This window comes from Pelophylax lessonae (genome assembly GCF_965119305.1).
Source record: "Pelophylax lessonae genome assembly, chromosome: 10".
Classification (NCBI taxonomy): Eukaryota; Metazoa; Chordata; class Amphibia; order Anura; family Ranidae; genus Pelophylax; species Pelophylax lessonae.
The window spans coordinates 183,176,501-183,459,552 of record NC_138777.1 but is presented as its reverse complement, the minus strand read 5'-3'; the positions used below and the strand labels follow the sequence as shown (position 1 = coordinate 183,459,552).

Genomic DNA, 283,052 nt, shown 5'->3' with positions numbered 1-283,052 from the left:
GGCTGTATACAGCACTGTGTCCTGGCAGAGGGACGAGAACTTCCCATTCCACTCCCAGGATAAGACCGAGTCGGGCTGAGTCCTGCTATTATGAATGAATACAAAGCGTCCTCTGATTGGCTGGGGCAGAGAGGCAAGAGGATGACTTCACACTGACTAAACCAATCGGAGGACACTTTGTATTCATTCATAGAATACAAAGCTCTCTGAATGGCTGAGCAGCGATCAGCTTGATTCTGTTTTTTTTTTCGGGAGTGGGATAGGAAGGTTTTATCCAACTGCCTTAACACATCCCTGTTAAGGCTAAGTTCCCCTTTTGGGAAAAAATAATTTTGTTATAATAGCACATCATTTTGCAGGAATTATTTTAATTTATTTTTTTCCAAAGGAGTCTGCAAAGCATTTCACCCCTGATTAGTGGATCACAGGTGCAATGTCAGGTTCCTGCAGACAAGCCCTGCAGCTTTCACAGCTGTTTACAAGTAGCAGGGCTTGTGAATGAAGAAGTGTGTTATTGGTGCCCTCACAGTCCAATGAAAACTGTAAGCCGTCAGCCACAGTGTGACAGTACTTGAAGTTTTCTTATTCCCAGATTGCTGTGAATGAATGACGCAGCTGCACCATTCTTGAAATGTGACAGCGGGTGCGGGAAGAAGAAACCCTGGGGCCCACTGTCACGGGTTTGGCAGGTCTGGAACACGTTGCACCCAAATTAAAACATGGCACAATATGTAACATGCTCTGAAAGGTGAACCTATCCTTTAGTGCCGGTTCACACTACCGCGGCACGACTTCGGGGGCGACCTGTGAAGTCGTGTGCACCGCAACTTGCACGGATTTCATATAATGAATGTCTATGCAAGTCGCTCCAGGTCGCCCCGAAGTAGTACTGGAACCTTTTTCTAAGTCGGAGCGACTTGTGTCGCTCCTATTAGAACGGTTCCTGTAGCACACAATGGACCGTGACGGACCGTGACTTGTCAGGCTGACAAGTCGTGGTAGTGGGAATGGACACTTAATACATTAAACCCTGCAAGCACACCTGTTTGTGCAGTAAATAGTAATTTTTCTTTCTTTAATTGACGAACACAGCTCCTGATTCTTCTTAACCATTGGGTTATACTGCCTCTTACAGGAGTAGGACACTAGATAGGAAAAGGCTTGACTATGCTGATGGGCAGGCCTAGGGGATATACACCCACTCTCCGCTATAGGCACTCAGTTTTTTTTTTTTTTCTGCCTTGTCCGTTCTAGTTCCTTGCTGGGATCTCTGGTCCTGGCAATTTTTTTTTTCTTTTTAAATGTAATGTCTTTTCCCCTCCTTTTTTTTATTATTTTGTTCCTGTGTGATTTGCACTCACCTGTCGGACTGGTTGACGAACTTGATAATCTAGATCCTTAGATTCCCCCCAGCGAGCGCGTGTAGACCGCAGCTCCACGCTAGGTCGTCCATGACATAGCCCCACTGGACGGGGCCTGGCCTGTGAGTTAAATGTCTCGCGAGGTCGCATACGAACTGGCTTCAGCCTGAGTCGCTGTGTTTCCTCCTGGCCGACAGCCACTCACATTCCAATGGAGCTATGGTCTGTTCGGAGCGGTGCCCGCCCTGTTCCTTGTATGGTAGGTAGCTGTTCCCCTCTACTCCTGGAGGGTTTTGGGGTAGACGTGGGCCCCTCCCTGGGACGGTGGGAACCCGGGTTACCCTCCCTCCCCCCCAGCCCCTCTAAAATTTTGGTAGTCACTGTGGGTCTTTCAGCCTTTTAGAGATGCGGGAGCATCAGGTTACCCTGCTTGCGCGTCTGTGTCACGGTGGGGGCCCCTTTTTAAGGTGGCTATTTCCTAATTTGCCCTCCATGGAGGGTGACTCCCTTCTTCTTTTTTTTTTTTTTTTTTTTTTTTTGTGGGGTCCAGTAGGTGGTCAATTCGTAGGCCCTTGGTTGGCGTCCCCTTTGCGGGATTGCATTTGGCGACCTCCCCTGATATGTTTTCTGGGTGAGCTTAGTATAGAACGACCCTACTGGGTCTGCGTCCACGTACCCTGAGTACTCAGATAGTGAGGATGTTTCCTCTCCTCTAGCCACGCATTAAAAGGCGCTGGTGGATGCACTGTTTGTGTCAGTGTGTGACACTTTAAAAAAGGTGGTTGCGTCTGATGCGTCGAAGGTGCCAGTCCCTTTTGGCATCCACAGGCCCTCCAAAGCGGCGAGGGTGTTCCCTTTTCCGCTTACTTTGACAACATTGTCATGAAACAGTGGGGTTGCCCAAAACGCAGTGGTTCCTAAGCCCTTTTTGCTTGCTGTGTCCTTATGAGGATTAACTGTGTTTTAAAGGTGGACGGTCCCACCTGTAGTGGACTTGTCGGTTTTCAGGTTAAATAAACTTACCTTCGTTCCGGTTGAGGAGTCCCCTGCCTTTAAAATATCCAGCTGATAGGAGGGCGGAGGCTCTTGCCTGCCATATGTTCGCTGTGGCTGGTTCGGCACATAGGCTGGTATTTACTATTGCCCTGGAATCAATAGACCGTGCAAGCTCTGACCGACTAAGCTAAACCTTTATGCCAGGACCTGGAGGGCGAAACCGCATCCCCCTGTCTTTGCAGAGCTGGTTGATCAGTTGGTCCAGGGGATACAATTTATCTTTGATGTCTCTTGGATGCGGCTCCTTTGATTTCTCGGCTGTCTGTATCAGCAGTGGTCCTTCAGCGTATTATCTGGCTGAAATACTGATCTGTGAACCAGACTTCTAAGAAGGCCTTATCTAATCCCTCCCTTGAAGGAGCTTCCTTGGATGACATTAAGGGTCCCACAGGGGGGAAGAGTAATCTTCTTCCGCAGGCTACCAAAGGCAAGGAGCCCCGTCATAGATGTGGGCCCTTCTTCTTGGCTTAGAAGAGGTTCTTTTCGTCCCTCAGGGTCTCAAGACAAGTGATCAAAAATCGGGGCCTCCACTGGAGGTTCCAAGAGGACCTGGTCTGGCAAGCCATGAGCGGGCTCTTCTAGACATGCGGACAAGGCTGCCTCTGCATGAAGGGGCGCCCTCACCCGTATCTGGAGTGGGGGGGGGGGATGTCTTTGCTGATTTCTGAATCCATGGACCTCCCTGGTATAGGACACGTGGGTCCACTAACTTAATCAGTCAGACTACGAGATTGAGTTCGGTCTCATCCTCCAGAAAGATTCTTCTCTTCTCCTCTTCCAACCAGATCAGATCACTTACGGGTCTCTTTAGGGTAGTGCAAGACTTTTTCCTTCAAGGGGCTGATTATTACGATTTCGGAATGTTTTCAGGGGTTTTTACTTAAACCTCTTTACAGTTCCCAGGAAGGAAGGCAAGGTATGTCCAATTCTGGACCTCAAGGCACTAAACTGCTGGTGCGAGTACAGAAGTCCTGCGTGGAGTCTATTCAGACGGTAGTGGCGTCTCTACGTCAAGGGCATTTCTTCTCGCTTCTATTGACATCAAGGACACCTACCTGCACATTCTAATATGAGCGGGTCACCAACGCTTCCTCCATTTTGCCGTGGGTGAGGAGAATTATTGATTTGTGGCATGAACCTTTTGGTCTCTCCGCCACTTCATAACTCTTCACAAAAGCGTCGGCCCCAGTGCTGGCATTGTTTGAGTCAGCGGGGGATTGCGGTACTGGGACAATCAGCCTTGTCTGGCTCATTGGACAATTTGTCTTCAGGGGTTTCCGGTAAAAATTAATTTGGACAATGCCACGGCCGTGGTCTGTCTTTCACCAAGAGGGGCACAAGTATCCTGGTGGCTTGGTAAGTAGCCGGCATTCTAAGGTGGGCTGACTGTTTGTTTCAGCCCTCTCAAATTTCTGCCACGACTCCTCTGCAGGATCAAAGCAGAAGGGTTTCCATGCAGTCTAACCTTGCCGGTCGGGCATGGCTGGTCGCCTATCCTCCTTGGAGGCTTCCTCTCAGGGAAGATCAGCTGTCCCAAGGATGGAGCTTCCATCCTGCTTTGACAGCTTGGCTGTTGAACGGATGGAGGTTGGGATGGAGGTTTGTCTCCAAGTCGGTGATTCCTACGCTGTTGAAAGCTAGGAAATTTACTTCTAGGAAGATCGATCATCATACATGGAAGTCATACTTTCCGTGGTGTGAGTCCCTTGGGGTTCATCCTCGCTCCCTCTCGGTGGATCGGATCTTAACCTTCCTTTAACAGGGGCGTGTACAGAGATTTGCTTTGCGTACCATCAAGGGTCAGGTATTAGCTTTGGTGGTCCTTTTCCAACAACCTTTTGTCCTCACACTCCATGGTGTGTACTTTTGTTCAGGGTGTCCGACATTTGCTTCCTTCAGTGTGGGCTCCGTTTCCGCCCTGGGATCTGAATGTGGTGCTTTCAGCTCTCTAGAAGCCTCCCTTAAATATTCAGGAGGTTTCCCTGCTTGCGCTGCCCCTGAAGGTGGCCTTTTTTGGTGGCTATCACCTCTGTGTACAGGGTGTCGGAATTGGCAGCATTATCTTGTCGTCCATCTTGTATGTTGATTCACAAGATAAGGTGGTGCTTCGCCCCTGTCCGTCATTCTTTCCTAAGGTGATCTCTGGCTGTCATTTCAATTGAAGACCTTGTGTTCCTTCCCTGTTTTCCAAGCTAAACATCCGAAGGAAATTACCTCACATCCCTTGGATAAGGTCTGGGCAATTAGGGTGTACCTGGCAGCTCCAGAGTCTTTTAGGAAGTCAGACTCTTATTTGTGCTCACAAAGGGACCTCTCAAAGTTTCTTTTGTGACCATATCCAGATGGATCAGGCCTATTGCATCAAGTTCCTCTTTTCCCTGTCAAGGAGCACTCTACTAGGGCGCTTAGTGTCTCCTGGGCTTTCTGTCTTCAAGCGTCAGTGACGCAGGTTTGCAAGGTGACCACCTGCTCGTTGGTGCACACTTTTAAGACATTTTCTTTTGGCCGGAAGTTTTTGCAAGCTGCTGTTTAGAGGAACTGGTCCTCTTTGGGGGTGTATCGTTTTTTTTCAGGTGAGCTCAAGTTATTTGTGGTTGAGCTCCATGTTACCTGGTTGGCTATGGTTTGCCTTTGGGAATTTTTTTTTCTGCGTGGAGTTGGCTTTCTTCTGACACTGCTTGTAACAAAACTGAGTGGCTATAGCTGAGAGTGGGTGTATACCCCCCTGTGACTGCCCATAGGTCTAGTTAAGCTTTTTTCCTGCCTAGTGTCTTATGCCTGTAGGGGGCATTATAACCCATGGTTAAGAAGAATCTGGAGCTGTGTCAGTCAATGAACATCAGAGAAATTGAATTTTACAGTAAGTCAAAAATCCCATTTTGGGCCAGGTTGGCCCAGCTGAACTACTCAAAGGAACATTAAAGGCATAGTTGAGCTTTAAGATAGGAAAAGGGTAGTAATCTGTTGCCACCACCATTGTAGATATAGAATACTGCCCTATGGATGGTGCTGTGTGTTGGGTATGTCTTGTATGCTGGTTTCCTGTGAATGGCCACTCCTCACTTGCCTTCGCTGTGATAGAACTGCAGTCCCCTTGCTCCACCACTTTGCAAATCAGAAAAACACAGTGGACACATAGAGGTTGATTTCACTTAAAAAGCAGGGGTTGTTCATTTACAAAAGTAAATATTGGTGAACAAGGTTAAAAAGCGTTCACTCTAAATATCCAATCGTACAAGGGAAAGTATATATATATATATATATTAAAAAAAAAACATGAACCCCATAATTTGGGAGGGTTTGGGAATTTTAACAGGTCTTTATTTTACAATATCTCATGTTTTAGATGAAAGTTTTTCAAGTATTGCTAATTGTTGAACACCTACCATTCCTCTGTTGTGTGGCTCCAGGTCTTTTAATCAAGAGGATCTTGTGGATCCACAATTTCCACAATGCCTAAGAGAAGGGCAATGGCATTTCAAAACTATTTTGATAAACACCATTTCTATAGATTAACATGCTGTAAATTGAAAACTCTCAGAATTTAAGATTGTTGTAAGCAAGTACACATTGTACTTTTTAAGTTCTGATTTGTTAACCTAAGTGGAAGAATGTCAAGTAAAGAATTTTCCAAGCCAAGATTTGTAAGAATTTTCAGTAAATATTCTTGGAGCAAGCCCAATCCAAGTCAAGCTTCTTTTGCAGTATTCCCCCCCCCCCCCCCAATATTCCCATGTGTCAATTGTTGACGCATTTTAAATATCAGTCAATATGTCACTGTTTTGGAACATTGGAGTATAGAGCTTCTTATAAAACAGAGTGTCTGATAATATAGGGTAACAGGCCAAGGTAGACCTTTATGCAGATGTTGAGTCTCTTGAGATATATATATATCATCAGCAGTAGTCCAAATTAATAAAGTGGACCGCTCCTCATATTTAATTGCCACCATTAATGTAGTAACTATAGCCAAACAAATTCTTCTGAGATAAAATTACTTGTCCCATTGGTTTCTTTGTTCTCATGTGCTAATGCTTCTAATCTAAATCTAAGCCACCATTTTAACCATCATCATCAGTGGCAGGCTTCTCTTCTGTTTTTGTTGCCAGCCGTTCTCTATTATTTATATGTTGCCATAGCTATGGCAACGTAAGCACCATTATTCTAAGACACTTACCATGTTAACCCCTAGCTAAGATATTGTGAGAAATGAGATCTCCCTAGAAGGCAGTGGTGACTTAACCTTCCCAGAGGTCAGCTGTGAGGCCCTGGATATATCATCATTGCCTTGGATTATCCAGGAAGTGGAATTACACAAAGTGTATGCACCAAATTAAATCTTACTTTATGACTAGACAATATTTTGATGTCAGCATGCAGAGCGGCATTCATCAGGGGTTTTTTTTTTTTTCCAATCACATATGTAGGCCAGTGTGTCAGATCTGCATGTAAGTGCATCCATGTACCCACAAAATGGGTCTGTGAGTTTATATTTATAGTGCAAATTACCAGAACACCTTGTGAAGGTGCTGGGGTTTAAGCTGTGTTCTGGGATGTGTGTATTTAGCTGCATGATGAGGTCCAAGTATGGTCTACTTACACAAACAGATTTGATTGAATAATAGCATTGAAATGATAACACCAACAGGATTGAAATGTCTTTTTCTACATTGTAGAACACCGGCCATCCTCCTATGTATTGCTGCAGTGGAGAACTGGCCCTTTCAGTTTCTCACCTTGCAGTTTGATCCCTATGGCCTCTAGGGTCTTCATGAAAGTTTTGGGTGTCTTAATTTTTTTTTTTTTTTTTTTTTAAGCAGCCTCTGAACTCTCCTCGGTTTTCTTATGTACACTCAGTTGTTTATAGTAATTTAGAGGCAGTTGAGGTTACAGGCATTTTTTTTTTTTTTTTGAAAGCACAAAAATTGCATTCAGGACTGTAGTTTACTGGTATTTCAAAAAACAATTGCTTGTAATTGCTGTAAACTGCGTTTTATGAGTGTTTTAAAGGGGAAAACATTTCTTAAAATTTTTGAACATATAAATAAGGTTAAAAAAAACCCACAAATTTCACCACATGCTGTTGCCTGCATCAATGTATGAACTCTGGTCCTCTCACATTTTTTTTTTTTGTCTTTCGAGCCTCAGCAACATCAGGACCATTTCATCACACATGTTCATGATGGGATCCATAGTGAAAATACAAACAAAATAAGACCGCTAACACAAGCACACTGTGCTCTCTCTTCTCTCAAAGAATGGCTGAAATAGTTAATAATTTACTTGTATTTTGGGCATTTGGAAGGGTCTTCTGTGTTCTCAAAATGCTAAAAAATGCTGCTAAACTTGAACTCAGTATGTAAAACGGACGTTTTTCACTGGTGGTTTCCAGCATTCAGAAAAGGTTTTCAACTGCCCTGTGTACATGAGCCCTTATGTTCTCAGAAGGTTCCCATTTTGGTTTACCTGGACCTTTTAGCTTTGAGAGTACTCTTCTGGTGTCCAATGTGTGTCGGGCGGTTCTCACTTCCATCTTAGTTTTCATTGAAAGGCTGGAATACTTGGGTTTGATCTTGGACATAGATCAATCAAATGGTGATTCTGCCCCCCAGTGAAGTAATTGTTGGTGTGAACTTGGGTGGAGTCACAGCTAGCTTTGCCACAACCTTCTGTGCATAAAAGTTCTGAGAAAGATGGTCACTTAATTTGAGGTGGTGCCCTTTACCCAATTTCATTCCAGGGTTCTTCAAGGAAATGGCTTTTGTCAGCATGGGCTAAGAGGATGCAGCCACTAAATTTGTTTCCAAGCCCAGGATTGTGCAGATGTTCATGACAAATGCCCTGGTATCCCTTCATTTATTCCTTCCTGCTGCTACAACTTCTACCCCCACTGGTTGGAAGGGATTATGGTGATCCTGGCCGTTCTAGATGGGCTTGCCCGGGAGACTTGGGTACTTGGGACATCCAAACCTTTTCTGTGGGCAAACTGGACTCTTGCAGACCTTCCCAACCTCCTTTAACAGGGTCTGATATTCTTTCCTGCTTTAGTTACTGGCTTGTTTTTTGAGATAGGGATGTCTGAGATTTTGTTTCATTCCCACACTTCTCAAAGCTAGAAAAGCTACTTTCTCTTTTGTTCATTAATAGACACAGCTCCTGATCTTCTTAACCATTTGGTTATACTACCCCCTAAAGGAGTAGGACACTAGGTAGAGAAAAAAGTATGCCTACGTCTATGGGCATTCCCGGGGGGGGGGGGGGGGTATACTTCCTCTTTTTTCTCTGCCTAGTCAGGAGTAAGGACCTAGTTCCTTGCTGGGATCTCTGGTCCTGGCAAATTTTTTTTCTTTTTAGATACTGCCGGACTGGGCGACGGGATGGATAGCCTAGATCCAGTGGTCACCCCAGTCAGGCCAGCAAGCACTCACAGACCTTAGCTCTGTGTTAGGTCGGCCTCGATACTGGACAGGGGCACACTTTGTGAGGTCGCATACAACCGGATCTCGGCCCGAGTCGCAGCATTCCTGGCCGACAGCCCCTGATTTTTGATGGTGAGGTGTTCTGTCTGGAGCAGTGCCCACCTGGTTCCTGGTATGGTGAGTAGCTGTCCCCCCTCTCCCCCTGACCTTCGAGGTGGTTCCGTTTGCGCAGTTCCATACAAGGTCCCTGCTGAGCCAGGGAACTAAAGAGTCCCTGATATGGTGGCTTCATTCTTCGGCTGGACAAATCCTTCCTCCCCTTGTATTGGAGAGTGGTCACCACGGATGCCAGCCTGTCCAGCTGGGGAGGCGTCCTCGGCAAAAGTTCTGCTCAGGGGGTCTGGATGCTGAAAGAGTGTCCTGACACTCCTAGCGATCAGACTGCCTGGAACATTGGACGGAACGTCTTCAGTGCGCATTCAATTGGACAATGCCACAGCCTTTGCTTATGTCAATCAGCAGGGGGGCAAGAGAAGTGTCCTGGCAGCTATGGAGGTAGCCGATATTTTAAGGTCGGCCGTTTCGTTCCAGTCCTCTCCGCCGTATATGTTCCTGCGGTGGAAAACTGGAAGGTGGATTACCTCAGTCGGCAGGCATTGGACCATGGAGAGTGGTCCCTTCATCTGGAGGTGTTTCATCAGTTGTGTCTCCGGTGGGGCATCCCCGAGGTGGACCTGTTGGCATTTTGGCTCAGCAGAAAGGTGCAGAGGTTTGTGGTGCCGTCACGGGATCCTCTGGCGGACGACACAGACGCGCTGGTGGCCCAGTGGGGTCAGTATTGTCCGACTTATGCCTTCCCCCCTCTCAAGCTTCTGCTAAGACTTCTACGCAGGATTGAGGCAGAAGGGATTCCAGTCATCTTAGTGGCCCTGGACCAGCCTCGACAGGCTTGGTACGCCGATCTGGTGCGGCTGGTCGCCGACGTGCCTTGGAAGCTTCCTCTTAGGGAGGATTTTCTGTCCCAAGGACCAATCTTCCATCCTGCTTTACAGTCACTGGCTTTGACGGCTTGGCTGGTGAACACTAGGTGCTGACGGATAGAGGTTTGGCTGAGCCAGTGATTCCAACCCTGTTAAAAGCTAGGAATTCTACTTCTAGGAAGATCTACCATCGTACCTGGAAGACGTACATTGCGTGGTGCGTGTCTCTTGGGGTTCATCCTTGCTCTATTTCGGTGGCTCGGATCTTGACCTTCCTTCAAACGGGGGGGTTGAGCAGAAACTGGCCTTGAGTACTATCAAGGGTCAGGTGTCAGCCTTAGCGGTCTCCTTTCAACAGCCCTTGGCCACATACTCCCTGGTGCATCCTTTTCTTCAGTGAGTTAGGCACTTGACCCCTCCAGTGCGGTTTCTGTTGCAGCCTTGGGACCTCCAGAAGCCTCCTTTTTGAGAATCTTTGAGAGATTCCCCTGCTTACGTTGTCCCAGAGGGTGGCCTTCACCTCTGCGCACAGGGTGTCTGAAATGGTGGCGTTATCCTGTCGTTCACCTTACTGGTAGTTCACAGTGATAAGTTGGTTCTTCGCCCCTGCCCGTCGTTCCTTCCTCGGGTTGTCTCTGATTTTCATTTGAATGACACCTTCCCTGTGTCCCAGGCCAACACATCTGAAGGAAATAGCTTTGCATGTCTTGGATGTGGACCAGGCAATTAGGGTGTACCTGGCAGCTATGGAGTCTTTTAGGAAGTCAGACTCACTATTTGTGCTCACGGATGGGCCTTGGAAAGGGTTTTCCTTTTCCGCTGCGACCATTTTTAGATAGATCAGACAGAAGGTGATTTATGCCTATTCCATCAGGGGTCAGGATGCTCCTTCCCTTGTCAAGGCACACTCTACTCGGGTGCTCAAAGCCTCCTGGGCCTTCCGTCATCAGGCGTCAATGACGCAGGTTTGCAAGTTGGCCATCTGGTCATTGGTGCACACTTTCACAAAGTTCTATAAAGTGGATGTGTTGTCATCTGCGGATGCTTCCTTTGGCTGCAAGGAATTGCAGGCTGCTGTTTAAAGAACCTGGTCCTCTTTAAGGGTGTATTGTTTTTTTCAGGTGAGCTCCAGTGAGTTTCTTTTCGCTGTTCCCACCCTTCATGTTTAACACTGCTTTGAGATCGCCCAATGTTTAAGAAGATCAGACGCTGTGTTTGTCAATGAACGAAAGAAAGAGAAAATATAATTTTTGTAAGAACTTACAGTACAATTCTTTTCTCTGAGTCCTCTGGCAGTTGCCGCCCGTTCAGTTAACCTTCACTAGTTGGTAATGGCGCCTCTGCAGGAGCAGGCTAGGCAGTAAAAGTTTAACAAACAAAAGCCTTTACACATAACACCCCTCTAGGGGGCTGTTCCTCAGCTATTACCCCTCAGCCACTAGGAGCTGCTCTCCAGTTTTGTAGCAAGCAGTACATGAAGACTCAACCCCAAAAAGAAGAGGGGTGGGGACGGCGACTGTCAGAGAAAATAATTTTACGGTAAGTTCTTACAAAAATTCTATTTTCTCTTACGTCCTCTGTCAGTCGCTGTCCATTGAGTTAGCTTTCACTAGTGGGATGTCCCAAAGCAGTGTAGGTGTGAGGGGTGGGAAGCAGTAACCAAAGAAAAGGCAACGTGCAACCAGGCCAGAGTCAAAACAAACTGAGCCAACAGGGCAACAAAAGCTCAACAAGAGCCAACCCTGGACAAAAAACATCCCAAGAAGAGACAGAAACACGCATCTCCGCAAAACAACCACGGCGCACAAAACTGCAGCCAAAGGAAATATCTGAGGATGCTATCATAGCAAGTGTGTAAAATCCCATGAAAGGTCGCACAGGCGACCAGGTCGCCGCTGTGCACACCCGAGCCACAGAAGCCTGTTGACGAAAAGCCCAAAAGACACTGACAACTCGAGTAGAATGAGCCCTAACAGGGAAAGAATGAACCTCATCCTTGATTGAACAGGCCCGAACAATCATCCCTCTGATCCATTTAGACATGTTTGCCGCAGGCACTGCTGCACCCCTCCGAGGACCCTCAGGAAAGGACAAACAGGGAAGCAGACGTCCTAAAAGACTCCTTGGCGGGCAGGTAAACCCTGATCGCCTGAACTACATCCAAGGAAAGCAAGGCAAAGTCCTTGGGATGCTTGGGCTTCGCCCAAAGTGAAGGCAACAATATCGAAAGCAGATACCACTTTGGGGATAAAAGATTGACTGGGTCGCAAGACCACTTAATCCCTATGAACAACCAGAGAAGGTGACCGGCGAGACAGAGCTCAGACACTCTGCGAGCAGAGGTGATAACTACCAGGAAGGTAACATTCTGGGACAACACAGGCATAGGAATGGCTCTGATGTTCACAAGGGAAGCCATTGCAAAAACGGACAAAACCAAATTCAGGTCCCAGGGAGGCAAGGGAGCAACACGCTGCACCCCTTGAAGAAAGGTGCGAATCAAGGAAATCAGTCACCAAAAGGACGTTGGAAAAGAAAATGGCCAAAGCCAACAATCAACCCTTGATCGTGGTTAGCGCCAGGCGCTGATCCACACCTTCCTGCAGGAAGGCCAAAACCATCCCCACCGAAAAGTAGGGGGGGTGGAAACAAGCAATATACGCCTTCCAGGTGTGATGAGAAAGTCTTCTGGGAGGTAACTTCCCTAGCCTTCAATAAGGTGGGAATGAAAGCAATCGGGAGACCTTAGTCCCTCAAGACTTGGCATTTAACAGCCACGCCGTCAAAGCCAGAGACTGCAGAGCAGGATGGAAGATCGGCCCTTGAGACAGGAGATCGTCTCTCAGTGGAAGCCGCTCCCGAGACACAGTAAAAATCCCCCACAGTGTCAGTGTGTTTCACACGCTTCTCAGTGAAAATGAGAGGAGATAGGAAGTGATCTCGCCCCCTAGAAGTCTATGCCCGCCCTGAGCCACAAAAAAAATGGTGCCTAATGAAAGTCAACAGGTGGAATCACAGGCAAAATGGTGCCGCCCTTACTAGGCGTTTGCCCACACCCAAGATGGCACCCGATCGGCGCCAGAACAGGGATCTAAAATGGCAGCTGCACTTACAATGAGCCCAGCCAGCCTGCCCTCACCCAAAATGGTGGCCGCGCTAAAACAGCGCCAATTAGGCATACAATCACTATCTGGCCACCACAGTGAACCCCAAAGAGAACCCCTGGATGCTATAGACTCCATAAGGATCTATATTAACCAGTGTGAGACCCAGCTCTGCTGTCGCTTGTAGTCCTCCAGGAAAATTCCCTGACTAACTAGCGATAGTGAGAGCAAATAAACAAATGTTTTTTCTTTTGAAAATAGCTTTTTAAGAAAAAAAACAAAGAAATGAGACGCTAGATCCCAGCATGGAAGAGCTAGCCTACTCCTGACGCTAGGCAGCATAAAACTGGAGAGCAGCTCCTCGTGGCTGATGGGTAATAGCTGAGGAACAGTCCCCTAGAGGTGTGTTATGTGTAAAGGCTTTTGTTTAACCTTTTACTGCCTAGCCTGCTCCTGCAGAGGCGCCATTACCCACTAGTGAAGGCTAACTGAACGGCTGGCGACTGTCAGAGGACGTAAGAGAAAATGGGATTTTTGACTTACCGTAAAACCTATTTCTCTGATGTTCATTGACAGACACATCACCCACCCCTCTGCGGAGTTGTAATTCTTCTGACGCTGCTTGTAACTAAACTGAGTACCCATAGCAAAGAGAGAAAGAGTATATCCCCTGGGACTGCCCATAGATGTAGCCAGACTTTTTTTTTTTCTGACTAATGTCCTACTCCTGTAGGGGGCATTATAACCCAATGGTTAAGAAGATCAGGAGCTGTGTCCGTCAATGAACTTCAGAGAAATGGATTTTAGGGTAAGTCAAAAATCCAATTTTTCAGAAGATTTACCACTAAACTTGAAAGTCTTACCTTGCCTGGTGCGAGGCTCAAAATTTTCAACCTCTCGGGCATGCCGTTAAAACGTGTTTTTGGCTTTTCTCCATTGGGAGTGGAAAATTATTTGACCCTGAGAACCATCGAGGGTCAGATTTTACAGGTAAACCAAAAGTTTACTTTTATTTTTTTTTAGAAGTACATCCCCAGATGCCACCCCTCTTACTTGGTTATTTTATATATATATTTATATATATATATATATATATATATATATATATATATATATATATATATATATATATATATATTTTACACACACACACACCTTTTAAAAACAAACACACACACACACACACACAACACAATCTGTTTATGGGGTTTATTTTATTTAAAAAACAAAAACAGGGAAACGGGTTACAGTATATCTAAATAAGATAACATTGTATCCAACATACACACATGAACTGGTTGTGTACAAGACAGTGAAAACCCTGAATTTAAGTACAAAATATGTAGCCTACTGCAAGAACAAAGAACATACACTATATAACAATAAGTAACATTCACCATCCTACTACAGATTTTTGTAGGAAAGCTGGTATTGTGAGCAAACACCCTAGAATCGGAATTGTTATGACCCATTTACACTTACCCCTTCTAAAGCTTTGCACATAACATGCATGCTAATGCAAAGCGAGAATGGGCCCTTAGCATCTGCCACCTATTAACCGTGCAGATAGCCATTTCATGGCAAGAACACATGTGGTTAAGAAAACAGTAAGGATAACTTATAGGGTATTGTGGCACGTGGACTCGTTTTCAGTCAGTACTTAAAGCTGAACTCCAGGAAATTGACAGATCTACCCTTGCAAGGTGGCTTCCCCCTGCATTGCAAGGGTTAAGTCTTCATTTTTCTCTAGGGCACCCTAAAAATTGTTCCTCCCTTACTTCCACAAGCTTCTCCTCTCCGTGTCACTGATCCCCTGACACTGCTTCTCTTTGGTGCACTGTTCATAAGTTGGGTTAGCCGGGATTGTAAGGAAGGTAAATAAAAGTGCTTTTTTTAATGCTACTCCAGACTAAAATGAGCATTTAACTCTTTCGTAATTTCCTTGGTTCAGTTTTAAAGCCCAACTGTAGACTGCATGAAACTAAGCCAGTTTAATTGCTTATACAGAAAAACATTGTCTCCTACTAAAAATTTCTTTTTAGTAACCTGTGCTCCAGCCACAGCCCAAAATCTTTAATCTGGTCAGCAGGCTGCAGACCGTTTGGGAGGAGCAGTCCAACACACCTACTGTACTCCGCTTAGCAGTGCTCACACTCCCTGCTTAGATGTCTGCTGCACAGACAGTTCAAATCTTGGTTGGTTCAGCAGGAATCAGCTGAGAATTGAACCGTCTATGGGCAGGGTGATAGACTGATCAACTTGGGTACAACCACCCTGCTGGACTTTACATGCGATTATTGCTAGCGGTGGTTATATCTACTAGCAATAACCACTGTGTTCTCCCGGCGGGGATGGCTGCCCTATGAAAATACTGAATGACCTTCTCAAAGTTGGCATCTGTATATGGCCGAGGACATACTGAATTGCCATTTTGCTTAAAAGGACAGCATTGTGGGAGGCGTTCTGCAGCTAGATTTTCTGAGGTAAAAGTAGTACTCATGTAGCGTCTGCTGCAGCAATTTATTACTATTTCAAGAGTAAAGAAGAACTCCAGTATGTAGCTATTGCTATATTCCCAGCTCTCGACTACGAGAGATGCTTTCTGATGCGCTGCAGCTGCACTGCCCGCCCCTCACCTCCACTGTCCATTCACAGAATACTTTGGATTATACAAACCTATTCACAAAATGCCAAGCCTTCCATGCTTGGGCAAGAGGAAAGGAAGGGGCGAGCAGAGCGTCTGCAAAGGATGGAAGCTGTTATATTGGAGACCTGAAAGTCCAGTGTTGGAAGTATAGGGATAGCTGTACACTCAGTAAACATGTAAAAAGAAGTCGGTAAGATGGTATACACCTCATTTTCAATCCCTTCAAGCCAGCAGAAGTGCTGCTTTAAACTGAGCTTTCTGGGGGGCAAGCAAAGAAGAGTACATTGTTTTTAGCTGAGCACTAGTTAGAATTCAATTGTCCCTTAAACATTACCTCCACTGGAAGCATTCTTTAGCATATAATCCACCCTCCACTGGATAAACACCACATTATTATTGCAAATGCTTGTAGCTCATCAGCAATACTTAAAAGGGTAACTCCGCTTTCATTGGGGGGAAAAAAATAAATAAATTATATATATATATATATATATATATATATATATATATATATATATATATATAATAGAAAATTAGATTTCCTTTTCAATTTGCAGCTCTGTAGATTTCCTGTAAAGTGCAATATGGCTACCTGGAGGTGTTCTGTACAGAATGCCCCCCAGGTATGTAATTTACTGCTAGTGTGATTGGCCCACTGATTTTCCCAGAAGTCCTCACCAAAATAAAAGTCATATATCAGGCATCCCCTACAACAAAAATGTCATTTTTGGTGAGATACTCCCAATTGGAAATCACATCTAAAAGGGATGCTGATCTTGATTACACCCCTGCAGGTGCAGCAGCTAGTTGACAATTCTGAAACCACTCCCATTAGATTCACTTACCACATGGACACAGACAAACAGACAGGAATATCAAAAGGTAGGAATCTGCAACAAAGTTTGTTAAAATCCTTGCAATGTACTTAGATCATCCACAGGGGAATGTTTTTTTTTCTCAACAAAAGTGGAGTTACTCTTTCCAGCTGAAAAATCAGCCTCTGCACCAACAAACCATAGTGGTGGATGCTGCCTTTGGTTGCACACCTGGTGATGTCACTATTTTCTAGTAATACAGCTGCATACACTTTGTCACCTTCCCATAAAAAAAAAAAAAAAAAAAAGCCTTTTTCATAATTCAAAACCCGTACCAAAACTCAGGTTACGAAAGCTGTACATACACACTGTACTCAGCGCACTTATCTATAAAATACAACTAAAGCCTCATGCAACTCTGCTCTGAATAAAGGAGCAGTGCAGCATTGTCACTCCATCACAGGAAGCTGCATTAGGTGGATTTCACTTTCAAGATAATTAAGTATTTATGATTTTTCATAGTGACTATGGAGGTTATAGTTCTACTTTAATGTAAAACTGTATAAAAATAGAACACAACATTGGCAAATAATTTTGAAAGTGACCCGTTTAGTCTTCAGAAAGTGCCTGGAGCATTTATTCTATTGTTTCCCAAACATTTAACTTTCTAAGGAAGTCACATTTACAGCAAATCTTAACTCAAATTTGTCAATTTTAAAGAATGGAGGGGAGGGGGATGTGAATAAACATAACTGGAACTAAAAGGATAACTGAACATGCCAGGCATTAAAGCAAAATTCCTCTGATCGCCTGTATTTTAGCAGGGGTCAGGAGATGCCGTGATAAGGGCTGGTTCTAAAGCAGTGTGGATTCTGAATAAGATATTTGGGTACAATTACCCCAAATGCTAGAAATAATGATTAAATAACAGTTATAAAATTGGGTGGCAGATCCTTTGGCACTGGCTCCAAGTCATGTGACCAAATCACTTGATACACAGCCAGCTCTCCACTGTGCCAATGTCAGCGGTTTTCATTCATTGTGAATGAAGATTGCTGGTGCCTCAGGGCACCGAGCAGCAAGTAACTTCATTAATGAGAACCTGTACTTTGCCCAATGTTGAGCCACTTTACTACAGTCCTTTGCTCCCACCTGAAGACACTCAAGACTTGCCAATTGTCCACTCAAGCTCAGAGATTTGCATCGTGGGAGGAAGGTATGTAATATGCTCCACCAAACCCTTAGCAGGTATTCCATAGGGGGGGGGGGGGGGCAAAAAAGCGTGGGTTCTGCATGCATCAGTAGCAGAGGGAGTGGATTGTCAAGCAAATCTTATATTTTGTTTTTAATGGACAAAGTATTGGCTCACTTAAGTTTTGACTCCATCCCCATAGGTCCATCGCTATGCAGCCCCAAAGACCAAAACATGTGGGGGGAAACAAAGCCAACTTCGAAGTTATATCAATATAGCACCATGCCTCCTGGGGCATCTGGAAATTCTAAAAATGTATGCCTAGGCAACTTACTTAGTTTCAGATATGAACAAGAAGAGACCTTGTTACAGATAGGTTTATTTACATTAAAAAAACACTCTTCACCCTCCCAATATATTTACAGTAGACTCAAGCTGAGAGTCTAGGTCCCTTTTAAAAGCTCCTGGAGATAAGCTAATGTAACCTGTCCCTAAAGTAAAAATTTTAATTCAGGGCATACCTGTAAAAGAACTGGCACCTCCCTTGTTGCTTGCGTTGCAAAAATCCGCTCCACGTCATAGAAAACTTCTGCTATTTCCAATCCTGGTCCCTCTACAGTGCTGTCTGGTTCCTTCCTTGACCTGCATGTCACTACCATGTTATGTAATGGGTGGAGATCAGAGTGAGGAACCAGTTCAAGCTGCTGGGGAGTGGAAACCTAGGGGGATTAACACTCCTGGAAGCAAGAGATTTGTGCTAAATGGAGCAGAGTTCAGCAGTGCAGGCTGTAGGAAAGAAGCATGTTTAGGGTTCCTAAACAGGTATGCTTTGGATCAAACTATGTACTATAGTGACAGGGTCCCTTTAATGCCTGGCAATATGTTCTACATGCTAAATCACATAACCAATTCTAAGCACTGTCTAAAGTACAGAGCTCCAGCTACCAAACACCTTCTGCAAAGTGTATTTTGCAGTGTTTGACACATTAAAGTGAACCTGTGCTGGGTATAAAAGTATGAAGAATGCAATAAAGGGGTTAAAAGTGGGCAACAAGATATTCCTGTTTTTACCTTTATCTGACTGCACTCCCTTGCAGCCACCCAACCCAGGCACTCAATATGACAATATCAGTTTCAGCTTTAAAGTTGGTTTTTTAGCACCCTTCCTTTACACTGAGGGCCTTAGAGAAGGTCAGTGCACTGCATGATGGGAAAAGTACTGTGACATTAGAGCTGTAAGCATTTATTATCACACTGAGCTCTTTAAAGCCAGCCATAGACGGTTTGAATCTCATCCAGTTCAGCAGAAACCGGCTGAGATTCGAACCATGTATGGGCAGGCTGACTGGATCCAAGTTGATCAACTTGGACACAACTGTTGGATTGTACATACCATTAGTGCTAGCGTCCGTCATAGCTGCTAGCAATAATCGTGTTCTCCCAGCTGGGATGCCTTCTCCAATCAATACTGAATTTTTTGATGGGAGAAAAATCTAGCGATTTTCGACTGGTTGCAGGAAAGAAAATTGTTCCGTCTATGGCTGGCCTAAGTCTGAAAGTATTGAGTGTACATTAAAAAAAATAAGGCAGCTCTCTCTGTGGCTGCTTTTAAAGAGTACTTAAACCATAAGAACAAAAAATATACTGCCACTTACCAATTATTACATGTGGTGGCTGCATTACTTTTCTTTATTCAGGCTTTTGTTAATCAAGCAATTCTGCCAATAACACATTTCCTATTTAAAAGCTGCATTCACACCTTTGCATTTCCTGAAAACATGACAAAAACGTATTTTGGCACACATTTCAGAAACATGCAAGGGCGCTTGTGGTGCTATTAACTGTTAATAGCACCCCAAACAGTTAGCAGATGCATATTTTGTTGTGCTACAAAACGCACGTCACAAAACACACAGAGGTCGACACCGAAAAATATTTTGGGAGCTTCTTTGGCGCGCAAAGAGCAGCCCTAGCGTTCCCGCTATGTGAAGTGCGAGTCTAGCCTTAATGTGATAACACAAATCCTCCTGTTATTTCTATAACATGCAATTATGTAATTTTCAGAAAGAAGCTAGGCACGGCTGATAATGTTGTTTGAGATAAAAAAAAAAATCAACAGGACAGCACTAGATTTCTGCCAGGACTGATGCCTCGTACACACGCAACGATTATCGGCCGACTGATCGTCCGACTTTTGTCCAGAGTGGTGTTTTGTTGGTTGGAATGTGCTCTAGACTGCACACGAATTTTCTCGGCCAACAAAAATCTACTTCAGAAGTGATGTCATGTGCTGGTTTACTTTCCGTGCATTTTTTCTTCTCTGAGCATGCCCAGTCTTGCTCATCAGATTTTTGTCTGCCGAAATCTGTACTGACTGACGGAAAATCAGCCGTTGTGTTGACGGCCAACAAAAATTTTATAGCCTGCACACCAGATTTTTTTCGGCCGAAAAGTCGGAGTCGGTTGTCGGAAGCATCATACTAACAAGCCGAAAATCGGCCGATCAGGAGTTGGCAGAAAATTCACGGCCAATAATCGATGCGTGTGTACGAGGCTTGACATTTTTTTTGCACTTAAATGTATATATCAGGCCCCCTTCACATGGGGTAGACTCCACCTGCCGGAAGTCCACCTGCTCAGTGTCCGCTGATCCCCACTGAGCAGGCTGAGGGCTTGTCTGTGTTTGCTCAGCTTATGCAGAGCTGACACAGACAAAGCATGCTTTCCCCTATGGGCAGACCGTCTACACCCAACGGCCATCCGATCCGATTTGCTAGACGGATGGGGAACGGTTCCCCCTAGGTCTGTTTTTAGAGGATAGGATCGGATGTCGGCGGGTGTCAATGGACACCCGCAGTGCCATAGAGGGCAATAGATGGTTCGATTAGGTCCGCCTGTGTGAAAGGAGCCTAACAGGGTTTAAGTACACTAGCTCCCCAATTTGTGGTTATTTTATACCCAACACAAGCTAGGTTTAATATGCAGAAATAAGACTACAAGAGGACTTTGTCAGCTTTAGAAATGTGATGAATATAGTAACAAACAAGAATAGGATGTCTGGAAAAAGATATATACAAATTCAAAAACAGAAAGATGAAATGCAACACATTTTTAAAATCAAGATACAGAACATGTTTTCAAATTGTGTCAGTTTAGGGAAAACCTTAAAGAGACAACTGTAATACTTCTTATAAAAGCATCAGATCGATGAGGTTCATGTCCTTTAAAAGGGGACCAGCGATTTTGCAGTAGACATAATGCTGTACAGAAGAGGTTAGGGAAGAGTTGAAAAAGCACTTAGCCCCTCTACCAGTTATAAAAACTGTATTCTGGAGATTTAAGTTTTTTTTTTTTTTTTTTTTTTTTTTTTTTTTTAAATGCTGTTGGTGTGCTATCAAGACAATGTATGGAGGCAGAGTTTGGGGGGTCACAGGCACTGGTGTTCCAAAAGGAAGAGAGGGAGGCATACTTAGAAAATAATGACTTTTCATATAGCCCCGTATTCTCCACTCCAATTTTCTCTCTTCCCATCAGCCAATAAAAATGAAACCAAACCTACCTACCATCCAGGTACAGCCTCAACCATGGCATCAGATGCTTTGACAACACAACACACTAAAAACATACAGCGTCAGAGAAATATGGAGGCTCACATCACTAACCTTCCTCTGAAAATACTGATCTTCTGCCTTAGAGTGTATGTATAGCCCAAAATTTTTTGGATAGAGCATGGGAAGAACCTCTTCTAACTGGGACACCCGTTTCTGAGACAGCTGTCAAAATATTTTCAGGATTGAAAGTGAAGGGAAATCTCTCCAAAAGGGACATACCAGAAAATAAACCAAAAGGAGGTTTTAACACTTTATGCCTACCGATACTTTAAAGTATGCTCTGAGTCGGGGGCCTGGAGCATGCATGCAGCTAGGGAAGTCATAACTCAGGAAATAGAAAACCACAAGATCAGTCTGACAGCCAGACAAATAGTATTTTCAGAATGAAACGTTAGTAATGGCAGCCTCCACTCTTCTCTTAGCACAGGCTTCCTTGAAAATGAGAAGTCCACTCTAAGAAGACACACGGCATACACTGAAAAGGTAGAGGAATGAAAGTAGAAGAATGGTACAAAATCTGAACAAACAGAACTGTTATTAATATTGATGGACTCTATGAAGAAGATAATGATGATTTGAATAAAGGTGTCACCACTAAGCCGCTGCTTAAATCAAGACCTCTTCCTTCTTTTTCCTGTATAAAAACAGAACACAATAAGTTAAAAGGATTCAATACTAATGTAGGCCTAATGCCGTAACGGTCTTGCAATAAACCATCAAAAGTATGCAATTAGCAGGAAGATCAGTGAAAGATGAGGGCCATCTCCCCTTCTCAGATCCACCAGAGTTTATGCTGGTTGTATGAGGGAAACAAAAAAATTGAGCAGGTAGGTTGGTGTTAGCTACTGGAGGTACAGTGCCACATCCCAAAAAGGAAGGAAGAAAGAAAAAGAAAGAAAAAGAAAGAAAAAGAAAGAAAAAGAAAGAAAGAAAGAAAAAGAAAGAAAGAAAAAGAAAGAAAAAGAAAGAAAGAAAGAAAAAGAAAGAAAGAAAAAGAAAGAGAAAAAGAAAGAAAGAAAAAGAAAGAAAAAGAAAGAAAGAAAGAAAGAAAGAAAGAAAAAGCCCCACAGGGATTTTTTAGGCATAGGCCAACCAGATAGAAGTAATCAAGAGAATGGAAAGTGTATAAAATCAACAATTTTTATTCAATAAAATTTCTTCCAACATAAATAAAAAGTGAATATGATCACCGATACTAGTATAAAAACACAGAAATTTTACAGATACAGTATCAAACATCATAATGGTCAGATATGCTCTTAGTCTGGAACATAAGGCTGGTCTTCTACAGTGGAGGGCCAAACCAGTTCATGATACACAGACATCCCAACATGTTTCGAAATCTACAATAATCTCTTCTTTAGGGAAAACGACAGAGCGCAATCTTTTTTAGTGTATCGATGTATACACTAAAAGCAGTAGGATAGCTTTCTACAGCTCTGGACTTGGATCTTGGTTTCTACGATTGCTCCTCTTTTGTGGCGATCCTTGTGAGCAGCCTTCCCCTCCTCCTTTTGGCACGCCAATGGGACCACACCTTGAATCTTTGGCTTACCTCGCATACCTAAACAGTCAAGTGGCGCATTTAGAAAGCTTGGGCGATTTTCGTCCCTTTTGGGAGGGGCAGATTCAGGAGCTGCAGGCTATTACGTACAGTCACGTATTGATAAATCGATACACTAAAAGATTGCGCTCTGTCTTTTCCTCTAAAGAAGAAATTATTGTAGATTTCGAAACATGTTGGGATGTCTGTGTATCATGAACTGGTTTGGCCCTCCACTGTAGAAGACCAACCTTATGTTCCAGACTATGAGCATATCAGACCATTAAGATGTTTGATACTGTATCTGCAACATTTCTGTGTTTTTATACTACTATCGGTGATCATATTCACCTTTTATTCCTGTTGGAAGAAATTTTCTTGAATAAAAATTGTTGATTTTATACACTTTCCATTCTCTTGATTACTTCTATCTGGTGGCCCAATGCCTAAAAAATCCCAGTGGGGCTCTTTTCTTCCTTCCTACGGAGGAACAAAGCCAACGTTCACATTGGTCCAAATTGACATTGTAAATCACATGTCAATTTGGAGCCAATTGCCAGCAATTGCAGCGTCCGAATCCCAAAAGTAGTTTCTGTACTACTTTTGGCGACTTCAGGGGGTGATTTCCATAGACGTTTGTGCAGGAACCCGCACATGTCTGTAAAATTGCCTCCGAAGTCGAACTGAAAAGCTGTCTTTCAAAACGGCCTCAGTGTGAACCTGGGCAAAGGGGGAGATTTACTAAAACTGGTGCACACAGAATCTGGTGTAGCTGTGCATGGTAGCCAATCAGCTTCTGGGTTTTACTGACGAAGCTGGATTAAACAAGCTGAAGGTATAAGCGGATTGGTTACTATGCACAGCTGCACCATATTCTATCTAGATCTATCCATCTATCTATCTCAATCCATGTTATATAGATATAATGCTAATTTATTTAAAAAAGGTAAGCATCTGTGTTGCCAACAGCAGGCAGAACCCACATTTTTACTTGGCCAATAAGAAACTGAAATGTCCAAATGGTTCCCGTACACACCCCTATTTTTCTTTTGCTCTAGTCTTTATAACACAGCACATAATTTTAACACTTACAGCTTTATAGTCAAGAAACATTTCTTTAAATGCTAGAAAGTCTGTGAAAGTGAGCAATATATCGAATATGTCTCCGGACATTTCCTGACGATGAGATCTGCAATAGAAATCACAGTATTTAGCATCACATTATGAAACGACCCCATTTGTTCTTATAAACATAAGGTTATTCGTATTACATCCATCTACAGCCCAAACCCCAAAAACTGCCTTTTGGGACCACAACAAAAGGAATTCATAGCTAACCACATAAAGGTCTAACAACTGAGACAAGGACATATCCATAAAAGTACAGTGCATCTGGAAAGTATTCACAGCGCTTCCAGCAGAACAACCATCTTTGCAGCATTCCACCAATCAGGCCTGTATAGTAGAGTGGATAGACGGAAGCCACTCAGTAAAAGACACAACAGCCTGCCTGGAGCTTCCCAAAAGGCACCTGAAGGACTCTCAGAGCATGAGAAACAAAATTCTCTGGTCTGATGAAACAAACACATTGGCCTCTTTGGCCTGAATGGCATGTGTCATGTCTGGAGGAAACCAGGCACTGCTCATCACCTGGCCAATACTATCTCTACAGTGAAGCATGGTGGTGGTATGTTTTTAAGGGGCAGGAACTGGGAGACTAGTCAGGATCGAGGGAAAGATGAATGCAGCAATGTACAGAGACATCCTTAATGAAAACCTTCTCCAGAGCTCTCTGGACCTCAGACTGGGGCGAAGGTTCATCTTCCAACAGGACAACAACCCTAAGCACGCAGCCAAGTTAACAAAGAAGTGGCTATGGGACAACTCTGTGAATGTTCTTAAGTGGCCCAGACAGAGCCCAGACTTGAACCCGATTTAACATCTCTGGAGAGATCTAAAAAATGGCTGTGCACTGATGCTCCCCATCTAACTTGATGGAGCTTGAGAGTTCCTGCAAAGAAGAATGGGAGAAACTGCCCAAAAATAGGTGTGCCAAGCTTGTAGCATCATACTCAAGACTTTAGGCTGTAATTGGTGCCAAAGGTGCTTCACCAAAGTATTGAGCAAAGGCTGTGAATACTTATGTACATGTGATTTATTTTTATTTTTATTTTTCATAAATTTGCAAAAATGTCATACTTCTTTCACGTTGTCATTATGGGGTATTTTTTGTAGAATTTTGGAGGAAAATAATTAATCCATTTTGGAAAAAGGCTGCAACATAACAAAATGTGGAAAAAGTAAATCGCTGTAAAAATTTTCCGGATGCACTGTATGTTAAACATTAAAAACACTCTGAAATCCCATCCCTTAGTTAATGTCTCGTGCAGTATATATATATATCTGTCTAGAATGGCTGTAAATTGGGTCTGCTGTAGTCCCAATGGCAGTTGTTGGGGTTTGGACTCTAGGGATATGCAAGTCCCGCAGAACTTCAGATACTGTTTACTACACTTTGGTCTTCGTAGCAGTTAAATTTTAAGTTTTCATTTAGAAGTAACCACCATAATTAAAGCTGCATATCTGCCAAAGCTAATCTTGGGAGAAATAGAGAGGCTGCCACTGCTAAATGTCTGCTTCTGAAAATGCTGCCGCCTAATTGTAGTGTTGGGAAAATAACTCTGGCTTCCAATGACGCAGAAGAAAATGTGCAGATAAGATGTTTGGGCTTCACGGTTTTTAATCTTCATCGGATTTGAAGGTTTAGAAAGCACAGAAAGCTCCCCAGATAGCTTTTACAGAAGCAGGTTAGCAATGGCCTTCGATCCCAGGTTCACCACTGAAGTAAACCAAGTAGTACCCAAAACAGTATTGAAAGGCTACAGCATCACAATGAAAGCACAAAAATGTTGCCGGAACATGCTTTTAGATACATTCTTCTCCAACCAGGGTGGCCAAAATCTCAGGTCAAAGTCTTACACCTTTTGGCAATTCTGAGTTCAGCTTCAGCTACTCCCAACACTCATATGTACTTACAGACCAATAAGATGGAGCCACAATTCAACACAGCCAGAAAATGTCAAAACCTGCCAGTCACAGCAACCTGGGGCTCAAATTACCCATACCAAACTATTTCTTTATACAACTGCGAGGTTGAAGAGACGTCAGCTACTACAAGGGTCAGATGGCGACACTCCCCCATCTACTTATTTAATAGCACAACATATCAAGAAAAGTTCATTCCAAGCCAATATCCATTGTTAAAGCGGAGTTCCGGGCACAGAAAGCATTTTTCAATAAACGTACCCCCGGGACAGTCAGGGCTAGTACATTCCACAATGGCTAGCCTCTGATCTGTCCCGGTTCGCACTTACCTGCAAGAAGAAATACTTACTTATAAAATTTCTTCCACAGCGTTTCCATCCCTCTTGTGGGCAGCTGAAGCCGGCGCGATCCTCTTCCGCGTCTTCTTCCGCGTCCTCTTCTCCCAGAATGCGCCTGCACCGGCCCCTCTCGTCACTTCCGGTGCGGCGCCGCATTCCGCCACAGCTTCTGGGCATGCCCAGAAGCTGTTTAGCAGGGAATGCGGCGTTGCCCTGGAAGTGACGAGCGGGGCCGGTGCAGTCGCATTGATTCCTGGGAGCGATGACGTTCAGCTCCCAGGAATCATTGCAAGCCCTGAAGTGACGGCGGAGCCGCGGCACAGAGGGAGGAAGTGAAGAATAGGTGAGTATCTTCGATCTACAATTACAAGGCGAGTAAAAAAAAAAAAAAAAACACCTACCGTATTTGCCGGCGTATAAGACGACTTTTTAACCCCTGAAAATCTTCTCCAAAGTCGGGGGTCGTCTTATACGCCGGGTATCGTCTTATACGCCGGACTGTAGAATATGCGGTGGAGGGGGGTGGCTCAAAAACATCCAAGGTATGCCCGGGGTATAGAGAGAACATGCCTACATGCCGTCTGACCTGCCTGCCCTTGTATCCTACCTTCTTCTCCGCGTCCGTGTCCCTGCGTATCGCTCCTGAGGACCGCTGTAATGCTGTGTAGGCGTGCATGTAGGCGCGCATGCGCGAGAAGATCCGGCGCATGCGTATTGCGTCATGGATACCGACTGGAGACCTACGGTTTCCTAATGCTAAAATGCAGGGGGAATTCTAATAAAATCGTTTCCCCCATAAAACATATTGGTACACAAATAAGCATTACACACACCATAGCGCTGGTCGTTTTTTTTTATTATTCTCATTATTCTATTATGCTACTGTCATAGACTACAAGCAGGGGCCAGACAGGTGAAAGAGGTGGGTTTATCTGGTCACATCCTATTATTAGATAAAGGGGTGAAAATAAGTGGAACAAAATAAATGTGTTTCCTAACTGAGTGTATACAATATAACAATATTACATTTAAAAGGGGAAATATAAAAGATAAAATATAAAATTACTCATACCCACCCCTTTATCTGGTCTCTCTCTTTTTTCCATACCCTGGGCAATACCATCTCTGAGACAGGGAGGGCTGGGCAGGCAGGGAGAGCCAATCAAAACTTACAAGCAGCCATTATAGCAAAACATAGCAGTACAGTACAGTATAGCAGTACAGTATACAGTATACAAGCATGTCCAACAGTCAAAGCCCTATCATGGCACCAGCAAGAAGAAAGAAATATGAAGCCAGTTTCAAACTTAAAGTTGTAAACTTTGCCATGGAACATAATAACTGCGCTGCTGCAAGACAATATGGAGTAACAGAAAAGATGGTTCGGGACTGGAAAGCAAATGAAAAAGCATTAAAGAGTATGCCAAGGGGTAAGTGTGCATTAAGAAGAGGCACCCCACATTGGCCAGAACTTGAAAAACATGTAGTAGATATGGTTAATGAGCATCGCCAAAATGGTCATGTAGTGACACGTAATCAAATACGTTTGTTTGCACTTCAGTGGGCCAAATCTAACCCAGATAACAGCAACAGATTTAAGGCCACTATATCCTGGTGTAGAAGATTCATGGGAAGGCATAATATGGTGCTGAGGCAGAAGACGAAAATTGCCCAAAAATTACCTGCAGATCTTGATAACAAGGTAAATAGTTTCCATCGATACGTAATACAACAGCGCACTAAACATGGCTATGCATTAAGTAGTATTGGAAATATGGATGAAACTCCAATGAATTTTGATATGGTTGGAAATAAAACTGTCCATCAAAAAGGTGAAAAAACTATTTTAATTAAAACAACAGGACATGAGAAGTCTAGTTTTACCGTGGTACTAGGATGCACAGCTGATGGTGCCAAATTGAGACCAATGATCATTTTTAAAAGAAAAACAATGCCGAAACTCAAGTTCCCTGTTGGTTGTTTTGTACATGTGAATGAAAAAGGCTGGATGGATGAAGAAGGGATAAAGCTATGGCTTGATAATGTATGGAGCAGGCGACCAGGTGGACTTATTAAAAAAACGGAATTTTTGTAAAATCTTACCTGTAAAATTCCTTTCTCTGAGTCCTCCGACAGTCGCCGCCTCTTCATATTCGTCACATATGGGGTATTAGACTTTGCTCCGAAGGAGTAGCTAGGCAACAGAATATGTTAACAATAAAGCTTTAACATATCCCACCCTCAAGGGGTGGTCCCCTCAGTCAATACCCTCCTACTTCCTGCAACCATATCTCAGTTTTAGTGGAATAGCAGTAGAGTATACAATCAAACCCCAAAAGAGGGGCGGGGGCGGCGACTGTCGGAGGACTCAGAGAAAGGAATTTTACAGGTAAGATTTTACAAAAATTCCGTTTTCTCTTACGTCCTCCGACAGTCGCCGCCTCTTCATATTCGTCACATATGGGGACGTCCCAAAGCAGTGCAAACATGAGGGGTGGGAAACGCATCCGCGCCGAAAGGCAACGCAGTCTCCGCATCAAGAAGGAACCTTACCAAAGGAAGGAAACCAGCTGGGCAACAGCAAAAAACAAGTGCTCAACAGGAGCAACTACCCAGGAAAAGACAAAAAACCAGGGGATACAAAACTTATCCCAACAGCCAGGAGTCCCCAACAAGGGACCCTAGGGAACAGCCGCACTAAGAACCTTGCGGCCAAAGGAAGCATCCGCCGATGCCTGAACATCTACTTTGTAGAATTTTGTGAAAGTGTGCACGGTCGACCAAGTCGCCGCCTTACACACCTGGGCTACAGAAGCCCCATGACGACAGGCCCAAGACGTACTCAGAGATCTAGTAGAGTGCGCCTTCACAGGCACAGGGGGAACCTTCCCCTGCAAGGCATAGGCCTGTTCAATGGTCTGCCTGATCCATTTGGCGATGGTAGAGGCCGAAGCCGCCATGCCCTTCCGAGGACCCTCTGGAAGAACAAACAAGGAGTCCGTCTTTCGAAAAGACTCAGTCGATTTAAGGTAAACCCTTATCGCCCGAACAACATCCAGAGAGTGCAATCTCACCTCCTTTGGATGTTTAGGCTTCGTGCACAACGAAGGCAAGACAATATCCTCATTAAGATGGAAGTCCGAAACTCGTTTCGGAAGAAAAGAAGGATTAGGTCGCAAGACCACCTTATCCAAATGAATAACCAGGTACGGAGACTTGCAGGACAAAGCCGCCAGCTCCGACACTCTGCGAGCCGAAGTGATCGCCACCAAAAAGGCGACCTTTTTGGACAACATAGACAACGAGATCTCCCTGATCTGTTCAAAAAGAGCACGTTGTAACACAGATAGAACGAGATTCAAGTCCCAAGGGGGTAGAGGATCCCGCCTCGGGGGAACCAGATGCCGCACACCCTGAACAAAGGTGCCAACCAATGGGTTGGAAGCCACGGGACGTTGAAAACAGAACGGCCAGAGCAGACACCTGACCCTTTATTGTAGCCAGCGCCAAACGCTGATCAACACCCGTTTGAAGGAAAGACAGCACACGGGACACCGAGTACGTGCGGGGTGAAAACCCCCTGGACTCACACCAGGCAAAATAGGCCTTCCAATTACGGTAATAAACCTTCCCCGAGGAAGATTTCCTCGCATTGATTAAAGTATGAACGACCTCCGGAGAGAGACCCCTCTCCTTCAGGACCTCGGTCTCAACAGCCAGGCCGTCAAAGCCAGCGACTGTAAAGCAGGATGGTATATCGGTCCTTGAGACAGTAGATCGTCTCGAAGAGGCAGACGCCACGGGGCGTCGACCGCCAGATTCACGAGGTCTGCGTACCAGGACCGGCGAGGCCAGTCCGGTGCCACAAGAATCACCGTGTTGCGTTCCGAGTGTAACCTGCGAAGGAACCTGGACAGCAACTGAATCGGTGGAAACGCGTACATCAGCCTGTACTGATGCCACGGGGCCACTAACGCGTCCGACGCGTCTGCCCGAGGGTCGCGCGTCCTTGCCACGAACCTCTTCACCTTGTTGTTGAGGCGAGACGCGAACAGGTCCACATCTGGAAGACCCCACTTCGCGCACAACGTCTGGTAGACAGCCGGATGGAGAGACCATTCCCCCTGATCCAGGGTCTGGCGACTCAGATAGTCCGCCTGCCAGTTCTCCACTCCCGGAATGTGAACCGCCGATATCGCCGGGACATGAGTCTCGGCCCAAGACAGAATGTCGGCCACTTCTCGAGCCGCTCGGGCACTCCTGGTGCCCCCTTGGTGGTTGATGTAGGCCACCGCCGTGGCATTGTCCGTCTGCACCCGAACCGGGCAACCCTGCAGCCGGTCCGTCCAGCGATGAAGACAGAGACTTATCGCACGCAATTCCAGAATGTTGATCGGAAGGGAAGACTCCCCCTCCGACCAAGTCCCCTGAGCGGACAGAACGCCCAGAACTCCACCCCAGCCCGACAGGCTGGCATCCGTGGTGATTACCGTCCACGAGATCGGACGAAACGACTTGCCCCCGGACACCAACGGGGACTGGAGCCACCACAGAAGGATTTCCCTGGTGCGAAGACTCAACGAGATTTGAAGATCCAGAGATTGAGGTCGCCCGTCCCACCTGGACAGGATCTCCGCTTGGAGACCCCGCGTGTGAAACTGTGCGAAGGGAATCGCCTCGAAGGCCGAGACCATCAATCCCAGACATCTCATACACGTCCGCAGAGACGAGTTCGGAACGTCCCTGAGGGACCTGACTTCCTCCCGTAGAGTCCTGAGTTTGTCTTCCGGCAGGAAGACCTTCGCCTGCACCGAGTCCAGTATCATTCCCAGATAGGGGAGACGAACCGACGGACTCAGTGTCGACTTTGGAAAATTTATCGTCCAACCAAACTCCTGCAGAGTTTGCATCGTGACAGACAGGTCCTCCTCCAGACCCTGGCTGGTCGCAGACCGAACCAGAATGTCGTCCAGATACCCCAGGACAGAAACGCCCTGGGCCCTCAATAATGCCAGAACCGGTGCAAGCACCTTGGTGAAGACCCGCGGAGCCGAGGCGAGACCAAAGGGCAACGCCACGAACTGGTAGTGATCCTCCGCAATGGCAAATCGAAGGTACCCCTGATGACCCTCGAATATGGGGATGTGAAGGTACGCATCCTTCAAATCGATGGAGGCCATGAATTCCCCCGGAACCAGGGCAGCCGCCACCACCGACCGCAGGGATTCCATGCGGAACTTGCGAACCCGCACAGAGCGGTTCAGAGCCTTCAAGTCCAGAATCGGACGAACCTTGCCCTCCTTTCTGGGCACGGTGAACAGATTGGAATAAAACCGCCGAAACCTGTCCCGATGAGGCACCGGAACCACCACTCCCTGAGCCCTCAGGTCCCGCACCGCCAGGTGCAGGTCCCGCAAGCGCTCTGGAGACAGTTGAAGATTTGAGGGAAAAAATCTGCTCTCCGGCCGAGAGAGAAACTCGATCTTGTAACCAGATCGAACGATTTCCAGAACCCATCTGTCCCGCACACGGGCCAACCAGGGCTGAAGAAAACCGAGCAAGCGTCCCCCCACCCCAAAACTGGGTGAGGGCGCCCCTTCAGGCCGAACTGTTATGGGCTGCAGGTCCGGATTGGCCGGACTTCTGTTTACCAGACCAGGGCTTCTTCTGAGAGCCTTGACCTTTGAACGGTTTGCCCTTGTAGTGCGGCCGAAAGGCACGAAAGGACCCCTGAGGGGGCCGAAAATTAGCATGCTTCTTCCCAGAAGCCCCCTTAGCCTTGGGGAAATGGGGCAAGAGAGTGCTCTTACCCCCGGTGATCCCCTTAATCAACACATCCAGGGATTTCCCAAAAAGGCGAGACCCATCATAAGGCAGATTGGCTAAGGTCTTACGTGAAGATTGGTCCACCGACCAACATTTCAACCAAACCAGGCGGCGAGACAACACCGCCACGCTGTGCACACGTGCAGCCAACGGAATCAGGTCCAGGTCCGCATCACACAGATACATGACACCCTGGTGGATCTGATCCACCATATCCAGGGTCGCCGGCGGGGCCGAGTCGGCCACTAGGACGCGCCTAAGCATCTGCGTCCAACTTGCGATCGCCTGGGCCGCCATGAGAGAAGCAAACAGAGCCTTAAGCATAGAACCCGTAACAGAATAAGTATGACGGGCAAGAGACTCCAGTCTCCTATCCGTGGCATCACGGAAAACAGGGGAACCCTCTGCAGGAATCGCAGTGGCTTTGTTCAAAACCGCAATTGCATGATCCACTGGTGGAGGCACACACGACCTTTCATCAGTGGCAGGCGAAAAAGGATAACGCAGCTTGAATTTACTTGGTACCGCAAAAGGTTTGCGCAGATCGCGCCATTGATCCTTAACAGCGCGCTGAAAATCAGCATTGCAGGGAAAAACCTGCGGCGTCCTGCGTTTCCTCTGCGTCCCATAAGCCGCCAAGGCAGCGGGGGGACACACTTCGTCCTGCAAACGCAGCGTTTGCTTAATGGAAGCAATCAACTCATCCATGATTGCAAGCTCTTCAGGCGAGCCAGGGGGGGAATTATCAACCCCCTCAACTTCAGCCTCCACCTCAGACCCCACTAGATCAAGAGAGGAGCGGGACCCCGATAAGGAGGCCCCTGCCAGAACAGCCTCATCACCTTCACCCTCAGAATCAGAGGAAAGAGCAACTCTGGGCCTTTTAGTAGATTGAGCAGCCACCAGCATTTGCACCTGAGCAGCAAGGCCAGCCACAATAGTGGCTAAATCCCCCCCTGGGGGGGAAACAGCGGTCCCCTGGCTTTCCACCAATACTGTAGGAAATTTGCCCTCCTGAGAATCCATTGCCCCTGTAATGCCAGACAACCAAGGGTTAACTGCCCCTTTTAAGCAAGCGCGGCAAGCGCAGCAAGCGCAGCCCACCGCACCACACTCAAGCACAATGAGACCCCCACAGGGAATATGCAAACTGAACACAGGCAATGGATAGCAAGAACAGAAGGATAAAACCTGAGGAGACCCTCGCCGCTGCTGCTGCCTCGATCGGTGTTCCTGGAAAGAGGAAGTGATGCTGCCAGGGCGCTTCTATGTAAGCCTATGGAGGCTACAAGAAAATGGCCGCCATGCATGTAAACCATGCGGCCGGAGCGGGTGTAGGCAAAATGGCGTCGTTTGGCGCCGAAACCGCCGCTCCACAGTGCATTAAAACACACATTACATTCCAAACTCAGAATACATGTCAGATCGCCGCAGCGATCGCTATATATGCCCAAACATGCCAAAAAAAAACATGCCCCACAGCACACAGCTTCTCACACTGACCAGTCTGACACACACAGTGTCATACAGCTCCCCCCCCCCCCCTTGCAGCCCACAGCATGCACCTGAGAGATAGGGAGACAAGCAGTGTGAATAGAGGCAGGTTACACAGTCCCAGACTGACACCCCCCCCAGACAGACAGGTCCCCACATAGATACACTTACCTCACATGGCGTGGGGGACCCGCACAGGCGAACAAGCCGCTGCACATGAGGCAGGGAGAGTCGCAATTCAAGACGCACAAAATGGGGGTTAAGAAACCGCACAGCGTCCAGTGAGGTAGCCACCTCACCAATCATCCCTGCACCGAACAGGGATGGGTCGTTCACTGTGCCAGGAGCGTTACCTGGCTGAACGCTCGATGGCAGACTGGGAAGCCACTGACCCACGACCTGCGACCAGGGGGATCAGCCCGAGACCCAGTCCGCATGATCCTCTTCGTCCGAAGAACTAACTAACGCTGACAAAATAACAGCTAAATAAAAGGTAGAGAGAAAAACTCAAACAAAATATTAAAAAGAAGAAAGAGTCTGGGACAGAAGGTCCCAGCACAGAGAGAGCCAGCCACTCCTGACAAGCTAGACATTAAAACTGAGATATGGTTGCAGGAAGTAGGAGGGTATTGACTGAGGGGACCACCCCTTGAGGGTGGGATATGTTAAAGCTTTATTGTTAACATATTCTGTTGCCTAGCTACTCCTTCGGAGCAAAGTCTAATACCCCATATGTGACGAATATGAAGAGGCGGCGACTGTCGGAGGACGTAAGAGAAACGTAGTCTACTGGTGTGGGATATGTTCAGGGCTCATTTAACTCCCAGCACCAAACAAAGGCTTGCAAGACTAAACACAGATGCAGCAGTTATTCCTGCAGGATTGACATCTTTGGTACAGCCACTGGATGTGTGCCTAAACAAGCCATTTAAAGACCGCATTCGAGAACAGTGGAATGAATGGATGGTTAGCGGCGAAAAGTCTTACACAAAAGGAGGAAACATGCGTGCTCCACAGTTGGATGTTTTGTGCAAGTTTGTCATAAAAGCATGGGATGATATTGATGCAGAAATGGTAATCAAGTCCTTCAAGAAGTGTGGCATATCAAATTCATTAGATGGTATGGAGGACGACTACTTATGGCACGATGAAGATGAAGAGGAAGCCGAAGCCGAGACCACACCATCTGATACGGAATTCGATCCATATGATGACTGCCTTACAAATGTACCACAAGATATTATTGATGTACTTATGATATCAGATGACGAACAGGAGGATTTTGAAGGCTTTTAAAGGGAAACTGTCAAGCCAGCAAACCCTGTAAAAATACGGTACCATAGCTTGCAGTTATGATGGGCGTTGCTAACTCATCAGGGACCTGCCCGGCACTTGCTCTCTCTCTCTCTCTATCGTTTGCTATCTTCCTCCTATCATCATCAGTTCAAGTTTGGTTGACAGCTTAGAAAACAAGCAGCATGGCAGCTCCCATGGATTTATCCACTTGCACTGTTTTATGTTTTATGGTTACATGTTTGATGACAAACAGCCTTATGTTTATAAGTGACAGTTAAGCATTTGAATAAAGTTACCATATTAAAATCAAAACTGATGTTTTTTTCATTTTTATTTGGTGTGCGCGTGCATTGGAAGAGGGGTAGTCTTATACGGCGAGTATATTCCAAACTCTATATTTTAACTGGAAAAGTTGGGGGTCGTCTTATACGCCCAGTCGTCTTATACGCCGGCAAATACGGTAACTATCCAATTCTGTTTCAGGTGAACAAGCGGACGGGCACAAAAAAAAAAAAAAAAGATCGATTTTGTGCCCGGAACTCCGCTTTAAAGTGTAAAAAGACCGGGAGGTTGGTGTCCCCGCTCGGGAGATTATTCACTCTCTCAATATGTTCTGGTGACCATTGTCAGTCCCAATGGGGACACTTATTCCAGTGGCAGTGGTTTTAAGAGGATATTGCTCCTCACTTGGAAGAGGTTTACTCTACTTCCTGCTGTGTTTGCATGCCAGGACATGAAGGGAAATTTCCCCTGTGCAAAAATAAAATAAAAACACCCCCACACACCAACACCCCCCAAAAGAACCAAACCACAACCAAGGCATTTTAGCCTCTCCCAATACTGTCAAATCCTATAATAAAACATTCTGGATTTAGATATATTTTTAAGTGCCCCAACCTGGAACTCTCCTTTACATTTTCAAATATTAAAATCAACATTGATCTGTAATTATGGTATACACCAATGCTTTTTGAATAGGCTGTATATAATATGACATATTAGTGGTAAAAAAGTCAGTGAAAAACTTACTGTAAGGAAGAGATGAAAGCACTCATATTAAAAGTTGGAATCCGCTTCAGTAATTGCTCTTCAATAAATTTCTCCACTAAGCAAATCTAAAAAAATCATACAGATGATATATACTAAAAATCAGTTTCATATGAACATGAACCAAGTTTCACATGCAAACCAACTTTTCCATCCTCTTTAGTTGACCAAAGCTGCGTCTTAAGCTAGAGTTTGTGAAAATTTTGTTAGAAGGGTAAGGAGTTATGGGAAGGATCTCAGCTTTTTAAATAAATTAAAAATATTATTCCTGGTCTCCCGAACTGGCTTTCTTTGCCCACCTCCTGCTCCACATCAAAGCCATATGGACCTACATAGATCGTAATTCAATCTGAAAGGCTGTGGCCTATACCAGAACACGTATGTTGTCTTGGGAGCCAAGGCAAGTGGTATTGCAGAGGCACAAAATAGGTATTTTACAGTAGAATGGAGAATCCATCTTCTTTAATGCTATGGAACATGGCCACAGACATTCAAACTGTACGAATGTCTGACTTGAGATCTGTGTGGGGCATATGGCTTTTATGGGGAGGTCAAATGGGGACCCTTTTTTAATAAATATTATAGTTACCCATTAAAAAGTCACAAACAGTCAAAATGCAACGATGTCCAAAGCACAGTTTAGCCAGCTATAGATGGTTTGCATGTCCCCCGGTTTAGCAGGGAGCGGCCGAGATTCGAACCATCTATGGGCAGGCTGCCATCCATCGATCAACTTGGGTACAACCAGCATGTCCGATTTTCCGCATGTGATTATTGCCAAGGGAAGTGACCAGTAGTCGCTAGCAATATTCGTGTTCTCCCAGCAGGGACAGCTCCCCGCCACCGGGAGAATACAATAACTTCATGACAAGGATTTGCCCATCAACACTGGCTGTTTTGATGAGGTTGCAAGAGAGAAAAGTCACATCATCTATGGCCAGCTTTACTCAAAGAAGTCAATGAAATTGAACTTCTTAATTTATCAGAGATTGTGAATGCATGGGAGGGGCAGAGCCTTCAGATAATGGGCTTACAAGAAGTGATGTGAATGTCTCAGGCCATCATTTACCCAAGACCAGCACCACATCACTGGATCGGGGAGTCTGAGGAGGACAATGCTGGAGTTCAGGGGAATTTAACTGCCTTTTTTGGTTTTTAGACCTCTGCCAGGGAAACCAGTGTTTTTTTTTTTGTTTTTTTGCACAAGCTGGAACTGAGTTTTAAGCCACACCCCCTCAGAGCACTAAGATCAATGCTCTCTTATTAGGGTAGGAAACACTAAAGGTGTTAATAAGCAGGAAAGAATTCACGATTAAAGTGTATGTTCACCTAGAGTGATAGGGTGGATAGAGTGGAGAAGGATTAGAATATCTGGGACTTGAATAGAGAGATTTCCTCTCACTTTCTGCTCAGTGACAACAGTTTCACCAGACAGAAAGTGAGGGACAATCTCCCACCAAATCATACACAAATAAAAATGCTTTTCATAGCAGAGCAGGGGGAAGGTTTGAGCGTCATCAGCTTTTCATTGCTGTCTGTGTCGCTGTTGCAGTTTTTCACATGCGGTAAAACCATTGGCAATAGAACAAACTAAAAAAACCTTTTGATTGCCGTCTTTGCTGTAGAATTTCCCTATTGTCACCATGACAGCGAGCAGGCAACATTTCACTAATGGATCCCCAGATAGCAGTAAAACATGACAGGGGTTCTAATCCTCCTCCACTACATTCAAAACTGTAAATTTGGCTGGACATACATAACAGGTAAATAGCAGGTGGGATGTTTAGCACTGAAGGGAAGGGGCCGAATGCTGAAGTTTAATTATAGTATATTTTGCTATCCCTGTTTCATCCCTTCCCCCTCAAAATGAAGGACAGGCCAGGATAAAGAGAGATAGAGAATGCCGGATGTCTCCATTCAGGAAATGAGGCAGGCTCCATCTACTGTACCCTGAGAAAAGATTACAGCATGCACGGAGATCAGAGTAAGCAGTTTTAGAACCTGTACACCTGTGCAAAACTAAAGGCAAGGCTGGATGTAAGCTTTAAAGGCTAAATCCACCTTTAGGAGTATGTTACACCCATATTTAGGATTTAACATGTTGCTAAGCACCTACTTTCCCACGCCCAGAGCCCTCTTACCCTGCAACAAAGTGCGTGGGTTGTTTTACCCCACAGCCACTGTCACTTTTGAAATCAGCTCAGCTGTGTCAGGCAAAGCTGAGTCATCTATTCACAGAGATCTACGAATGAACTACAAGTCTCATCTGCCGCAGAGACTTGAAGATGGCAATGGAACACGAGTGCAGTAATCAGCGCACTTGAAGTCCACCGACACTTCCTCCAGCTTTTTAATGGAAAGCCCATAGAAGAGTTTGCAAGAGCCTGACATTGTACCCACAAGTGCAAAAGTCTGCGGAAGCCTGTCATTGCACCTGAATAGTAAGTGTACACGTTTTTAATTTCCCCTGCAAAAATATGTGCCTTTATAATTTCATAGAGGTGAAGTTAGTCTTTAATCTTCGAAAAGAGAAGATGAGGTTTTTTATAAAGCCTGATTCCAAGATCTGAAGGGCCATACAGGGACACAGCAATCAATGTGAAGATTAGCATTGTACTGCAGCATTATTGCTACCTTAGGAACATTCTAAGGGCAGTTTAAGTTCACTTTCAAAAAGCCCGTTTCTGTACATAATAGGAGTAAAAGAAGGTTATACCGGGCTGAACTGGTATCATCACTCACAGCTCTATGTCCACACTATGAAGCCATGAGCTGGGCACCCGCAACATCAATCAGAAATGCTGAGAACTTTCATTCAGCGTCTGTGTGGCGATTCATCTCTTCAGTAAACAGAACTGACAGAACACCACATTACAGGGATGTCTATGCGTAGTAAGGCCCCTTTCACACGGGATTTCCGATCCGGTCCGTCTGTCAGTTTTTCAGGCAGACCAGATCGGATGCTCCATGCAGCCCTATGGAGCAGCAGATGTCAGTGGAGACATGTCCACTGACACCCACCGCTATCCAATCCGATCCTGTCTTTGAAATCCGGACGGATGCAAATCCTATTTTCCATCAGTCTGGAGGATCGGATAAAATCAGATGAAAACAGACAGGTGGTCCGTTATCATCCGATCTGCCATATATGAGAGCGGGGATCTGACAGCTCCGTCTCTGCACACAGAGCGGAGACAGAGCTGTCATCCGCCTGCTGAGCAGGGATCGGCGGATCGATCCCGGCTCAGCAAAACGGATTCCGTCGGGCGCACCGCCTGTGTGAAAGGAGCCTTACGTAGTCTGGCTGAAAAAAAACACAAGTCTATCTAGTTCAACCAATAAAAGGGGAAAAAAATTAAAAATAAAGTTATACACAATCCTATACCCACGGTTGATCTTGAGGAAGGTAAAAAAAAAAAAAAAAAAAAAAAACAACAGCAAAGCATGATCCAATTTGCTCCAGCAGGGGAAATATTTCCTTCCTGATCCCCCTGATAGGCAATTGGATATTCCTTGGATCAACTTTACCTATAAATGTTAGTATCTAGTTATAATATGTACATTTAGAAATAATTCAGGCCTTTTTTAAAGCAATCTACTGAGCTGGACAAAACCAGCTTAAGGGGAGTCTAGTGCCAGACTGCAATGCACCGTCCTTCAAGGAGATCTAATTCCAAAGGGATATCTTTAAATGGTTAGCAGAAGCACAAAGACTGTCAACTCACATATTCATTAAAGATTGTTGTGTAGGTTAGCTTATTTTCTTCTGTGTCCTCAAACTCTGTATAATACTTGTCCATGAAATTTCTTTGTAGCTCTTGGAACTCGTCATCTGGATAAGAAATAGCAAAATGTGAGAACTTCTAAAAATCATCTCCAGGAAGCAGCATCAATCAGTGAACTGCCAATGTTACCCAGGAAACATGACAAAATCAGAAAGTCCACTCAATTTTCAGAGCTCTGCACAATCTTTTTCACAAGGAACCAGCAAGCATTTCACATGCTGGCCTACAGACTCCTATTTCTGTTCTGTGTCCCGAGACTTGTCCTATGATGCTGAGCCATGCAACATCTTTCTATGAGAATTAGAGATGAAACACTTGGCCTTCATGTCAGAGATTGTGTGTGTTAATATTTTCTAATTTTTTTGTCTCCAAATTGTTTAGTTCAAATATATTCCTTAGCCTATATATTGTACTGACAGACAGGGCACAGCGACAGGTCCTCTTAAAAAACCTTCTTCCCTTTTCCATTGATATTCATCTTGGCAGCATTCCCTCCCTGCTGTGAGAGCTCACAGGATACACTCTGTGGTTCCAGGTATTGGGGGGCATGCAACTTAAGCTGGCCATACATGGGAAATTTTTTTCCCCCCCTAGAGGAAAATAAAAATATGAAAAATAAAAAATTGATATTAAATGTGTGGATGGGGGAATCGTCCTTGCTGTGTCTTTGTATTCTGACAGTGAAAAGACTCGCCCACCATCAGAATACATAGATCAGTGAATCAATTTATAGCCCACAGCAGCTTTTTTTCCTCCACAGGGTGGTTGAACAGAAGTCGATCTGTAGACCAACTTATGTCCAACTGTAGTGGCCATACAAGGATCGAGATTTGGCTGCTTTGATCCATGTATGGCCAGGTTTAGTCTGATATAGTGCTCAGAACTGAGCAGGCAATTTCCAGCACTGAACACTGTCACATAATGAAGGAGAGATCAATATAAACCATACTCACGTTCTGACATGGCTTACACAGAGTTTGGAACCTCGGCTCCGACAGGGGTAAAGAGCGGTAGGGAAGGCAAGTATCAGTGTCTGGGGGGGGGGGGGGGGTCTATTGAGAGTGTCTGACACTATGCTCTTAATGGGAAAAATTACAGATAGTTTTAAAGTGATTGTAAAGTCTTTTTTTTTCTATAAAAATAACAAACATGGTATACTTTCCTGCTCTGTGCAGTGGTTTTGCACAGAGTAGCCCAGATCCTCGTCTTCTCGGATACCTGGCTGGAGCTCCTGGCCCCTCCCTCTGGTTGAATTCCCCCACAGCAAGCAGCTTGCTATGGGGCACCCGAGCTGAGCTACAGCTCCAGGTTTCCATTTAGACACTAAGCTGCCGTTCAGCCCCTCCCCTCTCTCTCCTGATCAGCTAATTGAATTTGATTGACAGCAGTGGGAGCCAACGGCGCCTCTGCTGTGTCTCAGACAATCAGGAGAGAGAGTCCCGGACGGCTGAGGCACTCCTGGACATTGCCGGAGAGGGGGCTCAGGTAAGTATTAGGGGGGCTGCAGCACACAGAAAGCTTTTTACCTAATGCATTAAGATTTAAAAAAAGAAAAGAAATTCTGACTTTACAATCACTTTAAAGTTCTACAAGCCTTCCCTCAATCTTTGTTGAAAAAAAAAAACAAAATGGCAAAAAAGTTGATACTTGCCCATTATGATGTCTTCTAAATGCCCCACCACACAATCAAACTCAGCATCCTTGGGGGAAGACCTGCAACACAGAGAAACATGGCTGCTTATGACAATTAGCATTTCAGATAGAAGGGCTCGTGCACATCTGAGCTCAAAGAGTGCATTGAGTGCGATGACAAGTTGTATTTGAAGGATACCCACTACTGCAATCTATGTAAAGTACACCCAAAAACTGTTGCATGCAAGAGACTGAGTGTACATCACATTGCACAGAGGTCTGGAGGAACCACTAATAACTCTTCCTGCAGTAAATAGGTCCTCCGCTGTTCCAAACTGGCACTTTACTGCTTAGATATAAATCAGCCCCAATCTTGCACAGTTACATGGATGATTTTCAAATACTGCAAGCACTTTATTTGCTGGGTGACTATGACGTTATCTGAATCAATCTGCTGATTGTATAAAGCACAGGTGTCAAACACAAGGCCCGCGGGTCGAATCCGGCCCTCCAGGCCATTTCTTATTGCCCTCGCACCTCTCCTGCAGCTGCAGGAGAGCTCAAGCCCCTGTACTTTTTGCTTTCCGGCAATGCCTACAGCTTCTTCCCAGCAGCTGCACAAGATAAGGGGGGTTCACTGTGATGTAAGGAAGGGTGAGGGACTCAACTTCTGATGGTGGTGAGGCTCTTAACAACTTACGTAAGGGTAGGGGATGCTCTGGACATCTAGTCTTACATATACAACCGGCCCTTTTGAGGGCAATCATATTGCTGATGCGGCCCGCGTTTAAATTGATTTTGACACCCCTGGTATAAAGGATAAAAGGGCTTTTTGTATGGAAGAGTCTGGTCTGGAAATCCTGACTTTTGGTACACGAGGCCTGTCATTAAACAAACAGAAGTGAGGTCAGAGCCTCTACAAACAGGTTCCTCCTCAAAGGACAAGCAATACTTCTGATTTTATGGTGTAGGATACGTGTGAATAAGTCATAGGGGTGCATTTCTAAACAAAAATTAAAAAAAATGCTATACAAGTGTCACAGCCGTCCTCAATAATTCCTGTAATATGTCTAATATGCTTCTTTTCTATTATCGTAAGCTCCATATAGTGGTCATATTGAAGTATGCAAAACCCACCTTCTAGCACAAATCCCCCCCCCCCCCCCCCCCACAACAAAAATCTTCCCAAAAACCCCCCTCCTTACAGGAATCCTCCCCCCCAGCACAGTCTCTCCCCCAACCCCAAAAGCAAAAAAGGTGGGCTGTGCTCTTCCACCCCAGCTCCTGTCTGTATACAGGAGAGGACACAGAACTCTCAGATCAAGACTGTACAGGGACAGCGTAGGGAAGAGATGGGGAGAGGTAATCAAAGGTACATTCCAATCTGAGTGTGTTCTGTCTTAACTCCTGTATACATACAGAAGGGAGAGAGCACAGCCTCTTCTCAGCTCTCTCCTCCTAGCTGTACTCCAATCGGCAACCCAGAAAGCTGTGCAGGTGCCTCACATGTCCTTAGCAACAGATGATGTCATAGGCTGGTAGGATGCAGGTGGGTGGCCCGCACAGCTTTCTAGGCTGCAGAAAGGAGTACAGATCAGAGCAGAGAGAGGAGGGGAGGTGCAGGCTGTGCTCTCTTTCTTCTGTATGTATACAGGAGTTAGGACAGAACACACTCAGATGTGACTGTAAAGGCAGATTTTTGTCCTTTTGCCGCAGCACACACCGGTTGACAAATGTTGGATTAGACAAAAACTGGGATTATTCACAATTGCTGTGTCACTTGTATAGCAAATTTTTATAACCAAACCCCTTAGTGAGCTGAAGATCAATTATATTCATGAAATTATTAAATTCGGTTCTTCAGATAACAAGAAAGTGAAGTAGAGCAATAAAGTGCTTAGCACAGTTCTTACACAGACAGAGTGAAGTTTTCTTCCTCCAGGTCATCCATGTTTGATTTCTGCCAAGCCTGTAAAAGGGAAAAAAGAGAAAATTAATAAATGCTCATTGAAGGTTGCATTTATTGCACACAATGTACAGATTATACACCCAGGCTGCCAACAGGAGAAAGAACACACAGAGAGCAAAGGAGAGCCTTCTTCAGTCTCCACCCAAGTCTTGCAGTAAAATATTCTCATTTCTCGCTTGCCTTGTACCCATAATACAGAAGCCCCAAACTTATGCTGACATTGAATGGTCGCTATTGCAGCCTGTATAGGCTATCAGTACATCCATGTGGCTCCATACTGTCTTGCCGAGTCAGAGAACTCCAATCAGTAGGCAGCATGAGATTTGTAAATCGCAGAGCTATAGAACCAACTCAGCAGGGGATGTATCAGACCTCTGCAGAGAGACCACTGCTTCCATTTCAGATGGCAAGACCTCACTTACACTTGCTTTGCTCTCTGCAGAGCGATCCATGTTCTGCGTATTGCTTCCTCACCCCTATTTTAACCCCCTAAATGCTGGATTACTGCACCTCAACCATGTGTGCAGTTGCACTGTGGCCTCATGCACTTGAATGGGTTGCATTCAGGGGACGGTAGTGCCCAGCAAGCGCGATGGGGATATAAATCCTGAAGCAGCCTCAAAGCACTGCTGCACATGTACACCCTGAGCCGCTGCCTCTCCAGCTAAAGGGGGAGTGGTTGAGAGGTAGTAAAAACATGGTTCAACTGCATGGTTTTACTGACCCCCCTTCAAGTGCTAGAGTACACAAACCCTAAGACAGTTTGAATCTCGGCCAGTTCAGCAGGAACTGGGGCCGATATGCAAACAGTGCGTGGGCAGGCTGAACGTACCAAGTTGATTAATCGATCAACTTGGGTACAACCAGCCAGCAGGATTCAGTTGCAATTATTGCTAGTGAATGCTTTAGCCACTAGCAATTATCACCGTCTTTCCCTTGCGGGATGGTCCCCCCCCTGCCAGATGCAGACAATAGCTCGGCAGGAGGTCTATGGCCCCCTTCACACCTTCGTAACATGCGTCTTGCGGGTGTTCTCGCTCAGCAACCTGCATCAGGCAACCAGGAGCTATTCTTTGGCCATAAGCTTCGTGCCATGCAGGTTGTCGCGACTTCCACACAATAAATCGCACAGCAAAATACACACCGCGCTTTAGGTGATATTAAAAATGAATGGCACACAAACGGGCATGCCGTGGTTAGCAAGCATTGCAGTGCGATTTAAAATCGTGGGCAGAATCACTGCAATTCCATCCACGATCCCAAATTGCTGGATGTGAATAGGGGGGGTTAGAGCTGCACGAATAATCGTTAAAAAATTTCAATCTTGATTCAACCCAATTTCCACGATTTATGTGCTGAGATAAAAAGAAACATTGTATCATTTGGTTCATTTAGATCAAAAGCGATGAACTTCGTCTGCAAAGGAGGTCAGTTTAACCACTTAAAGCGGAGTTCCACCCAAAAGTGGAACTTCCGCTTTAGGGAGTCCTGACCCCCCGACATGCCACATTTGGCATGTCATTTTTTGGGGGGGGGGGGGAGCGGGTACCTAGTTTTGACAGGTACCCGCTCCCACTTCCGCTCGGAGCGTCGCGGCGCCCTGAGCGGAAGTTCTCCTCTCCCCCTCCCTCCCTGCAATCTTCTGGGACACGTCAGAGGTCCCAGAAGATTGCCGGCCAATCACGGCGCGCAGCGCGACTCGCGCATGCGCAGTGGGTACCCGGCTGTGAAGCCGCAAACTGTAACAGCCGGGTGCCCACAGCAGTGATGCCGGCGCCGAGGGAGAGGATCGAGGCTTCCGGCGGCCGCATCGCTGGACCGTTGGACAGGTGAGTAAATGGCTGGAACTCCGCTTTAAAGACTAATGCTGGCCATACACTAAAAAAAAAAAAAAAAGAAAAATAAACGGTCAAAATTCGGTCATTTGGACAGTTCTTTCGTTTTTTGGTCAGCTAATGGGCAGGAATCGGTTATTGGTTGTGACGTTTATTAGCCCAAAAAAAACGAAGGAACAGTTTGGAAATTTTCTGCCAAACGAACGATAAATTGAAAGGTTAATGTGTTTCTCGTCCAAACTGTTTGCACTCAGTACATGTGAAAAAAATGAACAAAAAACAGATTAATTTATGTCCATTGATCGATTTATCAGTCATTACATGATGGCACGATCGTTTGCTCTCACCGAAAAGTGATTTTGAACGATTTTTTTGTATTGTGTATGGCCAGCAGAAGCCTTTTTGTTCCTTACAAGTTAAAATCAGTATTTGTTGCTAGAAAATTTCATAGAACCCCCAAACAAATTCTATAATATATATATATTTTTTTTTTTAGCAGAGACCCTGGAGAATTAAATGACAGTCATTGCAATATTTTATGTCACACTGTATTCACGCCGTGGTCTTTCAAAAGCAATTTTTTGGGGGGATAAATACACTTCAATTAAAAAATAAACTAGACAGTAAAAAGTATCCCTTTTTTTTGTATAATGTGGAAGATGATGTTACGCCAAGAATTGTGATCTTAATTCTAAGTAAAAAAATGTGATTCTCATTTTATCCACAACAGCGGGGGGCACAACATTTGCTTCAGTTAAGAGCACCAGGCTGGGGGGGGCCTGAAAGTGAAAGGGACAGTGCAGAAAAGCAAACTCAAGTCTCCTTATCATCCAGACAGGGCAGAGCTGTGTGAATGTGAGGACTGGATGGACAGAAATAGATGTATGAGTATTTAGCTCTGTGTCTGGAGGTCAGGTAAGCTCAGCTCTATGCAGCTCTGCTCACCCAGCAATAGAGGGAGGAGAAGCTGCCTCCTATAGAAGGTAAGGCGCTCATAGCTGGCTATTGTTACAATTCAACCCATACCTCACACAGCATCACCCAGCCTACACCTCCCCATACATCGCCCCATACACACACACAGCCATCCTACTCACCCGGCCACCACCAAGATCTTCACTAGCTGAAGTTTTAGTTCCGGAATGCAGTAGGACACTCAGCCAATGAGAGCAACGGATGGATGAACGTTTGTTAAAGCAGCCAATCAGAAGAAGGATGCTGCCGTTAGGAGTTGCTATGGCAATGGAATGGAATCACTCAGTGTGTCATGTGACCTGGAAGGAGAATGGAGGGGGCGGTGTCAGTGAGAGAAGCGTGGCTTTGCTCCTCCCAACTCAGGTGCCTGGCTGGTGCGCTGCCCCCCCCGTACACTGATAATGTCAGTCTGCCAGGGGGCACCTATGATAGGGGGCTTTCATAGAGAGCAATGGCACACGAGGGGGGGCTTTAAAGTGCAGCCACATTGTGAATAAAATGATAAGGCAATAAAATAATAATTGGAGAGAGGAAAGGATTGGTACAGATACCTGGGGGAAGAGGGGAGAACTGACAGTGAAATAAATGTATAGTAAAGTGTGTGTTTTATGGGGGAGGGTGGTAATAACTACTTGCCTACTGGGCACTCTCACCAATTTTTGGAGACAGATAGAACTTTATTTTGGTGGAATTTATTCACCACTGGGGTTTTTTTATTTTTTGCTAAACAAATTAAAAAACAAACAAAAAACGAACATTTAAAAAAAAAAAAAAAAAAAGTTTTCTTAGTTTCTGTTTACATTTTTTGTAAATAAGTAATTTTTTCCCACTGTGCTCTGATAAGGCAGCACTGATAAGCGGCACTGATGGGCACTGATAAGGCAGCACTGATAGGTGGCACTGATGAGCAGCACTGATTTGTTGCATTGATGGGCACCAATAGGCGGGCACTAATGGGTACTGATAAGGCGGCACTGATGACACTGATATGTGGCACTAATGGGTACTGATAAGGCGGCACTGATGACACTGATATGTGGCACTAATGGGTACTGATAAGGCGGCACTGATATGTGGCACTAATGGGTACTGATTAGGCGGCACTGATGACACTGATATGTGGCACTAATGAGTACTGATAAGGTGGCACTGATGACACTGATATGTGGCACTAATGGGTACTAATAAGGCGGCACTGATAGGCGGCACTGATATGTGGCACTAGTGTGCACTAATAGTTCAGTGTGTTACGTGCCATTTAACACAGTATATTTCAGTGCGTTATGTGCCGTTTAACGCAGTATATTTCTGTGCTTTAGTGCACATTTAACAAATTTCAGTGTGTTAATGCATGTTTAACGCAGTATTTTTCTGTGTGTTACGTGCCGTTTAACGCAGTATATTTCAGTGTGTTACGTGCCATTTAACACAGTATATTTCTGTGCTTTAGTGCACGTTTAACGCAGTGTATTTCTGTGCATTATTGCACGTTAAGCACAGTATATTTCTGCGTTAATGCACGTGTAACGCAGTATATTTCTGGGCGTTACTGCACGTTTAATGCAGTATATTTCTGTGCAGTAGGGCACATTTAGCGCAGTATATTTCTGTGCGTTACGTGCCATTTAACGCAGTATATTTCTGTGCGTTATTGCACATTTAACACAGTATATTTCTGTGCGTTTTTGCACATTTAACACAGTATATTTCTGTGTATTACATGCCATTTAACACAGTATATTTCAGTGCGTTACGTGTCGTTTAACGCAGTATATTTCAGTGCTTTAGTGCACTTTTAACGCAGTATATTTCTGTGCGTTATTGCACATTTGCGCAATATATTTCTGTGCATTATGTGCCGTTTTAATGCAGTATATGTCAGTGCGTTACAAGCCGTTTAACACAGTATATTGCTGTGCGTTGGTGCAAGTTTAACGCAGTAAATTTCAGTGCGTTACTGGATGTTTAACGCATTAAATTTCCTTGCATTAGTGCACATTTAACGCAGTATATTTCTGTGCATTACTGCACGTTTAATGCAGTATATTTTTGTGCATTAGTGCACGTTTAACACAGTATATTTCATTGTGTTTCATTCTGTTTAGTGCAGTATATGTTTGTGCAGTTTTACTGCAGCATATTGTAATGTGTCGGCGGAGTGTGTCTGTGTAGTGAGTACTCAGGTTAAAATGCACCAAACACTACTTTCCTTTGATTTAAGTGGATCCATGTACATACGTATATCCACATCTTTATTACATTTTATTAATAAGCACCTTCCCATTATGTCGGGGAGGTCAACAAGGAGAGGCAGACTTTCCCATGACACTGTGAGGGGGCCAGCAGCGTATGTGTCCACAGGCAAAGGTGGACATGGTCAGTCCTCACGCAGGGCATAATTTCCTCTGTTTAGTGATGTTGGCAGTGCTATCCATTCACAGCATGCAGAGGAAGCGGTGGACTGGTTTGCTAAACCATCCTCATCTTCCGTCACCCAAGCAGAGACTATTGCACAGTCCACTGCAGCTGCCAGAGTGGCTAAATCTGCCTCATTGTCCACAGCTATTCCTGCCATAGCCCCAGCTCCAGGCATGAAGGAGTAAGCTGAGTTACTTGAACACAGCGTCAGCCACTTGCTCCTTGACGATGCACAGCCATTACTTGATTCAGGTGTTGATTCTGAGGTAGAGGAAGGTAGGAACATGAGCCTACAGAGAGGGAAGAACACTGGTACACATATTGGCAGTCATTTTCCCCCAGCATTGCCAAGTTGTCTACAGTGGTAATGAGGATGGAGGAGATGATGATGATGAGGTCACTGACACAACAAAGCACAACCCCAACAAGGCAGCCATCATGGAAGAGTAAAGAGCAGCCTTCCTACTCCATCATATTGTGGAGCTGTTATCTCCCAGCACCCTTCCCACAGCTCAGCTGTTTGGGCCTTTTTTAGCACATGTGCAACACTGTTGCAATCTGTAAACTTGTCTCAAGCACATCAAGCATGGCAAAAACAACAGCCATTTGGGTACCACATGCTTGACAAGGCATTTAACCTCCCACCATTCAGCCATTGGCAAGAGCACCTGAAAGTCACAAAAGGGATGCAATTCTGTTCCTCCTCCTCCTTACTCACCTCAGTCTACCCCCACTATATCTCATGACCTCTCAGCAGGCTCCACTGACATGGATGATGATATAGCACAGGGTGTCCCAGCTCCTTACAGCACATCTGCCAGTAACACACTACTAGCTGTAGAGTATAGCCAGCAATTTTCTCTGCCCCATCTGCTGCACTGAAAAAAAAAAAATACAATCACTGCCACCCACATGCCCAGCGTCTAAATGAAAGCTTTTTAAAGCCGCTGGTTTTACAACTTCTGCCTTTCTGTCTGGTGGATTCTGCCCCCTTCTGTGAATTTGCAGAACCTTTCTCTGCAATTACAGCTAAAAGTCTTTTTGGGTATGTCTCTAGCAGCTTTGCACATCTAGATAATTACATTTTTCTTTGCAAAATAGCTCAAGCTCTGTCAGATTGGGTGGATAGTGTCTGTGAACAGCAATTTTCAAGTCTTGACCACTCTAAAATTGGATTTAGGTCTGGACTTTGACTGGGCCATTCTAACACATGAATATGCTTTGAACCAAACTATTTAATTACAGCTCTGGCTGTATGTTTAGGGTCGTTGTCCTACTGGAAAGTGAACCTCTGCCCCAGTCTCAAGTCTTATGCAGACTCTAATGCCCCATACACACGTGCAGATTATCTGCAGACTTTTGTCTGCAGACTTACCAAAACCATATAATATGAGGTCAAACCTAAACACTTTCAATTTGTATGCAATCCGGCAGGCCCTTGCACTACATAGAAAAGGTAAGTCTGCAGACAAAAGTCTGCAGATAATCTGCATGTGTGTATGGGGCATTACTGTTCTTCTAAGATTGCCCAGTATTTGGCTCCATTCAACTTCCCATCAACTCTGACCAACTTCCCTGTCCCTGCTGAAGAAAAGCATCCCCACAACATGATGCTGCCACTACCAGGTTTCACGGTGGGGATGGTGTGTTCGGGGTGATGTGCAGTGTTAGTTTTCTTGCACACATAGCGTTTTGCTTATAGGTCAAAAAAAGGGCATCTTATACAGTCAAAGTGTCTCAGAAGTAAAGATGAGCAGAGGTTCACCAATCTGTGAAAAGCTGCATCAAAAAATTGTTGTACAATTTCAGAATAATGTTCCTCAATGTAAAATTGTGAAGACTTTAAACATATCATTATCTACAGTACATAATTTCATCGAAAGATTCCTAGAACCTGGAGAAATCTCTGTGCGTAGAGGACAATGCTGACACAATATTGGATGTCCCTGATCTTCAGGCCCTCAGGTGGCACTGTGTTAAAAACAGGCATGATTCTATGATGGACATCCCTGCATGGGCTCAAGAATACTTCCAAAAATCACTGTCTGTGAACAGAGTTGACTGTGCCATCCAAAAAGTCAATATAATAAAAAAGTCCAGATCTGTGTCTAAAATGCAAAGAAGGTATATCTTCAAATGTGTGATCCAAGTGGGTATTGTGTAGAACTGTAAGTAAGCCAATCCACCACCAACATAAAGGAGGCTTACCAAAAATGGACCCAAATTAGCATACGCCAAATGGGTCAACAGTAGCAGTGGTGTATATACACCGGAATACTACTCCACATCCACCCTGAGTGGAAACGACTCAGTAAAGGTTCCATGGACTCACAAGGAAAAATGAATAAAATCTTCTCCCACTAGGCTCAATGTGTGGTTTACTGAAGATAGAAAAACAAAAGGCCTTTTGCTGCTGTAGGTCTGCTGGCACCTGTGGTTCTTTTGTAATATTGAGATTTTCTGAGATACTGAATTTTGGGTTTTCACTAGCTGTAAGCCATAATCATCAAAATTAAAAGAAAGAAATGCTTGAAATATATCATTCTGTGTGTGCCATGTCAGTGCAGCATACATACAGCTCAGTACATCGTTCATACATGTCCGTATACACAGTGCAACATACATACATATGTAGCACCCTTGTCATAAGCAGGGTTGCTAGTAAAATTTAGTTTGCTGGGCAGTAACTAGCTTGGCTGATTATAGTACTGTGGTGAATTGGATTTCCTCCTAACCCGGGTTTGGTTGTAGTTCTCCCTTCTGTCAGTAGGTGGCACTGTCGCCTTTGACATTAGAGTGATAAATACAGTCAAATAGGTTATGAATATGTATGTGTCTCCTAGCCAATTACATTGCAGCTGAAGCATGCTGGGAGAGACTATTTATCTGGGGGGAAGTCCAATGCTCGCTCTGTTGCCACCCGGACCCCTTCTGGGGTGGGTGTATGCCACTATGCTGCTGCTGGGTAGGCCTGAAGCCTGGGGCCTAGCCACATGCCTGAGACTCTGCGGAGGAGAGCCAGTGTTCTGCATGGAAGTGAGCATCCACAAAGATCCAGCAACCTTTGTGAGTACCTGCCTGTTTAATTCAGAAGACAGCTGTTCAGCCAGTGAAGACCACTAAAAGTGACTGGACTCAGGGGAGAGGAGTTTCCTCCCAAGCCAGCCTGAACCTCAAGGTCTGTTTCCTGTACCGCTGCCTGATTGCTGTCATTTGTGAACACAGAGTCTGCCTTCTAAATTTTTTGCTAAGGGTGTCCTGTGCCCTACCCCTCTCTCCCTTATCTTTTTTTTGTCCTGTTGAGAAAAAATAAAGCTTTTCTGTTGTTCAAGCATAAAAGTGACTGGCGCCCATCATTTCTTTACTTGTTCATTACCCACCATGCCTAACAATCCACACCCAAAGGAGGTATGTAGGCCCTCTCTGCCTCTGGGGGGTCACCACCAGGCCCTAGGAGGTTTGGGGGGTCCGCTACATCTGGCGCCCAACGTGGGGCTTGGCGGTATTTTTGTGGTGGTCGCCCCTAGCAGCGGACTGAAACTACACAGGAATCACCGTTTGGCTCCATGGGAGAGTGGCAAGTAACATCCTTTGTGCCTCAGAGACTGTGTTTTTGTCCTCTTCAACCATGTGGGGAAGAACCTAATTGTCTTTTTGCTTTTGGGAGAGTGTCAGCCTGGTCTTTTGTCACTTTACGCCAGTGGTGAAGGGGTTAAGACAGACTCCAGAAGAGTTTTTGGCGCGCCGCAGAGGAAAAAGAGGCGGGCACTGAAGTTCCCGCTGAGCAGACGGACCAATCCCTTGGCAGGGGGAGGGGGTCACTGTTCCCATGCAGAGAAGATTAAACCGCGGCTGTGTGCGGGGTCGTCCTTGCTACAGGTACTGAGAGAGTGAGAAGACACCGGGGATGCGGTACACTCCTAAAGGGAACCTGGTGCTGTACACGGCGGGAGGCTACAAAGCGATCGGTCTGACATGTGTGAAGTCTTCAGGACTGGCTACTAATATTTGGCCCTGGATCACCTGTGGAAGCTGCGGGGAATTGCTGCTGGAGGTAGTCTCGCCAGCCTTATCACCCCGGGTGCTGCAAGTGGACTGGCTCAAATGTGTTGTAACCGCTGATTCCGGACCAGCTCCAGTGGTCACTACTACCGTTGCTCTACCTGCTGAAGTTGCTGCTGCTCCTTCAATTACAGTGACCGCTCCAATGCCGGACATCTCGGTGACCTCCTGCAGCCGCGGTCAAGGTCACCTGCTTGCTTTACTGATGGGATCATCTGAGGAGAAGCCACCTGAACCGGGTAAGCCTGATGTGAGTGAGGGTGGTGTGCCTGTCAGGACTGTGAAACCTGTAGCTACTTTGGGAGTAGAGTCAGGAGAGACTGCATCTTCCTGGCCTAATCTGCTCCCGGCTGAAGAATTTCCTACAGAGTCAGACTCTGATATCATGTCTGACAGAATTTCTGAATTGTTCTCTGACACGGTGTCTTTTTGTGAAAGATGGTCTGATAGTGATATTGAACCGCAAGTTGAGCCTACAAAGGAGGATGTTCTCTCACCTATCATTACATAGTTACATAGTTAGTGAGGTTGAAAAAAGACATCAGTCCGTCCAGTTCAACCTATGATGTGTGTGTGTGTGTGTCTACTGTTAACCACACATTGTATACCCCTGTATGTTGTGGTCTTTAAGGTGCCCATCTAATAGTTTTTTGAAACTATCGATGCTCCCTGCTGATACAACTGTTTGCGGAAGAGAATTCCACATCCTTACTGCTCTTACAGTGAAGAACCCCCTGCGTATTTTAAGGTTAAACCGCCTTTCCTCTAGTTTTAGTGAGTGACCACGCGTCTTATTGTATTTTCTTTTTCTGAATAGGTTTTTCCATATGCTAGGGTTTCCAGTACAATATTTGTACATTGATATCATATCCCCCCTCAATCGTCTCTTCTCCAGAGAGAATAAGTTCAGTGCTTGTAGTCTTTCCTCATAGCTGATGTCCTCCATTCCCCTAATTATTTTTGTTGCCCTTCTCTGGACTTTCTCCAGTTCCAGCACATCCTTCCTGAGGACTGGTGCCCAGAACTGGACAGCATACTCCAGATGTGGCCGGACCAGAGTCTTGTATAGTGGGAGAATAATCTCTTTATTTCTGGAGTGAATCCCCTTTTTTATACATCCCAGTATTCTGTTGGCTTTGCTTGCAGCGGCTTGGCATTGCCTGCCACTGCCAAGCCTGTTGTCTACCAGTACCCCCAGGTCCTTTTCCATCCTAGACTCACACAGAGGTCCCCCCCCCCCCCCAATGAGTAGCTTGCTTTCTGGTTTCTGGCACCCAGGTGCATTACTTTACATTTTTCAACATTAAACCTCATCTGCCATGTAGTTGCCCACCCCATTATTTTGTTCAGGTCCGCTTGTAAGGTTTCCACATCCTGTCTAGAAGATATTGGCATGCTTAGTTTAGTATCATCCGCAAATACTGAGATTTTCCTCGATATCCCCTCCTCTAGATCATTTATGAATAAATTAAACAGGATTGGCCCCAGGACAGAACCCTGGGGGACCCCGCTTTCCACACCCGCCCAATCTGAGTACTCCCCATTAATCACCACCCTTTGCAACCTCCCCTGGAGCCAGTTCTCTATCCAGGTACTCACCTTATGGTCCATACCTACCTTCCTTAGTTTGAACAGTAAGCGTTTGTGGGGAACGGTGTCAAAGGCCTTTGCGAAGTCCAGGTACACCACATCCACAGGCTTACCTTTATCTAGGTGGCAGCTCACTTCATCATAGAAGGTTAATAGATTGGTTTGGCAAGAATAATTTTTCATGAATCCATGCTGATTACTACTAATAATACAGTTTTCATTACTAAAGTCTTGTATGTGGTCCCTTAACATCCCCTCCAAGATCTTACAGACTACAGATGTTAGGCTGACCGGCCTATAATTACCCGGGATATATCTCGGCCCCTTTTTAAATATTGGTACCACGTTGGCTTTTTTCCAATCAGGCCTGACCTCCAGTATCAGGCCTGACCTGCCTATACCTGCACCCCATGTGTCTGGTTCTGCAAGTGTTTCTCAAAAACCAGACAAGGTTGCAGGATACCCTGTCAAGTGTGCTCCAGACAAGCCAGTGCTGCCTGGTTGTGGAGACCCTAGAAACCTGTCAAAATTGTCCAAACTACAGAGAATTGTGATGAAGAAAGTGGCTGAGGAGTATGGCTACCTGTACCCATATGTGCCAGAGGCTCTGGTGGCTGAAATCCAAGACAGACAGGCGCAATGGATTGATACCGCTATAAGAGAATACTTGAGAATTCCTGTGTACAGTAAAATAACTGAGTTATCGCCTAGACAAGCAGAGAAGTACACTAACTTGCTGAAAACCTGGGACTATGGTCGCCACATATACCATGACTGTGTCATTATAAGAAGGCCTAATCAAGCTGATGTGAGACATTACATCACCACTATTGGATCTTCTGGGAAGCCTATTCAACTACCTACCTGATCCACGATACTACTGGTGATGTATCAAGTCTTTGAATTTCTGTGTTTAAGTCAGCGTGGAATACAGCTATGTTATTTCAGTTTTGAAGCTGTATCTGTCTCACCCGAAGCTGTTCCTTATCTGAGAAAGTTTGCTGCGGGGACACTCCTGTTGCGCTGTCTACTGCTGGAGTGTGCTCTTGATACCAGCAGTTACAGGAAGTGCCCTGAAAGGTAACATGCTGGCTTGTGGCTCTGAATTGCCAGTACGTTTACCAACCATGTGCGAAAAGAACAGCCTCAGCCTCCTGGAGAAAGGGCTGAGCCATTTTTCAGTTATTTGTGTTGCCTGTTGTTTGCAACACGACAGTAAGAATCTGGAACAAGTTGATATAAGGAAAATGCCTGTTGGACTTTGTTGGATTTAGATTCTTGTTGGCTCTGTCACACCAAAGTCCAACAGGCACTTTACTTTTAGTCACTTGTTTCAACACTGTTGGATTTAGATTCTTGTTGGCTCTGTCACACCAGTGTTGAAACAAGTGACTAAAAGTAAAGTGCCTGTTTGACTTGGTGTGACAGAGCCAACAAGAATGTTCCTATTAAAGTGTGTCTGCTGAACTCAAACATCCACCAAAGAATGTTCTCATTGAATCAAGGCCCCCTGGACTCTGGGTTACAGAGACTATGTAATTGAGTTAGTTAAGCCCCGTACACACGTACCGATGGTCGGCTTACAAATGTTCCTCTTTTCTCCCCGGGATGTCGGTGTCTGCTGAAAAGTGCAAAGACAGCACAAGGACAGCACAAGAATTTTGTCCGCCGACTGCAGAAGTGATGTCATGTAATGGTTAACTTTCCCTGTGTTTTCTATTTTCTGAGCATGCCCAGTCTTGCAAATCTGCGGTCTGTCGGCCGAATTGTGTACTGACAGGCGAACAATCGTCCGTTCTGGTGTCGGCATACAAATATTTTCATGTTTGCACGAAAGACTTTTGTCCGCGGATTGTGCGCAGACATCTGTCGGAGGCACCATACTAACACGCGTACAATCGGCAGATCCTTCGTCCACCGACGTTTGTATGCCGACGATCGGTACGTGTGTACGGGCCTTTAGTCAGGTAGGCTGTGCTGTAGGAAACTGGCAAGTCTTTCACCTGCATTTTTTAAATCTATGGACTGAAACGTTTTTTTTTGATGTTTTGCAATGTGTTTCTGTTTTTTTTTTACTAGATGGCGAGAGAGTGCCAATCTGAGTGAGCAGTAAATTCTTTATTTCACCTAATATGCTCAGGGGTCTAATGCTTTAGGTATATTGCGTACACATATTTCTTGGAAGATCTAATAAGTGATTATAACCTTTTTTGTCTATGATAACTGCTAAAAAATAAAGATCTAATTTATTTTACAGAAAAGAAACTTTAGATGAATAAATTATGACATAGATGATAAAATCTTAAAAACAGTGATCTTTACAAATAGTGTTGCAAATGGACAAAGTTACACAGAACAATACACAAGACATAGGCGTCATCTCACACAGAGAAGCTGTACCTTAGGTTACCATCTTGTCCAAAAAGTTGGAAGAGCAGGAAGAGAGAGAATGAGACCCCAGCTGGCCTTTTTATTGCCCCATAACCACTCACCAAGGTAAAGACACTTCCTTTAACCACTTGCCGACCGCCGCACGACTATCTACGTCGGCGGTCAGCCCCTCACAGGCAAACTAACGTAGGGCTACGTTGCTTGCTTGTGAGGGTCTAGGGAGCGAGCGCGCGCCCCCGGGGGCGCGCTCCCGCTCCCGCGTGGTCACGGACCCCCCCGCGCGTGTGACCAGCGGACCCGATGTCCGCCGGTCACTCGGCGATCGGCGGGGGAGAGGGAGAATGTCAGGCAGCTTGTGTAAACAAACTGCCTGTCATTCTCCTCGCTGCAAAGACACTGATAAAACGGATCTGGTATGTAGATCCGTTGATCAGTGTCCTTACAGCTAGAGCCACAGCCAATCACAGTAGAAACCACGCCCCTAGGGACACACACAGCCCCTCCCTTCCAAATAAAGTTAACCCCTTCACTACCAGTGTATTTTTACAGTAACAGTGCATATGTATAGCACTGATTACTGTAGAAATGTCACTGGTAACCCCAAAAGTGTCAAAAATGTCAGTCAAGGGTCCGATCTGTCCGCCGCAATGTCGCAGTACCGCAAAAAAAATCGCAGATCGCCGCCATTACGCGTTAAAAAAAAAAACAACAAAAATGACAAAAATCTTTCCCTTTGTTAGTAAACGCGATAACTTTTGCGCAAACCAATCAAAATACGCTTTTTGCGATTTTTTTTACCAAACATAGGTAGCATAAAACAAATTGGCCGAAAATGTTTAAAAATTTTGATTTTTACATTTTTTTTGGGGGAATTTCATATAAAAAAATGTGAAAAATATTGCTATTTTTGCAAAATTGACGCTCTTTTTTTGTTTATAGCGCGTGATCAAAAAATCGCACAGGTGATCAAATACCACCAAAAGAAAGCTCTGTTTGTGGGAAAAAAAGGACGTCAAATTCGTTTAGGTACAGCGTCGCACGACCGCGCAATTGTGCGTTTAATTCACGCAGTGCCGAATCGCAAAATACCCCCTGGTCGGAATGGGGGTAAAATCTTCCGGGGCTTAAGTGGTTAAGAGTGGGGGGGGGGGGAGAGACACTTCCTTTAAGAGTGGGGGGGGGGAGAGAGGGTTTTCACAGAATACAGCATTTATGGTCAGGTATTTCCTGCTCCTCAACCCCCCCCCCCCACCTCACTTTTAACACATTTAACACCCCTAGTGAAACCGACCCCCACCTAGCAACCATATGGTTTCAGAAAAGAAGAATTTACACAGCTGTGTGTGGCATCCATTTTATGTATCAGAATGTCTACACAGCATTTCACTGTTAGTCATATTAATAATCAGAATAATGTCCATTTCAGGTCAAAAAAAAAAAACATTAGAATTCAATAATTCTATTACATTTCCCCCTGAAGTTCATAACTTTGAACTTAAAATTTTGTACCCACCCACAAAAGCCCAGAAGGTCCAACCCCCCCCCCCCCCCACCACCACTGCGGCCTCCACTTCTTTTCTTGAACACAACTAAACTCTTTATCTGTTCTTATAAACACATCAACATAGACTTGAGACTGAAAAGTCATAGAAATCCTGGTGTCGCTGAGAACTCACATCCGGGCCATGAGTGCATGTGCAACGATGTTTACTCACTCCTCTGCCTTGGAAGAGTGGAACTCCAACATCGATGGCGGGATCCTGGCATCTTTTAGGTTTATTTCTTATAAGGACTATAATGTTAGATAATCTAACTAAGACACCAGTCATATCATTTTTTTTGTCAATTATGACATTCCTCCTGATTCAGCTTCAAGAGTCAGGTGGGAACCCACAGAACCATATTTAACAACCAATGAAAAAAGAGTATCCCTGTAAATCCAGGTCTTATTATATTTTACATCCCTCAACCAGCCTACTGCTTTAATCTGAGCTTTACCTGTTAACATTATAGTCCTTATAAGAAATAAACCTTAATGGCCACACAACTGCAACAATCTTAACCCCCCCCCCCCCATAACTGTATTCTAACATAAACCCTTTTCTTTCTGTATTCATGCACAACTGTCCGGAGGCCTTCCCTACCACCACCTGAAGAAGCAACAACGACCACCATACCATAGCTTGAGACAAAGGTCCAAGACTGAACTTTCCTTAACCATTATTATGAATTTGTTCAACAATGTTTAGACGCAGCTTGCCACAGATTGGTGAATCTCTGCCCATCTTTACTTCTGGGACACTTTGACTCTCTAAGATGCTCTTTTTATACCCAATTGTATTACTGTCCGGTTTCAAATTAACCTATTTCGTTTTGAAAGTTTTTTTTCAGCACTCATCATTTCATTCTGATTTTATGTAGATTTTACCCAGATTCCCAACTTTTGGGATTTGACAAGTTTAGAACGCTGTTAAACATTTATTGGGAATAACAGTCTTACTAAATATAGTCTTCTATGGTTTAGTGAGTATCTTTTAGAAGTGGCCAAACTCTCACCTTTTTATCAATGGCAGAAGGCTGGTATTGAGTAGCACAGCTAAATTTACAAGATCCCTTTATTCATTCCAGCAATTGAGTGGAGAATTCCATTTCAGAAATAAATTATTTTTTCAATATCTACAAATTCAGCATGCATTGCAAACTCAAGGTCACACTAAAGATAGAGGCAGGGCTGGGAAGGAGGGGCGGCTGCCCCGGGCACTGTGATATCATGTGAGGGGGGGGGGGGCACCACAAGGAGATTGGGGGGGGGGGGGTAGTCAGGGAGTAGAATTGTTCTAAGTGGGGAAATTTGGGAAGGTGTGCTAGGAGTGGTGATTTGAGGGATTTGTGTCGGGAGGGGGGATGGGTGAAGAAGGATTTGTGCTAAAAAAAGGTAATTTGGTAGGGGGGAGGGTGGGAGGATTTGTGCTAAGAACAGAAATGTATTTTTGGGGGGAGGATTTATGCCAGTAGGGAACATTGGGGGGTATATGTGCTAAGAGGGGGAGATTTGAAGTGTGGGGGGGGGGATTTGTGCTCAAAGGGAACATTTGGTGGGGGGGGGGATTTGTGCTTGGGGCATATGGGAAGAGAGAAGATTTGAGATGGGGGAGAAAAGATTCGTGCCAGGAGGGGGGATTCCAGCAGGGGGGTGGATTTGTACTGGGAGGAAGGGGAGATTTTCTGCTTAGGGGGAACATGCAGGTTAGTGCCAATTTTTTTGGGGGGGAGGCATTTTGGCATGTTTGCCCTAGGCTTTACATGACCTTGTCTTGATACTGGATAGAGGTATTGCACGAACGGTATTATTTGACTTTGTTACACAGACTACTTCCTCTAAAGGTTAAAATCTCATGTATACTGTATGTAATAAAATACCTTCATTCTTGCAATTTGGCCATACATGGTTTAGTTTTGGCTGAACGAAAAACTAAACTCATTCCCTTACACATTTGGGGTGGATAGGGGAATTCTTCCCGCTGTGCCATTGTATTCTGACAGTGGGTGAGACTTCCCCGCTGTTAGAACACCCAGATCAGCACTACAGCCTATTGCCCGCAGTGCTGATCGAGCACCTTTTATTTGACAAGGCGGCTGAACAGAAGTCAATTGGTAGACCGGCCTCCGTCTAACCACAGTGACCATACATGGATTGAAATTTGATCAGTCCCTGCTGAACCAGCCAATTTGCATCCATATATGGCTAGTCTTTCTATTTGAACAGACGCACCCTGAACTCAAAGACTTCAGAAATGTTTGCAGTCTGACAACACCTTCTTCTAAGAAACACCTAAAAGGTAAGAGATATATATTTAAATAGTTAGTTTATCTATTTATTTTTAGAAATTCTGTGCAAATGGGAACACCTAATGAACATATACTATAGTGGGGTTTCTCTAATTGTACAGGCTTTAAAGCCCAACTCAAGGTAAAAAAATCTTTCCACTGCAGTGGGTTAACTGCTCATTGTTTTAGGAGCAAAGGAGAGCAGAGATATACTTACCTGATCCTCCGATCCTCCCAGCTTAAGACTGATCCAGCAACCCTGCGCTCCAGAGGTCTTGAATAGTGGACTATTCCTGATGTCATCATGCCCAGAGCAGGCTCAACAGACTAGGAACAATCCACCACTAGACTGTGGGGGGAGCACCTTTTTTCCGGAGGATTGAAAGATTGGGTGAGTATACGCTTTCTGCTCACCCCTAGACAAATTGAGCAGTTAACTCGTGCAGTGCAGGTATAGCCCCACGCCATGGGAGAAAACAAGTTTTGCCCTGATTTGGGCTTTTAGGTATCCTGGCCATGCACATTACAATATGATTGCTTGGGGAAATTTAAAAAAATTGTGAAGGCAAAAAATAAATAAAAGCACACTGGTTTCAGGTTGATGCAATACACTGACTTTATTGTTAGCAGATGTATATTTAAAGTTAATACCCCCAAACTTTACATTACTAAACATAAAAATATAGTCTTTTTTACTATGATATTTAAAGTTGAACTCCAGGTAAACAGCTAAATACACAAATGAAATACATACTTCACAGCTGTATTGGCTACTTGTGCTGCTCCCCCTCCCCCTCTCTCTGAGCTCTGCTGTATAGCAACTGCATGGGGCGCATATATATATCATAATGGGACTGATTTATACAGATGAAGTAGCGAAGTCCTGTGTGGTCCTATTAACCAGAAATCTGCATGTGTTGCTATGGGCAATGCAAATATTTCCTTCAAACAGTTTCTAGGTACAACAGCGAGATATTCATTGTCATGGTAATTTGCTGGGACTTGTGAAAAGTATTTATTCCAGCTATTAACTGCTGACATTTCACAGTGAAAAGGTGGCTCAGCAAATTGAAAAGCAAAGTTCACCACTGAACACTGAAAGAGAAAACAAACACATGTACATACAGTATCTTCATACATCTTTGTTGTAAATTAAGAATGCCTATGATAAATGCAATGGTCGCTAAATACAATACTTTGAGTGACTCCGCCTTCATTATGACAAAGTGAATCAAAACAGAACTTCACCCATTATTTTGGGTCTATTGGGAGGAAGTAGATGCACGGACACAACCGCTCCTCACAATGTATTATCCATACAGGTACATGGTTATGGTGGAGTGTAGCTCCTCTTTAATACTGTAAGCTAGCGAGTCATCAAGTACTGTAAATAGCATTCATCACTACATAATTATTTGCAAATGGAAAGGAGAGGAGATTGCACAATTAGATTGTAATGTTCTTGGTCAGATTATAGTGTTAGACTCCAAGACCTGCATTAGGGACATAGGGCATATTCTTTGTCTAAATATCTTACTGTCCTATTGTGAAACAATCCGTTTGCCAAGTGGGTAGATTCACACTTTAATATACACATTTATATCTTTAAGGTGCTTGATGCCATCTTTCCGTTCACATCTTCTTGTGCTTCAAACCAAGAAAACTACAAATTTTCATGAGCATGAGATCCACAATTTCTTCCTCTTCTGATGCCTGTAACAATTCAAAGAATGTGAGTGATGTTAGATAGGGGTAATGTGACTTGAGAGCAATTTTTCATTTTTATATTACAACATAACTTAGTGATGGCCCAGTCATATACTGCATGATATACAAAATGTAGGTATACCAGTATGTCCTCCCATTAAAAAAAAGTGCTGCAGCACCAAATTTTTAATGCATCTTCACTTACAAATCTGCACCAGATTGAATATCTTCATATTTTTATATATCTCTGTGAACTACATAATACACTGACTTTTCTGGACATTGCTTGGATTAAATTTATCAGTGTCTACTAAAAATATTTTTTTGAGTTTTCCACATTTTTTATTGTCACATGAATAGGATTATGATTTGATCATTATCACAGATAGTTTTGGCGCTACACCAGATATTTACAGTGGGGGGAAATAATTATTTGATCCCCTGCAGATTTTGTAAGTTTGACCACTTACAAAAAAATGAAGGATCTATAATTTTTATCATAGGTGTATTTTAAATGATCGAGACAGAATATCAACTAAAAATCCAGGGAAAAAAAACACATAAAACAAATGTTAAAAATTGAGTTGCAGTTCGGTGAGTAAAGTAAGTATTTGATCCCCAAACAAAACATTACTTAGTACTTGCTGGATAAATCCTTGTTGGCAGGAACAGAGGTAAGATGTTTCTTATAGTTGGTGACCAGGTTTGCACACATCTCAGGAAGGATTTTGGTCCACTCTTCTTTACAGATCTTTTCTAAATCCTTAAGGTTTCTAGGCTGTCTCTTGGCAACTTGAAGTTTTAGCTCCCTCCATACATTTTCTATAGGATTAAGGTCTGGAGATTGGCTATGCCACTCTATGACCTTAATGTGCTTCTTCTTGAGCCACTCCTTTGTTGCCTTGGTGGTATGTATTGGATCATTGTCATGCTGGAAGACCCATCCATGACCCATCTACAGTGTTCTGGCTAAGGGAAAAAGGTTCTTATCCAAGATTTTGCAATACATGGCCCGTTTATTGGCCCCTCAATGCGGCATAGTTGGTCTGCACCTTTAGCAGAGAAACAGCCCCAAAGCATAATGTTTCCACCTCTGTGCTTGACTGTAGTGATGGTGTTTTTAGGGTCATAGTCAGCATTTTTCTTCCTCCAAACACTGCGAGTACCCCTCCTCAAGAACATGTACAGTCATGCCAATGAACATCTAAATGATTCAGAGAAGGATTGGGAGAAAGTGCTGTGGTCAAATGAGACCAAAATTGGTCTCTTTGGCATTAACTCGACTCGCCGTGTTTGGAGGAAGAAAATGCTGACTATGACACTAAGAACACCATTTCTATAGTCAAGCACAGAGGTGGAAACATGATGCTTTGGGGCTGTTTCTCTGCTATAGGTACAGGCTGACGCATAGAGGGGCCAATGGACGGGGCCATGTATTGTAAAACCTTGGATGAGAACCTTCTTCCCTCAGCCAGAACACTGTAGATGGGTCATGGATGGGTCTTCCAGCATGACAATGACCCAAAACATACCACCAACGCAACAAAGGAGTGGCTCTCCTGAAACTTTGAGTTGCGAAGAGACAGCCAAGAAACCTTAAGGATTTAGAGAAGATCTGTAAAGAATAGTGTACAAAAATACCTGGTCACCAACTACAAGAAACGTCTTACCTCTGTGCTTGCAACAAGGGTTTCTCTACCAAGTACTAAGTCATGTTTGGCTTGGGGATCTAATCAGGGATCAAGTCCTGGAAAGAAAATGTGGGAACTCACCCAAGATTCCCTCCCCCACCTCAAAAATAAATAAGTGTATGTGTATATATATATATATATATAATGCATACTCCTTTTTTAACAAATAAAGTGAAACATCGACTTCAATACAACCAGTCTGCCAATAGATGGATTGAAATTTGTCAAGTTCCTGCTGAACTGGCTGAATTTTAATCCATCTGTGGCCGGCCTTATAATAGAGATAGACCTTATAATAGATAGAGACTACAAGTAGCTGGGTTAATACATATTACGCATGCCAGCTGTGGTAAGACTGGAAATCCCATCATGGCTGTGTCTTTCAGTATCTCATGGGATTTGTAGTTTCACCACAGCTAGAGTGGAAAATCTTTCAACCCCTGGTTTACAACTGGACCTAGGCCTAAGGAGATAGGTTGAAGTCAACCCATCTCCCAAGAAGCTGCAGGATTGATCAGGAACACAGACCAACCTGGGGGTGGTCCAAAGAAACACTTCATCTTTACTGGCTGCCTGCACCTGGGAAAGGCAACCAACTGAAGAGGACAAAGATGGTGGAGCAGAACCCTGTCAGAACTATTAGGACTAAAAATGGAATTATATAAAGGCCATACGTATTATGTTATACATATAGAAATGCTGAGCAGCCTAACATCCATTTTGTTTTGGGGTGACAGAAAGTTCATGTTCTTTTAAGCAAATGTCTTTTTTTGTTTTTCTTTAAGTCGTAAATAATGAGGCCCTTTTTACATATTTTCAGATAAGAGGTCACGGTGTGGAGCCAGACCAGGTTCTAATGAGGATGGTATGATGTCAGCCTTTGAGTTTCACAATGAACAATAGTTCAGTATATTTTTTTAGGTTCATTTAAAATATGTTTAAGGAGACATTATTAATTATAGTAATTGTTTCAGCAACAATATATTTATGTCATTGATATAGTAAGTGTGAACTTTAAATACATATAATGTTGGGTAGATATGTACACTATATACTTTTCTTATGTGTAAAGGACTTTTGTGTCTTGAAATACATTACTTCATTCTCAGGTATGTGAAGGAGGGGTATTCTAAAAAAAAGGCTGTAGTCGTAAACTTTATTCAAGCAACCATAAATCCTACACTCTAGACTCTAAGGCTGGCCATACATGATACAATTTTCTTTCAGTTTTCTGTCAGATTATCTTGAAATTTATCTTCAAGTATGTAGTACGAAGGCCTGCCTAATTGGATACATGTGAATGTTGTGTTTAGCTTTTACCTCACATTATGTGGTTTGTGGTAGATCTGACAGAAAATTGTACAACAAAAGTTGAACATGTATGGCCAGCCTTAGTCTTGACAATATGACATGGTCTATGGGATTTTGCTCTTTCTACCAGACTTAGGTCAAAAGGTTATCTTTGGGAAAACAATGAAATTAAATTCAATGTCCCAAATTTGATTGTAATACAACACTGCCCTCTGGTGATTGCTTAATTTTGTGTCCGAGTTATCAAAATCTTAGGAAAAAAGCCCCTTTGTGACGTAATGGACCTATGGAAATCAGATCCCCGCCTACATTTCATGTAGCATAAAGTTTCAAGTCAGTTAGAGGGAAGGAGAAAATTGAATAGATCGTGAAAGGAATAAGAGGCTTTGAAGGGAGCTCTGGAATACTGATGGGTGACATTTGATCCTGAAGCCAGGACAGCGTGACATCCCATACAACAGAAAAAGAACTTTGTTTTGGTAAAGTATACAATTCTATTTTTCTACAGGCATTTGATTTGCCTTATTCATATACACCTAACTGAACCATTCTAACACCTAAACTGTTAGCATCAAGATTTGAATTTAGATCATTCTAACTGCAGTATGATTGGTTTAATTTTTCTTATCTTGGAATTTTAAGCTAATTTTGGCTTTAGTAAATGGTTCAGTTATGAATGTATTTTTTATAGCAGATTAACTGAATAGAAGTTTATTTTACCAAAACAATCTGGACTTTAACAAGTCTCAATGCATGGTGTAACAATTTGTATCCATGCAACTTTATTTAAAACATTGGCATTATGAATATCTGTTGGCTGAGAGAAGTCACGTGTCAAATCTGTCATATTGGTTGCCATCTTTTGTGTCCTCTTGGTAGACTATTAATCATATTCTAGAAATTATAGTTTATAGTTACCTTGCTATTCTGAAATAATATTCTTTGATAATAATTCTTATATTACCTGTTTGATACATTTTATTGAATTTTATTCTAAATTTTGTGTTGATCACCAATTATATTTTTGACATTTTATTGTACACTGAAGTATTTAATAAATATATATATTTTTGCACAGAATTGTATTTTTCTTATCTTCAGATTAGCGTCACTTACAACGATCTCGTATTTTTGTTGATTTATGGAAATAAGTTGAGAATCTCCTTACTTACAGATCTTTGCTTATTTGCATAAATAGACACTGTTTATCAGAGCAGTATAAACATTCTGACAACCCAGTGTTATGTCACTAAAACAGCAGATAACGTCAGGACAATGTTGAATTCACTGTGCGAGTAAGCATGTGTTTTGGATTCACTCTGCGGGAGACTATCTGATTTGAAGAGTACCCAGCAATTAGGTATCAGGGGAAAAAACATTGGGGGGAACTGTAGGTGAGTACCACTTTAACGGGTTTACTACTTTTTTTTAACAATCATGCTCTCCACCAGGTGTTTCTTTTTGCTCCAGATAAGCAAAAGGAAGGTGGAGAGAGGTCTAATTTAAATAGTGTCAGATTCAAACTATACCTAAGGCTTGTACTATTGTTGAGGAATCGATTCTGAAGAATTTGATAATTCTTTCACTACCGCAAAGACATGTATGTATGACCATGTAAATGTATGTTCCTAAACTAGTTGGCATTTCCCGAGAAAAATTGCTGATTATTTCCTGAATGATTTCTGTTGAATCACATCATATCCTCTGTGTATATACTGTATGTATGTTTATGCCTCTACTGTTTTTAGCCTACCTGGTGATTCTTCTGCTCCTCACTGAATGCAACCAAGATAACTGATATGAAGAGATTCAGTACCACAAAAGTCATGAAAATAATGCACGATCCAACGACAAATGAGCCTAGCACAGGGTTATAATCCAACACCTGGCAATGAAAGTAAAGCAAAATATTACATCACATGGCTTTCAAAAATTACAATATTTAGACAGATTTTATTTGAATAAACATCGGTGGAGATTTACTAAAACAGGAGCCCTCAGAATCTGGAGCAGCTGTGCATGGTAGCCAATCAGCTTCTAACTTAGGCTTGTTTAATTAAGCTTTGACACTAAAACCTGGAAGCTGATTGGTTTCTATGCAGAGCTGCACCAGATTGTGCATGCTCCAGTTTTAGTAAATTCCCCCCATTATTTTATTGTTGAGGCTTGATTTCCCATCTCTAGGTTTTAGTCACTTGCTACAAAGTTACCGACCCTTTGTTGCTCTTCCTGGTGGTACCCAGCTGCACCTCTACTATACCTCGTACCTAGTATAAAGTAGAAATTTACTATAAACAAAACTGTAAGATGCGGGAAAACAGAGTCTAGTTTCAGAACAATTTAATTCCAATGCACATGAACAGGAGTTACATCATCCATGACCACCCAGTAGCTGAACAGCGGGTGCACCAAACCCTGAAAAAGCAACAGAAAAGATAGTGTCAATGGACGGAACAGTGGGAGACAGCTCTGAACTGTCATTACTGGAGAAGGGTCCAAAGAAGGGGGGGGCTGCCATAATATGTAAGTATGTTGTGCATACCGCCTATTATGGCAACATTTGCCTTTTCTCGGCCATGCTACAGTTCTGCTTTAATGCCCCCACAGCTCATCAACTTAAATGATCTTCATTATTCAGAACATTCATAAAATCCGAGACGACAGCAAACTAATGAAGGCCCCTTGAAACTTCTTTAGGGAATGGGAGCCTTGACTGCTGGAAGCATGGCATCACTGTGGGTGTGAACCTAAAAGGGAAGTTGAGTAGCTCCCTTAGGATTGGCTGCAAAGACCTGAGGTGAATGAGTGGAGCCTGAACTTTAGGAAAAGGCTATGCTGGGGCACGTCCAACTGTTCTGAGGAGATTCAGCTGTCACAAGAGTTGACCACCTTGCCTCCCATTGTGATGTTTTGTCACAGCTTTATTGACAGTTTTGACCTTGCCAGCAATTGATGTTGCTTTAAGGGCTATGCCCTCAAGTTAAACTCTGGGGTCAGTCTAATGCCTGTTTGGCACTGATGGTAAGGACGGGCCTCTTAGACTATGTGAGTTTATGTTTTATGGGTGCTCATGGTATAACTGTGACTGGCATTGTTGTGTGATACATTTGGAAAGTTGTTACTTTTGCGAAGTTCAATAAATCTGTGGCCTTGCCCTATTTCCAAAATAACCAGCTTCTGTGTCTTTTTGGGGGGCAAGGTATTGGTTTATCAGTTGGTCGTAAATGAGCCTACACTTCTCAGCAGTCATGAATCCTAGCTTAGAAATCCTTTATGTTGGGTATTTCACAATATTTCTTAGTTTACAACTTTCTGGCCTCTAGGCAACTATTTTCTTGTGAGTATCTAAGTAAACTTTACAGTTCCCCAGAATTTAAAAAATGTAGGTATTAACAGATTAGCACGTGTCCTAAATCCCTGATAATCAGACTACCCTCCCCTACTACATAACCCTTTCAAATTTTGCTACTTTTACAGTTCTTACAACCATAAACTGATCTACGTGACCGAATTTTCATTTAATTCTGGTCTATTCCACACTGCCCATTCTTGTAAAATGGCAATGGGACTTCTCTAGTAACTAAACACTAGAGGACTGGTCAATAGTTTGGTTTACAATAGTGAAGCAATCAACAAACATGACCTCCATTGATTCTGGCTATAAGACTTTAATGTGATAGTATTGGGTTCCAGCCTAAATCAGAGAAGCTGATCTGTTAAGGGAAAAGTACAATTAGGTTAATTTACTAAAGGCAAATATACTGTGCACTTGTAGTGCACAGTTATTTGCCTTTAGTAAATCAACCCCATTGGATTTAGCAAATCAACCCTATTTAGTATATTTTTGGATATTATTGCAGTGTTTACCTTAAAAAAGTTTTTGACAGGACTCTTACATTTTTGAACCATTGTTTTTCTATTTTTTTTTCCAATAAAAGTTTTATTGAGTTTTATTGGCAAATAACATAATGACTATACATATGTAAATATTAACCACTAGAGGAAGTTTGGTGCATTTACTCTCTCTTGATATTAAGTATCAGCCATGAGGTGAGCAAATTTTAAAAAGTTAGCTGACTCGCAAGCTGATCTGTTTTACATTAAAGTGAAGCAGGTCCTATTTGTTGGTGGGAGATGTGCCTCCACAATGAAAATAATCCAGAAAATTCTAATATTGAGCCAGTAAAGTACTCCTCCAATCATTTTTATCTCCAATCAAAAAGCATGGTTGCTAACAATACCTCCTCATAGTTGAAAATCCCCAGCTGAAGGCTGACCATAGTCTTTGCTGAATCAAACACAGTTTTATATGAGTTGAGCTTCCATCCGAATATCAGATTACACTAAAACCAGAACAGAACATACAGATATAATTGAATATTAAAACTATATAAAGAACTGCAAAATGTAATATTTCATGTGTCTGATCTTTCAAGGTAGATATTGAATAATGTGAATAATAATAATAATTCATCTGCTGGCTTTGTACTCAAAGTGCCAGTGCTGTAAAGAAACTTCTCATCGAAATGTGCAAAATAACTCATATAAAAATACAATTCTTATATCTTATTACAATACAGCATTAAAATAATACTGATACTGGGTATTGTAACCAAAAACACCAGTGCTGCAAATAATGCAAAATTGTGAAAAAATTTCCAAAAATGCAAAAATATATAAAAATGTCTCATTTATGCAAAATGAAAAACAAGTTGAAGGTTCCACATCCCAATTATAGTAAGAACAAAAATTGGAATAGTGTGGGGCATAGGTCAGGACTTTTTAGGTACCGTCTAAGACCAATAATAGTAATGTAGTATTAATACAAAAATTTGTATAAAAACACTTTATTTATTATATATTTCTCAAAAGAGAAAAAGGGGAAAAAATACAAAAGGACAAGGGAACAATTGATCTATACAAAGAATCGATAGTGGAAAATAAAACCATCACATAGATACATAATCCTCATAAATTAGCAATGGAACCTCCAGGAAGTACAGCTGGGCCAGACTGATCCGGTACCAGTCAGGTATTTCCTTGGGTGTACCGTAACCCACCACCCTACATGTTTCGGGGTACGAACCGCTTCTTCAGGGGTACAGGGGTGCAAATAGATGTTTCAAGAGGATAACTGTAGGATAATTGAAACAAATTTTAGTTTAAATCACATGATATCATGTCTATATGATATAATGTGATTTATATGTATGGTGACTATAATTTGTTTGGTTTTTAAACAAAATATATTGTTAATCACATGTTATATGTTACCCGTAGTGAAATTGTCTTGTAACTAAAATTTGTTTCAATTATCCTACAGTTATCCTCTTGAAACATCTATTTGCACCCCTGTACCCCTGAAGAAGCGGTTCGTACCGCGAAACATGTAGGGTGACGGGTTACAGTACACCCACCTTATCCCTTTGTATTTTTTCCCCTTTTTTTCTTTTGAGAAATTTATAATAAATAAAGTATTTTTATACAAATTTTTGTATTAATACTACATTACTATTATTGGTCTTAGATGGTACCTAAAAAGTCCCGACCTATGCCCCACACTATTCCAATTTTTGTTCTAGGTTAAACAATAATCAATTCAGTGACAATGTAAAAATAAAAATACAATTTGGTGACGTGATTTTTATATATTAGTGTCCATTACAGAACAAAATCAGTGTGTCCAGTGATATCCGCTGTGCAAATGTTATCAAATTCCACAGTGACCCCATGCCGTTTTTTTCATTTTTTTTTTATTACCTGCATTTTTTTTACATTCAGCTGTCAGTGGGGAAACCCACTGACAGCTGATGAGTCATCGGTTGTTAAGGACGCTTCCTGGCCTGCTCCTTAACCACTTGCTGACCAGCCACTGCGGATATACGGCGGCAGGTCTGCAGGTTCCTGCGAATGGCCGTACCTGTACAGCGCTTTGCGGGAGCAATCATGGGGGCGCACTTACCCCCCCCCCCCCCCCACAGTTAGAAAACATCTCCTAGGCATACATTTTACCCTTTGAATGCCCCTGGGTTAACCCCTTCCCTGCCAGTGTCATTACTACAGTAACAGTGCATATTTTCTACCCTGATTACTGTAGTAAGGTCACTGGTCCCCCCAAAAGCATCAAAAATGGCAGTTAAGTGTCTGATGTAAAATTACATAAATATTTCCCCTAGTTTGTAGACCAATCAAAATATGCTTATTGGGTTTTTTTTACCAAAAATATGTAGCAGAATACAAATTGGCTTAAAATTAGGATTTTTTTTATTGGGAATGTTATATAGCAGAAAGTGAAAAATATTGTTTTCTTTTCTTTTACAGAATTGTCGCTCTTTTATTCGTTTATAGCGCAAAAAATAAAAATCGCAGAGGTGATGAAATACCATCAAAAGAGAGCTCTATTAGTGCGAAAAAAGGACATCAATTTTATTTGGGTACAGCATCGCAGGACCGCGCAATTGTCAGTTAAAGTAACACAGTGCCCACCTGCAAAAAATGGCCTGGTCATTAAGGGGGAAAGGCTTCCGGTCCAGAAGAGGTTAACAACCAGCTATTATTCTTCAGACAGAATTCCAATTGTTCTGAAAATTTGGAATTCCTTAGAAAAAAAAAACCTAACAAATTTTTCAGTTCTGTACAAGTCTCACTCATCCAAAGTCACATCAAAATCGTGTCTATTTAATAGAGGTGCAACTTTTATGTGCATTTGAGGGGTTACTTTGAGGTTTATGGCCCTTAAAGCAGAGTTCCACCCCCATAACCCCCCCCCCCCCCAGAAAAACGACTATAGCTGCTGATTTTTTTATATTAGGACACTTACCTGTCCTGGAATCTAGCGATGTCAGCACTCCAGCAGTTTCCATTGGCTCTCGAGTGCTGCCACTGCCTTTGTCTGTAAGGCTTCACTGCCGGTTCCCTACTGCGCATGCGCGAATCATGCTGCATCATTTCTGAATGGCCCGGTGGTGGGGGAAGATTGAGGGGGGGGCCGAACTTTTTGAGTGATCGCGCCGTGATCTCCCAGAAGTGGGGACAGGTAACCTCTGTAGTTTATGTCTAATGTTAAATTATCAGACTATAGTTGACTAGTGTTTCTATAAGGACTATAGACCAGTCTTTCTCCTACTGCACACATTTGTTTGTCTTTACTCTTGTAGATATCACACAGGCTTCACTTGATGGTTCAGCAAAACAGAAGTAATAGAATACAGCATACTCACGGCAATGGAATAGGCTAGAAACATAATTACGATGACGGTGATAAATCCAGAAATGTCACCCCAGGCCCTGCGCAGAGTTGCAGTGATCATGTTCAGTTTTGGGTTCAATCTCAGCAGATGCCACAGCTTGACAGTTGATAGGAGCACTAGGAAAGCTATGAGGTAGCCCAGGGCTGCATCTGCAGCAGCCGTTTCATTAAAACTTACAAACCTGCAGAACATTAAAGCAAAAAGACATATTATTCTTAATTTTGTAAAAAGAGAAGCATGGAAAATAAAATGTCAACATAAATTGGTGTAGCACCCTACAGGTAGGTGCTAGGTAAATGTATAGTGGGCCTTGTCTCCTTGTCAGGGCTGTGATTTGTTAGGTAGGGTGTCAGGGCTTCCAGATGTGCCTGCTGAAGGGAGAAGTATCCCCACTGGCTTCTGTGAGAGGCTTCTCATAGGGCAGTGTGGGAAGCCCAATCAGGGGACACATCCCAGCTTGTAACTACCCCAGAAGGCAGATTAGGCTGCAAAGAATTCTCTGAGTGGGTAAAAGTTTGGGGGAAGTGCGTGACAGGTTGTCTTTGGCGGGAGCAGAGTCCCAGGAAGGAGAGTGCGGCTGTCTCTCCTCTTGTTCTCTCGCCTGAGAATCCAGAAAGTGCTGAATTGAGCTGAGGGGATCCGGTGTGCCAAGAACCTGCGGAGGGAGAGAGGGGTCCAGTCCCAGGAAAGCCTACACAAGTCGTTAGTACTGCGGATTGCCCCTGGGGTCTGCCTAGAGTCAGAGGGGACCACTCTGGGAGAGGTTCTGGGATCCAGTGTCAGCTAGCGGTAAAGGGGGTACCTAGGTGGAGGACCCTGGAGTTGTAAAGGGGGTACATAGTCAGTGGACCCTGAAGAGTTCCAGGTCAAAGGGGGCACCTGCAGTCTGGGCCCTGAATTGTGCAGAGCATATCAGTTACAGTGACAGTTACACAGAGTTTTACAATATACTACCTCAAGCTATAACAAGCGGGGGAAAGTATCTGGTGATTTACATGGCACAACATGATTAGGAGTTCTACACTTCTCAGTCTTGGATCTACAGGACTATAAGTCGGGATTCAACACTTCATCTGTTATACAGTGTTCTAACAGACAGTGAGCGTTGCCTGGCGCCGGCTGGCGTCAAGGAAGCGCCAACGGGCATTTTTGGAGGAAAGTCCCAATTGTAATTAGTTAAAGCCTCAAGGAGTATCCCACTATTTCTCTTCTCCCATCCCCTTTATTTCAATAAAACTACAAAACAAAGATGCCGGAGTTGTCGCTACTTCAGTTGTCACACCCAGGGACTCAGCTCACAAGGGCTGGAAAGGATTCCAGTTCTAATGGCAAACCCACATCAGGCCATAGGCCTGGAAACCTTGCTACATTAGATTAGCATTTTTGTTACTTTGTATTCCACAGTAACAGCCATATTTTATTAGTAACCGACAACCTATACATATTTTGCCAGTATACATTGTTATCTATGATCTTACAATAATGGTAACTTGTGAAGGCATAAATAGCTGGCGGATTATTAGGTTGTGCACACAATAGTTTTGGTACAGACCAGGGGCGTAACTACAGGGGTTGCAGGGGTTGCAATTGCACCTGAGCCCCATGCTCCAGGGGGCCTGTATGACACCCTTGTACACCTGGAAAGGAGGGGCGGCACGGGCAGCATGTAGAGAAATCACTGTCCTCCTTTTTCCTCTTGTAGCTGCAGGAGGAAAATTGAGGAGATTGGTTCCTCTGTATGCTGCCCCCACCGCTCCTCCTAACCCGTTCACTTGTGTTCTGCTGTCTCTGGGCCCCTGTGTGCTCCCCTGGTCCCCCCTCCCCACTGTGCTCCCCCTCCCCCACTGTGCTCCCCCTCCCCCACTGTGCATACCTCTCCTCTCCTGCCAGCTGCTGCAGGGGATGTGTCACAACAGAGAACCAGGAAGGGGTCGGTAAATATGTAATTTACCAGCTCCTTCCTTTTCTGAATGGACAGAGTCATATTCAGTGACAGTGTAAAAATATAAAAAAAAATGATAACAAATAATACAATAAAAATACCAAAAAATAAAAACTACTGACTCCAGTGGGTGAACTTCCAGGATCGCAAAGGTCACACTTGCAACTGGGCCCTGGCAGTCCACCACCCTGGGGAGGCCCCAAGATGGCAGCAAGGGGGCCCACTGCAGAACTTGTGAAAGGGTCCCGATGCAGGACCGTACTAAAAGGGCCCCGCAACAGGAGTAAAGAGCCCCAGGATCAGTGGGAAAAGCCCCAAGCTTGAAGGGAAGGGCCCTGGCCAGGGGGCCGGGGGGGGGGGGGCTTCTTAGTTTTTTGCACTAGGGCTCTGAAGGTTATACTGACTATACACTTGATGCTGTGTGTACAGTATTTTAGATGTGGTATAATATAGCCAGGAAAGCATGTGAAAGGGAGACAAGTGCTCCACCTGGTGGCTGCATATGCTAATACAAAACACTCATATACAGTAATTTACATTTGACTAATGCAAAAAATAAATAAATATATATATATATATATATATATATATATATATATATATATATATATCACAAGAATAATATCCTGACGTCATAGCACTAAAGCATTCCAGAGAGATAGGACAGACTGTCACAAGTCATAACTGTCATTGCACGACCTGAACTGGATGATTAAGCCGATGCAGCCCTCTTAAGATTGGGGAATCTTGCAACTGTATAAACACTATAAAACAAAAGGGCGCCAATGCCTAGTGCATTATTAACAGCACTTTATTACAGGATAAAAAGAGTGCATACTCACAAAAGTGGTAAAAGTGTTGCTTGTAAACCAAGAAACTGAAGCACTTTGCCCCTAATGGAACTCTTCTGGTTCAAGTGGATGTCAAAGTAACTTCTGACACATTTCAGGGGATGTACCATCTTCTTAAGCGCAAGCTCTGCAACCATTAGATATCTGCAAGATGCTTCGGTTCCTTGGTTTACATACAGCGCTGTTACCAATTTTGCCTTTGTAAGGATGTACTCTTTTTTATCCTTTAATAAAGTGCGGCTCATAATGCTCTAGGTCAGTGGTTCTCAACTGAGGTCCTCAGGACCCACTAACAGGCCAGATTTGAAGTATCACCTTGGAGAGATGCAGACTAGAATACTGCAATCACTGAGCTGCAAAATATATCACCTGTGATGTATTTCAGTTATCTTGCAAACCTGGCCTGTTAGTGGGTCCTGAGGACAGGAGTTGAGAAACACTGCTCTAGGCATTTGAGCCCTATTGTTTTACTCTGTGTGTGTATATATATACACAGTGCCTTGCGAAATTATTCGGCCCCATTGAACTTTGCAACCTTTTGCCACATTTCAGGCTTCAAACATAAAGATATAAAACTGTAATTGTTTGTGAAGAATCAACAACAAGTGTGGCACAATCATGAAATTCATGGAACGAAATTTATTGGATATTTCAAACTTTTTTAACAAATAAAAAACTGAAAAATTGGGCGTGCAAAATTATTCGATCCCCTTAAGTCAATACTTTGTAGCGCCACCTTTTGCTGCGATTACAGCTGTAAGTCACTTGGGGCATGTCTCTATCAGTTTTCCACATCGAGAGACTGAAATTTTTGCCCATTCCTCCTTGCAAAACAGCTCGAGCTCAGTGAGGTTGGATGGAGAGCGTTTGTGAACAGCAGTTTTCAGTTCTTTCCACAGCTTCTTGATTGGATTCAGGTCTGGACTTTGACTTGGCCATTCTAACACCTGGATATGTTTATTTGTGAACCATTCCATTGTAGATTTTGCTTTATGTTTTGGATCATTGTCTTGTTGGAAGACAAATCTCCGTCCCAGTCTCAGGTCTTTTGCAGACTCCATCAGGTTTTCTTCCAGAATGGTCCTGTATTTGGCTCCATCCATCTTCCCATCAATTTTAACCATCTTCCCTGTCCCTGCTGAAGAAAAGCAGGCCCAAACCATGATGCTGCCACCACCATGTTTCACAGTGGGGATGGTGTGTTCAGGGTGATGAGCTGTGTTGCTTTTACGCCAAACATAACGTTTTGCATTGTTGCCAAAAAGTTTGATTTTGGTTTCATCTGACCAGAGCACCTTCTTCCACATGTTTGGTGTGTCTCCCAGGTGGCGTGTGGCAAACTTTAAACGACACTTTTTATGGATATCTGTAAGAAATGGCTTTCTTCTTGCCACTCTTCCATAAAGGCCAGATTTGTGCAGTATATGACTGATTGTTGTCCTATGGACAGAGTCTCCCACCTCAGCTGTAGATCTCTGCAGTTCATCCAGAGTGATCATGGGCCTCTTGGCTGCATCTCTGATCAGTCTTCTCCTTGTATGAGCTGAAAGTTTAGAGGGACGGCCAGGTCTTCGTAGATTTGCAGTGGTCTGATACTCCTTCCATTTCAATATTATCGCTTGCACAGTGCTCCTTGGGATGTTTAAAGCTTGGGAAATCTTTTTGTATCCAAATCCGGCTTTCAACTTCTCCACAACAGTATCTCGGACCTGCCTGGTGTGTTCCTTGTTCTTCATGATGCTCTCTGCGCTTTAAACAGACCTCTGAGACTATCACAGTGCAGGTGCATTTATACGGAGAATTGATTACACACAGGTGAATTCTATTTATCATCATTAGTCATTTAGGTCAACATTGGATCATTCAGAGATCCTCACTGAACTTCTGGAGAGAGTTTGCTGCACTGAAAGTAAAGGGGCTGAATAATTTTGCACGCCCAATTTTTCAGTTTTTTATTTGTTAACAAAGTTTGAAATATCCAATAAATTTCGTTCCACTTCATGATTGTGTCCCACTTGTTGATTCTTCACAAAAAATTGTGAGTTACAATTACAGTTACAATTACAGTTTTATATCTTTATGTTTGAAGCCTGAAATGTGGCAAAGGTCGAAAAGTTCAAGGGGGCCGAATACTTTCGCAAGGCGCTATATATATATATATATATATATATATATATATATATATATATATATACACATATATATACGTATATATATATATATATATATATATATATATTTTTTTTTTTTTTTTTCAGTCCTGATAATACATAACTAGTCAAATGAAATATAACCACAACCACTATATATACCCTTTAAAAGACAAGTAATGAAAAGCCGTACCCAGCCTGTAGTAAACCAAAGGCATCACACCTTTACCACAGTTCTTGCACTGCAATGCCAACTGCTGGTAAAGTCTATTTGCAATACTATTGCCTATTGCAAAGACTTCTTTCTGCCAAGCAATGCAACCAGCAGCAGACTTAAGGTCTCTCTGCTGTTTCCAGGGGGGCTGTGGGAGATATGAAACGTCTATATAGCCCCAGGGAATTTATATTTTATGAGCACTGAAAGGATCAAACAGATAGTTGATAATAATGATATACTGTAAATGACTCACTCATCCTTGTGATTCTGGTAGTAATCGATGTCTTTATTTCCAAGAACGGTCCTCTTTACAAACACAGAGAGGGCACTCCAGCTTATTATAATCAGAGCCAACTCCAGCATGTTCCACTTACTGCGGAAATACCCCCATTTAAGAGCTTTCATGAGTTTTCCCTGTGGACAGAATACAAAGTGTTATATAGTTTTAAAGACACATAAATTCCATTAACAATATTGGAGCTTATGTGCAAGCAATCATTTTTGCATGTTTCATTTTAAAGTTTGTGCTGCAAAATTGACAGTTGGAAGTTACCTTCCTTGTTAATGCACTTGTCATACATTACCCCTAGTAAAGCAGACCTTACATTAAAAAGCAAGGGTCACATACCTTGCACAATTAAATAAAAAATGTATGAAAAAAAATTAAAAGTTACTCACTTTATACCCTAGCTTCTGTCCCTGAGCTTTCTGCAGGGGTCTTAGGAAAGCTGATGGTCCCAAATCTTGTGAGATTGCTCCAGCACTGTGTAAGAGAATCGTATCATGGGATTTGTGGTTCTCAGCTTTTCCAGGATCCCAGGAGAAGGCCCAGTAACATCACCCTCATCTGGGAAAGCAATGCTACAAGACAATTTATTGTTTATTTCAGCTTATGTTGACTTCTTAAATTTACCTGTGCTTCTTTACAATGGGAGGAAGGGTAGGGGGTCTATAGGATAAGCATACCTTAAGTGCCGGTTCACACATATGCAATGCGGGAACCCTGCGAATCCACTGCGGGTTCCTGCATCACACTCGACTCGCATGCAGTTTACACTTCCATATGCAAATCGCTGGGGATGTAAATACAAAGTTAACGACACCCCCAGATCTGTTCGCATATCGCAGTGCAAACTATCAATTTGGACATGAATTGGATGGCAAAGGTGTGAACACCCATCCAATCCGATTCTGGTGCGGACCAAAAAAAAGGTCCTAATTATTGTCATGCTACGAGTTGGCCCTTTCCGTGCCTTAAAAAAGTTGTATTAAAAAAAAGGGTCCTGTGCGACTGCGATGCAAATTCAGCTATACAATCTTTTGTATGTGCATGTGATTTGCAGAGCAGTGTGCCTTGAATCACATGCAATGTCTGACATTTCGTGTGTGAACTGGCACTGAATTTTGATGTACGCAGTTATGGCCCATTCACGTTAGAGCGAACTGCTCTGCAACACTCTGCAGTATATTAGTGCACTCTGGCGCATTGTTTTAGCCAGCGGATTTAAAATGATTGGGCTGTAACAAACCTCAACGTGCACAAATTTAGGTTATGCTGTTTTTATTTGTAGTGCATTGTAATGCAGGGATGTTCTGGAGGTGGGTTCAAAACTAACGACACTGCAACACAACAATGTGTGAATGGTCTGCTACTACATGTTCAATGCTCATGCATGCAGCAAGTAAGGTCAATTTTGTGCATGTTCTAACCATAAAAGTGACACACATTTCCTTATTCTTCAAAAATATTCCATACACATTTCTACTACTGAATGGCCTGTTATCTTTTTTCATGAAAGTGTTTTTCTGCAGCCTTGTAATGTTCTTCTTGACCTACCGAACTTCCCCCTTTCCGCCTCAACTGCATTTATTTGGAATGAGAAATGCACATTTATTGCAGTTATGTGCACTGCTCTATACGCACTAAGAATCCCATAGTCCATAGTCCATCTTGGGAGCGTGCAAGAGAGAAGCCTGACTACGTTCTAACATACAGTGGGACCATGGAGAACAAACATAGCCACCTTCTAACAAGAAGTTGTATCACAGCAGGAAAAAGGATTTTGGAGATTTGGAGGAGGCTGAGAGCAATAGAAGGGGCTTTTTTTTTTTTTTAAATAAGAATACATACTGGGAAAAAAATGATGTTCTTTTTTTGTTGTGACAACAATATCCTAAATTCTCCACAAGAATTTCCTTTTTTTAAACCAGAGTGTTTTTGGTGTCACTTTAATTCTTGCATTGGGTCAATAATAAGGTGACCACAATTTAAAAATGAAATCTGGAAACACCCTACTGACACCACCCCCCCCCCCTTCATTTTTATTGGGGTTGGGACAGTGGCAGAACTGGGGGGATTGGGTGTAATGACAGCATGCAAAAACCGCCACACCAAATTTTGAGTGGCCAAATTGTACTAAGAATGGGAGGGGGTTAGAGGGGTATGGTTTAATAACATCTGAGCCTACTTTGCTCTGGGTCAAGAGAGCAGACCCAGGTGTGTACTGCATGCCACCGTCACAAGCAAGTGTAAGGCGGCCAATAATCCACATCCTTACCTCCTGCAACAAAGTCTGCACAAGCCGAGTGGGGGGGGACTGGGAAGACCACGTAGTATCATCATGTGACATCATCAATAACCCCAGATACAGCAGGGAGCAGAAACACTCCTCCCCTCTCTCCTCCTGGCAAATCACAGAACTGTTACTGCAATGGATTACTCTGCCGTCACCAAGGCTGGGGACACCATTATTAAATTTAGAATGAAATTGGGGACACGTTCTTTTAACCAAGGAGGAAATTGGGGATTTTTCTTTCCTGTGGACTGTCCCTGGAAACCAGGATCGTCTGCTCTCCCTAGTCTGTGATTAAGAAAGAACTGAAGCCACTGAATCATTATAGGATCCAAGTCTCTATCATTTTTAGCAGAGGAGACCAACAATGAAAGCTTGTGTATTTATCTTTGTTTTCTTAAATCTGAGCAAAATAAATCAGCATAATCTCTGTATAACTTAAGCATCAGAGAACCATGTAGATAGAAGTAACTATAGTCAACCATACAAGTCATGAGCAATACAGATAGCTGAGCTCGTTGGTTTCACTCAGTCAACCTTACCTGCATCACCATGTAGTATATAACGAAGAGGAAATAAATAACTTCCGCTGCCACAACAAAGATATGTAAGCCATCTGTGTAGGGATACAGCCTGACACTTTGAAGATCAGCATGAGTCATAAAGGTACCTTAGAGAGAAAGGCTAAGTTACTATTTTTGTGCTATTTTGTAAAGGAGCAAAAACATATCATTCATAATTTGATCTATTTTTGTTCAGAATTATTTTTATACATACTGTAAGTACACATTTAGGAGATCTTCATAATAGAAGCTAATATAAAAAAGGCAGATACAACAAGAGCCAAGACTTTCAAACACTTCACTAAATTTCTGTCTAGTAGTCCCATAGCAGAAAACTGCTGGCTTTAATAATGTTAACTCTTAGAGCAGGTAACAAACAGGGAGGGATAGTCTACAAAATTACACAAATATTTAATATCTCAATTTCTGTTTGTGTGTATGGGGCTTTAGGGTCCTTTCACACAGGCGGTCAGATCTGGTCCACCTGTCAGTTTTTCAGGCGGACCTGATCAGATCCTCCATTCACCCCTATGGAGCAGTGGATGTAAGCAGTGACATCCGCTGACACCCACCACTATTTGATCTCCATCCGTCTGGAGGATCGGATCATACAAGATCGGGTGAAAACAGACAGACGGTCTGTTTTCACCCGATTTCCTCATAGGGAAGAGTGGGCCTGTGTCCGGCTCCGCTCTGCACGGTGAGCAGAGACAGACCTGTCATCCGCCTGCTCAGCGGGGCTTAGCGGAGCAATCTCCTGCTGAGCAAAGCGGACCGCCCATGTAAAAGGCCCCTTAGGTTTTGCGGTAATTTCACTGCATTTATGATTCAACTATTAAAGTGTTTATAAACCCATGAACAAAATTATAGTGTGTTGCATCTTACAGGCCTTAGATATGATAGGCGCACTGGTTTTCATTAAGGCTTTTTTCCCTTTATTATTACCCAGTGATCCTGCACTTCTATCCCAAAGTAACAACGCTCACTCGCAATGGAGGATCAGCAACGTCATCCTAAGGCAGTGATGGCAAACCTTGGCACCCCAGCTGTTTTGGAACTACATTTCCCATGATGCTCAACTACACGGCAGAGTGCATGAGCATCATGGGAAATGTAGTTCCAAAACATCTGGGGTGCCAAGGTTCCCCATCACTGTCCTAAGGGCTCGTTTACAGTTGTGGTGAGCAGCGTAAATATGCAGCAGAGACATATTTTTTAATGCTCTCCAACCACTCCAACTTAAGCTGCAGACAGCAGACGGAAGTTCAGACACTTCGCGGTGCTACTACCCACCGAACATGACCCATTCAAGTTAAACAGGGCTGCGCTGCAACCGCACGCATGCTGTTGTAGCGCGGTGGTGCAGCATTTAGAGGGTTAAAACAGGTGGTCAGTAAACAACATCACCTCCTCAATGCCTGTCAAGCGCCTCCTAAAAGTTATCCGCAGTTGGACACAGCACACCAGTGACAGTTGTATGTGTAAACTAGGTCTAAAGCCCACACACTGCTAGTTTTTTTTTTTTTTTTTTCAACCCAGCTCAGGTCAAAGCCTCTGAACTAACAATTCAATGTTAGTACAGTTATCTGCCTTGCTGTTCTATTGTGTTCTGACAAGGGGGCGGCCCCGCCTGCCAGAACACTTCGGTCTGCACTTTCGGCGCTCTCAGCATTGGCTCTCAGCCGTTGACTGACTGTGCTGATTGGGAGCCAGTTGGCTGACCTTTTTTATTCATGCCCCTTAGACAGGGTGGATTCTGTCAGACTGGCTGCAGTACATACAGGCCAAATGTCGGCCGGTTTCTATTGAGCTGGCCAATGCTGCCCAACATTCGGTCCGTGTGTACAGGGCTTAAGACAGAACTACAGACAACTTTTCTCTCTTTTCCATTACATGGAGAAGGTTCTGTGGTCTCAACAAACTTTCTGAAAACATTGTTTGAGATAGGATTGCAGGAAATAGGATAGCACTGGAGTTCTGGTCAGATCAACAGGTATTGTTTTAGACTTTTTGACATCTCAACAAAATGCTTTCAAAAGTAATGTAACGGACCAAAAGGGAGAAATAGAAGTTCATTGTTAGGGTTTAGATATACTTCCAGACAGATGTGTTGTTATGCTGATAGAATTTTAAAATCCTCTTACTGTTTCACCTACCTAATGCATTGGTCTCAAACATTAGCTGGACAATGCAGAAGAGGTTGACATTGGCATTATAAATCGTAAATTCTACAAAAAGAGCCCTAGTGAAATCGTCCAACCAGACATTGTTGAAAAGGTATTGCAGAATCCTGAAAAGAGAAAGAAACATCAAGACGTAATTGAACAGCAGAATCTTTGCTTGCTTTTGACTCTAGAGACGCATTATTTGTTCCCTTCTGCTCCACCTCCCACAACTGTAATTCTCTCATTCCTGCTGTGTATGAGACTCTTCAGCTGCAGCCAGGAAAAAAATATTATTGCTAAAATGCTAGCATGGAGAAACAGTTTCTATAATTCAAAGTATGAGTAATTGCCTGCAATGTTTAGCAGGATGTTTTGGCCTTGAGTATGCAGTATGTGTCATTCCAGTTACCCAGCCTATACAACGCAAAACAGATCACAACGCTGTTATCTTCCAGCACAGGAAGGGTTGGTCTTTACTTCAGAGGAACCTTGGTCAGGGCCATCTTACTGAATGGGCGTGCTGGGCAGTTGCCCGGGGCCCCACATGCCCGAGGGCGACCCAGCCCCAGCCAAGCATTAGTCCTGATTCCCGCAAGCATCCCACCACTGAACTTACCAGGTGGCAAGCGTATGTCGGCCCTGCACTGCTGTCAGGCCACTTGGACCATGGAGGGGTAGCCTAAAATTAAAATTGCAGGAATGCCTGTTCGCCTCCATGGGAACAGGCACACACAGGACAGTCGAGTCTGACTCCTGTCCATGTGTGTGTTAACCGGACCCAGCCACGGAACTTGGAAGCTGTTATTAGCCTGGCACTGCTGTACCAATAAATATCGCCTTATCGATAATTTGCATTTTTATTCACGTGGGTGAGTGTGTAGGCAGGGCCCCAGTGCACTGCATTGCCCGGGGCCCTTTAATGCTCTTAAGATGGCACTGACCTTGGTGCAGGAGATCAGTACTTAAACAAGAGTTTACATTACATTAAGTTTACATTAGGGAGGGTTAGGACACGTTCATATCATCATGTTTTATGTGGGATATAATGCAGGATCACAGCATGCCAAAAGCACATTAAAACTACCTACCATTAAATTCTATGAAGCTCTTGATATCAATACATTTGGGGTTAATTACTAAAACTGGAGGGTGCAAATTTTGGTGCAGCTCTGCATAGAAACCAATCAGCTTCCAGGTTTTATTGCCAAAGTTTAATTAAACAAGCTGATTGGCTACTGATCGGGTAAATGGAATAGCCATTTATTTGTCAAACATTTATTTCTGATTATCAAACAATTTATTCTGATTAAGCAGATATATTGGATTTATATTTTGTTAGAAGTCTTATTGTGTAACATCTGTATTTTGTGTTAAAATGCTATTTACACTTCCGGCTGTGAAGAATGCTATCTCAGCCTGCTCCTCCAAGGAGCCACTGGAAGTCACAAGCCTATGTGAACAACTATTTGCATATGAATGAATGTCACTAGCAAGTAGCGTGCATGTGTATTATTTAAACAAATTAAAGAACCGCCTTATAATTTAGTAATTCTAATATGGTGGTGGCACTGAACTCCTTACCCTAAAGTCACAGGTATCTCCTCTCCTGCTCAAACCCTAGATTGTATCATCCATTGGGGTCCTGATGTTGAGCATTGAGGCTACTTTGCCCCCCGCCCCCCCCGTTGCCCAATAATAATCAAGCAGTTAATATGAATATAAGCTTTTATTAAAGTAATAAAGGCACTGCTGCTGCCTGCGGATCCTGCTCAGCAACCCCTCTCACATCACTGTCGGCATCACAGCCTTGCTGGGGCCAAATTCCATAGACAATCCCAGATAGCAAGCATTGAGCTGCAAGTTTAAAAATGATTTGCTAAGCTATTGCTAGACTTGCTAGACTTGCCAGACTTTACAAGTTTGTTGCACAATTGCAGCAAGTCTGCATTGCATGACTCCAGATGCACTTTCTTTGCAAACATTCTGCAAGTCTGCTGCAAGTTCTGGTTCAGTTATGTTGTGCAATAGTCATCCCACCACAGGGGTCACTGTGACTTTCAGAGATTTTACTGTGTAGACTCACCACTAAAACTTTGCTCTTGCTATAGACTTGCCACACAAATTTGCTACAAATTGGAAAAGTGTCAACTACAACTTGGGCTTCAAGTGCTCTGCAAGTGTTCAACTTGCCAGTGAAAATGTGCAGCAATGTGCCTGTGAAAAGTTAACAGATTTACAATTCAACACTGCCACAAATTTGTGGCAATTTATCCCTGCTATTTGGGATCTAGAAAGCAAGCCTGTGCAGGGTTCAGAAAGAGAATTTCAGAATGCATCACACAAAAGATGACAATCCAAAAATTCCTTGCCATGTTTTGTGATGGCAGCGCCTAATCGTGAGGCTTTTGCTGAACACCATGTGGATTAATTTACATTGGTCCAGCTTGGAGCAATGTAAGATTTGTATGTGCCATACTTATGGTATCGCCTGTGATCTCTAATAGCTACCGGGTCCTGTGCAGGGGCACCAAATAGAGATCACTTTGCATTAGCTCAATGAATGCAAAGGCATCTCTGATTGGACGAAGTGGAGAGGCAGGGCAGTGATGTCACATTCTCCTCCTTGTCCATTCAGAGAATGCTTTGCACTTATTGAGGAATTGCAAAGCATTCTCTAAATGGTCCACAAAGTCCAACACAGCTCCAGGTTTGTCCATGCTACTTTTGCCCTGATATAGTCAGAGTGATGATCCGGCTCACAGCCACATCGTATGAAGATAAATTTAAATGGATGATCTAGACAACATCACAGCAATAACAGGAAGAAGGAAGTCTTATCGACGAAATGTCAGGGCGTGTGTGCGCGGTCGCCTCATACCAGTGTCACGCTTGGCCACGCTACGGTCTCCTGGCAAATACGGGTCAGATCGGGTGATGTGTCATGGAGCGTGCATGTCTTATTGAATGCCTTCATTTCTATTAATTGCTGTAAGTAGACATCTTGAGGGGAGTGAGGCTGTATGTGTCAAATTTTATATATTAAAGTTGCGGAATTACACTATGTGCCCCTACTCTTCATTTACATGCTACCATGAATGGAGTAATATATGAAGGCTAATAAGGTGTATATGGAGTTTCGATCTTGCGGTTGTTGGAGACGTCCACATGGTGATCGGAGTATACTCTGAGGGAGTTGTTTGATCATTGATCTGGTGAGTTCCAGGAGAGAGGGGGGAGCACTGGTGTTTGGTGGATTTATGGTGGATGGATAAGAAATCCTTCACACCCTTTCCCTGAGATTTGGACTGTCACTTACTGACACCGTCTTGTGATTGAAAACTGCATTAATTTCTGTTTGTCATCAGTCCTCCCACATGGGAGTCACCTTGACATCAGCAGACTTATTCATTAGCGCTGTTAGTGTTGTGGATTCATCTATAATTTTTTAGATTGTCTATTACACCTTTGTCAGGAAGAAGGACTTGTTAACACGTTTCACACCCAGCGGCTCTTAGTCATAACAGTCATCACTATGACACAAATATGGCATTGATGTGCGATCATCCATTTAGGTTTATCGTCATTCTCTGAATGGTGCCGTGCTGAGTGGATGACCTCCTGTGTTAACAATGCAGAAAAACAGCCGCCGCTCTGCATGGGACCTGGAAGCAAGTTTGGATCAGTTTGTTGTACTACAGGGATTTCAAGAGGAATCTCACAAGTATAGTATATAAATAGTTACACTGGTTCAAGCTGGATCACTAACTATGTAAAAATATCCATACCTAGAATTTTTTCTTTAGTGCTGGTTCACACTAGGTCGCTCCGACTTAGGGGGCGACCTGTGAAGTTGCGTGCAGCGCGACTTCGGCGCGACTTGCACGGACTTCATAAAATGAATGTCAATGCAAGTCGCCTCCAGGTCGCCCCGAAGTAGTACAGGACCCTTTTTCTAAGTCGGAGCGACTTGCGTCGCTCCTATTAGAACCGGTCCTGTACTACTCAATGACCGCGACGGTGCAAGACTTGCCAGGCTGACCAAGTCGCCTGACAAGTCGTATTAGTGTGAACCGGAACTAAAACCAAGTTCCCCTTTAATAACAAGTGATGTTTATAAAAATAAATAAATAAAACAAGAAAAAAAAAACACCAATAAGGTAAAATGTTGGTGTAGCTCATGACATCTGGTAGGTGTTCAAATTGTCACTTTCATCTTATGGAATTAAAACAAACACTTCCACTTCTTGCATACAGTAATGTTTATGTATTAATTCCTCTTCAGTTCTATGTTAGATAAGTGATTATGGTTGGAAAGCATATTATCAAAGGAGACAGATCTAAAAATTATATTTCAAGTTTTCTTGGATACCTTCGAGGCCACGCTACTTTTTTTAGCAGTCCCCAGACCCTCCTGCTTATCTTTGTCATGTCTACATGAAGATTTAGCATTTCATTTTTTTCTCCAGTGCTTTCTTCGGCTTGTTTTCTCAGTTTATTTTCCCTGGGAAATTAAGGTGTGGGCCCCTAACTTCTTTGATGAATTCTCATGACATTACCCATATTGGAGAAATCATACCACTGGATTTTCCATAAGCAAGATGTAACTATTGTTTGATGTGTTCCTTAATTCCATCAGCCAAATCAAAAAGTCATTGTTATGAATGTAGACATTTTTTAAGTAAAAAATAAATAAAATTAGGACAATACCTGCGTGCAGTTGTTCTATCACTTCCTAAATGTACCACATAACCCCCTCCGCGGTATGTTGACAGTCGACCCCAGGTAGGGTGGCCTCTAAGCTTGGACTGGCTCTTGTAGTACCAGGCAGAATTAGTGTTAGTTGCATTGGTAAATGCAGAGGAATTCCAGTCTTCACCATAATGTTCCATATCCTCGGTATCCAGGGAATAAGGTGCTCGACATTCATCAATCGTATTGTGGAGGACAGAAGCTACTGGGCAAGAGTCCTTCTTGACTCGCAGCTGGCGAAACCTTGCATTGCCAACCAGCTTGGAGTTACCATCCGTCACAAAGCCTGTCCCACATCAAACAAAGAAGTATAAATTATTTAAATATATTAACCCTCAGGCCAATTCTGACACTTCTCACATACATGGAAAAACCAGCATTTTTTTGCTAGAAAATTACTTACAACCCCCAAATGTTTTATATTTCTTGAAAGCAGAAAAAAAATGGTAGTTCTTGCACTTTTCTATATTGTCTAATATTTGGGCAACCATTTTTAAATGCAAACTTTTAGGACAAAATACACTTTAATGAATTTTAGTGCACACAAACACAATATAATACCCATTTTTTGGATAGAATATAAACAATGATGCTACGCTTAGTAAACAGAGACCTAATATGTCATGCTTTAAATTGCGTACGCCCATAGAACTGAGACAAACTGTTACTTAAAAATATCCATAGGCGACACTTTAAAATCTTTTAGAGGTTACCAGTTTAGAGTTACACAGGGGGTCTGGTGCTAGAATTATTTCACTAACGTTCACAGCTATACCTCACATGTGTGATGCGATTACACCATATACATAGGCAGGTGGGACTTATGTATGCGTTTGCATTTTTGTATTTTTACAACCTTTTTTTACACTGTCCCTTTAATTTTTTATCAACTTTATTGATATCACAAGGGAAGAACAACATTCCTTGTGGTAGCTATAAGCATGACAGGTGCTCATTATGGAGAGATCTGAGGTCTATTAGACCACAAATTTCTCCTCTGCCCTAAAAGCATCTAATCAAACTGTGATCGATTTAATCAGATGCTTTACAAGCTGGTAACAGCTAGTAAACATCAAACTGAAGCTAGAAGCAAGAAAATCCTATTTTCTTCTGGTTTCTTACATCACAGAAGGCAGGCAGGTATGGATGTGCCTTCATCCCCTCACAGAGCACAAGTACACCAAGTGGTAGTGGTACCAGGCTCCCCGTTTGCACAGGAGAGCCCGGTAAAGGTGGTGGGTGGCCCCCTTCCACGCCCTGTAGAAGTGACCGAGTGATTGTGTAGCCACTTGGATCACTTCTACAGTAAAGCCCATCGACAGCTGAAAATTGTGATGGGGGCATCATCCCAGTATAACCGCTTCAACCTGAGGATGTGCAGGTATGTCCTAAGGGGATAAAGTGGTTAAATGATAAATTATATACTTCTACCTGTTAAAAAAGTATATACAGTACTGTGCAAAAGTTTTAGGTAGGTGTGAAGAAATCCTGTAAAGTAGGAATGCTTTCAAAAATATATATCTTAATTGTTTATTTTTCATCAATGTACAAAATGCAAAGTGAGCGAACAGAAGAAAAATCTAAATCAAATCAATAATTGGTGTGACTACCCTTTGGCTTCAAACCAGCATCTATTCTTAGGGCTCTTTCACACGGGCTTTCCGTGTGAGAGCTCCGCTGCGGGACTTTTTTTTTTTTCACGGAGCGGATGACATTTCTGTCATCCGCTCCGTAGGTCCGCATATCATCCCATCCGTTTGCGGATGATATGCGGACCTAATGTAAGTCTATGAGGATTGCGGATGTCAGCGGATGACACCGCTGACATCCGATTTTCCTTCCTTTCCGTTTTTTGAACGGAACAAAAATAGGGTTCTGTTCCATTCGAAAAAACGGAACAGAACTGAAAGGAAGGAAATCGGATGTCAGCGGATGGTATTCCGCTGACATCCGCAATGCCATAGACATTCATTATGTCCGCAAATCATCCGCAAAAAAATAGGATGATTTGCGGACATACGGAAAGCCCGTGTGAAAGAGCCCTCACACTAGCACACTTTGTACACTTGCATGAAGTCGGGGATTTTGTACGATTACAGTCAGGTGTATGAATAATCAATTTTACCAAGCAGGGGCTAATGATCATCAATTTCATTTGTAGGTTGAAACATAGTCATTAACTGAAACAGAAACAGCTGTGTAGGAGACTTAAAACTAGGTGAGGAACAGCCAATCTCTGCTAATAAGATGAGATTATGGAAGACAGTTTCATGTCACAGGTCATACACCATGGCAAGAGGAAGTACAGGAACAAGACACAAGGTACTGCCTCAGCAAGGTCTCTCCCAGGCAAAGCAGACTGGGGTTTCAAGATATGCCGTTCAAGCTCTTTTGAAGAAGCACATATTCTTGATATGTCTCTACCGTACTACGTACTTGTATGAGAAAATATCCTGTTGTATTGCTTCCTCTGTGTGAAATCCCTGGTGTTCCTGCCAGTCTCTGTGCTTTCTGACACTGTGGTCAGTTCTCTAGCTATGCTGAGAACTTAGCCTGCTCTCCTCCAATGATCAGACATGTCCTGACCCCCCCCCCCTTCTCACACACACATCCTTTCACTGGGAAGTTCAGTGTACTTGTGTTTCTCCTCCCTCCAGCTCTTATGCAGCTGGGAACAGAGGATATGTGATCACTTCTAAAAAAAAAGTGTTTATAATGTTTTGTTTTAATAACAATACACAAATGTTTTGCCTTTCATTAAAATTTTAAACTGAATGGGTTGTTTTACAACGTGATCATTTACATACACTTGTTTGCAGCAGACATCGCTTCGACATCTAAAAATGTCCAGCAGTGCCATTAGCACAGAACTGGCAGAAATCAGTGGGACCCAGGTACAACCATCTACTGTCTGTCTAGAGGTGGTCTTCATGAAAGAATTGCGGCCAAAAAGCCAAACCTCCGATGTGGAAACAAGGTTAAAGCTAAACTCCAGCTTTTGATACATTTTACATAGTTCATTTGGGCCAAACTTGGCCAAATGAACTACGTCCCTCACTAACATGTGAGGCCCCTGGATGTGCAGTTTTAACTGTATGTAGTTGAGGATACATACAGCATATCGCACTGTGTTCCTGGGTTCGAGCCGAGACTTCCTGTTTCATACCCGGAACACAATAGAGTCTATCTGATCGGCGCTTAGCCATTCACAGAAAGCAATGTATTCTAGCAATGACTACAAAGCTTCCTCTGAGTCAGAGACACGGGCTGATAAGGTCACAACCTCCAACTCAACTGAATATCAATACATCACTTTCTCTGAAGGGCTGAGTGCCGATTTATACTGTACATCCAGCGACCTTACATGTTAATAAGGGGCATTGTTTATTTGGGCCAAGCTGGTCCAAACAAACTATGTAAAGTGTATCAAAAGCTGGAGTGCAGCTTTAAGAGACTCTACAATCCACAAATATAAAAAGAGAAAACAAGGTGCCAGGTCAGTGAGAGTAAAAACAATGACACTTTATTCCAACATCCACCTACATCTGAATAACTTACAGACTGTATGTAGAGGTGCTGTGGTATCATGTGTGGTATTCCAAGACAGTAGACAGGGTGGGCTGGAGGACTGCTGAAGATGTCTGGACCCGCTGAAGATGACAACTGGGGCAAATCGCATTAGCAAACTGCAAGGCTCCCACCTGCCGAGTGACCGAAGCTAGGGAGACCACCACTCACAAAAGTTTACACCTGCCACGTAAGAGAACAGGAGAACGGCAGCGTCACAGACTCTCACGCACCACTACTGGCTGCAACAAGACAGGGCACGCAAGCTGGGGACGGGGCGGGCTGCAACTAGTTTCTGAGTCCCAGCCTCCTTCTTCAGGCTCACCCACCCTGCCCAGAGAGGGGAGAATATATACTATCACCCAGACGATGATAGCACTAAACAGGAGGGGGAATGGGAAGGTGAATGAACGGGGCGGGGCAGGGCTGTCCTACAAAATGCTCTGCAGAAGCATCCAGATAGCCTAGAATCGAGCAGCAATAATTGGTCTTCCCGGGGAGCAGATGGTAGAAGTACAGGTGCTTATAAAGCTCCCTATACAGAAGTTGATATTCTCCTGTAGTGTTAACTTTATCTTTAAATGGCTGATCTACTAGGGCAGTGATGGCGAAGCTTGGCACCCCAGATGTTTTGGAACTACATTTCCCATGATGCTCAGCTACACCGCAGAGTGCATGAGAATCATGGGAAATGTAGTTCCAAAACATCTGGGGTGCCAACAGTTTTGCCATCACTGTACTAGGGTTTTTAGTTCCAGCTTTTAGGATTCTAGGGGATCCTGTATGAGTTTTTTGTATGTTCCTTTATCTGACAACAGTCTTTCTGCTTCTTTAAGATAGTCCAATCTATCTTGAACCACCACACCTCCTCCCTTTTCTGCCTGTTTGATAATAATGTTTTTTTTCTGACCTAGAGAATCTAGGGCTAGCTTTTCCTTTTTGGTCAAGTTTTGGTGTTTATGATGGTTAGACTGTGCAGATATACACAATTGGGGCAAGTACGCAAACAATCCACGATAACATAGGAACTGGGGTGCAAAAAAATTACAGCAGGTGCTAAGGACTGATGAGTCAAAATCTGAAATATTTGGCTGTAGCAGGAGGCAGCTTGTTTGCCACAGGGCTGGAGAGCCGTACAATAATGAGTGTCTGCAGGCAACAGTAAAGCATGGTGGAGGTTCCTTGCAAGTTTGGGGCTGCATTTCTGGAAATGGTTAATGGTGTGCCTAGTGCTGAGAAATACAGGTAGATACTTATTCATTATATTAAAAAAGAATAGCGCGCAAATGCAAAAGAAATAACTACCAAATCTGAAGACAATCCATAAATAAAAATGGGGGTTTGGTCCCACCATATGGCCATATCGTGCTCAAGCCCACTACTGCGTCAAAGTACCCCATTATCAGTGGGTCCTACACTATCCATGAAAAAGAGATGAATCCAGCCTTTCTAACCCTTGGAGATAATACTCCTTGCTGGGAAGGATGTGCAAATGCACTACAGGGGACTCCTCCTATATCCACTTGATGGTGGACACTGATTGAGTACAGGTGTGTGTGGGGGGGGGGGTGGGGAGGGTTGCTCAACCTCGATAGTCTGGTCAGACCGAATACATAATAAACAGGCAAAAAATTTGGGGGAGCATACCCATGTATTTCTAAAGCTGCTGCAGCTATGAACCAAAAGACATGTATATTAAAAAAGAATAGCGCGCAAATGCAAAAGAAATAACTACCAAATCTGAAGACAATCCATAAATAAAAATGGGGGTTTGGTCCCACCATATGGCCATATCGTGCTCAAGCCCACTACTGCGTCAAAGTACCCCATTATCAGTGGGTCCTACACTATCCATGAAAAAGAGATGAATCCAGCCTTTCTAACCCTTGGAGATAATACTCCTTCCTGGGAAGGATGTGCAAATGCACTACAGGGGACTCCTCCTATATCCACTTGATGGTGGACACTGATTAATATACATGTCTTTTGGTTCATAGCTGCAGCAGCTTTAGAAATACATGGGTATGCTCCCCCAAATTTTTTGCCTGTTTATTATGTATTCGGTCTGACCAGACTATCGAGTTTGAGCAACCCTCCCTACCCCCCCACACACACCTGTACTCAATCAGTGTCCACCATCAAGTGGATATAGGAGGAGTCCCCTGTAGTGCATTTGCACATGCTTCCCAGCAAGGAGTATTATCTCCAAGGGTTAGAAAGGCTGGATTCATCTCTTTTTCATGGATAGTGTAGGACCCACTGATAATGGGGTACTTTGACGCAGTAGTGGGCTTGAGCACGATATGGCCATATGGTGGGACCAAACCCCCATTTTTATTTATGGATTGTCTTCAGATTTGGTAGTTATTTCTTTTGCATTTGCGCGCTATTCTTTTTTAATATACATGTCTTTTGGTTCATAGCTGCAGCAGCTTTAGAAATACATGGGTATGCTCCCCCAAATTTTTTGCCTGTTTATTATGTATTCGGTCTGACCAGACTATCGAGGTTGAGCAACCCTCCCCACTCCCCCCACACACACCTGTACTCAATCAGTGTCCACCATCAAGTGGATATAGGAGGAGTCCCCTGTAGTGCATTTGCACATCCTTCCCAGCAAGGAGTATTATCTCCAAGGGTTAGAAAGGCTGGATTCATCTCTTTTTCATGGATAGTGTAGGACCCACTTATTCATTATGCCATACCATCTTCGAGATGTGTGATCAGTCACAAATTTTTTATGTTATTCAGACATATTTTCAGCGTAAAGAAGAACAAACAGTCCTGGATGGTTTGGCCCCCACAGAGCCCTAATCAACATCATTGAGTCTGTCTGGTATTACATGAAGAGACAGAAGGATTTGAGGCAGCCTACATCCACAGAAGATCTGCGATTAGTTCTCCAAGATGTTTGGAAAAACCTACCTGCCGTTTTCTTTCAAAAACTGTGTGCAAGTGTACCTAGAAGAATCTATGTTGTTTTCAAGGCAAATGGTGGTCACACCAAATATTGACTTGACTTGGATTTATTTTCTGTTCATCTACTTCTCATTTTGTTAATTAATAAAAATAATATAATACTGAAAATACTAGCGCACTGCCACCAAAATGCTATTAGTACAACACCAGTATTCAGCTTCTGCTGCCACTTAAAGTGTGTTCCCACACTTACTGTATATACAAACTAAAGCCACATTGCATATTCCACACAGAAAGTTATGAATAATGAAGATTTTGCACTGAATTGGATTCTATTAACTTTGTTACTCACTGGTTGTGATTTATCATGCTATGTGGCTAATTTGCATGAAATATTTCTTATTAAAGCGGAGTTCCACCCTGAAAAATTTTTTTTCACTGTTCGCTTTCTCTAAATTACCTGTAAAACAATTGGATAATTAATTTTTTTTTTCATTTTGTTTTTATTTACTTACCTTGTTTTTAAAGAAAATATACTTACCTTACCTCCTCATCCTCCCTCTGCGGCCACGGCCCGCCGTCACTTCCTTCTTGCGTTAACTCCTGGGAGCTGAACATCATCGCTCCCAGGAATCAATGCGCCTGCACCGGCACCGCTCGTCAGTTCCGGCGCAGGCACGTCATTCCCTGCTAAACAGCTTCTGTGCATGCTGGGCCAGTGTAGGGCATTCTGGGACCGAAGAGGACGCCCTGGCTTCAGCTGCCCACACCTGAGATGGCAGCGCTGGACAAGAAATTTTCAAGGTAAGTATTTCTTCTTCTTAAAGGTAAGTGCAACCTGGGACAGTTGAGAGGCTATCCATTCTGAAATGCACTAGCCCTGACTGTCCCGGAGGTTTTTTTATCTACATTTTTTTTTCCAGGCCGGAACTCCACTTTAAGTGCATGTTGGTTAATTTGAGATATCATTTGGATGGTGTGCTTATCTAATAATATTGAAAATAAAACAGCAGCACTACACTATTTTATGTTGTTTTAATTGATAAAAAAAATAAACTTTTATTTCTATTTCTGAAAGCATTCTTCATTTACAGCATTTTTTTTCACACCTGCCTAAAACTTTTGCACAGTAGTGTACATTATTCATCTTTTCACATATTCGTTTTTTAAAAGAGGAACTATTACCAAAAAAGAGGCAGGCAAAGGACAAAGGAATAATCACCTGTATTGCCTGTGGTCTCCATGCAGCTGATTTTTCCACCATTACTGACTTACCACACCTTGTTCTGCACTGTGGCTCTGTGTGGAGGCAGTCATCTTGTTAGAGGCATGACTTTGCATCCATATGTCAGAGCAAGAACAGTAAGCATCACAGTAGTGCTATCATATCTCACTTCAAATCCCCTGAGACTAGCAGTCAGAGGCAGCAGTGTCTTGGATCCCACATTGAGGAGATACAGCTATGAGGCTGAATACACAAGAATGCCTAGGCACCCTTACTTACCAGAAAGTTCACCGCTATTTTTAATCAGGAATTCAAGACGAAGGGAACATTTTTTAGTGTACTGCTTTGCAGTGATGGAAGTAACTGCGTTTAAGTAAACGGCGTTACTTAACGCAGTTACTTTTGAGGGTAACGAGTAATCTAACTGAATACTCCTGCCCTCCCTTTAACGCCGGTGCCGCTACTTCGGCTGCATTACCGCAATTACATCTACCGCCACTAGATGGCAGTAGTGTAATTGTAATTTCTCCTCTCCTCTATGACCGCGGCCAACGCTACCCGCGGTAGTGGAGAGAGAGAGGAGGAGGAGACTTGATGAGGAGAGGCGAGTGGCAGAGCACAGCGCGCCAGGCCCAGGAGGGCAAAGCATGCGACCAGCCGACCACCATTGCCACTTTGCCAGCCACACCACCACCAGCAGCCAGCCAGCCAGCAGCAGCACAGCAGGTACCAAAAAACAAAATACGGTTACTCACAGACTCAGTCACAGTCAGGATTCAGACCCCCACCACCACCAGTGTGCCACACCGCCACCACCACCAGTGTGCCATATCGCCACCACCACCAGTGTGCCATACCGCCGCCACCACCACCACCAGTGTGCCACACCGCCGCAACCACCACCACCAGTGTGCCACACCGCCACCACCACCAGTGTGCCACACCGCCGCCACCACCACCACCACCAGTGTGCCACACCACCACCACCAGTGTGCCACACCGCCGCCACCACAACCACCAGTGTGCCACACTGCCACCACCAGTATGCCACACCGCCACTACCACCACCAGTGGGCCACACCGCCACCACCAGTGTGCCACACCTCCACCACCAGTGGGCCACACCGCCACCACCACCACCACCAGTGTGCCACACCGCCACCACCAGTGGGCCACACCACCACCACCAGTGTACCACACCACTGTGTGAGTTTGAATATGCTTTTACAAATTGATTAGCACTTTTATTTTTTTTTCTCATTTTTCATTATATTCAGAATAGCGCACTACCTTCACATAAATAATTAATCTTATATTCAAAGTTTGAGTACTTGATTTTGGTTGTAGCAGCAATTCACATTTTTTTAGCCACTACGTCTTCCCCCCTAGCATTTTCCCATCAGTCAGCTGTAGCAGTGCACTAGTATATTTTACATTTAATTTTATTTAAGTTATGCCCACTCCATTTATTTTTGCATAGGTGCTCAGATATCTGTCTGCTCAGATGTCTCTACCTACCACCATATGCCTCCCTGACTGCTATAGTGCTGCTCCTATTATAACTGCATCCAGCAACAGTCAGAGAGATGACTGGCAGGCAGAAATAGAACTCAACTTAAGCATATGGCTTAATGCACACTAAAAAGCTAAAAACTGCTTTAGAAACGCTGGACAAAAAAGCTAATGTTTTTGCGTTTTTTGCCGGCGTTTAGCAGTGTTTAGTTTAGTGTGTAAGCTAGGTTTAGTAGCTGTAGCTGCAGCGTTAAGGGAAAGGGCCGCTGGCGTCCTTAACAACCAGTGAATAGCTGGTTTTTGAGGAGAAGGCCGGGAAGCCGGCCTCAGCGTCCTTAACAATGGACGAGTCATCAGCTGTCAGCAGGGTTTCTCGCTGACAGCTGAATGTAAAAAAAAAAAAAAAAATTTGCTGGCAATATAAAAAGAAAAAAACTGTGTGGGAGGCCCATTGTGTCTGATATGGATTTTAAGGGCAATCCAACGCCAATTTTTTTTTTTTTTAAATGACGTGTGGTTCTCCCCCCCCCTCCAGATCCATACCAGACCCTTATTTGAGCACGCAGCCTGGCAGGCCAGGAAAAGAGGGGGAGAACGTGCGAGCACCCCCCCACCCTGAATCATACCAGGCCACCTGCCCTTAACATAGGGGGTGCTTTGGGGCAGGGGCTTTGCCCCCCAAAAGCATCTTGTTTTCATCTTGATGGGGGGAAGGGCCTCCCCGGCCAGGGTTGTGGGGGTCTGCAGGCGGGGGGCTTATCATAATCTGGAAGCCTCCTTCAACAAGGGGGCCCCCCAGATCCTGCTCCCCATGTTAACCACTTAAGCCCCGGAAGATTTTACCCTCTTCCTGACCAGGGGGTATTTTGCGATTCGGCACTGCGTGACTTTAACGGACAATTGCGCGGTTCTGCGACGCTGTATCTAAACGAATTTGGCGTCCTTTTTTCCCACAAACCGAGCTTTCTTTTGGTGGTATTTGATCACCTGTGCGATTTTTTGATCACGCGCTATAAACAAAAAAAGAGCGTAAATTTTGCAAAAATAGCAATATTTTTCACATTTTTTTATGAAATTCCCCCCCAAAAAAATGTAAAAATCAAAATTTTTTAACATTTTCGGCCAATTTGTTTTATGCTACCTATGTTTGGTAAAAAAAATCGCAAAAAGCGTATTTTGATTGGTTTGCGCAAAAGTTATCGCGTTTATTAACAAAGGGAAAGATTTTTGTCATTTTTGTTGTTTTTTTTTTTTAACGCGTAATGGCGGCGATCTGCGATTTTTTTTTGCGGTACTGCCACATTGCGGCGGACAGATCGGACCCTTGACTGACATTTTTGCCACTTTTGGGGTTACCAGTGACATTTCTACAGTAATCAGTGCTATACATATGCACTGTTACTGTAAAAATACACTGGCAAAGAAGGGGTTAACTTTTTTTGAAAGGGAGGGGCTATGTGTGTCCCTAGGGGCGTGCTTTCTACTGTGATTGGCTGTGGCTTCAGATGTATGAAGAGTGATCAACGGTTCTACATAGTAGAACCGTATGATCATCCTTCATACACAGGGGAGAATGACAGGCAGCTTGTTTACACAAGCCGCCTGACTTTCTCCCTCTCCCCCGCCGATCGCAGAGTGACTGGCGGACATCGGGTCCGCCGGTCACACGCGCGGGGGGTCCGTGACCACACGGGAGCGCGCCTCCGGCGGCGCGCGCTCGCTCCCTAGACCCTCACAAGCTAGTGACGTAGCCCTACGTCACTTTGCCTGTGAGGGGCTGACCGCCGACGTAGATAGTCGTGCGGCGGTCGGCAAGTGGTTAATGAGTATGGGGTCACCTGGCGACGTCACCTGGTGGCACTGCCTCCCCTGGTGACATCATAGACCGGTGCATGCTGGGTCCGTGACATCATGAGGGGTGTGCTCCCTTGTCCCCCTCCTTTCCTGACCTGCTGGGCTGCATGCTCGTATAAGGGTCTGGTATAAATCTTTGGGGGGACACCACACCATTTTTTAAAAAAATAATTTAATTTCCGGCAATGGTATTGTATTGCTGTCAATTAAAATGTAATTTCATTAATTTTTTCTTCTTTAGAAATTTGATTTTTGTGACAGCATGTTCTATATATGCTACAGATGGTATGCATGGGAAGGGGAACTCCACGCTGTTTTTTTTTTATACTTTTTAATTGCCAGCATGTTTTTTTAACATTCACCCATCAGCGGGGAACCTGCTGACAGCTGATGAGTCATCTATTTTCAAGGACTCGTGGCCAGCTTCCTGGCCCACTCCTTAGCATCCAGCTGAAAAAATAAGGAAAAAATATGAAAAAAAATGTGGTGTTTACTGCACAATCGAAAAAACACTGCATTCCTTATTTAATGCAAAATCCTAATGAATTTAACACTTGCACAATTGTTTCCGCATGCGTTATTTTACCGCATTTTATTAGCCTTTATTCAACTCCTGTTGGATTGACGCTATAGTCATTAACATAGTGACATGCCAGAAACCACCTCTCAGACGCTTAATTGGTCAGATGGCCTCAGTCACCACTCCTTTGATACTAGAGAATATGGGAATGCCAGGACAGTTTGAGAGCTCTCGATAACGTCAAACCAAGGAACACCTAACAGGACTTGTGAGAGCCACTATACTGTTTTTGCTTATTCGCTGGTTTCTGCTGAAAGCAGGATTTGCAAGTATTCTTTCTTTTCAACTGCTTTTTATTTCTCTATTGTTTTAATGTCTTTATATTTGTAACACCCTTTTTCTGTAAATGTTTTATTTGTACCATTGTGAACTTTTCATTATAAAAACATATTTTGAAAAGTGTTAAAACGTTCTCAATGGCTTTTAATGCAAACTTAAAGAAACCCTGTCTCTTAAAGAGCGCTACTGTATATGCTAAATCTCTGAGCATACCTGTCTGTGGTGACAGTGTGTGTACAGACGTTTATTTTTCATAATTGTTCTTGCTAATATTGTGACGGATCGATAGGCCCAAAAGCTATCTGGTGGCAGTGTGGAGTTTAAAGGGTTAATTGCTTAATTAACTTAACGCAGTGACAATCGCTCTCAGGCTGCTGGCAACTAGATTGTGGGCTCACGAGCTGGAAAATCTTTGCGCAGAGTGCAGCTGAGAGTGGCATTGTTACGTAAGTGACAGCGCGGTGTGTAGCTGGCCAGCTAAAACCTGTCCTAGGTTGCTAATATGACTCACATGTATATACAGCTAGACCTGCTAATAACCTTGATACAGTGCATATGTTTATATGTGAGAGACAAGAAAAGAGTTATTTACTGTAATTTTATGTTTGGATGTCATATAACAGTTGTATATTCTGTTCACAGAAGCAAAAAGAAATATCCCTTTAGGATTCATTATATGAAAAGTAAGGTAAGCTCTATAACACAGCAGAATTGAAACCAGAAAGCATAGAGTTAAACTTTTGTTACTCACCAGGAGTTTGTGGCCAATCACAGCCAATCTCACACTCAGCAAGAGTCTTGGCCAATTACAGCCAGCCTAAAGCCCCGTACACATGTACCGATTGTCGGCCGTAAATATTCGGCTGCCGAACGATCGGCCGATTGTCGGCTTGTTAGTATGATGCTTCCGACAACCGACAGCGACTTTTCGGCCGAACAGAATCGGGTGTGCAGGCTATAAAATATTTGTTGGCCGTCACCAGAACGGCCGATTGTTCGCCAGTCAGTACAGAATTCGGCCGACAAACAGCAGATTAGCAAGACTGGGCATGCTCAGAAAAGAAAAAACACACGGAAAGTTAACCATCACATGACATCACTTCTGCAGGCGGCTGTTGTTGGCCGACAAAATTCGTGTGCAGTCTTTTGCACTTTTTAGCCGACAGGACAGCACTGGACAAAAGACGGCCGATCGTTCGGCCGACATTCGTGTTTGTCTGGGAAAGTTCCCCAGCACACTGCCAGCACTCATTACACCAGAGAGAGGAAGCTTAACACACAGATCCAGTCAGAGTTCAGTTTTATGGAAGCAAGTGGCCAAAAATAGGTCATTAATACAGTTATATATGTTCCTATTGTTAGTAATGTGATTAGGACTGTATACTGAACTAGTTATGTGTTCACTTGTAGTTCCACCAAACAATCAAACAAACCCAACTGCAAACTGCAAAATATCAAACAGCTAACAGTGAACAGATAACAGCAAACAAAATATAGAGCAAGTAAAACTATTGATTAAGCCTCAGCTATACCTCTTAGAGAGATCATAAAGTGTTTAAACAATTTAAAGCGAGAGTACAGATACAAGAGACAAATATATCCACCCTTTTATGTAGAATGACAAGATTGAACAGTTGAACCGCCATTTGTTATACTTTATTCAACACATGTTTGTACATGGACTGTCTGCTGCAAAAGTGTCAGTGTTATAAATGAAGAAAAGTTGAAGTTAATAAAGAAGATATCTTAAAGCGAAGTTTCGGCCTCAAAATCGAAAGGGCCACCTGAAAAAGAAATGGATGCTCCCAATTTTTTTTTTGGTCACTTACCTTGATATTGAAGAAAATATACTCAACTTCCTTCCACTTCCTCCCTCTGTGGCTGCGGCCCGCGCCGTCTCTTCCGGTTTGCGATGACTCCTGGGAGCTGAACGTGATCGCTCCCAGGACTCAATGCGCCTGCACCGGCCCTGCTCGTCACTTCCGGTGCAGGCGTGGCATTCCCTGCTAAACAGCTTCTGGGCATGCCCAGAAGTTTTGCAGGGGTGCCACGCCTGCACCGGAAGTGACGAGCAGGGCCGGTGCAGTGCATTGTGGGACTCCCGACGTCACCGAAGAGGCCGCAGAAGAGGACGCGCTGGCTTCAGCTGCCCACACCTGAGATGGCAGCGCTGGAGAAGAACTTTTCAAGGTAAGTGTTTCTTCTTACAGGTAAGTGTGACCTGGGACAGTTCAGAGGCTATCCATTGTGGAATGTACTAGCCCTGACTGTCCCGGGGGTATTTTCATCTAAATTTGACCCCCAAGGCCGGAACTCCGCTTTAAGCGTTTGGTGTGCTCTTTAAACCTACTGCTTTCATAGAACGGCCCTAGAGGAATTTATAAAGTAACAGACAGTCTGGTTAGACTGAAGTCAGAGAAATCAAATTCTTCTAATGCCACAGTGCATAAGGCACTTCATAGTGCTGCGCCTGCCACACGGGGTGAGATTGGCCAGTCCTTTGTCAGGAGTTGGTGAGAAGGGCAGGGGTCTGACATCTGCTTTCATCACACCCTCCTTTGCCTGTTTGTTTGTATATGTGAACATTAGGGAACAAGGCTGTCTTTATTAAAGCCATATGCCCTGAAGAGAAATAATGATAAATTACTTTTACAGTACAGTGTGTTTGACAGGTTCTCTCAACAAGTGAAACTCCAGTGTTGTTGAAAAAAAAATCCTCTCCTGGTGACCTAAAACCCATTGCAAGGGTTTAAGCTTAATCTTTTTCTGTTCTTAATAAACGAATATGTCTCTTGCCACATTTTTTTTCAAACTGACTGCTAAGTGGAATAATCTGCCTGCAAGCTCAGTTTTGTAATAAGAAAAAGAATAGCATCTACATCCCATTAGCCATGAAAAATTTTAAGAAGTATCTTATCTAAAATAAATGAAACTCCTATTGCAAGGGATTCCAGCTATGGGCAAAAACATCTGGAAATAGAAGCAGCAAGATATGCAAAATATGGGGTGTTTCATGTTCTAATAGTGCACTGAACACCTTGGTTGACATCTTAGGAGTGAAAATAAAACCTATAAATACAAATTGTACCTGGATAGGTTCCATAGAGGTTATTGATGAGGGTAGTGTTAGCCCAGTTAAAGAAATCTTGGTAGCTGCAGATTTCCCCCATTCCATCTGTAAAACTGTCCCCTACGTGCTTATTAAGGTAGTATGAATTTGGATCTCTCTGTCCATATGCCACTAGTAGAAGCATCCACAGGAATCCTAGGTAAGCTGAAAGACAAATGCAATAGAAACACAATACAACATAGTCACATACAATTTCATATTTAACATCCAATCTGTTTATACCTGGCCTCTCCTGGTTCCCCCCTCCCCTCTTATTAACACATCAATGATTTTCCTTTTTTTTTTTTTTTTTATTACAATTTTCTGTTTTCATTATTATTCATCATTACTAGATGAACTTGTATCTTTTTTCAACCTAACTATGTAACTATGTAATTGAGGCTATGCTATCAGAATTGTCTATTAGATTGGAAATTACTGATAACCATCAAAGCAAGATTGTTTTTTTTATTCTTATGTTTAGTTCTGATGATATAAAGCTGGATTTGGGAAAAACCATAGCTGACTGGCTTTGGATAATTGTTTTTATACTGACAGGAATAACATAGTGATTTTGGAGATCTATAGGCCTCATTCACATAGGCGTACTGATCCATAAGCCCCCGTGAGAGGCCATTCTCAGCCCCCCCCCCCCCCGGGGTGCATAGGCGATTAGTGCAGGGCTGTGCAGACAGCCTGTTTAACCCTCCTCTTATGTTAGAATTCCGTTACTATCCATGATGTTTAGGGTCGGTTTTGACCTGTGTTTTAAATCAGCCATAAAATACCCTCTGAATAATTATTTATCATCAAATTTGTTTCTTACCTCTTGGTTACCTTGTTAGGCTTCTTTATCCTTGAAAAGATTGGTTTTAATATTTTTGGTGTGACCCCTTAGACCTTTCTTTTGATAGCATACCTCTCATTTTCAAATTTAAAAAATGGTAAAATAAAGTCAGCAACTCTAAAATGTATTTGTCCTAGATTTCTTCACTTTATTTAGAGAAGCAGACAAGCAGGAAAAGAGATAGGCCCCTCCCTAACTACAGCTCACAGGGTTGAGAGGGGATTGGCTGTCAGTGTTACTAAGCAGAGAGAGTGTTTATGATTTCAGTTTTGGCACTTATTAGTGTCCTAAAATCCTATATTATAACTGGGTCAGAATTGACCCTAACACCATGAACGTCTTAATTTTCACCACAGTATTTTATAATTTAGTGAAAAGGATTATTTTTCTATTACATTGTTTAAATAGAGGTTCCTGACAAAGTAAAAAAATCTTGATGCAATAAACAAATTTATGTGATACTTATAGACATTCAAAACCTGAAAACGGGTCGGTTCTGACCCTAACATAAGAGGAGGGTTAAATCAATGTCAGACAGCCGGATGCATGGACCTGCACAGCGTACACATTGCAACATAAATTGCAACACTGGCAGGTAGAAGAGGACAAAGAAGAATTTTACACGTGTATACAGTATGAATACGCACGTTTACACGCCTATACCCGCATATATGTAAGGAGCATAACTTTTGTTTTTTTACTCAGGATCTTTCTGCCAACAAGATCTTGCATATAAACATCAGTAAATTGTTACGTCCGTGTGCAGAGGCCTAGAAGGAAGAGAATATGGTAGATAACTGCTTCTTGTAAATAGCTGGTGGATTCTTTATGGGCATCAGAATGTCATAGAAATATGTATATATCTGCCAAAAAACTTACTAGCTTTCTTTCATTTTATTTTTCGTACATGCTGTGGATTTTTTAGACATGAAGAAAGTGATCTGATGTGTTCTGTGCTCAGATCTTACCTAGTATTTCTCTTATTAGTGCAAAGACTTTTTGCTCTTTGATATAGTTATCCTTCATCTTTGAGACATCACTAGGAGGGGGAGGCTGGTAAATGTTGCTGTCTCTACGAGATTCTAGTAAAAGGTTTGAATCACCTGTGGATACACAATAAATACAGATACCATTCTGAAAGAAGAAATTATTGATGGGTCTTTGCATTAGGACAGGGTTTTCTATGTAAAAAAAAAATGCCTTATTCTGCTACTTGTTACAATAAGATCCTAAGAGTCTGCGGGGTTGATTTACTAAAACTGGAGAGTGCAAAATCTGGTGCAGCTGTGCATGGCAGCCAATCAGATTCTAACGTCAGCTTGTTGAATTAAGCTTTGACAAAAAAAAAAAAAGAAAACTGGAAACTGATTGGCTACCATGCAAAGCTGCATCAGATTTTGCACTCTTCAGTTTAGTAAATAAACCCCTGGGCTCCTGAATTAAGGTGGGGCTCTCAGTGCAATGTATGTTCCTGGAGATATAAAAAAACAATCCACAAAAAACTGACAGGCTGTGTGAGCTAAACAAACTTTTGGAACTGTTGGGCATCAGGATAAAACATTGTGTATGATGTGCCCCTGGGATGTGATATTTGTTATGTTATTATTGTGTCGAATAAACATGGGTAAGAAAACAATGGACATTTCGGGTTCATTCAGTGTTTCGATCCTCAAAGTGTTCTTAAATTGTGTGCTTGGACTGTCGAGGTCAGTTCTTACTGGTAAATTGTGGTAACGCACTCTAAAGCGCAATTGTAATGCATGTTAGCGCAGTGCCTTGCACTACGGTTCATTTTATATAGCCCTCCAATGTAGTAACAGAACATACCACAGCACATGTGTTTTACAATGCACCATACCCCAATGATGTGAATGATTTTGGCATTAAAAAAATTTTGTCTTGCACCATTTTATGTGTGATGTGGCCATGAAAAGTAAATGAACTTCTTAATGCAGCACTTGTTGATAACACACTTTTAACACAGTTAGGACAATGGACCATTGGGAACTAGCCCTTACGCTGAGATCCTTGCCTATTACCCTTCCTATTTGACACTACTATTTCATACAGGATAATAGCACTGCTGCTATAATCCCACTACTAACTTCGTCTTATAGAACAGTTTTTAGCAGATGTGACCGGCTACTTATGATTCATGACCACTAACAAATAACTGCATAATACAAAAGCTCTTTTGCCATTTCACCATGGGCCCCAGCAACTCATGTAGCAAGTCAAATAACATATTTGTTACAAGGGCAGCACTTAGGCCGGCCATGCACCGAGTGTTCACAGAGTGAATTTCTTGCAGGATAGAAATTTGCTCGATTCCCCCATCAACAAAGATAGTGTTGATGTGGGAATCCCTCTTGTCAAGCCATTGAGCCATTGTCTTCTCCCAGCGCGGAGGGGGGAAGGGGGAAGACATTGATCTCTGGCAGGAGAAGACAGTGATTATTGCTAGCAGCTAAAGCAGCCGCTAGTGATAATCAAAAAGGTAAAAGCATGCTCGATGTACCCAAGTTGATCGATTGATTCACTTGGTACATTCAGCCTGTCCATACACGGATCAAATCCGTTCTAGTTATGGAAGACATGGAAGGACATACTGGCATTACACCCCTTGCTCAGGGGATCCAAAGAATAGATAAAACACATACATTAATCATACCAGGCTCTATCAGGGCAAGGCATCGATGCCTGGTGTAATGTGACATGAATATTGTGAGTAAGTCAGTCAGTGGCAGTGGGATATGGTAAAGAATGAAAAGAGAGGAGCTGCAATTTGGTAGACCTTCCTGGAAAGTACCAAGCAATTTTAAAGCAGCGATGATCAATGTACAGGTGCCATCCTGCTAATATGCAGAAGCTTTGCAAGAATGTAAACACACATGTGGAGGACTCAAGTTTTATGTCTGCACAAGGGCCCCCTACAGCCTGAACGCACCACTGATATGCATGTAACCAATTTTCTGTTGCAGACAAGAATAATATCAAACATGAAGTTGAGGCCCTTTTTCAATTTTGATGGAACCGTCCAGCACCCAGCTTGGGTGCTTCCGTCAAGATATAGCTTCCTGCAGTCTGGACATAGGAACCAGATATTATGGCTAAGCACCCAAGACTAGTTGACAAATAGCTTAGATGCGAACTGGAACACTGTTTTTGAAAACTCACACAGAATATATAGTACACTAGATCGGGTGAGTCTCATTGTATTATCGTATGCAAAGAAACTGTATACAGGAATATAATTAACATAATGAAAGAACAGCAAACATAAACCATAAACAGTAAGCTAATTAAAAAATTAGCCTTGATTAGTCAGGGGGAAACCAGACCATCTGGCAACAAAGTACATTATCATAAGTATACACACAGAGACGAGCAGACAGATAGAAACAATATGTGACTTCATTAAATCAATTAACAATGGCAAAGACATGCTTAGCAGAATCAGGTTATTTTGAGCTGATGATATTAATATCTGTTATAATCTAACGTAGTCATTGCTGGTTATGGGCATAGAGACCCTAAATATGGATCCCGGGTCTAGATTTCCAGAGTCTGTGTGTTTTCGGGGAGTCAATCCCTAATCCAAAGCAAGACCACTCCAAGGGTCCTCCAGGCACACCCCTACCAAAGAGTAGTGTTCCCTTAAAAGCCAGGGCCCATAGTCAGTAGGCAAGAGGCCATCCTGCAGTCCCCTCCAAAAGCCCCTGTCCTGGCTGGGTCTGTCACAGTGATCATTACTAATTGGTTAGTTGGCTAACTAACATATTGGTTGAACAGACCCAGTGAAAATATAAAACTTGTAAAAGTAAACAAAGCATTTGAAGTATAAGTGCAGGTTCACACTACCACGACTTGCCAGGTGACTTGGTCGCCTGACAAGTAGCGCTCACAGCTGTGCAATGTAACTGTTCTAATCAGAGCGACTCAAGCCGCTCCAACTTAGAAAAAGGTTCTTGCACTACTTTTGGGCGAAGTCGGAGCCACTTGCATTGACTTCTATTATGAACGGGCGACTTCAAAGTCGCCCAAAGTCGGGGCGACTTTGAGTCGTGGCAGTGTGAACCGACTCTAAAAAATATTACTTGTAACGTTTTTCAAAATATATCCATTGTTTGAATTTCCAACTCTAAAAACAGCTATGTATAATTGGCTATGAGAAAAGTATGGACTCTGAAGATGGACTCCAGCATCTTTCAAAGTTTATCCTTGAGCTTCCTTAGTAGTCATACTAAAAGATAATCTCAGAGGAAACTGTAATCTTCTGAATTGCATATAAAATCGGCTGGAATTAAAGGTATCCTTGGAAATAGTACATTATCCTCATGGTAATCTCCACCATTATGGATGCATGCACAGAAAAAGTGCGAAACTCTTATTTTTCTTTTCTCCCCAACAAAAGAACAAACAGCACCTAGCTACCTACCATGGCCGATACCTCTACTTCATCTTTTCCTCTAGTTTTTAAATTCTTAGTCTTAAACTCTGCCTTTGCACTATATTAATACTATATTGCTTGAAGTAGTATTATTATTACACCTTGCTGCCTTTGGTCACATAGATTTTTTGAGATACCTGGTGTAGAAAAGTTTCCATTGAGAGCAGTTTCTTCTTCATCTTCTGGTTCCACTTTCTTAAGAACAAGAGCGAAAAATGCAGCAAATCCCAGAACCTAAAACATAAATGTAAGCTGGTAAAATTCAGACCAGATCCAAAGTATCTGCCGCATGGCTTTAACAAAAAGAAAAAAAGAAAAAACAAAACAACTGCCACTCTCTTAAAGCCTTTGTAAAATTGCACATTATTTACTAATATAAGTTTATACCTTTCCAAAAAGTCCATATTATGTATTTGTTAGCAATGAAGCTCTAACCACAAGGAAACCAAGCTGGTTTCAGAAGCTGGAAGTAAATGTGTTACTTCTTATAATGTGCAGTAAGCACTACATTGACATCTTATGTTGACGTGTCCACCAAACGCTCATGCCAATGTGCATATATATGGTTGCGTGGACTAATCACACAAAACATGCATGGCTATGCTTGCTTCTGTTAAAGTGCTCGTACTTAGGTAACAGCTATGGTTATGAGAAAACAGTAAGGCTGGCCATACAAGGCCACAGGTTGCAAGAAAGAAATTCACTTGATTACCCCATCAACACAGACAACACAGACAGTGTTGATAGGGGAATCCCCCTGCTGAGCCATTGTCTTCTCCCAGCAGGGGGAGGGGGCGGAGCAGTGTAAGCCGCCCCCACCAGGAGAAGACAGTGATTATCACTAGCGACTAGCGTATCCAGCAGGCTGGTCGTACCCAAGTTGATTGATCAATCAACTTGGTACATTCAACCTGCCCATTAATGGTTTCAATCTTAGTCGGTTTCTGCTGAACCAGCTGAGATTCGAACCATGTGTGGCAAACCTAACTGGTTCTTAGATTGTAAATGCAAACTGATCATCTGATAAAATGGTCTTTGCCAAACACTGCTTTATCTGCATGATTCGTGATCCTCAGACATTACCTTCCTGCTTGTGCCATCCCCTTTTAAAGTGTATGTCCTGGCATTACTCAAAAGTCCCTCTTTCCCTCTAGGTCATGTCTCAATATTATTTTGTTCTTTAACTTTGTTGCTTTAGTGAGACACAGCACTGTTCCTGTGGCCCCCAGAACAGCATCTCCCAGGAGTCCAATCCCTACACACAGTGGGGAAGATTTACTAAAACTGGTGCACTCAGAATCTGGTGCAGCTGTGCATGGTAGCCAATCAGCTTCTAACCATAGCTTGTTCAATAAACTTTTGTCATTAAAACTTGGAAGCTTCACCACATTTTGCACCAAGCAGTTCTAGTAACTAACCACCAGTGTGTATGCAGACTCTTAGGAGTCAAGACAACAGCTATTTTTTTCTGACAAACTATATCAATGTATGCATGTTGAGTGGATAGAGAGGACTGGAGGGCAGGTGAAGTTCTGTAGTCCAGCAGGCAGGACTGACAACGCTGGCTGGGATTTTAGTGTACTGTGTTGTCAGTTCAAACAGGTAGTTAGGAGCACACTAGATTTCTAGTAGATAAAACCATGGGGAAATGTGCATGGGTTGTAGAAATGTTTTGCCCAGAAATACATTCTATCCAACATCTGCCCCACCACATCACTTTCAGGCCCAATTTTGTTTGTCTTTGTTTAGAATATAACTGTTTTCATATTCCCAAGGCAATATATCAAAAACAGTTCATTTTATCTTCAATTTTATCTTCAATTTTCTTCATAGTATCATTCTGTGCTTAATTATTGAAAAATAAAGTGCTGGTGTGCTCCAAATCAAACAGTTCAAAAAATAACGTTCTTCATAAAAGTGCTTCGTGCTCGCTATTCCACACTTAAAGTGCTCCAGACATATCATGACGTGAGAATGTGGCACACACCCCTCTTGTGCCCCTACTCAGCAGAGAGAATGGACCCTAAGCTTTGCAGCATGAGGGTCAAACACGCTTGTATTTGGTGGGGGGTCTTCTAAAGCTCTCTTCCTGTATCTCCCAACTAATATGAGAAGCAAACAGCGGCTGCTGTGTGTGTTTTTCGCTTGTTCGTTTCTCACCAGGGTCAATTAAGGGAAATAGTTTGGTTTATTAAGAAGAATTAAAATCACACTTACAACAAGGAAGATATATGATCTCTTTGCAGAGTATATCATACGTCATCAAAGAGGCCCTGTGGGAGGGGCGAAATGCGTCAATGAAATTTCCAGTTTTGTAACCACGCTACGTCACTTCCAGCATCATTGGAATGCATGCCGATTTGCGGCGGACCAGGATCTTGCCTATACTCTGCAAAGCAATCCTATATCTTGTTGTAAGAGGGGTGTGTACCACATTCTCACAGCATCATATGTCTGGAGCACTTGAGCACTTTAAGTGTGGAATAGAGAGCACAGAGCACTTTTATGAAGAAAGTTATTTTATAAACTGTTTGATTTGGAGTACACCAGCACATTATTTTTCAATATTTGAGCACAGAATGATTCTAGGAAGATTGAAGATGAAATTAACTGTTTTTGAAATATTGTCCTTGGAATATTATATATGTATAAATAAAATTGGAAATATCAAAAATTGAAAATATAAATAGGAAAGCAGCCACTTAAAAAACTGTGATACCAGTCAATAATTAAGAAACAAAATAAAGTAGCGTTTAAAACGCGCTCACAACGCGCTAATTGGTAACACTAAAAAATTTAAAATGCAACTGACAAATAATGTGATATCAATCGAGTGAAACAAAATAAAGCCACACTAACGCGCTCACAATGCGCTAAATGATGATAAAAATGTTGTGCAAAACACTGCAAAATAAATCTATAAAAAAGTGCAAATCCATATAAAGTCCAATAGGTTGGCGAAATTCAAATGATAACAATGCAATGTGTTTGAAGATCAAGAATTGAAATCACCATCACCAGCCACCAGCAACATGCGCCTCTTACCGAATTCCAAGACCATAAATTATAATGGTCAGATACACTCAGAACGGGCAGATGGATATCATGGATGGAAAGGCAAACTGCAGGTGTGGGAATCCATAAACTCGAAAATAAAAAAATAAAATCCCAAAGTGAAGACCATCAAGGATGGAGAATTGATGTTTATTCAAAAAAATTATGCAATTACCTTGTAAAGGTTAATAGACAGCGATATAAGATACCAGCAAGGTGTTGGCCATGGCGAAACACCGCTCTTTGTTCGCGGCTAAGCATTCACGATGACGTCACCTCCAGGCCACTGTCGGATTTGCACTTTTTTTATAAATTTATTTTGCAGTGTTTTGCACAACATTTTTATTACCATTTAGCGCATTCTGACCACGTTAGTGTGGCTTTATTTTATTTCACTCAATCACTCAATTGATATCACATTATTTGTCAGTTGCATTTTTAATTTTTTTTGTGTTTGCACATCAGCTACCGATTAGCGCATTGTGAGCGCATTAGTGTTGCTTTATTTTGTTCAATATTATATATGTGTAGGGATTTATTTGCACTTTTTATTTGAATTTTATTTTTTATTTGACACATATTAGGTATAGCTTGCATGTACTGTGATAAAATATTTAATACGTTGGCATAGGTGTTTTACCCCATTTGACACACATGCATTGGATTGGGCTTATCATTCTACCTTATAATCTCTTAATAGGAGTTTATATTTCAAGCTTTTGAATATCTACATACAGGATATCTACATATATTGGATATCTACCAAATGAATGAATATTACACTAGATCAACAAGGATGGTATATATTTTTTATAATATAATATATTTTTTTAGTATTCCTTTTATACATTTGGATATACTTATTTTTTATTTTTTTTTTGAGCCTGCAAACTGTACTGTGGAATTTTGGTACTAGATAAATAATGGGTAATATTAAGATGAAAAATTAAAGTAGAAGCCCCGGCAAAACCTAACTAATGGTAAACATGTTCTGTGTCAGATTTAAAACCTAATCTATCTAATCCTGTAAAACAAAAATCACTGTACTTACCTATTCTGTGGCCGATCCGGTCCGATCCCAGCACCAGCTGGCTGCGGCAGCTTCAGCCTGGAGGCGGGTGCAGGAGTTTCACAGCCGTTGTCAGTCCCCTCCTGCACAGAGATTCCGGCGCTGGAGACCGTACCGGATCGGCTGCAGAATAGGTAAGTACAGCGATTTTTGCTTTACAGGGTTAGATAGATTAGGGTTAGAATGCGACACAGGAGCAGGTTTAGCATTAGTTAGGTTTTGCCTGCATTTCTCCTTTAACATAGAGATAGTGAGAGAAGACAGAGACATTTTTACCATGAATACCCCAGTCATAAAGCCCCCATGGAGTGAATTACTATATCCATTTGAAACTAACTTTTAAAGGTTGTGTAATAAAGAGGCTCTCAAAGAATGAAATTGCCATTGAGATCAGCCACTTGATGGAGCTGTCCTTCCCATAATGCAGGCCATACAACATTGTGAAGAAGCCTGATACGCCGCTGGTCGCTGCCACCAGGAACCAACCGATGAATACAAACCACCAGGGCAGTCCCTTGGCTGAATTCTTCTTTTTATCCTCAGACAGACTGGCTGTGGATGAGCACCTACAGAATGACAATACAACAGAGGTAAATGTCAGTACACAAAGCAGATCGAAGACGCCATTCTATTCTGTGTTTTAGGACTACAAATGAGATCTTTTCTGCCCCTGATCCTGATTCATGCACTTCCTATAACATGTATAGAAGAATTACACCGGGCAACAGAAGCATGGAAGTACATATGGCCAGTACAGTAGAACTGGTAAATGACTCATCAAAACATAAATGGTGCCTTTGATTGCTCAGTGTCTTATTACTCCTTTGACTTCTGTTTAAGGAAGAACTAAAAGGTACAACTTTTATTTTAAAATTTGTGGAAAGGGATTAGAACAACTGCCAAGTTTCTATTACTGTCTGTGTCCCCATCAGGGAGATTTACTCTCTAAATATTCATGTTAACCATTATCACAGATAGTGAAAGTAAAAGTAAATCCCAAATTATGGTCTGCCCCCAGAACAGGAAAAGGGAAATCTTCTAATGAGGACACTAGTTCTGGTGACCCTGGTAAACACCAGGGATTCCTTCTCACTCCCTGTTTTGGCTATGGGGGGAATCTATCCAATGGGGATACAAATAGCAAAAAATAACTTGACAGGGGCTACAACCCTTCCCTACGCAACCCAAAATGAAAAAAAAAAAGTTTTGCCTTTAGTTCAATGCAGTGCAATACCACTTTTCAAAATCAACAAGTCAAGTTTAATTTGCCATGGCCTCCAGTTGCCTTGTTAAACTTTTGGTGAGTGGCCCAGGGGTGGGGTGGAAGTGATAATAACACAGCTGAGCCACCTGTTTTTTACACATGTGTGAATGAGGCCAACCTCTGCTAAAATTCCATTCCAAGCAGTCACTACACTTATAGTAAAGTATTTGGGGCCGGTTCACACCACATGCAGCCCAGTGAATTTTTTTTCTGCATCAAAAACGCATGAAAAGTAGGTTATATGGCTTCCAATGGCATAGTTCACACCAGTGTGGTCAGTTCCAGTGCATTGAAATGGGATAAAAACGCACCAGACCCCAGTACATTGGAAATCAAAAACACTTTATAAACATACATTCAGACACGCCTTTGAAACTGATCTGGAGTGCATTTTGTGGTGTGAACTGTCCCTTATTCTTTAAAGTTACTCTTGAACTTTTCTCTACTAGTCTGAGGACATGCTCCCATGTGCTTGATTAAAGTTTAATACATAAAGATTTTTTTTTAAAAGTATGATCATAAAGCATTTCAAATATCTTGTAAATCAACTTAAATGATTGGCTTACTGTGACTTACATGTCACTAGCAGAACCAAATGCATAGAGTTGATTCTCCAAAATTTCCTTCATATGCTGGACTTGGGACACAGCTTGGATGTAACTTTGAGAGTTTTGGAATTGATGAGCTCCTAGAAGTTCCAGCCTCCTCTCCACATGCTGCAGTTGTAGATAGAGATAGCGGTTCTGTTCTCCACGAGGCATCTTCTCACACATTCTTTTCTCTGGAGTGGGAATTCTTATGTCTTCTGAAAATAATAAAAAAGAGCAAAACCAGAGTTTGACTGTGCCAAAATGCACTGATATCATTTAGTAGACATGTGCATGACGAAAACATTTGTTTAGTTTAGTTTCGTTTAGATTTGTTCATCTTGTTATTTAGTTTAGTTAAATTTGGTTGATTTGTTAAATTCGTATTCGGAATTCCTAATGTGGACTTTGCATTCAAAATTAGTTTTATGTCTTTTTTGAATTTTCTTTGAAATTACCGATTTTTTTAATCTAAAATTTTTTCGAATGTAAAACTTTAGATTTTTTTTTTTTATTTGAATGTGGCAAAGTGAATAAACAAAAGAAAAAATCTTCACAAAATGATTACAATGACTCATTAAATCATCTTTGGCTTAACAAAAACAGCAATATTTCAAAATGGTACTCTAATAACAAACAGTCTTTGATTTCAGAAATATGTTTACAGCTCGAATTCAACTAGAATTCGATGTAAAATTTGATTTGAATTTCGATTAGAATTTTGTTTGCGGAGGATTCAGTAAACTTTGTTTATACTGCAATTGGGGTATTTAGATATATCCGAATCCTCGAATAACAAAAAATGATTCTGAATATTTATTCGGAACAAAATCAACCTCACATGTCTATCATTTAGTGGTGCATTTAAAGTGGATATTGTATCACACTGCAAAGTATAGCTATTTAGTAAATCTTCATTCTCTATATGAAATGCTTAGGAAAAAAAAAACAGCATTGGAACACATTTTTGTGAATTTAGGGATCACAGCTCAACAAAAAATCCACCTAGAAAACTAAATGAAATCACCAGAAGCCAAATGGGTACACTGCAAGTCAGAGTGTAATGTAATGTAAGTAGACATGTGCGATTCATTTCGCTCTGAATGAATATTCGGACAAATTTTTAGCTATTCGGAGATTTGTATATACTTGAATACCCGAATTACAGCATAAACAAAGTTTACCGAATGCTCCGAATAACTAAATTAAATTTGTGCGAATTTCAGAAATTGAAATTACATTGAATTCCATTTGAATTCGAACTGTAGACAATTTCGGAAATCAAAGACTGTGTTATAAGAGTACCATTTCGAAATAATGATGTTTTTGTTAAGCCAAGTCATTGTAAAAGTTTGATGAAGATTTTTTCTTTTGTTTGTTCACTTTGCCAAATTCAAATAAAAAAAAAGTCTAAAGTTTTCGAAATGACCGATTCGAAATGTATCTGAAAAAAAAAAATGGTAGATTCGAAGAGAATTTGAAAAAGACATAAAACGAATTCTGAATACAAATCCTGAATACGAATTAAACAAATCACTTGAATTTAAGGAACAAAATAACTAGATCAACAAATCTAAAAACTAAACAAGTTTTTCCATCATACTCATGTCTAAATTTAAGTAACTTTTTCTTATTTCTTCCAAATATTTATATTTTTTCCAAGCATTTTTACATGGAGGTGTGGGGGTCTATTAGATATTGTTACATTGCACTCTGAAGCAAGGTCTGCTCTAATGCTGTAAGGATGACAGTATGAAAGGTGCACACATTTTTGCTTGATTACACCCTATTAAAATTTTGCCTCATATAGTTTATGTACAAAACAGTCTATTCCTAGTCAAAAAGCAAACCTAGGCAAACAGCTTTACAATATTTATCACTAAATCTCGTGTTGCCTGGAATTCAGCTTCTTAGCCCCTGTTCACACCGGTGTGACTTGTCATGCGATTTGACAGTTCCAAATCACATGACAAGTTACACCCTATTTCCGGCTATGGAACTGTTTATATCGCCACGACTCATGTCGCAGCGATTATGAAAAAGGTTCCTGCACCAATTTCATTGTGATTTGCTTAGACTTCTGTTAAATGAAGTCGCAAGCCACAATGAAATCGGCAGTGCAAATCACACTGATTTACAGCTTTGAAATTGCATTGAAGTAGCGCGATTTTCAAAGCCGCATCGGTATGGACTAGGGCTTACTAACCCTAAGTAAATGTAGATCTTTACAACTAGCTTTCATATCTTGCTCCTTTGTGGCACATTAATAATAGGATTCAGAACTAGTAATTGCTGAAAAATGTATCTAGCCATAAGATCTGACTAAATTTTGATGAACTTGAAGACCATATCCAAATATCCCAAATAAGGGGCTATACTTCTACTGCTGATATATGTAGGCTTTTCTTTATGTGGGAAATCCTTTGCTCTGCTGTTACCACTGTCAAAATTTTGTTTTCCTTTTTCAAAAATTGTTCAACATTTGTGGAACTCATTCGGTAATTTTCATTGTTAAACCTGTAATGCTTTATCACTTTTTTGCAGTGTGTCCAACACAGTCTAGAAAGCATTGTGATTTACCCCAAAGTTTCTAGTAAAACACACTATGCACGTCGCAAAGTGCAGTTGCACTCTGCAAGTGCAGTTGTTCCAGAGTTTAGTAAATAAAGTAAAGGTTCTCTTTGCAAAGAATACCCAATAACATGCAAGGAAAATTTAAAATACAGCAGAGCTTCTGTTTATTTATTAACCTCTGGAGCAACTGCACTTGCATAGTGCAACTGCTCTTTACCTTTAGTAAATCAACCTCTTTGCATCTGCAAAATATACAAAGCTCAAGATGTGTTCTGGTCCAAAAAGGACATTTTTAAAACTTAAAAAAAAAAAAAGATTTTCCCTCTATTTTCTATCAAAACTGACCCCATATGAAGCTAAAATGACAAATTTGCTGAATATTTTTTTGAGCAAATGTTAGTGGAGCACATTCAGCTGTTTCTCAGCTCTACTGATAAAAGATATTGTTTCAATATCTTGTAGATGAAGCAGATTAGTGGTTATGATTTATTATGCGGAAATAGTCATTGCCTAAATAATATATAAAGCAAAAAACTATAATGATATATTCGTATTATTTAAAAGCAACCTGATCGGTTACTTAACTTTAATACATTTAATGCTGTAATTATATTTTTTTCCCAATAAACAGGCCTCCAAACTTATGGGGGTGGATAACAAAACTGCTCCATGGCTGCAGCCATATGTGGCTTCTCCCATTCTCTGTGTAGACTACAATAGCAGGATGGGTTATCATAAAGCCTGTTACATCTGTAAGCCATAATGTTGACTTCAAGCCACACTGACCCCTTGACAGAGGGGATGGTATTTTAAGGTCCCAAGATCCAGACCTGTCTTGAAATTTAATGACAACCTAAAAATATAGTCTTTAGGGTGATATATGCAGCCCTGTCCTTCCTTCTCCAGCTCCAGACACATTTCAGACTATAGGTTACTTTAATGTGCCGTGTGGTTTAGAGTGCAGAATACAATAGAAGATAATTATAAGTTTTTCTCTTCTAAAAAAAGTTGCTATCACCTGAACCAAATTGATGGTCCATACCATGGAGTTAATTTTAATTCAAGCTAGACTATAAACTCCACACTGACACACACACATACACAAGGTACAGTGCAGTCATCATCCATATGCATATCCATTGTCCTCGACATCCAGTCATGCTTATATGTGCAGTTCTAGGTCAGCCAAAATGGCAACATACCGTTCAAGTCTACAGAGCCCAAACTGAGGTTCAGGGACCTCTCCTTCTTACTATCATCATAAAATTCCTGGGTAACTCTGTTTTGTTTCAGGATGATGTCTTCAACCAGAGACAGAAGTTTATTAATATCAGCTGAATTCCCAAAGTTCATTTCTGGCAATGGAGTCTTCTGGGCTTTAAACAATGAGTTGGCAATTCTCCTGATGTCCTATTTGTGAATAGAGCAATAGAACTCACTGTACTTAAAATATAGTTAAAAATTGACATTGTTATACAATATTCACTGAAAGTGTGAAAAGTAAAATGTATTCCTATTTCACCCCTTATTAATCCTTAGTTAACTTTACTTAGCTCTTTCCTCCCCTTCTCACCTCAGCTATTATTTTTCTGTTGATTTCTATTTATATTTTTTTAACCATTGTTATTTATTTTTTTTTAGTTTTAATTAGTTTTATTTGCAGTTTTTCAGTATTGCATAACCAATGTGCAATATAAAAAAAAAGGTTTTTTTTTGTTATTTGCAAATAATTTTAACATGCTTGCCAGAAACTTCATTCTAGTGTCATTATAAATGGAAAACCTATACATTTTTTGTCTATAGATTGCATAATTTTTTTTTTTTTGCAGACAATATTGCCCAAAGTATGCCTTGCTTGTCATAATAAATAATGTTGTACTGTATGTATTACTTCATTATCTTACGTTTTGACAAAATTACAAACAGGTATATAATGGAAGTGGAAAACTTGCTTTGGTCTATAAGAGGTATACACTTACAAGACCTGATGTGGTTAAAAAACACTTTTTGACATCCCAATACCTACCTTGGTATTATAATATTGACTGTAACATCATAATAGCTATAGTAGGGAATATAATAACTGCTAAGTTTACGAGACTCAATGCTATATAAAAATTATTTTCAAAACTTTCAGGTACTTATATTTCTTAGGAATACAGTATAGTGAGCATAAGTCTGCCTTGCAATACATGTCACTTTGCAGATCGACTAATGGCAGATACAGATCTGCAAGGCTGCTGTTAGAAATCATGGGGCTCCATACAGCCTTCCTGATGGGTCCCCCCCCACCCCACCTCCACCCCCCTGAGGTACAGCGGCACTGATATATTCTGCCTACACCCTGAAAATGAAAAAAAAAAAGTCCCTCCTCTACTCTCAACTCCTGGGCCCCTCTGTTGATGTGATGTGGCCCGGGGAAATGTAATTTAGGTCCTGGTAAGCAAATAGGAGTGTGGTCTAGTAAAATCAATGTTCAATTCATTTAGGAAAAAAAAGGAACAAAGCTGCCTGCCCCCACTCTTTTTCTGATGAGGCTTGGGCCCAGTACAACAGGACCAGTTGTGTTGCCTTATCAGCAGGCCCTGCAGATCTTAAAAACAATTTGAAATTGTGGAATACGATTCGACTTTGAGTACTGCTCATACCTTTAAAACAGCCTCTGTAGTAAGAGTTGAGCTAGAGACAAGCGGTGAGGATGAAGACCCCATGGCAGTATCAGAGGTACAGTCTTTTTCTTTCTTCTCTGATTCCTTTGTCTGTTTAGGTCGTATGTGTCTGAAAATCTGAACAATTAGGAGGTTGATGGGGAACATCAGCAGGGAGCTCTCAAATCCGATCATGACCTCCTGCCAGGTGAACTCAATTTTACCTGTAATTATAGAATACAACACCACATTGTAAAGGTGATTTACCAATGGTTTGGCCTTTACACAGGCCCGCTCTATCCAAGACTCTACACAGTTCTGAAAAATAAATGGTCAAGTAGGGAGCTTACCACGGCTTTGTGATCTCTGACAATAGGTGCTCTAAATTATTATCACCTTATCTTTTCTCTTTTTTTTTTGTCTGAATCGTATTCTTTGTTAGAGGATGTTTTGGTAATACAAATGGCTTAACCGAATTGCAAGCTAACTTTTACAATAAATCATATAATATTAAAGCCTTGGTTAATTTTATCCTAATCTGTTGTTTCCTCTTCTTTTAATTAGGCAATTGGAAAAATCACGCATCCGTGCAAACATAAGTAGTGGGACAAAATTGATTGGTGAAGCAGCAAACACCTAAGGAGATATTTTTTCTACTAAATACAATTCAAATAATACTGTTTTGTGCTCAACCAATAACAAATGATAAATAAAATATAAAGTGACTGGAATGCAAAGGACATTATCTTAAATAAACATAAGCAAGCATATATAGAGTAAAGTGACTGTGCATAACGCTTTACCAAAATTTAAACCAAAAAATTAAATATAAACATATATAGAGAGCATAGGCGTGCGCAAGGGGTGTTCTAGGTGTGCCTGGGTACACCATTATCACCTAGTGCACAATAGCATTATCACTCTGTGTAGCAGCAGAGAGATGTGAAAGATCTCCCTCTTATCGACTCTACCATAAGACAAGTGCTTATGCACTTCTTTCTCATTGTGTCAGCAGGGAGATCAATGTGCCAGGGCCATATATATGGACACACGCACACATGTGTGTTTGAGCTTTAGGGTGCACACCCTAATGCAATAGGCTGCACACACCTATGATATAGAGGAGTAATTCTAATGTGAAAAGAAACAAAAATCCACTCAAAGTTCAATCCACTGTGCAAAACAAGCAAGTGTGAAGCCCCTTTTAATTCTAAAAGACTTTTTGATAACACCAGCAGGCACATTCACCCAAAGTGATAGATGGGATGCTTGCTTACTGTCTCCCCATGACCCCCTATTTAGAATGGTCATAAAGCGCTTTTTTGGGCATTATTAATGGAACCCAAATCTCCACTGTGAACATTCCTCAATTGGTCAGGGGTGGCAACACTCAAGCAGTAGCAGGGAGATTCTACAACAGATTGCTCATGTAAAGCAAACAAACAAAGCTAACAAAACATTAATTGAATGAGAAAATGCACTTACATATCATTAAAAGCAATGTGCATGTAAAAAAATCACTTAGCCGGCATTTAATCTCTATCTCCTAGAACATGATGACGTCAGCAAAAGGATCCGCCCTTTTGTTTTTATTTACATTAGAATTTATAGCTCTCTATATATGTTTACATTTAATTTTTTGGTAAAGTGTTATGCACAGTCACTTTATATGCTTGCTTATGTTTACTTAGGATAAGATCCTATGCATAGTCACTTTACTTTATATGCTTGCTTATCTTTATTTAAGATAAGGTCCTATGCATTGTCACTTTATTTTTTATCATTCTTCTTTGATTACCCAAGTCCATCTTCTGCTCAGCTGGGTCAGTGGGAACCCCCCAAAACATAATGCTGGTCAACATGGTGCACAGCAGGAGGGAGAAGCAGCAGGACACTCTCTGCACCCTGGTGAAAGGGCTTCTGGGAGAACGGCTGAAAACAGAGTACCAGATATGGCCATCACGGAACCCTTTAGATGTTTTCATGAAGAACAGATTGCTGTAACAAGAAAAAAGAGAATTATTATAGCACACATGTATCTGACATATCAACAACATAATAAATGTTCAATTAAATAGAATGTGAATTCAGGTTAGCTGTATATGATAATGTAGTATAATTTACTCTCTTGCTTCTACTTGTGTATTAAGTAAAGTAATGGAGCTACCTGAATTGTTTCATATCCTCTTCTGTGGCCACACTGAACACTTTATCCAACACACAGTCACCAACCTCAACAGAAAGCCAGGAGTTACAGAGGAAATACCACTTTCGGTCCATTTCTAAGTCATGTACCAAGACCCTGTTCACATACCTGTAAAGGAAGAAGCACTAGATGAGGACAGGAACTGGTAGTTCTACATTTCATTCTTAAAAAAAAAAGAAAGCTGCTGCATTCCTATACCAGTGTCAGATGCCTTCCTCTAACGTGTTTTACTTTAAAAAGCTTAAAGCAGAATTCCAGATATAATAATAAAATAACATGAATAGCCAATTAAAGAGAAAGTAACTAACCCAGATTTTGCTGCAATATTCAACTTTCCCCTAAATCTGCCAGTTTCTTGTCTTTCATATATATATGGTGCATGGTATTAATATTAAATAAACACAAATCTGCTGCACTAGGTATAAGGCATAAGGCAAAATCAGTCCAAGAAAGAAATGCTGACCCCCCCCCCACCCCCCAAAAAAAAATAAATAAAATAACGCCCACCAGAAGCCCTCACATTCATTATTTTATACCATACCATAATTAAAACTTAAAAAAAATGTATCAGGAAGTCGGATTTACATGCAACAGCACCTTGTTACCGCTCCCCCATCTTGGCGCGCAAGGGCATCCATGGGTGCAGTGTGTGTCAGCAAAGTGGGCCCCCCACACCTCAGGGACCGTGTGCAGTGAACACGTTACACCTATGGATGATAGGTCACTGGGATAGGTCTGTAGAGGGGCAGCCTATGGCAGTATAGGGGGAAGCCTAAGGCAGTATCGGGCAGGCTAGGGAAGAATAGAGACAGGTTAGGGCAGTATAGGGGGTGGGCTAGGGTAGTATATAGACAGGCTAGGGCAGTATAGGGGTGGGCTAGGGTAGTATAGGGGTTGGCTAGGGTAGTATAGGGGCTGGCTAAGGTAATATATTGGCAACTAGGGCTGTATAGTGATTTTTGAGCATGACAGGCTATGCAACATTTGGCCATCCAGCAGATCAGCAGGCACTACTCAAAAGATGATGGATACCCTTTGTGTCCTGTCACACAGAACTAAATTATATTACCTCTCAGTTGCTCTCTCCCAGTGCTCCCACAGTCTTAGGTGGCTAGCCTAATGCTTGCATCAGAGTAGAAGAAGGCAGGCTGGGCGTGGGGCCGGCCACACCCCCTCCTCCAGTCCCACCCAATAGAAATGGAAGCCTCGCATGCTGCACCCAAACATTGGCTGCTGGGGAAGGGATCTTTCATTGCTCTCTCTCTCCTGTGGGGGCCTACGGCAGCACACACACCTGAGCTCTTCATGTGTGCTCGGGTTTTTAACAGCCGATGTTAGACTGTGTGCAAGCGCCCTCATGCCCAGCAACTATGAGTATGCGTGTTGAGGGCAGCAGGGTGGCCTTTTTTCAGGGAAGTGGAGCAGCACTGGGTGCAGTTGTCATCTGCCCCCAGGCCCCGGCCCAGTCCACCCCTGGATGACACACAAAAAACTGCTGGGAAAAAAATCTTGGCTGTCAATTTGCTGCTCCTCTTTAAGTTCTGCGTGGGTCCAATGGACCCAGCGGTACCCATGGTAGGGCCAACCCTGGACAAAATAATACACGATACCTAAAATTCAGCTGCTAGCACAGTATTGCTGGATAACAATATAGACATAAAGTAATAAAGTATAATGACAGTGCAGCGCTAAAATATAAAATCTAAAAACTATTATAAAGAGCCCATATCAACAAGAGTCCGTATAAAGTATCCAGAGGAGGTAGTAATACCGTAGTGCAACTATGTATTAAAAGTGTATAAAAATCCCAAACGAATCTGATGCCGAAAGGCATAGTGAGGAGTTGGAGATGTGTGACGTGACTACATGCATGGCGGCCATCTTGCTGGTTAGAAACGCCAGAGGTTTTACACAGATATGCAAGTTTTTATCATCAGAATGGGAGTTATACTCCTTTTACTTAATAAATTAGTTTGGGATTTCTACAGTATGAGGAGTGTCTCTTTTGTCTCTGTATGAGATTGATGAAGCCTTGGTGGAGATGTCTGAGAGTCCTAGAGGTGGAGTAATACTGCTGGAGATATCACTGGATTGCTGTCTGTAATGATATCCTGCCCTGGGATGCCATTTTGTCAAGCAACCATTTTGTTTGAGAGCTCAGCCATGACAGCACCCATGGCAATGCTGATGGTTTGTTGCGACAAGCTGAGCCCGCAGGAATCGGTTGCGTCAGGAGGGAAATTGCAGTGCCCTCCCATGCACCCACCAAAGGGGGAGGTGTAATGATATCCTGCACTGGGATACCATTTTGTCAAGCAACCATTTTGTTTGAGAGCTCAGCCATGACAGTTATTAAGACCACTCATTCACCCAGCCCCCTCCTTGAGCTAATTAATGTAGGAATGCAGAGGCTTCAAAGGGCTGGCACTTCAAAGATCTTATCTCAGCAGACAGGATGCCTGGCAGATGTGTAGGACAGGACAGGCCAGGTCGTAAAGCCATAAACGAGCAAGCCATTAAGGCTGATCAGGCTGGGTCGTAAATACCACACAGCCCAGCTGGTCATTATAACTGTAACACATTCACACACAAATTCATAACTTTAAACACAAACAAGATATGTCTCTAGAAAGTATATAGTTGCATGAGAAATAAAATACTGAATGGGATGAGACCATGCATGATCCCCCTGTCGCATATAGAATAGAAGATAGCCATAAGATATTTCCCTGTATGATAACATATTCATATTTAGTATCTTTTGAAGCCAAATCTGAGTGATGAACTAGCAGTTAACAGAATGTAACCATTACATATTTTGAGATATGAATTATGTTATAAATCTGTCTAAACGGGAGGTTCCTTGGCATTGTCTAAACTTTAGGGCCGCCCATGGCCACTGTGTTTATTGGTCAGGGACCTCTGTTACCACCCCCTGGTCTCAGAGAAAAAGGAGAGAGACAGATGAGTTCTCAGTTCTCATGGTAACATCAAGAAGGAACATCTATCAAGTGGAGAACCGATCACACTGGCTCAACTTCTGAAACTCTGATAATACTCAGGACATTTGAATGCAAGTATTCCTACTTTCTAATTCTTTATCTTATTTTCTAAATTGCTGAATTGTGTCTCTATTTCTTTGAAACATTTTTTTCTATAAATATTTTATCTGCACCAATTTTAAACTTTTTATTATTAAACCTTATTTTGAAAAGTGTTAATCTTGTCCCTAAGCTCTTAATGCAAACTAATAACGAACCTGTCTCTTGAAGAGTGCTACTGTATAGAATAAATCCTCTGAACATTCCTGTCTGGGGTGACAGTGCGTGTTACAGACGATTATTCTAAAGTCATAATTGGTATTTCTAAAATTACGACCGTCCGTTGGGCTCATAATAACGTAGCGGTGCTGGCGGAGAAAGGGTTAATTGCTTAATTAGCCCGGTGACAATCGCTCTCAGCCTGCTGATTGTGGTCCCGCAAGCTGGAAAAATCTTTATGCCGGGTGCAGCTGAGAGTGGCATTGTTACGCAAGTGACGGCAGGGTGTGGGATTGCCCGGTCCTTGGTCATGAGTTGGTGAGAAGGGCAGGAATCTGATACCCGCCACCGTCACACTGTCCACTGCGCATTTGACCTTTGTTGTGAGGGTCTATGCTGGAGGGTAAGAGGCAGTGTGATCAGGTGTTGGTGATGGTTTCTTCTTGCTTTTGATACATAGTTGCACTACAGCATCACTACCTCCTCTGTATACTTTATACTGACTCTTGTTGATATGGACTCTTTATAATAGTTTTTAGATATTACATTTTAGCCCTACACTATCATCATACTACATGGTATTCATATACATCTGAGAGCTGGATTACCTCTTGGTGAGCGCTGAGGAAACTGGATCAGTTCTCTTTTTTCCCTTAAAGGGACATTAGCTCTTGTGACCTCAGTATATTTGCAAGGTCAGTTTACCATAAGGCTGAAGGAGTGCACATGCAGGAGGAGGATCACAAGCATCACACGTGAAAGGAGAGTGGATTGCAGAATTTTCTTCACATAATTCCTCACACCTATTTTATTCACAAACTTTTGTGATCTATTCGGACTATAATATTTGATGCACTTTACTTTTTTTTTCTTATCTAAAAATGCTACCCTTACCATGAGGGCTTGGCTCCAGAATTGTCATGCCAAAGTCGAATGCTCTGTACCTCCCCTAGTGGAAACAGAGTTGAGAGCAGAAAGACATCAGACGCTCCACGTTCAAACACAGCTCCATCTGGATCACACAGGTGGTGAGGCTCACTTTCTCCATCAGAACCGTACAGTGTCAGAGTTACCTGCAAGAAAAAACCTCCAATATTTTAATCAAAAGCTTAACATATCCTAAACCCTTAATTTTGTTTTGGGAACATTAGAGAATCCTAAATGCAAAATTAAACTTACCTTTGCAGACAAGATTTAAAAAAAACATTGCTTCCTTATATCCTTCCCTTTCTATCTATAGCATGAAATATATTATAGGGGTTTCCAAATATTTGGGATATAACTGATTTGCCTTCAGCATCTGGGAGATACAAGATGAACAAAAACAAACTGTTGGGTAGTATTTATCAAAAATGCAAGAGTTTTGACTGAGTAATCTGCATTCTTTATTAATAATACCCACTTATTTCCCCAACTATCACTGTCCCCACATTACTATCAGTGTACAAAGCTGCAGTGCTTCTGTATAGCTCTTGAGTAAAGATATTTTTGTATACGGGAGGTAGAGATAACTCACACAAGTACCAGTTCCTGTATTGTTTTCATGGCCTGTTGTCAGTATTCCATAGAGTGGAACTGCTTTTGGGCAAAGACCCCTTACTGACCACATAAAATATTGGTTTAAATTTATGAAGATATTTGATTTTTTACATTTTTTTATTGGATATGTTTTATATCAGAAATTAGAAAATATTGTTTGCTTTTCAAAAATTTCGGTCTTTTTTCATTTATAGCGCAAAAAAAAAAAAAAAAAAGTGGTGATCAAATACCACCAAAAAAAAGCTCTATTTGTTGGAAAAAAAAATTATGTAAAGTTTGTTTGTGTGTAGTGTTGCATGACCATGCAAATGTCAGCAGAGGTGTGTGCAGTCTATTGCTTTAGGGTGTGCACCCTAAAGCTCAAATACTTGTGCGTGTGTCTACGTGTATATGACTCCGGTGCATTGATCTCCCTGCAGGCACAGTGAAAGAGAAGTGCATAAACACTTCTTTTATGGCAGAGCCGGTAAGAGGGAGATCTTTCCTATCTTCCCGCTGGCACCCAGAGTGATAATGCTAATGTGCATGGGGTTATTAGGGTGTACCCAGGCACAGCCAGCATACCCTGTGCACATGCCTATGATTGTCAGTTAAAGTAATGTAGTTCTAAAAAGCAAAAAATGGCCTGGTCATGAAGGGAGGTAAATCTTCCAGAGGTCAAGTTTGCAGATTACTGACATTAGTTTTTGGCTACATGATCTATACCAGGGATATCCAAACTACGGCCCTCCATCTGTTGCAGAACTACACATCCCATGAGGCATTGCAAAACTCTGACATTCACAGACATGATGGACATTGTAGTTCCTAAACAACTGAATGGCCATAGTTTGGAGACCCCTGCTCTATACCCTGCCTGTGGCTTCGGGGCCATTTGTAGGCCTCAGTAAACAATAGGAAGTGTTTTCCTTAGCTAGGAGCTTACTCAAGTCAGTGAAGGAAACATCTTTTTTTTCTGTGCTGTCCATTCCTTTTCTCCATTAATGCTTTTTTTCCTCTGATTTTTTATAATGGAGAGGAATATCAAAAGTAGCACAAGTCATGTTAAGTGGGCTATAGGGAGAACAAATGTGGAACCTCTGATGTTTCAAAGTGCTGTTATAGAAGTGATCTCTAGCAGTCTCCTGTAATGTGCCTCCAGTTTATGACTATTTCTTGAAGCATGTAACTAGTCACCAATAACTTCTTTAGCACGTCCGCAGTCTCCAACAACTTCTATAGCATATTTTCAGTTTCTGACCATCTACTGCAGCATGTCTGCTTTCCTTGACCGCTTTCTGTAGCATTACATTTACTGATTATTATGTGCTGCCCTTTGGACATGTCAGAGGCTGAAATTGATGCCTGAGCCATATCAAGAAACTTGACCACTACTAAGCTATAGAGTCTCTATTTTGGAAAACTAGTGAAATGTGAGATGGTGGATGAATTGACTTTTTTGTAGATTTATGTTCTTCAGCACATACCCTGGAGGTTGTAGCAGCACCTCTGCGATGACCAGTAAAAACCGTGACTAGGTATCGATACTCAGCAAAGGGATCATTATCTTCAAGAGCTATAACCTTCACCTAGGATAATAACATATTAAGAACATAATAAACCTTCAAAAATTCAACAGCTACAGCCAAAGCCTTTTTTCCAGATTGTGCCCAGCTCACCTTGGCAGTATCCTGGATATCTTTTCTTCTGGCCCAAATCAGCACCAAAATATAAATAGCAGCAATACAGCCAACAGTGGTTACCACCACAGGATTGTCCACAAAGGTTGCAAAGAGTTCAACTGTCCTGCTTACATCAATAACATTGGGCATAACAATAAATGAGCTGCCAAAAAATGTTAAGTGAGTGCAAAGACACTGGGTACTATGGGGTGCTGTCTTGGGTCCAACCTGGAAGAGAGAATTAGTCATGGGCTATTGGTAAATGAAGTTTGAAAAATCAACTGATATTAATAAATGGTCATGTAAACTGAATAGTGGCTGTCACATTTTACTTGTTAAAATTTAGCTAGAGAACTGCCTGACCATCACTGGGCCAAAATATACTATTAGCTACTATAATAAATTATAGTGATAATAGAATTAGTAGCTTTCAATGCAGATCACAGTTCTTATTGTAGGACTGATAACTTTAAGTGCCAATACATAATTTGGAGCTCCTGTTTTATTCCATTTATTTTCAGCACCTAAAGGCCTATGCCAAAAAGTGATTGCTTTACTGGATAATTCCACTAAAACAAATTAATTTACTAGTGAATAAGGAAATACTGAAACTGAGAATATGAATGGTAGCTGAAAGTGATGGCAACAATTGTTGGGACACATAAAATATAAGCCAATACAGGCTTAACAAATGTGTAAAGGGTTGTCACAATGTCCACACACTTGGGTCACTTGGGTGTCCTGCCAGGTATCTAGGATTTAGTCCTGTGACCACCCCTTCTCTGCAGTCTTTCCACAGCCTAGTCAACTGACCAGTTCCAAGATATTAGTTGCAAGGTATCCAACAAATACCTTCTGTAGTGAATTCTCTGGTAGACGCTTTGGGGATAATTTACTGAAGGTAAATGGACTGTTCACAAGAAAACTTGCCCCTGAATGAGGGGACTTCCATCACCCAATCATGTGTGAGAAAAAATGCAGTTTTTTTTAAAATTTTTCTTGCATGCGATTAGTTTTTCTTTGAAAAGTAAGATGCCACCTCATTCACTAAGCTCTGGGGACAATTCCCTTGCAAAGTACAATTTTTTTTTTGAAAAGTGAACAGCCTATTTCCTGTTAGTAAATCAACCCCTTTGTGTTCAATACCTTGGCACTGATTTTATGACTGAATACTAGATTGTTGAAAAAATCCCATTATTAGAGACAGGTTTGTACACCGTTGCATATATCCTATCATATGAATTTAATCCCTTGGAGACTAAGCCCTCTTCTGACATGTGTTGCTTATATATATATATATATATATATATATATATATATATATATATATTTTAGCAGAGATCCTAGAGAATAAAATGGTCGTTGCATTATTTTATGTCACACTCTATTTGCCTTACAAACAAGATTGTTTTTTTTAGAAAATACACTTTAATTAATTTTAAAAAACAAAACAATAAAGCCCAAGTTTTTTGTATATTGTGAAAGATGAGGTTACGCTGAGTAAAGAGATACCTAACATGTCATGCTTTAAAACGGTACCTAAAAATTTCCATTGGCAACACTTTAAACATTTTCAACGGTTACCAGTTTAAAGTTACAGAGGAAGTCTAGTGCTAGAATTATTGCTCTCGCTGTAATAATCTCTGCAATACTTCACATGTGTGGTTTGAACACTGTTTACATTTGCAGGTGCGACTTACATATGAATTCGCTTCTCGCACGAGCATAGAGGGATAGGGCACTTTAAAATAATTTTCTTATTTATTTTACTTTCGATTTTTGGTTTTTACACTGTCCTTTAAAATGTTTTTTGTTTGATCAGTTTTATTGCTGTCACAAGGAATGTAAACATTCCTTGTGACAGTAATAGGCAGTGACAGGTCTAAACCCCTCCTCTGCACTTGAAAGTATTCCAAACGTCAAAATCTGCATTTTTTAAATACTTTCTATTTTTAAAACTGGCGCCTTCAAGACTCTAGTAAACCGGGAGTGATGTTGTGACGTCGCTTCCGGGTTACTGGAACCAAGACCCGATCAAAGCCGGTTCCAGCTTTGTTCAGATCTCCGGCCAGGTCTCCAAGCCCCAGACACAAATTGTAACAAACAGAAGAATGCAGACTATCAGGGGCACCAGAAGAAAACGATGTTACTGACATTCACACAAGGCATGCTTTATTTTTGCTTATATTTTTCTATCAAAGATCACCACCCACAGCCAACTTTTGAGCAACATTCAAACATAAGAAATGTTGTTGATCCAGCTAAAATATGAAAAATAGCTGTGAAATAGCTTTAATGCAAAAATATATACTCTTGCGGAATTATATAGGTTGAATATCTTATTCATTACTTCATGCCTATTTAAAGGGCATTAACGGTGAGATTGCCCTTTGCATGAAACATGCAGACGAACCTACAGAGGCTGCTGACAGTCAGATGTAGCTACTTAGCCCCTGGCTAGAGACAGTGACATACATAATTTGTGGTATACTTACACGGCATCCAGTGTTGTTCCAGCTCTGGTGGATCTCATCCCAAAACACACACTGGGAGGTGAAACATGTGACCGACACAGATATGTAATTTCCATTAAATATGTCCTCCTCTACATCTGGTTTCAGTGTCAAGTAATATGTCCCTTCCCCGAACAGCTCTTCTGGATTTATAACCCAGGAATAGACCTTTTCTTGAAAAAGAATCAATATTAACTATTAAAATATATACACAGACATACTGAACATGGGCGTCCGCAGGTAGGGGCAAGGGGGGGCAAATTCCCTCCCTGGAATCTCAACTTCCCCTTTCAAGTGGTTGTTAAGCCACTTTATACCATCCTGTCTGGTCTGTTTAATAATCCTGTGTGCCTGTGTCTGTGTTTTAAAAAAATATGCCGTTCTTTACCAATTTTCAGAGGGCCGAGCACCATATACGTGACCCGTCGGCTCTCTCCTCTCCCCATCTGACAGCTGCCTGCAGCGGGCGGGGCCAAGGATTTCTCACTGATGACAGTTGGGAGGGGAGGAGGAGGGGAGGAGGAGGGGAGGGGGAGAGGAGGAGAGAGGCGACGGGTCAAGTGAGCGGCGAGTGGCGCTCTGAAAACTTGTAAAGAATGTCTTTCATTTAGAAAAAAACACAGACACGGGGTAGACAGGATATGAAACTTTAAATGAAACTACAGCAGCAGGAGGGGAGGGGGGGCAGGCACTGACACAGGAGCAGACAGGAGGGGAGAGGGTGGGAGAAAGGATAGAGGAGGACAGGAGGACTGCGGATGATGGAGGCACGTAAACTAACCACAGTGTCAGGGCTCAGCAGCCCTGGTATACCGTGGTCAGTTTACAGAGGGGAGGACATAGCCAGGCAGAATCAGCCTGGTATTTTAGGTTAAAGAAGGGGCCAAATTACACAGCAAAGCACTGTGCTGTATAACATGTTTTAACCACCTTGGCGGTAATCCCGAGCGTGACTCGGGGTTGATTTTTTCTATCAGGATCGGTAACCCCGAGTCACGCTCGGGGTGGATGGGCAGAGAGCGCAGCGGTGTTCTCTTACCTTCTCCTGGCGATCCAGCAAAGATCTCTCATTGCTGAGATCGCCAGCCGAGAGTACCGCCGCTCCTCCGTCCTCCGTCGGTGTGATCACTTCCTAGTTCCGTTCCCTGCAGCAGCAATGCTGCATGGGAGCGGAACTAGGGAGGGAAATTAAAAAAAAAAAAAAACGTTGCACAAAACACATTTTATATATATATATATATATATATGCATATATATATATATATATATATATATATATATATATATATATATATATATATATGCATATATATATATATATATGTGTATATATATATATATATATATATATATATATCCAAAAAAAGGAGCAAGTAGGCGGGGCACTACGAGGGACTATAAACACCTGCTCAACCGGCGCTAAAATACAAGTGCACCAATCCACATCACATGCAGGAAATGCTGGTGTTGCTGGCACTTGTTACCTGGCAGATGGAAGTAAGAGTGCCTGAATGCTGTGTAATTTCAGGGGGGGTCTGAATATTCTTTCCTCTAGACAGCGCGTGATCAAAAATCTAATTTTATTATATATATTATATATTAAATAATAAAATAATATTATCGATTTGATTATAATTCACGCGTTTGTGTTTCAAATTTATCACATCTGGGATGTCTACTAGAGTCTTGTTTTGGTCAGGTTTAAGTCAGTAATTACTAAGAATTGTAGGCCTATAATACATAACGCCAAATTTCCATGAAAACAATTGTACCGCTTTTGGTATGTAATTCCTGACATAATCATACCGCCAGGGAGGTTAAGGGAACAGGATCATTTCTTTTATTTATTTCTTTAGGTTAACAAATACTTTAAAAATAAATGCTGCTGTTTGCTCTTAAAAAATAAATAATCAAAATAAGTATAATGACTAAGCCCCTCCCCTTCATGAGATTGTTGAAAAGGGGCGAAGCATGGGTGACCCCCCCCCCCGCCAAAAAAAAAAGTTCTGCAGATGCCCATGATACTGAACCTATTGTAGTGTGAGAGCTGTGCATGTTATTTTTTTCCCCAAGAGGTGCAGTTCATACGCAGGGCTGGCCTTTGATTATATAGTGCACTATACAAAGTTTTAGTATGGCTTGCCCCAATCAAAACTTTAAATTCCTTGCAGTAACAAGTGACATGCTGCCTCTTCTATAACAGCAAGAATGTGCAACTAACTAAAGGTAGCTGTGATCATATGGGGTGTATTTAAGACATACACTTACCTCCAGGGTATTTTCCATTGGGCAGATGGAAATTGATGTCATAGTTTGTTTCATTTGGGTGATACTCGTACCCCAGGTACAGCACCAGAGGTATGTGCTGACTGGGTTCCACATGAATCACAAGAGGAAGACTGGCTGATGTCACATTTACCAGAACAGATGTTAAATTAGCCAGATAGAAAATGTTTTTTACATCATTATCTGTGGAATCCCTGGGTAACATTATCTGAAAAGAAAATATCAGTATCACCAAGTTTGTTAGCAGGTGCAGTTAGCTAGTTTTCCACTAGGTGGCTCTGTCCCAATTGTCTAGTAATAGAGAATTATACTATAGGGTGCTAAGTCCCCTTTTAAAAATAGTGATGTAATGGATGAAGTCACTGCCCATATAAATGCTAGGATTGGAGGAGTCCTAGTGAGTTGGGGCATGGGAACCAAACACCCCACAGACCTGCAGATGTAGTCAGCTATTCAAGGGCATGGACAGGGCAGAATGTCTGGGTGAGATAGTCCACTACCCAGAATAGCCAGCTGTAGTTGTCCTGTCTCATAAAACATGGTTTAGGCGGACATTTGGTCTAACTGGACTGTGAGCGGGATACAAAAGGCCTTTTAGGCCAGGCCATTGTTCTTTGGCGTGTGGACTAAGGCCCCTGGAACTTCTAGTGACACCTGGGAGAAATATACCAAATCTAGAGGTGCAGCTGCAGTCCTGTCTCTGGAATGACATGAAGAAAGTCTTTAGCTTTATGCATAAAGCCTAATGAGCAAGTCAGAGCCCTCTGAGTGAGTACTAATGACCCAGGGAAGTCAGACAGTAGAGCTATGGAGTGAAACACAGAAAGATAGACTGGTAAACTATTAAAGGCACCTTGTTAATCTTGGCCAACAGGGCAGGAACATTCACCTTGTAAATATTGATCCGAATAGAGCTGAATGCTGCAGATATAGTATACAGGGAGCTGAGTCCCAACACTGTGGTGCTCCCAAGGAGAGGAGCGAGAGATACTAAGGGAAGATCAGTTACCAGTGATGTGAAATGTGCAGCTTTCACAATTGACTGCTACGGTCCATCAACTAATGTGATTGGTGAAGTAGTCCAGAGACTTCAGTTAGTATGCCTATATGATGTTTGTCGATGCCATCTTTTGATGAACAACTGTAACGTGTGGAAACTATAACTTTTCTGTGGACATTCCTTTCTTGTGAATATAAAGGCTAATGGCCAGGGATATCAAGGGTTAGGCACAATATGGCGAAGGCTAAGGACTACAAGCTGTGGGTTTGTAGTCCAATCCAAGAAGAAGCAGGATGGGAGCTTGGGTTATCTGGTGCCAACAGTCAGCCAATCAGAAGCCCCTTTACAAATTATTAGTTTTACCACCAGTACTTTTTCACAAGGAAACAAATGATTGCAAGGGTATCGTGTAATAACTTCAATATATAAATGGACTGCGAGAAAGAGCTGCCCTAAAATACACTACAATCTTTTCAAACTCAACAGCTCAACATTAAGTATAATTTTTAGAAAAAGATAAATCAGCAGCAATGTCTTTACAGACTGTCAATTCAGTTAATATAATGGTCCACATTTACCAAACTTATTTTTAACACTTTGTATTGTTCTTGATTCCTCTAGATTCAAAACCCTTATAATCTTACAAGCCCAAATAGGAGGCAAATGTAAGTGGATACCGGATTTAAATTGGGCACATAATTTGTAAATCTCAAATAACATCGACCTCTATTTTGGCTTCAGAGCACACATCTGTAAAAAATATCATATGCCAACTTTTATATCGAATATATTCTGACACAATTTCAGAAATGATATAGTGAAATGCATGCTGACATAATCTCTACAATGTTCTGGTGGCACTTTGTTACGTAAATGTGGTCTAGTCTGATTTAAAAGACGTTTTTTTTATCACGACATATATCTTACAATATTACAATCTTCATCATAATCTGCATTCCAACACTCAGGAAACCAATTTATAAGAAATCTATAAGAAGTATAACCAGTGTTTCACCAAGGAAAGAACTAAACGAAATACATTATTGCTTGGGCAAAAAAAAATCAAATGATAATATTTAAAGATATGGATAGCCTTGTGAGCAACAACAAATATTAAATAAGTCCTAGGGACCTAACATTATGGGTTGGTTACATTATTGTTCAAGGCTCAGTCTACTACTTATAGATGTCATCCTGTACAGTCACCATCTCACCATTCCCATTTGGGATGTCTTACTCTCTCTCACTCTCTTTCACTTTATTTCTTGTATATCTCTATAACAACCTATAATTTTAATTACACAACAGTGAGAAGTTTATATTGATCTAGGGTGTGGATTGGTAGTCCTGGAACCCTGAGGTTTGATTAAATAATGCTTTTGCATTTTTATTGTTATCCAACCCGATATTGAAATAGAGTATCTGAACAGTAGGTAAGCAGCTTCTATGCACTGAAGGGTTATCGCAGTCACCTTAGATTGTGAAGGCGATAGGAAAATGTAAAGGTGAAGTGCCACAGTGTAATTTTTAAGTCCAAAACTGGATTTTCCAAACATAAACTGTATATAAAAGCAAATGTACTTTGTTGACCACACACGCACCATCCCCTTCATCAGGGCTTTGTGGAAAACAGATACAAAGTATTCGGATGTGAAGTCTTAATAGGTACTATGCAACAATGAATGGGCATAACAACGCTCATCAGCTAGCTTAAAGCATAATTCCACTTTTGTTGAGAAAAGAAACATTCCCCTCTGGTTGATCTATGTAATATACATTGCAAGGATTTTAACAAACTTTGTTGCAGATTCCTACCTTTTTTTATTCTGAAGAAATCCCTGTGTGTTTGTCTGTTTCCATGTGGGAAAGTGAGTCTATTGGGAGGGTTTCAAAATTATCAATCAGCTGTGCACCTACAAGGCACCAATAAGGAAAGCTGCTGGGCCTGCATCTTTGGGCATGATTTCCTACGGGGAGTATCTCACCAAAAATTAAATTTTTGTTGCAGGGGATGCTTGAAATCTGACTTGTATCTTAGTGCAGACTTCTGGGAACATCAGTGAGCCAATCATGCACGCAGGAAATGATGTGTGTAGGGGACGTTCAGTATACATTCTGTGTACAGAACACCTCCAGGTAGCCATATTGCATTACATTTTCAGAAAATTATTATTTTACTAACATTCAACTCCAATAAGACTTTTGTCGCAATTGTATATGCTATATTATTTTTTCTTAATTTGATATTTCTTTCCCCACGGAAGTGGAGTTTCCCCTTTAAGGAACTCTTTATGTTGTTGTCTGCAACTTTAATACTTCCCTAGTAGTACTCTCCACATTCACTTCATGGTCACATGTAGGCTTATTCTTCACCAATAGAGTGGTTACATGGATAGAAGACTTTTTTACCTCTATATATTCTGTGAGATCCTTTACAGGGATGATGGATCCATTTGTACTAGTAAGTCTCAGACCTCCTACAGAGCCAGTAATTTCAAATGTGTTGCTTGAGGAAAAAGGGTTCACTGAAAAGCTCACCATCTGAAATATAAAATGAAGGTTATAGTAACAGTCATGGTTCTGAAATCATGCAGTTGTTATTTTACCTTACAGATTCACTAGATGGCAACCTGTTCAATCAGATCAGCTAACTTCTGCCTGAAATGTTATCCTGATTCTGTAGAAATCAGCATTGGTCATCACAAGTGAGTGCTTATACTGGCTGGCACTGCCACAGCAAGAGGGCAATATGTGTGCATGCCTCCTGCTCTGTAGATACCAGCACCTATGCACCTGGCCATTGATATAAGACTCTCCACTGACACAGACACAGCAGAATTATATTTTCTGGCAACGCTGATACAGCAACAATATTTCCTTTCAGTGACACCACCAATGCTGGGGCATTTTTCCCTCCAGTGACACTTTTTTTACTTGTAGTAATGCCACTACTTATACCCTCATACTGATGCTGGGGGATTTCTTCTTTCGCCACTGTTAGCCCCATAATTTACTGCAGGACAGTTTGTGCACAGCTACTAAACTCTTCAGTTTTTCTGCAGCATGCCACAACCATTGGCACTATTACAGTGCATGCTGTAAGCATTACATACGTTCTACTGTGAAGTGCCACAAGCCCTGGTCTGCCCAGTGGAGAGGAGGGCATTGTCTGGCATCTTTGCCTGGTGCCAGTGGCTGAGCCAGAGGGTTAGCTGGGGTGGCAATTGACACCCCAGAAAAAGTCCCTGCCACCCCTGTTGCCACCCCGATCCTGGACAGGTGCATGGCTGGCAGCGGAGGAATCACAGGCAGTGGTGGGATCAGCCGGTTCGCAGAACCGGCTGATCCCTCTAAGCTGGCGGCCAGGGTCAGGGAGCAGCAGAGCAGTGCGTCCCGAGGCTGAGCCCGCCCATTCTGTGACAATAGCGAATGAAAATTCGCTATTGTCACATGGATCCTCCTCCGGCCAATCAGGGAGCGGGTCCTCCCGCTTCCTGATTGGCCGAATGGCAAGCGCCGTGCCATTGGTCGAGGAGGCGCCGGCGGGAGGACTGAGAAGATGCAGGGAGCCGCGGACCGATGAGAAGCTGCTGTGATGACCGTCCGTCCGTGAGGTAAGTAAGCCGGTCTCACTGGGGGGGACGGACGCTGGCACTCTGCAATGATTGCGGGCAAATGCTGTGGCTGTGGTACTCTGCAATAATCATTGGGGGCAAGGCTGTGGCACTCTGCAATAATCATTGGGGGCAAGGCTGTGGCACTCTGCAATAATCATTGGGGGCAAGGCTGTGGCACTCTGCAATAATCATTGGGGGCAAGGCTGTGGCACTCTGCAATAATCATTGGGGGCAAGGCTGTGGCACTCTCCAATAATCATTGGGGGCATTGCTGTGGCACTCTGCAATAATCATTGGGGGCATTGCTGTGGCACTCTGCAATAATCATTGGGGGCATTACTGTGGCACTCTCCAATAATCATTGGGGGCAATGCTGTGGCACTCTGCAATAATCATTGGGGGCAAGGCTGTGGCACTCTGCAATAATCATTGGGGGCAAGGCTGTGGCACTCTGCAATAATCATTGGGGGCAAGGCTGTGGCACTCTGCAATAATCATTGGGGGCAAGGCTGTGGCACTCTGCAATAATCATTGGGGGCAAGGCTGTGGCACTCTGCAATAATCATTGGGGGCAAGGCTGTGGCACTCTCCAATAATCATTGGGGGCAAGGCTGTGGCACTCTGCAATAATCATTGGGGGCAAGGCTGTGGCACTCTCCAATAATCATTGGGGGCAAGGCTGTGGCACTCTGCAATAATCATTGGGGGCAAGGCTGTGGCACTCTCCAATAATTATTGGGGGCATTACTGTGGCACTCTCCAATAATCATTGGGGGCATTGCTGTGGCACTCTGCAATAATCATTGGGGGCAAGGCTGTGGCACTCTGCAATAATAATTGGGGGCATTGCTGTCTCACTCTGCAATAATCATTGGGGGCAAGGCTGTGGCACTCTGCAATAATAATTGGGGGCATTACTGTGGCACTCTGCAATAATAATTGGGGGCATTACTGTGGCACTCTGCAATAATCATTGGGGGCATTGCTGTGGCACTCTGCAATAATCATTGGGGGCAAGGCTGTGGCACTCTGCAATAATCATTGGGGGCATTGCTGTGGCACTCTGCAATAATCATTGGGGGCAATGCTGTGGCACTCTGCAATAATCATTGGGGGCAAGGCTGTGGCACTCTGCAATAATCATTGGGGGCAAGGCTGTGGCACTCTGCAATAATCATTGGGGGCAAGGCTGTGGCACTCTGCAATAATCATTGGGGGCAAGGCTGTGGCACTCTGCAATAATCATTGGGGGCATTGCTGTGGCACTCTGCAATAATCATTGGGGCCAAGGCTGTGGCACTCTGCAATAATCATTGGGGGCAAGGCTGTGGCACTCTGCAATAATCATTGGGGGCAAGGCTGTGGCACTCTGCAATAATCATTGGGGGCAAGGCTGTGGCACTCTGCAATAATCATTGGGGGCATTGCTGTGGCACTCTGCAATAATCATTGGGGGCAAGGCTGTGGCACTCTGCAATAATCATTGGGGGCATTGCTGTGGCACTCTGCAATAATCATTGGGGGCATTGCTGTGGCACTCTGCAATAATCATTGGGGGCAAACCTGTATCCTGTCTGTATGCTCTGATCACCACCACCTGTATCCTGTCTTTACTAGTAATGGCAGCGATCAGCGATTATTAGAGGGACTGCGACATTGCGGTGGACGAATCTGACACTAAATTACACTTTGTATATTGAACCCCCAAAATAATACCTAGCCACCCCTTTGCCACCCCTGTTTTAAAAGTCTAGCTCCGCCACTGCCTGGTGCACTGGACAACCTTGTCCTGCTATACTACTGCATACTGCTATATGTTTGCAACCTCTTAATCCTATGTCCTATGTTATATGTATAATACATTATTGGTGATATCTGTTAACAATTGTGCAACTATATCATTGACTTTATACTTGCCCGAAGATCCACTGCTTCATCTCTGTCTAGGGGAACATTCATAGAAGTGATGGAGGGGAGTTTAAATGCTGCTGTGTTGACATTGTGGACATTCACAGAGGCACTTCCCACCTGGTCTGACTGTAGCCTGCCACACAAAGGTTGTAGATACAATATCACTGTTAAGGCACAACTCCAGAAATACAGCTAATCGTAGAGCCCAGAGTGGGTGAAACATGTCAGAGGAGCATGACCGATGGACTGGGATCTGAGCTGAAGCCAGTTTTTCATTAATCTTACATTGGAGGTGAAAACAGTGTGCAGCGGTATCTGCACGCTATAGTTCTCCAAGATGTCTGGAACAACCTACCTGTCGAGTTCCTTCAAAAACACAGTACCTAGAAGAATTGAAGTTGTTTTGAAGGCAACGAGTGGTCATTCCAAATATTGGTGTGATTTGGATTTCTTTTCTGTTCATTAGTAAACAACTAACTCTACTATTTCTGAAAGCATTTGTAATTGACAGCATTTTTTCACACCTTGATCTATATCTTGGAATTGTCCAATCAATTAATAAGCAATTATACTGACCATGCGAATGGAAGGCACTGGAGAGTTTATCATCCATTGGGAGCGGGAACACTTGCACCTGATTCGGTGGTTTGAAACTAGCTCTTGGAATATGAAGGATATCATTACATTTTAAAAGAGTCTTCACCAAACCTTCTCACTAAAGCCCCGTACACACGTACCGATCGTCGGCCGAACGATCGGCCGTTTTTTGTCCAGGGCTGTCGTGTCCGCTGAAAAGTGCAAAAGACTGCACACAAATTTTGTCGGCCAACAACAGACGACTGCAGAAGTGATGTCATGTGATGGTTAACTTTCCGTGTGTTTTTTCTTTTCTGAGCATGCCCAGTCTTGCAAATCTGCTGATTGTCGGCCGAATTCTGTACTGACTGGCGAACAATCGGCCGTTCTGGTGTTGGCCTACAAAAATTTTAATGCCTACACGACAGATTCTTTTCGGCCGAAAGTGCGCTGTCGGCTGTTGGAAGCATCATACTAACAAGCCTACAATCGGCCGATCGGTCGTCGGCCGAATATTTACGGCCGACGATCGGTACGTGTGTACGGGGCTTTAGATTAACACTGGGTGTTTATGTTTATTGACTTTTTGTTTTTTTCACAGCTATATATTTTTGTTTGAACTTCATGGACTATTATTGCATTTTATTGGAATATTAGTGACCTTCGGTTTTGGTGTTCACAGCGCTACCTTTAGAGTATTGCTCTGTTACTTTTATTGTATTTTTTCACACCTGCCTAAAAATTTTGCACAATATTGTATATATATATATATATATATATATATATATATATATATATATATACTGTATATATATATACACAGTGCATTCGGAAAGTATTCAAGTATTCACAGCGCTTTACTTCTCCACATTTTGTTATGTTACAGCTTTATTCCAAGATCGAGTCGGCATCCTCCCAGTTTGGATTATAAGTTATCCTGTGTCTAACGGCTTTTTTTTTTTGCTGCATGGTCTCCAGCTTTCTGGTGCCCTCATTGTGTGTATCTTTTGCGGAGCGCATTTGCCGGCATCTGACTTCCCCTCTAAGTCTGTGCGGGTCACCTCTGGCCCATGAGCGCGTTTCCTTCTTTTTACCCCGGCTGTCACCGGTTCTATCCCTTGTCAAGACCCCTCAGGAGATCCAGGGGCTGAGCCATCCATCCATTCGACCTGGCAGTGAAGTGCACCTTACCATCTACATGAGTTATTGAACGCTCCTGTACCACTGATGGCTAGCGGCAGCTGTCCCTGGTTTTGTTTACATTCATCTGTCAGCGGGGAACCTCACTGACAAATGAATAAGTCATCAGTTGTTGAGGATGCGGCGGCCCTGCTCCTTAACGACAGATAATTGCTGCATTCTTTTGTGTATATTTCAGTTGTCAGAGAGGGAATCCATTCAGTGCAAACAAAAATGCTTTTTTACATTTTTTTTTTCTTTGCACCTGATTGGGTATTCTTTACAAGGTGAAGCTTTACCTCATTTACATTTACTAAGAAAAAATAGTGCAACTGCACTTGAAAAAAGTGCACAGTCTATTTCAACCCCTATATGTCTACTGTTTTTTAGATAGTTATTAAATATTTTTAAATATTTTATTTTTTCGAATCCCAACCATGATACTACCTGCCTGCAGTATGAATGTTCTCCCTGTGACTGTGTGGGGGTCTGTCAGCAGTCCGTCCCCCTCCTCCTTCCTCTGCTTTCTGGCCAGTAACCGAGCTCAGCACGCTTTGCTCATGCGCAGTAGGGACCTGGCCGCGAAGGACAGGTAAGTGTCCTAATATTAAAAGTCAGCAACTACAGTATGGGTAGCTTCTGACTTTTAATTTTTTGAGGGGGAGGCCGGAACACCGCTTTAAGTATTTCTTCTACAAAAATAGTTATAGTTAAAATATAGTATAGTAACATATAGTTATATATAGTATAGTAACTATACTATATATAAAGTATAGTTAAAATATGAATTTTGAGGTATTAATAGACTCACCTGTTTATATACATGGTAGCGGATGGAGCCACCAGTACTGTAGGCTCATTGTTGGGAAGTTTTCCTATAAGTAAAGCACTCTGAAGGTTTTCCACTGCACTCAGTAAGGTCTGTGAGACTGCACTCTGCATGGAAAGCGCTTATTGTTAGGTTGCACATCTTAAACAATAGGCAAAATCATTTTCTATCTGTAGAGATTTGAGTTGATCTAAAAACTGTTCTAATACAAAATGTTAAAGTCTATAAATTTCGCTTGCATGCTGCTGAAATTTTACTTGTCATCCAGGACAATGAGGTCAATTCACTAAAGGATTCCACATGCAATATAAAGGTCACCTCACTAATTTTTTGGAAATATTGCATGAGATACAGTAATAGGAGAGTCAATTCATTAGAGTAAAAAATCGAATGTGAAGTAAATACCGCAAAAAGAAAAAAAAGAGATAACTCACTAAATAAAAAATACATTTATTTATCACCTGGCAGTAGGCAGTCAGTATTTTAGCAATGTATGAAATAACAATGAGAGGAACTCTGCACCAGCCAGTGACTCCCCAATAGCAGTTTTATTGCTACAGGGCGGCAGCTGTGCGCAGGATCACCTATATATATATGTTATTCTGCATTTCCACCTGCAGATCTACAGACTTCATATCCTCTGGCACCCGCCGATCATCGGTAAACAACACAGAATGGGGATCTGCCTATGTAAACAAGGCAGATTGCTGTTCTGACAAGGGAGAAGGGATGGATTCTGTGTTCCTGTAAATCAGGGACTAGAATCCATCTCTTGCCCTAGTAAAAGCAGCACATACATGACACAAACACTGGCTAGGCACACAGGTAACCCTTTAATCGCCCTAGATGTTTAACCTCTTCCCAGCCAGTGTCATTAGTACAGTGACAGTGTATATTTTTGACACTGATCACTGTATTAGTGCCACTGGTTCAAAAGTGTCAGTTAGTATTCGATTGTCACTGCAATATCACAGTACCTCTATAAGTTACTGATCGCCGTCATTACTAGTATAAAAAAAAAAAATCCATAAATATGTCTCATTGTTTATAGATGCTATAACGTTCACATAAACCAAAAAATATCCGCTTATTGGGATTTTATTTTACTAAAAACATGTAGCAGAACACATATGGGCTTAAATTTATGAAGAAATTCGATTTTTCTGCTAGGGAAGCTGAGGATCAGGTAAGAAAAGTGCTTTTACTCTGCCTTAGACTAAACAAGCAGCTAACCCTTCAACAGACAACCAGAAGAGACAGCGCTATCTGGACGTTGGTATTGTCGTGGCACTTCTCAAATTATGAACAGGCCGATTGATAAGATAAACAGTTTATTGTAACAACCAGAAAGGTAGCAGTGAACAAAAGTCAATTAAAAATAAATTAGATTGCTGATACAGTACCGGGCTGGCCTGATCCGGTGGGGATCGGTAGATGGCTGCTGGGTCCACTGGATGAAGCAAAACAGGCCACTGTGGATCGAGATGTTACTCAGAAAAACCGTGGACAAACTTGAGCCAGACTGGGCCCACCGGCGCTCCCGCGTGACGTCACCACTACTCAACGCCACGTCGGAAGTGTCGTACCCAGAAGCAGGAAGAACCAGCCTGGAGCGCATGGAGGAAACGTTGCTGTGATGAGGAGACCACCTACGTAGGGGTATCTCGCGGTTGGAGACTAAATGGATATATCTCCTAAAAAGTCTTAGGCCATCAGGCTTAAATGTCGAACTTGACATCAATTCTTTTATCAACAATAGCTGATTTTGATTCATTTAGTGTTATGTACTTACTGGTATTTTATATATTTATGATATATTTATATATTTTTATATTTTTATTCATGATTTTTCACATTATGTCTTTTATATTCTTATAGCGGGTTGGTTCACCAAGGTTTTTTTATCTTAATGCTTTCCTTGTATTAAGATAAAAAGCCTTCTGTGTGCAGCAGCCCCAATCAGTCTCCCTAATACTTACCTGAGCCCATCTAGATCCAGCAATGTTGCAGGCAAGTCTTGTCTGCCTTGGACTCCCCTACTCATTGGCTGAGACAGCATTGCTGCGCCATTGGCTCTAACTGCTGTCAATCAAAGTCAATCAGCCAATTAGGAGAGAAAGGGTTCGGGGAGGAGCCCGGCCACAGCTCCGTGTTTGAATGGACACAGAGAGCTGTAGCTTGGCTTGGGTGCCCCAATAGCAGGCTGCTTGCTGTGGGGGCACTGAACAGGAGGGAGGGACCAGAAGAGCCGAAGAGGAACCCGAGGCTGCTCTGTGCAAAACCACTGCACAGAGGTAAGTATAACATGTTTGTTATGTTTAACTGAAAACAAACTAGACGTTACAATCACTTTAAAGTTGTCAGAAATGGTCCTGGACTACACAATAATTAGCGGCGCACTGAGAGGCTGACTGTAAGGTATCTGGGTGGATCCCAACATTATTGTCAGGATACATGCAGAGTCTGGAGCGGCTCTGTTGAAATCAGCCGACAATGAGCTAAAGACCGCTGTTGGCCAATTCTTGGTCAAAGGAGAACTAAAGTAAGTGCTCTCTGTGACCCAAAAGAGAAGCAGGGCCAAGAAGCTTTTCCAGCAGATCAACAGGTATTTTCTGTACTTGTAGGGTCTTTAACCACTTGAGTTCTAGTAGATTTCTTCATGACAAGGCCATCTTTTGCTATTCAGCACTGCACTACTTTAACTAGTAAATGGGTGGGCATGCAACACTGTGCCCAAACAAAATTTATATTATTTTTTTTAACAAATAGAGCTTTCTTTTGGTGGTATTTGATCACCACTGGGTTTTTTATTTTTTCGCAGAAAAAAGACAGAATAATGTGGAAAAAAGGTATATTTTTTACATTCTGCTATAAAACATAAATAATTAATTAAAAAAAAAATCAAATTTCTTCATATATTTTGGCCAAAATGTATTCTGCTACATGTTTTTGAAAAATCCCAATAATTGTACATTGATTGGCTTGCGTGAAAGTTATAGCATCTACAAACTATAGTATATACAGTATACTTGAATCTCATATTTTTTTATACTACTAATGGCGGTGATCAGTGACTTATAATGAGAGTAACTGAGAGGGCAATCTGACACCAACTGATGCTGGAGGGAACCAGCTAACTGTAACTGACATCCCCAATGACATTAATACAGTGATTGCTGATAATATTATATACTGTCACTGTACCAATAACACTTTCTAGGAAGGGGTTAACATCTAGACAGTTTAAGGGGTTAAATGTGTGCCTAACAATGTGTAATGTGTGCAAAGTGTGCTGCTTTTACTACTAGATCTCTCCCTCTGTACAGAGCTCTGTGTTGTTTATCAACACAGAGCGCTGGGCTGTGATTGTACACAGCTGATCAGCAGGTTCTGGCCGTGAATCATTGGCCAGGACCTGCTGTGAGACTCCCATTGTGTACAATCAGTGCCGGTGCCGGGCTGGGGGCAAGCATGCGTGCGCCCTAAACCCAGAAGTGAGCAGTATGCTTTAATGTGTCAGTCATAGGGTTGCGATGGGCACAGAGACAGAACACTTTCCAATGATGCCCAATAATACACAGAAAACATATTATTTTGGGTGTCTCGTTTAGAAAATCAGCCACCCTCAGATTCAGAAACAGCACTTGAACAGAACATATTCAAAGATCTAAACAAATTTGATATTAGAAACTGTGAAAAAGTTTTTGTTCAGACTAAGATTCTTAAACTTCGCTCTGGGAATATTGCACCATGGACCAGGGTCAGGTAATTTTCCAGCACAGATTTGGCACAAGGCACATAACTGGCAAAACCTTTGTTGTAGTCTGTGATAAGTGTTATTGCCACTAGAATCTCTATGATAGTGTTTATTATCACTGTGATAATACTGTATAATAATTATTACCATAATATACATTTAGCTTGAGATATAGAATTAGAGATAATGAATAGGTTGAGTTGAAGGTTTCAATTTAGGAGTTAAACTGGGATTATGGTTTAAAGCTGAACTCTAGGCAAATAGAAGAGACACAAATGACTGCAGTTCTATAATCATGAAAACATAATTAACCTTTTGCCGCCAGGGCCTTCCAACCCTTTAAGAAGGGGTTTAGGATGCCGGGAGGTGGGGTGGGGTTTATGATCATGTGCAAAGCAAACAGCTTGTTATTGGGGGCACTGGTCAAGGGGGAGGAGCCAGGAGTTCCAGCGGGGAACCCGAGAAGAAGGGGATCAAGGCTGCTCTGTGCAAATCCATTGTAAAGAACAGGTAAGTATAACATTCTTGTTTTTTTTCTCTAAAAAAAGCTAATAAAAAAAATAATAATCAAGCAGCGCAACTAAAGTGTACAAAAATAGAACATTATACATAAAATATTACATTTGAGGCATAACTTGACTTTATGCATGTGAAACTACAATAGAAAAAAAATGTGCAACTCCAAAAAGAAATTATGTGCATGAATAAACAAACTCAATATTTACTATAATGCAAGTTTTGACCATTATTTAATGGTCATTTATTTCCGGTAGCCCCCAGCTGTCACACATGGATGGCTGCTCTTCTACCTTAGGTCTTTGAATGGCCATGACTTTTTTCTGCTGAGACTCCTACACTGAGAAACTATAAAGACTTTTTCCTCCATGAACTGATATTTACTCCAGCTGTCTCTGGGGACTTTTTATACCTTAATTTCAGACTATATATGTTCAGCCTATCCCTGAGTTTGTTTATTAATGTGTTTAATAATTTGTGTTTTTTGGGGGTTTCCCATTATGTTTCTATTGTAGGTTCACATGCATAAGTCAAGTTATGCCTCACAGTTATTATTTTATGTATAATGTTCTATTATGTTACACTTTAGTAGGGCTGCACGTTTTTGTTCCTACACTGATATACTTTATACCCAGGTATTGTGCTAGCTGCTCCATTTTTTTTTTGTTATACAGGCCATAACGCGGAAAGACCTCATTAAAAAAAAAAAAAACCCTGAACCTTTCATATACTTTATATTGGTTTAAGATGGACCAATTTTTTTCCCCTCATTCGTACCCTATATGCTGTTACTTTTTGGTCCTTTCACACGGGCTTTCCACCCATTAGACTCAGTTTTGCTCAACGGGGATCGATCTGCCGATCCCCGCTGAACAGGCAGATGACAGGTCCATCTCCGCTCATTGTGCAGGGATGAACCTGTCAGAGTCCCGCTCTCCTCTATGGGAGCCCATAGGGGTGCATGGAGCATCCGATCAGGTCCGCCTGAAAAACTGACAGGGACCCGATTGGAAAGCCTGTGTGAAAGGGGCCTTATGCCCCATACACACGTGCAGATTATCTGCAGACTTTTGTCTGCAGACATACCAAAACCATATAATATGAGGTCAAACCTAAACAATTTCAATTTGTATGCAATCCGGCAGGCCCTTGCACTACATAGAAAAGGTAAGTCTGCAGACAAAAGTCTGCAGATAATCTGCACGTGTGTACGGGGCATAAGGGAAGAAATATTTAATACTGGATAAAGGTTCAACCACAACTAAGCTTCTTTATTACCAAGCAAGAGATCAGCTGCTGCTGGCCAGAGTCAATTACTATAATTAGAGCCACTTACTGGTAAATTAGGAGCACAAGAGTAAAGCCCCGTACACACGTACCGATCGTCGTCATACAAACGTTCGTCTTTTCTCCCCGGGATGTCGATGTCTGTTGAAAAGTGCAAAGACAGCACAAGAATTTTGTCCGCAGACTTCAGCTGACTGCAGAAGTGATGTCATGTAATGGTTAACTTTCCCTGTGTTTTTTATTTTCTGAGCATGCCCAGTCTTGCAAATCTGCGGTCTGTCGGCTGATTTCTGTACTGACTGGCGAACAATCGTCCGTTCTGGTGTCCGCATACAAAAATTTTCATGTTTGCAAGAAAGACTCTTGTCCGCAGAATGTGCGCAGACAGCTGTCGGAGGCACCATACTAACACGCGTACAATCGGCAGATCTTTCGTCCGCCGACGTTTGTATGACGACGATCCGTACGTGTGTACGGGGCTTAAGGCTCCTTTCACACAGTAATGCCCCATACACACGTGCAGATTTTCTGCAGACTTTTGTCTGCAGACTTACCTTTTCTATGTAGTGCAAGGGCCTGCCGGATTGCATACAAATTGAAAGTGTTTAGGTTTGACCTCATATTATATGGTTTTGGTAAGTCTGCAGACAAAAGTCTGCAGATAATCTGCACGTGTGTATGGGGCATTAGTCCATCAAACGGACTCCGCTTTTCTCAGCGGGGGATCGGAGAATGACAGCTGTTCTCCGCACTGTGTGCGGAGACACAGCTGTCACAGCCCCATAGATCTCTATGGGGGAATCGGATGAGAACGGACCGTCGGTCCGTTGTCTTTTCCGATCCCATCCGATCCGCTGGACAGATGGAAAATAGGGTTTCCATCCGTCCAGATTTGACGGATCGGATCGGGTGTCAGCGGACATGTCTCCACTGCCATCCGATGCCCCATAGAGATGCATGGGGGGACCGTTCAGATCCGCCAAAAAAACGGACAGGAGGATCTGAACGGTCCGCCTGTGTGAAATGGGCCTAAAAACGGCAAGCAGACGTATTGCCATAAAGGAGAGATCACTGTTCTATAACTAAAGCAATATGTAGGGCTGTAAGGCCTGATACATGGAAAACTCTAATTAAATATTCATTTAGTTGAATGTTTTCTAAATAGCTCTAGTAGATCACTAACTGACCATATTTGCTGCATGGAGCTGCTCTACAATTTAAGTCGAATTAATCTTTCATAAGAATCCTCAGCCAACTTGAATTCATCTAAATACCCATCTGAGACGTACCTTGCTTATGGGGTCACTGTCATTTTTTGCAGTAGCTTCCAGCACATTACTCATAGCACTAAACAGATATGTTGCTGTTGTTTCCATTGCATGGTCTTGTTCATCGCTTATTGTTAATAGGGATTGGCTGACATCCCTCAGTACAGACATGGCTTCCACCTTCATAAAAGATTACATACACCAATAAATACACTTTGACGTGTGAGCATGCATTCAGATTTTATATAAAATATGTACCTAACACTCCAGTTTTCATTTGCTAACCCACAATTTTTTTTTTTTTTTTTAACCTGCCCTGGTAACATAAAAGAAGCAGTCTCATTGCTATGGACAGACAGCAGTTTTTTTAAGACACTCCTAAACATCCAGTGTGAGAAGTAAAAATGAGTTAAAACTGTTGTAACATTTTTGTAACGTTAACATTTGCAAGCAGTGTAAAAAATACTGGTGTGAGTACACATGATTATGGGTAATTCTAACCTGAGCTGAGGAAGACAGTTCTTCACTTTTCACTGTAATGTCTTTCAGCACCTCGGACATCTCCAGAGCTGTGTGTAGTGACGTGACATTAACAGTAGAGAGCGCCGTTAACATGACTTCTCGCAGCTGATAGGAAACAAGAAAACATTTATTTTATGGACCATTGTTTGGGCGAGCCTACCAGATAAACCCTAATATATTTAATAAACTATATTACATTATATTATTTAGAAAAAAAAATCCTATCTTAGTTACATAGTTAGTGAGATTGAAAAAAAAATCTAGTTCAACCAAATAAAAAAAAAAAATCAAATACAATCCCATATACACAATCCTATACCCGCAGTTGATCCAAAGGAAGGTGAAAAACCCAAGCAAAGCATGATCCAATTTGCTACAGCAGGGGAAAAAATTATTTCCTGATCCCCCGAGAGGCAATCAGACATTCCCTGGATCAACTATACCTATAAATGTTAGTACCCAGTTATATCATGTGCATTCTGGAAAGAATCCAGGCCTTTTTTAAAGAAATCTACTGAGCCGGCCTGAAACAGCTCTTGAGGGAGTCTTTTCCACATTTTCACAGCTCTTACTGTGAAGAAACCTTTCCGTATTTGGAGATGAAATCTCTTTTCCTCCAGACGTAAAGAGTGCCCCCTCGTCCTCTGTGATTACCTTAAAGTGAATAACTCAACACCAAGTTCACTATATGGTTCACTTATGTATTTGTACATGTTGTTCATATCCCCCCTTAATCTCCTATTCAATACTTATCTATCCCACATAGTTACATAGTTCGTCTGGCTGAAAAAAGACACAAGTCCATCTAGATTAACCAATAGAGGAAAAAAACATTTTAAAATTATATATATATATATATATATATATATATATATATATATATATATACACACACACACACACATACATACATATACACATATATAAAATCCTATGTATAGATAATTCTATACCCACAGTTAATCCAGAGGAAGGCAAAAAAATAAAACATGGTCCAATTTGCTCCATCAGGGGAAAAAATTCCTTCCTGATCCCCCAAGAGGCAATCGGATATTCCCTGGATCAACTTTACCTATAAATATTAGTATCCAGTTATATTATGTGTATCTAGGAAAGAATCCGGGGCCTTTCTTAAAACAATCTACTGAGCTGACCAAAACCAGCTCCTGAGGGAGTCTATTCCACTATTTCCCAGCTCTTACTGTGAAGAAGCCTTTTCGTATTTGGGGATAATATCTCTTTTCCTCCAGACGTAAAGAGTGAACCCTTGTCCTCTGTGATGACCTCAAAGTGACAAACTCAACACTAAATTCACTATATGGACCCCTTATGTATACCCTTTATAAACAATAAATGACCATTGAACTAGTTCCCTTAGTTATTGAATACATAAACATAGATGTGGAGTTATAATGAGAGAAAATTGATCAAACCTCTTTTTTGTTGTCCTTGTTTAGTGATCTATTGCCATTGTCCCCATGGACTTCCTGATTCAAGACAGAAGATACCGATTTATACAGTTGGATTAGTGATCGACTTTCACTCCCATCCTTTAAAATGTTAGCTGACCTATCAGCAAGCAACAATGTTAGACTCTCAGAGTCACTGTCTTTATATGTAACCTGTGAAAAGAAAAAAGAAAAACTGGTAGATATAGGAAAAATAAAGCAAATGTACTGTAAGTCCATTCCTTCAACAGCATTTTACGAATTCTGATAATGATGCTATATATGTACAGTATATACCGAAGGCGAGCCGGGATAGTATCCGTCAGGCGCAGGCAGGGGCCTGCACAGAGGTGGGTGGAGTAATGGAGGTGCAGGCATCAGAGCAGAGTAGAGGGCTGACAGTTAGGAGGGGTAGAAGGGAACAAGGCAAGGAGGCCGGTCCTGGGCTGGAGCACCCCAATAGATACGCCCCGTTGTGTGATGTTGGGGAAACCAGTCAGGGACCAGCATTGCTGGAGCAGAGCGATGCCCCTAGCTGCCAGGGGAAGAACTCCTCCAGTGAGGCCGGGAGAAAGGGAAAGGAAAGACAGGTGCTGGTGGTAGGGGACTCAATTATTAGAAGGACAGACAGTGCAATCTGTCACAAAGACCGTGAGTGCCTAACAGTCTGTTGTTTTTGAATTTAGGCAAAATATTGGACCTGATTCGCACCTGAACATGGTGAATAGACTCCAGGCATGAACCCGCAGCCGGACACGTTTGAACCCAGCCTTACTGTCGTTTTTCATGTAAAACATTTTTTCTCCAAAAGGAAAAAAAAAAGCGGTTTGCTTTAACTTCTTGTGTAACTGAGGTGTGAGCGGTAGTTTGGCTTTAATTTGTTAGCGTATTCAAATCTGCTAGTACATCTAACACTCCCCCCCCCCCCAGACTTGCTGCTATTCAATGGTGCCCCAGTGCTAGGCATTTTAATACAGGAGGTGTGTTACTGGCCAGATCACCAGGAAAAAAACAAGGTGAAAAGCCAAAAAATTAAAATTATTGCAGCCACCAGATCTAATAATTGGAAAGCTACAATATTTAATATTTTTGATTTTGGGTTTAATAGCACTTTAATTCATAGATTGTAAATTAACCACCCACCTTAACATTGACGGTGGTGCTGATAAAACCACCAAAGTTGTTGCTGACAGTAACAGTGATATTTAGAACAAAGTCATTTTCTTCTTCTCCGAGTGGTAAATAAACAGAAGGGAGTTCTCCATTTGGGCCACAGTACAGCTGTGATTCTACAACAAAATAGGAAAGAAAAATCTGTGACATTTTGTGTGTGTGTGTCTGAGTTTTTCTAACAAAATTCAAAATAAAAGTCAGAGCCAGTACTGGAAATCAGTTTTATCCAATGCACTTCTTGCAGCAGTATAAACCTATAGGGTGGGTGCTAAGGTACCAAATAGATGGATGGTGCCATCACACAGTCCAAATCAAAAATGCAGACCATTACCAGCACACCATGTATAACAAACAATAGTCACAAAGAAATATCCAACATTTCGGGCAGGGGAGGACTGGGCCAGGGGGCAGGGGGGCAATTGCCCCCTGGGCCACTCTGATGCTCCGTAAAAGGGCTGCACTGCTTCTGCCACAGACATGCCTAAAGGATTCCTGGTGAAGAGAAGTAAAAAATCCCCACTGCTGATCTACTGAGTGTGGGATAAAGACAAGGCCAGTTCCATGCCCCACTGGAGAGACTCCTTGCCCAGGCAGCCCCGACCAAGCTGTCCCAGCTCCTCCCAACTGTCCCCTGCTGACCAGGTCGGGAACCTGGATTCGGCCGGTGAGTAGAGAGTACCTGGAGTGGAGCTTCAGCCTGGAATGGGGGTCAGGAGGAGGCTGGGAAGAGGTAGAGTGGGAGCGGGGCAGAGTCCCTTCACCATGGGCCTCCGGTTTGTACTTGCCCCCTGGGCCAAAAGTTGGCAGTCAGCCCCTGATTTTGAGACATTGAGGACCCCTTCTTCAGGGAACAGTGACATCTGCATTTGTTTCATTTCATTACGATTTTTGGATGAAAACCTCATTTTCGGAGATTCAAATGTGTATATATATATATATATAATGAACATTGAAATGAATGTCAACGACAAAATGTATGCCAAAATTAACAAATGCATTTAATTTGTTTCATATAGATGATGTCACATGATGCGATAGTAGCTGGGTCCCATGGGGAAATTCATTTGATTTTCAAATTTGTTTGATAATTTGGATTCAGATAACAAATTTCGTTCCAATTGTTAATTTGGATGCTCATGATGCCAGTCGATATTGTCCAATCCGGTCATCCCATTTCTCTTTGTGGGTTGGACTAGCATCTGAAAATATCAAATATTTTCGACTTGAATCCATCTGATTTGATAATAAATGGAATATATAACAATCTTTTAGAAAAAGTGCAAAATTTTTCCAATCCAACCGGACCAATGAATATATGAAACAAGTGCCAAAGATACGAACAAACCGGGTAAACATAACCAATACGACAAAATAAATTCTTCAATGAACAGATGCATCTGAAACCAAACAAAAATTTCCTGCATGCACATGTCTAATCCCCAAAATGTTGCATATTACTTTGTGACAATATGTCTCATCACTTAGGCCAAGTACTGGATCCCTCTCACCACTTAACTGACAGGAGAATATTATTAATATTATTATTATACAGGATTTATATAGAGCCAACAGTTTGCGCATCACTTTACAATGTAGAGGAGGGGAAGTACAATTACAATACAGTGTAATACAGAAAAAAATAGGAGGGCCCTGCTAGTGGAGCTTACAATCTACCCTGCTCCCCTATTCTCATGGGACCTATGGTGGCCAAATGAGTCCAGGGCTGGTGCTACCTATAGGCAAGGTAGGCGCTGGCCTAGAGTGAATATCAGTAGGGGGGCGGCCTCCTTCCTCCCCCTGCCTTACTCCATTGATGACAGCGTAGCAGGATATGTAGCAGTGTGAACATTTATCCTGCACAGCCAGGGATGGGTGGGCAAGCCGACACGCATAAGAGTATGGCCACAATGAGAGCGAGAGTGAGTGGAGCTGTCAAATCAAAGCTCTCATGTCAGAGATGGGCGGGGCAAATATGCAGGGCCCCGCCCCTTTGTCCCGTGCATAGACAAAACAGCCAGCCTTTATACATTGGTGGGCAGGGAAGAAGGTGGCAGGGGAAAGGACCAACTACTGCATGTGCACCCAAAGCGGTGTAAATTTCAGGTTGATTATAATTCAGGTTGATAATACACAGCTGTGGGGGAACATGCAGTAGTTGGTCCTGCCATCTTCTTCCCCACCCAACAATGAATAAATGCCAGCTGTTTTGTCTATGCACAGGACAAGGGGGCGGAGCCTCACATATCGGCCCTACCTTTTCCTGACTTCAGAGCTTCAATTTGACAGCTCCACTCACTCTCGCTCTCATTGCAGCTGTATGCCCTGCCAGCTTGCCCACCAATCCCTGACTGTGCTGGATGAATGTTTGCACTCAGCTGCTCTCATTTATTATCCATGTGATGCCCCATTCTTGCCTCGGCTCCTGTATGCTGCTAATCAAGATTTTGGAAGATAAGTGTGCTATGTTTAATTAAATGCCAAGAGTAAATATGATAAACGCTATATAGGTTCTGGCTGATAAGTATTGACAGGGATGAGTTAGAAATTAAAATGAGCTGCTTTTTGTGTCTGCTATGTTTAATTAATTGGTGTCTTTGCAACTAATTCCTGAACTCTGCACTCTGTACAACGCATTCCAGAACTTTGCACCCTGTGCAATGCAATCCTGAACCTTGCACTCTATACAACGCATTCCTAAAGCTTGCACCCTGTGCGAAACACACTCCTGAACTTTGCACCCTGTACAACGCACTCCTGAACCTTGCACTCTGTACAACACATTCCTGAACCTTGCACTCTGCACAACCCATTCTGGAACCTTGCATCCTGTACGAAATGCACTCCTGAACCTTGCACCCAGTACAACGCACTCTTTTACCTTGCACTCTGTACAACACATTTCTGAACCTTGCACTTTATACAACGCATTCCTGAACCTTGCACCCTGTACAATGCGTTCCTGAACCCTGCACTCTATACAACGCATTCCTGAACCTTGCATCCTGTACGAAACACACTCCAGAACATTGCACCCAGTACAAGGCACTCCTGAACCTTGCACTCTGTAGAACGCATTCCTGAACCTTGCACTCTATACAACGCACTCCTGAACCTTGCACTCTGTAGAACGCATTCCTGAACCTTGCACCCTGTAGAACACATTCCTGATCCTTGCACTCTATACAATGCATTCCTGAACCTTGCACCCTGTAGAACACATTCCTAAACCTTGCACCCTGTACAACCATTCCTAAACCTTGCACCCTGTAAAATGCATTCCTGAACCCTGCACTCTGTATCTGTATAACGCATTCCTGAACCTTGCACCCTGTACAATGCATTCCTGAGCCTTGCACTCTGTACAACGCATTCCCGAACCTTGTACCCTGTACAATGCATTCCTGCTCCCCGAACCCTGCACACTGTACAATTCATTCCTGAACCCTGAAACTTGCACCCTGTACAATGCATTCCTGAACCTTGCACCCTGTACAATGCATTCCTGAACCTTGCACTCTGTATGAAATCCCTCACTATACAACCTATGGTATTTTTATTTTAAGTTTTTGAGCAGTCATTAAAAATGTGGGGTATACATGGGCAAGGCAAAGGGGGTGGAGTCAGGGGCAGAGCCAAGGGGGTGGCATAATGAGGTTTTGCCTAGGGCAGTGGTCTCCAAACTGTGGCCCAGGGGCAAGATGCGGCCCTTTGCTTGCCTTTATCCGGCCCTTTGGATACTTTTCCTCCATTAATGGGGCACTATTCTTCCCACTGATACGAAGAATGGGGCACTGTTTTTCCCACTGATACCAATGATGGGCACTAATCCTCCCATTGATACCAGGAATGGGGCACCATTCCTCCCACTGATACCAAGAATGGGGCACTATTCCTCCCACTGATACCAATAATGGGGCGCTATGCCTCCCACTGATTCCAAGAATAGGTCATTGTTTTCTCCCACTAATGCCATGGCATATTGTAATCACACTGGCCACAGTCCGGCCCCTCTAAAGTCTGAAGGACAGTAAACTGGCGCTTTGCTTAGAAAGTTTGGAGACCCCTGGCCTAGGGTGTCAAAAATCCTTGCACCAGCCCTGAATGGGTCTATATTGTAGTAATTCATCTCCCAATCATCAATACATCTGCCATTGTAAGCACTAATTTAGAATTACATCCCTGTGGTTACAAACCTACATTTGATATGATCCTTACCTCTCCTGTTGCTGAAGGGTTTGCATTTTATAATGATGTTACACTGAGGAAGTGCAGATGTCATGCATTTTTTTAAAATTCAATCATTCTTAATGTAAATCCACAGAGCTCAATGTGCCAGTCTAACCTGACTTATCTTAAAATAGATGGATCTCAATCACCAGTCAATTGAATGCTATAGATTATTGTACGTCTGGACTTCTGACCCACATCCTGACCTTCTCTGTGACTTCTGTTAACCTAATGTTGTGTATGTGGCTGTGTACAAAAGGTCACAGCTCAAAAATGGAGAACTCTATTTAGAATTCTCTTTCTTCCATGTGACATTTAAAGAAACATCATGCTTACTAAGCAGTTTTTTTCAAAGCTCTCCCTGGAATCCTAATTTTGCTGATATAAAGGAGATTTGCAATTTGTTTAGGTGGCAAGCATACTCATGACTGCGATCAAGCAAACTATTCAATGCATCTAGTTCAGAGTCATAATTTTCCAGGCTCTTTTTATTTATTATTGTAGCATAATAATGAAATGTGCTTTGTATTAGTCTTTTTGAAGTATTAAAGATGCATTGATGTATTAATAATTGATTAATCACTACATAATGTGGTCCTCTATGCTGATATCACTAAAGGTACACATGCCATTTTTATTGCCCTTTTTATTTTTAGAGCAGCATTTCTCAACCTTTTTCCCCCATGAGGAGCCCTAAGATCACTTTTTAGGTCTCAGAGAAAACTTCTAAAATCAATCCATCAAGAGTAAATAGCAAAAAATGCCCCTTACAGTGGTGGTCTGAATGCCACCCTTGAATCAAAAGAGGAAAAAATCAGCATAAGGTGTAACATCAACCAGAGGTCCTCCTTTATTGAAAACATGCATAACAGGTTTAAAACAGCCAATGGGTTTCGTCCATCAGGCCTTGACTAAGGCCTGACAGCCGAAAGACGTTGGCTAGTTTAGAGCTGGTATGCATGATTTTTCAATAAAGGAAGACCGCTAATTGATGTTACTCCAATTGACAACTTTTTTCTCTTGAGATCCATGCTACACAGAGGCAGCCTGAAAGTCTGAGCACCAGATGGAGCTGGAAATTTAAGAAGGTAGAAGTGCTAATACACCTGTTCCCATAGAATGCCACCCTTACAGACAGCAAAATAGTAATTGGTGTCATGCTGCTGGCTTTGCCAAGTGGTGTTGGTCCTACAGCTATGCAGTCATCATCAAAAATTATGTCAATCAACCACAGCTCAAGGAATCCTTAGCAATCTTTGGAGGAAGCCCAGTTGATGAGGAAGGCTGTTGTAGAGCTTTGGAGTGCAACCTGTAGGTTTCCTATGCTTCATCAGTGAGGCCAACTATAGCATCATTGTAAGCCATTCTTTGTAAATGGCAAAGTGCGTAGAAGGAGCAGAGAGACCACATCAGCACTGCTGCCAGCCATAGCAACTCACTGTAGACCGCAGTCTTTTTTCAAAAAAGGCAAAGAGTAAAAATCTGAAGGGAAAAGAACAACCCAGGTAACACTCCAACGTTCAAAAATGAAAGTTCCTGGCCTGACTTAGAGAGTCAATGCTTGCTTCAGATATTAGAGTAAGTAAACAAGGCAATTATTCCCACCCCTAGTATAATTTCTTCCCTTCTTTCATTAGGGTTGATTTATTAAAGGCAAAGAACATGTTCACTTTGCAAGGGAAGCTGCACTTTGCTTGGCAGAGCTTGTCGAATGAGGTTAAGCTCAGCTGTCTTCCATCATCCAATCACGTGTAAGCAACAATTCTGTTTGTTTTATTTTCCTTGAATGTGTTTTGGTATTCTTTTTCAAAGTGAAATTTCACCACATTTGCTAAACTCTGGGGGAAATTTACTTGCAAAGTAAAACTTTCCTTGGAAAGTAAACAGCTTATTTGCCTTTAGCAAATCAACTCACTTGTCTCCACAGCTGTGTGATCTGTGAAGCCTAGAGGAAATAGTAATCTGCAGCACAGAACATGAGAGATGGTACAAAAGAAGTTATAGGATAGTGCTGGGAAGGAGGCATTGAGTGGTGTCAGGGTGTTTGCTATGGACTATGGGGACTGGACATGACAATTGCAAAGACTTGTGTTTGTATGGTGTGCATTTAGTATGCAAGTGTGTCTGTGGGTTTTGTGTTTAACTAATCTTATCCCAATTTAAACAGGGAAGTAGCACGATATTCAGGGTACACTGAAGACTGTTTGCATTTGTGATTTGGCTATTATAAATATTATTTCTGCAGATACACAAAGCCAGGGATTTTTTTCAGCTGGAACTTGGTGGAACTTAGTTCCACCACCTCTGGCTCAGGCCCTCTGCTCCCTGCTCACCACTATCACTTGTAAACAAAGAAGTCTGGCTTCTGTGTTTACAAGTGACAGCTTGTCTCCCAACGGCTCCCACAGAGCTGATATCCTGAGTGGCTCCCACTGAGTGCAGGATGAGGACAAGGGAGATGCCGGTGCCTAGGGATGATCTCCCTGTAAGTGGGAGATGCAGAGACATCAGGAAGATGGTGGAACTTTAAAGAAAGGAGAAGATGGGGGCAGTAGAAAGGAGGTTGCAAGCAGAGGTCAGAGCTGAAAAGGGGTGAAAGTGAGATGTGGATAGGAGATGGTAGAGGTACGCAGCTTTAGAAGAAGGCTTATTTCTGCACTCTGTATGTAGTGCACCCTCGAACTCTGCACTATGTATGTAGTGCATTCCCAAACTCTGCATATAGTGCACCCCTGAACTCTATGTGCAGTGCACCCCTGAACTCTGCACTATGTACGTAGCGCACCCCCAAACTCTGTGCACTCCTGAATTCTGCGCCCTGTGTGTAACCCCCCCCCCCCCAGCTCTGCACTCTGTACATAGTGCACTCCTGGTATTTGTTGCCCCATTTAAGACCCTTTCATTGTTGGTAAAATGTGACCACACCCACTATTTGTTTCGGTTTGGAGGGTGTGTGTGTGTGGTGGGGGGGGGGGGGGTTTTGGGGGGGGCGTAGTCGAGTTTCTGCACCTATTTTCTGAGAAAAAAAAACCTGCGCAAAGCTTATGTCAAACTAATGTTTAGGGACCAGAAAAAGCATTTTCTGGATAGTGTATGTAGCACCACCCCCGCAGGAGCTGCTGATTATGTTATTGGGTCTACACCCTGCCTAACAACCCTATAGAACTGGCTCGATCCCTCCTCAGGCACAACTGACCCAGAATAGGACTGGACTATCAAATGGATACACAGGTTGGAATACAATACTTCAATATGCAACAGTGACTTATTACCTTCTTGGTGGTACAATAGAACAGCACACAGGATTGTAATTAACCAAAGCTTAATTTACTGTATATCAAATTGAACAAGGGAGATACAATAAAATACAGTTCCTTAAAATGGGTCACTTAAATCAGCTTTAAAAGATAAAAGAAATACCCCACACTACTCCCTCATTGATGCTAGACACAGTACCAGATAAGTAGGCCTATCTGAGTCCCTCCCCCAAAGTCCTCTTCCTTCTTCTTCTTCTTGAGTCTTCGCTAGCAAGAGTATTGAATAGAGCTCATTTGTAATCCAAATTAGGAATGAAGATCAAGAGAGAGAAAAAGAACAGTGGACTGTTGATTGTCACTGCAGGGTGTCTGTGTAGCTGAGCGGTAACTTCCGTGAGTGAGGTAGGCCTCTGGCGGCTCCTTTAAAGTTATTATTGATTGTCTAAGAGTGTCCTGAAGTGATATTCTAATCTACCCCGGGGTATATCACCTTCTATTGCGCTATCGCTATATGTAAGTAAAGCCACTTCCTTGATCAGACAAAGTCAGTCTTTTTGGGCAAGTGCCCTCTCACCACAGGAGTTTCCCTTGCGCGCGCTCCACTGCGATCTCAGTCCTTTGGCTCGATATCAGCCTCGCGTGGTCTTTCTGGTGGATGGCTCCGGTCTCTGCGAACAGCGGTAAGGGGCTCCGGGAATGTGTCTCGTGCTTGAGATGGGACGGTTCAACGTCGTCACTCCAGGCTTAGAGGCTTTGGCCTAATATCCAGCATCAGTCCTCAGCTCCAGCTTCTTAGTTCCTCGGAGTCCAGCGCAGAAGGGCCGAGCTTGGCTCCTCCCTTCCTTTAAATAACTTCCCCCAGAAAGCTGTGCGGTGCAGCCGTGCACCCTGGATCTTACAATGCACACTGGGAGATGTAGTCTTTTCATCAGGCCAAAAAGGAAGTCACAGCCCGGGAAATTCCATGCAGCTACCACTAGAGGGAGCCTAATTCCTTCTCACATATCAACAGTATCTTTAGGCATATTTAACCCCGCTACATGTAGAATATGAGGGCAAAAATGTGTCTTTTTGAGAATTATTTGGGGAAATGGTTGGGGGACATTCATATCTTTTGCTAGATTATTTTACCTCTGAAAAGTACCCCTCCATACTATCTTAAGTTTGAGCGTGCAGATCAGCCAAGTCCTTTATCTGTTAAAATCATGCTACCTGCCCTCAATGCAGCATTTTGTACCTATCAGAGTACTGACAGCTAAATGTCCTACTTGACAGGTAACACCATAGCTGCCAAGGCACTCAGTAAACTAACAACATTGGGGCAAAAGTAAGGTAACTAGGAGAGCAAACCACAATTTTTCTGTAGGGCCCTGAGATTTATATTTACGTCATTGCAGACAAAGCTGCAGTCACATAAGTTCCCACAGATAAAGGGATATGAAGTCTAACGTTACATATGATGCAATGCATACACACAGCAGAAACATATTTAGTAAAATAATTTCTTATGTCATTATGTTTTTCCTTTTAGTTGCAAGAGGAAATCAGAGCCTACGCACGCGATGAATGCACATAAGAACTCCATACAGATTTTGTTTCTGGTAGGAAAACCCATGTGTGTGTATTTTTATTCCCAAATTATCAGAATATTTTACAGCAGCTAGAACAGCACATAAAAGCTTCTTTCTTTGCCAGATCTAGATTTCAAACATATAGGATTTGATTTAGGCAAATAAACTGTTTGCTTCAAAAAGGAATTTGTGCTTTGCAAGGTAAATTTCCCAAAATCTTAGTAAATTAGGTGAGGTTTTGCTGACTTTCATCATCCAATTATGTTCAAGCAAACATGTTGTTTTTATATTTTTCTTGCACATGATTGGGTGTTCTTTGCAAAGTGAAACTTCACATTCACTAAGCTCTAGGGCAAGTTCTTTTGCAAGGTGCAACTTCCCTGGTGAAGTGCACAGCCTAGTTGCCTTTAGTAAATCAACTCCATAATGTTGTCCTTCATAAACTTGTAATATGACGTTAAACAGTATACCACACACAAAGGCTAGGAAAGATGAACAGAAATTAGTTATTATAGATGTAAAAACATTTCTTGTCAGTAACACCTACTTGGCTTGGGGAAGAAACAATATGTAAGGGAGATACGATCATCTCTAGAACAAGAGTCAGTTTGTGCACAAGGAGGAAGGCAGGAGATCCGGAAACTGGTCAGTACAGAACCTTCATCTGGATAGACGCTGCAGCTTGGCACCTCTGGTGGAGGCAAGGTGCTGACCACTGTCATTTCTTCACCATATTCATGGGTGGATCTGGCTAGAAAAATCCACAAATGTTTTATTTTAAAATGTGTTTTACTTATGGACATTCCACTACAGTATATCATATACCTCACAGCAGGGGCGTACCTACAGGGGTTGCAGAGGTTGCAATTGCAACCGGGCCCCATGTTCCAGGGGGCCTGTGCAGCTCCCTTGTACACCTGGATAGGAGGGGCAGCATGTAGAGAAATCACTGTCCTCCTTTTTCTTCCTGTAGCTGCAGGAGGAAAATGGAGGAGATTGGTTCCTCTGTATGTTGCCCCCACCACTCCTCCTATCCAGTTCACTTGTTCTGCTGTTTCTGGGCCCCTGTGTGCTCCCCTGGTCCCCCCCCCCAACTGTGCTCCCTCCCCTCTTCTGCTGGCTGCTGTAGGGGATGTGTCACAATAGAGAACCAGCAAGCCCATCCCCAACACAGTTAGAAAGAACCCCCTAGGGACACATCTAACCCTTTGATCGCCCCTGGTGTTAACCCCTTCCGTACCAGTGTCATTAGTACAGTAACCGTGCATATTTTTAGCACTGATTACTGTAGTAATGTCACTGGTCCCCCCAAAAGTGTAAAAAATGTCAGTTAGGTGTCTGATCTGTCTGCCGCAATGTCGGAGTCCCACTAAAAATTGCTGATCGCCACCATTACTAGTAAAAATAAATAAATAAAAACATAAATCTTTCCCCTAGTTTGTAGACACGATAACTTTTGCGCAAACCAATTAACCAATAATACACTTATTGGGATTTATTTTCCCAAAAATATGTAACAGAATACATATAGGCCTAAAATGATGAAAAAATTTGATTTTTAATTTTGTTTTTATTGGGAATGTTTTACAGCAGAAGGTAAAACATTTTTTTAGAATTGTTGCTCTTTTTTTGTTTATAGCGCAAAAATATAAAATTGCCACAGGTGTTCAAATACCACCAAAAGAAAGATCTATTTGTGGGGGAAAAAAGGACATCAATTTTATTTGGCTAAAGCGTCGCATGTCCGTTCAATTGTCAGTTAAATTAACACAGTGCCGTATCGAAAAAAATGGCCTGATCATTAAGGGGGTAAAACCTTCCGGTCCAGAAGTGGTTAACTGTAAGTTTTTAAAATCCAAATTAGTGGGTCTGAAATTTTGACTTTAAGCCCAAGAATTTGTAATGAAAGCATCAGTTTACCCAAAACCAACGTTTCAGTTGTTAGTAGATGCAGGAAAATTAGGCCACCGGACATATGAATGGTATGCCTCAGGGACCCGCTGGGGTGAATTTTTGGTGGGGTGGGGTGGGGTGTACTAGGCTTTAGTATGGTCCTATGGTCTGATTTAGAAAAAAATAAACTAAACTTTAATATATAGAAATGTTTTCAAAAACAACACTTACCTATCAGCTTTACTTTGAAAGCTCCATGTGATTGGCTCTGTAGAAAGGTGCTGTTAATTATAAGTGTGGATGTGTCACTTTGTAGCAAAACCAGCGAGCTCGGCCTAAAATCACGCAGGCTGCACACCGGAGGAAGGGACACAGACTGCAAAACAAAAAGGGGCGAGGCACACAGCCCCATTATTATTTTAGAAAAAAAGCTACATTAACTAAGAGAGACAAATTATACACTTAAATTGCTCTCTAAAGGCCCGTACACACGTACCGATCGTCGTCATACAAACGTCGGCGGACGAAAGATCTGCCGATTGTACGCTTGTTAGTATGGTGCCTCCGACAGATGTCTGCGCACATTCTGCGGACAAGAGTCTTTCTTGCAAACATAAAAATTTTTGTATGCCGACACCAGAACGGACGATTGTTCGCCTGTCAGTACAGAAATCAGCCGACAGACCGCAGATTTGCAAGACTGGGCATGCTCAGAAAAGAAAAAACACAGGGAAAGTTAACCATTACATGACATCACTTCTGCAGTCAGCTGAAGTCGGCGGACAAAATTCTTGTGCTGTCTTTGCACTTTTCAACAGACACCGACATCCCGGGGAGAAAAGACGAACGTTTGTATGACGACGATCGGTACGTGTGTACGGGCCTTTACAGGTCTCCAATTGCCTCCAAAGGCAAGGGACTTAAAGTAGAACTATGGGAAAAATAAAAAATGGCATATATGATGGGAGTACATGCCTGAGAGATGATAGAGGATGGGGGCAGTTGGGGGATAGACTTTACTGTAATCACTGGCTTGCATTCCCTTCTCCTTTTCCATACCTTCTTTCCATAACCCCAGTGGCGTTGGCAGGGGGGGGCTGACCTGGGCTATAGCCCCGAGTGTGCTCCCCAAAAGCCCCGGGTCTCCTGTTGCTTTTTTAAAATGATTAGCCCCGAGTCCCAAAGCCTGGGTTTGGCCGAGAACTCGGGGCTACATACCTCAGCAGTGTAAGATTTATAAAGCACATTCAATGATTGGTGGGCAATCTGGGGCAGCCAAGGAGAGTGAATGCAGCTGTCAAGTTTCAGCATTGATGTCGGGTGTGGGCGGGGCCGGTATGCCACGCCCACCTTCCTCCCCAGACAGCTTCTGTTTCTCTATGCACGGAACAATGGGGCGGAGCCCCGCATACCGGTCCCGCCCACACCCGAAATCAATGCTACTTGACAGCGGCAATCACTCTCCTTCCTTGCGGCTGCCCCAGATCGCCCACCAATCACTGGATGCAGTGGCATAAAGGGCACTGTGTAAAGGGCAGGCAGTGGCAGCTCCTTCAGTCCGGGCACTAGCGGGGGCGGAGCCGCGGCGGGAAGGGGGCGGGGCCTCGGCGGGAAGAAGGGGCGGAGCCTCGGCGGGAAGAAGGGGCGGAGCCTCGGCGGGAAGAAGGTGAGTGCCCATTGCCCAAGTGTGTGTGCTGGGTAGTAGAGGGATGGGGAAGCTGCATATAGAGGAATTCATCTTTCCCTATTCTTTCTGCAGCTGCTGAATAACAGATTCTCCTCCTCTCCCTCCTGCAGGAAGAATAGGGAAAGATCAATTCCTCTATATGCAGCTGCCCCATCCCCCTCCTATACAACTTCTTTTGCTGGCTCCCCAGTACTCCTAATCCCCCCACCCCCTCCAGTGTTCTAATCCCCCCTCGGTGCTCTTATTCCCCCCCCCCACCCTCAGTGCTCTTATCCCCGCCTCAGTGCACTTATCCCCGCCTCAGTGCTCTTATCCCCGCCTCAGTGCTCTTATCCCCGCCTCAGTGCACTTATCCCCGCCTCAGTGCTCTTATCCCCGCCTCAGTGCTCTTAACCCTGCCTCAGTGCTCTTATCCCCGCCTCAGTGCTCTTAACCCCGCCTCAGTGCTCTTATCCCCGCCTCAGTGCTCTTAACCCCCCCCCCACCCAGTGCACTGGACTGCCCCCTGTTCTTTAGCCCTTCCCAGGTGCTTTTCATCTCCCTCCCCCCTATGCTCCCTGTCCCCCCCATGCTCTCCACCCCCTGCGCCTTCCAACCCCCCTGCAATGCTTTCCAAACCCCCTCTTAATTCTCTCCAGTCCCCCACCCCCACTCCACCGTGCCCTTCAGCTCCTCCAGTGCTCTCTGCTTCGCCTGTGCTCTCTGGCCCCCCTAGTGCTCTTCTATCTTCTATCATGTCCGCAGTCTCTGACCATCTCCTGTATCATGTCTGCAGTCTCTGACCATCTACTGTATCATGCCCTCAGTCTCTGACCATCTCCTGTATCATGCCCTCAGTCTCTGACCATCTCCTGTATCATGTCCGCAGTCTCTGACCATCTCCTGTATCATGTCTGCAGTCTCTGACCATCTCCTGTACCATGTCTGCAGTCTCTGACCATCTCCTGTACCATGTCTGCAATCTCTGACCATCTCCTGTACCATGTCTGCAGTCTCTGACCATCTCCTGTATCATGTCCTCAGTCTCTGACCATCTCCTGTATCATGTCCTCAGTCTCTGACCATCTCCTGTATCATGTCCTCAGTCTCTGACCATCTCCTGTATCATGTCCTCAGTCTCTGACCATCTCCTGTATCATGTCTGCAGTCTCTGACCGTCTCTTGTATCATGTCCTCAGTCTCTGACCATCTCTTGTATCATGTCTGTAGTCTCTGACCATCTCCTGTACCATGTCTGCAGTCTCTGACCATCTCCTGTACCATGTCTGCAGTCTCTGACCATCTCCTGTATCATGTCCTCAGTCTCTGACCATCTCCTGTATCATGTCCTCAGTCTCTGACCATCTCCTGTACCATGTCTGCAGTCTCTGACCATCTCCTGTACCATGTCTGCAGTCTCTGACCATCTCCTGTATCATGTCCTCAGTCTCTGACCATCTCCTGTATCATGTCTGCAGTCTCTGACCATCTCCTGTATCATGTCCTCAGTCTCTGACCATCTCCTGTATCATGTCCTCAGTCTCTGACCATCTCCTGTATCATGTCCTCAGTCTCTGACCATCTCCTGTATCATGTCTGCAGTCTCTGACCATCTCTTGTATCATGTCTGCAGTCTCTGACCGTCTCTTGTATCATGTCCTCAGTCTCTGACCATCTCTTGTATCATGTCTGTAGTCTCTGACCATCTCCTGTACCATGTCTGCAGTCTCTGACCGTCTCTTGTATCATGTCCTCAGTCTCTGACCATCTCTTGTATCATGTCCTCAGTCTCTGACCATCTCCTGTATCATGTCCTCAGTCTCTGACCATCTCCTGTATCATGCCCTCAGTCTCTGACCCTCTCCTGTATCATGCCCTCAGTCTCTGACCCTCTCCTGTATCATGTCCTCAGTCTCTGACCATCTCTTGTATCATGTCTGCAGTCTCTGACCGTCTCTTGTATCATGTCCTCAGTCTCTGACCATCTCTTGTATCATGTCTGTAGTCTCTGACCATCTCCTGTACCATGTCTGCAGTCTCTGACCATCTCCTGTACCATGTCTGCAGTCTCTGACCATCTCCTGTACCATGTCTGCAGTCTCTGACCATCTCCTGTATCGTGTCTGCAGTCTCTGACCGTCTCTTGTATCATGTCTGCAGTCTCTGACCGTCTCTTGTATCATGTCCGCAGTCTCTGCCCATCTCCTGTACCATGTCTGCAGTCTCTGACCATCTCCTGTACCATGACGTCTCTAAGACTTTGAAATGTGTTCACCACATATACCGGGATGCTTCGCTTTCCATTCACAGGCCTGTGGAAGAGGTGCTGCAAATCACAGCAGGACAATGCTTGCTGGATCTGTTGGGTTGGGCAGGTGAGTGTTCCCACGTATAACATGTAAGAGGAGGGGAAAAAAAATGATGGGACAATGGTCAGACATGGGGTGGTATGGAGAGGAGTACAGGGGGTCAGACATGGGGTGGTATGGAGAGGAGAGGAGTACAGGGGGTCAGACATGGGGTGGTATGGAGAGGAGTACAGGGGGTCAGACATGGGGTGGTATGGAGAGCAGTACAGGGGGTCAGACATGGGGTGGTATGGAGAGGAGAGGAGTACAGGGGGTCAGACATGGGGTGGTATGGAGAGGAGTACAGGGGGTCAGACATGGGTTGGTAGGGAGAGGAGTACAGCAGGGTGTCAGACATGGGGTGGTATGGAGAGGAGAGGAGTACAGGGGGTCAGTCATGGGGTGGTATGGAGAGGAGAGGAGTACAGGGGGTCAGACATGGGGTGGTATGGAGAGCAGAGAAGTACAGGGGGTCAGACATGGGGTGATATGGAGAGGAGTACAGGGGGTCAGACATGGGGTGGTATGGAGAGCAGAGAAGTACAGGGGGTCAGACATGGGGTGATATGGAGAGGAGTACAGGGGGGCAGATATAGGGTGGTATGGAGAGGAGCGGAGTACAGGGGGTCAGTCATGGGGTGGTATGGAGAGGAGAGAAGTACAGGGGGTCAGTCATGGGGTGGTATGGAGAGGAGCGGAGTACAGGGGGGCAGATATAGGGTGGTATGGAGAGGAGCGGAGTACAGGGGGTCAGTCATGGGGTGGTATGGAGAGGAGCGGAGTACAGGGGGGCAGATATAGGGTGGTATGGAGAGGAGCGGAGTACAGGGGGTCAGTCATGGGGTGGTATGGAGAGGAGCGGAGTACAGGGGGGCAGATATAGGGTGGTATGGAGAGGAGCGGAGTACAGGGGGTCAGTCATGGGGTGGTATGGAGAGGAGAGAAGTACAGGGGGTCAGTCATGGGGTGGTATGGAGAGGAGCGGAGTACAGGGGGGCAGATATAGGGTGGTATGGAGAGGAGCGGAGTACAGGGGGTCAGTCATGGGGTGGTATGGAGAGGAGCGGAGTACAGGGGGGCAGATATAGGGTGGTATGGAGAGGAGCGGAGTACAGGGGGTCAGTCATGGGGTGGTATGGAGAGGAGCGGAGTACAGGGGGGCAGATATAGGGTGGTATGGAGAGGAGCGGAGTACAGGGGGTCAGTCATGGGGTGGTATGGAGAGGAGCGGAGTACAGGGGGGCAGATATAGGGTGGTATGGAGAGGAGCGGAGTACAGGGGGTCAGTCATGGGGTGGTATGGAGAGGAGCGGAGTACAGGGGGGCAGATATAGGGTGGTATGGAGAGGAGCGGAGTACAGGGGGTCAGTCATGGGGTGGTATGGAGAGGAGCGGAGTACAGGGGGGCAGATATAGGGTGGTATGGAGAGGAGCGGAGTACAGGGGGTCAGTCATGGGGTGGTATGGAGAGGAGCGGAGTACAGGGGGGCAGATATAGGGTGGTATGGAGAGGAGCGGAGTACAGGGGGTCAGTCATGGGGTGGTATGGAGAGGAGCGGAGTACAGGGGGGCAGATATAGGGTGGTATGGAGAGGAGCGGAGTACAGGGGGTCAGTCATGGGGTGGTATATTGAGTTGGTCTCACCTTTGCATCTGTAAACAGCTTCCACTTTTCTGTGAAGGCTTTCCACAAGATTTTGTATTGAGCTTATGAGAACTTGTGCATTTTTGAGGTCAGGTACTGATGTTGGACAAGAAGACTTGGCTGTTTACATTTACGCCAAAGGAGTTTAATAGGATTGAGTTTAGGCTGCATTCATTTATGTTCCATCTGATGCCGGCAGTACTCCTCTCCATACCACCCCATGTCTGACCCCCTGTACTCCTCTCCATACCACCCCATGTCTGACCCCCTGTACTCCTCTCCATACCACCCCATGTCTGACCCCCTGTACTCCTCTCCATACCACCCCATGTCTGACCCCCTGTACTCCTCTCCATACCACCCCATGTCTGACCCCCTGTACTCCTCTCCATACCACCCCATGTCTGACCCCCTGTATTCCTCTTCATACAACCCCATGACTGAACCCCTGTACTTCTCTCCTCTCCATACCACCCCATGACTGACCCCCTGTACTCCGCTCCTCTCCATACCACCCTATATCTGCCCCCCTGTTCTCCTCTCCATATCACCCCATGTCTGACCCCCTGTACTTCTCTGCTCTCCATACCACCCCATGACTGACCTCCTGTACTCCTCTCCTCTCCATACCACCCCATGTCTGACCCCCTGTACTCCTCTCCATACCACCCCATGTCTGACCCCCTGTACTCCTCTCCATACCACCCCATGTCTGACCCCCTGTACTCCTCTCCTCTCCATACCACCCCATGACTGACCCCCTGTACTCCTCTTCTCTCCATACCACCCCATGTCTAACCCCCTGTACTCCTCTCCATACCAACCCATGTCTTACCCCCTGTACTCTTCTCCATACCTCCCCATGTCTGACCCCCTGTACTCCTCTCCTCTCCATACCACCCCATGACTGACCTCCTGTACTCCTCTCCATACCACCCCATGTCTGACCCCCTGTACTCCTCTCCATACCACCCCATGTCTGACCCCCTGTACTCCTCTCCATACCACCCCATGTCTGACTCCCTGTACTCCTCTCCTCTCCATACCACCCCATGTCTGACCCCCTGTACTCCTCTCCATACCACCCCATGTCTGACTCCCTGTACTCCTCTCCTCTCCATACCACCCCATGTCTGACCCCCTGTACTCCTCTCCATACCACCCCATGTCTGACTCCCTGTACTCCTCTCCTCTCCATACCACCCCATGACTGACCTCATGTACTCCTCTCCATACCACCACATGACTGACCCCCTGTACTTCTCTCTTCTCCATACCACCCAATTTCTCACCCCCTGTACTCCTCTCCATACCACCCCTTGACTGACCCTTGACTGAGGGGGCCATTGGGTGGAGCTGGGGCGGTACTTACTTTTAAATATGGGAGGAGCTTGGGCGGGGTTTACTTTAAAATGTGGGAGGGGGTTATCAAATTTATCTTCGGGCTGAAGCCCCTGGTCTTTTTCCCACCTAGCAACGCCCCTGCATAACCCTATGTACTCTACTTCTCTCCTCCCCCCCCCATTTTATTTCTCTTCCTGTTTTTTTATCCCTCCTCATTTCTTCCCTGAGACCACGCCTATAACTACTAATTAGAGCTGCAGGGAGGTCCACTCTTTTTACCCTTTCCCCCCCATACTGACAGCCTACCTTTACACTCACTTGGTTATAGATTTGTTAACTATGACAGATAAGAATATGTAGAGTTTAGTCGGACTATACAGGCCAGAAAGGAGTACTACACAAGCAATGTATAAAAAAAAAGATTTATTTCACATATATTAAAAAGTAGATGTCAACATGCAACTTCTTATATATTGCACATGTTCCCACAAATATAAGTCGTAGCTATAAGATAGGTACTATAAATTGATTCCTCAGAGGCCAACCCGTTTCGCTACAATTTTTAGTTTCCCAGGGCTTGGGGAACCAACATAGTACTTTCTACAACAAAAGAGTAAGTCATTTGTTTTTAAATACATTTGTTTGGCTGTTTGGAATGATGTAATTTTTCTGAATTTGTCATGACATCACTTCCAGGTGGGACGGGAGACCCAGACGAGACGAGGAAGGGGGCGAGAGGGGAGGGAAACGTCCCCTCCCACTCCTTGTAATGAAAGCCAAGCGGCTTCTCAGCCGCATGGGTTTTCATTACAAGACAGCCGACCGTCGGCTATGGACGCCAGTACCGGGATGATGCCTCTAGCTGCAGGCATCACTCTGGTACATACACTTTCCCAAAATATCAGTAATATCGGTAACCTCAGGGGCCGATTCAGATATATCGGGGAAAGTGCAGATCGCCCCCCGATATATCGGCTTTGCCGATAATCGGTCCATCCCTAGTATGAATACATTTTCTCGTTCAATACTTTTATTGAGTTTTATAAAACAGCCATAAAGCAAGTTACAAAACAAAAACAGAAGCAGAAATACTGTTATTGTTACAGAAGTATTATAAATGTTATACTGTATAGTGAAGTTTGCACAAAAGGAAGGAACAAAAGAAAAAGGTAGAATTATTAATATCATATTCTGAGATATTAAGATTTTGAGAAGGTATTCAGAACATGGCTGTGGGGGAAATAAAAAAAAAAAGGAAAAGGAATAAGTCAGCAGGTTGTGGGTAGGGTAAAGTGGGTAAAGGAGAGGGCATTGAGAATAGAACTTGTACCACAAAAGTTAATACAAAGTAAATAAAATATAAGTCTTAACTACCAAGCATTCAGAACCTGTTGCTCAAAACCCGGTGATAGGCCATGTTTAATCCAAGGGTCCCAAATGCTTATAAAAGTACTAAATTTATCGCAATCCATGGCTTCCATTTTTGCATGTAATAATGCATTATTCATCCTATGTTTAACTTCTACAAGATTCAAAGTGGTAGTCTTCCAAGCTTTGGCTATGGTTTGTTTAGCGGCATTAAAAAGCTGAAGGAATAATTTGAATTGTTTTCGTGTCAGGCATGCAGGTTTTAAATTTAAAATGGCATTCACCGGATCTGGAGTAATATCTATTTTTCAAACATTTTAAATGCTAGAGAGAATATTTCTTTCCAAAAAACTGTAGCAATTGAGCAATTCCACCATACATGAACATGTGTACCTATTTCCATACAACCTCTAAAACAAAAGGCCGGATAGCTTGGTGTGAACTTGGCGATTCTACCAAGTACCATCGTGAAAGAACCTTGTATGATGATTCAATTGCGATAATTTTTGAAGAAGATTTAGTTACAGACCAGATTTCAGACCATTCTGATTGGTTAAGTGTATGGCCAAGGTCTGTTTCCCATTTCCTGACATAGTTTGGTCTATCTACGTCTGGATTGTTAAGCAATTGAGAATATAGGCTAGAAATTAGACCTCTGGAGTGTGGGTTCTTGATACAGATACGCTCAAATTGAGAGAGCTGATTCAGAATGGTACCATTTGTTATAAATGGGGTATAGAAATTTTTAATTTGGAGATATCGAAAAAGTTCTGAATGTGGTAAATGATGTGATTCACAAAGTTCAGGAAAACTTAAGATAGAAGAGCTAGAGACCAGATTAAATAGCCTTGACAGGCCTGACCTAGACCATGCCCGAAATGAATTCGGGAATTCCCAAGCCGGATAAAAGGCTGTATTTCTCAGAAAAGATTGTAGTGGATTGTGTGTAGACTGTAAATTATAATTAGTCTTTAGTCTATCCCATAAAGAAAGAGAATGCTTGGTAATTGGATAAGTAATATGTTTTCGATCTGATGGTTGTAACCATAAGAGATTGGAAATTGAGATGGGGGGTCACATTCAATAGATTCTATCGTGTATGAATACATTTTCAAGGCACTGTAGCACCATACCAATGAATTGTCTATACTGTTGTTATTCCATTACCTGCAGGCAGCTGCTTCTGCTAAAAATCATCCCTGTAGTATCTCCTCTCAGCCATCGTATACTGCCCTGAGCAGCTGTCTTCCAGCACTGTGAATTCCTATTACTACACTCCAACAATATTTTGCATTCTGTGAAGGGTAAAGCAGGCAATAGACAATGCTATTCTCCCGCTGCAGGGAAAGAAAATAGTTTAAATCCTCCAGCAACACTGTCAGTGTTGGTGGAATCCCTCCCATGGAGCTTTTGTTTTCCGCGGCTGGAGGGGAGGTTGCGGGGAGCTGTCCCTGCCAGGAGAAAAACAGTGATTATTGCCAGTGGCTATAACTGTAGCTGGCAATAAACGCATGTAAATATCCAACATGCTGGTTGTACCCAAGTCGATTGATGGATCCACTTGGGTACAAACAGTCTGCCCATTGATGGATCGAATCTCAGCCATTCCCTGCTGAACCGGCTGAGATTTGAACCAGCTATGACCGGCTTTAGTGGAATCCTATCAATCAACTACTTCTCCCCCCATTCACAGAACACGATGAGTGATAATAGTAATAAAAGTTATGTGAATGGCGGAGAGGTCAGAAAGGGATGGGAAAGTGATGCGACTTTTCTCTGTAGCTATAGTTAAAGCATAACTAAAGTTTACAAAAATGGCGAACAGGCAGTCTTTATAACAGGAGAGAGATGCAATGTCCCTATTGCAATAAAACACACTTACCTGCCTGTTTGCAGTCTTCTTTAGAATGTACACTGAGCTTTGAGGCTCCATGCACACTGGGCTTAAAAATAATACTCTCATATAGAGCATTTCTGTACACAGTTTAGGCGAGTTTAGGAGAGTTTGGCGTTTTTTCTGCCAGAAAGCTCCAATCATAAACGCAAACCAGAAGGGGTTTTTTTCCTTCCTCTAATCGCTGAGCTCAAAATATGCCTGTAATTGTCCTTATGTGCATGGATACGTAGGATAACATTGAGCTGCTTCTATAGGCAAAACACAAAACTCCTGTAGAAGCAGCCCTTTTTAAGCCAGTGTGCATGGAGCCTTAGTCTGGCCATACATGATCAATTTTCCTGTACAATTTTCCTTTAGATTTACCAAAAAACATATAAAATGAGGTCAAACAAACTAAACAACTTTAAATTGTATCCATTTAGGCAGGCTCTTGCACTACATACCATATATACTCGAGTATAAGCCAACCCGAATATAAGCCGAGGCACCTAATTTTACCACAAAAAAGTGGGAAAATGTATTGACTCGAGTATAAGCCTAGGGTGGGAAATGCAGCAGCTACTGGACCACCACGAGACACAAAACAGGTGCTGCGGGCATGGTTCAGGAGATGCAGGGCTGTGGGCATGGTACAGGAGATGGTACAGGCATGGTACAGGAGATGGTACAGGCATGGTACAGGAGATGGTACAGGCATGGTACAGGTGGTGGTACGGGAATGGCACAGGAGATGGTACAGGCATGGCACAGGTGATGGTATAGAAGATGGTACAGGCATGGCACAGGAGATGGTACAGGCATGGCACAAGAGATGGTACAGGCATGGCACAGGTGAAGGTACAGGAGATGGTACAGGCATGGCACAATTGATGGTACAGACATGGCACAGGTGATGGTACAGGATGGCATGGAGAATGTCCTGTACCATGCCCGCAGCACTGCATGAGGAAATGCAGGGGCTGCGGATGATTCTCACTTACTGTACCTGTCGGTACCTGTCGGTGAGGCGCCTTACATTTAAAAATGGTGCCGCCCGTACATGTTCGGCTATTCCCGGGCAGACGGCGCATGTGCGGTGACGTGTTGGCACTGGGTGGCGCCATTTTTAAAAGGTAAGTAAGACCGTGACTCGAGTATAAGATGAGGGGGGTTTTTTCAGCATAAAAAAACATGCTGAAAAAGTCAGCTTATACTCGACTATATACGGTAGTTTAAGGTAAATCTAAAAGAACATTGTACAAGAAAATTGAGCATGTATGGCCAGCCTTAATGAGGAGCTCAATATACATTTTGGCACACTGCTTGTATTCTGGGATGACTGCACTCTTGCACATACATGGGAGTGAGGTCGTCCTGTTCCGGCCAATCAAGGCAGTCAAAGACTGGCAAATGGAAGATGCCAGTGCCGGCGGCGGACTTTGCGTGGTATTTCTCAGAAGTAGAAAAATAGTGAATTTACTGGCAGGCTTGTTGGTTGGAACAATAAAATATGATGTTTGACTGGTTGTTATGGGGATTGATAATATGTACCTTGTTATTTACATTATAAGATTAAGACCAGCATCTGTTACCACTCTAATGCTAACAACTGAAAACTAACCTTATTGAAGTTATCCTGAAGGTACCAGGTATATGTAACTGCATTGCAGTTTTCACAGGAAGCATAGAGCACCATGGCCTCAGAAAGGTTAATATTCTTGCAATTACTCAGACAGCTGAAACAAGAGAAGGATCTGTAAAACTATAAGCCCTGCAAAATGATTTTATGAAAGAAGTCCAAATAAGAGCGCAATTTACTTGTAAGACAGTTATGTACATGCAGAAGAAAAGGAACAGCAGGGAGCTGAGGTCAGTATAAAAAAAAAATCACTTTATTAAAATTAGCAGCACGTGAGAGGTTCCAGAAGATTGGCCAGCCATTCAGGATGCGCAGCGCGACTTGCACATGCGCAGTGCACACCTGGCTGTGAAGCCGCAAGCTGTTACAGCCGGGTGCCCACAGTAGTGGTACTGGCAGCACCGAGAGGAGAGGAAGAGGAGCGAGGCTTTCGGGCGGCCGCATCATTGGATCGTGGGACAGGGGAGTGCGTGTTTATTAAAAATCAGCAGCTACACTTTTTGAAGCTGATGACTTTTATTAAACACAGAACTGGCTGGAACTCCACTTTAATGACCAAAAATGTATTTCCTGTGTAGCACTGCCCCCTTAAGGACTGTAAGATTTCACATTTTCAGGTCCCCCTGAGTTACCAGCATACAAATATGACAGTTTCAAGTCCTTACATTCTCCTTCCTTGGCTTGCTCCAATAATCAGTCCAGGGGTATTTTGGTTGTTTTGTGTTTATTATAAATTAGGGATAGGAGAAGGGAATAGTGGAATACTACAAATTAACTATGCACAAGTGGTTGAGGACTCCTATCCTCAGGTACAGCCAGGCTGCTGATTCACCCTTCCACTATGGGTGAATTTGGGAATTAAGTCTCTTTTCCTAAGATGACTTGGTGGACTAGCAATTATCTTCAGGACACTCTCGCTAGCATCCCCTTTCTCTTCACTGCTGACACCCGTCCACTGACTATCCTACACGTGGGGTGGCCCCCCTCAGGTCAGGCCCCTTGACATGTGTCCCTGTACTCACGATACTTTGGTCCCAGGGTCTCCAGTGTCTCCCCCTCAGTCAGCTCTACTGGACCTCTGGGTTCAGATTTTCTCTTCTGTTCCTCTGGCCCTCAGGACGACCTCCTGCGACCGCATGCCACTGCTACAGAGGAGGAGACAGCCACCCCCTCCCGCCAAAGACCCCGCAGCACATGTGCTCCTGGCTTTTATACAGTATCCCAGAATGCACAGAGGCAACCTGCCCCTGCCAATCACCAGGACTGTATCAAAGCCTATGCATCCATTTGTCAGGTTTCCTCCCACTGTCCAACATGCCTTCCTATTGGACCAGTGTGAAACACTCCTCTAGACATAATGAATTACATACTGAGCACAATGAGCAGACTTCACTAACAGATCCTGCTCTCTGGTAGGCAGAGAACAATAAAGATTTACCTGCAGCCCTTCTGGTAAGCAGACAAGGCTCAAAACTATACTTTCCCACTAGCACCTACCTAGGAGGGTGCTACACCTGCTTTTTTGCAGCATATCACAATGCACATCAAAGACTTTGAGTGCAATGACCCCCAGCACTGATGTCAGTGAACGCAATAATAACCCACAGAGTTGGTGTCAGTGAGTGCAATGATGACCCCTAACATTGGTGTCAATGGATGAAATAATAACCCCCAACACTGGTGTCAGTACTGTTAACCCTTCCCCCTACATTGGTGGTCATTAAAATGTAACCCCCACCCCCTGGCATTTGTGTTCATCAGTTCATGCAAAAAAAAAAATGAACCCCCATCCCCCTTTCCTGCATTGGTAATCATGGCAGCAAAAGTTTGCCCACTCCACCCCCCCTCCCCCATGGTGATCATGGCAATGAAAGTGTTACCTCCCCAAACCTTCCTTTCCTATCTTGGTTCCTAATCCCCCCGTATTGGTAGTCATTGCGATGAAAGTGTTAACTCTCTCAATCCTCCTCCCCCGTTGATCACTTACCTACATGCTTCTGCATTGCTCTCTCTCCCAGACCGGGACTTTACTTGTACTGTGGATGTAAAAATTTCATCCACAGTACAGTCTCTCTTTCATTGCCAGGTGCTAAAACACAGACAGCGTTCAATGCCGTACACCTCAACACTGTATGGTGCCCCCAAATAGCCCAGGGCAGACTGCATTTCTGTGGTATAACCTGGCTTCCCTGTCTGTTTGGGCCTTTAGTTAGTTTGGGCCTTTAGATAGACCGCTCTCTTCTTTTTCATGTTCCCTCAGTAAGCTGCTAGCCTTCATAGCATAAGGATGAGAAAATTAGTGTCTCTTTACACTTCAAATGACCGCTAAATATCTCATGTACTGTATTTTAGGGAGTAAAAGTTACCATACTGTCCGGGCAGACTGAGGTCCAAAGGAGGCATGTCAACGCATAGGACCTCATGCACAATGGTTTCTTGTAAAGGCTGTTTATCCTGACAGGAGAAAATCAACGTTATAAACTCACCTAAGCTGCATTCTTTCAAACTAGTTTAGGCGAGTTTAGCAGCGTTTGGTGTTTGGACGTTTATTTATTTTATTGGCCAGAATTTTAATTTATTCTGGCCGTTTAAAAAAATAAGTGCTGTGCTAAACGATTTGATTTGAATGTAATCAGTGTAATCTAAGAGGAAAGCTTTGACTGAAACGTGCTAGCTTTTTTTGGATACTGTTATTGCTGTTGTGCAAAAATAGAGTTCCTTAAATGAAGCAGCTATCGGGTTGCCCGTGCACCTTTGTTATGGATCAGCAGAGAACACTATAGCCAGTGCACCGACACTCTGCATGTACACCTCCTGATATAGCGGTAGAGCTTGGGTGAGTCTTTTTGAGTTTCCATTGAATAAGTGCTGTGCGCCTAGTGTTTAGGCGCATTTAATCGCTTTTAACAGCATTGACATGCGCTTAACAGCGTTCAGCGTTTTTTTGTGGCTTTAGGGTGTATAGAAAACATCCTCCTTTGAGCTCTACTGCTACTAAACTGGTAAAAACGTCCATGTGTGCATGGACACATAGGATAACATTAGGGGAGTTCAAGGGCAGAAAATAAAACCAGCCTAAACTCACAAAAACAGTTTAAAATGACTAAAATCTTGGGTTTTTTTTTTTAAATATCAAACATGTTATTCTTACCTGCTCTGTGCATTTGGTTTTGCACAGAGCAGCCCAGATCCTCCTCTTCTTGGGTCCCTCCTCGCTGCTCCTAGCCCCTTCCTCCTGTCGAGTGCCCCCACAGCAAGCAGCTTGCTATGGGGGCACATGAGATGAGCTGCAGCCCTGTGTGTCCATTCAGACATGGAGCTGCTGTTCAGCCCTGCCCCCTCTCTCTCCTGATTGGCTAACTGACTTTGATTGACAGAAGCAGTAGCCAATGGCACCGCTGCTGTGTCCCAGGCAATCAGGAGGGAGAGTCCTCTCAGGACGGGTGAGGGACTCGTGGACATCACTGAATAGAGATGGGGCTCAGGTAAGTATTGTGGGGTGTTGTAAGGGGGGATGGGTGCGCTGATAGTGTGTTGAAGCTGCTCCCGGTATTCAGTGCTTTTGAATATAGATAAATGTATATGTGGTGTGGGGTGCGCTAAACAACAAATAAATAATGAATATATAACATATATCTATGTGTGAACCAAATCAACAAAAGTAAATATATATAACATATATCAATCTGTGAAGCCAATTAATAATGCAAATCAATTGGTGCATAAACATAAAAGTTCATAAGTGTCCATAAATATTTTGCAGGTGAGTAGAATTGTATTCTATCCGAATAATACGTGTATCCACCACCGAGTGAAATTCATCCTTACCAAACGGAAATAAATAAGGTGCAACTATATTTTCTTGTGCTGAAAAAATATCCAATCTCCTTGTGAACAAACACCACGTGTAAATCACCAAGAATTAGCCTCTTACCAGATGGTAATAGGTATGCACTTGTTCAGTGAAACCACCGCCTTGCTTCCTCTTTAAAATCCTGAAGTGGGATGTAGAACCGCTCTACCTTTCTTTCTCCACTAGATGGCAACGAGTACCAGCAAGAAACACAGCCTCATCCTTCTTTACAAGCTCACAAAACCACCGTGTATTAAAGGAAAAAAAGGGCTAATAGTGTATTACCCTTGAGATTTATTCAAAAACAGTTGATAATGCACTTACAATTAGATGTCTTGTATTCAGCATAAACATAGGCATACGAATTCCTGCAAAGGCTTGCGGCCGGCTGCAGCACGGACCGCAAGTTGTGTGTGACGTGTGCGCCTCCTAATCTGACCGGTTTCTTCCCATAGGACTTCTACTGAGACAGGTACTGTCTCAGTAGAAGTCCTATGGGAAGAAACCGGTCAGATTAGGAGGCGAACACGTCACACGCAACTCGCGGTCCGTGCTGCAGCCGGCCGCAAGCCTTTGCAGGAATTCGTATGCCTATGTTTATGCTGAATACAAGACATCTAATTGTAAGTGCATTATCAACTGTTTTTGAATAAATCTCAAGGGTAATACACTATTAGCCCTTTTTTTCCTTTAATACACGGTGGTTTTGTGAGCTTGTAAAGAAGGATGAGGCTGTGTTTCTTGCTGGTACTCGTTGCCATCTAGTGGAGAAAGAAAGGTAGAGCGGTTCTACATCCCACTTCAGGATTTTAAAGAGGAAGCAAGGCGGTGGTTTCACTGAACAAGTGCATACCTATTACCATCTGGTAAGAGGCTAATTCTTGGTGATTTACACGTGGTGTTTGTTCACAAGGAGATTGGATATTTTTTCAGCACAAGAAAATATAGTTGCACCTTATTTATTTCCGTTTGGTAAGGATGAATTTCACTCGGTGGTGGATACACGTATTATTCGGATAGAATACAATTCTACTCACCTGCAAAATATTTATGGACACTTATGAACTTTTATGTTTATGCACCAATTGATTTGCATTATTAATTGGCTTCACAGATTGATATATGTTATATATATTTACTTTTGTTGATTTGGTTCACACATAGATATATGTTATATATTCATTATTTATTTGTTGTTTAGCGCACCCCACACCACATATACAAGTATTGTGGGGTGCTGGGGCGGCTGCTACACACAGAAAGGCTTTTAATCCTAATGCATAGAATGCATTAAGATAAAAAAAACCTTCTGCCTTTACAACTCCTTTAAGAGAAGAGGTGTGCATGAGGCCTAAAGTAGCACTTGAAACAGAGCAGTGTATACAAACTGCACAAAGCCTAGATCCTGCTGACTGTAAACTACTAAAAGAAAGCACCGCTCAGCATCTTCAGTACACACATGGAGATCAGACTGTTGGCATCACATAGATAATACCCTGAAACTGAAAAATACAAGTTTCAGCATTTGCTGTTTCCTCTTGCATCCAGCATTCAGTCCTGAGGTCCATTAGTTATCCATAGCATTGTCATTCACAGGTCAGCTACAGTGTGTATTAGATACATAAATTAGGGAATAGAAAAATAATACTCTAGTATTATTATATTATAGTATTATACAGTAATAGTTGTATCCTAGTTCAATTTTGGTGGTAGGAAATTGGAAACATCTCAATGCCAGTCACCTTATGTTTCTTATACAATGTACAGAATACCTACTGTAGAGCTAATCACTGAAAAATAGACATCTTTTTACAAACACAATTGTTTAAGTCTTGAAAGTAAAAAGCTGTATCCCGCTTTTCTGATAACAGACACAACCACTTTTGATTTACGATGGTTGAAAAAGGTTACTGAAATAACCTAAATGGAGAATCTGGTTGTCATGGAGAGGGGGGGGCCTTCAAGACAAATTCCTCAAAAAGTGGTTCTACTTGCACAGTATTCATCCCTCTTGGGTTGAACTGACTTCCTGTGGCAATTGAAGGTTGTCTTACCGGTTTGCCATACCGGGGGAGATGCAGGGATGGAGGTTGATCCTTTCCCTTCCCCTACTCCTCCCTCCCCCCCCCCCCATTTTTTTTCCTTCCCCCAGTTCTGTCTTATTCAGTCTCTTCTCCCTACTTTAACTTAATTTGAAAAACACAGGGTACAGAGACAACCGCCTGCATAGTCCCCTGGGGTTACTTTACATGTACTTTCCTTCGATGCCTTTAAGGGATATTACACTGAGAAGTACACTGAGCCTATGTGGTAACATGGTTCCTTATTTCTGAACCTTTGTACAGACATGACACCATCTCCGATGTATATGATGAGTGTTCTCTGTATTGTTACCTTGTGCTGAAAATAAAGTATTGAAAAACAAAAAGTCTTGGAGTTAAAATACATTCAAAACATGCAGGACACAACAGTAGATTTGTATCTTGACCTGATTCTGGGTCGGAGTTGGTTTTTGGCTGTCACATAGAAGCATTGTTCATCCTGCACTGTCTCCCCATCACTGAGAACTGCAGCAGCTTGAACTGTGAATGCGGCATTAGGAGGTGGCAGGCAGGCAGCAGGAATCACAATCTTATTTGAAGTCGGGTCAATTATATTCTGTTTTAAACATGCAAACCATCCCAACCAGCAAGATCCTGCAGGTACAAAAAAATTAGGTCAGTCTAGAATTCTTGTCAAGCATTTGGACCCATTTAGTAGTTTAAAAAACAATACTCTGAGAGAATATTTTACTACCCACTTACCACATGACCAGGTGATATTATCAGTAATGTTGCTCCATACTTGCAAACTAATATTGGAAAATGGGTTGACATGTCTGCGGGGCTCTATCTGAATTGCCCATTTCTTTTTAATGATATCCTGTAAGAGATTGTGAGAAGCATCATAGTAGCAGCACTTCGATGTACATGTAGGACTGTACAGCCTGCCTTAGTTTTCAAGACCTATGGTCCTCCTAGACTTTAGGATTTGAGCTCTACTAGAATGCTAGGACTGACCACAGCAGGGGTCAGTGTGATTCAGAAGATCTTTATAATATGGAAATCCACTATATGGCTATTCCCAGATTTAGGGGGAGAAGAAGCCTCTTTGGTTGTTACAGGATCTATGTGGTACCTGTTGATCTTTACTTATGGCAGAAAAAAAAAAAACAGTACACACTATGTACCCCAAAAAAATACCACAACAGACGCACCATTTACAGAGCATGGCAGCAAGGAGAACTTGGGCACCAGATGTTGGTTGGCATCAGGCTATTTGACACCCAGTGACCCAGGAGTTGGTACCACCAGTGAGTGGTTATTTTCAAGCAACCTAGTAGTTCTGGATGGGGCAGTTAGGTTGCTGTCTTCTGCCTTCTGGGCTATCAAAACAGTTATTTTCCACCTGTATCTGTTCTCCTAACAAGCACAGGTGTAAACCCCACCACTTATTTGCCACTTAAACCATATTAGCTAAACAAAAAATTGTTTCAAAAAAAGTATGCATGTCCAGGGATGCTGTTAAAAATCATGGGGCCCCGTACAGGCTACCTGACAGTTCCCCCCCTTTCACAAGCATGTGGGTGCAGGTGTACAGCACCAAACACAGACTGTGTGTATTTGAGCTGCTTATCCGCACCTGCACACCTGTCAAATTAAGATATGTGCCTGTGTTTGTACAGCCGCTGAGTCCCCATAAAGTTAGAGGTGGCTCTAGCTGCATGAACAAACCACTCATTCACATGGCCAGAGTACCAAGAGATTGAGGACATAGATTCCTCAATCCCTTTTTCTACAGCCTCAGCTGAACTGCAGAATGAATGAACAGGAAGTGTTCTGTACAGAAGCTTCTTGTTTGTTCACAGACTAAATCATAGCAAACACAGTTTACTATGCTTCAATTATAAATGAACACAGGGACAATCGGTATCCATTGCTTACTGTGTTTACTCAAGAAATGAAGGGCCAGTAAATATGGCATGTTTACTGCCCCCCCCCCCCCATCCTGGCACCCAGCAGCACTGCAAGAGGGGTGCATGGGGTGATCAGAGCTTCAGAAGGGTAAGGTCTGATTGTGGAAGGGGGGTAAATATAATAGCAGGAGGACACAGTTACTGGAACCAAGCAGCTGGGAGGGAGAGGAGAAGATGGTTGCGATGCAAGGGGAGTCATGGGGAATCTATTCCAGTAATTGTTCCCTACCCTGACGGTCTAGTGAACTGCCCGAAAGATCTTCTCTTCATTAGGAAACCTGTCTAGGTTTAATTAGGTGGAACAACGTTCCCCCACATGTGCATTTAGGATCACTAAAATTGCTGTAAATTGCTGATTCTCACTGAGAATAATCTATACAGTAAAGCAGTATTAAACCCAAAAGCAAACATTTATTAAGTTGCAGCTTATCAATTCTTAGGTGTTATGGCTTAATTAGTTATCTTTTTTTTTAGGCTTTTATTCTTCTAATTTCACCTAGTATAGCAAAATACTGGACAAAGGGACAAAGCCTGTTTTCATTTTGTTGAGATTTACTTGATGTTGTTATTTACTGGTTTTGTACTCTTGCATTTTACTTTCTACCACAATAAAAATAAATTAAACAAAAAAATTTCACCTAGTGATCCTGCCTGTATGTCTGTTGTTTTTTTCAACAGAACAAGCTGCCCTGCAGATATAGCAGTTATAGGGTTAGGACAAACCATTTAACACTTTTGGGAGTGTTTACAATGGTCAGCTTTTATTTATTTATTTATGTAAAAGCTTTATCCCAAAAGGGTTGCTGTAATGGTCTACAAAGTATTAGCTGGAGCTTGCCTTTAATTTGTTAGTGTATCTAAATCTGTACATCTAGACACCCCCCCTCTCCCCCCCCTCTCCCCACCACCACAATCCACCACCACCACTGACTGACAATACTGCTGTCCATAGGTACCTCCTGTTCTCCTTTAACCAGAGAGTAGGCACTCTAATACAGGGAGTGTGTTACTGGCTGCGTCAAAAAGGAGGGGGGGGGGCCTTAAAAAGGAAAACAAATGCAGCCGTCACATTTAGGGATTGTCAAAGAACAAAGATAGGAAGGGAAACAGTAACTTTATAGGTGTTGAGCTTCCCCGCCAGGTACTACTAAGTAGCTGGCAGGGGAGCTCAACACCTATAAAGTCCCAGTTTCCCTTCCTATCTTTGTTCTTTGACATATCTTTTTAGGATGTGGTGTTGATAGGATTGGCCCTGGCATTTTCCTTCTCTACAGATAGAGATTGGTCAACTGCAATATATGCCATTTTTTTGTTTTGGGTTTATTATAACCAGAGATGTATAGTAACTAAGTAGAACTACTTCACTACTGTACTTAAGTACCGAAAGGCGGTATCTGTACTTTCCTGGAGTAGAATTTTTTTCTCCTACTTCCACTTTTACTTCACTACATTTTTTCAATGATTTCAATACTTCTACTGCAATATTTTTTTTTTGTGCTGCATAGTTACTCGTTACAATTATAAAAATTACCACTGCCAGAACAGTAGATGGCAGGTTTCATGAAGCTCAAAACATGTGTATTATCAGCGCATACGAAAATAAATGTTACTGTATGTATAAATAAAAGCTGCATTTGAAATAATAAAAAACAATATGATGTTCAAACTTTTGACTTCTTTCTTTAATAACTACATAACACAGTACTTGTACTTTTACTTTCAGTACTTGAGTAGCAATTTATTTTTTTAAAACTACTGGTACTTTTACTTTCAGTACTTGAGTAGCAAAAGTTTTAAAAAAACTACTTGCAATACTTAAGTACAAAAAATGTTGAATACTTTAGTACTTCTACTCAAGTCACTTTTTGATTGAGCACTTCCACTTCTACTCAAGTCACTTTTTGATTGAGCACTTGTACTTTTACTCAAGTATGGGTTTTGAGTACTTTATACAACTCTGATTATAACTTTAACTGGTCCATGGGGTTCTTGGAATATATGTAGGTAATCTTCACGTCCAATGCCCAGTTCTGAATGACTTAGAGGACAATGGCAGTTTTAGGAACCTTGACCTGCTTAATAGCAATCGTGTCACCAAACTGTAAGAAACATCTTTCCAAGAGGGTTTTCAGACATCAATAAAAGAACATAAGAAGGGAAATATTAATATTAAGGTTGTATTGTTGTCTGTGCCTCTGATTATCTTGCATTTGAAAGCAAATGTCCCCAACAAGTGTACAGATAAATATAAAACCTGACTAAAAGTGCTAAGCCTCCCCAGCTCTATCCAACACCAAAGAAAACCTTTTTCTTTTTTATAATGTAAGATGAGGATGGGTAGTAGATGAAACTGCTGACCTTGATCTCTTTTTCTCTATGTCTGTCTTCTGTCCCTGAAAAACAAAAAGGATAAATATTACATTAGTTCCATATAAATTCATAACATATAAGCACTAATGGAGTCCAAAAGCGGAGTTGAAAGGCAGGAGGTTATACTAAAGAATACAGCCAACATCCATCAATAGTGCCTTAGTGGCCTTTTGCTCGCTGTTATGTGCATTCTTCAATAAAACCTCCTGGCTCTCATCTCTCATGAATGTGGCTGCAAGCAGCGGTTTCTATATGATATACTTTAGATTGGATTCATATCTAAAAATATACATAGTTATGTACCGGTAACTATAACTAACTTTTGACTAGCAGATATTTTTCTAAGATACAGTTTTACATGTTGTTATTACCTTCATTTAGAGTAGTGTTGGTTATTACAGCAATCTGTCCAATGTCCAAACTAGCATTAGAAACTAAATTTGTAGCTATGATTGTAACCGTATATGTACCTGTAATTACAAACAATACATAAGATATCCATGCAATCATTCTCTAATTAAAGCAGTATAAATAGTGGTGTATAGGTTTTTGCAGTGTCTTTATGACCGAACAAAAATACATGTAGTCAGGAGTAAACATGTGCAATTAATTTCGCTAAGAATCGAAATTCAGATTAAATCTTAATTATTCAGAGTTTCAGATGTATCTGAATCTTTGAATCACAATAGTAATACATTTTAACTAATCCAAACTAAATTATAACAAAAACAGCTAATGCATTTGTTTTATTCAGATGACAGTATCAATTAGTTTGGGCCTTTTGTTAATGTTTGAAGCATCCAAATTAACCCAATGACATAACAAATTATCTAAATTTATTCGGATCTGTTCATTTTTATTCTAGTGAGCACAGTGTGAATGGTAAAATATGCTCTACATATTACATATGAAATATAAACATATTGTAATAAATAGCTACAGTAAGGTAAACAAATGAAATAAGATGATTCCTACTTATTGCGTTTGGGTTGGATGGAGGTGCATCCATCAGAATCTCCAAATCATAACATAACAAATGAATCCAAATCTTCGGGAAAAAACGTTCAAAAATACTAATCGATCCGGGAACAACAAATATACTAAACAAATCCAAATTTACAAAACTAATTCCGTAACAAATATTTTTAACAAAAAGATTGTGATGAAACAAAATTAGTAACAAATGAATCCGAAAAGAAACAAAATACATTTTTCTGTTGTGCACATTTTTACTCAGGAGGTGAATAAACTACCAAGACTCAACTGAGTACTGATAAAACTCAACTCTGGTCAAAATGTTATTTTTTGGTTTTGGACAGAACAACGAAAGCTAGAACTTCAGGCAAGTTTTATTGCTGTCTGAGACTGAGATGTTCTCTCATTTTCTCTCAACTCTTTTGAACATTACTTAAAGTTGTTGTTTTTTGCATTGCTCCTGTTGGGAAAATTTCCTCTCATTTACTTTTCTGGCCAATAAACTTACAAGAGGTGAAGGAAAAACTTTCCAGCAGCGACGCAAACAACAATAAGAACTTGACAGCAGTTTTAATACTTTTTCAAGGTATCAAAAATGTATAAAATGAAAAAAAAAATGTTCTGGCTGGAGGTAGGCTTTCACACTTGTCCATTTTCCTGAAGTAAAGTACATAAACTGAACCCTAAATATTTCCAAAAAGCTGATGTGATTGTTGTCTATTCCAGCTGATTTTGTCTCAAGGGGTTACTACTACCAGTTGTTCTGAATCTTCCAATTTTTTTATCCCCCCCCCTCCCTCAAATCTGTTCAGTGCTTAGCCACATATTCAGGAACCTGGGCACTATGAAGATCATATCATGAGTGGATTCGATTCAGCCATCATCTTTTGTATATGACCATCGTTAAAGTGAACCTGCATCCATGGTGTGCACAACAGAGTATTTACATAGTCTGAACAAGCATTTAAAGCACTTTAAAACAAGCTTCTGTAGCTGTAGGCATTGCGGAAAAATTATTCTTCAAAATTCACATCAAAGGCACTGAAATCTCAGCTATTTATATGGAAGGAGAATCTCAGCTGCCTGCCAGTCCTCACATGGTGCAGTACAGGTGCATTAACTTATTGTAGTATAGTGCCAATTACATGAATTGCACCCCAGTGCACAGAAGCACTTAACAAGTGTGTTAGCAGCACAATAGCTTGAGTCTCCCATTTACAGCTCTTTTAAGACTTGTTTAGAATATGTAAATACTTTATGTCCATAGTCTGGGGAACACAGGCTCACTTTAAAGCTTAAATCCAGGCTAGATAACAAGTTATGTACAAGTTGGATAAACAGAAGGTATTCCACAATAACTTCTAGATGAACCAGTAGCGCAAACTTAACAAAAAGCAAGTGCCATAAACGTATGTGTGTAAAAATACGACTTGTAAGACTGCACAGAGTCCAACACTACACAGATGTCAACAATAGCATCAGGAAATAATCATATTGATATCAATCAGTCCATGATCCTTCAATATTTCCCACACACTCTGTGTGTAAGGTAGGAGAGTGAAGTGGGATTTTTCTTCTCTCTCCATATGCTGCCGAGCCTTTACGGTCTGAGTTGGTATGATGCCCGGTGTGGATGACACGGATCATTGATTAACCCTACAGGCTTTATTGCTCAAACACGAAAGTGTCTTGGGCCACAGCATTTGGTGAGTGGGCATTTCTCCTCCCCCCTTGGAGCACGGTGGTGGTGGTGACCCTTTGAGAACTACACCTGTATATCAAATCATCCCAGGAGAAAAAAGTTTGCGCTACTGGTTCATCTAGAAGTTATTGTGGAATACCTTCTGTTTATCCATCGTGTACATTTATGTAGGTTAAGTAGCTGCATTGCCATCTCATATTATATTTATTGTCCTCATTCAGCGCTTGGGTCAGCTTATTATAGGTTTCTCTTTCATAGATAACAAGTTAACTTTTTCATTGTGTCCTCCATACTGCAAGGGTTAAATGCTTTTTTACCTAGTAAATGATGAATAAGGTGAATAAATTATTATTTACCTTATTCCTTGATCCCCCCGCAGCCTCTGCTGTCCAACACTTTTGGTATATGGACGGGCCCTCAACATCCTCAAGTACAATGCAAGGCCACTGGTCCTCCATTGTACATGATATTGTTGGAGAGCTCGCACACCACTACAAACCTTCTGGGAAAAAATCCATTCACTGATTAGGCAAGTCACAGGCTTAGACCTCCAGAAATCTTCTTATTAAATGTTTAAACAGATGATCTCATTCTTCCACCTAAACAATTGGCCAGACACTTGATAAATGCTGCTTGGGTTTTGATCCCCAGACTTTGGAGATCTCCCACATTTCCTTCTCTGAGGGAGTGGGTAGAATACGTAGACCATATTTATGATATTGAATCCATTATGCACTACGAACTAGACGAACTAACTCACTTCAATCACACGTGACAGGCATAGAAAGACTTCCAATCCTCTGAAACCTGTAAAGCCATCAAAGGACTGAATTGAACTTAGATTAATATGGCACCCTTAATTCATTTTGTAAGACAACACAATAGTTATGTGGCTCCTATTTTATGGACATCTTGTAACCTATTTTCCTCTGTCATTCCCAAACAATTTCCTACCCTTTCCCGAAACTCTTACCAGTTCCTATCTTTCCGTTCCATTCTCTCTGGGTTGCCCCATTGGATCAGAATACCAGATATTTATCTCTTCTACCTGACACACAAGACAACCAAAGCCTAAAGCAGAAGGTATACCTGCATTCTTGGGACAATATTGCGGGGAACAAGGAGCTAGGTGTATTGGAGGTCATGCGTTGTAGTTTTTTTTTTTTTTTTTCTGTTCCCTCATTCTCTGATCCCCTCTTCCTCCCCCTCCCTACCTTCTCACTCCTTTTGCTTTTTTTTCACTTATACACTTAAACTCAATTTGATTATCTTTGAACAATTTTATCTCTGTAACACTACAGAGTTTGCAGAATCAAGTACATCTCATTCCTGCATGTAATACTTCTTTATACTTCTTGTCAAATGTTTAATTATTTCTAACATGCTTAACAAACTTAATGCAAGATCTTGTATTGTTACCATAGCTTTCGCTATTCATGTACACAGGATCGGTTCTAATGTAACTTTCTGTGATGTTCCTTTATGTATTTGAACAGTATTAATTTAGGGGACTGGTCTTACGAGAAGGAGGAAGCCTGCAGGAGCAAGGAATAAGGTATTTCACCTTATTCATTATCCCCTAGACAAAATGGACTCTTAACTTTTGCAGTGTGACTTCATCTTTAAAGCTTACTATCTACACAATATTTTTATTTTTGACAGTTTTAAATTGTTTTCCAACTCTTTGGCTTCTACCGTGCAATTTTTAATAGCATTATAAACACACAATGAACTCATTGCTGAATGAGTGAAGAAATGTCCCTGGAAACCAATCAGTTTCTTCTTTTACTTGTCTAATATGCTCTGCAAACACGTGAGGGAAAATCTGAGAGCTTGGTCAACATAGATATGGTTATTTCAGATACTTTTTTGAGGAGGCCCAATGTCTAAAATGAATCCCCTGCCCAAGTTTGGACAGTACAAGGCATTCTGAATAGGAGCATACCTTCCACATTGAGAGAGATATTTGATATCTGTGTCTGTCCTGTTGAACTTTGTCTGGAGTGGCTGAAGGTTCCATTAGATCCTTTGAATTCAATCTTTAGTTCCACTGGTGCTCCATGAGACACAGAAACATTTATCTGCAATTCTTTACCTGCTTGCAGTCTGGTGGTGGACAGCTGACCTTGCAAGCCAGATACTTCTTCAATGAGTTGGACAATGATACTGGTATTGAGTCTGATAGAGGTGTGATCACTGTATGCCACTATTTGCAGATGATGGGATCCTGGACCAATAAGGTGTTGAGATGCTGTATCCAGGGTCAGATTGTACGCAAGGTCTCCAGTCTGTAAACTGGACTCAGCCAAAGTTCTATTGTCTGCTAGCAGGGATACATTTATATTGGTTCCTGTAATGGTGGAATAATATGTTAGTAACATTTGTCCTGTGAAGTCGCTTAATCTGAAACCATAGGATTTGGCCAACCAACAATAATACTTTAGGTTTGTATGTATGCTCAAGAATTATATTAACCACAGTATCTCTCAGAGATGAAATCCCTGTTTATTTACAATGCTTCATAGAACCCCAGAGAGTTCCCTCCTTTCATAACACTATTCCCCATAGCAATTCTCTTTAGCTATTGCATGCTCCTATTCTAGATATTCTACTAGGGATTTAGAACCCCAGGGGTATACCATTAATACATGTAAAACATTTTATGTATTTATGTACTTCATAAACAGATAATACTAAAATATTTTAGCTGAGTAGTTAATTGTTAATCCCTTCTGAGGCTTCCGATCATGGCAAGGATTACCATAACCATGATTATGATGAAGAAGCAATTTAGAACTGATGCTGAAAGAATGTGGTACAAGCCCTAAGGTTTAGGTTTTGGACATTGTTATGGGGATATGTTGAGACTCAACACTCCATTATGACTTCTGCTGACAAATGTGATTTAAAACCAATATGTCAAATACACAGTTTAGAAGAACCATTATACAGTGCCTTGAAAAAGTATTCATACCCCTTGAAATTTTCCACATTTTGTCATGTTACAACCAAACATGTAAATGTATTTTACTTTGATTTTATGTGATAGACCAACACAAAGTGGCACATAATTGTGAAGTGGAAAAAAAATATAAATGGTTTTCAAAATTTTTTTTACAAATAAATATGGGAAAAGTGTGGTGTGCATTTGTATTCAGCCCCCCTAAGTCAATATTTATAGAACCACCTTTCATTGCAATTACAGCTGCAAGACTTATTTTATATGTCTCTACCAGCTTTGCACATCTAGCAAGTGAAATCTTTGCCCATTCTTCTTTGCAAAATAGCTCAAGCTCTGTCAGATTAAATGGAGAGCACCTGTGAACAGCAATTTTCAAGTCTTGCCACAGATTCTCAATTGGATTTAGGTCTGGACTTTGACTGGACCATTCTAACACATGGAATATGCTTTGATCTAAACCATTCCATTGTAGCTTTGGCTGTATGTTTAGGGTCGTTGTCCTGCTGGAAGGTGAACCCCCTCCCCAGTCTCAAAACTTTTGGAGACTCTAACAGGTTTTTTTCTATTACTCTGTATTTGACTCCAGAGTTACCATGGGCTTCTTGGCCTGCTTCTATGATTAATGCTTTCCTTGACCGGCCTGTCAGTTTAGGTGGATGGCCATGTCTTGGTAGGTTTGCAATTGTTCCTTAGTCTTTCAATTTTTGGATGATAGATTAAACAGTGTTCCATGAGATATTAAAAGCTAGCAATATTTTTTTATAACCTAACACTTTAAACTTCTCCAAAACTTTATCCCTGACCTGTCTGGTGAGTTACTTGGCATTCATGATGCTGTTTGTTTACTAAGGTTCTCTAACAAACCTCTGAGTGCTTCACAGAACAGCTGTATTTATACTGAGTTTAAATTACACACAGGTGGACTCTTATTACTAATTAGGTGACTTCTGAAGGCAATTAGTTCCACTAGATTTTAGTTATGGGGTATCAGAGTAAAGGGGGCTTAATACTAATGCAAGCCACACTTTTCAGATATTTATTTTTAAAACATTTTGAAAAACATTTATAATTTTCCTTTCACTTCACAATTATGTGCCACTGTGTTGGTCTATTACACAAAATTCCAATAAAATGCATGTACATTTTTTTTTTTTGTTGTAACATGACAAAATGTGGAAAATTTCAAGGGATTGAATACTTTTTGAAGGCACTTTACATGCAGGGAATTCTGCAATTACAAAGTTTGTGTATATGAATGTAATGGTAATGGCCTCAATTCTCACCTGTATTTAGCTCTATTTGGATCCACAGGGCCTCCCCATACACAGCCACACAGACCCCATCTTTGTACTCATGCTGGCTGAAACAGCCACTGACCCTAAGGCTGCCATTGGCTTCTTCCACTATAATGTTTTCCTGTGCTGTCACATGCCATTCACTGGTGGAACACTCCACGAACACAGCAAAGTCTCCAGGTGAAGAGTAGCTGTGTGTTATACTGCTAGAGACACTGAAGGACAAACACAGGTTAGTTTGATTATTTTTTCACAAGAATGTAAAAAAAAAAAAAATCTGGTTTGTAGTACAATATACTGTATATGTAGTGCTACCCCTTAGGAGACACTGGATTTGTGGGTCCTCCTCACATGTACAGCCAGGCAACAGGAATTTCCAGCATTCACAGTAGTCAAGAACCTTTTCCGGGTGCATTGTTTTTGTTTTATTAGGGCATGAACTTGGATGGGGATGGGAAGGTATGGGTTGCCCAGAACTGTAACTTGAATGCAACTTAAGGACTCAAAACTGAGCCCCCCCCCCCGCATAGGGGTCCCTTCCAGGCAACAGGATCCTGGAGCCATATGGCCAGGCTCCAGAATTTTTATGGCCTGTCTCTCCACCTTCTGGGTCTTCCCCACCCAGGGATTGGTGGAATCTCCATCAATATTCAGGTCTCATCACTGCTGTTCTGCCCTCTAAATTCTAGAACCCTGCAGCAGTTCCAGAAGCTAGGGGGAGGCAACCAGGGCTCAGCAATTGGGTCTCTGCCAACTTACTCTAAACAAATTAACCCTGGCTCCTCTGCCTACATAGATTTATCAACTAGGTTGAAAGATAAGAAAGAATCACCATATAAAGTAGTTTGACCCAGGAGGCAATGAACAACACAATGATTCACCAAAATGCAGTCCTACCAGCCAGCACAACCTAACAATAAATGGTTTATAACATATACAAAGTAGATCTAAAATGAAGGTATTAAACGATACTCCTCTTGTTGGTCACATAAGTATACCTTCCCCTTTAAGAACTCTGAGTTAAAAGCCCTGTGTAAGCAACATTTCTGAAATTACACAAAGCTATTGACCTGCTCCAAGTGACAATGCTGAGACCTGGCAATTGGCCTTGTATCACTGCAAATAGGCATCCCATAGCCAAAAGTACTAGGCATTTCTGAGGGCTCCAGCAGGCAAACAGGTTGGCAGAGCACACCATTGGTAAGGGGCAAAGGGCTGCAAAGATAACCTGACACTTAGCCCTGAGCCAGTCATACACATACATATGCATGTATGTATATTGCTGTATGTGTATGGTAGTAGAATTTGAACATCCATAAGGAATATAGGGCTCACCCCCTGAGGGGCCACTAAAAATAACCAAGGTCTCCCTTACCTGTTCAGAGGCTCCCAGGCCCAGGTAGAAGTTCCAGAGCACACCGACAAACACAGGCTCAGTCTAGAAGATGTCTTTATGAAGTTTTAGTGCAGTAATTTAACAGAAAAGGGGGGTGAGGGTGCAGGATACTCCACCAGCAGACACAGGGGGACAGATTCTCAAGCAAAACTCCTCTGGCAGCAGCCTTAAAGTGGTTGTAAACCTCAGACATGAAAAATGAATAAAGCGTATTGCTCTATAGTGTGTACTTGTCTCATCTAAGAACACTATCACTTTCCCATGTGCAGTGTGTGTGTGGGGGGGGGGGGGGTCTCTTCCCTCCAATCAGCTGTCAGAGCTCTCCTCACTGGACTCTGCAGAGTGTAACTTTAACTCTCCACCCCCTTTTTCTGACCTCTCAGTCAAGCTTTAAAAGTTGAGCACTTCGAATGGATGTAGAGAGAAGAAAGGGCTGCAGATAAACAGGCAAAACTTGTGTAGGAGGATTTGTTTCATCTCTGTGTATCACATGAGGCCATCTAATTGGGCGTATGTAAGGTTTTACAACCACTTTAAATAGGCGGTAGAGGAGACAACCAGTCTATCTGAGACTCTGTAAAAGCAATCTTAGTCCTTGTAGCAACCTCTGGCATCTAACACCCAAAGCTCAGGCCACCTGGAGTCCTGGGCAAAGGGGTCCTACTCACAAGGTCCAAGGACAGCTGTCTCCAACCAGCTTCCAAGCAACACTCCTCAGTAAAAATGGGTCCTTCCCCAGCCTGGCTCCCTAAGGTAGTGTTCTCCAGCAAGTGTCTTTAAATTGAGGTTCCTTCAGGTCCTCAGCCAAGCACAGTCCTGACAACAACGGCTCTGTAGAATCACAGGCTTCCTCCCAGGCCAGGACAGTGAGGCCTCTAAGCAGGCCTTCCTTAACATTTATCCTCTCCCCAGACACCTTCTGGGTTCCCCCTCCCAGGGATTGACTGAGGGCAGATAAATATTGGTAACCCAGTGGCTAGGCCTCCTACTCCATCTCTGGAAGATTCTTCCAGAGACAGGCAGAAACAATCATCCCACAGGTTTACAGAGACCTGACCAGACCTGAAAAATGAATTGCTGCTCCACTAAGTACAGCAGAGCTAAAAACTAAATTTAACCAGCCTAGGGCAGGTCACTATAAGAAATTCAGAACAATCATTAACTAGAGCATATCAGTTAGTCAACTAAGTTCCTTTGAAAGCCCTTCTTTTGTGCCTTTACAATAAGCCTTTACAATATGCCTTTACAATATGTACCAAAATTACAATATGTACCAAATTTCCATCCTGCTCCTTCTAATTTTATCATCACTAAGTTTGAAATTGATTGTTGATTTTACCCTACTAACCATTCAAACAATACAAACATTTTCTAACCAAATTCTAATTGTATATGGCCAGCTTTAGTTTGTGCTGCCCTTCATCAGGAAGAAAGTAACCAATTCCCCAGTATTCAATAACGTTTTAAAAAAACTATCATACGATTATCCTGAAAGAAAATAAACCTACTGAATTATCATGACAATCTCTGCAGTCTTTTCCATAATCACTTCACTTATACCACTTATGTAGCCCTGAAAACGTGGGCCAGGACACAATGGACAGTTGCCCCTTACATTCTGTGGAATATGTTAGTGCCATACTATATATATGCAATGATATTAATAAACATAGGCTTATTTCTTTGCTGACTGCCCTTAGCCATTATGTAACACTGACCTCAGTGAAACTTGAACAAAAAACATGAGTTTGTGGTTTCCTGTCTTTTAAAATGAACATTTTACATAGTGGTAGGAGTCATGAGTCACATGACAGCATAAAAAGGCTAACATATTGAGTAATAATCTCCTTCTTTACATGATATTGAGCACGTAACAGGAACTCATCTGCTCACTTAATTCATCTGCTGTAAAGATTGCTGTAATGTTCCACTTACTTCTCAGGCTGATAGGGATCAATAGAGTATCCATCTCCGGTGTTTATAATGCAGGAGAGATTTCCAGTGAAGGGAGTTAGGAGCCATTTCAAGGTGATTGTGATATTTTTAGACACCAGACATCTATCTGGCAAATCAAGCTGCAGACCTGAGAACAAAACAAACATTATTTAAAAGCCTTTAGCTGAATGCCTACCTTTACACGCACATGAGCTTTAATGGAATCCCAGTCTTTGTCCATAGGGTTCAATATTGAGTTGGCCCACCCTCTGCAGCTATAACAGCTTCAACTCATCTGGGAAGGCTGTCCACATGGTTTAGGAGTGTGTCTATGGGAATGTTTGACCGTTCTCCCAGAAGCGCATTTGGGCGCTGATGTCGGATGTAGACGTGAAGGCCTGTCTCGCAGTGTCCGCTCTAACTCATCCCAAAGGTTTTCTATCAGGTTTAGGCCAGGACTTTGTGCAGACCAGTCAAGTTCCTCCACCCCAAACTCACTTATTCATGCCTTTATGGTCCTTGATTTGTGCACTGGCCCAAATAATTTGGTGGAGGGGGGATTATGGTGTGGGGTTGTTTTTCAGGGGTTGAGTTTGGCCCCTTAATTCCAATGAAGGGAACTCTTAAGGCGTCAGCATACCAAGAAATTATGGACAATTTCATGCTCCCAACTTTGTGGGAACAGTTTGGGGATGGCCCCTTCCCATTCCAACATGACTGTGCACCAGTGCACAAAGCAAGGTCCATAAAGACATGGACGAGTGAGTACAGGGTGGAGGAACTTGACTGGCCTGCACAGAGTCCTGACCTTAACCCGATAGAACAGCTTTGGATGAATTGGAGCGCAGACTGTGCGCCAGGCCTTCTTGTCCACATCAGTGCCTAACCTCACAAATGCGCTTCTTGAAGAATGGTCAAACATTCCCATAGACACACTCCTAAACACTGTGGACAGCCCTCCCAGAAGAGTTGAAGCTGTTATAGCTGCAAAAGGTGGGCAAACTCAATATTGAACCTACAGACTAAGACTGGGATGCCATTAAAGTTTATGTGTGTGTAAAGGCAGGAGTCCCAATACTTTTGGTAATATAGTGTATAATATAGCGTCTCTAAAACTCAACTCTCTTATTGCTAAAAACTTTAAAATCATTACTGAATAGCCCAGGGGACCAAGTGCATGGAGCAATAGATAGACTGAGAAGGATATAAAATATCTAGCTCAATGAGAATTAATGTGGCTTCATTGGAATGCCCATAAATTGGACTTTAGCCTGAAATGAAGCGGGCACTATTGCCACAGATCGGAACAGGACCAATAGTGATACATGCACTTGGTACCCTGGAACATTCAACAACAATTTCCAGGTTCTTTAAAAAATATTTTATTTTTTTAGCCATGTAAATATGAAGAATTTTGTAAAAATATTTAACAGTTGTGTTTTTTTTTTATACAGTCTTAAAGAAGAACTCTTCCCTCCTTTGCACTTGTTCTGCTCTCTCAACCTACTTATAAACTTAAAAAAACTCCAGCTAGTATACCGTAATAGGGGTAATTTATTCAAGCAACTATAACAACTTTCTTTGTTGGAAATCCTCTGCATATAATCAAATAAATTATTCATACTCCTGATATGCCCGGACTGTAGTCTCTTTAAAGGGTAACTCCAATTTCGTGGGGAGAATAAATAGCAAATAAAGAAAATATAATATAGCGTTTACAATGGCGACACAAGTCATATTGAATTTGAATGTTATTATAAATTACCTTTCTATTTTAATCTGCAGCCACTGTAATTTTCTGAAAATGCAATACATTATGGCGGCCTGGAGCTGTTCTGTACACAGAATGTGTACTGAACACACCCCAGAAACATCATTTTCTGCTTTTGTGATTGGCTCACCATTTTTCCCAGAAGTCTGCCTAAGATTTCAAGCATTCCCTACAACCAAAATGTAATTTTGGTGAGATACTCCCAATAGGAACACGTCTAAAGGGATGCAGGCCCTGCAGATTTTCACTCCTATTAGACCCACTCAGTACAGGGGCATAGAGGAACAAACAGTGATTTCTTAAAAAAAAAGGAATCAAAACAAAGGTTGTTATCATCCTTGCAATGTACATAGATCACCCAGAGGGGAATGTCTTTTTCTCAACAAAAGTAGAGTTACGCTTTAAGGCATTTCATGCTGGCTGCCTTGAGGGGAAGGTTGTGACAGAGTGCCTTTGCAGATGGCTAAAGCCTAACCCAGAGGTAATAAAGCTGGACATAGACAGATCTAAATTTGTCGTTTCATCAGAAACCAGCTGAATTTCGATCCGTCTATGGACAGGCTGGTTGTACTGACGTTGATCTATCTATTGCCTTCAGTACAATTAGCCTGTCAGGTTTTTTTCGTACAATCACTTTCGGTGGCTATAGCTGCCGGAAGTGATCAATGTGTTCTGATGGCAGGAAGACCTCCCACTGTGAGAATGCAATAGTGGGAGGGATTCCCCCATCAACACTGACTGTGTTGATGGAGAATGGAGCAATTTTCTTTTCTTCAACCCATGGTTAAAGAAAATAAAAATTGCATAATCTATGGCCAGCCTAAGTCTGGCTTCATGGGATCTGGTGAAATATAAATAAACTGACTGGAGTTTCTGATTAACAAGTTATCATCATATATTTATCTTTCTTGCTGCAAGGAGGAACTCTGAATACAGCTTGGTGCAAGCATAATGTAAGCTGAAGTTTGGCACCCACCTTCCATGCAGTTGTATGTGATAGACAGGTAACTTCCCGACACAGGGCATGGCTCACCAAAAAGAGAAGCTTCAGTGGCAATCTGACAAGCCTGGAGCCCCTGGCATTGACCTTGGGAAGAAGAACACTTTAAATAAATTGAATATTTAAAAGATACACTTTAAATAAATGGAATGACCTTCACAGCTAGAGATTAATTTATAGGTAGCATCAGTTATCCCAGATAGTATTTAATTTAAGAGAACTATTCTATTTAGAAAAGGAAATGATATCTGCTTCAGATGAACAAATTAAAATATTAAATACAATTTAATTTACCAGAGAAAAAGAGAGAACACTTTTAGCAAAAGAAAAAGAGATATAACCTGGGTTTTTGAAGCTGAACTCTATGCAGATAGAAAATATACAAATGACTGAAGCACTATAATCAGTAACACATCATTAAATTGATTTTTTTAATGCAAGCTGTGTAAGTGCCTGAAACAAAGTAACAACACCAACATAGAAATGTAAAAGACTGAAAAACTGAATATAAAGCTGTTCAGAATACAGACCCCATGCTCCAGAGAGTTAATATAGCCTAGCAGTAACATACTAGGAATGCACTAATACCATTTTGTTTAGCAGTGAGTACGAATACCGATACTTTTGCAATGTGATTTGAGTCCATAAAAAAATGAATGGGCTCAAATCGCACTGTGCTTTGAATAGGAATGCGGTGCGGACAGTCATCTACTGGACCCCATCCCCCCCTGGGTTCGGATGTACCAGATTTCCAATCTCTTGCTATCAGACAATGAAAAGTCCCTTCACAGGTCCAATTATTTGAAATTCCTGCGGCTTTCTTTCTTCTCCTTGCAGTGCTGACAGTAAAGCCTAGACGGCTTCTGATTGGTCATCACTGTCTGGTGGCTGGAACTGCTGAAGACTGGGTGGAAAGAGCCATGGAAGAGGCAGGAGGAGCCCAAGCTGCAGCTGCCCATGGGATTGGGAGCCAGAACTGGTGAAACCCGTCATGCAGGGAGGTTTCCCACACTGCTCCTGTGTGAACTCAGGCTCAAAGTCACTACGACAAGCCTGGGTTCATACAGGAGCTGTGCGGGAAACCGCATGCAATTCAGACTAGGATCACATCGCATTCCTGTTCAATATAACAAATCAAGTGTAGCCCAATCAATATTAAAAGTCCCAATTCATATACATATATAAAAAAAATTCCACCATCGTGCGATTCTAAAAAGTGTTCAAAAAACATATGATCCAGTGACTTCAGTGACCACCACCTCAAGCTGGCATGTCTACTCACCTCCAAGCAATGACCCCACTACAGAGTCACAATCACATGTAAATATGTCTCTCTAGATACCACTGGAGTGCTCCTCCACAAGATGTTCCTGGACCAGACTGGACTCTTCTAGGAATCTCCAAGCAATGACCCCACTACAGAGCCACTACGCCTGTTAATATGTCTCTCTGGATACCACTGGAGTGCTCCTCCACAAGATGTTCCTGGACCAGACTGGACTCTTCTAGGAATCTCCAAGCAATGACCCCACTACAGAGTCACAATCGCCTGTTAATATGTCTCTCTGGATACCACTGGAGTGCTCCTCCACAAGATGTTCCTGGACCAGACTGGACTCTTCTAGGAATCTCCAAGCAATGATCCAACTACAGAGTCACTACGCCTGTTAATATGTCTCTCTGAATACCACTGAAGTGCTCCTACACAAGATGTTCCTGGACCAGACTGGACTCTTCTAGGAATCTCCAAGCAATGACCCCACTATAGAGTCACAATCGCCTGTTAATATATGTCTCTCTGCATACCACTGGAGTGCTCCTCCACAAGATGTTCCTGGACCAGACTGGACTCTTCTAGGAATCTCCGAGCAATGACCCCACTACAGAGTCACAATCGCCTGTTAATACGTCTCTCTGGATACCACTGGAGTGCTCCTCCACAAGATGTTCCTGGACCAGACTGGACTCTTCTAGGAATCTCTAAGCAATGATCCCACTACAGAGTCACTACACCTGTTAATATGTCTCTCTGGATACCACTGGAGTGCTCCTCCACAAGATGTTCCTGGACCAGACTGGACTCTTCTAGGAATCTCCAAGCAATGACCCCACTACAGAGTCACAATCGCCTGTTAATATGTCTCTCTGGATACCACTGGAGTGCTCCTCCACAAGATGTTCCTGGACCAGACTGGACTCTTCTAGGAATCTCCAAGCAATGACCCCACTACAGAGTCACAATCGCCTGTTAATATGTCTCTCTGGATACCACTGGAGTGCTCCTCCACAAGATGTTCCTGGACCAGACTGGACTCTTCTAGGAATCTCCAAGCAATGACCCCACTACAGAGTCACAATTGCCTGTTAATATGTCTCTCTGGATACCACTGGAGTGCTCCTCCACAAGATGTTCCTGGACCAGACTGGACTCTTCTAGGAATTCACAAGAGACAAAAAAGTAAATTCCATACAGGGCGTCCATCCATATCTTCACGATCCACAGCGGACCAGACCCCAGGTCAGAGGCAAGTGGCAGGCACTACACTACAAGATGAGCGTGTTTACTTTTTATCTCTTGTGAATTCCTAGAAGAGTCCAGTCTGATCCAGGAACATCTTGTGGAGGAGCACTCCAGTGGTATCCAGAGAGACATAATAACAGGCGATTGTGACTCTGTAGTGGGGTCATTGCTTGGAGGTGAGCAGACATGGCAGCTAGAGGCAGTGGTCATTGAAGTCCCTGGATCATGTTTTTTGAACACTTTTTAGAATCGCACGATGGTGGGATTTTTTTTTAATATATATATATATATGAATTGGTACTTATAATATTGATTGCGCTTCACTTGATTTGTTAAATTGTTGTTGATTTAAAGTCACAGGTGGACACACTTGGATAAGTATTGGCAGCAATCACAATTTGCAATTTGGTATAACTAATGAGTGGTTTATATTCTTTGTGTATAATTTTTTATTGTGTTGATCACATACTGATTTAGATATAATAAGCACTAGTTTGCACACAGACTTTTCACATTAAGTTTAATTAATATTGCGCTGATTATATATTGTGTTTATTTAGCATTCCTGTTCAAATCACATGCAATTCTTTGTAGTGTAGTTTGAGCCCATTCATTTTGTATTGGTTCAAATCGCACCACAAAGGTATCGGTTTCAGTATCGGGGAGCATTTGCACTAGTATTTGTGCAAGTACTCGGTATCGGTACCAATACCGGAATATATAGTATCGGTATCAGTGAAACCCTAATACATACATTTCCTACCAGCATAATTATCAGTAATTAGTAGTATTTTGTGATAGAGCTAAGCCAGGCATACAATTTTACAGAGCATTCTGCAGGCACTTTACCTTGAAGATGGTCCAACCACCTTCTAAAATCTATGGGGTTGATTTACTACAGGCAAATAGGCTGTTTATTTTGCAATAAAGTTGCACTTTGCAAGAGAATTTTCCCTAGAGCTTAGTGAATGTGTTAAAATTTTGCATTGCAAACAGTACCCAAATGCAAGCACAAAAAGGGGGTAAAAACATAGGCCTGGGCAGGAGGTATGCCTTGGCACACCCTAATTACTTTATGAGGTGCCGGCTAGCCCTACTTCCCCCCATGTTGTGTACCCCCCCCCCCCCCCCGCAGTGCTGCTGACTTCCCTCCTCTCCCTCTGGCTGCTATGGGGGATGCTTCAGGATGGAGAGCACGGGAAGGGGCTAGTAAAAAGACATGCTTGTAGACAGGGGCGTACCGAGGGGTTGGCGAGACTGGCACCCGCAATCTTAGTGATGGGGTAAGTGCTGGGGCAAGTCCTGTGAGTGCAATCTTAGTGATGGGGTAAGTGCTGGGGCAAGTCCTGTGAGTGCAATCTTAGTGATGGGATAAGTGCTGGGGCAAGTCCTGTGAGTGCAATCTTAGTGATGGGGTAAGTGCTGGGGCAAGTCCTGTGAGTACAATCATAGTGATGGGGTAAGTGCTGGGGTAAGTCATGTGGGTGCAATCTCTTTGCTGATGTAAATCCTGGGGCAAGTCCTGTGAACTGGTATAAAACTTGAACCGGGGCTGGTTTTTATCCTCAGTCCAGCACTGGTATGGTGTAATGTCCCAGAGTTTTGCTTGTAAAAAGGTGTGATTTATCAATGTTGTGTTTGCAATAAGGTGTAATGGCCTGGGTAGTGCTTGTCATAAGGTGTGATGTGCCTCTACTATACTTGCAATATGGTGACAAGCATTCCTCTGGCACATCACCATCAGCACACAAGTCTAAATATGTGTGTGTGAATATATATTTATGATTTGAGGTTGATAACACAGATTATTATTGGCATTATTGGGAAAGCATTGTATATGGAGCTTTGCTATTTCATGTGTACGGGTTGCAGTGATTTCATATAGCGCGGAGGGCTTTGAGTGACTGCTGGAAACCTCCGAAACTTTCAATTCCCTTTTATACATTTTTTTTTATGGTACAGGGAGGATTAGGAAACAAAATATAATGTTACATGTGTTTCTTTCGTTTCCCTTTACATGGTGGGGAACTTATTTAGGAACTAGGAACATCACCTTAAAAATCGTAGAAATCGATTAAAATTGATATAAACAAGAAAAAAAAATTATGTTTTTTAATTTTTCATGGCAGGGGGTGGGTTGGTGATACAGCTACTCGCCAAGGATGCTAGAGACCCTAGGTACGCCTCTGCTTGTAGGTTAATTGATTTATATCTAAATTGGCTCTAGTTTGTGTATGAATGTGAGTTAGGCACCTTAGATTGTAAGCTCCTTGAGGGCAGGGACTCATGTGAATGTACAATATTGTTTAAAGGGTTGCGTAAAATTGATGGCACTATATAAGAACCTCTAATAAATAAACAAATGTAATTTACCGGCCCCTTCCTTTTCTAAATGAATACAGTGAACACACTTACTCACTGTGTTCAATTATAACTGAAGCATAGTAAACAGTGTTTATTATGCTTCAGTTTGTGAATGAACAGGAAGCCGCTCAGCACAGAGCACTTCCCATTCATTCACTGTGCAGTGCAGCTGAGGCTGCAGAAAAGTCATGTGTGTTTGAGCTTTGGGGTGCACACCCCAATGCAATAGGTTGTGCACACTTATGGGTAAAAATTATGCCGCCTTACCTGTAACAGGAAATACCATATTACTTTTTTTTTGTAAATTAGTGAATCCTAAAATATATAAGCTATGGAAGAATGCCATTGATGTTCTAAGCCACATCATATCTATATGATTGCATCCCTGTAATATGAAGAATGAATCAGCACTGTACCTGAAACTTGCTCCTTCACGTTGTTCCACCTGCAGCCAGTTGTAGAGGGGGCCGCAGTTTCCTGGGCACAGAGATGGGGGCTCTGGCGTCCATAGAAACTCTCAGTAATCTGTACCACTTCTCCTGATCCACACTGTACTGTAGCATTCTGGTTATCACAGGCTATGGTAAAGCCAGATTCTAAAAAAATACATTACAGATATTTATTGGAAAAATAGAAGAATGTTTCACACAAAATAATGCAATCTGAAGTTATCTACTAAAGAGGACCTGAACTCTGCCAGCAGTGCTCAAAAAAGGAAAACAGGTAAAATAATTAGTCACTAGTATTTTCTGTATGCTTCCTTGCATTTGACCTCTTCCCTGTTACTGACTTATTATGCTCTGTTCAGCACTGTGTTTCTAGGTGGAGGTGGTCATCTGTTCTGGAAAAATTTAGGAAATAGCAGGAAAAGTCCACAAAGCATAAATCCATAGAATGATTGAAGAAGAAGCAGGGAAATCAATGCTGTGCACTCAGAATCTGGTACAGCTGTGCATGGTAGCCAATCAGCTTCTAACTTCAGCTTGTTAAGTTAAGCTTTGACAATAAAACATTGAAGCTGATTGGTTTCTATACAGAGCTGCACCAGCTTTTTAACTCTCCAGTTTTAGCAAATCAACCCCTGTGGGCAGCAGAGAATTGACATCACAGAATTTCAGAAACCTCACAATAATTGTTATTTTCTGAACATAAGCAGGATGTTTATTGGTGTATTATACACATGAATAATACATGTAGCACCCTCCTAGGTAGGTGCTAGAAGAGAGTATAGTTTTTCGGTCTTTCTGCTTGCCAGGAAGATTGCCAGGTAAATTTAGATTGCTCTCTGCCTACCAGGGAGCAGGTAGGGTCTACTTATGGTGCTCAGGTGCAGCTCAGTTTGAATGTTTCACATTGCTCCAAAAGGGAGGCATATTGGACAGTGGCAGGAAACCTGACAAGTGGGGGCACAGGCATTGTTACAGCTCTGGTGATTGGCAGAGGGAAGTACCTCTATGCATGATAGGTGACTATATAAATGCATAGGCCCATGTGCTCTGGGTGTTTGGCTGGAGAGTGGGGTCCCAGAGGGAGGGAGTGGCTGCCCCTCCTCTGTAGAAGCTGCCATATGGCCTTGGGTAGTCGACCAAAGGGCCTGAAAGTCCGATAGGAGCTGAACACAGATGTCCTGCAGAGGTGACTGGAAGGGAGACACTGGAAAGGATCTGAATCTGCCTAAAGTGAGTACAAACTGTGTCATGGGGCCTGTTCTGTGAGGGCCATCCCTTCAAGTGGAAGAGTCAGTGGACAGGTGTCAGTCAAGGGGATGCTAGAGATTGTCTTGAAGATAAAGTAGGTGCATCAAGTCTGCTGCTAGAGAGAGAGCAACAGGACCTAATCATTCCATACAAGTGACAGTATGGTAAAAGCGGTATGTCTTCTTCTTCCACAAATAATCTAGTGAGGCCAAGTGATAGTTGTCCTTATCTACGATGAATAGTTCAGTTTGGAGTATCCCACTATTCCCTTCTCCCATCCAACTTCCACAATAAATAAAAAAATAAAATAAAATACCCTGGACTGTTTATTGAGTAACAAGCAAAACGAGAGTAAGGAGGGATATGTGAAAACCTCCAGCAACTGTCTGCAGGTAATCAGAGGGAGGCCTAGGAAGTCAACACACAGCAAGCCCTATGAGGACAGCGCTACATAAACAACATATTCCACTGTAAACACTTACAATAAAAAAAAATATTTTTCTACTTTTCATTAGGGGCCTGTTTACACATGCAATATGGTAATAAGTGTGCTGTAAATCATTATATATGTGCAATACCATTAATGGCACTCTAGTGCACAAACACAATGCACCTGTGCTACAGTACATCACAGCACCCAACACACCATCAGGACGATTCATTAGGGCATTTACAGCACATCTCTGGCGATTTGGATGTAGTAGCAAGCCTTTTGCCAAATCTATGAATCCCTGTAACATTTTCATTGTTAGTACCAATGATGAGTATGCAGTCAAGTTTTGACCACCAATCTTCAGGAAGGATGTCCTTGAACTGGAGAGAGTCCAGAGAAGGGCAACAAAGCTAATAAGGGGACTGGAGGATCTCAGTTATGAGGAATGACTACAAACATTAAATTGATTCTCCCAGGAGAAGAGGCACGTAAGAGGGGATAAGATCACAAAATATACACATCTTTGAATGGGGACTCTAGCAGTAGGTTGAAAATATTTAACCTAAGGTCTCTAAAGAAGATCACACAATAAAGCTAGATCAATCTTCAACTGCATAAGGGGTTCTTTACTGTTAGAGCAGTAGGAATGTGGAACTCCCTTCCACAGGTAGTGGTGTCAGTGGGGAGTGTAAATAAATAAGTAAAAACTTTTAGAAATGTTTCTTAGTGAAAGCAATGTACAGGGATATGGAAAGTAATATTGACACGGACATTGAACTGGATGGACCCATGTCTTTATTCAACCTTACCAACTATATAATTATGGGGTCAGGTCACAAAATGATTCTGCATACAATATGAAGGTCATGTTACTCATTTTTTGGAATTATCACTTGGGATAATAAAGAGTAATTTCAGTAGCATATCAAATGTGAGATAAATACCCCAAATTTGTTAAAAATGTGAGGTAAGTACCTAAAAAATATAAGATAAATTATTAAAGACTAAGTTCCCTTTTTTAGAAAAAATAAAAAATGTACACATTTTTTTCTGAAAAAAATGTGAATTTTTTTTTTAATGAGTCTGGAAAGCATTGCACCCCTGATCAATGGATCAGGGGTGCAATGTCCGGCTTCTGCAGACAAGCCCTGCAGCTTTCAGCCTGTATATTAAAAAAGAATAGCGCGCAAATGCAAAAGAAATTAGCAAAAGCCTGTACCTCCCATACAAGCTGCAGGGCTTGTGAAATAACTACAAAAATGCTCATCAATGCCCACACAGTCCATTTAGAGCTATAAACCATCAGCCGCACTGGATGATAGTAGTTGTAGTGTATTCTTTCACAAGAAACTGTGAATGAATGTTGTGGCTGTGTGGGCAGGGTTTTTGAATTGTGACAGCAGGTGCAGGGAGAAGATCCCCACCCGCTGTCACAGGGGGTGGGGATTGGGCGAATTGGTGGTCAATTCAATAAAAAAACACACACGTTTGTTATTTATCACCTGCCAGTAGGCAGTAGGTATTGTAGTAACGCACAAAATAACAATGAGGGGAACTCTGCATTGGCCAGTAAATTAAAAGTATACATTGTATCAGAGTAACAATGTTCTGCACCAAGCCCAGGAATAAATAAAATTGTAACATTTTATAAGATAGAGATCATTCTGTGAATGAAAGCATACTAGAACGTTTTTACACTTTCATAATATTTATGTGTGCATTCATTTACATTTACTTCCCCTGATGCAATGTTAGCATGTAAAAATAATTAAAAATGCAGAAAAAAAGTAAAAAATAAACCTAATTTAAAGTGCTCAATAATACAAACCATGACTATTTGTAAAATGTCGCATGTTATTTAGTGAATTGACTACTTTTGGGATAAATATATATGTATACCCAACTTAAAGCGGAGTTCCAGCCGTTTTTGTGTTTATTAAAAGTCAGCAGCTACAAAAAGTGTAGCTGCTGAATTCTAATAAACACACATTCACCTGTCCCACGGTCCAGCGATGCGGCTGCCAGAAGCCTTGGTTCTCTCCCTTGGCTCTCCCCAGCGGCGGCAACACTAGTGTTGCACTGCGCGTCATGAATGGCCGGGCAATCTTCTGGGACCTGTGATGTGTCCCAGAAGATTGCAGGGAGGGAGGGAGGGGGAGAGGAAGACTTCCACTCGAGCCGCCTAGGAGTGGAAGTGGGAGTGAGTCCCTTTCAAATCTAGGTGCCCACTCCTCTCCCCCCCAAAAAAAGACATGCCAAGTGTGGCATGTCAGGGGGTAAGGAGCACTAAAAGGGGAAGTTCCACTTTTGGGTGGGACTCCGCATTACAGTGGAGCTCCACTTCTGGGAGCGGCGAGATTACTCGGAAGTTCGGCCCCCTCCTGCTTCCCCCGACACTGGGCCATTCAGAAAGCGAAGCGTACTTTGCGCATGTGCAGTAGGGAAATGGGTGTGTAGCCGAAAGGCTTCACTGCCAGTTTACCTTAGAAGCAATGGCGGCAGCAGCACCCGAGTGCCCATGTAAAAATCGGCTGGGGTGCTGACATTGCAGGATCCCTGGACAGGTAAGTGTCCTAATACTAAAATTTAGCAGCTACAGTATTTGTAGCTGCTGACTTTTATTTTTTTTGATGGAGGCAGGACCTCCTCTTTAAAAAGGACCCTAGGCTTTGTGTTCACCAACTCAGCCCATTATTAATGTTCTAGCGACTGATCATCAATCAGATAGTGCTGTCTGAATACTTCATCCAATGTTCGACCAGTGCTATGTTGGGTAGAGGAAGATCAACAAGTTTATACTAGATTGTTCAACTCAGTATACCTTTTAAATGTATTTACCTTGCAGTCTTGAAAACAAAAATTGCGCAGTGCTTCCTTTTGACACATGTATATTAGCCTAAATTTTGGGACTCAAATTGCTTGTGATTTTGTAAAAATACCAAAAAATAATGCTTCACTAATATAATTAGGTGTACCAACATAATAATATTGTTTGCAAAAATTACTAATCAACATATATGCAGAGTAACTTACCAAATTCACAAATAAAAAAGAATTCCTGGCTGCAGTCGTCAGTGGTTGCCCATTGGTAGCCAGACTGCTTCTTTAGGTAGCCACACTTCCCACCAGTGACAGAGGCTTCCTTACTTCCCCAGTTATCATAGCTTACATTAGATGTATCCAGCCAGGTCAAAGTTCCTGTTCAAAAGTGATATACAGCTATTAATGCACATAAATAGTATTTAACTGCATACACAACATTTTTATGTCATTCTTGTTTAGAACATTTTTAACGCCGTACATAAAAAATCAGGTAAATACAAAAAAATTCAACATTCTGGATTCTCCCACATTTTTCTGCAACAGTCAAGGAATTCATAAAGGCTATTGGCATTGCATGTTGCTGTAGACAAATGCTAGTGAATGCAAGAAATGGGCAATTTGGGACTTTATATGAGAACTGGCGAGCACTGTACAGTGTCTCCATCCCTGTCAATTGAAAAACAAGATGGGATAAATGAGGGTGTGTGAAAAACAGCCGATCCCTAGTTTGAAATACTTACCCACCAGTCTGCTAACAAACCAAAATAAACCTGTCTCCCAGCTGATCACATTTAGTTTGCACCCCATGGCTTTTTTGTGCAGCCATGCGTTTTTCGTTGCCAGTCGTGGATTGGAGCAGGTGGGGGAGGATTGGGCGTTCTCCAATCCCATCTGTTTCCAATCCACCTATTGGCAAGTATGTACTTCCTTTTGTGAAGACACTTATACACTCAGGTTGAGTAGTGTTATTTAGTGTTAGGTTCTGCAAGAACGCAGGATGCCTTGTCGCTGGCCTTGCAGCTTCCGCATGCATTTGCAAATATGTGTTAACTAAACTCCTGCTTTTAACTTATTTGTTAGACAGGTTTATTTTGGTTTGTTAGCAGACTGGTGGGTAAGTATTTCAAACTAGGGATCGGCTGTTTTTCACACACCCTCATTTATCCCATCTTGTTTTTCAATGCTAGTGAATGCAACTGAATAAATTGGGGTATGGGTGGTGAATGGGATTGAGTAGTCTCAATAGGGAAATATTGAAAAGTACCTTCAACCACCAGCTGCCGCAGCACATTTTAGGTAAAGTGGTAAAGTGAATCTGAACTCCAGGCAAACAATTAAATTTGCAGTTGAAATAAATAAAAAGGAGATGTTTTACCGGCCAAAGGATGTCTATTCGGTCGATTTAATCTTTAGATTTACATAGCTCTGTATCAAAGCTTACCCTTGTTTGGCATGTGAGACCAGTTTTTCTTTCTGCTGTAGTTAGATAACATTTACAGGTCTTCTTCCCTGGTCAGTGTAAAAAAGGAAGCAGCAGACTAATGAGATCATCCCTCTGCTCTTTCCTCCCATCAGCATGCTCCTTGCACTGCACTGCAGCATGCTCCTTGCACTGCAGTGAGTCAGATATGTGTACTGTCTGCATTTAACTCCTTCCTGACTGCGCTATAGCCAAAAGACGGCTAAAGCGCGGTTGTTCAGTTGTGGGAGGGTGCCCATGGATGTCCTCCCAGAATCACACCCTCTGTCACCTCCTGCAGTGCTCACTGGGTGGGCTCTGTGACCGCTGTGTCCTCCGGACACAGCTGACCACAAGTCGTGGTAAAGGGCCAATCACAGTGGCCTTTTACGATGTGGTCAGCTGTGTCCAATCCCAGCTGATCACATGTAAATAGACTGGCCAGTTATTGGCAGTCCTCTCCTCCCACACTGTGTCTACGGGAGGAAAGGGGAGCCATTATGGCAAGCTTGTCAGCACATCATTTACACTGATAATCAGGGCACTTATTATCAGTGCAGCCCCATCAGTGTCAATCAATGCCCATCAGTGCAGACTATCAGTTCCCATCAGTGCCAGCTATCAGTGTTGCCTATCAGTGCCCATCATTGCAGCCTATCAGTTCTCATCAGTGCAGCCTCATCAGCGGACATAATTCAAGAAGAAAACTCACTTATTTGCAAAATTTTACTACAGAATTTGAATTCCACTTCCAGGGAGTTTAGGTGAGTTTATGGGGTAACAGCATACATATACTTTCACGTGCCTTTTTTTAGTGCATGCATAGAATATCAATATTATCAATAAATTACTCTGTTTTGAGTTACCCATATTGTTTTACCTACAGCTGACCTTCGGGCAGATATAAAAGTCGCCGGTAACAGAGCTCCATATACATTAAATCATCCTTTAATGTATTTTTTAAATTCAGGTAGCGTAAGCATCTGAATTTGCCCTGGCATCTGCCATTTGCAATCCCTGTACAGCAGAGCTCAATCTGGGAGAGAAAGAAGCAGCACAAGGAATAGGTCAGTTCTGTGGTGCTAATGTGGTAAGAAAGGGCATGACGGCAGGAGAAAAGAGCAGAATTACAGATAAATTAGTTACATAGAGAAGAGGAGAGGGAGCACTAGTTCACAAGGGACCACCAACCATTGCCACATCCCTAAAACATATTAGAAAATACAAATTGGGTTGAGGGACTGGTTCCACATCTACTCAGGCCGAAGGCGAGAGAAGTGTCTGGACTCTGCCTCACCAGAAGCATGGGACTTTAAGGCAATGATCATATGGTGGTGATAATGGTTGGCATAAAGGACCACAATGTATAAAAGTATTTCAATTTGATTACAAAAATAAGATTAAAAAAGACATCACATAAGATATAAAAGCGAAAATACAGACATGACTTGTAAACATTTCGGATGAAAACTAAAATGGATCAATAATAATACAGCAGATCACAGAGGTCCTACATGTTTCGCCAAGATTTTTGGCTTCTTCAGGGACCGAAACTGTTTGTGACCTTTTTACTGATTCTAGATGTTAAAACATAACATATATTAGTCTATCAGTTTGTTCAAATAACATAGGAGTCATAACAAACCAAACATGCAATTAAACATAATGGTAATGACTTCCTGTAAAGATACAAAAATATTTGTATGATAATATGCTTACCATTTGCTTTAACGAAAGATTATATCCGTTGAGCATGACAAAACCCCATAGCGAAGAGTGACATGTGGCAGTGGTACGGCAAGGGTCAAGCACTGACACTTGGCTGAGAACTTTCCAAAGGGTAAGCACTGGACTGGACTAAAGACCAAAAGCCGCGATACGGTATCCAGGGAAAATAAAAAAGGATATATATCCAAGTTTCTAAAAAGAAAAATATATGTGGAGGACAAGGTAAGGAAGTGATAATAAATAACTCGGCCAGATAGTCTAAGAACTTTAGTGTTTTGAATGGGGAATAAGGCAGATAAGTGAATGCCAAGTGACAAAAACCCAAAAGGTAATAGAAAATGCAGTTTTAATAAAGAAAATTCAGACACCCAAAATCACCAAGGTGCAGCAGTTCTCACAGACGAGTTGGCAACTGGCGTTGGGATATATAAAGAGTATGGTAGAAATTAGCTTAATACAGATATATAAATAGTGCTATGATATGCTTAGACAAAGCAGTGCATGGAAAGAGAGTTAAATTAGTAGCTGTTGTGTGACGAAAGAAGGAAACAAAAATATGTGCCAAAAGGCAGCATATTGCTGAAGGAATTGTGAAATAAAGATTGTGAAATAAAGAGGAACATTGTTGATAACAATGTATCCAACCAGTGATTACATTAAAAGAAAAGTGAGTAATTTTTTTTTTTTATTATTAGGAATCTGGAGTATTCCATCAATAGACCAGATAAGAGAGGCAAGGTATCATAGAATCGGCAAAAGCCCCCAGGGAGTGAATGAGCCTGACGACAACAAAACAGAAAAAGGGAAGAGCCACTCACCTAGTCAGATAATGTCCCTGCTAAACAAGTCCATAGTTGTGTTCTGAAGATGCCACCTGGTTCGCGCTTGTTAGCCTGTAGTTGGTAAATCCATTAAGCCTCACTTTTTAGAATGGCATTATCAAAGTTCCCACCACGTGGGTTTTGTTTAATGGTTTCTAACACAGAAAATTCGATGGTATATGGGTCAAAGCTATGATTAAGTCCCACATGTTTACAAATAGGGGTATATATCATTCCGGTATCAATGTAGTACAGGTTTTTTTTTTCTCCCCCCCCCCCTTTTTTTCGTCCTCTTTGGCCCATTTAACTAACTACCCAATCTGTTTATTACATTTTCAGATATGTACAATTGTACGCATCGCATCTGCTCCTGATGAGTGAATATATTCACGAAACGCGTAGAGCTACTATAGATGCCATGCTATTTTATTATACATTTATTCTACAACTCTTTCATTATCTATTTAGTTTTTATGTTGTTACTTCCCCAGGTAGACACCCAGGTCTATATAGACTAATATATGTGCAATCGTGTTATGTTATGTACCATGTGCGTTTATTTATGTAATACATGTAAGGAATTGTAACTTGTATTTAATATTACTTCATTGTATATTTAATTAACCCATGAATTAAATGTAATATTTTATACTTTATTATTTGTATATTCTGTTTTGTTATCAATTCTATGTAATATTCTCTAATAATAATTTTTGTGCCATGACCTTACACATGGACACACCAACCATACATATGATATTACTCATCTATTTTACCTATTTCCCCTGATTGCACCTGCAGTTTCATTTAAAGTCCCGACCCCCTTTTTGTTTTTAATTAATTGATAGGGATGGAGGTATTATGACCCTACCATGTTATGTCCTCATTCAAAGTCCCAAATTCTTCACCCCTCTCTTCAAGTCCATAGTTGTGTTCTGAAGATGCCACCTGGTTCACGCTATGTAAAGGGAGCCGTGTCCGGCTTCCTACGCCGCAGCGGGTCTATAAATAGGCCGGTCCCGCCGGAAGTGACGCGGTCGTGACCGGCCGCTGTATGTCACTTCCGGCGCAGGCGCCATCTTGCGTCCCTAACCAGCGTGAACCGCAAACACCGCGGTAACACGCTGATAGCGGGTCGCAATTAAACCCGCCCACACAAGGGGCGGGATCGGGGACAAAAACAGGGAGAAAAGATGGAAAAAACTTCACCTCAAGCCCCTGGCTTGGCGCCCGAGTACCTACCACAAAAAAGAGGAAAGAATCCAAACCAGGCACACATATCACAGATGTTTGGGGCAAATCATGTCACTATCAACGGATATCAATAAATATATTCATAATAACTGGTCCTACATATTGACGATCACAATTTGACATACATATTCATATACAGCCATATCAAATTTAGCAAAAATACAAATAACATGTATATACATATAAATATTTATATATATATATATATATGTTGAAAAACAACATATTGAGCATTGAGGGGAAACGAGGAAAAAAAAAAAAAAAGGAAGAAGACGAATATGACTTCACAGCAACAGCCCCTTGAGGCATAGAGTTCATGTTCATTCTAAGAATGGTTTATATGATATAGCTGTATCGAGGCCAGGGGGCTTGGTAGCCTGTAGTTGGTAAATCCATTTAGCCTCACTTTTTAGAATGGCATTATCAAAGTTCCCACCACGTGGGTTTTGTTTAATGGTTTCTAACACAGAAAATTCGATGGTATATGGGTCAAAGCTATGATTAAGGCCCACATGTTTACAAATAGGGGTATATATCATTCCGGTATCAATGTATTACAGGTGGTCGTGTATGCAGCGAGCAAATGCTCTTTTGGTTTTACCGACATAAAACGAACCACAAATGCAACTAGCTAGATAGACAACTCCTTCAGTGCGACAAGTGGTATAGAAGCGGGGTTTGAGCATGCCTCCCCGTGGGAGGGGGACTGTGAAGGTCTTAAGAAAGGCTTTAAAGTACAAGATTTTCGCACCCTTAAAATACTAATCCAATTATTGGATGAAAATGAAACTATCACTGAAGTTCAATCATCAGACTCTTCATCGTCCAGTGATGATGAGAAGGATGATGAACCTACTCCTCGAAAGTTCAAAGCCAAATCAACTAAGTTTCCCAAACTCCAGACCTGTCCCGCTATATGGGCGTTTCTAAAACAAACCCTGAAAGATATTGAAAATTTGAGACTTCCCGTTACCAAAATCTCCAATTTATCAAGTTTTCACAAATTGGCCCTTGATGGACTAGTCCATAATGACAACGTTGTCATAAAGCCATCGGACAAGGGTGGCAACGTGGTCATTATGGACAGACATTGATATGAAGACATGTGCAATGACATCCTGTAAAATCAAGACTGGTACACACCGGTCTCCCAGGATGTCATTGAACATTTCAAAGTTTGTTTTAAATCTATACTATGGAATAATACAAGAAGATAACTGCGCTAACTAATGAGATCCAGCAGCAACTTAAATTGCGACAAACAATCAAAAAAGTATATATAACTAAGTTGCGCTAAATTGTTTTATAAATGGCAATGAATGTCAAATTAAGGCACAATATGATGTTAACTCCAAATGAATGTCCTCTGAAAGTCCCAGATAATCTCCAGAAATAAACACAGTCCAAAATGTAAATTCCCAAGTCAGAAACGTGTATCACCGGTGATGTAGTCTCCTTACCAGATAAAGGAAAGGGAAAAGCCAAACTCAAATTAGGTCTGCCAATCTCAGATCTGCAAGCCCATATTCATCTCAGGTGATGGATGGAAATCATGTAAAGAAAACAGAAGCTTCCATAGCATAATACTGTTGTTAAATGACACCCTGAGAAGTGCACACCACCACCAGAGCAGATAAGGATGAAAGTTATGCACCAGCACCCCTATGTTCCAAATGCTTACCAGAAGATAGGTAAAGGGACACACAAAAGCCACCAAATTCAAAGATTCAAAGATCACCCCAACACCACTGCCTCTTACCAAATCGCATATGGGTAAACGCCAAATGTCCCATGGATGACCCTCGGAACCAGCAGTAGGTGGAACGATCACTCCAAATCACAACATTATTGATCAGTACATGAAGGCCAATGTTCTTTGCTTTGAAATTCTGAACACAGTTCCGAATGGACTTCATAGAAGCCAAGTCACAAAATAAAAATTCCACTTTCTCATTCAGGGTGTCTTGTTGTATTTGTCTCACCGCTTCATTGCCATCAGCTTCATTGTTTCCTGCTATTATCACATGCATTCCATGTTTGGCTAAATGTTTTGCTGTATAATATCCTATTCCTCTTGAGCCTCCAGTTACAAAAGCAACTTTTCCATTGTGTCTTGGGAGATCTGGCAGGGCGAAGGCTCGGCACAGGCTCAAGAGGAATAGGATATTATACAGCAAAACATTTAGCCAAACATGGAATGCATGTGATAATAGCAGGAAACAATGAAGCTGATGGCAATGAAGCGGTGAGACAAATACAACAAGACACCCTGAATGAGAAAGTGGAATTTTTATTTTGTGACTTGGCTTCTATGAAGTCCATTCGGAACTGTGTTCAGAATTTCAAAGCAAAGAACATTGGCCTTCATGTACTGATCAATAATGTTGTGATTTGGAGTGATCGTTCCACCTACTGCTGGTTCCGAGGGTCATCCATGGGACATTTGGCGTTTACCCATATGCGATTTGGTAAGAGGCAGTGGTGTTGGGGTGATCTTTGAATCTTTGAATTTGGTGGCTTTTGTGTGTCCCTTTACCTATCTTCTGGTAAGCATTTGGAACATAGGGGTGCTGGTGCATAACTTTCATCCTTATCTGCTCTGGTGGTGGTGTGCACTTCTCAGGGTGTCATTTAACAACAGTATTATGCTATGGAAGCTTCTGTTTTCTTTACATGATTTCCATCCATCACCTGAGATGAATATGGGCTTGCAGATCTGAGATTGGCAGACCTAATTTGAGTTTGGCTTTTCCCTTTCCTTTATCCGGTAAGGAGACTACATCACCGGTGATACACGTTTCTGACTTGGGAATTTACATTTTGGACTGTGTTTATTTCTGGAGATTATCTGGGACTTTCAGAGGACATTCATTTGGAGTTAACATCATATTGTGCCTTAATTTGACATTCATTGCCATTTATAACACAATTTAGCGCAACTTAGTTATATATACTATACTATGGAATGCCTTACAATCTGGTCTCATTGACCAAGATGTACATGATTTCTTGAATGTTATATGGCCTATCCTATATAGATGGAAAAGCTGCGCTAAACAATTGATATACTGTGAATTGGCAAAAACACAGAAAGGAGGTTAGGCTACAGTCCAGACATGAAGCACAGATTGAACATGTGTAATGTTTTAGGACAGTCCACAGAAAGAGGATTCCAAGGTGTAGATGCAGGGATGACAAATCCACCACCAAAAGGTCACTCCAAACAACCACGGTGAAGCATGCTGTGGGTGTACGCTTACCAAAAGGAAACAGGTTAAAAGCCTTGTAAGATCTCAGGACGACCAGCTACAGGGAGACACCTCTCTCAACCAGGATATGGCCTATCCTGCCAACATTCTATTCACTCCCAAAAGTGCACAAGCGCCTAGATAGACCACCAGGTCGTCCCATCGTCTCTGGTATGGGCTCCATCACTGAACCGCCAGCCAATTTGTGGACGACCAGCTTCGTCCACATGTGGTTCGATTACCTTCATACCTCAAGGACACGCTAGAATTATTGAGAGTGTTAGAGAGTCTTACAGTACCCGAGGGGTTCCTATTGGTCGCTATGGACATTGAGGCACTCTATTCGAGCATACCTCATTCGAGGGGAGTTGAGGTGATTTCCACCTCCCTCAAAGAACAGGTTCAAGCTAAGTGGCCTATGGCTGACTTTGTCATTCAACTCCTGCACCATATACTTCGGTCAAATGTCTTTACGTTTGGCGACGTCACCTACCTCCAGGTACAGGGGGTGGCGATGGTGACTTTGTGTGCCCCATCGTACGCCAACCTGTACCTGGGGGGGTGGGAAAGGGAGCTGTTCGCCGATGATGCTGCCTCGATGTATCTGCGCCACCTTGCCCTGTGGCACAGATACATCGATGACGTACTCATCGTGTGGACAGGGACACCCACTGAATTGTTTGCCTTTGTTGAGTACATTTCTAACAACACCTTTAATCTCAAATTCACTGTCCAACATGATACTACTAGTATTCCTTTCTTAGATACAACTGTTTTTTTGAATCAAGGTGGTACTTTATATACCTCGCTGTACCGCAAAGCTACAGCAGGAAATACCATCTTGCATAGTTCAAGCGGCCATCCCCAACCACTTGTACGCAGCATTCCTTACTCTCAATATCTGAGGACACTACGAAACTGTGCACTGGACAGTGACTTTGAACGAGAAGCCAGATCCTTACAAAAAAGGTTACTGGCAGGAGGCTATAGCAAAAATGTACACAGGAAGGCTTACAACAGGTCTGTAGCACAATCCAGAGACAATTTGATCTTTGGACCTCGTGTTAAACAATCCCTCAATACCACAAAAATCATTACGAAATACAATTCACATCATCAGACAATTTAGAAATTTACTGGAAAAAAACTGGCATTTTCTGACTGACGATGTGACCATTTCCAAGTATATTCGACAATCACCAGAGATTGTCTATCGTAGAGCTCCCTCTCTGAGGGATAAACTGGTTCACAGTCATTACCAAGGACAGGATGAGATCTTAATGGGCGCTACCGGTGGATTTGGCACATTCCGCTGTGGTGAATGTCCAGAATGCCCATGGGTGAGAGAGGGCAACACAGTCCCCCTCCCACGGGGAAGCATGCTCAAACCCCGCTTCTATGCCACTTGTCGCACTGAAGGAGTTGTCTATCTAGCTAGTTGCATTTGTGGTTCGTTTTATGTCGGTAAAACCAAAAGAGCATTTGCTCGCCGCATACACGACCACCTGTACTACATTGATACCGGAATGATATATACCCCTATTTGTAAACATGTGGGTCTTAATCATAGCTTTGACCCATATACCATTGAATTTTCTGTGTTAGAAACCATTAAACAAAACCCACGTGGTGGGAACTTTGATAATGCCATTCTAAAAAGTGAGGCTAAATGGATTTACCAACTACAGGCTACCAAGCGCGAACCAGGTGGCATCTTCAGAACACAACTATGGACTTGTTTAGCAGGGACATTATCTGACTAGGTGAGTGGCTCTTCCCTTTTCTGTTTTGTTGTTGTCAGGCTCATTCACTCCCTGGGGGCTTTTGGTGATTCTATGATACCTTGCCTCTCTTATCTGGTCTATTGATGGACTACTCCAGGGGTCCTAATAATAAAAAAAATGTCACTCACTTTTCTTTTAATGTAATCACTGGTTGGATACATTGCTATCAACAATGTTCCTCTTTATTTCACAATCTTCCCCTCACATTTTTCACCTTTTGCATCCATTCCTTCAGCAATATGCTGCCTTTTGGCACATATTTTTGTTTACTTCTTTCGTCACACAACAGCTACTAACTTAACTCTCTTTCCGTGCACTGCTTTGTCTAAGCATATCATATCACTATTTATATATCTGTATTAAGCTCATTTCTACCATACTCTTTATATATCACAACTCCAGTTGCCAACTGGTCTGTGAGAACTGCTGCACCTTGGTGATTTTGGGTGTCTGAGTTTTCTTCATGAGCAGTGCCTTTTCTATTACCTTTTGGGTTTTTGTCACTTGGCATTCACTTATCTGCCTTATTCCCCATTCAAAATACTAAAGTTCTTAGACTATCTGACCAAGTTATTTATTATCACTTCCTTCCCTTGTCCCCCACATATATTTTTCTTTTTAGAAACTTGGATATATATCCTTTTTTATTTTCCCTGGATACCGTATCGCGGCTGTTGGTCTTTAGTCCAGTCCAGTGCTTACCCTTTGGAAAGTTCTCAGCCAAGTGTCAGTTCTTGACCCTTGCTGTACCATTGCCACATGTCACTCTTCGCTATGGGGTTTTGTCATGCTCAACGGATATAATCTTTCGTTAAAGCAAATGGTAAGCATATTATCATACAAATATTTTTGTATCTTTACAGGAAGTCATTACCATTATGTTTAATTGCATGTTTGGTTTGTTATGACTCCTATGTTATTTGAACAAACTGATAGACTAATATATGTTATGTTTTAACATCTAGAATCAGTAAAAAGGTCACAAACAGTTTCGGTCCCTGAAGAAGCCAAAAATCTCAGCAAAACATGTAGGACCTCTGTGATCTGCTGTATTATTATTGATCCATTTTGTTTTCATCCGAAATGTTTACAAGTCATGTCTGTATTTTCGCTTTTATATTTTATGTGATGTCTTTTTTAACCTTATTTTTGTAATAAAATTGAAATACTTTTATACATTGTGGTCCTTTATGCTAACCATTATCACCACCATATAATCATTGCCTTAAAGTCCCATGCTTCTGGTGAGGCAGAGTCTGGACACTTCTCTCGTCTTCGGCCTGAGTAGATGCGGAACCAGTCCCTCAACCCAATTTGTATTTTCAGATAAATTAGTTAATCTGTCTGCTGCTTTAACTTTTTCTGTCCAGTCACTGGGGGAGGTACAAGACCTGTAAGTGTTACTTATCTGCTGCAGATAAAAATCAGGTTTCTTGCCCTGCCAGACAGGGCTTTATGGTGTGGTAGAGCTGTGTAAATCATAGGACTCGATGGAGAGAAATACAAATCCTTTAGCAACGAAACTTCCATAATAGATTGTTTGTATTTAATCTATGTGTTATGTCTATATGAATCTATGTATGCCTATTAACAGTGAATTGTTCCTTAATAAAATTATCAAATGTGGACTCGAATGTGCATATAAACATTATACAGGTATACATTTATTGATATTAGTGTGGTTAATGTGGCGTGATAGCTGCTTTTTCAGTATTTGAATTTTTTTTTTTCTTTTTTGTTTTGGACCTAACTTTTCTATATGAATATGTGTCATTTTTTCAGCCTACAATCAACAGAGTTATGTTATATGCACCACTACTGTATGCTCTATTAGAATATCTTACTCTCAATACCATTTACTGATACAAGTTTCCAAAATGTATTCTTTCATTAAAAAATGTTGTATATTGTTATATTGTATTATAATGTATTGTTATAATACTAAATATTAACCAATATAACTATATCCAAGTGGTAGTGAGCTAAAATAAATTTCTACATTAAAAGAGAAGTATGTTTTTTTCTTTTCAAAATCATACTTACCTAGGTGGATGCAGTAGCGGTCCAATGCTGCATCTGTCCACCGCCAGCACTAAGACTGAGAACCGAACCATCAAACATCGCCGATCGCTCGTTTCTCAGGGCTGTCTGCTCTGTCTACTCTGCCCCCCCCCCCATGTTGTCTGCTCTGCCCCCCTTCCCTTCTCACTGGAGCGCTGGGCTGTGGAGGCGCTGGGAGTGGCCAGCTCAGGCTCTCAGTGGCTCGCATGTGGGCAGATCCCGACTTCATTGCCACAACCTTGCTCCAGCCTTAACCGGCCCTGTGATGCCAGCAGACGGCCGGCTTCAGCCCGCTGTCTGCTAACAGCAAATCACAGGAGTGCAGAGTGATTTTCATTCCTGTGATACACAGGAGAAATACAGCCAAACAAGCTTTGGCTGTACTTCTCCTTTATTATGGAAACCATAATGCAAATATATATTATACTCAGAGCCTATGTTTATTCAGCTTAGGGCTCAGCTTGTCAGTCAGATTCTTACATAAGACATGGAAAGTATGAAAAGGCGCATACAAAAAATGTTTATGATTAAAGATATCATACACAATTGGAGATGGGAAGGCCTGAAAAAAAGAGAAAATTGGAAACAAAAACTGTTTTTGTGTTTTTTGTTGCTTTTTTTTCCTGGAAAGAATTAAAAAATAAAGTCTGGAATATATTATTTTACAATGATAAATTAGATATCTTTGACGTGGTATTCAAACTGTAAAACAGGAAGACCTTAATTAAAGATTTCTGAGACTTTATGTAAGTTAATTAAATGATTGCAAGCTCTCTCAGCTGAAGACAAGAATATCCTGGAATACAGTTCAAGTAACACTGTACTTCTCAGTGCAGTTCTCCAAAAAGAGGCATATGCATTTTTACCACTATTGGGCACTTCAGGGGGAAGGCTCCAAGTTAGTTTGCTTGTGGGCTCCATCTTGTATCTCCTACAGTTGAGTGATTAATGATAGTTTTTGTCCTCTCGGGTCTTAATTGACAAGTAAGAAGGTACATTTGTTTAAAAAATGTGTTTATCTTTCTTAACCTTTAAATGATTCCTATTAATGTTCTCCACTATCACAGCATAATGTTTACCTATAGTCTGCTCAGTACATTGATTTTTCTTTTCCTCCTCTCAGTCAAATAGTGAGACCAACATCTAGAGTTTGTAACATTTCCACAGTGCAATTTCTGCTGAGAGCAAAGCTACAATTTGCAAATATTGTGAAAAGAAACATTCTTTTCCAAATGCTACAAGGATTACAAAACACATCCTTGCATTGCATACCGGAGGTGCCCTAAAAATATTAAAAATACTTTATGGAATGAAATGATGAGAAGCATAGTGAAAGTGTAAGTAACTTTTCCTCCCAGAGTTCCTATTCTAGAAACACGCTTTCTGCTTCATCTGGGTCATCACAAAGTGTTTCTTCATCAGCAGCATCTTTAAGTGAGGAAGTGTTACAAACCATTGCTTCCCAAAAATACACAATCCCTTAATTTATAGATTAAAGGACACCTAAGAATTTAGGAGAACATTGATAAAGCGTTTGCAAGAGCAATATATGGTTCTGGATCAGCATTGTCAATAAATGAACTTGTACATTGGTAGAAAGCTTTTATATTATTATGAGCGAAAACGGGGTGGTTACCTGTTCTCATTTATAGTTGAATAGTTGAAATGTTATTAACATATACAGTCCTTGTTATTCCATTTGTAATAAAAAAATAACATTTTAAAAAGCAATTTTAGTTTATTTACTGAATAAGCTGTACTTTTATTTCAAGCATACTATGTTGCATTTCATGTTCCCAGTGTAACAAAAAAGCTTGAATTTGTAAAACTTCATGCTGAATTCGTTTTCAATTTTTCCCTTCAATTTCCGTTTTTTATGAAAAAAAAAAAAGTTTTTTTCTCATGCCCTCTATGATCCAGACGGTGTTACAGGCAAGTACTGAGAGCTTGCTGATAACAACAAATGGCACTGGTTTAGGTTCACCTACTTTATCTAGTAAGGATATTTCCATAGTGTTGAATATGTTGCCTAAAATATAATGCTGTCTATAAAAAAAAAAAAAAAAAAAAATCATTAATATCAATCATTAAGCACCACAATGATTTAGTATTTTTCTCTTTTGTTTGCTGTTTTATCCACGTGTAATGCATTCCATTTACAGTTAATACAAATTAACCTCCAAACTTTATATTATTGTCCTGAAGCATTAACTATTGTTGAGGACCTTAGTAGCATACATGGAGAATAACCCTACTGATTTCAAGCAATGTAGCTAGAACTGGTTACTTACCAGTACCACATTCAGTATTTACAGGAGTATTTAGTACCATTGACATCCTAAAGCTGCCCATAGATGAGCAATTGTTTCTATTTCAGGCAGCAGGCTGAACAAAAAATAAACCCCAAACAACTGGATTTCTCCATCCACACATGGATCCCGCCTCCCACCCCCCCCCCCCCCCACACACACACACAGGGACTTTGTAATCTGACAGCAGGACTCTCCACTGTCAGAATACACTGATCAGTGGCTGCAGCCAATTGGCTACAGCTGCTGTGTTGATAGAGAAAAGTTTTCCACCATTCCTGTTCAAAGGTGATAATCTACTTCTGACAAGCAAGGGCTGCCACAAATGGATCAAAATTAAAGGCAAACATTTTTTATTTTTATTTTATGTTTTAATAGAATGGAGATGGATAAGAACTCCTGTCAGGTTTTTTTTTTTTTTTTGCTGTCTGTGTCCCAGTTATTGAGATTCATCCTCTTTATGTGTCCTGTTTACAATTATCATTGAAAGTTAAAGTAAAAGAAAATCCCAAATTTTGGGGTGTCCCTAGAAAATTAATAGAGGGGAAATCTTCCAATGGGGACACTAGTTCTCCAAGTAATTCCCTTAATGTGCAGGGATTTCCTATCACTTCGTGTTTGGCTATGGGATGCCAAATCTTGTGCAAAGGGACGCAAATGGCAAAAAAAAAAAAATCATAGGGTTATAACCCTCCCTTACTTTAGCTCTACTTTAAGATCTGCAGAATCTGTGGTTTCCTGAACCTTTTATGGTGGCCACGCACACTTCAATTTTTTTATCCAATCGATGTGCGTTTTTATCTAAACAATTGTATCTACAAACAACCTAATAGCCATACCTTCCCTTGAGATTGATTTAGATCTGACTTAGTTGGTTGGCCAGGCTTGAAATGTATCAATTGTTTTGCATCGATCAGCAGAATCAATCTACTTTTGTTCAAAAATGTGATCGTATTTCAATCAATCAGATTACGAGATTACATGGTGGAAACAGATGTGATTGAAAACTTATTAGCATATAAAAATGAAAAAAAGCATCTTAAATATCAGTCAAATTCCACTTCCCCATTTGTGGCATATCAATTGAATGGGTTGTTAACTATAGATCAATTATTCCTATTGATTAGAAAATAAATTGCTTATTTATGGAAGTCTATATGGCCACTATTAGACATTGGGTTTCCAGGCAACAAAACATCCATACCATATGTATTACCAGTTTACCTGAATCACTCTTAGGTTGAAGGTTGTACACAATCCCCATCCACCAATCTTCATCTTCGGATACATGTTGTTCTAGAAAGTCTTGAGTCCCCTGATTATGAATGAAGACCAGATGTCCCCCTCCTCTTTCACACCAGGACTGAGCACTGCGGAAAGTACGTTCAAGGCGGACAAATTCATAGCAGGAGCTATTGTAAGAGATCTGGTACTTCGAGCAAGGAGACGAATCTCCAGGATAAGCAAGAAAAAAAAAAATTAGAAACGTTAGCCAAATCTTCCTATACAACATGATGCTGCATGAACCATGTCCTCCACTGGACTGATGTCTGCAACAAGTGTTGGCTCATCCCTAACAGGAAGAAGACTGATACTACTCCACCAATGGTCAATTCACTGTATTGTGCCCGGGCCATAAAGAGATCAATTTGTCACATGCAATGTGTAGATTGTAGATACACAATACTGGACATCCATAAACACAAAGCTTAAATGCTAAATCAGAAATAATCAGCACTCATTAGCATCCAGCATGGCTTGGAAGAAGGAAGATAAGACTACAATGCTCAGGTGGTGCTTAGAGATAAACCAGTCAAATGCTCTTTATTACTTCTTTTGTGAATATAGAAGGAGCTAATCACTGCAGCCTTCTGCTCATATTTTAAAGGAGACCAAAGAACAACAACAAAATGATACAATACTCCAGAACACCAGTGTTTAGGGTGTTCTCTTCAGGACAACATGGCAAAAAGAAAAAAGCTAAAAAATAAGTGATATTGGCTTGCGGTATTGAAGCAGAACTCCAGCCAAAAATAACAAAATGAAAATGAACAGCCTATTTGAAGGTAAAATACCAAAACCAGCTTTTGCTGCAATTTGCACCTTTACTTCAGAGATCTTCAGTGCAGTAATTTTTTTCTGCCGCTAGATGTCTTTATTCTGATAACCAGCATCATTCAACTCACTTCCTCTAAGCCCAGGTTTTCCTAGAATCGCCCCAACCTGTGACTGGACAGTGAAGCAGAAGCAGCACAGCAATGAGCCCATTTCTCATTGAATGCTTTCCCCTCCTATCAGTCTAAAACTGTACTGCCTGGCAAATCCTATTAGATCTGTGAACCGAACTAAAAATCTCAGCTATCTTCTGTGAACTACAAAACTCCCCTCCATGTAATGAAGATGAGGAGAGCGGGAAACGGGAGGGGGGGGGGTGAAAACTGCGGTGGGTTCTGTAGTCATACCACATTTCTTGTTCTAGGGTGACAATGCTGCTATTCTTTAACAGTAGTCTCCAAGCTATGACCCGGGGCCAGATATAGCCCTTGCCTTTATCAGGCCTTTGGGAATCTATTTCTCCCACTGATACAAGGCACTATTCCTTCTACCCCAACACTGGGACATAATTCTTGTTATTGATACCAACAATATGGCACTCTATTCCTCCCACTGATACAAGGCACTATTCCTTCTACCCCAACACTGGGACATAATTCTTGTTATTGATACCAACAATATGGCACTATTCCTGACACTGACCCCAACAATGGTGCACTATACTTCCCACTGACACCAATGATGGGACACTATCTCTCCCACTGACACCAATGATGGGGCACTATTCCTCCTCCTGATACCAACAGTGGGACACTATTCCTCCCACTGACACTAATAATGAGATACTATTCCTCCCAATGACACCAATGATGGGGCACTATTCCTCCCAATGATGCCAATGATGGGGCACTATTCCTCCCAATGACGCCAATGATGGGGCACTATTTCTCCCACTGACACCAATGATGAGGCACTATTTCTTCCCCTAATACCAACAATGGAGCAATATTCCTCCCACTAGTTCCAATGATGGGACATTCTTTACCCCCATTGATGCCAAGGGATTCTCTACTTGCACTGGCCACAGTCCGGCCCCCTCAAAGTTTGAAGGACAATAAACTGTAAATTTCACCCTGGGGCAGAAACTGTAGTATTGGCAGGATCACCAGGTGAAAATAAATTAGAAAAAAAAGATAAGGAATACAGCCACCGCATCTGGACTGGTAAAGTCTGGTAAGATGCAACATATTATATTTTTGAGTTTAGGTTTAGAAACACTTTATTTGTGTTTTATTATAAACCTGCCATAGTGACCCAAGGATGTACCTCCAACAAATGTAATAGGAGGTATCACTGACCAAATAGATGTGGGAGGCATGCCAGGTTTGGGAGAGCCCAGGGTTCCATGAAACTGACCTGAGGACGTGAGAAGAAAACTTTAGGTACCCTCTTTATGGACCTGGACCCATTTTTGCAATCAAAGCTGAGTCCACTGCATATATATATATTTTTAAAAAAATTCTTTAACTTAGGGCATTTCAGCACATAAAAAAAAAAGAGGAAACCATCAAAAAAGTTCATATAATATTGGCTGAAGCTGTAGTGGCTACCCTTCCCCAATGCAATAACAACTTCTTGTTTTGCCCAGGGGATGATGAGTAAGGCACTATACTTACCCTATTTCTCACTTTATTGCTTGCTTTCTTCCATGGTCTGACAATGTGGCGGAGCCCTCAGTATCTTCTAGTCTTGAACATATAAACAAAAAAAGAGCGACAATTCTGAAAAAAAAACAATATTTTTCACATTCTGCTATATAACATTCCCAAAAAAAATGTAAAAATCAAAATTTTTTACATTTTAGGCCAATTTGTTTTTTGCTACATATTTTTGGTAAAAAAAATTGCAATAAGCGTATTTTGATTGGTTTGCACAAAAGTTATTGCGTCTACTAACTACTGGAAAGATTTATGTCATTTTTATTTTTTATTTTTTTTTACTAATAATGGCAGCGATCTGCGATTTTTAGCGGCACTGCGACATTGCGGCAGACAGATCGGACCCCTGACTGACATTTTTGACACTTTTGGGGGGACCAGTGACATTACTACAGTAATCAGTGCTAAAAATATGCACTGTTACTGTAATAATGACACTGGCAGGGAAGGGGTTAACATTGTAGATGATCAAGGTGATTTAACCAAATGTATACCTAGGGACGTGTGTTTCTAACTGTGGGGGGGGCATGGCTTGTGAAATGATCATAGAGACCCGTTATCCTATATAGAAGGATCACAGGGGCTCTATGATAATTCCAGGGTGAAGAACGGTCAGCTGTGTTTTTAACAGCTGCCCATCCTTCTCTCTCAGCGGGGAACGATCGCGGGTGTCAGTCAGCAATCAGAGCCGCCTGCCCCGTGCATCGGCTTCCCCTGCTGACGAGCGGGGCAGGCACACGCCGCCGGCAGCGCGCGCTCGCCCCCTAGCTCCCTGCGCGCGACTGAAGTACACCTACGGCGGTTTGCACAGGAGCGGCTGCCTGCCGCAGTTGGTCGTAACCTGATCCTGTAACTGCTTCGTGATTTTGCTGCAAAAAGAACATCTTTGTCAGCCTCTCAAAGTGAAAAAAATAATGGATCTACAGGCAGAAATAACAGGTTTGGCTAAGAATAAAGAGAAACACTGGTTGCAGTTGCTCTCTGTAGCTGCTGCCCTTTGGTGCTGAACAAGCAACAGCTATATCAGCAAAAGGAGGGAGCTGCTGAGCAGGAAGAGTTGAATAGTCAAGGCAGCACTGAACTGTGGGAACTGAAGTCTAGAGGAGTGAGACTGTACTTTAATGAAGAGCTTTTGAACTGCATTTCCCTCAGGGAGATTGCCAGGAGGAGGGGAAATAGCTGCATTTTTTTCAGTCTGTACAGGACATAACTTCTTCTTGTCATGAGGGAGCCTGGAGAGTGCACATCGCTGTGCAGTGTGCACCATCACTGCAGCATAATGATGGCTTGAGCAAGATCCAGAGCATAGGTGTGCGCAGCCTATTGCATTAGGGTGTGCACCCCAAAGCTCAAACACACATGCGTGTGTATATATATATATATATATATATATATATATATATATATACAGTGGGTACGGAAAGTATTCAGACCCCCTTAAATTTTTCACTCTTTGTTATATTGCAACCATTAACCTTAAGTGCAGCAGAAATCTTTTTGTAACCTTGGCCAGATCTGTGCCTTGCCACAATTCTGTCTCTGAGCTCTTCAGGCAGTTCCTTTGACCTCATGATTCTCATTTGCTCTGACATGCATTGTGATCTGGAAGGTCTTATATAGACAGGTGTGTGGCTTTCCTAATCAAGTCCAATCAGTATAATCAAACACAGCTGGACTCAATTGAAGGTGTAGAACCATTTCAAGGATGATCAGAAGAAATGGAAAGCACCTGAGTTAAATATAGGAGTGTCACAGCAAAGGGTCTGAATACTTAGGACCATGTGATATTTCAGTTTTTCTTTTTTAATAAATCTGCAACAATGTCAACAATTCTGTGTTTTTCTGTCAGTATGGGGTGCTATGTGTACATTCATGAGGAAGAAGAATGAACTTAAATGATTTTAGCAAATGGCTGCAATATAACAAAGAGTGAAAAATTTAAGGGGGTCTGAATACTTTCCGTACCCACTGTATATATATATATATATATATATATATATATATATATATATATATACATATACACATACACACACTATATATATATATATATATATATATATATATATATATATATACATATATATATACACACACATACACACTTGTCAAAAGTATTGGGACACTAAAAGGTTTTTGCACTTAAGTTAAATTGTATGGCAAATATCTGTAGAGGGGTTCCACCATCACTGCTAAGTTTTGAAAAAGATGCATGCCTTATTTTCCTTTTGATGTGTATTACAGGTGAAATTACATGTGAGGCACTGATATGGACTGATAGGCAGCACTAATAGGCACTTGTTCTCAGCACTGACTGGCACTGATGAGGCTGCACTGATGGGCACTGATTGGCAGCACTGAGAGGTGGCACTTATTGGCAGCACTGATGGGTACTGATAGGTGGCACTGATAGGCAGCACTGATTGGCAGCACTGCTGGGCACTAATAGGCATCACTGATGGCTACTGATAGGCGGCATTGGTGGGCACTGATTGGTGGCACTGATAGGAAGCACTGATAGGCACTGTTAGATGTGTCTGATGGGCACTGATGAGGCGGCACTGGTGGGCACTGATAGGTGGCACTGATAGGCACTATTAGGTGACACTGATGGGCACTGATGAGGTGGCACTGGTGGGCACTGATAGGTGGCACTGGTGGGCACTGATAGGTAGCACTACTGGGCACTGATAGGTGGCACTACTGGGCACCACTTATGGACACTAACAGGGGAGAGGGGGAGTTTCACATTCAGCAGACAGTGAGACTTGCAAGAGCCGCTCAGTGTGTGTGCAGTGGCGTACCTAGAGCATTTGGCACCCGGGGCGGATCCTATATCTGGCACCCCCCCCCCCCCCCCCAACTTTAAAATGTAAAAACACACAAAAAAATTGTAATGTTTTCAGGAATATTTATTGCACAAAATTCACAGCCCCCCCCCCCATCACAGTGCCCCTTGCAGTCTGCCCCTGTCTCTCTAATCACAGTTCCCCCTTTTGCACTCTCTGCCTCCCCTGCACAGTTCTACCTTCAGCATAAATAGATAGCTAATATTATTAGCAATGTGTTTAAGTTTGAGTAAGAGATTGGAGACTTGCTAAAGGAGATATTCAGAGACTGCAGACAGGATGCAGTAGATGGTCAGAGACTGCAGACATGATACAGGAGATGGTCAGAGACTACAGACATGATAAAGGAGATGGTCAGAGACTGCAGACATGATACAGTAGATGGTCAGAGACTGCAGACATGATACAGTATGTGGTCAGAGACTGCAGATGTGATACAGGAGATGGTCAGAGACTGCAGACGTGATACAGGAGATGGTCAGAGACTGCAGACGTGATACAGGAGATGGTCAGAGACTGCAGACGTGATACAGGAGATGGTCAGAGACTGCAGACATGATACAGGAGATGGTCAGAGACTGCAGACATGATACAGGAGATGGTCAGAGACTGCAGACATGATACGGGAGTCGGTCAGAGACTGCAGACGTGATACAGGAGATGGTCAGAGACTGAGGACATGATAGAAGATAGAAGAGCACTAGGGGGGCCGGAGAGCACAGGGCAAGCAGAGAGCACTGGAGGAGCTGAAGAGCACGGTGGGGGGGGGGGGGCTGGAGAGAATTAAGAGGGGGTTTGGAAAGCATTGTAGGGGGGGTTGGAAGGCGCAGGGGGTGGAGAGCACTGGGGGGGCGAGCAAGGAAAACCAGGGGGGTGGAGAGCACTGGGGGGGACAGCGAGCACTTGGGGGGCGGGCAGGGAAAACCAGGGGGGTGGAGAGCACTGGGGGGGCGAGCAAGGAAAACCAGGGGGGTGGAGAGCACTGGGGGGGACAGCGAGCACTTGGGGGGTGGGCAGGGAAAACCAGGGGGGTGGAGAGCACTGGGGGGGCGAGCAAGGAAAACCAGGGGGGTGGAGAGCACTGGGGGGGACAGCGAGCACTTGGGGGGTGGGAAGGGAAAACCAGGGGGGTGGAGAGCACTTGGGGGGCGGGAAGGGAAAACCAGGGGGGTGGAGAGCACTTGGGGGGCGGGAAGGGAAAACCAGGGGGGTGGAGAGCACTGGGGGGGACAGCGAGCACTTGGGGGGTGGGAAGGGAAAACCAGGGGGGGTGGAGAGCACTTGGAGGCGGGAAGGGAAAACCAGGGGGGTGGAGAGCACTTGGGGGGCGGGAAGGGAAAACCAGGGGGGTGGAGAGCACTTGGGGGGTGGGAAGGAAAAACCAGGGGGGTGGAGAGCACTGGGGGGGGGGACAGGGAGCACTTAGGGGGCGGGCAAGGAAAACCACGGGGGTGGAGAGCACTGGGGGGGACAGGGAGCACTTGGGGGGAGGGAGATGAAAAGCACTGTGGGGGGCTGAAGAGCATGGGGGGGTGCTAAAGAACAGGGGGAGTCTAGTGCCTTTGGGGGGGGGGCTAAGAGCACTGGGGGTGGGGGGATTAGGAGTACTGGGGAGCCAGCAAAAGAAGTTGTATAGGAGGGGGATGGGGCAGCTGCATATAGAGGAATTGATCTTTCCCTATTCTTCCTGTAGGAGGGAGAGGAGGAGAATCAGTTATTCAGCAGCTGCAGAAAGAATAGGGAAAGATGAATCCCTCTATATGCAGCTTCCCCACCCCCTCCTATCCAGCACACACACTTCGGCAATGGGCACGCTCTCACCTTCTTCCCGCCGAGGCTCCGCCCCTTCTTCCCGTCGAGGCTCCGCCCCTCTCCCGAGGCTCCGCCCCTCTCCCGAGGCTCCGCCCCTTCTTCCCGTCCCGGCTCAGCCCCCCCTAGCAGCACGGACTGAAGGAGCTGCCAATACAGCTGCCTTCACCCTGCGATGTGGGATCTCAGAGCACGCCGGCTGACACCCCCCAGTGCGTGCCCCCCCCCCCCCCATTGGTACCCCACTGTGTGTGTGACACTGTCATTTAATGTAGCTGCTTTCAGGGAGAAAGACCAGCTGTCAAAAAAAGCGGTGATGTCGGGGGTGGGCGGGATCAAGCAGCTGTCAAACACCAGCCAATGATAGGGCTGCTTAAGAAAGGGGCGGAGCCACATAAACAATCCCATTGGCTGGTGTTTGATAGCTGTCCCGCCCATCCCTGACATCACCCCTCAGTTTTGACAGCTGGTCTTTCTCCCTGCAAGCAGTAACATTACCTGACAGTGTCACACACACTGCGCGGCTCTGACAAGCCTCACTGTCTGCTGGAGCCAACAGCACAGCCGCCTCTCCACCAAGTATCTCACTACCCTCAGTGGCAGAGATGGAGGTCTCGGGAGACAGCAGGCCCCACACTAACAGACACAGGGTGATTAGGGTGTGCCCAGGCACACCCGGCACACCCCGTGCGCACGCCTATGATCCAGAGTGCTGAGTCTAGGTCTGCTGACACCTGAACGTAAGACATAAAGTGGATTATTCTCTGTGTGTGACTGGATGATGAGCTGTATTATTGCTGGAACTGGCCAGCTGCTGCTGTGGGGATTTTTACTATCTGCTGCTAGAAAGACTGAGCCCTTTAGGAACTGACCATAATGCCTAGTAGCCTTTTTGTTACCTGCAAGCTCGACTGGGACTTTTCTTGTTTGCACCAATTTTACCACTAGGGCCCAATGCTACCTGGCTGAACAGATAGGACAAAAGACTGTCCCCTTGCAGCTGTTATACAGAGACCTTCACCTATTGTTTATACTAAGAGGTACCTCTATTGCACTATATCCTAGCCATTCTCCTAGAGTGCGCTCTAGACTACTTATAGCATTATTATTCACAGTTAATTCTTATATGTACTGTTTATTGCTGACTTTGCTGATTCATGAGTTAATCCTAGTCTACTAGTACTTACCTGGTCATAGTGACTAACATGTCTAACGGACTGCGTCAGAACCTACCTGCTCATTAATACTCAAACCACCATTTATTCTAACCCTTACCTATACATTGAGTTAATTTACCACTAAACAGTCTTGGGTTTATTTCCTGGTACTAAATAACAGCTGAGTTAAATGTATCTATACTCATGTTCTTATCAGTGCTTGCTGTAACTTTTATTCAACCAGGTGTGTCAGAGGGGCTGAGGGTGTTCTTGGAGTCGATGCACAGAACAGAGAACCCAAATTAGCATGCAGCTCCTTCAGGAGTGGAGCTATACTAGTGTAGGGATTTGCTGCTCTCTTCTGTCTTAAAATTTCTCTGCTGCCTAATGTTCACAGAGATTGTTTATGTACAGAACATTTCCTGTCTATGTGTGTCTGGGTCAGAAAACCCCAGAAGGAGGAATTGGAGAGAGAACTTATATACACAGGGCTGCTACTGCTGCTGTATTTTCACCCAGACCAAAAGTAGAGACTATTAGACAAGCATTCCTATGCTTAAATATTTTAACTGATGCTGCTGATAGCTTCTTGAATGTGATTCACTTTGACAGACTTCTCTCCTATTGGTATTATTTCACATTCACATTACCAGATTGCTAGGTCTGTGCTACTGTATGTGTGTAGTGGGTTTATATGTGGTTATTTTAGGTAACCCTGTCCCTTCTGGTCTAGATTCTTAAGCCAGTTTTAGCTCAGTTCTCAATAACCAGCATAGGCTAGAGCCATGTTAGGCATCTGACAGCCACTTCTGAGGTCTGGTTGCATGACAGATAAGATACTACTAGGGACTAAGCATAGAGTAGATAGGCTGACTCTAAGTTCCAGTGCCACACCATGGTTCCTGCTGGTAAAAATCTGCATTCCAGACTAGTTGGACATTGGCTGGAGGGTCTCCTCATTACCGCAGAGCTTGTCTTCAGATCTGACAACAAGATTAACGCTGCATTGTGATCATCCTCAGGGGTCCCTACAACTAAACTTTGCTGCAGCATTCATCTGTAAGTAACTTTATTAACAACTATATAATCCCAGGTATATGTGCACAATTCCACCAGGACTCTTGTTGGGCCCCTTGCTGATAATGCCTGTTTGTACATTGAATTACTGTTAATAATCTCTTCTTATCTAAAGCTTGTATTATTTCCATACTGGTGCCACCTATATACTTATGGTTACTGTTATATGCTGGTTGCAGTAGTTTCCCTGCTCCCAATTACTTTGATTAGATTACTGAATAATTTAATAAGGGGAATAAGGGGATAAGGGGAATCCCTCTTATTAAACCCACTCTTCACTTAGCAAAAGGTTCTGGTACTATAATTTACCTATAGGTTTAGCGTAACATCCTGTTAGGGTAGGGCCATTTGTCATAACCCCCCCAAAGGGGGCTACACTAGTGACAGGGTGCATTATATATATCATTATTTTTATTTTGCTCACAGTTACACTTTAAGGTCTTCTTAAAGGGTATAGATATCCAACATTTCAAATTCCTGGTATGTGCCAGCTGTACCATGCACTTGTATGAAAAAGTATCCTTTTCTCTTTGTATTGTTTCCTTTGTGGGAAATCCCTGGTGTTCCTGCCAGTCCCTCTGCCTTTCTTTAACCTCCCTGGCGGTATGATTCTGTCAGGAATTCTGTACCAAAAGCGGTACAATTCTTTTCATGGAAATTTGGCGTTATGTATTATAGGCCTACAATTCTTAGTAATTACTGACTTAAACCTGACCAAAACAAGAGTCTAGTAGACATCCCAGATGTGATAAATTTGAAACACAAACGCATGAATTATAATCGAATCAATAATATAATTTTATTATAGAATATGTATAATATATATAATAAAATTATTATTGATTAGATTATAATTCATGCGTTATATATATATATATATATATATATATATATATATATATATATGTGTGTGTGTGTGTGTGTGTGTATATATATATATATAAAATTATATTATTGATTCGATTATAATTCATGCGTTATATATATATATATATATATATATATATAAACGCATGAATTATAATCTAATCAATAATATAATTTTATATATATATATATATATATATACACACACATATATATATACACATATATATATATATATGCATATATATATATATATATATATATATATATATATATATGCATATATATAATATAAAATGTGTTTGTGTTTTGTGCAACGTTTTTTTTTTTTTTTTAATTTCCCTCCCTAGTTCCTCTCCCATGCAGCATTGCTGCTGCAGGGAACGGAACTAGGAAGTCCTCCTACCGACAGACGAGCGGCGGAGATCTCGGCTGGCGGTCACAGCAATGAGAGCTCATCGCTGGATCGCCAGGATAAGGTAAGACACTCCGCTGCGCTCTCTGCATAGCTCTGCCCATTCACCCCGAGCGTGACTCGGGGATACCGATAATAGCAGGAAATTCCTACCCCGAGTCACGCTCGGGGATACCGCTAGCGTGGTTAAAAACTGACCACACTAAGCATGAGAACACCCTGTGGTCAGTTCTCTAGCTATCCTGGGATCTCAGCCTGCTTTCCTTCAATGATCAGAATTTTATTGGGAAGATGTGTACTACAGCTCTTATGCAACTGAGAACAGAGGGAATGTGATCACTTATTAAAAAAAAGCAAAAAATATATTTATTATGTTTTTTTTTTAATATCAATACACAAATGTTTTGCCTTTAACCACTTGCCGCCCGCCCACCGTCAAATGACGGCAGGACGGTGCAGCCATTGTTCTGGGCGGACGTCATATGACGTCCGCCCATTCAGGCAGGGGTGGCGCGCGATCGTGTGTGCGCCGCCCTGCATTGCCGGTGTCGGCGTGTCCCCGGGACACAGCCCGTCACCAGCAGGGAGGAAACAGCCAATGGGCATGGCTGTTTCCCACGTGATTGGCTGTGTTCCAATAACACAGCCGATCACAATGGGAAAGCCTGGAAGAAGACCGCGCATGCGCGATCGGGAGCGCGCAGCACGGTCATGTCAGTGGCTCTGTGTTCCCTAGGAACACAGCTAGTCACCGGCAGTAGTAAACAGCATTTGGGGTGCTATTGCAAATCACGGGCAATGCACAGGCGTCCCGCGAATTGCAATGATTTCCAGATCGCCGGCAGAATCGCGGTGATTCTGTCCATGATCGCTACGCTCACATGTGAACGTAGCCTAAAGTTCACCTGTCACCAGAGACTGCCATCAGTACCGCCGTGCACCATCGCCCGTCACCTATCGGTGACCATCCCCCGTCACCTGTCACCCCATCAATCACCGTCACCTGTCACCCCATCAGTCATCGTCACCTGTCACCCCATCAATCAACGTCACTTGTCACCCCATCAGTGATCATCACTTGTCACCCCATCAATCATCGTCACTTGTCACCCCATCAGTGATCGTCATCTGTCACCCCATCAATCGTCACTTGTCACCCCATCAGTGATCGTCACCTGTCACCCCATCAGTCATCGTCACCTGTCACCCCATCAGTCATCGGTCAACCCATCAGTCATTGTCATCTGTCACCCCATCAGTGACCGTCACCTGCCACCTATCAGTCACCTGCCACCCATCAGTGATCATCCGCAGTCAACCGTCACCCAGCCCATCACAGCCAGCATGTCAAAAAGATGTACAGCAGCGGGGAGGCCCTTCAGGTCCTCTCTATGACTGATGAGAGCACCGGGGAGCTCTCATCAGTATCCGAATCCAATTCGAAATTTGAAATCGCTAATAGTAGCGGATCAGGGATGGACTCGGACTATTCCTGTACACTTTCCTTTATAGAATGTATTTTGGGGTGCAATTTTTGCTATATACAGTACATGCAACCACTTACTGACCGCCTAACGAATATATACGTCGGCCATTTAAAGCTAAATACAGGGGTTATGGCAGCAGATAGCCCCCATAACCACGGTATTTTTTTAAACGGTGGGCAGTCGGCTTTCAGATAAGGGTGGTCCCAGTGGCAGATTCGCCACGGAATTACCCTTACGGTGCAGGGAATGAGGTGCCCCCCCCCCCTCCCGCTGCGTCCCAGATGTTTTCCCAGCTTACCGAACCCGCCGGCAGCGGGGAAAACTATCCGGTCCCGCATCCTCAGAGACAGGAAGTCGAGTGAGGGCAAGATGGCCCTCACTCGACTCTATGGTCTTGGAGGACCGGAGCTACGTCAAAAGTCGTTGCCTAGCAACCGGTTTAAAGGGCTGCTTTTTTTTTTCTTTTTCAACAATTTTTTTTTTCTTTTTTAGTGTAGTTGTGAGGTGTGAGGTCTTTTTGACCCCAGATCTCACAATAAAGAGGACCTGTCATGCCTATTTCTATTACAAGGGATGTTTACATTCCTTGTAATAGGAATAAAAATGATCATTTTTTTTAAAACTGTGTAAAAAACTGTGTAAAATAATAAATAAAATAAATAGGGAAAAAAATAATAAAAATTAAAGCGCCCTGTCCCCATTAGCTCGCGAGTAGAAGCGAACGCATACCCAAGTCCCGCCCACATATGTAAACGGTGTTCAAACCATACATGTGAGGTATCGCCGCAATCGTTAGAGCGAGAGCAATAATTTGAGCCCTAGACCTCCTCTGTAACTCTAAGCTGGTAACCTGTAGAAATTTTTAAAATGTTGCCTATGGGGATTTTTAGGTACCAATGTTTGGCGCCATTCTGTGAGCGTGCGCAATTTTGAGGCATGACATGTTGGGTATCTAATTACTCGGCGTAACATTATCTTTCACATTATGGAAAAAAATTGGGCTAAATTTACTGTTTTCTTATTTTTTAATTCAAAAAAATTGCATTTGGAAGACTGCTGGGCAAATATGGTGTGATAAAAAATATTGCAACGATCTCCATTTTATTCTCTAGGGTCTCTGCTAAAAAAAAATATATAATGTTTGGGGGTTCTAAGTAGTTTTCTAGCAAAAAAAATGATTTTAGCTTGTAAACACCAAGTGTCAAAAATAGGCTCAGTCTTAAAGTGGATAAATGGACAACTTTGTGTAAAGTGCTACTTAGATGTTGGGCCTCTGTATGTGGCCAGGCTGTGTAAAAGTGTTACACATGTGGTATCGCCATACTCAGGAGGAATAGCAGAATGTATTTTGGGGTGAAATTTTTGCTATGTACATGCTATGTGTTGGAAATATTTCATAAATGGACAACTTTGTGTAAAAAAAAAAAATGCATTTTCATTTTCTTTCCACAGTTTCCAAAAACTTGTGGAAAAAATGACACGTTCAAAAGACTCATTATGCCTCAAAAATTATACGTTGGGGTGTTTGCTTTCCAAAATGAGGTCATTCTTTGGGGGTTTCCATTGTCCTTGTGCTCCAGGGCCTTCAAAAGTGCGATAGGTTGTCAGGAAATTATATGTGTAATTTATGCTCCTGGAATGCCGGACGGTGCTACTTGGATGTTAGGCCTCTGTATGTGGCTAGGCTGTGAAAAAGTCTCACACATGTGGTATTGCCATACTCAGGAGGAGTAGTAGAATGTGTTTTGGGGTGTAGTTGCAAGTATACATATGCTGTGTGAGAGAAATAACCTGTTAATACGTTAATTTGTAAAAAAAATCTTCATTTTGCAAAGAATTGTGGGAAAAAATTACACCATGCCCCTTATTAAATACCTTGGAATATCTATTTTCCAAAAAGGGGTAATTTGGGGGGTATTTGTACTTTCCTGACTTTTTAGTGTCTCAAGAAATGAGATAGGCCTTCAGTACATCAGGTGTGATCAAGTGTGATACATTTTTAATGATTAGCACCATAACTTGTGGACTCTATAACTTTCACAAAGACCAAATAATATACACTTATTTGGGTTATTATTACCAAAGATAAGTAGCAGTATAGATTTTGGCCAAAATTTGTGAAGAAAAATTACTAATTTGCAAAATTTTATGACAGAAACAAAGAAAAATGCGTTTTTTCACAATATTTTCAGTCTTTTTTTATTTATAGCACAAAAAATAAAAAACCCAGTAGTGATTAAATACCATCAAAAGAAAGCTCTATTTGTGTGAAAAAAAGGACACAAATTTGTTATGGGTACAGTGTTGCATGACTGAGTAATTGTCATTCAAAGTGTGAGAGCGCTGAAAGCTGAAAATCGGTCTGGGTAGAAAGGGGGTGAAAGTGCACTGTAGGCAAGTGGTTAATTTCTATTTTAAACTGAATAGGTTGTTTTATAAGGTGATCGTTTACAATCACTTTAACTATAAATGGTCTGGCTGGCTAAGCTTTCATCATAAAGAAAATGTGTTCTTTGAACGTTTATAGCCCTATAAACCCGCATTATCACTTTCTGTATTTTTCTTGTAATTACAATTACACTTTTTATCTCATTGGCTAATTTCTAATTACTGCTATTTAGATGTTATCTTAATTGAAACACTGATAAAACAATTATTGAAATGGGACTTAGACACAGAGATAGCACCTTGGTGCAGCTGAAGCTGATCTACACACAGATAAAGTCTGCTGACAACATGTTATAACACTGTTTAGTCATGGTTGGAAAGAGAAACAAAATCATAGTTGCCTGATGTGACCCTTTTTAATTGAATTGCGATTTAAGGGATCAGTATTTATTAACCACTTAAGGACCAAGCCTATTTCTGACACATGTTGTTTACAAGTTAAAATCAGTACTTTTAGCTAGAAAATTACTTAGAACCCCCAAGCATTATATATCATTTTTAGCAAAGACTCTGGAGAATAAAATGGCGGCTGTTGCAATATTTTTTGGCACCCGGCATTCGCACAGCGGTCTTTCAAACACAATTGTTTTGAAAAAAATATGTTTCACTGCATTTAAAAAAAACGAAACTGTAAACTTAGCCCGATTTTATTGTGTATTGTAAAAGATGATGTCACGCTGAGTAAATAGATACCTAACATGTTATGGTTTAAAATTTGTGTAATGGCAACAAACTACGGTACTTAGAATTCTCCTTAGGCGGCACTCTAAAAACTTTTAACAGTTACCAGTTTAGAGTTACAGCATAGGTCTTTTTCAGAATTATTGCTCTCGCTCTGGTGATTGCGCCGATACCTCACATGTGTGGTTTGAACAGCGTTTTCATTTTTGGGTGCGACTTACATATGCGTTTTCTTTCGTGCGCGAGCTCAGGGTGACAGGGGGGCTTTAAAAAAAATGTTTTCCTATATATTTTATTACATTTTTATATTTTTAGCACTGTTTTAAAAAAAAAAAAAACGGTAAAAAAAAGCACATCCCTTGTGACAGTAATAAGCAATGACAGGTACTCTTTATGGAAGGATCGGGGGTCTAATGGTGCTTTTCCACTGCATGGAACCGTACCGGTTCGGCACGCTTTTGTGCTTTTCCACTGCTGGTACCGCATGGTATAGGGTCGGAACGGTTCGGTACGGTACGGTATAGGTTTGCTTTTCCACTGCATGGAACCGAACGGTACGGTACGGTACGGCTCTGAAAAAACAGTACCTACTCGATTGTGGTTCCAACAGGTACCAAACTGGTACCATATCCCACAATCCTTTGCATGCAGTCACTACTAGCCACTGATTGGTCAGAGAATCCCACCCACCCCGTTGTTATCCCACCCACTTAACTTAGTACTACTTTAGTGGAAAAGCAAACCTATACTGTACCGTACCGAACCGTTCCGACACTACACCATGCGGTACCAGCAGTGGAAAAGCAAACCTGGCCAAGCAGGGCCGAGTAGAGCCGAGCCGGTACGAGCCGGTACTTGCAGTGGAAAAGTGCCATAAAAGACCCCTCCACTGCACTTCAAAGTATTCAAAATGCCAAAATCTGCATTTTTTAATACTCAGGTGAAAAGCCAAGCAGAGGGGATGAAGCTGGACCGCGGTGTGGACCGTAGCGTGTGCAGATGACATTACCAGAAGGGGGAGGTCGCAATGTGTTTCCGAGTCTGCGCAATGCTGGTTCTGGGCATTCACACTCCTTCGTGGTCCCCCCTCCGATTATGTCATCTGCATGCGCTGCGGTCCATGCCACGGTCCAACTTCATTCCCTCTGCTTGGCTTTCCACCTGAGGACTTCCGCCTGGCCTCCTCCACACAGCAGCGGACTCCAGTGCTGACATCCCGGACTCCCCTTCCTAATGAGCTTGGCATGCTTCACTCCATGTGAGTTGCCCCTTATATTTTATTGCATCTAATAAACCTACAAACTGTCTGCACTTAGAGGCGTTTTTTATTTTCTCTCCTGCCTGTCATTTAGAGTCTGCTTCTGCTCCCGTGAATAAGCCTGCGCTAGTGCTTGAACACCATGTCTCAGGATCCCTCCATTCTTGTTGGATCACTTCCTCCTGTCCTATGAACTTTATACTTATATGGACTTCTTATGAACTTCCTATGAACTATTTATACAGAGACTGCCCCCTCACACAGGACCTGGTTAACTGTTGGTGACTTTTATCCTTGTCGTGTTTATGTAGACCTGAACACTGCACAGTACTTCATTTCACTGGTTCACAACCCCAACACTGCCAACAGCCCACATGTGTACTAAACTGTTCAGCTATCTAAACCATCATTTAGGGGAGTCCACCATCATATTTCCTTTATAACAATCATGTTTACTCTATGCCTTTCAAGGTACAAGCTTGTTAAGACTAATAAAAGTGATCAGTTAACGTATAAACCTTTACTCTAGTTTGTACCCCGTCCATATACTTAAACCTCAGATCCCGTGATGAGTAATAATAATGATAACATTGATCACGTCCACATGGAAATATTTAACTAACACCACAATTAGACTTTGATACATCTCATTGACACAGATAGTAGAATGTACTCTTTACTGATAAGCATCCAGGACATGTCATTACACATATATAAATAGATTATCTCCCGATTTATCTCCCGATTATCTCCCGATATTTTTTTATTGGTTGAACCAGATGGACTTGTGTCTTTTTTAAACCTGACAAACTATGTAACTATGAATACAATGTGCAACTCACAGCTACAGATGGAAGACTGGTCTGTGACGGATGCCCCAAAAAGCAAATAGAACTGGTCCATTGCAGCAAAAAAAATTAACTTGGAAAAACCAATCAGATTACAGTTTTTTGTTACATTGAACAACACTTCTACCTTTGCTTCTGTTTTCTTAGGCTTCAGTTAGACATGCAGTTGGGGGGAGAGGTAGCAAAAATGCATGGTTGAGTTGAATTTTGCTGCCCACCAACCTCCCCTCTTAAAGAGGAACTCCAGGCACCTATAAAAAAAAAATAAAAGTCAGCAGTTACAAAAAGTGTAGCTGCTGACTTTTAAAAAACAGCTACTCACCTGTCCCACGGTACAACAGTGAGATCACCACAGCCAGCTTCTTCCTCTGTCCTCCCTCAGCGGCACCAGCATCTTCACTATGGGCACCCAGCTGTGACAGCTTGCGGCTTCACAGTCGGGCACCTACTGTGCATGGCTAGTCACGCGGCGCATCCTGTATTGGTGGATGCAGGCTTCTGGGACACTGACAGGGGGGAGGGAGGAAGAAGAAGTTCCGTTCCTAGCGTCGCGACACTGAGAACGGAAGTGGGAGCAGGTACCTGTCAAAATCAGGTACCTGCTCCCCTCACTCCTTAAAAGTGCCAATTGTGCAGGAGGAGCGGGGAGCGAGTCCTTAAAGTGGAACATTCCCTTTTGGGCGAAGTTCCACTTAAAGCTGCAATAGGCAGCAATAGGTGTTTACATGCCGTGGGCGTGATGCTTCGCAATCCGCGTTAGGATCACGCTTCAGAGGCTACTGACAGGCAACGAGCGTCAGGAGGCAAGCCTGCTGAACGCTACACATTTAAGTAAATGGGGAAGCGCCGCAAACGCCCCGCAACTATGTGCAATGCACAAGGTTGCAGCGTACTTGTTGGCAAAAATAGGGTTAAAACATATGGTAAGGAGGCGTTGCATCTCTTCCTCATGGCCTGTCAGTAGCCTCTGAAATGTGGTCCTAATGCAGATTGAGCTTTAGAGGCATAGGTGTGCGTACAGGGTGTGCCGGGTGTGCCTGGGCACACCCTAATCACCTAGTGCACATTAGCATTACCGGCGGGGAGATGGTAAAGATCTCACTCTTACCAGCTCAGTCAGAAGAGAAGTGCTTAAGCACTTCTGTTTCATTGTGCCAGCAGGGAGATGAATGCACCCGGGCCATATACATGTAGACACACACATCCATGTGTGTTTGAGATTTGGGATGCACACCCTAATGCAATAGGCTGCACACACCTAGGTATCATCTTGTTATCGTTTTTTAGCCAGCCGTCGGCTTACATGTAAAGGCAATCCTAGTGGATAATTAGCCGCTAGACTGCTTTTACAAGCTCCCCATCCCCCTACTTTACCCCCCTCCCGCTGCCTTCCGCGGTTTTTCTTGGGCTCTCCTGTCCCACCGGTTAACCCAAGAGTGCAGCTGGTGGTTCCATTATCTGACCATAGAGCTGATTGGAGACGAGAATGGCTCCAATCATCTCTATGGCCTTTGACACTGGAAGCTACGAGCATTTCATGACTTTTTTTCGCCAGAAATAAACAGCGCCATTGGGAAATTGGGAAAGCATCTTATCACGCCTATCTTGGTGTGGTCAGATGCTTTAAGGTCGGAGGCGAGATCTAGAGTCTAAAAGACCCTAATTTTTTAAGAAAAGAGTACCTGTCACTACAGATTGCTATCATAGGGGATATTTAAATTCACTGTTATAACAATAAAAATGATTAAACAAAAAAGAAAAGAAAGGTGTCAAAATAACATAAAAAAGCAAAAAAAAAAAATTCAAGCCCCCCCTGTTCCCCCGTTCTTGCGCGTAAAGTTCAACGCAAGCGCTGGTCTAGTGTCATATGTAAACCACAATTGAAGCATGCATGTGAGGTATTGCCACGAACGCCAGGTCAAGGGCAATAATTCTTGCAGTAGACCTCCTCTCTAAGTCCAAAGTGGTAACCAGATAAGACTTTTAAAGGCTTTTAAAAATGTATGTAGTTTTTTGCCGCTGCACGGGCGTGCACAATTTTAAAGCATGCCATGTTTGGTATCTATGTACTCGGCATAAGCTCGTCTTTTAAATTTTAACAAACAATTAGGAATTATATAGTGTATTTGTGCATTAAATTAAAAAAAAAAAAAGTGTTTTTTCCGCAAAAATTGCGTTTGGAAAATATGTGCGCAAATACTGTGTGACAAAAAAAACAATTACAACATCCACCATTTTGTTTTGTAGGGCCTCTGGTTTAAAAAAATATATAATGTAGTGGAGTTCAAAGTAATTTTCTAGTAAAAAAAAATATTTTTTAATGTAAACAAAAAGTCACTGAAAAGGCTTGGTCTACGAGTGGTTAGAAGAGTGAGTGATGTGTGGCTAAGATTGAGCATAAAGCCAGGACAGGTCAAACAGCCCCCAAATGACCCCTTTTTGGAAAGTAGACACCCAAAGCTATTTGCTGAGAGGCATATTGAGTCAGTGGGTATTTTATATGTTGCCCTAAGTTTCGGGAAGGTGACAATTTGTTTTTTTTTTTGTTTGTTTTTTTTGTTCTTTTTTTACACAAAGATGTCACTAAATGATATATTGCTCACACATGCCATGGGTATATGTGAAATGACACCCCAAAATACATTCTGCTGCTTCTCCTGAGTTACTTCTACACTACCTGTCACAGTTTCGCCCTGAAATTTCAAGATAGAACCCCCCCCCCCCCCAAATGACCCCATTTTGCAAACTAGACACTCTGAGCTATTTCCTGAGAGGTATGGGGAGTCCATGGAATATCTTATATTTTGCCACAAGTTTCTGGGAAAATTATTTTTATTAGTTTTTTGTTTTTTTTACACAAAGTTGTCACTAAATTATATATTGCTCACACATGCCATGGGTATATGTGAAATGACACCCCAAAATACATTCTGCTGCTTCTCCTGAGTATGGGGATACCCCATGTGTGAGACTTTTTGGCAGTATAGCTGCGTACAGGACCCCGAAAATGAATCACCGCCTTCAGGCTTTCTAAGGGCGTAAACTGTTGATTTCACTCCTCACTACCTATCACAGTTTTGAAGGCCATGAAATGCCAAAATAGCACACCCCCCCCCCCCCAAATGACCCCATTTTGCAAAGTAGACACTCCAAGATATTTGCTGAGAGGCATGGTGAGTCCATGGAATATTTTATATTTTGCCACAAGTTTCGAGAAAATTATTATTGGTTTTTGTTTTTGTTTTTTTTTTAAACAAAGTTGTCACTAAATTATATATTGCTCACACATGCCATGGGTATATGTGAAATGACACCCCAAAATACATTCTGCTGCTTCTCCTGAGTATGGGGATGCCCCATGTGTGAGACTTTTTGGCAGTCTGGCCGCGTACAGGACCCCGAAACCAATCACTGCCTTCAGGCTTTCTAAGGGCATAAATTGTTGATTTCACTCCTCAATACCTATCACAGTTTTGAAGGCCATGAAATGCAAAGATAGCACACAAAACCTCCCCAAATGACCCCTTTTCGAAAATTAAACACCCCAGGGTATTTGCTAAGATGCATGGAAATTTTGGAAAATGAAGGAAAAAAAAAAGGAAAATGCATTTTTCTTCCTCTTTTTTCAATTTTCAAAACTTTTTGACAAAAAGTGAGATCTGCAAAACACTCAACATGCCTCTCAGCAAATAGCTTAGGGTATCTACATTCCGAAAAGAGGTCATTGGGGGGGGGGGGTTGTGCTGTATTGGCATTTCATGGCCTCCGAAACTGTGATAGGTAGTGAGGAGTGAAATCAACTATTTACGCCCTTGGAAAGCCTGATGCGGTGATTGGATTTCGGGGTCCTGTATGCGGCTAGACTTCCAAAAAGTCTCACACATGAGGTATCCCCATACTCAGGGGAAGCAGCAGAATGTATTTTGGGATGTCATTTTGCATATACCCATGGCATGTGTGAGAAAAATATAATTTAGTGACAACTTTGTGATAAAAAAAAATTTAAAAATTTAATTTTCCCAAAACTTGTGGCAAAATATAAAATATTCCATGGACTCAAAATGCCTCTCTGCAAATAGCTTGGGGTGTCTACTTTCCAAAATGGGGTAATTTAGGGTGTGTTTTGCGCTATCTTGAAATTTCAGGGCCTCTGAAACTGTGATCGGTAGTAAGGAAGTAAAATGTGCAATTTACGCCATTAGAAAACCTGAAGGTGGTGATTGAAGGGTCCCGTACACAGCTAGGCTCCCAAAAAGTCTCTCACATGTGGTATCCCTGTACTCAGGAGAAGCAGTCAAATGTATTCTTGGGTGTCATTCTGCATATACCCATGTCATGTGTGAGCTATTTATCTTTTAGTGACAACTTGTGTTAAAAAAAGTAAAATAAAAATAAGAATATGTAATTTTCCCAAAACTTGTGGCAAAATATAAAATATTCCATAGACTCACCATGCCTCTCAGCAAATAGCTTGGGGTATCTAGTTTTCAAAATGGCGTAATTTGGGGGGGGGTTTATCATGTATATCTTCATATCTTGACATTTCAGGACCTCCGAAACCGTGATAGGCAGTGAGAAAGTGCAATGAAAAATTTACGCCCTTTGAAATTCTCAAGGTGGTAATTAGTTTTCGGGGTCCTGTACACAGCTAGGCTCCCAAAAAGTCTCCCATATGTGGTATCCCTGTACTCAGGAGAAGCAGCAGAATATATTTTGGGGTATAATTACACATATACCCATGGCATGCGTGAGCAATATCATTTCAATGACAACTTTTTGTAAAAAAAAATTTCCTTTTTCAAACACCTGTGACAAAAAATTAAATATTCAATGAGCTCAACATGCCTCTCAGGACATTCCTTAGGAAGTCTACTTTCCAGAAAGCGGTCATTTTGGGGGGTTTTGTACTGCCCTGCCATTTTAGCACTTCAAGAATTAAGATAGGCAGTCAGAAAGTAAAAGCTGCGTAAATTCCAGTATTTACACCATAGTTTGTAGACACTATAATTTTGCGCAAACCAATAAAAATACGCTCATTGAGATTTTTTTTTGTCAAAGACATGTAGCTAAATACATTTTGGCCTAAATATATGACAAAAATTGAATATATTGGATATTTTTTACCAGTCAAAGTAGAAGATGTAAATTTTTTTCGCAAAATTTTCGCTCTTTTTGTATTAATCGCTTGCCGACCGCTGCACGACTATTTACTGCGGCGGTCAGCTAGCCTGTGGTTCGCTAGCCTGTGAGGCTCTAGGGAGCGAGCGTGCGCCGCCGGAGGCGCGCTCCTGCGCGGTCACGGACCCCCCCGCGCGTGTGCCCGGCAGACCTGATGTCCGCCGGGCACTCGCGATCGTCCGTTACACTGGAAGAAAAGCAGGCAGCTAATGTAAACAAAGCTGCCTGTCATTCTTCCCTGTGTAAGAATGGAGATCACACGGTTCTACTATGTAGGACCGTTGATCTCTGTTCTTACACTAGTAGCCACAGCCAATCACAGTTAGAAACACGCCCCTAGGGACACATTTAACCCCTCCCTCGCCAATAAAGTTAACTCCTTCACTGCCAGTGTCATTTTTACAGTAACAGTGCATATGTATACCCCAAAAGTGTCAAAAATGTCAGTCAAGGGTCCGATCTGTCCGCCGCAATGTCGCAGTCCCGCAAAAAAAAATCGCAGATCGCCGCCATTACTCGTTAAAAAAAAAAACAGCAAAAATGACAAAAATCTTTCCCTTAGTTAGTAAATGCAATAACTTTTGCGCAAACCAATCAAAATGCACTTTTTGCGATTTTTTTTTACCAAACATAGGTAGCATAAAACAAATTGGCCTAAAATGTTAAAAAATGTTGATTTTTACATTTTTTTGGGGAATTTCATATAAAAAAATGTGAAAAATATTGTTATTTTTGCAAAATTTACGCTCTTTTTTTGTTTATAGCGCATGATCAAAAAATTGCACAGGTGATCAAATACCACCTAAAGAAAGCTCTGTTTGTGGGGAAAATAGGACGTCAAATTTGTTTAGGTACAGCGTCGCACGACCGCGCAATTGTCCGTTAAAGTCACGCAGTGCCAAATCGCAAAATAGGCCCTGGTCAGGAAGGGGGTAAAATCTTCCGGGGCTTAAGTGGTTAATATAGCAAAAAATAAAAAGCACAGAGGTGATCAAATACCATAAAAAGAAAGCTCTGTTTGTGGGAAAAAAAGGACGTAAATTTTGTTTGGGTACAGCATTGCATGACTGCGCAATTGTCAGCTAAAGTCACACAGTGCCAAGTTGAAAAAAGTGGCCTGGTCATTAAGCAGCAAAATCCTCCAGGGCTAAAGTGGTTAAACACATTTAGGCGCATTAAGTGTTTTTTTGCCCAAATGTTACTCTCCTAAATGTGCAAGTGATGTTTTTTTTTTTTCCAGCCACAAAATGCTCCACTTCTAATATGCCTGTAAATGTCTATGTGTACATTGACACATAGACTAACATAGAGGTGAATTTAGAGGCTGAAAAAAAGCACCAAATGCCTGTAAAAGCGGCGTTTTTTACATTCAGTGTGCATAAGACCTAAAAAATATTTCCTGTTTGTCTCCATGGCAGCCTACGTGTGGGTTAACCCCGCCTCCACTCCAAGGGTATAGGACCCCCCTCCCATAAATTTCAGCTCTCAGGTACAGCAGGTGTTCATTTTTTGTCCTCCTCCAAGGACCTACACTTCTGATGTCTTACTACGTCCAGCTTACCTTAGGATACTTTGGATGGTGTCTGCATGTCCAGAGCCCAGCCACGGGCGGGTGAGTGACATTTAAAATCCCCTGCTCTCTGCGGTTGACTGAAGCTTGATCGGCATTCTCTGACATGGGTCTGAAGATTCGCATTGCTTCCCTTCATGGCAGCGGTATTTGTTATTTATGTGCACTTTGTCTGTCTCTTTTCCTATCACTGTACAATATGTTGGTTTGGCCCAATGGCGCTGGAACGCTTCCTGCGTTCCAGCAAACCCTTCCTCTTCCTCCTCTGCTTCTAGCGTCCAATCGGTAGACGCTTCGTGGTCCCGCACATGCGCAATGCGCCGTTAGCGAAGTCGAGGCTTGGTTCGCACATGCGCATTAGCGATCGCGGCCGCATCACCGCTGACGTCATTCCGGCGGGAGATTTAAACAGCTGACGATTCCCCTGTACTTTGGGAATGTACTGTGGGCGTTGCGGCAGCTTCCCAGTGTCTCTGGATTCCTTGCTACAGGTATGTGCAATGGAGACTTGACTGCAGAGGGGGGGGGGCGGAGGGTTGTCACCTCACAATGTATCACTGACATGGTGTCTGATATGTATTACCTTTCTTTATCAGTCTGGTTGTTTGGCCTGAAGTATGGATCCTGCGTCACCGCCCTCCTGTGGCCAGCCCTCTCACAACAGGTGGGTGCTGGCATTTTTCAGAGGGGGGGGCGGGGAGGGCTTGCTGGTCCCTAGGTCATGGCTAAATCCAGTGTCTCCCCGATTTTCTCTTTTTCCATCAGCTCTTCCAGGCCTGATTTACCACAAGAAAGAGACCCTGTCAGACCTCGTGGGAGTTCATCCTCCAGATCTAAACGCCGTGAATCTCCATCAGGGAGTAGGCAGCAAGGGAGACGCTCTAATTCCTCCCCCAGACACCATACACAATACCAGAGTCACCGCACACACCAGAGAGCCTGTTGGGGTTGTGGGGCGCATGTCCCGGAGGACAAGTCCCTATGTGAGCCATGTTTTGCTCATGCAGCCGGTGAGAGGGGGCAAAAGGATCAAGGATTGGAATCTCTAGTGAAGAGAATAGTACAACAGTCCCTGAAAGAATGGGGTACAGTCCCACCACCTGGTCCCACCACATCTAGTTCTCCAGCGGAAGTGCAGGAAGATCAAGGCCCCTCTCAACCGAGCATTACTTCTGCAAAATCATCTGACAGTGATTCAGAAGAAGAAGGGGCTGTAGGCGGCTTTGAGTTCGCCCTAGTTTCACCCCTGATCAGAGCCATTAAAGAAGCTCTCAGATGGGAGGATCCTGTGTCTCCTCAGAAAAAGCAGCGGAAGTTCTTCAAGCACCTTGGTAAGGAGCGTATCAACTTCCCTTCCCTCTCTGAATTACAAGAGGTGATTACTGAAGAATGGAGTAAAGGGGATAGTAAGTCTTCCTTATCCTCCAAACTTGGGAAATTATATCCCTTCAAACCTGAAGATGTCGCCCGTCTTGAATCTGCTCCTCTTGTGGATGCGGCAGTTACAAGATTAGCAAAGCATGTCACTTTGCCACTAGATGACGCGGTCTCTTTCAAAGACCCTTTGGATAGGAAGATAGATCTGGACCTAAAGAGGATCTTTGTGACGGCCGGCGCGGCCTGCAAACCTGTGATGGCATTAGCAACAATGTCTAAAGCCATGGAAGTCTGGGTTTCCGATATAGAATCCAAACTTGGAAGTCTCTCGGAAGAAGCCGTAGAAAGTTCCCCTATTCACGAACTCAAGCTGGCTTCAGTGTTTTTAGGAGAAGCATCTATCGATGTTCTGCGTCTTCTGTCCAGATCGATGCTATCTTCAGTAACAGCAAAGAGAGCCTTGTGAATTCGCACGTGGATTGTAGATCAAGCTTCTAAACAGGCATGGTGTAAGATCCCTTTTGAGGGTACTTCCCTTTTTGGAAACAAACTAGACAGCGCCATTGCCAAGGCTACTGGCGGAAAGTCAGGTTTCCTCCCGCAAGACAGACGACTATTTGGTCAGAAGAAGCCTCAACCTAGGAGGCAATACACGGAGAGATCAAGAGATGCACGCTCTTACAAGCCTAATAGAGATTTCCGAAGAAACTGGAGAGGTGGTCAATCCTCTACTCGGAGGTCATCAAAATCCAGCGCCTGCTGGACAAGATTCCACTAAATCTTTTTGAGATTGGGCCCGTCCAGGCATGTCAGGTGGGGGCTCGTCTTCTCCATTTTCAGCATGTCTGGGCGGCCTCAATCACGGACTTTTGGACCGTCAGGACGGTCTCTACAGGCCACAGATGGTCATTTCTGGCAGATCCAGTTCCAAGATTCTTCTCAACTCATTTACCCTGTCTAGAAGAGAGAAGAGAAGTCTTGCTCGCCTATGTAGACGCTTTGGTGGCTCAAGGAGCGGTAGCTCCGGTTCCGGAACAAGAAAAATTTCAAGGGGTTTACTCACCCCTCTTCTTAGTCCAGAAGAAGAACGGGGCCTGGAGGCCTGTTATAGACCTCACATACCTGAACAAGTTCATAAAGAACGAAAAATTCAGAATGGAAACACTCAACTATTCAAAGGGCAGTACTGCCGGGAGATTGGTTCGCCTCAATAAATTTAAAAGATGCATACTTTCATGTACCTGTGGCAACCGACTTCCACAAATATCTTCGCTTCTGTGTTCAGAATCAGCATCTGCAATTCATTTGCCTACCCTTCGGCCTGTCTACCTCACCCAGAGTATTCACCAAAGTTCTTCTAGCAGTGGTAGCCTTCATAAGAATGAAAGGTATACGTCTACATCATTACTTAGACGATCTTCTGCTTCTGTCTCAAGAAAAGGATCAGTTATTGGCACACAGAGATCAGGTCATATCGACCCTCAAAGAGTTTGGCTGGCTGCTAAACCTACAAAAGAGTCAGCTGGAGCCCACTCAGCGCCTAGTCTATCTTGGGGCGCAATTCGACACCGTCGAGAATTCAATCTCTCTCCCATTAGAGAAGATACCGGTAGTGAGGGAGAGAATCCTTCCGGCTCTTTCCTCTCCTCGGCTGAAAGCCTCTCAGTGCCTCAAAATCATTGGCACCATGGTGTCCACGGCTCCAATGGTCAAATGGGCTCTCTGGCATATGAGGCCCTTCCAAAAAGGGTTCCTACAACAATGGAGGAAAGATCAGTACATTCATATCTCCTCCAGCATGAGATACAGTCTTCTTTGGTGGCTGCAACGCAGGAATCTGCTCAACTGTCATTCTCTGGTTCCAGTCTCATGGACTATAATCACAACAGACGCCAGCAACTCAGGTTGGGGGGCTCATTGTCTGACAGAGATGACACAGGGGAGATGGTCTTTTCAGAGACACACTCCAGTCTCCAATATACTGGAACTCCGAGCAGCCTACCAGGGTCTTTGATCTTTCCGACACCTGCTAGAGGGGAAATCTGTAATGATTCGGATGGACAACACCACGGCAGTGTCTTATGTGAAGAGACAAGGTGGGACACGGAGTCTCTCTCTGCTACGAGAATTAGACCCGATCATGTCCTGGGCCCAGACTCACCTGATGAACATCTCGGCAGTTTACATTCCAGGTTCACAGAATGTTCAAGCGGATTTTCTGTCCAGGGTCCAGTTGAACCACAACGAATGGTCTCTCCATGTGGAGTCGTTCAAATGGATTCTGTCGTTGGGAGTATCTCCCGAAGTCGATCTGTTCGCCTCCCCTTGCAACCACAAGTTGGAGAAGTATGTCACGAGAGGCAAGTGTCCATAAGCTTACGGGACAGATGCACTAACCGACAGGTGGGAGTTCAGCAGGGCTTACGCCTTTCCTCCAGTACCCATCATTCTCAAATTCCTGCAAAGACTTCAAGCGGAAGATGTGGAGATAGTGATGGTGGCGCCTTTCTGGCCGAACAGGCCATGGTTTCCGCTACTCCTACAACTGAGTTACCGGGACCCGGTCCCTCTTCCCCTCAGACCAGACTTGCTTCTTCAGGGAACATCAGTGCACCCCTGTCCTGCAATTCTCCGGTTGACGGTCTGGTTCTTGAGAGGGAAAGGTTGGAATCGCTCGGCTGCCCATCTACAGCCATTTCCACCTTGATGAATGCTAGACGACCAAGTACTAATAAAGTATACTGTAGAATCTGGGCAAGATTCATGGAGTCTGCATATCCTGAAGGTATGTCTTCCTCAGTCCCTGGGATTCAAGAAATACTAAGTTTTCTTCAGGCTGGTCTGGATATGCCCCTTTCAGTGGCAACTCTTAGAGTTCAAGTTTCGGCCTTGTCGGCCTTCTCCGGGGTCATGTGGGCCCAACACCCACTAATTCAACAATTCTTCAAAGGAGCAGTCAGGCTCAATCCTCAGAGAAGACCTAGGTTCCCAAAATGGGATCTACCTCTTGTCCTAAATGCCCTCTCCAAATCGGGCATAGATTCCTCTTCTTCTATCAAGGACCTGACCATCCGAACTGTCTTCCTGGTAGCCATTACTTCGGCTAAAAGGGTCTCTGAATTAAGTTCTCTCGGATGTAAGGAACCATTCTTGACTTTTTTCCCGGATCGGGTAGTACTAATACCCAGGCTGAATTCAAATCCGAAAGTCACCTCAGTGTTTCACCAGAATCAGGAGATTGTCCTGCCTACTTTCCGGTCATCTAATGAGTCCAATCCTCATCCGCTGGATGTAGGAGAATCCTTAAAAGCCTATCTTCAAGCAACTGCACCATTCAGGCAGTCTGACAACCTCTTTGTCCTGTTCTGGGGAAAGAACAGAGGTAAACCTGCTTCATCTAGGACTATCGCTTCATGGATAGTGGCAGCTATCCAACAGGCCTATAGAGCTGAGGGGCTGGCTCCTCCGGAGGCGGTGACGGCGCACTCTACAAGGAGTATCTCTACTTCCTGGGCGGCTTCGCGGCACGTGGCTCCAGATGTGATTTGCAGAGCGGCTTCGTGGTCATCAGTCAATACTTTTATGACCCACTATTGTGTAGAGCCTGCTTCTCTGTCCTCAGTTAATTTTGGTTTGACTGTTTTGTCTGCAAATAGCATGAATTAAAATTTTCTTTGCTAAAGCATTCCCACCCGTGTGGAGTGAGCTAGTTATTTCCCACACGTAGGCTGCCATGGAGACAAACAGGAAAACGGAAAATTCCTATCATACTTACCGTAATTTTCCTTTCCTGATAGTCTCCATGGCAGCCGGAGTACCCACCCTCTCGTCTTGGATTCGGCTAAGATATGGAACACCTGCTGTACCTGAGAGCTAAAATTTATGGGAGGGGGGTCCTATACCCTTGGAGTGGAGGCGGGGTTAACCCACACGTAGGCTGCCATGGAGACTATCAGGAAAGGAAAATTACGGTAAGTATGATAGGAATTTTCCGTTTTCAGCCACAGTTTGTACACTTTACAAAATACATAGAAATTGCAAACAAAGCACACTAGAAGAAAAGAGGCTTGAAAGAAAAGTCAGTACAAGTCAGTTTTGCACAAAATCAAATCTTAAACTACAGAGAAAAGTCTTAAATCTATGAACATATATTGCAAATCCCCTTATATCTTAAATCCATGTAGCTCTTGGCATTTACGCAGCTATTCTGGTTGAGTGTAAGACTTCTAAGCAGAACACACAAATACTCTGCTTGTGCGGCTGGCTTAATTATTTTGTTTCCTGGACAGATCGTTTACCAGATCTTTATCTGGAAAAATAGATCTGAAATCTAGAAATTCTTTTTACAGTGGTAATGTGACCTAATTTGGTTTGAGCAACACTTTTATTTGCTCCAGTTTCAATACATTTGCCCAAGATCACAACATTGTTGAGCCTAAAGATGAGTATATAGGCGGTTGAATAAAGTAAAAAAAGTTTATTTTGTTGAAGTGCTGCGCATATAAATAATTATAAGTGCTGAAAAACCAATATAATTATATAAAATCGTGTAATCTGTTGCTATTATTGTGAAAATAAACTTCAATATTGTATATGGTATATAATCAATACGACGTGAACCATAAATGTGCAATAAAGCTGATATACCAAATACCTCAATGAACTTAATTAAAAAATCAATCAGAGTTCTAAATATAAAAGCAAATATCAAGTGCTAAATGCAATGAAATAAATGTGCAGTGAGCCCTAAATAAACAGGTACATCCACTATAGTGATTAAAACATTGTTGCAAGTACTGTGTTTTTTCTAATAAGAAACACCGTTGCAATGTGAAAGTTCACAGTTTTGTATAGAGTCTGTGGTGGTGATAATATTCAATCACCCTTATTTGGTTAATACTCCAGTTAGTGATTAGTGATGTCGCGAACCTAAAATTCGCCGTTCGCGAACGGCGAACGCGAACATCGGCAAATGTTCGCGAACCGGCGAACCGGGCGAACCGCCATAGACTTCAATAGGCAGGCGAATTTTAAAACACACAGGGACTCTTTCTGGCCACAATAGTGATGGAAAAGTTGTTTCAAGGGGACTAACACCTGGACTGTGGCTAGCCGGAGAGGGATCACGCAAAAAAAAGTTCTTAAAAATTATAATTTTTTGATAGAGAGCCAATTATTGGAAAAATTAAAAAAAAATAAAAATAAAAAATTTCTTTGGATTTAGCATCTGGGGGGTCTAAAAAGTGTACCTGTGAAGTTTCAGCTCTGTAGCATGTCCAGAACCCCTAAAAAACAGCATTTGTCTTATATTTTCAGGAATATGGCTTCTCTGCGGCTGGCTTTTTCTCTTGCAGGCATTTATCGGGCATTTTTTTAGGCAGGCATGTCATTTTTTGTATTTAGTGTCTGGGGGGTCTAAAAAGTGTACCTGTCAAGTTTCAGCTCTGTAGCATGTCCAGAACCCCTAAAAAACAGCATTTTTCTTATATTTTCAGGAATATGGCTTCTCTGCGGCTGGCTTTTTCTCTTGCAGGCATTTAGCGGGCATTTTTTTAGGCAGGCATGTCATTTTTTGTATTTAGTGTCTGGGGGGTCTAAAAAGTGTACCTGTCAAGTTTCAGCTCTGTAGCATGTCCAGAACCCCTAAAAAACAGCATTTTTATTATATTTTCAGTAATACGGCTTCTCTGAGGCTGGCTTTTTCTCTTGCAGGCATTTATCGGGCATTTTTTTAGGCAGGCATGTCATTTTTTGTATTTAGTGTCTGGGGGTCTAAAAAGTGTACCTGTCAAGTCTCAGCTCTGTAGCATGTCCAGAACCCCTAAAAAACAGCATTTTTCTTATATTTTCAGGAATACGGCTTCTCTGCGGCTGGCTTTTTCTCTTGCAGGCATTTAGCGGGCATTTTTTTAGGCAGGCATGTCATTTTTTGTATTTAGTGTCTGGGGGGTCTAAAAAGTGTACCTGTCAAGTTTCAGCTCTGTAGCATGTCCAGAACCCCTAAAAAACAGCATTTTTCTTATATTTTCAGGAATACGGCTTCTCTGCGGCTGGCTTTTTTTCTTGCAGGCATTTAGCGGGCATTTTTTTAGGCAGGCATGTCATTTTTTGTATTTAGTGTCTGGGGGGTCTAAAAAGTGTACCTGTCAAGTTTCAGCTCTGTAGCATGTCCAGAACCCCTAAAAAACAGCATTTTTCTTATATTTTCAGGAATACGGCTTCTCTGCGGCTGGCTTTTTTTCTTGCAGGCATTTAGCGGGCATTTTTTTAGGCAGGCATGTCATTTTTTGTATTTAGTGTCTGGGGGGTCTAAAAAGTGTACCTGTCAAGTTTCAGCTCTGTAGCATGTCCAGAACCCCTAAAAAACAGCATTTTTCTTATATTTTCAGTAATACGGCTTCTCTGCGACTGGCTTTTTTTCTTGCAGGCATTTAGCGGGCATTTTTTTAGGCAGGCATGTCATTTTTTGTATTTAGTGTCTGGGGGGTCTAAAAAGTGTACCTGTCAAGTTTCAGCTCTGTAGCATGTCCAGAACCCCTAAAAAACAGCATTTTTCTTATATTTTCAGGAATACGGCTTCTCTGCGGCTGGCTTTTTCTCTTGCAGGCATATATATCAGTGGTGGGTGGGCAGTGGCACAGTACACTCTCTGTGGACCTGACAGCAGTCACTGGCACCCAGGCAACTGCAATTTAAAAAATATATATATATTTTTTTTTACTTTGCAAGCTGCTGTGCCACTTTATATATCAGTGGTGGGTGGGCAGTGGCACAGTACACTCTCTGTGGACCTGACAGCAGTCACTGGGACCCAGGCAACTGCAATTTAAAAAATATATATATATTTTTTTACTTTGCAAGCTGCTGTGCCACTTTATATATCAGTGGTGGTGGGCAGTGGCACAGTACACTCTCTGTGGACCTGACAGCAGTCACTGGCACCCAGGCAACTGCAATTTAAAAAAATATATATATTTTTTTACTTTGCAAGCTGCTGTGCCACCTTATATATCAGTGGTGGGTGGGCAGTGGCACAGTACACTCTCTGTGGACCTGACAGCAGTCACTGGCACCCAGGCAACTGCAATTTTAAAAAATATATATTTTATTTTACTTTGCAAGCTGCTGTGCCACCTTATATATCAGTGGTGGGTGGGCAGTGGCACAGTACACTCTCTGTGGACCTGACAGCAGTCACTGGCACCCAGGCAACTGCAATTTTAAAAAAATATATTTTATTTTACTTTGCAAGCTGCTGTGCCACCTTATATATCAGTGGTGGGTGGGCAGTGGCACAGTACACTCTCTGTGGACCTGACAGCAGTCACTGGCACCCAGGCAACTGCAATTAAAAAATATATATATTTTTTTTTACTTTGCAAGCTGCTGTGCCACCTTATATATCAGTGGTGGGTGGGCACACAGTGGCACTGCAGTGGGCACAGTACACTCTGTGGACCTGACAGTAACTGGCAGCCCAGGCAACTGCAATAATAAAAAATATTTTTTTTTTCAATTTATTGCAACAAGATGCTGTGCCACCGTATATATATCAGTGGTGGGCAGTGCACTGCAGTGGGTACAGTGCACTCTGTGGACCTGACACAGCACTCACTGCAATTATGACAGAGGAAAAAAAAAATATTTTTTAAAATGCAAGGTACTGTGCCTGTGCCACCCGAAATGAGTGTGGTGTGCACACAGTACAGTCTGTGGTAGGTCTGTGGCCTCTCACACACAGCGGGCAGGCAACTGCAGTGTACAATAGATATATATAGATATATATATAAAGAAAAAACTCTATTACCTTACCAGCCCTTAAAAGGGCTTTTGGGGACACTATATATATATATATATATATGTATATATGTAAATAAAAAAAATCCTCAATTACCAGCCCTTAAAAGGGCTTTTGGGGACACTAGATAGATATAGATATATATATATATATATAAGAAGAAACAACTCAATTACCAGCCCTTAAAAGGGCTTTTGGGGACGCTAGGTATATATATATATATATATATATATATAAAAAAAAAAAAAAACACAAATACCAGCCCTTAGAAGGGCTTTTTGGGGTGCTGATATTACAGCAGTAGTGGACCAAGAACACTGCAAGACCAGGAACACTGACTAACTGTCCCTAGCTTAACAGCAGCAGCAGCAGCAGCAGCAGCTCTCTCCCTACTCTCACTACACACACTGCTTCAGAATGATCTAAGATGGATGCTGCCCTTGCTTATTTATAGGAGGTGGGAGGGTGTGGGAGGGAGGTATGCTGATTGGCTGGAAATGTGTCTGCTGACTGTAAAGTTCAGGGTCAAAGTTTGCCTCAATGATGTCTTATGGGGGGCGGACCGAACATCGCATATGTTCGCCGGCAGCGGCGAACGCGAACATACTAAGTTCGCCGGGAACTGTTCGCCGGCGAACAGTTCTATACATCTCTATTAGTGATCCCCAATAGGGTTGAGCGGACACCTAGATGTCCGTGTTCGACGGGTTCGGCCGAACTTTAAAAAAAAGTCCGGGTCCGTGTCCCGGACTTTTACCGAACTTTTCCCGGACACCGAACCCCATTGAAGTCAATGGGGACCCGAACTTTAAGGCACTAAAATGGCTCTAAAACACCAAAGGAAAGGGCTAGAGTGCTGCAAATGGCAGCAAAACGTAATTAAGAGCATGGCAAGTGCTCTGCAAACAAATGTGGATAGGGAAATAACTTAAAACAACAAAAAAAAACAGAAAAATAAAACAATGTTCTTCTTCATCTCTGAAGGACGAGGCCCATATGGAGTAGGAGGGAGGTTGAGGTGGTGGTGGATGTGGCGGTGACATAGGCGTGCGCACAGGGTGTGCTGGGTGTGCCTGGGCACACCCTAATCACCTAGGGCACATAGCATTGCCAGTGAGGAGATGGGAAAGATCTCCCTGGGACCTGCTCTGCTCTATTTCTCCTTGCCTACAGGTACATGGCCCCGATACATTACTCTCCCTGCTGGCAAACACATGCATGTGTATTTCAACTTTGGGGTGCACACCTTAATGCAATAGGCTGCGCACACCTATGGGCGGTGTAGGTGGAAGCGGCGGTGGAGGAGGACCAGGGCCGGATTAACAGCATCATGGGCTTGGTGCTGAGGATTTTGAAGGGCCTTAAGGGCCGTGCCTTGCCATGCACCCAGAGGAGGAAGGGTGCAGCCATGCATGCCTAATTCAACATGGGATGCTGTCTCTGAAGCCCATAAACACATCCATGCATCGCCAACTGTCCCTCCTTGTCCGGCCTTCACGCTGTGTGGGGAGGTTCTGAGGGTGCTGCCTGGGGAAGCGAGCATAGAAGCCAGACTTCTGTGTTTACAAGTGACAGAAGAGCGGTAACAGTGAATATGGCCAACCCGGGGCCTATATAAAAGGTAGGGGCCTGGAGCTGCAGCTCCAATAGCCCCTACATTAATCTGGCCCTGAGGAGGAGGACGAGGTAGCCAACACTGCTTCTTTTCAAAAATTTTAAATGAGGGTACACCCCAAAAGAGTGAGAAAGAGCAAAAATGGAACAATGGGTGGGTAAGGTCGGTATCCATTGCTATTCTGCATAAGGTACGGAAAAGTCCCGTGGGATCCATGCCTGGTTCATTTTAATGAACGTGAGCTTGTCCACATTGTCTCTGGACAGGCGGCTGCGCTTGTCTGTTATAACGCCCCCAGCCGTGCTAAATACCCGTTCAGATAATACACTGGCTGCAGGGCACGCCAGCACCTCCAAGGCGTAAAGGGCAAGCTCAGGCCATGTGCCCAATTTGGAGACCCAGAAGTTGAAGGGGGCAGACCCGTCATTCACTACATGTAGGCGTGTGCACACATACTGCTCCACCATGTTGGTAAAATGCTGCCTCCTGCTAAGACGTTCCATCTGAGCTGCTGGTGCTGCTGTTTGTTGTGGCGTGCTGACAAAGCTTTTCCACATTTCGGCCATGCTAACCCTGCCTTCTGAGGTGCTGGCGGTGCCCTGGTTGCGTTGGCGACCTCCTCCTCCTCCTCCTCTGCCTTGTGCTTCCACTGTGGCCCCGCTGTCAGATGGGAATGCCAGCAGCATGGCGTCTACCAGCGTGCGCTTGTACTCGCGCATCTTGCGATCGCGCTCCAGTGAGTGAATTAAGGACGGTACGTTGTCCTTGTAACGGGGATCCAGCAGCGTGGCCACCCAGTAATCAGCACAAGTTAGAATGTGGGCAACTCGGCGGTCGTTGTGGAGACACTGCAGCATGTAATCGCTCATGTGTGCCAGGCTGCCCAGAGGCGACGAAAGGCTGTCCTCTGTGGGAGGTGTATCGTCCGTGTCCTCTGTATCCCCCCAGCCACGCACCAGTGATGGCCATGAGCTGGCCTGGGTGCCACCCTGCTGTGAACATGGTTCCATCTCCTCCTCCAGCTCCTCCTCCTCCTCATCCTCCTCATCCTCCAGAACTGTGCCCCTGCTGGACAATTGCGTCCCTGGCGTTTGCGTGTGCAGGAACCCACCCTCGGAGCCCCTTGCGAATGACTGCCCTGAAAGCCTTGGAAATGTTACCTCTTCATCCTCCTCCTCCTCCTCATCCTGTGCCACATCCTCTTCCATCATCGCCCGAATTGTTTTTTCAAGGAGGCATAGAAGTGGGATAGTTAAGCTGAGAACGGCGTCATTGCCACTGGCCATGTTGGTGGAGTACTCAAAACAGCGCAACAAGGCACACAGGTCTCGCATGGAGGCCCAGTTATTGGTGGTGAAGTGGTGCTGTTCCGCAGAGCGACTCACGCGTGCGTGCTGCAGCTGAAACTCCACTATGGCCTGCTGCTGCTCGCACAGTCTTTCCAGCATGTGCAAGGTGGAGTTCCACCTTGTGGGCACGTCACATATGAGGCGGTGAGCGGGAAGGCCGAAGTTACGCTGCAGCGCTGCCAGGCGAGCAGCAGCAGGGTGAGAACGCCGAAAGTGCGCACAAACGGCCCGCACTTTCTGCAGCAGCTCTGACATATCGGGGTAGTTTTTAAGGAACCTCTGCACCACCAAATTCAGCACATGCGCCAGGCAAGGGATGTGCGTCAAACCGGCTAGGCCCAGAGCTGCTATGAGATTTCGCCCGTTATCGCACACCACCAGGCCGGGCTTGAGGCTCGCTGGCAGCAACCACTCATTTGTCTGCTGTTCCATGCTCCTCCACAACTCCTGCGCGGTGTGTGGTTTGTCCCCCAAACAGGCAAGTTGTAAAACTGCCTGCTGTCGTTTACCCCTGGCCGTGCTGAAGTTGGTGGTGAAGGTGTTACGCTGTCCGGATGAGGAGGCGGTAGAGGATGAGGAAGCGGAGTAGGAGGAGTTAGGAACAGGAGGCAAACTGAAGCGCCCTGCAATCCTCGGTGGTGGAAGGACATGCGCCAAATTGCTATCCGCCTCAGGCCCATCCGCCACTGCATTTACCCAGTGTGCCGTTAGGGAGATATAACGCCCCTGACCGTGCTTACTGGTCCACGTATCCGTAGTTAGGTGGACCTTGGCACAGATGGCGTTGCGCAGTGCACACCTGATATTTTCCCCCACTTGGTTGTGCAGGGAAGGGATGGCTTGCCTGGAAAAGTAGTGGCGGCTGGGCACGACGTACTGTGGGACAGCCACCGACATAAGGTTTTTAAAACTGTGCGTCTCCACCAGACGGAATGACAGCATTTCAAAGGCCAATAATTTTGAAATGCTGGCATTCAGGGCCAGGGATCGCGGGTGGGTAGGGGGGTACTTCCTCTTCCTCTCAAGTGTTTGGGAGATGGAAAGCTGAACGCTTCCACGGGACATTGTGGAGATGGTTGTTGGTGACCCAGGTGGTGGTGTTGCTGACAGATCGTCTGTTTGCGGGGTGGCAGGTGCCGGTATCACTACAGATGTGGCTGGAGCGGCCGAGACTGCAGCAGAAGAGGAAGCAGGATGAGCCAGAGACGTTTCTTGGTTTTGAAGGTGTGTACTCCACTGCAGCTCGTGCTTTGCACTTAGATGCCTGATCATGCAGGTTGTGCTCAGGTTGAGAAGGTTTATGCCTCGCTTCAAGCTCTGATTGCACAGGGTGCAAACCACTCGTGTCCTGTCATCAGCACATTTTCTAAAGAACTTCCACGCTAGAGAACTCCTTTGAGCTGACTTTGGTGCGCTCGTTCCCTTGCTGCGTTGGGCAGTAGCGGGCGTAGTGTCTAGGGCACGGCCGCTCCGCTTCTGCACCCTGCTCCCTCTTCTGCTGTGCTGGTGGCTCTGTGCGACCACCGCCTCTTCCTCCAAACTACTCAGGTCACCTGCATGACGTTCATTCCATGTGGGGTCGAGGACCTCATCGTCCTCCACATCATCTTCCACCCAGTCTTCACCCCTGCCCTCCTTGTCGGTCTCCACAATGCTGAACGCCGCAGCAGTTGGCACCTGCGTTTCGTCATCATCGGAGACGTGCTGCGATGATCCTTGCATGTACTCATCTTGAGAAATAAGTGGTTGGGCATCGCTGCACTCAATCTCTTCCACTTCTGGGGCAGGGCTAGGTGGATGGCCCTGGGAAACCCTGCTGACAGAGTCCTCAAAAAGAATAAGAGACTGCTGTATGGCTTGGGGCTCAGACTGCTGGCCTGATTTGCAAGGGGGTGAGGTGAAAGACGGTTGGACATTGGCTGCAGGTGCCAACTCTGACCTTTCTGCAGTAGACTGGGTGGGAGACAATGTGAAGGAACTGGAGGCACTGTCAGCAGCAAACCAATCTACTATCGCCTCAACTTGTTCTGGCCTCATCACTTCTAGGGGCGTTTGATGCCCTACCAAATACTGATGCAGGTTCTGTCGCCTACTCACACTTGAGGAAGGTGTTTCACTTGTGCGTGTAGCTGGCACAGATCGACCACGTCCTCTCCTTGCAACAGGAGCTCTACCAGCAGCACCACGACCCAGGCCACGGCCCTTATTTGACGGTCTCCTCATATTTCTGTAATTTAAGATCTTGCCCTAGAAAGGTTTTTATTGAATAGCGGAATAGGAAATATGATCCAAAAAAGTGTATGTATCTCGCACGTACAAAACCACACTAGGCCCCAATTACTATTGTTTCTACCCCTAAAAGGATGGATGAGGAGTAGGAGGAGTATGGAACAGACAGCACCCTCAAATCTTCAGAAGTATGAGATGAACCCCAAAAACTTGGAAAGGTGGATCTCACACGTACCGACACAGACTATCCCGCAATTCAATTGATCCTCAAAGGTTTTTATTGAATAGCGGAATAGGAAATATGATCAAAAAAAGTGTATGTATCTCGCACGTACACAACCACACTAGGCCCCAATTACTATTGTTTGTACCCCTAAAAGGATGGATGAGGAGTAGGAGGAGGAGTATGGAACAGGCAGCACCCTCAAATCTTCAGAAGTATGAGATGAACCCCAAAAACTTGGAAAGGTGGATCTCACACGTACCGACACAGACTATCCCGCAATTCAATTGATCCTCAAAGGTTTTTATTGAATAGCGGAATAGGAAATATGATCAAAAAAAGTGTATGTATATCACACGTACACAACCACACTAGGCCCCAATTACTATTGTTTGTACCCCTAAAAGGCTAGATGAGGAGTAGGGGGGGTATGGAACAGGCAGCACCCTCAAACCTTCAGAAGTATGAGATGAACCCCAACAACTTGGAAAGGTGGATCTCTCTCACACGTACCAACACAGACTATCCCCCAATTTAACTGATCCCCAAAGGTTTTTGATTAAATAGCGGAATAGAAAATATGATCCAAAAAAAGTGTATGTATATCACACGTACACAACCACACTAGGCCCCAATTACTATTGTTTGTACCCCTAAAAGGCTAGGAGTAGGGGGAGTATGGAACAGGCAGCACCCTCAAACCTTCAGAAGTATGAGATGAACCCCAACAACTTGGAAAGGTGGATCTCTCTCACACGTACCAACACAGACTATCCCCCAATTTAACTGATCCCCAAAGGTTTTTGATTAAATAGCGGAATAGAAAATATGATCCAAAAAAAGTGTATGTATATCACACGTACACAACCACACTAGGCCCCAATTACTATTGTTTGTACCCCTAAAAGGCTAGGAGTAGGGGGAGTATGGAACAGGCAGCACCCTCAAACCTTCAGAAGTATGAGATGAACCCCAACAACTTGGAAAGGTGGATCTCTCTCACACGTACCAACACAGACTATCCCCCAATTTAACTGATCCCCAAAGGTTTTTGATTAAATAGCGGAATAGAAAATATGATCCAAAAAAAGTGTATGTATATCACACGTACACAACCACACTAGGCCCCAATTACTATTGTTTGTACCCCTAAAAGGCTAGATGAGGAGTAGGGGGAGTATGGAACAGGCAGCACCCTCAAACCTTCAGAAGTATGAGATGAACCCCAACAACTTGGAAAGGTGGATCTCTCTCACACGTACCAACACAGACTATCCCCCAATTTAACTGATCCCCAAAGGTTTTTGATTAAATAGCGGAATAGAAAATATGATCCAAAAAAAGTGTATGTATATCACACGTACACAACCACACTAGGCCCCAATTACTATTGTTTGTACCCCTAAAAGGCTAGATGAGGAGTAGGGGGGGTATGGAACAGGCAGCACCCTCAAATCTTCAGAAGTATGAGATGAACCCCAAAAACTTGGAAAGGTGGATCTCTCTCACACGTACCAACACAGACTATCCCCCAATTTAACTGATCCCCAAAGGTTTTTGATTAAATAGCGGAATAGAAAATATGATCCAAAAAAAGTGTATGTATATCACACGTACACAACCACACTAGGCCCCAATTACTATTGTTTGTACCCCTAAAAGGCTAGATGAGGAGTAGGGGGGGTATGGAACAGGCAGCACCCTCAAACCTTCAGAAGTATGAGATGAACCCCAACAACTTGGAAAGGTGGATCTCTCTCACACGTACCAACACAGACTATCCCCCAATTTAACTGATCCCCAAAGGTTTTTGATTAAATAGCGGAATAGAAAATATGATCCCAAAAAAGTGTATGTATATCACACGTACACAACCACACTAGGCCCCAATTACTATTGTTTGTACCCCTAAAAGGCTAGATGAGGAGTAGGGGGGGTATGGAACAGGCAGCACCCTCAAACCTTCAGAAGTATGAGATGAACCCCAACAACTTGGAAAGGTGGATCTCTCTCACACGTACCAACACAGACTATCCCCCAATTTAACTGATCCCCAAAGGTTTTTGATTAAATAGCGGAATAGAAAATATGATCCAAAAAAAGTGTATGTATATCACACGTACACAACCACACTGGGCCCCAATTACTATTGTTTGTACCCCTAAAAGGCTAGATGAGGAGTAGGGGGAGTATGGAACAGGCAGCACCCTCAAACCTTCAGAAGTATGAGATGAACCCCAACAACTTGGAAAGGTGGATCTCTCTCACACGTACCAACACAGACTATCCCCCAATTTAACTGATCCCCAAAGGTTTTTGATTAAATAGCGGAATAGAAAATATGATCCAAAAAAAGTGTATGTATATCACACGTACACAACCACACTAGGCCCCAATTACTATTGTTTGTACCCCTAAAAGGCTAGATGAGGAGTAGGGGGGGTATGGAACAGGCAGCACCCTCAAACCTTCAGAAGTATGAGATGAACCCCAACAACTTGGAAAGGTGGATCTCTCTCACACGTACCAACACAGACTATCCCCCAATTTAACTGATCCCCAAAGGTTTTTGATTAAATAGCGGAATAGAAAATATGATCCAAAAAAAGTGTATGTATATCACACGTACACAACCACACTAGGCCCCAATTACTATTGTTTGTACCCCTAAAAGGCTAGATGAGGAGTAGGGGGGGTATGGAACAGGCAGCACCCTCAAATCTTCAGAAGTATGAGATGAACCCCAAAAACTTGGAAAGGTGGATCTCTCTCACACGTACCAACACAGACTATCCCCCAATTTAACTGATCCCCAAAGGTTTTTGATTAAATAGCGGAATAGAAAATATGATCCAAAAAAAGTGTATGTATATCACACGTACACAACCACACTAGGCCCCAATTACTATTGTTTGTACCCCTAAAAGGCTAGATGAGGAGTAGGGGGGGTATGGAACAGGCAGCACCCTCAAACCTTCAGAAGTATGAGATGAACCCCAACAACTTGGAAAGGTGGATCTCTCTCACACGTACCAACACAGACTATCCCCCAATTTAACTGATCCCCAAAGGTTTTTGATTAAATAGCGGAATAGAAAATATGATCCCAAAAAAGTGTATGTATATCACACGTACACAACCACACTAGGCCCCAATTACTATTGTTTGTACCCCTAAAAGGCTAGATGAGGAGTAGGGGGGGTATGGAACAGGCAGCACCCTCAAACCTTCAGAAGTATGAGATGAACCCCAACAACTTGGAAAGGTGGATCTCTCTCACACGTACCAACACAGACTATCCCCCAATTTAACTGATCCCCAAAGGTTTTTGATTAAATAGCGGAATAGAAAATATGATCCAAAAAAAGTGTATGTATATCACACGTACACAACCACACTGGGCCCCAATTACTATTGTTTGTACCCCTAAAAGGCTAGATGAGGAGTAGGGGGAGTATGGAACAGGCAGCACCCTCAAACCTTCAGAAGTATGAGATGAACCCCAACAACTTGGAAAGGTGGATCTCTCTCACACGTACCAACACAGACTATCCCCCAATTTAACTGATCCCCAAAGGTTTTTGATTAAATAGCGGAATAGAAAATATGATCCAAAAAAAGTGTATGTATATCACACGTACACAACCACACTAGGCCCCAATTACTATTGTTTGTACCCCTAAAAGGCTAGATGAGGAGTAGGGGGGGTATGGAACAGGCAGCACCCTCAAACCTTCAGAAGTATGAGATGAACCCCAACAACTTGGAAAGGTGGATCTCTCTCACACGTACCAACACAGACTATCCCCCAATTTAACTGATCCCCAAAGGTTTTTGATTAAATAGCGGAATAGAAAATATGATCCAAAAAAAGTGTATGTATATCACACGTACACAACCACACTAGGCCCCAATTACTATTGTTTGTACCCCTAAAAGGCTAGGAGTAGGGGGAGTATGGAACAGGCAGCACCCTCAAACCTTCAGAAGTATGAGATGAACCCCAACAACTTGGAAAGGTGGATCTCTCTCACACGTACCAACACAGACTATCCCCCAATTTAACTGATCCCCAAAGGTTTTTGATTAAATAGCGGAATAGAAAATATGATCCAAAAAAAGTGTATGTATATCACACGTACACAACCACACTAGGCCCCAATTACTATTGTTTGTACCCCTAAAAGGCTAGATGAGGAGTAGGGGGAGTATGGAACAGGCAGCACCCTCAAATCTTCAGAAGTATGAGATTGTGTTCACTGTACCCCACAAAGATTGAGTTCACTGCACCCCACAATGATTGTGTTCACTGCACCCCACAAAGATTGTGTTCACTGCACCTCACAAAGATTGTGTTCACTGTACCCCCCAAAGATTGTGTTCACTGCACCCCACAAAGATTCTGTTCACTGTACCCCACAAAGATTGTGTTCACTGCACCCTAAAAGGATGTTGTTCACTGCACCCCACAAAGATTGTGTTCACTGCACCCTAAAAGGATGTTGTTCACTGCACCCCAAAAAGATTGTGTTCACTGTACCCCCCCAAAGATTGTGTTCACTGCACCCCACAAAGATTGTGTTCACTGCACCCCAAAAAGATTGTGTTCACTGTACCCCCCAAAGATTGTGTTCACTGCACCCCAAAAAGATTGTGTTCACTGTACCCCCCAAAGATTGTGTTCACTGCACCCCACAAAGATTCTGTTCACTGTACCCCACAAAGATTGTGTTCACTGCACCCCAAAAAGATTGTGTTCACTGTACCCCCCCCAAAGATTGTGTTCACTGCACCCCACAAAGATTCTGTTCACTGCACCCCACAAAGGATTTTGTTCACTGCACCCCAAAAAGATTGTGTTCACTGCACCCCAAAAAGGATTTTGATCACTGCACCCCAAAAAGGATGTTGTTCACTGCACCCCAAAAATGATTTTGTTCACTCCACCCCAAAAAGATTGTGTTCACTGCACCCCACAAAGATTGTGTTCACTGCACCCCAAAAAGATTGTGTTCACTGTACCCCCCAAAGATTGTGTTCACTGCACCCCACAAAGATTCTGTTCACTGTACCCCACAAAGATTGTGTTCACTGCACCCCAAAAAGATTGTGTTCACTGCACCCCAAAAAGGATGTTGTTCACTGCACCCCAAAAAGGATGTTGTTCACTCCACCCCAAAAAGATTGTGTTCACTGCACCCCACAAAGATTGTGTTCACTGCACCCCAAAAAGATTGTGTTCACTGCACCCCAAAAATGATTTTGTTCACTGCACCCCAAAAAGGATTTTGTTCACTGCACCCCAAAAAGGATGTTGTTCACTCCACCCCAAAAAGATTGTGTTCACTGCACCCCAAAAAGATTGTGTTCACTGCACCCCACAAAGGATTTTGTTCACTGCACCCCAAAAAGATTGTGTTCACTGCACCCCAAAAAGGATGTTGTTCACTGCACCCCAAAAAGGATTTTGTTCACTGCACCCCAAAAAGATTGTGTTCACTGCACCCCACAAAGGATTTTGTTCACTGCACCCCTCAAAGATTGTGTTCACTGCACACCAAAAAGGATTGTGTTCACTGCACCCCAAAAAGATTTTGTTCACTGCACCCCAAAAAGATTGTGTTCACTGCAGCCCAAAAAGATTGTGTTCACTGCAGCCCAAAAAGATTGTGTTCACTGCAGCCCAAAAAGATTGTGTTCACTGCAGCTCACACACAGAAAAATGGATGTGGATCACTGACACCTGCCTATCTCCAATCCCACACCACACAGCAATATCGATTGTAGTTTGTAGAACACAGTTTCCCTAAAATTCAGCAGACTCTGTCCCTAACAGGATTGAGAAGAGATCGTAGATCAGGATTGAGTGCAGATTCACCCCACCCCCCACACAGCAATATCGATTGTAGTTTGTAGAAGACACTGACCCTATAATTCAGCAGACTCTATCCCTAAAATGCCTACAACTCGCCCTGCCTAAACACTCCGACCTGTCCCTCAATTCTATCCGGACACAAATGGTTTTTTCCTGCCTATCTTTCCCTAATCAGCAGCCAGCACATTGATGTGTGCTCTGTCCCTTAGCTAAGCAGCAGAATGACGCTGCTGCGGCGGCTGCCTCGAACTTATAAAGACTTGGTCACATGCTTCAGACGGCCAATCACAGCTACTAAGACATTTGCAGGCATGGCTGGGATGGCTTAAGGCACACCAGTTAAACGATTGTTGATTGGCTGTTGAAAGCCCGCCATGAAAAGAGCGCCAAAGCATGCAAAACCCGGAAATAAAACGACCGAACACGGATTTTTACCCGAACATACAGTAAAGTGTCCGTGTCCGTGTTCGGGTAAAAAAAATCCAATTATTCGGTACGAACACGAATAATACAGTCCGTGTTCGCTCAACACTAATCCCCAATTGTTATTAAAAGGATGTACGGTTATAGATGCTCCTTCCTTTAGTGTCTCCCCCTAAGGGTATGTGCTTACCTCAAAGGGTAAATTGGTGCGCTTGGATTTATCTGATGCACTCCTGGAATACCACCATTCACTCCTAGATGGTAATCGCCTAGATAGATGTATTTCCGATGGACAGAGATGTATAGTAACGAAGTAGAACTACTTAAGTACTGTACTTAAGTACCGAAATGCGGTATCTGTACTTTCCTAGAGTAGAATTTTTTTCTCCTACTTCTACTTTTACTTCACTACATTTTTTCGATGATTTCGATACTTCTACTCAAGTATTTTTTTTTTGTGCTGCATAGTTACTCGTTACTTTTAAAAAAATTACCACTGCCAGAACAGTAGATGGCAGGTTACATAAAGCTCAAAAAAATGTGTATAATGTCATTTGTAAATCAGCGCATACGAAAATAAAGGCTGTGTATAATAAAAGCTGCTATACCAAATCTTTCCAATAAAAAGAAAATATGAAACAAACAAATAAATGGTGCTACAGCGCTTAAAGTGCATCAAGAAACTACTAACAAACACAACTTGGCTGTGCGAATAAAGTGCCTGTGCAATCGATATAATATCATTGTTGCCCCCAGTGCCCTGCCCACACTCCACACAGTATCAAAAATAAAGTGACATGAATGTGCTAAAGCCTAAATGCAGTGAAAATAATTATTCCCACAATGTAACAGTAAATTCAATTCATATAAAATATGACAATAAATCACAATAAAATAAGTTATGAAATAAGTTAGGTCAGGTGCGTGCAACAAGTTGAAGTGTGTAAACCTATCTATAACGAAAAGTCCATAAATGAATTCCAGTGTGCAAATCTAAAGTGTCACTTCACTTGTCAGATGCTTCCACCTCCTTCCGTGCTCGAGTGACGACCAACACACTTAATGGTGGTGGCACAGGTGGATAGCATCTGGGTGGCACTGTGGCACTGGCACTGACTGCACTGGTTCAAAAAGCCATATATATTTAATTATTTCAATTCTCAATCCCATAGGTCCTCTCCTCATAAGATATTAATAACTTAAGATTAGGTGATGAACTTCTTGGCAGCCCTGGCAGGATGACGGGGACACCCGCCACTTCTGGAGCCGAGCCGCTGTGATTCCCCAACATGTGACAAAGTGACAGCCAGGAGATCTAGTGGCTAGTAGTGCTCAACAATACCGCTTTTATATATAAAAATGAAATAAAATATACTGACTCACAATTTAGTAGTAGGTAGCGTGTAGCAGTAGGCAGCACAACTCAATTCAATCAATCCCACAGCCTCGCTCGCGCCGCGGCCCGCTGAATCACTGTCATGATCATCAAGTTAAGACCGCACTGGAGGAGCCGTGCTGCCGTCTTCCCGCTCGAGGTCTCCGCCTCTAGACGTGTTGTGTGTCACTCAGACTCCACCCCTTAGGGCCCTTACTGAGAGGAGTTGTGACACTGGCGGCGGGACGCGGGAGCAGGACTCGGAGCATTTTCTTCGTTATCTCATCTTCTTCTCTATGAGGTGAGTGAGGTGGACCGTGGAGAGGGCCTAATCCTTGCCATGGCAAATGTGCCATTTGAGAATCGAATAATCAATATAAAATATTAATATATTATATACACACGGGTCATGGTGGCTTTTTTGAACCAAGAAGAGTGAGACATGACGGCTATGATGATTATCCGACCATCCATGGTCCATGGACCATAAGTGTTGTGTTGTGGTGGTGCCTGTGCTACCTGCAGCCTGCCTCTGCCTGTGCGGCTGTGCCTGCACTGCAGTGGCCACTGGCAGTGGCACTTGACTTGAGCAAAGCAAATGAGCACTACTAGTGTGAAGGACAGGTGGTGGAAGCATGTTCTGACAAGTTCTTATAATGAAAATAATATAGACAGCTTTTTGAACCAGTGCAGTGCCAGTGCCACTAAGGTGAGAGGCAGAGAGAGAGGCTATCCAGTCCACCACTTTACTTGAGCAGATCACAGAAGAAAGGTGGAAGCATCTGACAGCAAGTGACAAGCACTTCTTAGATTGCACACTGGAATTCAGTTATGGACTTTTCGTTATAAAGTTTAGTTTACACACTTAAACTTGCACCTAACTTATTCACAATCACAACTTATTTTATTGTGGTATTGTCATATATATTTTATATGAATTAAATTGACATTGTGGGAATAATTTGCACTGCATTTAGCACAGACATGTCACTTTATTTTTGATACTGTGGGCGATGATTTTGAATACAAGAAGAATATATATAATTGCAGGCACTTTATTAGCATTTTTAGCACAGCCACTTTGTTAGCAGTTTTTGATGCATTTTTCACTTTAAGCGTTGTAGCTTTGATGAAGCTGGCCTGGCACATCATCATCAATTGAGCAAATCAAATCAAACCGCGATTAAGAAGACTGCGCATGCTCCTGTTCTGCCTTTTGATCAGCTGAAAAGATGGACGAACCAAAAACACCACCTTCCACCCCTGGCCCTTCAACTTCAAGTGATCTGCCTGGCTGTGAGAGTGAGGAAGCTCAGGAAGGAGACCATGCCTGGCTTTAAAAGGGGAAGGGAGGGACATACTTTATCTGTTTTTTGTTTACAAAAGGTTACAGCCTAAGGAATTGTGATTGTCCTTTAGGTTAATCATTTGAAATAATAAAAAACAATATGATGTTCAAACTTTTGACTTCTTTCTTTAATAACTACATAACACAGTACTTGTACTTCTACTTTCAGTACTTGAGTAGAATTTTTTTTTCAAAACTACTGGTACTTTTTACTTTTAGTACTTAAGTAGCAAATTTTTTGAAAAAACTACTTGCAATACTTAAGTAAAAAAAATGTTGAATACTTTAGTACTTCCACTTAAGTAACTTTTTCTGCGAGCACTTCCACTTCTACTCAAGTCACTTTTTGATCGAGCACTTGTACTTTTACTCAAGTAGAAATTTTGAATACTTTATACAAGTCTGCCGATGGATCGTTCTAGTGCTCAGCCATCCATGTGGGGGAAAAAATAAAGACGATCCATAGTGCAATAACGTAAATGAAGGAATGTTTTATTAAAAGATTAAAATCCACTCACATGATACTGGTGCTAAAGCACACCAGTTTGTATAGACAATTATCCAAGAAGACACAAACGCCTTTGCTGCATGGATAAAATGTATCGCTCTGTTCACCGACAATTGCCTAGCCCCTCCCCTACACGCGTGTCGGCACCAGTACTACCTGCCTTCCTCAGGGAGATCTAATTGGTCAGTGAAACCCATGTTTTTTATCCAAAAAAGTAATTGATTCCAGGTGTATGTTAACCTGGTGTTTAAATTTAACCTCATGAAATACCTATAATCAGCTCTGTCGGCAGCATGCACTTAGGCAGCAGAGTGCTTGAACCAAATGTTTTACATCAATTAAAACATAATTGAAAATATATTTTAAATTATATTTTAAATATATACAGATCGATTTCTTTATTTTCATTTGCTCAAGGACCTCTTAATTAATTTGCTACTTTGGTATGAAATGTATAATCATGACTATATGTGTAAACCCTCAACTCACATCACATTTATCGCAAAGGGAATCTGAGAGCTATGCCCGTTCAATGGTACATGTCGGGCTATTACCTGTAGATGATCTAGTGTTACTAATTATCACATCAATATAAGTATTAAAATGTATATTAATCCTATCTGGTTTTTGTGTGCAACAGAATCTGTGCCACTTTCAGACATTTTATATAAAATGATATGGGACACTTCTTTTTAAGGAGTTGCGGAAGTCGTGGATATATGGCATTCCTCTGTGTCATTGTTCAATGCTGATCTCTTAATGTACAGTATATATCAATCCACTTACTTACTAAATATTTTACTAGAGAATAATTTATATGATATATCATCATTATAGATCGTATCATAGTTACTATGAACTGATATGTGGAATTTATATTTAGCGGGTGAAGGACAAGTAATCCCCCAGAGCTATATATACAGTTTAGTTATAAACCCTTAATGTCACAGGTTTATCCTCAGATACCGCATCTAGCCGTGCGGCCAAGATGGCAACCGACCAACATCACCCTCACTGCGCAGCAGCCATCTGGACAATAATATAATTTATAATGTATACCTATGCTCTACAGGATAGATCACAAATTATTATTTATTTAAATAATAGATCTCATGAAGGGATGAATATAATTGCCTGTTATGTCTAATGATTACCTATAAAACAGCCAAGGTCAAAATCCTTATTGAGTCCCCCTGACATCAGGGATACTAGTTGGGGAATCCACAAGGATTCCCTTCTGCTAATTGCCCGTACAAAGTTTCCCCCTCTCCAATGTTTTTAGGAGCTTCAATACCCCAAAACTGTAGACCCCTACAGCTTTGGTTATGTGTATCCTTGAAATGTTTATATAAAATATGTTTGTCAAGACCAATATTAATATTGTGCACATGTCACCTCTCTTCCTCGGCTATGGAGATTAGATCCGTCTCTTCTATCGGACCCAAAACATCGTAAGACAATAGAAGAAGCCCACTCGCTGTTCTTTGAGATGAATACCACCACGGACATCTTTATCCTAACGCTATGGTCTACGTATAAAGCCTTTATGCGAGGCATTCTTATTAAAATACAAACTTGTATTAGGAGACAGAGGTCGCGACAAATTGAAGAGTTACTAGAATCCATTAAAACTAAAGAGGAAAAAAATAAACACTCTCCCTCCCCATCCCTCTCCTCTTCTTTACTTAATGACAGAAATAAGCTTCACTCCCTATTGTCCTCCGAATATGCTACTCGTCTAAGAAAATCTAAAGCTAATTTCTACTCCTTAGGGAATAGAGCAAGCTCCTTATTAGCAAAGTTTATCAAACAACAGCATCTCAGATCTAAAATAACCCATATATATCATCCGTTTACCAAATCACTTTTGAACAACCCCGTGGACATAGCCAATGCATTCGGTGACTATTATCAATCCCTCTACAATCTTAAAGATGACAGGTCCACCCACCAACCCACCCCTGAATCAATACAAGCCTTCCTTCATTCCTTACAACTTCCCACTTTGTCCTTGGCCCAAATTCAGACTTTATCCCACCCATTTTCATTGGTAGAAATAGAAAACATTATCAAAACTCTCCCTTCAAATAAAGTCCCAGGAGGAGTTGGTTACATTAATGAGTATTACAAACAATTTGCCTCTATTCTCTCTCCCCACCTAACAGACCTCTTCAACTTTCTTGCGACCTCTGGCTCCATCCCTAAAGAGATGTTGCAATCAGTAATAACGACCATACCTAAACCAGGTAAAGACCTAGAACAGGTACAGAATTACAGACCTATATCACTTATAAACACTGATATGAAAATCTACGCTAAAGCGATAGCTCAGAGACTACTACCATTCCTTCCTTCGCTGATACACCCTGATCAGGTAGGATTTATACCTGGGTGACAAGCACCTGATGCCACTAGGAGATTACTATCCCTCATACATAGCCTAGAATAAAAAAAAACGCCTTCTCTGCTTCTATCTTTAGATGCAGAGAAGGCGTTTGACCATGTGCACTGGGGATTTCTACAAGCAGTTTTACAAAGGTTTGGTATTACAGACTGGCTCCAAAAGGCCATTCTTTCCCTCTACTCCTCACCCTCAGCAACAGTTCTAGCAGATGGAGCAATGTCGAAATCCTTTGACATTACTAATGGTACACGTCAAGGTTGCCCCCTCTCCCCCATTGTCTTTGCACTTCTTGTGGAACCATTAGCTACAAAAATTAGAGAATATCCCCTAATTTCAGGCATCCCTGTTAAAGACACTGAACATAAAATGAGTCTGTATGCAGATGATATAATACTAATGATTACAAACCCGACCCAGTCTCTTACCACTATACGCTCCGTCCTAACCCGATATACTTAAGTCTCCTATTACAAATTAAATGAAACTAAATCACTGATCCTAAACCTCCACACACCTCTTCGGACCCGACAGAACCTTACTAAGAATTTCCCCTTCATTTGGGCAGATCATTCCATCCCATATTTAGGAATCAATTTAACCCCTAATACTAAGCAACTTTTTGATTATAACTTTAAACCCCTCTTACAATCCTTGCCAAAAGATCTATCATCTTTCAGATCAACTGGCTTATCCAAAATAGGTCGTATCGCAGCTCTGAAAATGTTTATTTTACCCAAAATGCTCTACCTATTTAGAACCCTCCCCATACCTCTATCATCCAAATTTCTTCGTAATATCCAATATCCAACCAATGTGTATGGAACTCCAAAAGACCCAGATGAGCCACTCACTTATTAATACGTCCCTCAACCAATGGGGGCGCGAGCCTTCCCCATATCCATTATTATTACCATGTTACTCTTTTGGACCAACTCTACTTTTGGTGGCATCCCACTAAGGAAAACATTTGGAGCACAATGGAGCCACTGCTTTTAAAACCTCTTTCACCCCAAGATACCCTGCTCCAATATAAATCACCCGTGCATTAAAGCATCTCTTGAAGCCTGGTCTAACCTTCTTTCCTATAATATTCCAGAACATAGATCGATACCATTAACCATTGATATCTTACATGGTTTAACAAAACTTCTAAATATTATGTCCTGGAAAAACAAAGGAATAAGATTGATACAAGACCTTTATTTGAACGATGGTTTAGCACCGTTTCCCTATCTGCAAGCCAAATTTAAACTCCTTCCCTCCGATTACTTTACATACCTGAGAATTCATCATTGCTTACAACACCATAAACTGTCACCTGAGTCTATTCTCCCATTACTACCCTATCAATTCTTTCTTGCAAGAAAATACCCAGGGAAAGGAATATCTCAGTTCTATTCTGACCTAGTCAATAAAACACTCCCGTTTAAAACCCCCTCCCTTAAAAAGTGGGACTCAATCTTGGAACAAACCATCTCAGAATCAACATGGCAAAAAGCCTTTATACCCTCATTTAAAGCGTCCCACTGTACCAATCATTGGGAGGCATACCTGAAAATTCTTCATCAATGGTATCTAACCCCTCTAAATTTTTCCAAAATATACCCTGATCACCCATCTCAATGTTGGAGATCATGCGGTGAAACAGGCTCCTTATTTCACATCATATGGTCATGTAAATCTAGCAAACCTTTCTGGAATAAAATCTTTACACTAATCTCTGAAATCTCAGGCAAAATAACTCAACCAGATCCCAAACTAGCATTGCTTCATCTAAATATAGAACAATTCCCTCCCAATTCCAGAACAATTATTATACACCTACTATATGCAGCAAAGCTTAACATCACCAGACTTTGGAAGTCGGACTCCACTCCCTCACTTTCAAATATGATATCAGATCTTAACTACCAATGCGAGATGGAAAGGAATTTCGCTCTAAGATCCTGTTCTCTTTCTAAGTTTACTAAAATATGGGATGTATGGTTCCAAAATCCTAATTGTACTGTCTTAGTATGATAATCTAGTAGAGAACAGAAAAGCTATGATAATTGGTACTTGTTCTATTACACATACACTACCTATGTTATAATGACTGTTCAACCCCAATATTTCATTATATTGTTTAATTATAAATTCGATTTATTTTTCTTTTGTGTGTTTTTCCTGTTTGGTTTTGTTATGTTTAAAATTCAATAAAAATCATTGAACTGAAAAATCATCATTTTATAGCTGCTCACAGGATTTGCTCATATTATAGAAGAAAAAAACTTGCAGATCCCTGCATCCACACAAGGGATGTGGATGCAGGGATCTTCCCTGCTGCGGCTTCACTATTGTATTCAGACAGCAGGGACTCTCCCTCCTGTCAGATTACACTGCTCAGCATTGCAGCCATTGGCTACAGCAACTGATTGAAGGTTCTGATAGACTATTCAACAGAAGCAGGTCTAATGACCTGCTTTTGTTGAACAGAGAGGGCTACACACGTAGTGAATTTCGGGTGGTTCCTGCTGAACTAGCTGAATTTAAACAGGTGTATACGCAGCTTAAAGAGGGAGTAAACTTCCTCTGCACACATTTACCTATAGGTAAGCCTATATTAAGGCTTACCTATAGGTAGTGAAAATATCTCCTAAACATGTACCGTTTAGGAAATATTTAGTGTACATGAAGCCAGTGACATCATTGGTGCATGCGCTCTGAAGGTACGACCACAGGTGCCCTTCCTTCCGAGTCCCGTGACATGAATGGCAGCTACCACACGCACGTGCGGGATCGACGTCACCGCGGCCCCGGCCAATCACAGCTCTGGCGCCCCCAAACCCAGAAAAAACTCTGGGGAAAAGTCAGGTAAGTATTACATAATAAGCTAGTATGCGATGCATACTAGATCATCATGCTTTTGTCTTACAGAGTTTTTTTACAACCTCTTTAAGGCAGGCCATGTGGGACAGGCAATTTATTTGCAGCGACCTTTTACTTTTTTATGTAATGTGCCTATGCAACGACCATGTTTGCCTGCATGGGGTTGCACAGGTGTTCCATGCATACCCATAATAACTACAAAGAAGACGCTGAACCACAATTCAAGTATGTAAATTGTAACCGCAGCCAGCTGCAAAGCCAGGTTCATTGGTAGCTTCAGGCAGCTTTGAAAGTGGTCACTATGGAAGTGGAGTCAAACAAAAAATTGTCCTGGTGCTAGTCCCTTAGACGTGTTCCTATGGGGTCGTGGTACCAAATGGCTGTAGCATGAAGCAAACCAATTGATTATGTAACACCTAGGCTGCCAAATCCCTGACACAGGATGATGTGTGGACTATGGGGATTGTTGGAAATAGGAATGGCGCACTGTGGTGTGGAAAATAGCCATGCCCCATGAATCAAAACACTGGCAAGAAGTGTTGATAAAAAGGTGTCATGGAAGTTTATTGATTGATAAACAACCAAACAAACTGGTCCTGGAGTCTTCCGTGTCACTCTGGGGTGCTGTGGGGATCCCGTACTTTGAAACCGCGGAGCAGGATGGCCCAAACACAAAGATGGTAAAGGGGGGGTGGAATCCGTGGGATCCAAAAGAATACCGATGTGGATAGGTGTAACCGTTCAAGTACTGTGTGCGTACCGGATCTGCCGTTATAGCCGGAAGTGTCCCCCTGATTACGTCACTGGAAGTGACGACCGGAACGAGGATGGAAAGCTGACCGGATGCAGGTGGTGGAACGCAAGCTTCTGGTTGCCATGACTTGACAAAGCGCATGCGCGCAAAACATGTAGTCACGGCAACCAGAAGCTTTTTAAAGCCCAGGAGGGGGGCGGGATCGGGGCGAAACAATCAAACGAATGAATCCGCATCAGTATTCTATACCTATCTGCATCAGTATTCTTTTGGATCCCCTGGATTCCACCCCGCCCTTTACCATCTTTGTGTTTGGGCCATCCTGCTCCGCGGTTTCAAAGTACGGGATCCCCACAGCACCCCAGTGACGCCGAAGACTCCAGGACCGGTTTGTTTGGTTGTTTTTAATCCCCATTATCAATCAATAATCTTCCATGACACCTTTTTATCAACACTTCTTACCAGTGTTTTGATTCATGGGGCATGGCTATTTTCCACACCGCAGTGCGCCATCCCTCTTTCCAACAATCACTATGGAAGTGGAACAGATGAATGGCAAAAAATGGTAGTGGAACAAATGAATGGCAAGAAAGAACACTACGGCTTGGTTCACACATTTGCGCGTGGCTGCGGGAATTGCAGCGATTCCCACACCTGCAACCATCTGTAGTGAAGACACACTGCTGTGAGAAAATGGCACCCGCACCCATTTAGAAACACAGCATGTGTGCAGGTGCAGGAGGAATTAGAACGGGGAATTAGGTTCTGCTTTGAAGGGTTAGTTCACCTTTTCAGAAACATATGAACACCCTAAACCCGTTCTGTTCTTCCTCTTCTTCCCCTAGAAACGCAGAGGTTGATCAGAGTGGTTCTGATTGGTCTACGTGGTTACATGCTCATTGAGTACTGCACCTGGCTTTGTGGACGATGAAACAGTATCTCCCACAGAGATTATTGCAGCGGGGATCGGAGGATGTAGGGTGTTAGTTCACCTTTTTATTTTTTCTGAAAGGGTGAACTTATGCTTTAATAACTGCATCTGCAGACTGAACCTGCGGACAGAACTGACCTAGTCTATCATGCAGAGGTTCTCCTAGCCCATCTCCAGCAGGCTTTCCAAGAGACCATTGTCACCGTAGACTCTCTACTAGTGATGAGCCGAACACCCCCCTGTTTGGTTCGCACCAGATCACCGCGAACAGGGGAAAAATTTGTTCCAACAAACAAACCCTATTGAAGTCTATGGGACACGAATGTCAAAAATCAAAAGTCCTCATTTTGAAGGCTTAAATTCAAGTTATTGCTTAACTAAAGTGTATATGGGTCCGGGTACTGACCTTGGAAACATGTAGCAATGCAAAAAATGTTTTTAAAAATTATCATTTTTAAAGGAGCAGTGATTTACTGATTTTAATGAGACTTAAAGTGAAACTATAAAAATGAAAAATTCCTTTAAATACCGTGCCTGGGGGGCTCCCCTTAATGTGCCTGTAATGTAGCGCATCTGTATGATGTATGTAGCCTGCTGCAGCAATACTGACATTTTTAAAAGAAAAAATGTCATAAACAAATATACATACAAAATTTCAAATCGCATGTACTTGTCATACAGGTGCAGAAAAATTGGGCCTTTGCTGTTGGTTGGGCCTGAACACTGTAACCCCTCACAGTTACTCTTGCTGGGCACAGGAACGGGCCCTACTGGTAAAAATTCCATACAAATTTGAAATCGCATGTACTTGTCATACAGTTGCAGATAAATTGGCCCTTGGTTGTTGGTGGTGCCTGAACACCGCAACACCTCCCAGATACTCTTGCTGGGTGCAGGAACGGGACCTGCTGGTAAGGATTCCATACAAATTTGAAATCGCATGTACTTGTCATAGAGGCGCAGAAAAATTGGGCCTTTGGTGTTGGTGATGCCTGAACACCGTAACCCCTCACAGTTACTCTTGCTGGGCACAGGGACAGGGCCTGCTGTTAAAAATTACATACACAATTTAAATTGTATGCACCTGTCATACAAGTGCAGAAAATTAGGCCTTGGGTGTTGGTGGTGACCTAAACCAAAAACATTGTTGGAAGCTAGCAGAATCAAGGTTTCGGAATAGGATAGGCAGCATATGCAGTCTTACAGGGATGGCAGACCCCTAGCAAATTCAATCAGTTACATCAGCATCAGGGGCTTGATAGCTGCTGTTGATCCAGGACTGATTCATTTTGATAAAAGTCAGCTGGTCAACAGAGTATGTGGATAGACGCACTCTTTTGTCCATCACAAAACCTCCAGCAGCACTGAATGTCCATTGGGAAAGCATGCTGGAAGCAGGACAGGCCAGTAGCTCCATTGCATATTGAGCAAGTTCTGGCCAGTGGTCAATCCTCAAGACCCAGTAACCCAGTGGATGCTCAGTTGGAAAGGCCTCCAAGTCTGCTCTTGCCCCTAGATAATCATGCACCATATGATGGAGACGCTCCTGATGGTTGCTTAAACCTAACAGCCCTGGGTGCTGCTGAGGACTAAAGAACTGTTTAAAAGCATCGGTCAGCCAGCCGCCTTTTCCACCGCTCCTCCTTTGGCTGAACGATGCCTCAGAAACATGTCCAGAGAATGTTAACCTCCCAGTGCCTGAAAAGGTGTTACACAATTTTTTTTTTCAAGGCCTCCTCAAGATGTTTCATCCTCTGCTCCCTCTGCGAAGGCAGGATGAGCTCTGCAACTTTACCCTTGTAACGTGGATCAAGAAGGGTTGCCAACCAGTAATTATCCATCTCCTTGATAGCACGAATCCTTGGGTCCTTTCACAGGCTTTGCAGAATCAGGGAGCCCATGCAATGTAAGTTGGAGGAGGCATGAGCTTCTGAGTCCTCTGGGTCACTAAGGATGACATTGTCAGGAGCAACCTCTCCCCAATTACGTACAACTCCTGGGGTTTCTGGGGAATGAAAACCATCCCTTGAAGACTGCTGTATGCTATCCTCTACATCCATGCTGCCACAAACCTCCTACCCCTCTTCAGCTTCCTACTGTGTGTTTTGTGTCCCTGCAGGCATGATATCTTCATAAAGCGGGCCTTGTGAGGAAAGGAAGTCCTCCTCTTCCTCCCGCTGTTCTGCCTCAAGTGCCCTGTCCATGATTTCACGAAGCGTGTGCTCCAGCAGGTAGACTAGAGAGAAAGTGTCACTGATGCATGCATCGTCCTGACTCACCATCCTTGTGGCCTCCTCAAATGGTGACAGGACGGTGCATGCATCCTTTATAACAAGCCACTGGCGTGGTGAAAAAAAGCAGAGCTCCCATGAGCCTGTCCTTGTGCCATACTCACAACTCATTGAACGTACTCATTGATGGCCTTCTGCTGCATGTGCAGCCACTGCAGCATTGCCTATGTTGAGTTCCACCTGGCGGGTATGTCACAAATGAGGTGGTTGGTGGGCAGGTTGATATCCTGTTGAATGTCAGATAGCCAAGCACTGGCATTGTATGAACGCTGGAAATGGCCACAGGCTTTTCAGGCCTGCCTCAGGAGATCTTGAAAGCCTGGGTATCTGTTCAAGAAACGCTGCACCACCAGATTTGGGACATGTGCCAAGCATGGAACATGTGTCAAGTGTCCCTGTTGTAGGGCGGAGAGAAGGTTGGTGCCATTGTCGCATACAACCATTCCTGGCTCAAGCTGTTGCGGCATTAATCATCTCTGAGCCTGCCCCTGCAGAGCTGACAGAATTCCTGCCCCGGTGTGACTCCTATCCCCTAGACAGACCAACTGAAGCACTGCATGGCATCTTTTAGCCTGACTGCTTGCGTAGCCCCTTGAATGCTTAGGGAGCACTGCTGCTTCAGAGGACAATTCAGCAGAAGAGGACATGGAGGAAGAAGAAGAGGAGGAGGTGGTGGAGTAGCCAGATGTGGCAGAACCAGCACCAGCTTTTTGGAGGAGTGGTGGCAAAACAAGCTGCAGCACTGAAACCTGTCCTGCATCCTTCCCAGCTGCCAGCAGAGTTACTCAGTGCGCCGTGAAGGAAATGTAATGTCCCTGTCCATGCCTGCTGGATCAAGAGTCAGCAGTAATGTGAACCTTCCTGCTGATTGCTCGGTCCAACGAGGCCAAAACACTACCTTCCACATGATGTCTTTTTGGAACCTGCCACTGTGGTACAGCACATTCCACAAATTTGCAAAAGGGAGCAGAGTCTACCAGATGAAAAGGCAGCAATTGTAGTGCTAGCAATTTGGCCAAGCTAGCATTAAGACGCTGAGCATGTGGATGGCTGGGACAGTATTTCTTTCTACGGTTCAGCAACTGGGGTAGTGAAATTTGCCTGCTGCTCAAATCAAGTGGTGGTGTACTGCTAGCAGATTGGGTGCAAGTATCTGTGGCACTCATTGCTATACCATCATACCTCTCAATGCAGGTTTGTGAGAAGACATGAGGTATAGTAGGGTTAGAGATCCCAGATTAGGAGCAAGGTTTAAGTATGCTTGTTTTTATCTTGTGTCTCTTTCAGGTGCTGTTGCCAACGGACTACATGGCAGGTCATCATATGTCTTGTCAAGCATGTTGTGCCCAAGCGGCTGGTGTTCTGGCCACGCTTGATTCGCTTCTGACAGATGTTGCAAACAGCAACGCTTTGGTCTACTGCACATGTATTGAAAAAAGCCCACACTAATGAACTTTTGGAAGTCCACGGGGAGTTTGCAGCACCCTGCACCTGTGGAGCTCTGTGGTGTGATGTAATAGGTTTTCTACTCCTTTGGCAGCCCCTGGAGCACATCCTGCCTCATTGGAGTTGTGCCTCCTCCTCCTCCCCCTCACTTTCCTCTTCTATCCTGTCAGGCACCCAAGTACAGTCAGTGACCTCATCATCCGCTCCCTCCTCGTCACTGGAGCAAACTTGGCAGTATGCTGCAGCTGTGGGAACCTTACTGCTAGTTTCTTGTCTGTCATTGTCACACCCTCTCTCTAGGCTCACGTATTTCCCTTCATCAACCTGGGAAGCAACATCACAGAGAGAGAGAGAGAGAGAGATCTCTGGACATCCTCCAGCAGCATGTCACTGACACTATGATCGAATAGTTCAGGTGACTCCTCCGTGCATGATGGTGGGGCGACAGAAGGAGTAGCTGTGGAGAAGGAGCCTGTGGAAGGGGTTTCTTTGGCAGCTGTGGTGGAAGGCAAACTAGTATGAGCCTGGGTGACAGAGGACTAGGAGGATGAGGACGGAATCGTTATCCACTGCACCAACTCTTCTGCATGCTGTGGCTGAATAACACGGCCAGCACCGGAAAAAAAGGATGGGCGTGTCCCGCCTGCAGAGGATGCACCATATCTGTGACCACCACTTTTCACTGTGGACACAGTGG

The 283,052-nt window shown here is 42.8% G+C and overlaps 2 protein-coding genes across 2 annotated transcripts; both read right to left on the bottom strand.

Moving 5' to 3' along the window:
- Positions 1–21,443: 21,443 nt before the first annotated feature.
- ARL2BP (ARF like GTPase 2 binding protein) lies at positions 21,444–46,139 on the bottom strand. Its single transcript, XM_082270825.1, has 7 exons — positions 46,093–46,139; positions 43,105–43,160; positions 41,211–41,272; positions 39,500–39,606; positions 35,757–35,842; positions 23,821–23,917; positions 21,444–21,819 (listed from the first exon to the last, which is right to left on the bottom strand). Exons 2-7 carry the CDS (start codon positions 43,140–43,142, stop codon positions 21,739–21,741), a joined length of 471 nt encoding a protein of 156 aa, XP_082126951.1. The 5' UTR covers positions 43,143–43,160; positions 46,093–46,139; the 3' UTR covers positions 21,444–21,738.
- Positions 46,140–61,818: 15,679 nt separating this feature from the next.
- On the bottom strand, positions 61,819–224,392 carry LOC309566016 (polycystin-1-like protein 2; the record flags this gene model as incomplete). The annotated part of the gene is made up of 44 exons (XM_082271035.1): positions 61,819–61,972; positions 66,722–66,853; positions 69,210–69,311; positions 72,189–72,399; positions 77,632–77,792; positions 80,494–80,621; positions 82,671–82,804; positions 87,387–87,714; positions 102,453–102,638; positions 104,289–104,423; positions 107,908–108,004; positions 112,231–112,459; positions 113,734–113,962; positions 117,521–117,728; positions 118,967–119,190; positions 120,765–120,964; positions 121,134–121,280; positions 125,327–125,505; positions 127,438–127,539; positions 127,630–127,860; positions 130,128–130,318; positions 132,414–132,639; positions 135,841–135,972; positions 138,966–139,092; positions 141,526–141,650; positions 148,393–148,551; positions 148,873–148,998; positions 150,327–150,515; positions 151,485–151,630; positions 161,117–161,320; positions 162,694–162,838; positions 174,331–174,445; positions 180,690–180,897; positions 181,006–181,123; positions 184,575–184,609; positions 184,958–185,056; positions 189,209–189,613; positions 191,509–191,735; positions 194,852–194,999; positions 197,599–197,709; positions 202,924–203,103; positions 207,671–207,835; positions 223,349–223,576; positions 224,311–224,392. The coding sequence occupies 44 exons, from the start codon at positions 224,390–224,392 to the stop codon at positions 61,892–61,894; spliced, it is 7,335 nt and encodes a 2,444-aa protein (XP_082127161.1). The 3' UTR covers positions 61,819–61,891.
- Between the last annotated feature and the right edge of the window lie 58,660 nt (positions 224,393–283,052).

Bases quoted from the DNA above. Each gene is read 5' to 3' on its own strand.
- ARL2BP (XM_082270825.1), bottom strand. From the start codon at position 43,142: ATGGATGACCTGGAGGAAGAAAACTTCACTCTGTCTGT. The intron at 41,273-43,104 runs GTAAGAACTGTG...TCTGTGTTGCAG, and splicing joins GAAAACTTCACTCTGTCTGT to GTCTTCCCCCAAGGATGCTG. The intron at 21,820-23,820 runs GTAAGTGTTAAA...GTTTTTATACAG, and splicing joins TGTTTCTTGACTATAAAGCT to GAAAAAGAAGGAAGAGGTCT.